The sequence below is a fragment of the Apodemus sylvaticus genome, chromosome 1 (genome assembly GCF_947179515.1).
Source record: "Apodemus sylvaticus chromosome 1, mApoSyl1.1, whole genome shotgun sequence".
NCBI lineage: Eukaryota > Metazoa > Chordata > Mammalia > Rodentia > Muridae > Apodemus > Apodemus sylvaticus.
The window spans coordinates 117009603-117297960 of record NC_067472.1 but is presented as its reverse complement, the minus strand read 5'-3'; the positions used below and the strand labels follow the sequence as shown (position 1 = coordinate 117297960).

The following is a 288358-nucleotide window of genomic DNA, read 5'->3' as shown; positions in this document are numbered from 1 at the left end:
CTAAACTTGTGCACGAAGTCTAGGGTCTGTTACCAGCCATCCGCAACTTATTCAGCATCGCGGACCTCTTCCCATTCCATTTTGTGCACAGCTCAGCAGACACGGCTGCCATTGTCTCCAGTGTTTTAGATTTACTGATTTCTCTGCTCGGAAGTAAGCGTCCCATCACCAACCCCCTACGTTGCCTGGTCAGTGTCAACCCCTAAGAAGTTTTTTCTAACGCAGGATTTCAGACTGTAATCTATATGTTCATTTGGGTCAAATGGTAGGGTGCTTGCTCTATACTAAAGGATACTTAGTAGGACACCTCTCTGGCTTCTACCCACTGCATTGTACAAAGACTCCTCCCAACATGAGACAAATAAAAATATCTACAGACATTACTAAATATACTGGAGTCAAAATTACTCCCATTGAAATCCAATCCCAGCCCAGTCTAAAAGCAGATTCAATGTTGTCAGATCTTCTAGGCCTAATTCTGTACAAACGATTATGACGCTTTACAATAAGCATCTGTTATCAATTTGGTTTTTCCTTAAAGATAGACTTCTGAGAACAAAAGGCATATCTTTTGATGTCTGTGTGCTTCATGTTTGCCTGTTTTCTGGAACAGGGAAAATATTCAATGAATATTAGTCAATGTGTGTGTTATGCAATATAATGTAAATATTGTATAAATATATTTTATATAATCTATATTTGTTATGTTATGTAATAGCAATGTAGACATATGGGTCCATGTTATAATTACAGAAGGATATTTTTAAATATAAGTTCCTATACACACACCCAAACATGTACTGAATAATTATATCAGAGGTTAGATCCCAGGCATGTTTCCTGATGAAACCACAAAGTGATTATGAGTTCACTGGTCAAAGTGAACAGAGTACAGACTAGTATTGGACAACTGATAACACCTTTGCAGACCATCTGGCAATACATATCTTCAGGGTTGTAAAAAAAAAAAAAAGGAAGGTACTTATTCCTCCAAAGCTATAGTTGTACCCCAAATGTAAAGTGTTTTATTATAAGATGACTGAGGCAGTTCCAAAGATACATCTAGAAAAGCTTATAAATCGCTACATGTAGTCAGAATAACCCCATCCAGTCTAAGTCAGTCAGCATTCATGAAATATTTCTTTCCCAGCCAAGGTATTTGAATCTGCCCTATTTTCTTATCCTATGGCCTTCCGTTACTACCTATGCATGGCCAGCATAGCCCTTTCCTCCACTCAACACAGATAGAAACTTCCACAAGCAGCCCACTGACTGACAATAGACTTTGCTTCCACCAAAACTCAGAAGAATTCTATAGTAGAATATGTATATTTCCAATTTGCTCCTAAAGGAAGTAGATAGTGACTTAAGCTAAGGTAGTGTTATTTATAGATTCAAAAGTACACTCCAATACAAAACAAAGTATATACCTAACATTAGTGAAGATTTGTCTGACAAAAATCTCTTTCTAACAGAACGAGGCAGATCAGACCAAAAAGAATGGCCTACCACCAGGCAATAATAAAGCAAAACATCTACCCTAAGAAGAAGAATCCTTTTGGAAACCTAGAATCAAAGAGAAAAGCTACCTAGACTTCCAGGAGGTCCCCAATATCTATACCATGTAGGTCAGAGGTGCATGAGATTACTTTTGGGACATTTTTGTGGCACCCCACCACAGAAAAAGACTAACACAAACATCTAATCTCTTGATAAATGCTCTGGGGAATCTCCCACCAGCATCTCTTCCAGGCTTCTCTCTTTGTACCAGGTCCCAATTCCATCCTATTATAGTTAATATTTATTGCCAAGCTGAGTGGGTTAGGAAGGAGCTCTGAGGTTAGTAAAGCACATGGCTGAGTGTTTCTGTGGAGTCTTGACTTGAAGAGGATTAATAAAGTGGTGGAATGCTGAAGTCACCATCCCTTAGGCTGCAGATGGTATGGATGGAATATTTTCAAGGGACGAGGGACTGGGTTAGGGGATGGAGTTTAGGAATACAATATATGTGTGTGTGTGTGTGTGTGTGTGTGTGTGTGTTTCGTATTGACTTCAAAGTGAGTAGCTTCTGCTATTTGTCATGCCACCGTGATGTTCTTTCTCAACCCAAGACCCAAAACTAATGGAGCAAAAATAAACATTCCCTCCCTTCAGTTACTTCTGCAGGCATTTCTTCCTTCTCCTCTTTCTTCATCTCCCTGTCCTCCTTTTCATCCTCATCCTTCTCCTACTTCTTGTTCAATGTGTAATATAATTGTATGAAGATCATAACAAATTCCCCAGCCAAGCAACAACTAAGTGTATTGTTAGCAAATACATAATAGTTATGTTTTCCAAGTACTCACCATCCCTCCTGAAAACCAGAAGACTACAGAGGTTCTGTGGCAGCCAGCAGCAGCACACATTCTGCTACAGATGTCAGCTAGGGTCATCAGAGTCATAAAATCCTAATGATGATCTAGAAATCCATCTTGGAGTGGGTGGGGTGGAACTGGATTTTCCACCACTAGGTGTCACTGTCCTACCCTAAATACCCTCAAATTTGTCACTAGATTAAAGGGATGGATTCTTTGTCCTTCATCTAGTTTGCATGCACCTATCCACTGTCCAAAGATAAAATACTGCATTTAAAGATATATGCTCCCTCACATCTCTTCTTTCTTTCCAAATCTCTAGAAAATACTAGTGATGTCAATTGTGAAGTGTACCCTTATCCCCTGTAATTTCTGCAGCTACTTACAACAACAACAAAATAACAACAACAATGCACACCTTCTGCGGACTAAGATTTGAATTGGAATCTTCAGATTCAAGGAAAAAATCACTTTCCAAGTCCTCGAGGACACACAAAAGCCATGTCACAATAATCCAATGTGAAAAATGTTTAATTGAGGGAACCTAGCTGATGAATGGGCAGAAGCAGCCCTGTGGCCTGCCTTGAGTAGACGGGGAAGCTTTACAAAAAGAGGCAAAATTTGAGGCCATATTAAGTTGATGGGCAAACTGTTGGCACATGGTATCCTAGAACAATGAGACAATTAAGCTTTTCATTCGTAGCCAGTATAGTGGAACTCTGGCCTACCTTTCTAGGTTTGTTTCTTATTGTGCTCTCTCTCTCTCTCTCTCTCTCTCTCTCTCTCTCTCTCTCTCTCTCTCTCTCTCTCTCTCTCTCTCTCTCTCTCCTTTGTGTCTCATCCTGGGAGAGTGGGCCATACTCTCTCCAGAAGAACCCACTGATATTCATTTCCTTGGGGCTGTCCCCATAACCATGCCTTACCACATACTCACATCTCTAATGGTGGATGGAATATCATAATATGATCTCACAGACTATGCTATATGTTTAATGGTTGGGCCTGTTTAATCTTTAGAAAACACTGGAAGTCTTCCATAACCATTCCTATATCTTAGTTAGAAAATGATTATCCCACACACTTTATAGCTCAGTCATCATAGCCCTTATTATTGACTCAATGAGTAATGTCTTATGTGTCTCTGTACTCTGTAACTGTCTCTGAAAAGGTTTCTCATCTGTTAGAACAACAGCTTCAGAAGAAAGTTGAACATATACTAGATGCTTAGATAATGTTCTCAAGCCCAGAGTCCAAATGTTAGTCATCTTTATGTGACTAATTCCTTGACTATTGTGGTATGGAAAAACACTTCAACACATACCTGTTTAATAAATCCATAGAAAGAAAACAGCATAAAATTTCTTGGTTGGATTAATGTACAAGTTTACCATAACTATACATTTATTTTTCCTCATCCTGATTAGTTAGTTGAAAGGACTACTCACTTTCCACATTTATTCTTTTGAACAAACACTGACAAACACTGAAACACTCATTGGACCTAATTACAACCCCTTACCAATTTTACCAATACAACATTACTTTTTTTTCAAAAGAGGTATTAAGAGAAGATAATTCAAAAGGCATTTAGTATCTACTCTAAATGAGTCATTACATTACCACTAGAAGTATAACAGTAAACAATTCCAGTCTTTACCTTTTAGAACATACATTCTGGAGAACATGGGCAAGAGGTTAACAAAAAATCTCCCCCATCTTTCCAACAGTTAAGTACATTGTTAACAAAAGGCACAATAGCTAAGTTTTTCAAGCATTTCCCACCTATCCTGAGGACCAGCATAATGTCAATAAGTTCAGGGATGGAGTGTGTGTGTCAAGGGAAAAATAGAATGCCAAAGCTTCATGTAGTCTTGAGGGATAAAGGGAGATAAAAACAATAATCCAGGACGAAACAAGTAGGCATTAGAAAGGCTTAGAGAAGAGGAAAATCAGAAGCATTAAGAAGTTAGAACTGTGGCCTCCATGGCCTCGCAGCAGCTGTGGCTGTTTGTGTAAGAGCTGCACAAGATGGAGACAGTGAACATTCTAGCTTGAACATAAAGGGAGTTTGTACACCCCCACTCCCAGTTAATGAGCTACTGACAGTCGATGGCATCTGAAGCAAGGAGTGTCAGTTTTCTTTAAGGGTGGGAACCCTGACAGGATGATCACATTCTGCTCTAGTGGGTAGCCCCATCCCTGGGAGTATGTGGCCAGAACAAAAAGGATTCAGTGGGGTATTAAAAAAAAATCAGTAGGGAGGGGTAAGAAGATAGAGGTGGGTTCAACCTGGGAGGGGTTGGGAGGTATTTATGAGAATTGATATGCTTAACATATATCATATGTATGTGTTTAATTTTCAAAGAGTTAATAAAAGGATTTTAAAGAAGTTAAATAGGCAGACTATGGTGGCGCATGCCTACTGCCCAGGGGTTCACCTGTATTTCAGCACTCACAAGGCTGAGGCAAGAGGATCACAAATTCAAGAACAGGAAGAGAAGGGAAGCAGGGGAGAGAGAAGAAAAGTAGAGAGAAAAAATAACCCAGAGGCACTAAGCTGAGTAAATTCCCTATCTACAGGCATCCAGCAATTTTAGATAACTGAATAAAACTGTCCTAACTGAAAAGATAATAGGGGATGTCATTGAGACGAAACATGATGGTTTTCATTGGAGCCAGGGACCTGACCTAGACTCCAAAGTGGTGGCTTTAGCAACTGGTTTATAGGTAAAATATATACTGATAAGAATCACACACACACACACACACACACACACACACACACACACACAAATTTAATCTCTACACTTTGGAAACAGATAGGTGGGACTGTGTGAGTTCAAGACCAGCCTGATCTACATGGTGAGTTCCAAGACAGGAAGAGCTACATAGTGAGATACTGTAGAGAGGGCGATGGCTATCAATTTCTCTGTTTTTATTTTATTTGCAGAGTTGGTGAATTCAGGAGAAGATGAAAACTTTGCAATTGCAAAGCACAGGGCTAATGACATTATCTCAGTTTCACAAGTCTGTGAGCTCAATCAATTTCATTAAGTCCATTACACATTTTTTACATTCTTCCGAGCATTGTCTAGTCTTCCTTCTAAATATCTGGACGGGGTGGAGGATATAATCCCTAGGAATGCTTTGTGTTCTTCATATTCTTTGAGGCAGCCAGTGTGACCCCAGATCCTGATGACTCTGCAGAGAATCCATGACATTGAACCAATGTCCACAGTGCCTCAGCCCGTATGGAACAGAACCACTTGCTCTTAGAGTCTGGCAGAAACAGGGCTTTCCAGGTTAGGCTCAGCTATCAGTGAGGGTTCTTACAGAACAAATGCCTAAGTCCAAAGCATACCAGTCAGTAGTGACCGGAGGCCTGCCTTCCGAGGTTCACTCAAGCCTGCAGGGAGCTCCAGACAGGATAGCCGCTGATGGGTGTCTCCTTGCATCCAGCACTAGTTCTAACATTTCCGCCTGTGTGGAAAGCTCCTTGCCACTTCTCCTGGGGCACTTATTTTCTATTGTAGTCATCTCTAGTATAATCCTGCGCAGTATGCCATATCTGGAGACATTTTTTATTTTTTTGTCTCAGTTGGAAGTACTGCTGGAATCTAATTGCCAGAAGTCAGGGTTCAATGTCTAAGAAAGTTCCTGCACTGAAGCACTGTGCAAATGAAAATGTCAATAGCACTGGTATTCTGAAACCTCAAGATGTCTTCTTTATTAGGCATCTTAGTTTGGCTTTTTGTTTTCATTTTTGTTTTTCTCTTTTCTAATTTGGAGTCTGTTGAATCTATTCTTGTGAATCAAACAAGCATGCTACATTATGTCTAAATCCCAACAAGGATGGAACTCAAGTCTAAAAGCCAATCCTTGGCCCTGATGTAATTCAGCAGATTCAAAAAAAAAGGAAAAGAAAAAGAAAACATTACATTGGTTTTCGCTTAACTCTCTTACATGGCATATCTAAGCCCTCAATTCTGCCCAATTACTCCATTATATTGAAGATAAATGGTTGTAGGTTCTTTCATTGAACAAATATTTGGTCAATATTTAGTATACAGTTGCCAAGGTGCTGCCTAAATATACAGTTGATTGATAGTGTCCCTGTTTTTATAAAGCTTAGTAAAGTGTGGAAGAAGTATAAATGGTAAATCAACAAATGACTGTAATTGCAGATGTTACTACATGCCCTGGAGGGAAAACATAGGATACCCTGAGAGAAAAAAAGTAGAAAGAAGGGCATTCAGGAACAAAGGCAAAGAGGAACCATCTGAAGAAAGTATGACCAGACTGAATTCTGTCAAAACCTAGATATTTGTACAGTAAAGAAAAAAATGGAGAAAGATTGTGTGCAGCCATTTTTGTGTGAAGAAAAAAAAGAGAGATTGGCATCCAGCTGTAGAACTAAAAAGACATGTGGCTACACACAATGTGATATAGTTGGTGTTTTTAACAGAACTCGAGGCTTCTGTGTGAATGGCAAGTCAAGAGTCACTACCTTGAGAGATGCTTGGGGAAGTCACATGACAGGGTCTGGGAACCCTGTGGCAGTGGGGAAAGTTCTGCAAGATATGTATAGAGATAGAGACAAAAGCTATGAGACTTTCTGCCATCTGAGGCCCCAGTATAGTCAGTGATTGACAGCTGCTGAGGCACTCTGGGGAAATAATCAGCAGTCTATATAACTTCTCAGAATGACAGCTTATCAAAGAAATCAATACTCACCTTTTCTACTCAGCATTCCTAGTGGGGGAAAAACATGCACAGTATAACTGAGTATCTGCCAGTAATTGGAGTTGGGGTCTCTACTGTCTCATCAACTGGTAGAAATATTAACTGGTATTTATTTATTTACTGACTTACTTACTTTACTTATGACCAAAGATGTACAAAGTAGGAATAGCAAATGACTTTTTTTCTGAAGCTTAATTTCCTGTTGTCTAAACCCATTTGTTACTGTCTCGGATTAGTATGATTTCTTCTTGAAATCAGGCTGACCAACAACAGGCTGTGGCCAAAGTCTTAATATTGTTTCTCAAACAAACATTATCTTGGGCCTGGGAAAGATTTTTCAATCCACCAAAGGCCTTTTTTTTTATTATTATTATTATTTTCAGGAAGATCCTGGTGACCTCATTTTTAGGCATCATAGCAGCATTGAAGATGGGTTCAATCCCTTCTAAATGTAATGAGATATTGATTACTCCCACAAACTTTATGCTTCTATTGTCTAGGTAGGCACTAGCTAGCTCACTTATTCATGTTCAATGAGTTGGATAGGTATTGTCTTCAGCAATAAGTCCTTACCATTAGAGGACAGGCTAGAACCCAACAATCTGAACCCACAGGAAAGTCACCTCATATGCCATCAATCATCCTGGGTGTCAACGTCATCTCTTCAGATGAGGTCTTCACATGTCAAGGCCATTGCCATCCAGGCAAGAAGGCCTAGAAGGCATATAGCTAGATGAGTAAAATTGGAGAGATTGAACCTCAGTCAGGTATGATCTAAACAGGAATATCTGAGCCTATCCCAACCTTCAATACTCTTCCATGTTCAAGAAAAAATGAGAACTCTCTCCAAAGGACTGAATAGGAAGCAAAGTCAAGCGAATGATAAAAACTATGGTCCCTGTCCTCAAGGAGTGCACCTTTAATACTGAAAGAAGAAAAGATTGACAGTAACAATATTCTGGGAATGAGCATGTTGTACAATGACAGGTGGCAGGGTATAAAGGAGGAAACAAGCTTTTCCTGGAGACTGAAGAGACTGCAGGATCCATTACAACTCTCTATACCACAAAACCCTCCATGGAGTCACCAGAGTTGATGAACTGCACTTAGACAAACATACTAATAGTGCATTTTAAAGATACCTGCTTCATCGTCTATTTATGGGGAGTGGGGAACTGGGAAAGGGAGAATCATTTGAAATGTAAATGAAGAATATAGAAAATAAAAAATAAATAAAAATAAAAATAATAATCAAGTGACATAAATGTCCCTTGTAGAATTTCTCTGTTTAGTATAAAGTTATCCCTGAAGAGTGAGTTTTCAGAAAGGAAAATGCTTCTTTAATGTTATATAGCCTCAGTCTTGACATTTATAGTCAAGTTAAAGAAGCAATATTGAAAGCCTGTCCTTCAGATGTCCTTGATGACAACCTAGACATCAACACACCTTGATTGGATGAAACAACACATAAAACATAGTATAAGCTCCACTTCCACAGCCTGGCAACTCCTTTCATTCATAAACATAGACCAGGATTGGAAAGCAGTAGAAGCCTCAGGTTCATTATTAAGGTCCTCCCTCCAAGAACACAGTTTAAACCTCAAAAGACTTGGCCAAAAACATCCCTTTACACATTATGAAATTCTATATATATAATTTCCAATAGCTAATTTTTAGCTGTGTTATAACTCCCACAGACCCATTGCACCCCTGCCCTGTCCCACTTGTGTGCCATCCTGCTACCATGCTCCCAGCCCCAACTTGGGAGAACTTCCATTGCCCAGGAATACCAATCAGAAAAACCGGTGAGTGACTTGCCTGCCTATAGACCCCTCACCACCACTCCCTAGATCCTAGATTTGATTTCCAAAGACCTATTCCATTGCTTTCCCATCCTATCCCATTGCCATGCCAATGCACCCAATTTCTGCAGAATTCAGTTGCCCAGGTGCAGGTCACATTACTCAGAAGAACTAGTTCAGGCCATGACAGTTTGAAGCACAGGTGAAGGCCAAGCAAGACAGAAAAACAGATAGGCAAACTCAGGCAGAGACTCCCTGCTTGACCAAATAGCACATCAGTCACAGATAGGCAGCCCAACAACAGTCCTCCTCCACTCAGTATCCCCAATCCCTGTCACCTTATACCATCCTCTAACTCAGGCAGAGAACCCCTGCTGTACCAAATAACAAACTACCCTCCAGAAATCTAGTCTCTAACTTGGACTAGATCATTACTAGATCCAAGGTCACATAGGCTACCAGAAATCCAGGCCACAAAGACCAGAAGACCAAAGTAGAAACAAAACCTAAGGAACAAAACACTCACCAACAAAGACAGAACACCAAATAGATTAGATGGACTAGAAAAAAGTTATCTGTGCCACATAATAATCAAAACACTAAACATACAAATAAAAGAAAAAAGTTAAAAGCTACAAGAGAAATGGACCAAGCAGCAGGTCTTTATAGGCAGACCTATTAGAATTATACCTGACTTTATCAATGGAGACTCTAAATGCCAGAAGGGCCTAGAAAGATGTGCTGTAGATTCTAAGAAATCACAGATTCCAGCCCAGACTACTATACCCAGCAAAACTATCAATCAGAGTGGGTGGAAAAAACAAGATATATCATGAAAAAGTCAAATTTAAACAATATCTATCCACAAAACTTGTCCAGATAAAGGTACTAGAAGAAAAACTCCAACCCAAAGAGGTTAACTATACCCACAAGCAATAAATAACTCACACCAGCAAAACCCAAAGAAGAGAAATACACACATGCGCGCGCGCGCGCGTGTGCACACACACACACACACACACACACACAGACAGACACACACATACAGAGAGAGAGAGAGAGAGAGAGAGAGAGAGAGAGAGAGAGAGAGAGAATTTTTTGGTTTTTAATTTTTCTAATATATTACATTCCAACTGCAGTTTTCCCACCTCCACTCCCTCCACCTTCTCCTACCTCCCCTCTCCCCCAGATCCATCATTCTCTCTCTCTCTCTCTCTCTCTCTCTCTCTCTCTCTCTCTCTCTCTCTCTCTCTCTGCTTAACCTCAGAAAAAAAGTAGGCCTCCTAGGGGAACCAAGGAAAAGACCTAACAAGCTACAATAAGTCCACACACATATCTTCATATCAAGGCTGAATGATGCAACCCCATAGGAGGAACAGCATCCCCAAAACAGGCAAAACGAGTCAGACACAGCACATTCTCCCACTGTTAAAAATCCTATAAGAGCACATGCTACTCAGCCATAATATATATGCAGAGGACGTAGGTCAAACCCATACTGGCTCTCTGATCTCAACTGATACATGAGTCCTACTCAAGTTGGTTCTATGGGCTGTGTTCTTGTGGTATACCTGACTTTCCTCATTCCTACAATCCTTTTCCCTCTCCTGGGCAAAACTCCCCAAGCTCTGCCTAATGTTTGGGTGTGTGACTCTGCATCTGCTCCTATCAGTTACTGGATGAAGTCTCTCTGGTCTCTCCGATAACAATTATGCTAAGGCTCTGGTCTCAACACTATGCAGGAAGGACAAACTCCACATTAAAGATTTTGTGGCTGGGTTGGTATCCCAATCCCTCCACTTGAAACCTAGACTTGTTACAGAAGATGGCAGTTCAAGATTGCTGTCTCCATTACTAAGAGTCTTTTTTTTTAAGGACTTTTTTTTAAATATTTAAGTTAGTATGTAAACAAATACTTCCTTGTGAAATGTTCATACATAATCATTGTTGTACTATTAAACTTTGTTCCAAGTCCCTCTTCCTTTGTCCCTTACTCCCAACCCCATCTCCCCATCTGCCCATCCCTACCTTTCTTCTTAAAAGGTGCCCGATTCTGCTTTCATGTCACAGGATTCTATTACCTTCTATCTCTCTTTCTCTGCCCTCTTTCTTTTAAGAATTTCTCCAATCTTGGTTTCGGACTCCAGGGATCGGACAGACTGAGATCAGCCTGGGCGGCCGCACCACATCTCCAGGTCCTGCAAGAGGCTAGCTGCGCTTCCGGACGGCCAGCTGGGAGAAGTCAGTGTGCTCCAGTGAATCCAGCGGGCCCCAGCGGGAGCCTTCGGGTGCCTGCTTTGGGATCTGAACAGCCTGGGCAGCAGCACCCGGTCTACAAGCAGTGCAGGAGGTAAGCTGTGAACCAGAGGCCAACTGGGAAGGGACAGCTTGCACTGGTGAGTCCAGCACTGACAAGACAAACTAACACCAGTGAGAACTAGATGGCAAAAGGCAAACGCAGGAACGTCACTAACAGAAATCAAGGCAATATGGCAACATCTGAACCCAATTCTCCTCTCCCAACATGTCCTGGATACCCCATCACACCAGTAAAACAAGATCTGTATTTAAAATCACTGGTCATGATGCTGGTACAGGAACACATGAAGGACATACTTAAAGAAATTCAGGAGAAAATGGATCAAAAGTTAGAAGCCCTTGCAAGGGAAACACAAAAATCATTGAAAGAAATCCAGGAGAATACAAAAGCCAACAAGGAGGAAATGCAAAAAACACTTAAAGAAATACAGGAGAACTTTGGTCAACAGGCTGAGGTCATGAAAGAGGAAACACAAAAATCTCTTAAAGAAATACAGGAGAACTTTGGTCAACAGGCTGAAGTCATGAAAGAGGAAACACAAAAATCTCTTAAAGAATTACAGGAAAGCACAAACAAGCAAGTGAAGGAGCTAAGCAAAACCATCCAGGATCTAAAATCAGAAGTAGAAACAACTAAGAAAACTCAAAGGGAGACAACTTTGGAGATAGAAAGCTTGGGAAAAAATCAGGGGACAGGGATGCAAATATCAACAACAGAATACAAGAGATAGAAGAAAGAATCTCAGATGCTGAAGATTCCATAGAAACCATGGACTCAACAGGTAAAGAAAATGCAAAATGCAAAAAGCTTGTAACCCAAAATATCCAGGAAATCCAGGACACAATGAGAAGACCAAACCTAAGGATTATAGGCATAGATGAGAGTGAAGATTTACAACTTAAAGGGCCAGCAAATATCTTCAATAAAATTATGGAAGAAAACTTCCCTAACCTAAAGAGAGAGATGCCCATGAATATACAAGAAGCCTACAGAACTCCAAACAGACTGGACCAGAACAGAAATACTTCCCGTCACATAATAATCAAAACACCAAATGTTCTAAACAAACAAAGAATACTAAAGGCAGTAAGAGAAAAAGGCCAAGTAACATATAAAGGAAGACCTATCAGAATCACAGCAGACTTTTCACCTGAGACTATGAAGGCTAGAAGGTCCTGGGCAGATCTCATGCAGATTCCAAGAGAACACAAATGCCAACCAAAACTACTATATCCAGCAAAACTCTCAATCACCATAGATGGAGAAACTAAGATATTTCATGACAAAACCAAGTTTACCCACTATCTATCCACAAACCCAGCCCTAAAAAGGATAATAGGAGGACAACACCAATACAAGGAGGGAAACTTCTCCCTGGAAAAAGCAAGATAGTAACCTTTCATCAAACCCAAAAGAAGTTAAGCATTCAAATTTAAAAAATAACGTCAAAAATGATAGGAAGTAACAATCACTATTCCTTAATATCTCTTAACATCAATGGACTCAATGCCCCAATAAAAAGACACAGACTAACTGAATGGATACGTAAACAGGACCCTACATTTTGCTGCTTACAGGAAACACATCTCAGGGTCAAAGACAAACACTACCTTAGAGTAAAAGGCTGGAAGACAATTTTACAAGCACATGGTCTCAGGAAACAAGCTGGAGTAGCCATTTTAATATCAGATAAAATTGACTTTCAACCCAAAGTCATCAAAAGGGACCCTGAGGGACACTTCTTGCTGATCAAAGGAAAAATACAAAAAGAAGAACTGTCAATCCCGAACATCTATGCCCCAAATGCAAGGGCACCCTCTTTCGTAAAAGAAACTTTATTAAAACTAAAAGCACACATTGCACCTAACACAATAATTGTGGGTGACTTCAACACTGCACTTTCCTCAATGGACCTATCAGGAAAACAGAAACTAAACAGGGACACAATGAAACTAATTGAAGCTTTGGACCAATTAGATTTAACAGATATATATAGAACATTCTATCCTAAAACAAAAGAATATACCTTTTTCTCAGCACCTCATGGTACCTTCTCCAAAATCGACCATATAATTGGTCACAAGACAGACCTCAACAAACATAAGAAGATAGAACTAATCCCATGCCTCCTATCTGATCACCCTGGAGTAAAAGTGGTCTTCAATAGCAACAGAAACAACAGAAAACCCACATACAAGTGGAAACTGAACAATACTCTACTCAATGATACCTTGGTCAAGGAAGAAATAAAGAAAGAAATTAAAGACTTTTTAGAACACAATGAAAATGAAAACACAACATACCCAAATCTATGGGACACAATGAAAGCAGTGCTAAGAGGAAAACTCATAGCCCTGAGTGCCTCCAAAAAGAAAATGGAGAGAGCATACATTACCAGCTTAATGACACACCTGAAAGCCCTAGAACAAAAAGAAGCTATTTCGCCCAGGAGGAATAGAAGGCAGGAAATCATCAAACTCAGGGCCGAAATCAATCAAGTAGAAACAAAGAGAACCATACAAAAAATCAACAAAACCAGGAGCTGGTTCTTTGAGAAAATCAACAAGATAGATAAACCCTTAGCCAGACTGACCAAAGGGCACAGAGAAAGTATCCAAATTAACAAACTTAGAAATGAAAAGGGAGATATAACAGCAGAAACTGAGGAAATCCAAAAAATCATCAGATCCTACTACAAGAGCCTGTACTCAACACAACTGGAGAATCTGGAGGAAATGGACAATTTCCTTGACAGATACCAAATACCAAAATTAAATCAGGACCAACTAGACCATCTAAACAGTCCCATAATGCCTAAAGAAATAGAAGGAGTCATAGAAAGTCTTCCAACCAAAAAAAGCACAGGACCAGATGGCTTCAGTGCAGAATTCTACCAGACCTTCAAAGAAGAGTTAACACCAATACTCTTCAAACTATTCCACAAAATAGAAACAGAAGGAACACTACCCACTTCCTTCTACGAAGCCACAATTACGCTGATACCAAAGCCACAAAAAGATCCAACAAAGAAAGAGAACTTCAGACCAATTTCCCTTATGAATATCGATGCAAAAATACTCAATAAAATTCTTGCCAACCGAATCCAAGAACACATCAAAACGATCATCCACCATGATCAAGTAGGCTTTATCCCGGGAATGCAGGGTTGGTTCAATATACGGAAATCCATCAATACAATCCACTACATAAACAAACTCAAAGAACAAAACCACGTGGTCATTTCATTGGATGCTGAAAAAGCATTTGACAAAATTCAGCATCCTTTCATGCTTAAAGTCTTGGAGAGAACAGGAATTCAAGGCCCATACCTAAACATAGTAAAAGCAATATACAGCAAACCGGTAGCCAGCATCAAACAAAATGGAGAGAAACTTGAAGCAATCCCACTGAAATCAGGGACCAGACAAGGCTGCCCCCTTTCTCCTTATCTTTTCAATATTGTACTTGAGGTACTAGCTCGGGCAATTCGACAACATAAGGAGGTCAAAGGGATACAAATTGGAAAGGAAGAAGTCAAACTATCATTATTTGCAGACGACATGATAGTCTACCTAAGTGACCCAAAAAACTCCACTAGAGAGCTCCTACAGCTGATAAACAACTTCAGCAAAGTGGCAGGTTATAAAATCAACTCAAGCAAATCAGTGGCCTTCCTATACTCAAAGGATAAGCTGAGAAAGAAATTAGGGAAATGACCCCCTTCACAATAGCCACAAACAGTATAAAGTATCTTGGGGTGACTCTTACCAAACATGTGAAAGATCTTTACAACAAGAACTTCAAGACTCTGAAGAAGGAAATGGAAGAAGACCTCAAAAAATGGGAAAACCTCCCATGCTCATGGATCGGTAGAATCAATATAGTTAAAATGGCCATTTTGCCTAAAGCACTATACAGATTCAATGCAATACCCATCAAAATCCCAACTCCGTTCTTCACAGAGTTAGAAAGAGCAATTATCAAATTCATCTGGAACAACAAAAAACCCAGGATAGCTAAAACTATTCTCAGCAACAAAAGAAAATCTGGGGGAATCAGTATCCCTGACCTCAAGCAATACTACAGAGCAATAGTGTTAAAAACTGCATGGTATTGGTACAGTGACAGGCAGGAGGATCAATGGAACAGGATTGAAGATCCAGAAATGAACCCACACACCTATGGCCACTTGATCCTCGACAAAGAGGCTGAAAACATCCAATGGAAAAAAGATAGCCTTTTCAACAAATGGTGCTGGTTCAACTGGAGGTCAGCATGCAGAAGAATGCGAATTGATCCATCCTTGTCTCCTTGTACTAAGCTCAAATCCCAATGGATCAAGGACCTCCACATAAAGCCAGACACTCTGAAGCTAATAGAAAAGAAACTGGGGAAGACCCTTGAGGACATCGGTACAGGGAGAAAGTTTCTGAACAGAACACCAATAGCATATGCTCTAAGAGCAAGAATTGACAAATGGGACCTCATAAAATTACAAAGTTTCTGTAAGGCAAAGGACACCATCAAGAGGACAAATCGGCAACCAACAAATTGGGAAAAGATCTTCACCAATCCTACATCAGATAGAGGGCTAATATCCAATATATATAAAGAACTCAAGAAGTTAGACTCCAGAAAACCGAACAACCCTATTAAAAAAATGGGGTACAGAGTTAAACAAAGAATTCTTACCTGAAGAACTTCGGATGGCGAAGAAGCATCTTAAAAAATGCTCAACTTCATTAGTCATTAGGGAAATGCAAATCAAAACAACCCGAAGATTTCATCTTACACCAGTCAGAATGGCTAAGATTAAAAATTCAGGAGACAGCAGGTGTTGGAGAGGGTGTGGAGAAAGAGGAACACTCCTCCACTGCTGGTGGGGTTGCAAATTGGTACAACCACTCTGGAAATCAGTCTGGCGGTTCTTCTGAAAACTGGGCACCTCACGTCCAGAAGATCCTGCTATACCACTCCTGGGCATATACCCAGAAGACTCCCCACCATGTAATAAGTATACATGCTCTACTATGTTCATAGCAGCCCTATTTATAATTGCCAGATGCTGGAAAGAACCCAGGTATCCCTCAACAGAAGAGTGGATGCAAAAAATGTGGTATATCTACACAATGGAGTACTATTCAGCCATTAGAAACAATGAATTCATGAAATTCTTAGGCAAATGGATGGAGCTAGAGAATATCATACTAAGTGAGGTAACCCAGACTCAAAAGGTGAATCATGGTATGCACTCACTAATAAGTGGATATTAACCTAGAAAACTGGAATACCCAAAACATAATCCACACATCAAATGAGGTACAAGAAGAAAGGAGGAGTGGCCCCTGGTTCTGGAAAGACTCAGTGAAACAGTATTCGGCAAAACCAGAACCGGGAAGTGGGAAGGGGTGGGTGGGAGGACAGGGGAAGAGAAGGGGGCTTACGGGACTTTCGGGGAGTGGGGGGGCTAGAAAAGGGAAATCATTTGAAATGTAAATAAATTATATCGAATAAAAAAATTAAAAAAAAAATAAAGAATTTCTCCCTTTGCCGAATACTGCTTCATTGAGTCTTTCCAGAACAAGGGGCCACTCCTCCTTTCTTCTTGTACCTCATTTGATGTATGGGAACCAGAACGGGGAAGTGGGAAGGGGTGGGTGGGAGGACAGGGGAAGAGAGGGGGGCTTGTGGGACTTTCGGGGAGTGGGGGGCTAGAAAAGGGGAAATCATTTGAAATGTAAATGAAAAACTATATCGAATAAAAAAAAAAAAGAATTTCTCCCTTGACATTAATCCCAGTACTCAGGAGGCAGAGGCAGGTGGATCTCTAGCAAATTCCAGGACATTAGTGGCTACACAGAGAAACCTTGTCTCAAAAAACAACAACAACAACAACAAAACTTCCTACCCTCTTATGATGCTTTTTGTGATTTCATAACACACATTCACACACACAAGTTTAAATTGGGGTTTCTACATATGAGAAAAAATTCAGTACCTTTTTTCAAAATCCTGTTTATTTTACTTAACATTGATCTTTCTGTTTCAGACATTTTCTTTTTTTTTTTACTAGCTTTTTTAAAATTTATTTTTATTTTCTTTTTTTAAGTAAATTATTTTTTTCTTTTTTTTATTTCATTCGATATATTTTTTATTTACATTTCAAATGATTTCCCCCTTTCTGGTCCCCCACTCCCTGAAAGTCACATAAGCCCCCTTCCCTCCACCTATTCTCCGACCCACCCCTTCCCATTTCCCTGTTCTGGTTTTGCCTTATACTGCTACACTGAGTCTTTCCAGAACCAGGAGCCACTCCTCCGTTCTTCTTGTACCTCATTTGATGTGTGGATTATGTTTTGGGTATTCCAGTTTTCCAGGCTAATATCCACTTATTAGTGAGTGCATACCATGATTGATCTTTTGAGACTGGGTTACCTCACTTAGTATGATGTTCTCCAGCTCCATCCATTTGCCTAAGAGTCTTAAAGACTATCATGGCAAGAAGTCTCTATTAAGAAGAATCACTAACAGCTATTAGCCTAACTTTATGTATTGACATGAGAGTTCTACTAAATTGTTCTCACCAGCATAGAAGGCAGGGCCAGTTGGGCTGGCAAGATTTTCTCAGTCTTGAAGGTGCTTTCCACATAAAGACCTGAGATGATAGTTTCAGCACCCATGTAAAAAGGCAAGCACAAGGGTGTATGTCTGTAATCCCAGTACTGGTAAAATAGAGAGAGGCAGATTCCAGAAAATTGCTTGATAACTACCCTAACCTAATCAGTGGGCTCCAAGTTCACTGAAAACCCTGTCTCAACAAAATAGGGTGGAGAGTAGCTGTGGAATACACCAGACATTAACCACATATGAAATCCTCCTCCATAACCCTTTCTATCACAAGAAAAAGGCAGAGCTCATAAGGAGCAAGATAGAAAGGCTTCTAATGATACAATCTGGGACATTCTTACTCTCTGTACACTCTCTCCAAATGAGCAGATCCCCCACAGATGCTCCAGTCCCAGCTCAAATGACTCCCAGAAGCACACTGTCAGTGTATTATTTCAAAAATGAAGGTCTTACAGGCACCTCAACCTCAACATATCCAAAATAAAGCCACGTATTCCGTACCAGCCTGCATCTCTATTTTGGTATTTTCTACTACAAAGAGGGGCTTCTCTATCTGCCCAGATTGCCCCTGCTAGAAACAAGTGTCATCTCTTTATGCTTGTCATTGTCTCTCATATGTACTCTACTACCAAACTCCACCATTTCTAAGTCATCCTCATCTTTCTAATCTAAACCTATCCATTTTCGCCATCCTTCAGGTTATCTTTATTCTTATCTCTTGAATGCTTCTCTTATCTCCACTGCTACTTTATCTCTACTTTCTCTGCTGTGACCATGGCTGTGGGATTTCATAAAACTCTACTTCTCTAAGCAAAATATTAAGTATATTACCCAATACACAATACTGTCATAATCATTTGCTTCACGATTCTACAGGAACAGGCCTTTATTCAGTGTGTGTCCCAGACTTCTTAGGTTGCCACCGGCTTCATATTGGGTATCTCAAAAGAAAATGGAAAGTCATTTACATTTTCAATAATTCTTTATGAGTTAATAAAGCAAAGAGATGAGAGTAATGTCTGTTGTCCACCCTCCATACCAATAACTAGGGCATGGAACATTTGTGGTTTTGTCAATACACTGACACATTAGTGACAGCAAGAGGGCAGTGATTCCGTTCAGTAGCATGTTCCTGAGTGGTACTTATTTTTTGATGTCCCTCATAACCGATTGTCACACACTCTGGCCTCATTTTGTGCTATTGCTGCTGTTGTTATTGTTTACTTTCTGAAACAAGGTGTCACTGGGTCTCCTGTGCCAGCCTAGAATGCACTATGCAGCTTACATTGGCCTAACTTCATTGTGATCCTCTGCCTTGGATTTCTGAGTGCCATACCCAACACAACCCCACTTTCTGTTTGATTGTGGGTGTTTTTCAAGCATCTCCCTCCATTTCCCCTCAGTCACATTGTAGAGGCTGAAAAAAAGCTTCACCTTCTCCTTTGGTGCCAAATGGGAAACGAAGTACTCCCCTTACCCATGCTGGCAAGCATTATAAACCCTGCTCTTGCGGCACTGGAGCTCTGAGTGACTTAAACCCACTTCTTCTGCTCTTCCCCGGCTAAGGTAAATCTGTTTACATCTATTTGTAACAAATTTTCTATTAAATTCTTTTACTGTGTGAGCCAGGATAGTGGCACTTGTTTATAAACCCAGAACTCAGAAGTCTGAGAAGCAAGGCCTCCGTGAGTTTGATGCTGACCTGAGCTACATAGCCAGGCCCTGTCTCACAAGAATTTTCTAAGAGACGGAGACAGGAGAATCCTGAGTTTGAGGCCATCTTCACTACACAGCAAGATCTTGCTTCAAGGAGAATTCCATCGTTGTGTATACCATTCCAATAGCTTTGATTTTTTCCAACCAAATTTTGTGGGGGACTCTCTCCTTGTTTGCAAGGAAAGTATATTATCCCGAAGGCCTACAGTAGGCATGCTTACTCAAAGAGGTACTGTGGAGCATGCTTGTTGTCTCAACAGCTGACTATTATATTCAAATCATTTGGTTTCAGTACATTCACATTTGCTGTCCTTATAAAGCCAAGGGTAGATTCAATTAATTCAATGTATAAAAATTGTGACAAGGAATAACTAGGACAAGTCTATAGAGGGTGTCCCAGAGATTAGAACCAAATTTCACACTTTTTTGTTCCACGCTGTGGTGGGTGGTATTATGCTAGCTACATTTTGAAATGTGAGCATTAGAGAGATTTGAAAAATTCCTCAAGATTATGGAAACTATTAGAAAAGAATAAATCTAGCACTCAAACTCTGACCAGCTTCAATGCCTAGGCTATTACCCAGTGAGTGTGTTTGCTGCACCCCTCAAGAGTTTCATGGAAGCCTCTGATGGGAGGCCCCAACTTTCATAGATTGAAGTCATGCTCCCTTCAAGAAGTTAAATCCAGCCTCTGAGGAGCCTGCATACTTTCATTTGGGTAATATACAGTTGATGTTCAATGGTGGCCTCCTGCCTAAAAGCAGGCATCTACTTCAGAAGTCATCAAATGGAACATGCAAATGTCTATAACAACATTAGACATCAGTAGTTCTGGGTTGTCTTGTTAGAAGTTCAGTGAATATAGCATAGCCATTTCCGCTAAATGTTTTTATTTCCTTGAAGTAAAGCAGGGTAAGGAATAAATGTCTTAAGAGCTATGAAGTAATAGACATGAATAATTGACTATAACCAGAGAAGAAAAATACCAAACATCATGGTAATCAGTCTTCATAAGTCCTATACCATAGTTTGTTTTTAACCTTTATTTTAGGTAAGCACACAGAAATATGTGCACCAAGCTATAGTGCATATAGTATGTGGTAAACTGGTTCTTATGGATGTCTTTCTGGCTCACACAGTTTCCAATCTATCGTTTTCCTACTCCAGTGGGCATGAAAAAAATGTTGTGTCAATACCATACATGCTAGATACAAGAGAGTTGGCAAACCACTTATTATTGACAAAAGTCCCCAATGAAGGTTGAGGTAAATTCAGTGGCTACGGCCATCAAAGTGTTGCAGGAGATACTATGAGAATCATTACCAGGAGCCATCCTATGCCAGCAGGATCACCTGAGCTGTAGCCAAAAGTAATTCAACAATCAGTGTCTGAGAAGTTATATGAATGTTACAGTTCAAATGCAAATGGTGGCACCCTAAAATGGGATTAGGAACAAATTTGGACGAGAAAATTGAAGTCAGCAACTTCACTTTCAAAGAGTCAGCAGCCAGCCAATGCTTACTAGTTTAGGAGAATATCAGAAATTTAAAACTCATGTTTCTGTGAAAAATAAATAAAGGGAAGATGCTTTCTCTCAGGCTCAATCATGGGACCTATCATCAAGAAGGCTGTAGCTCAGTTCTGTACTCACTATAACTCATTAAAGGTAAGGTCATGTCAGGGCAATATCGTGGACCATCTCTGCAGAGAGTCCCACAGCTAGAATCAACATTAGATGCTCAATGCTCTATAAAATTTGGCAGCAACTGTACAGACATTTTTACTTGTTTTTCCAATGCTTAGACATGTTCCTATGGTGTTGTTGATGATGCAAATCCCACTGGACACCATGGCCTTAGTAACACTCCTGGACTGACTTGAACCTAATGAAACTATTTGCAAAGTTGAAGTTAGAGACATTTGGGAGACAAGGGATGGTGACTTCCAAGAGCCTTATTTGACACACAGCCCTTGGATTCTAGACAAGAAAAGCCTACAGGGAGGTTTTGCTCGGTAGGGGTAATGGAGAAATGCCTGGGAGCTGCTCCAAGCCCAGGGGAACTTGGATAGATCTAGAAGATGATGAAAGGTTGTTCCCTTGAAGCCCCTGCTTAAGTCCCAAGACAAGATAGACTGTGGAAGCCAAGGTCAGCAATTCAAGGCCTTGTCCCCCTGACAAGTCAGGGAGGAGAGACTGCTTTTATTGGGTAGATATTTTTTTTCTGATTCTTAGCCATGAATTCAGGATGGGATTCTGTTTTCTTTATTTCTAGCTTTGAAAAGCAAAGGTCTGCTGGACACAAATTATTTGAAGGAGAAAGAAAAAAAGTATCATGGGATCCATCTACGTTAGGGACACAAGATACCACCATAGGAGGCTCCCCAGACATGGAACGTTTTCCCCCACACGCACTAAAATCTTGTGACTTTGTACTTGGTGTATTTTCTCTGTTATCCAGAGAAACTGTAACAATCCAAATGGTTGCTGTTTCTCCATTTCATAATGAAAGCAGTGACAGAAAATAGTGACCAAGAAATACAACACTGAAGCTGACAATAAAGAAAACTCTAAAGGTCAAAGTGTAGTGTGGGTAAGAACTAACTAAAAAATTACAGTGTTAGCAAGGCATAAAACTGCCAAGGAAATCAGATGTGAGGAAAAGTTTGCTTAGAAGCACTCGGGGGTAGCTGTCCACCCCTTAAGTAGGTCATGCTTGGTCTCTAGTACCAGAAAAATTAAATTTTTTTGAAAAGAAATAACCAGTCACAACAAAACTGTCAGTCGTTAAGAACCACACTTAGGAAAAACTAACAAACAGATGAAATATTTCAAAATTTGCCCCTAAAACACAATATCTTAAAAAAAATGACATTAATAACTATAACAAAAGGGGGGATGGAAGATGAACTGGTCAAGAATGAAAGGAGGGCAGTGAACAACATACTTTCATATCTAATGCTCTACATGCAGTGTACAAAAAGAATTATCCCAGGCCAATATTAATAAAATACAAGAAAACTAGAGCTAATTTTTAATCTAGAACTGTACTGGATTAAACACTGGTCACTAAATTATGATGGATTCATATAGAACTCTACAAAAGAAAATGTGCTTTTTTGATGGACATTTCCTCACTAGGGTATAAGTGTGTTTTTTATACTTGTCCTATAAAATATGAACAGTAAGTATGCTCAAAATCAAAGGACTGTATCAAAACATCCATAGAGTATCAGCAAGAGGCAATAGCACAGAATCAAAATACACTGTCTTCAATTCTAAGACCTGAATCCTGGAAGAGATATTTTGCTTTGACATCAGTAAACTTAGCAGTTTCCTGGTCTGTGAAATAACCATGTTAATTCTATAATATTTTACTTTCATGTTTAGACTGTACAAACCAATCCTGAGAAGCCTTGGACACATCATTCACCTGAGAACTGCATTACTGTTATGTGTCCATTCCTTCCATTATAGAAACTCAGACTCTCACCAGGACCTCTGGAACTACAAGAGAGTACCTGATCCAAAGAAAGTTATGTTTAGATAGGTGATGAACCTGTCAAAAACTATTTTAAAAAAAAAAGGTATGTTGAGGATACCAGGTAAACCTACTGGGAAATTTTAAATCTGATGAGTTATACAATGGAGAGAGACTGTAACTGGCAGAAACAGAGAGCAACAGTGAAAGAACAAAACCAAACCATTAGGCATTGAACATTTAAGTTAGCAAATATCTGTGAGTAAGCTAAAGATAAAGGGTCAAGAAGAAAATGTCATATCTACTGGAGGTGGGCTCTTCGAGTTCCCTCTTCCCAGTGTTGGACATTTTGGCTAAGATCACCCTCATTGAGTCCTTTAGAGACTCTCACCTCCTGGGTGTCTGGTACTTTCTAGAGGGACCCACCATCTCCCCCCCCCCCCATGCTGCTTTTCTCCATTCACTCTCTTGGCCCTCTGGGCTTCTTTCCTGTCCCCCACCCCATACCTGATCTTGCTACCCTTTTCCCCTCCCCCTCCCATTTCTGCACTCAGGTCCCTCTGTCCCACTGCCTCCCTTGATTATTTTCATCCCACTTCTAAGTGGAATTGAAACATCCTCACTTGGGCCTTTCTACTTGTTACACTTACAGTCTGTGAGCTGTATCCTTCCCACAGTCAAATTTCTGACCCAGAACTATTCTTGTATAAAAGAATTGCAGGGGCAAAAATGGAGAATAGATTGAAGAAAAGGAGATCCAATGACTGGCCCAACTCAGGATCCATCTCTGGAGCAACAAGGCCTGACATTACTGATGCTATGATATGCTTACAGACAAGAGCCTGGCATGGCAGTCTTCTGAGAGTTCCTGCCAGCAGCTGACTGAGACAGAAGCAGATACACCCAACCATTGAACTGAAGTCAAGGACCCCTATGATTGAATTAGGGGAAAAATTGAAGAAGCTGAAGGGAAGAGCCACCCTATAGGAAGGTCTGCAGTCTCAACTTACCCAGACCCCAGGGAGCTCCCAGAGACTGATCCACCAACTAGGAGCATACCTGGGCCAGTCCAAGGCCCCTGGCACAAATATAGCAGAGGTCAGGCCTCAGTGGGAAAAGATGGGCTTAATCCTAAGAGACTTGAGACCCAGCGAAGAGGAAGGCCTGGGGTAGGGGAGCACCCTTTCAGAAGCAAGAGGAGGAGGAATGGGATGTGAAACTGTGGGAGAGGGCAGGGGAACAATGACTGGGATGTAAATAAATAAAAAAATAAAAGTTGAAAAAAAGAGACTGCATTTAGAATATTACAGAAGTGGATGGATGAGAAAGAAGCATAGGATTTGTCAGGATTCTCCATAGAAAGAAAACCAGCAGCAGCTATGTAGCTGTACAAAAGAGAGCATGGTTGTAGAAATCTCTCATGTGATAAAGGAGAGTGAGAATTCCCATGATATGTTTTTGTAGTGGCTTTTCCTGGTTGTCAACTTGACTATATCTATAATGAACTACAATCCAGAATTGGAAGGCTCACCTATGATCCTAATCTGGAAGCCAAGAGATACACTGACCTAGATCTTGGAATGGAGATCTTGAAGTATAGTGGCTATGAATTCCAGATTATAACAGGGAGATGGCTGAGTTCAAGTTCATCTGGGATTAAAGGTATGGTGGCACATGCCTTTAATCTGGGCCACACCCTCTGCTGGAGACCTACATAAGGACATTGGAAAAAGGACGACTCACTCTCCTTGCCTTATTGGACTGAGCAACTGCTATATCCTTGGACTTCAATCCACAGCTGCTGTTGACCATTGTTGGTGAGTTGAACTACAGACTGTAAGTCATCAACAAATTTTCTAACTATATAGAGACTACCCATATGTCCTGTGACTCTAGAGAACCCTGACTAATACAGTCTTCTTTACACCAGAAGATGAAGAAAGCCAATAGTATAACTTGGTCTGTGTCAGAAGGCTTAAGAACCAAAAGCTTCATAGGAGAAAATAGACTTTCCATCTCAAGCAGAGAAGGGGAATTCACTATCTACTCTTTTGTCCTATGTGGACAGAACTCCACATAATGCCCACACATGGACAAAGATGGAACTTCCTTACCCACTCTGCGGATTCTAGTGCCTACATTATTGAGAATTACATTCATAGAACATCCAGAAATAAGGGTTGACGAGCTCTATGAGTATTTCTTGAAAAAAAAATCCTGTTGATGTATATAAGATTAACTGTCACACTCATGAGCTCAGATTTCAAATTATTCCTGGAGTCAGAACTATGGATAGACTTATGCAAAGTGGTCTTGGAACACACAAAAATAAACTTATCTTCTTTCATTTAAAAAAAAAGCTTAAAACTAGACTGAGATTTTATCTCATACCTATCATACTGTCAAACAGTCAAAAGTTTGATATGAAATCTTTTCATTTGTGCAAAATGGGAAAAGAAAACAAGCCTTGGGTAGAAGAACTTAGCAATATACAACAAAGTGATATTTATATTTTGAACTAGTAGCACTACTTACAGAAAAACTCAAGTACACACTGACAAAATATTAAAAATCTATCTGTATGCACAGGATATAAATGTGTGTGTTTGTGTGTGTGTGTGTATGTGTGTGTGTGTGTGTGTGTGATTTGAAATTAAATAGATTATAATTGAAACTTAAATATGTGCTAATAAGAGGATCAACTGAGAAACTGGTGCACCCACATAACTATGTACAAGTGGCTAAAAAACAAGGGTTATTCTAAAAGCTGGCTGTGAAATGATTCCTAAGGTCTAATATTAACTGAAATCAAAAAGCCAAGACAAAGAATAACATGCACAGCACATTATTGCTGACAGGAGGGGGCAGTGAGCACACAACTGTGCACACATCCACTGTTCAGGCACTTGTGCTTCTCCTTACTTGTGAGACCTCTGAATTACAAAATAACCGTGAGCACCGAGTTAGTGAATACCACACCATCACCCAATAGCCAGCTGGTTTTCTTAAGAACTAAAATCAGCAGTGTCAGTTTACCCAGACCCCTGAGATCTCTCAGACACTGAGTCACCACCTGAGCAACAACATGCAGGAGCTGGTCTGAGGCCCCAACACATACAGCAGAGGACTGCCTGGTCTGGCCATAGTGGGAGAAGACAGCTTAACCATCCAGAGACTGGAGGTTCCAGGCAAAGGGAAGGCCTGGTAGAGAGGGGAACATCCTCTTGGAACAGGGTGGAGGAGGAATAGGATTAGGGACTGTGGGAGTGGGACTGTGAGTGGGCAAGGGCTGGACTGTAAAAAAAACAAAGTAATTAAAACAAAACAACAACAACAAAAAAAAAACCCAACAACTTGGTGTGGTTTTTATCCAGACAGCTTTTGCAAACCCAAACCCTATAATCACCAAGAGGGAGACCAGGTGCTCTTACTTCCCAATGAAAATACATATTGCCTATTAAGTAACTTTATTTTAATAATTATGAATCTGAATCACCTATCAAGATTTAGTTTTTCCTACTGAACAAACTCAAGGGAGGAGACAGGGAACAGGTCTCATGACTCTGTGAGAATGTAACCCCCTAAATTCATTTGATTCCAAAGACAAATGGCTCCATCTCAACAATAAACAATTTTTCTTTCTATTATTTTTATTCATTATTATTGTATGTGTATGTATGTGGGCGAGTACAAGTACACATGTGTGAAACACTATTTCTTTCTTTCCACCCTGGGATCAAAGACAACCAAACCAGGTTGTCAGGTTTGAGCAGCAAGTGCTTTTACAAACTGCACCATGTTGATGGTCCCAATAAATAAATTTTAAAGAAAAAAAGGAAACCCTTAGATTAAAAGACACTCAAAAGATATATCAACTCAATGCAATTCATGAACCTTCTCTAAATGCTTATTCAATCAAACCACATGTACGTATGTCTATTAAGAGAAAGAGAGAATAACAGCGACATTTGAAAGCCAATTGGATAGTTTAAATTTTCTGAGATTCCCTACAGACTAACATTCTAATTTAAATTCCAATTTAATAAGAAACTGAATATATTCCTTTCTGATATTTTAAAAGAATTCAGTCAACATAGAATTATTTTCAAAATTATATTAAGCAAGCTTTGAAGAACAGAGTGTCCAGTTACTGACAAAGAAACAAAAAGGGCCCCCAAAAAAATTATGTTTAGACTATGTTTCAGGGGTTAGCCAGCCCCAAGCCATTCTGTTACAATCCAGTGAAGTCCTAGGTTTATTCATTGTAAATGATACACATAAAGGAATTCTGACACATCTTGTCAACATTTAGAAACAGAATCTCATATACTACATCTTTGGTTCCTTGTAATATTTGTTTTCCTTCCTGGTGTTTATCCCAAAATTTCTTCTTAAACTCTATTTTTGCCAGTGTATACTCCATATTCTAGCACTGAAAAACTCCAAGAAGCCTTTGAAATTACAGACTTTATTGCTTTCTTTTCCTAGACATCAAACACTTACACGTTGATTTTTCAGTACTAATTCTCTCAGTTGCACTTCCCAACAATAATACTGTCTCCTCTCCGGGAAAATTTCCCTAACTAGGTATGTCTCCTCAGAACAGGGCTTCCAACTCTTAAGACACAGGCAGCTCCAACTCTGTGCTCATCCTGACTTCCCACAGCATAATTTGATCCACCTCCAACACACCTTCCGGATGCCTGGCCTCCCCACTACTGCTGTCTTACTAGCCAGCTTAGGTAGGGTGAGGATCTCTAACATGCCCTTAGGCATCTCTCTTCGCTGACACGTGGTTTCCATTTTACAGTATATGTTGCCCTCATTCTACTTAGTAAGGGGTTCAGAACAAGTATTAGTCTCATGCAGCCCCGAAAGATTGACATGATACCCATTACTGATCCAGTTATTTAACTCTTACCAGAAATCAACCCATTATATAATTTTGGAAGTATTTTGCTTATTTTTAAGTAATTTTGTTTAAAAAGGATTAATTTGTACAATTCAACTGGTTATTCCCCAAAGTAGGCCAAAGAGTTGGCAATCTTAACTCTTACATAATTTCCAAGAAGTCAGGATTCCATATTCCCTTAAAAGTTTCCACCAATGCATATTCCAATTGGGTGAAAGGATTTGAAATGATTTAGTGCCAAAAAAGGATAGCTGCTCAATGGAAAAATAAAAGAAAGATTAGCACACTCCCTTTTCTAGGCCTCAGTCCTATCACCATAAAGAGATTTATGGAGTTGTTTATTTACTTTTATACTCTAAAAGTATAAATGCTTCTAATACACAAGGGAGTCTGACAGTCAGTGAAGTGGTGACTTCTACAGAAATACGTACACGCTCTGACACCATTATTAACTCTATAATGACAATGAGTTATAGGGACACGAAGCTCCTGGGCGTATTGCTATTGCGAGCCATCCCCACTTCTGAGACATTGTGCTGGAGAGGGGATGTGGCACCATGAGAGTATGTCGGAGACTGCCTCAAGTCAACCACTAGCTGATCTGCACTATGCTGTACAAGCCACCTGACAAGAAAGCACACATTTCAGGTTCAGAGGATTTGAACATAAACTAGGTTCTATCACTCCCCCATGTAAAACTCTTTCAGTGTGAAGAACAGTGCTTATGTGAGTAAACTGTAAGCAACACATTTGTTTTCCTGGTTTGATTAGTTTTAAAGTCTATCAACACAATAATCAAGGCAGATGATGTGACAGGGCCCAAAAAAGACCTGATGTTTGGAGAGCTGGACACACCCTATCCAAACTAGACTACAGATCAACACTGGGCTCTCTCTCTCTCTCTCTGGAAGCACATGATCTTTCATCCTTGCTCCCATCTCTAGATCTCTTTGCAAAGAAACTTGTCATTCAGCTTTAAAACAGGCTACGCATAGTCATATTCAGAGGAAAATAAACCTTCATGAGTTACAAAAAATATAAATAACAGAGAAAATAAAAATGGCATTCTTATAAATTCACAGTTGCAAAAAACAGAAAAAAAATGGACTCATAGGATTTGTATTAGAATGTTAAAAGTCAGATGATACTTCAGCCCATACGGGCTGCTACAGCACAACACTGTGGAGTGATTTGTGGAAATTAGAGATTATTTCTTAGTTTTAAAATCCAAGACCAAAGTGCTGATGAGGTGTCTGGTGAGGTTATCACCTGGTTTGAATACTTATCTTCTCACTGTGGTCTCACAAAATAGAAAAGGTAAGGACATTCCCAGAAGCTATTTTTAAAAAATATATATGCCATTCATAATGACTTAGGACCAACCAAACTGCCTCCCAGAGCCCCTGCCTCCAAATTCTCTTACAATAGCAAATAAGTTTCTGCCTATGAATTGGGGGTACTCAGTAGAGGATACCCAAAATAAACACACTCGGTCTTTTCTTAAGCTATATTATACTGGGATGGAGAAAACAGGAAGTGAGGAAATTTGCTTTTCTAAAAACCTTGAAAATGGGGCATAGAACACAATAAAGTATAAGATAAAGCAGAGTGAGTGATGTGTGTGTGTGTGTGTGTGTGCAGCGTGCGTGTGTCTGTCTGTCTGTCTCTGTGTGAAGATATATGAAAATCTCTTATAATAAAAGAGAATTATCTACAAAGCATTTATAAAGAGCCGAGGGACTGTAGGCTCTGCAGGAGGGAAGACAGTAGAGTTCCCAGATTTGCATATCCTTTCTCCACTATCTCCCTTCCAGTCTCCTACTCTGTGATGATGCCACCCTTTCTTATGACTTCACAGGTTTCCATATATTGTTCTTTCTGAATGCAGCATTGACTGTCCACTTGTCTTAATGGCCTCTGGCTAGCATTTTCTTCTTTACTGAAAAGTTTACTTGGTTATCATCTTCAAGTGTTGTTCATGCTTTTTCTCTTATGCTTGCAGACTTGTCTAATACATACTCCTGGGTCTGCCCATCTTCTAATTCCCCACTGAAGAAGGAGCACCTTGAAGTGTGTGGACAACCCCTGGGTCACAGTATCTCACAGATAAACATCTTAGTAATATTCAAATAATTAATATAGAAGAAAGAATATTTTGGTGGTTTAGGAGCTTAGAAGTGTGTAAGAAGGAAAACATGAGACCCTTGTGTATTAAGAAGGATAAAAGGGCTGAAGTCTGAGGCGAACATGGAACTTTCTGGAACAACTCATGCTGAGAAATATGTTAAAGTTGATGGGAGGATTTAGAGGCCAAGTAAGAAATTATCTTCTCACTGTAGTGAAGAATAGCAAGCAGCTTACATGCCAATGGCATCAATTAGTAAATAGAAATCCACAAAATTGAAGCTCATGACTTCCCCATGAAGTTAAAAGGAACCCTTCCCACTCTCAGAGTCAATAGCTTTGTCCGAGAAGTAAATTAAAAGTGATCAGATCAGATTTGAGAGCCCTCTGGGGGAGAATGCCTAAGACAGCTGAGGCTTTCCTGGGGGCATGAAAATACTCTGCCCAAGTCCATGATCAAAGGCTTGCCAGACTCAGTCATGAAGAAGAAAATGCACTTAACGGGATTAGAGAAACCTTTGATTCTTAATCTGTTGCTGTGAGAAAACAGGAATTTTGTCAACCAAATAGAATTAAGCATCAACTATCATCTTTTTGAAAAATCTTTATTATATTCACTATTAAGCAGTAACTGGTATATGTATTCAAACAAGAAATAATCAGATATAAATCTAATATAGAATTGAGCAATTTGTCTCCCTTTACTGAATCTTTTCCTAGATTTCTACAATTCAAACATCCCAGACACAGTGTTAGAGATATGAGGGACCTTGAAGAACATCTGACAAAATACCATGTTTTCTTAGACAGCAGAGTAAAAGCTCAAACTTCTCAGGGTTCCTACTTCATTACTGGTAGAACTGAGGTTGGAAAAAATTTTTTCTCATCTTTCTATGGAATGATTTTACCCCCAGTGGCATGTTACAAAAATCAGATTAAACTGCACTTAATACTCTCTTTTTAATTATTTGTTGAATTATTCAGCATATTTCTAAGGGGTTGTGTCCTAGGAAATTAAGCTAAATAACCTTTTCATCTTAAAAATTGTCACCCCACAGACTGCCAGAAAATATTGTTTTCTGGAACACTTTCTTTCTAAAGAGTTTCAGAAAGTGGAGATTTTCCTGAATAGGCACTAAATGCTTTAAGAGCGGCTGAGGAAAAGACAGTGATTGATGGAAGAGATGGTGGGCTGCTTATAGGAGATAGGAATAGGAAGACTGAAGGAGTAAGCCAAATGCATGGAGTGTAGAAAAAGGAAGAGCTTTGCTAGAATAACGAAATCTATTAAAATACAGCAAATATTTCAAGTGAACCAGATTGTCAAATCTGGGCTGAAATTAATTTCTATAGAGAAATGCCTCAGAGCATATTCCATCGTACACCAATTCCCGAATATGCTGTATAAAAATAAAGAAAATGGGAATTCTGTTCTAACAAGATTGAGAAATACTCTATGCCTCTTAGAGATTATCAGAGCATGCTAGCATGTTAAATGTGCCAAGACTTCATGTAGATGAAAAATGTTCAGAGTATTTTTAGGCTTCTGATTGAATATGATGCACATAGCAGTGCTGCCTAATTGCCTGTCACAACTGCATCCACCCAGCATCTGGACCATTTCAGATGTGCTTGGCCTTGTTCAACACTTTCTGAGATTCACTTGACCCTAGAGCAGAGCATGCCAAAGTTACTCGGTGAAAGGAAAAAATGATAAATATTTTATGCTTTGCCAGCTATATATAGGCTCTTTTGCTAATCTGTCTATTTTTTTTCCAGATAACTTTAAAATGTAAGTCTTAGGCTGTGGGGAATATAGAAAGAGACCACTGAAAAATGTTAGTTCTGTGCCTCCTATCTACCATAGACCATTTTTTATTCATCTCTCTCTCTCTCTCTCTCTCTCTCTCACACACACACACACACACACACACACACACACACACACACACACACACACAGGTGTGTGAGTAATATACATTGCCCATAGTTCATTTTAGAGAATAACTCAGAAATCTTGAACCTAATCATCAGTTAAAAGGCTGGTTAAATACCTTTGTGAGTTTCCACATATTCCTGGAGCTGACATCTCACTTTCCGCAAAGACCCCAGATAATTTGCACACAGGCAGCATCACACACAGAAGGGAAATCCGATAATAATGAAAACCAGAGTGATGATAATGTAGGGATTAAGGAAGGAGCTGTGGGAGGAGGATGGAGATAGGGTTCATTATCTCAGAGATGCTTTCAAAGCTTCTTTAGGGAAAACCTTCTAACTCCCTTAGGTTATCAGAGGAAATGATAGAAAAGGCTTTTGGAGACAAGAGAGAGAGCCCTTGGTCCTTCATGGATTCTGTGCTCCTAGATATGACTCATTTCTATTGATGATGTCATCATTAGAGTGGTGGTGTTGGCTGTGGGAAATATTTCCACTTTACCTGAATTCCTCTGGGTTATAAGAGGTATTCACTCAGAGCTGCAGTAAAGATGTGGAGAAGAAAATGAAAGAAAAGAAAGGGAATCGACATCTGACTAACAATTAATGTTTATCTAGCTCAATAATCCAGTGCTTTTGGCATCCACCCATAGAAGTATCTGACTTGTTTCTGTATGGGTGATTATGCTCTAAAAGGGACATGGCAGCCAGCTCACACCAGCCTCAGCTGCGTGCCCCCTCACCTCCTTGCTGAGTTAAATACTTTGATGTTAGTAACTTGAAGTTGGTCATAGTGAAAGCACTTACATCCTTACACCATAGAAAGTGGTAGGAAGCAAAATTTACCTGTCTACTTACTTAGTGAGTACTGGTATTGAAACTGGTTTTTAGCACATTACAATGTCACACTTAGGACCCAGAATGCACGAAAACAAGTGTAAACTGTGTTTCCCACCCCCTAACATAGTAGTCTTACTGATTTTGGGGGAGTGCCATACACTGTACCTTGATCACACCTGCTTCCCATTCCTCTTAGGTCCATCCTCCCACCCTGATCTCCCGCCCCAATTTGTTTTTAATTACAAAGACCCACTAAGTACAATTTGTGTTGCTCATTACAGCATGATCAAACTCCCAGTGGCCAGAACCTTAAAGATAACTAAGTCCTTTCCCACACCCACACTCCCATTCCCTTGATGTATGAGAAGCCATCAACTGTGAAGAGCTACACTTTGTGTGTTTTAAAGCAAGCCTTGATAGGAACTCTATTGCCCCTTGCTTTTTTTGTAGCTTAGAATTACTAAAAGGAGCACACTAAGAATAACTAGCACAGGCTAAGTATGCTCAGGTGAAACATCCTCTTAACATCCTAGCAGTAAATCAAGAGGAATCCTGGGAGAGATTGACGTTAACCATCCCTCTTACCTAAAGCCTCCTGTGATCTAATTTCCTGCCCAAGAACACTGCCTCTGCACTATACCTTCAGAATGCTGGCTGAACATACAGGATTTCTCTTTATTGGGGAAAATTACTCCTCTTGCCTTTCCTTTGTTGGAAAATGGTCCAATGAATCCCAGTTAGCATAAAAGAAGCATGTATGTAGCAACAGGCAGGTTTTACTGCATTGCAATATCTCCAAATCCATAGCTATGCCTAATTCTAGAACCTTTCTATCCTGTGCTGTAGCCTCAGGCTGGGACAGATGTTGTCTGGTTCCTGTGTATATATCATTCTTGCAAGACACTCTGATATATAAGCAAGTGACTTGGAAATTAAAGAAAGAAGCATGTAAAACCATCATGAACACAGATTTACTTTCCTGCTTGACTACGGAATTCACCTAATCAAGCCATTCATTCCTTGATGTGTGAGGACGTGAGACCTCTGGGTCCTTATCAGTTCAGTTCCCTTGACCTAAGGACAAAACTGGAACAGAAGAAAACTGCATGCCACAATTACATCAGCCATGTGACAACTGTGAGAGGCCGATTGGTTAGACTAAATCCCTGGTATCAGTGTGCTTGGCTTCTTTTCCTCATAAGGACCAAGAGCCACAGCAGACTGTGGGCTGCAATTCTATTGTGTTGTTAAGGTAGCAAAGCCTCCACCTGGCTCTATGCCTGTCCACCAGGGATGACTAGAGAAGACAGCCTTGCGAGAGACTTCCGGGCCCCCTCCCATCTTTCTGCAGGAGCCTGCCTCTCCCACAATTCAAGCATTTCTCTTACATCTGCTCTCAAAGAGTGGAGAGTTTTCCCCAATGAAAGTTAAATGATTTATAATGAAAATCAGTGTACAATAGGTATCCATGGATATATGAGCAGTTAGATTAATATATGACTGGCTTTATTTGACTATAATTTAAATACAAACAAAAAAATCTCCTTTTGATATGCAGTGTATGCTGACAGCTTCATCAGGACAAGGGAAAGTTTTCAAAAATAGCTAGAAAATAAAGTACAGAAGTGGATGCCTGCAGGAAAGCACTTCAGACATGCATTATTGATCTTGCTCTAGCTTAATCATTTCTTCAGCAGCTTTATTAAAGAGAAGGGGAAGAGAAGGGGGCTTATGGGAGTTTCGGGGAGTGGGGGGGGGGCCTAGAAAAGGGGAAATCATTTGAAATGTAAATAAATTATATCGAATAAAAAAATTAAAAAAAAGAGTTGTAGAATCAAGCTTGTAAATAGATACTCTGTATATAGTTAAGAAAATAAAATCACCATTGTTGAACTAAAAAAAAAAAAAAAAGGAAATATCCCTCCATGGCCTCTGCATCAGCTCCTGCTTCCTGACCTGCTTGAGTTTCAGTCCTGACTTCCTCTGGTGATGAACAACTGTGTGGAAGTATAAGCTGAATAAACCCTTTCCTCCCCCCCCAAAAAAGAATACATATATTTATATTCCACATTTCAAATGCACACTATTTAAGTGTATATTATCTTGATTGTGAATCATCTTTATGTTGAGAGAAATAAAATATTGCTTTAGTTCATTTATTTACATTTTCTTCATAAAGCTATTAAATATTTTTGAGGTAAATGGATTATATAGAATATATTTTTACATTTGTTGATTCATTCATTCATTTTTGCATCCAGATGGCAGCCCTCCTCCTCCCAAGCCCCTTTCCCTTCTCTGAAAGGGGATAGGTCCCCCATTGGTACCAACACACCCTAGAGCATTAAGTCACTTCAGGACTAGGCATATCCTTTCCCACTAAGGCCAGTTATGGGAACAGGATCCACAGGCACAACAGAGTCAGAGTAAGCTCTGACTCCAGTTGTTGGGGGATGTGCATGAAGGCCAAGCTGCACTTCTACTACATGTGTGTGGGGATCCTGGGTCCAGCATTTGTATGCTCTTTGGTTAATGGTTCAGTCTCTGGAATGCCCCAAGGGTCCTGGTTAGCTGGTTCTATTGGTTTTCTTGTGGAGTCCCTATCCCCTCTTCAATTCAAATATTTTTAATTGTTGTTTTGAGGCAGGGTCATTTGTAGCCCAGGCTAATCCCAAACTTGCTATGTACCCAAGGCTTAACTTCATGATACTCTTCCTTTTACCTTTCATTTATGAATATATGCTACCACACTTGGTTGTTTTTAATTTTTATTTACATCTATTAGCTGGACAAAATAGTGTCATTGTGACATTTTATATGCATGTGAAATGAATATTAATAATATTCACCTCTCCATTACCTTCTCTTATGACCCCACCACCATCCTTCTGATACTTTCTGTTCTCTAACATATCCTCTTTTTCTATCACATCTTACTTTTATCTAGGTCTCACATAGAAGAGAAAAACATACAGTATTTTTCTGATTATGTCTTACTTAATGTCTCACTTAACATGTTAGCCTCCAGTTATATCCATTTCCTGCACACAATATTATTCTGTTCTCTTTGCAATAAATATTACTCCATTGTATTTATAGGCCATGTTTTCCTTATTCATCAATTAATGTGAACATGAATTAATTCCATCACTTGGTTATTATAAATAACATCAGAATATATGTGGACATACAGATATCTGTCTTGTGTGCTAACTTTGGTTCTCTTGAGTTTTTGTGGAGGTGTGAGACAACTATGTCATCAGTAGTTCTACTTTTAGGTTTATTTTTAGGAACCTTCTCTCTGTTTTCCATACTGACTGCACTGATTTACATTTTTCTTGAATAGTTTACAGGACATCCTTTCCCCTGCAGCCTACCTAAATATCAGCATCCTTTTGAAAATCTAGTGATAAAATATTCTTCCTGTATATTAGGTGTGGATTCTAGTCAACAATAGCTTCAAAAGCTACTGGGAAGAACCTGAAGTATCCATCATACCAGAGCCAAGAGTTTCCTGACAGATTTCAGAAGTGTGAGGGAGTGTTCACAGAATCTTCTTTCTAGGGCTTGGGTAGGAAGTGAAAGCTGTCTCAAATTATTTCTATTGGGGCATCAGTACATCAGGATAACTTGTATACAACTGGGACTTCGAGTGAGTGAAGAAACACCAATCTGCGGAGTGAGAAGCAGGAACAAAATTGAGTCCTATGGTAGTCCTTTGACGTCATGTCATACATCCTGGGTCCCTGTTTCTTCATCTTAGTACTAATAGTCTTAGGATTAACATTCTGCCTCATAGGGTTTTATAAGGGTCAACTTAAATATATGCTAATATATATATTTATGTTAGTTAGTTTTAACTGACAATTTGACCCTTTGACCCAAGCCAGAATCACCTGAGAAGGAAACCCAAATTGGGGAATTGTCTAAGTGAGGATGGTCTGTGGGCATGTCTGTGGGAGATCGTCTTTACAGTTAGTTGATGTAGAAAGTAGTATTTCCTATCAGGGACCCTGACCTGAAGAAAGTTAGCTGAGTATAGGTAGGAAGCAAGTGGGCAGAGAGGGTCTGTTTGTTCCCACTCTGTTCTTGATAGTGGTGCAATGTAACAGGTTGCTTATATTCTCAATCTGACCTCCCTTCCAGGATGGACTGGAACCTGGAACCTGAAGTGAAAGCCATAGTAATCCCCTTTTCTCACCTGAATTGCCTTCTGCCAGGGTATTTGTCATAGCAACAGAAACAGGAATAATATGTAAAACAGCATTTATCTAAGAACCTAGCCTGGGAAAGCAGTGTTGTGAACTAACAAGGAATCTGGACAGACTCATGTTTGAACTTCATGTTTTCTTTTATTCCTTATAACATTTATTCATTTGTTCTTCAGCAGCTTGATACATTTTTGGGCTGTCTTCTTTCTCTCTGCTCAAGTGTGGAAAAAATTTACCTGAAAAGACAATGGAGGAACTTGTTTGTACACCCTCTTCCACACAGGGAGGTGTGCCAGGAAATGTCTTTGTTTAAAGTAAGATACAAGGGCAGAGAGCATTGGTGTGTAAGGACTGCGAATGAGGAACATCCTCAGAGGACTTCACAGAAATTCTGATAATATTTATTATATGGCTAACAGAGAGATCATTCAGAACGGAGCTGGATTCTTCTGTCAGATATCCCAAAGGAAAAGCTCTTATTAACAGTTCAAGAGATGCGAGCAATAGGTAGCACTGATAAGGCCAAACTCTGCAACCCTGCGCTCAACATGTGCATCCTGTGCTGCCATGAAGAGAAAGGAAATGTCTGCAAGTCACTTTCCTGTTTTTCAATCAAGGAAGGTGAACTTGTGCTGACTCTGCCAACTCCAGACTTATCAGTGCAAAGCAAGCGTGCCCTTGGCAGTGCACTCTTATTTATCCAACAACATGGAACACCTATCATGTGCTATAGATGGGTGGCACACAATATGTGCTATAGATGGGTGGCACACAATAGGTGCCAGAGGAATTCAGAAGGGCAGACAGCACAAGACAGCATGGTAAAGACATTTGCTTAGACTTTGCCTACAGAGCTAAAGCAGCCCTTTCATAGAAGCACTTTAGAACAGGAGGTATGAGCCATCGTTCCATTATGATAGGAAGGAAGCAAAACAGCACCAGGAGGGGATATCATCATCACAAACATTTGACAACACAAACGTCATCTCAGAGTTGGCAAGAGGAGAAAGTAGAAATGACACAGGTATAGGCAGGCAGGTGTAGAAAGAGAGGCCACACTGAGCTGAGTCACTAACTTGCAGGAACAGTCAGCCCAGCAAGGCAGAATGACATGATAGGCCCTCAGCAGAGCCAGTCAGGAGGGAGAGGCATGCGAAGCAGAGCTGGAGACAGCCAACAAATGAGAGAAAGCAGAGCTCAAGGAGCTGAGGTCACATTCTCCTTGTCTCACAGAGCTAAATGGCAGAGCGAAGCCTGGAAACCCAGCTTCCTCTTGTCACCCAGGCTTGGCGTCTCTTCTCTGCACTAAAGCAAAAACATGCTGGGCTGGAGCAAACAGTTCCAGCCTGACACAAAAGCAGAGAGTGGTTTTGTGTACTAACAATACCCACCACCAGACCTCTTGTCCATATCAAGGTTAGGAAGAGGGAAAAAAACCCAAACATCCTCAAAAACCAGGCTAACAGCCAACTTCCAAAGGAAAAAGAACAATTAAACGGTGACAAATACCAGAAGCAATCTAAACATCCACTGCTAAAACAGTGATTAAATAACGAATCCATTCATGTATTCCTTAACCATTACAAATTTATAAATGTAACTGCATTCAAATATCCATAAAATACTATCAAGAAAAGTAACATAAAGATAATACCATATAAAGCATAAAATAAAAAGTAACATTAAAAATAAACCAAAAATATTTGTAAGTTGTTTTATCAAAACAATGGTAAAAATAAGTTATTCTAATACTAAAGAATATATAGCATATATATAAATATTTAGCAGCATAGACAAAGATATATGTTGTATTTTTCTCTTCATGTTTTTTTTTCACTGAGAACAGCAGGCAAGCTATGCCAGCTAAGATAACAGGTTCTCAAGGTACATCTATGTGTTCAGAATCGTGCCACAAGTGGTTAAAGACAGAAAATAGTTGAAAGTCCTATGTTAAAAGTTGTAGAAGGAGAAGACTGGGACAACTGAAGACTCAGGCACAAAGTTGCATCTCAGTAATTATTGATGAATAGATGAGTGGATGGATGGATGGATGGATGGATGGATGGATGGATGGATGATGGATGATGGATGGATGGATAATGGATGGATGGATGGATGGATGGATGGATGGATGGATGGATGGATGGCTAATGGATGGATGAACTAGACCTATGTGCAAAATTATCTTGTTCCAAAAGAGGACTATTCTGGAACCTCTTTCCCAGGATACTTTTCTTGCATGGGTCTGCACTAGTTCTGTTGACGAAAGACTCTTGAGTGAGTTTTGAAAGAAATTTTTTAGCATTGGCAGAAGGCAGACATTAGGAATATCACCCAAAGAATAACCCCTTAGGGTGTTATAAAACTGTTAATTGTAACCACAGTTCAGGATGATCATGGGAGCCTCTCACCTTGGCACTGTAGCTACTGAGACAAGAGGCACACTCCAAAACCTGAGCACTTTGTTATTAGCCCCTGAAAGAAGGAATCACCTTCCCAGGCTGTTCAATCTCTGATCTCCTCTATCAGACCCCTATTAGAAACACCTAGAGTGGTTTCTATCCTAAGAAAACTCTAACTAACATGTCCTACATACAATAAAATGCAAGACAGAGGAGTCCCTGGGATACTGTCCAAGTTAGACTCATGGTACCCTGCCCAAGTCAATGTGCCAACCAGATATACAATCTACTTGTACGTGAACAGATACCTCTTACTTCACTCAAATAGCTCTTCAGTTTTGCCCTCATTCATCCAAGTTGTTCTTTCTTCTTTATCAACAGAACAGATGTGACTTTTTTCCTCTTTAAACATTGTAAATCAATATTGGCCTTCATCAGGAGGATCTCATTTAGAAAATTAATGGTTCAGTTTTCTGACAGTAATGGCCAATTCTGCTGGCATAAGCTTAAAGAAATTGTCACAAAATTATTGAGAAATCATCTGCCAAGGCCACCCACCTCCCCAAAAAATGACTTCCAGATGACTCTAGCCTCATGTTCATAGAAACCATGGAGGACTGAGTGGCCTTTAAACAGCTTAGTGCAATAGCAATTTGGGCTAACTCATTCATAGCAAGATATAGTCCCTTCTTAAGAAATTGAAGATAGTCATGGGTAGCAACAAATGTTGAAACTATAATCCTAGAAGGATGCTTCTTTTATAGTCAAACAGGCGGTGTGTTAACCTATGTCCTGTTACACAAATAAAAATAAAAACCAAGAGACAAAAGGTTGATCAACTGCTGAGTGGAAGTAATTTTACTCCCAGGCAGGAACATGTAAACAGACTGCTGAGAGTCTAGAAGGAGGGGAAGCTTAGATGAGAGGAAATGGAGTCAGTCTTTTAAATCCAAGGAGCTCTATGGAGCACTGTGGTGCAAAACATTTGGAAAATGGAGGCACAAGGGTCATGGGTTCAAGTTCACCCTCACTTATACAGTGAGTTTGAGATCAATCTGGACTATATGAAATCCTGTATAAATCAATCAATAAACAAGCAAACAAGCAAATAAACAAACACAGAGTAGTACCACAACTCTCCCTCCCATTTGCCAAGTAAAGCCTCTGCCTGCCATTGATGGCCAGTGACATTTTGGACTTGGTCCTAGATCTACATAAGTGCAAAAAAAAAAAAAAAGCTATAGTGGTTATTGTTAAATGCACCTACCTTGGATGATGGGTTTTAGGGTCCCAAGAAGGCTTTTCTCATCTGCTTGAGTTGTCCAATTTGTAAATAAAGTCCCCAGCTGTCATTGTACCAGAAGTCAGGTCTATACCTTTGGCAATAATCTAGATAGCACATCAGGGCTCATTAATAGAGTAACAGTGTAATTTATCATCCCAATCAGGATGCCAATTTGGATAAAAGAGTGCTGTGAGAATAATTGCATTCGGAAACCACAACTGTAACCAGTACTGCCCTGAGAAGAACCATAGCTTACCTAAAGTGGAGGTAATAAAAGGGGTTGAACTTCTATATAATATTCTTTTCATGGGCCGTTTTCATGGGCTTTCTCTCATGTTAATCCTCACAACAAATGAATGAAGTAAATGTTACTCCCATTTTACAAATAAGGACCCAAGACTCCAATAATTAAGGAAGTTGTCTAGGGTTGAAAAAAATGTTGGTAAGGCCAATATCTGAACTCAGAACACTGTAACTCTAATATCTATTCCCAAGACAGCTGAGGCATGGGCTCTGAAGTAGGAATTTTTTCCCAGATAACCCTGGCTGAGACTAAACATACAGATATTTATTCACAAGTGCAATATGTCTGTTTACTGTGTGTTTCGATATTTGGTTGAAATTCAACCACAGAGTCAAGTCAGCATCCATTTTGGCCAAACTAGGTCCTGCAGATGCACAATTGGAGAGATGATACTGGCTGTGAAAACCTCGGTACAAAACCAAGGAAAGATATTTAAGAAGAAAATCAATGATTACAGAAATGCACAGCAAATTTCAGGACAGAGAAACTCCCAGGATCACATTCAATCATCACAAGGAGGGTCTCATTAAACAAGACAGGAAATAAAAAATTCTAAAAATGGGGAGGAAAACAATCAGGAATATAGCCTAAGCACATAAAGCAATATAAAAGATCCTTCAAGGAAAAGGCAGGAATCTGTTCAGATTGAGGGAGGGGTAGCAACCCTCATTTGGACAGAAGGCAACAACAGTACCACTCTTCCTCATTTCCTCATCCCAAGGCTCTGAAGTAATGAGGTAACTGCTATCCAGGGATTAAGACTCAGTCAGAGTGAGTAGCCATGTGTGTTTCTTCCTGACTTTAACCTTTCCTCATACTGATGAGTCCCATTTTGACAATCTCGCCTCGATTTTAGTGTGACCTCTGTCCTCTAAGATCCCACTTCTGCCTTTTCCATGTTAGTAGTTTGAAAAAAAACTACTTTAAAATTTAAGGCAGTTTCTTTTAATGACCTCTAGTAACTTAATGATTTCTAGCTCTCACAGTTTGAATATGAACAGTACCACCACAGGCTCACCTACTGGGATTCAGTCACCAGCTATGAGCTTCATGAACACGAGGAGCTCCTGACACCTCCATCTTTATGAATGAATCAACCCTTCTGTGAGGTTATGGAACTCTGGAAGGTGGATCCTGAAAGGAGGAGAGAGGTTCCTGGGATCCCTGGAGGACGTTTTGTCCCCTCCACCACCACCTCCTCCTCCTCCTCCTCCTCTTCCTCCTCCTCTCTTTCCTCCTTCTCCTCCTCTTCCTCCTCCTCCTTCTTCTCCTCCTCTTCCTCCTGTTCTTCCTCCCCTTCCCCTTCCCCTTCCCTCCCTCTCCCCCTCCTTTTCTCCTTCTCTCCAGTGAGACTTCCCATGAGTTGATTGGCCTCTACCACATACTCCTACTGCTAGGTATCCTGTAGTACCTCAGAAACACAGAACCAAGTGATCAGGAAATAGAACCTCTGAAACCAAAAGTAGAAATTACATTTTTCTTGCTTTAAACTATTTGTCAGGTATTTTGCTACAGCAATGACAAAGTTAACACACTCATTAATTAACCCCTTAAATCTAGGTTTCTTTGGATTCCCAGGCTCACCTCTTACTATATCGTATTCTTGGGCCAACCTATTCATATACTGGCTTTCTGGTGGCGTCATCCCTCCTATACCCTTGAGTTCCGTGAAATTGCACCTACTGGATGAGAGCTGCTGAAGCTGGTCAGTCAAGGATTACAAACAGAGAACTCCTCAGAAGGGGAATAATTAGTTACAAGGCCACCTATAGATGTGTACTGTATGAGTTCAAACACCCAACTAAGGAGCAAATAGGAGCTGAAATTAAGCCTCAATTGAGCTGCATGACTAAGTCATTTCCTAATTAATGGGATAGCACTGGCTCTTTGCCAAAGCCACATACCAGCAAGGCTGCAACCACTAGAGGACCACGTTCAGCTAATTTACATGAAAGTGAACTGCAGAACAATAGCAGCCCTGTTAATCTGAGAAACAATGAATGGGGGACGTCCCTTCAGTGAGCAGAACTCAGGGAGAATGGATGAAATAAGGAATTTACTCCTCTCCACAGTAGGAAGTCTTCACATACTCTCATATGCATGAAGATTGATAATAGTTTCAGACCAGTAGCCATGCCAACACCTCACCAGTCCTAGAGTTGTCTTAACCCAAGCAAGTAGACCAAACATCACAGGTATGCCTCACTCTGCCTTTACATAGAGAGATCAGGAGTTTAACTTAATGCAGGCCATCCAGTAAGCATCTGATAAAGAACTCATTAATGGTGTGAGAAGACTCCACAGATGTTGGTGACCAGTGGTGGAGTGTTTAGATAACCAAGGCTTTGGCAGCTAGTTTTGAATATAAGACCATTCTAGGCAGGAAGTTATATCCCAAAATGCTGGGCCAGAGAGACATATTCCTTGGTTCCTAAACAATACACAAATTCAATGCAATGTCCTTTAATACTAAGTACAATAAATTTTCATCCTGTTTAAGCTAGTGTTTCTTCCAGTTTTTAATCCTAGTAATTAAGTATAAGTCCTAACAATAAACTATAATCATGCAGAAACTTTTCAAAGTTGTAATTGATAGTTAAGATTTCTCCTGTTACTTCCACAGGTATCCCCTAGGTTGATATACTCTATCATAAACTCAACATGTTCAAAACCAGCTTTATTATCACTTTGCTTACTCACTCCCGACTGAGTCTGTTCTTCATCTAGGAGGTAAGTGTGATAGGAACTGAAGATGCTGTGTATGGTGGTTTGTGTGGAGTGGGAGTGTTTATGGAGGAGTACAGAAGTGAAGGAGGAGGATGCTTTCCCCTCTTCCCACAGCTGAGTTCCTAGGTAGCAAGGCCTTGGCTTTCATAAAGCACCTATGTATCTATGTGTCCTTTGGGGCCATATAATTTGTAAGAAAGCCAGCGTCTTGTATGTGCTAGGCAAGGGCTCTAGCATGGAAATAGACCTTGATCATGTTTTCCAAGTGAAAAGCCTACAGAACTATACAAAGCAAAACCAACCTTCTGCCTTTCCAGGTCCCACTATGTGAATGTCATCACCACTGATGGGAAGGCTTACCAGGAGAACCCATTTGTCTGTTAGATCTCTAACCTCTCCATCCATGCCCCTATCCATCCATGTGTTAAGTCTCCATTTGTTCAGTACCAAACTTGAACTCTTTTCTGTATGTCGGGCCCACTGATTTCTCCCTGTGAGGGAGATACATGGCAAAAATCATTATGCCCACAGTAGCAATAATAGGGCCAACATGGAAACAGTGGGAAGTGAGAGAAGAAAAGGAGATTAAGTATGAGAGGGTGGTAAAGATTTCAATTGTGACTCTTCCAAGCTTCCTTATCTTTAAGTTCAGATTCTTTGTGGTTGAACTCAAAACCATAATCTATAAACTCAAGATTCTAAAATTAGCAAGCATAGCCCTGTAGTCTCTCAGCATTAACTGCACCCACCTTCCTTAGCCTCTACCACTACTGCCAAATTTCTCTTCCTCTCTCTCTCTCTCTCTCTCTCTCTCTCTCTCTCTCTCTCTCTCTCTCTCTCTCTCTCTCTCTCTCTGCTGGGAGGGAGCAGGATAGAGTGCTGAAGTTGGGTTACCATGCCTCTTTCTCTAATAACCTCAACTCTGTAGGGAGATGACTGGGTGGTGGAGACTCACTCTGCATTTCCTCATTTATGCTAAGTAAACTTAGCAGGAACATGAAGCTGTTCTTTCTGGCATTTGGAAGAAATCATAAAGACAATTTCATAAAGAAATCATAAAGAGTAGGGTGTCCAGTACTGTACACAGGTTAGTACCAGGTCTATGAACATCTGACGTAATTCTGGCTTCTTATCCTGTTGACTTTCCATCGGCCTTCTGATCTTTTCATTAAGATTAGGCTTCCCTTTAAGATGGGTATCTATTCCCAATTCCATTAAGAAAATAAAGTTTTAAAAAGGGTTCAGGCTTGCCAAAGCTCGATATGCAGTCATTGGAGACTCAATCATGGCTTTCTTTCTTCCTTCTGTCTGCAATGATTGCATCGACTGTGTGTCTCCAGATTCTAGCTGCTCCACCGTACTTGTTCCTTGCTCGTTGTAGCTTCCCCTGGGAAGAGGTGAACAAATATCTATTGCCCCAACTAAGGTACCAAAGGGGTGCTTCTGTCTACGTCTAGTTTGGTGAACCAAAGGGTTTATGGGAACTACTTACAGAAGCACTGTTAGATAATTACCATAGATACTGACAGAAAATAAGGGGCACCAGCAAAATGCCCTGTCCCAGCATGAAACCTCATGAAAGCTTTATGATGGAGCCCCCTTTGGTAACTTTCTGCTTCCTATAAACTCTAGCACTCTCCAAGACTATATGCAGCTGGAGAGACTGCATGTGGATGGTAGAGATGGGAATAGGTGGCTACAGTCCCAAGCGAGGGCCAAATGACCTCCGCTTATCCCTCATCTATGAGAAGATCAAGAGGCCCACTCCAGTGAGGGCCCTGTGACTGCAGGTAGTCAAAAAGACTAGAATTTTGAGATGGCAGTGGTCAGGAGACAGAGTCCTCGGGATGGTGAGTCCCAATTTCACTCTTTATAGGAACCTTTGTTTGTTGATGATCAGCTACAGAAGACCTCCTACCACCAGGCCCCAGCTGTAAAGAAAGCTTAGGTGTTAAATAGAGTGCGGACTTGTTTCTCTTTTAGAGCAAACTGTTAAAAAGAGCTGCTTAGATTCTTAGAGAATTTTATCCCTTCTTTATATGTCATTCTAAATCTTTATAACTGTATCTGTGACTAGGTTGGGTTTTTCCCCCCCAATTCAAAAATGCCCCCTACATCAAAGCTATTGAAAACATTTCTGGAATCTGTTATGATGATAAATGTTAGGAGGTAAAAATGTTAAATTTTTTGATGGCCTCAAAAAAACAAAAACAAAACAAAGCCAAACAAAACCTGCCTTTGTTCTGAGAAGTACCTTGACAAGCACCTCAGGGCAGAGGTAAGAGTGTTTGAGAAGATCACAAACCCACTGGCTGACGTGGACCTTTGAAAAGAACAATTTGTTTTGCTCTAGAGAGAAGAGGGCCTAAACTACATAGATAGACACTGAAAACAGAGGAAGGAGGAGAGACTTGACATCAAGGGTAGTCTAGCATTAAAAATGCCCAGGTAACCAGCATTCCCCAGAGTTAAGGCAAGTCCAGCCTCTGACCCCAGAGATAACTCTTAAGCAATACTTTACCTGATATTTTACTCAGAAAGTGCTTCAAGCTGCCTTCATTGCTGTGCTCTAAACTCATATCCCCAGAGCTCTGGCAAATTGCTTCATGCCTGAGCATGTTTTGTGAGAGTGCGAGAGTGCTTTAAGTCTTTGAAGAAGAGGCTGAGTTATTGTTTGAATCAGATCTGGAGGCAGAAACCTTTGTCCTGAAGCAGAAGTGTTCCTGACAGCATGAACTCTTCTTGGGACAGCCTTGGACTCTGGAGACGAGGACTAGAGTATGGGGACGGCCTTGGTGACATGAAAGAGAGTGTCAGTTCAATTTGGGCAGCACTGGTGACTGAGTCTTTTCAACGTGGTTTCTCACATATCATTTCATACAGCCACACATCACCTTAGGAGCTGTCCAGGTCATGAGTGCAAAAATGTATTCGTCTTTCTAGGCTTCTGGGGCGCCAGTATTCCAAAGAGGTGGCATGCTATCCTGAAAGACCACTAGACAGCTTGTTGGGCTATGGAAACTCAAACTCCCAATGTCTGTGTTATTTGAAGGGCAGGCGTGTGAGACAAACGATTTGTCTTAAGATTTAATGGCCTTTGTTCTGACTGTGGTTTGGAAGGAGACACAGTCAACTGACTCTACTGTTTCAGAATATGTTTTAAAGTAGGATCTATTCAGCTGACAAGTAAACAGTAGGTTCTTAGATAAGCTTTCAGCTCTCCACCAAGGACTTCAAGATCCACAAATAGCTCTACTTATAAGAAAAGCCTGAGGCCATGCCTCTTCTGACAGACCCTGAGATCTGCCCATCTCCTTCCTGTACTAGCTACCCCTTCCTCCCCTTGCCTCTACTGATGCATTGTTTTGGCATTCACCTCAAAAGCCAACACTCATTTTTAAGCCTCCAAGGTAGCTTGTGCCCTTCTGCATTCATGAGCCAGAATCATTGGCACACACAGTTCTGTCTGTGGTTTTTGCTGTGGGCACTAGGACCCTCTCTTGATTTGTCTATGTTTTGTCTGTGTCCTTTAATAGAGAAGGTAGGTCCAGGGGAGAAAAGTCAACTCCTGCCTATGACTTAGACTCTGATGGCTTTTTACATCTTCCTTACCCCAGTCTCCCGTATCTTTTGTCTCCATGACACCAGGCAGAGGCTGCCTAGATTGGTTTCTCCCCTATAACAAGTGTCCTCAGGTATTAGACGAAGAAAGATTATATCAATACCCCAAAGGCATCATACAGGAACATACAGGAACAATTTCTACAATACGCAAATACAGAGTGATGTGAGGGCTCTAACCATTGTCCCTTTGATCTTATAATTTAAAACAGATAAACTAAATCTTATATTTCTACAAACTCAAAAACAACCAGAGGAATAAATCTCCTTGTGAAGTGAATGAGCCTGCCCCTGGGGAAGTAGGCCATACAAACAGAATGCCAAATCTTAAGAGCAGGATCTGGTGATCAGTACCCCAGAGAAGAGAAGTCTCTGCTTGGGCAATCAACTCTAGAAAATTCCTGAGGTTTGATGGCTCCAATGGCCTGTCTAGCCCCAAAGGTTCTTAGCTCACCTGCCAGAAAACCCCTGCCACCTTCCTCACAGCACATTATCCTGATTATCCTCCTCATTGCTTGAGAGCCAGTTCTGGCAAGCTACATGCTGTGTGGACAGTGGGTGGTTCACCAGTGACAGGCAAAATATGTGTTATTTCTGAGCATGGGAGTTGAGTGCCTGGGAACACATATTCCAGATCTGTAACTCTTAGCATATAGTGTGGAAGGGCTAACTCATGGCCTGAGAGAGTGGATGGCTCAGTTTTGTCTTGTGGGGGCTGACATTCAGAACTCCTCAGCACTTCCTTCCCACCATACTGTTCCCAGGAAGCAACAAAGAGAAATCACGGTGACAGAAATGTGTGGAGGCTGGCAAACTGGCCTCCACGGAGGCCATTTGAAGGTAGGTAGAGACTAGTGGTGGTTTCGGATTTGGGGCCCTTGGAACCCAACTCAGGGCACTACAATGATGTTTCACTTGACCCTCTATCAGGCAGGGCAGCTGACCTTGCAGTCTGCTAAGCAGCAGCGTGACAATTCAATCTGGCCAGCACTGGTAGAGCACGGGTGTCATCTGGTGGCGAAATGTGGAATAACCAACATTATCACAGCCAGAGGATTCAGGAAGTACTGTGTAGAGAGGGTCATAGTGGCTTCAGGGTGACTCTGATGATGCTCACACAAAGCCCACACCACATCTCGTCCCAGAAGCCCTGTACTCTCCTTTCTCTTGGCTTCATTAATGCTGGCCTTTGTCATCACAGCCATATTAACTGCATTACATTCATCTTCACCATCAGAAGCAACCCAGTCCTCTAGCATCTGTGGGTATTTGCTTTGTGCAGTGACCTGAATAAGCCACAGGGTTTCAAATCACTAAGTAACAGTTCCTTCATTCAACAGGCTTATGCTAAGATATTATTATTATTAGCCAAAATATAAGACACCGATGGTAAAATGGGTTCACAAGCCAAGAGGTGAGCCTAAGAGGTGACAACCTGGGAATCTCAGGAGCTTCTTTTAATGTGCATCAGAGGTGTAAAGGGCGGGGGGAACCTCAGAAATTGAGAACAAGAACATTACAGGCATAGACAGAACAAGGAAGCCTCAGTGAGTCCTGGAAACTGTGAGTATGGACATTTGCATGTCTGGTAAATGTGGGCTAATTTATGGCACAATGGAGTATGAAGAATAGCTTGTGATAGAAACAAAGTTTCCAGTTTGGACATCTTAGGACTGAAATGAACGAATTAAGACTGTAGATAAGTTGTTCTATTCTGCTTTTTTGTTTTTTATTTTTTAAGTCTATTTAAAGGCAAGCATAGGAGGTTGATCAGGAAAAATGTACCTACTGGACAAGGTAATTCAAGGGATACTGTTATGAGCCTGCTATGTGCCCAGATCTGTTCCTACTCAACCCCTTTCTTAGAGGAATATTCTGGAGTGTAACAAGGGTAGACAAAAACCAAAGTGTCTCAGAAGTTGAATTGACAGGATATTGGCAGTCTATGGGAAATAAAGGCGTGTTGACACTCCTGCCTAAGTGACAGGGAGGAAGTGAAGCCACTTGGCTGGAATGGGGGACAAACAATAAGCTTGCGAGGAAAGGAAACACGTGCTTTGGGGTGGAGACAGTAAACATGGCAAGAAAATTTGAAGCACAAATTCATCATCCACCGCTCAGCATTATAACAACTGTTTCTCTCATCCCACGAAAATTCAGAAGTTACTGTAAAAATATTAATAATCTAATCATAAGATCCTGGAGCAGGAGCACTCTAGAAAATAAGCCTGTAATTTTTCACTGCAGCAGGCCTTCATCAGAAACCCTTCCTATCTCTTAATTTGGCTGACTCCTGCACTTAACACTTCGCACAGCTTGACATAGGCCTGTAATCTGAGCCTCTCTGGAGACTGGAAGGTAGAACAGAAGCTATGGGCTGCCTTAGCTACCAAGTGGATTCTGGGTGAGCCTGGGCAACGGGAAAAGGCCCTGACTCAAAATAGAAGGTAAGAAGAGAGCCGAAGCTCTATCACACATGCCCAGGAATGCAAACATCTCATTCCAGCTGCGGTAGTTGCAGAAAGTCTCCTCTGTGCCACCTGGCCACCACCCTTCTTTTCCCTTGTGTGAGCTGTATTGTTACCTTGTTCCCACTCATATGTCCAGATGTCATCTCTCTCTCTCCTCTCCTCCCCTGACTCAGTATTGTACACTATAATACAGGCCAATGCAGTAGCAATTTTATACTTGTACCTAAAATTCAGTCTAAAATTCTTTGATGCCACGACTTTACAGAAGTGGAACTTATTGGGACACATTTGTGACTGCTTAGAAAAACCAAATACAGCAGAAGCAACCATCAGCCATTTTGTGACTAAAATGGATAGAAAAGAAATCAGAAATATTCCATGGCTCTCCAAGGGACTGCTTTTGAGACTCTTTCTTAACCAAGTTGTCAAAGAAGAAATCTACATGCAGGAAAAGGCCAGATGGAGGACTCCTTTTGACTGTCCTGTAGAACTCAAGGCCTTCCAAGCATCCTAGCCTATGCTACAGACGAGTGGAGAAGCCACATGAGGAGGATCATCCATCTCTCCCACTTTTGTCCACCTATTCTTTCTAGCTGAGGCCTCAGAAGCTCTGTGTTGGAATTCTGCTCCTAAGTGCATGATCGTGGAAAACTGTGTCATGCACACCACCATTCCCTTGAGTAAAGTTCTGGAAGCCTTGCTACTCCAGGCAGAACTTCAGTGGTCCTGGGAAGCCTATGTGCGGATGCTCTGCCTGTGAGCCAGAATAAACGACTTTGCTGCTTTATCTGTAATAGGAGATAAATTTAATTCCTTATCTTTGGTAATCCTAACTTTCCACTATTATTTTTCTTGTCACATGGAAAGGATCATACAATCACACTAAAAGAATTCAAGGGCCGCGAGGGAGGTTCAGTATGTGAAAGTGCTTGGCCCAACAAGCTGAGGACCTGAGGGTGATTTCTGGAGCCCACAGTAGGAGAGAAGTGACTTTTGAAGGTTCTTCTCTGACTTTTACAATTGGGATGTGGCATGTGTGCTGTGCATGCCTGTGATCGCAGGTGTGCATGCACACACAAATACAAACACAGAGCAAATCAAATATTCCTTTTAAAAGGCTTTCATTTGATATTAGATACCCCTCTTCCATAGAACTCTACCTAATGCTTGGCTGTGTCTTGCATCTATTTCCATCAGCTGCTGGGTAAAACCTCTCAGATGACAGTTATGCTGGGCTCTGGTCTGCAAGTATACTGGGATACCATTAAAAGTGTCAGGGTTGTGCTCTCTCTCATGGCATGGATCTTGATTTGGGCCAGACATTGATTGGCCATTCCCTTGATTTCTGTTCCCCCTGCCCCTGCACATCTTGTAGGCAGGACAAGGTTTTGTGACTGGGATGATGTCCCCACCCCTCCATTGGAAGTCTTGCAATGGTTACAGGGGTGGCCATTTCAGGTTCCATATTCCCTATTGCTAGCAGTCTTATCTAGGGTCACTCTCATAGATTCCTAAGAGTTTCCATTGTCCTATGTTTCTAAGTCATCCTAGAGATGCCTCCCACCCCCAATTCCAGTTTTCTCTCCATCTTCCCAACACTGGATCCTGTCTGTCCCCCATTCTTACACCCTCTCCCACCCAGTTCAGTCCCTCCATCCACCCCTGATGTCCATTTTATTTAATTTCTTAGGGAGATTCAAGCATACTCCTTTGAGCCCACCTTGTTATTTAGCTTCATTGGGTCTGTGGATTATAGCATGGCTAGTCTGTGCTTTATGGCTAATATCCACTTATAAATGAGTACATGCCATGTTTGTCTTTCTGGGTCTGGGTTACCTCACTCAGGATGATCTTCTCTAGCTCCATCCATTTGCCTGCAAATTTCATGGTGTCACTGTTTTTAATAGCTGAATAATATTTCATTGTGTAAATGTACCACATTTTCTTTATTCACTCTTAGGTTGAGAGGCATCTGGGTTTTAGTCAGTTTCTGCCTATTACAAATGACGCTGCTGTGAACATAGTTGAGCAAGTATCCTTGTGGTATGGTGGAGCATCTTTTGGGTATATTCCCAGGAGTGCCATAGCTGGGTCTTGAGGTAGCACTATTCACAATATTTTGAGAAACCACCAATTTGATTTCCAAAGAGGTTGTACGAGCCAGCAATGGAGGGGTAATCCTTTGTCCCACTTTCTTGCCAGCATGAGCTGTCATCTGAGGTTTTGATCTTAGCTATTCTGATGGATGTAAGATGAAGTCTCAGAGTCATTGATTTGCATTTCCCTGATGACTAAGGATGTTGAATATTTAAGTGCTTCCCAGCCATTAGAGTCCTCTGTTGAGAATTCTGTTTAGCTCTGTATCTCATTTTTAATTGGGTTATTTGCTTTATAGATGTCTAATTTCTTAAGTTCTTTATATATTTTAGATATCAACTCTCTGTCCAATGTAAGGTTGGTGAAGATCTTTTCCCATTCTATAGGCTGTCATTTTGTCCTATTGACAATATCCTTTGCCTTACAGAAGCTTTTCAGTTTCATGGGGTCCCATTTATTGGTGATCTTAGTGTTTGAGTGGTTGGTATTTGGTTCAGAAAACACAAATTGTCTCCTGTGCCAATGTGTTCAAAACTCCCCACTTTCTCTTTTATAAAATTTAGTGTATCTGGTTTTATGTTGAGGTATTTGATCTACCAGGTCATGAGCTTTGTTCAGGGTGATAGGTATGGATCTATTTGCATTCTTTTATATGCAGACATTCAGTTACACCAGGGAGGTGATAACTCTTAAACAAATGAAAATTCTAGTAACTACTTACCAAACACCTACTATGTTCAAGAATTTCTCAGATGCCATGGACTTGTCAGTGAAAAAAAATCGATGATCTCAATGATGAAAGAGCTGGTGTCATAAGCCAATCATTTACTGTAATGACGGATGTTGTTTATAGAATTAGAAAGCATACAGAACAGGTTAAAGGGGCCTGAAATGCTAAAATGAAGCAAGCTCACTGAAAATATGACATTCTAGGAACCCCTTGACATGAATTAGGCTGCAAGGGTGCCTGTGTTTGGCCACAATATCTGTCATTTATACAATTAAGATGGATGTCTGGACAGGGCTTGAAGTTTCACTCCAAAATGACTTGCTGAGTGTGGTGTGTTGCACCAGTATATTTTCCAATTGTAAATGTCAGGTTCTCCCAGAATCTACACAACCAGTAATGTAATCCAAAGCCAGGTTCACAGAATACCAAGCCATACTCTTAATTCAGTGGTTCTCAACCTGTGGGTTGTAATCATTTCACAGGGGTCAACTAAGCCCATCCTGCATAACAAATACTTACACTATGATTCACAAGAGTAGCAAAATTACAGTTATTAAGTAGCAATGGAAATAATTTCATAGTTGGGTGTCACCACAACATGTGGGCTAAAAGGGCCACAGCATTAGAAAGGCTAAAAGCTGCTGCTATAACTCAACAAAATTTCATTTTATATTTAGTCTTATTCAAGAAATATTTGCCTAACTAACCTACATTTACAAAGACTTTATATTATTGTTCTGTCAGCTTATTACTTTAGGTTTTACATTTTGGTTTACAATACCTTTTGAATTAGATGTTTTTTTTTTAAATTAATTTTGTTGTCTGCAATAAGACTCAAGATCATTTTCTTGACAAATCACTAGCACATATGCAAGAAGGCTGGCTTTTCCTTTAATGAAAAACCACACTACAATGTTTCAGCAACTGGATGTTGAATTCATACCATTGTTTCATTGATCAGTTTGTCTTCACATAAGCACTGAAACGGCATACCATTTTTAAAGCTTTATAATAAGCTCTGAAGTCCAGGTGCCTACCCCTCTTAGCTTATTTTTGTCAGAGTAAATTTTGTTATTTAACAGTTTCACTTCCAAATATATTTTAGAATTGGCATGTACATATATATATATATATATATATATACTTACTGATTATATATATGCATATATCTGATTCATGTTACTGATTCTTATATGATCAGTGAGTCAAAAAGGTAATACACCTTACTATATCATATGTATACGTATATGTATATATTTATATCAAATTACCTTGATTTTCCCAACTGACTGATTTTCAATTCTGAAATTTGGGGATGTCCCAGTTGGTCACAAGGTAGTGTCATTTTTGCTCTTAAATTCAGTTTGAGATTGAGGGAATACTAGCCTTATAGAACAAAACAGGAAGAGTCCCCATTTCCTGGAAGTTGGCCTATTTGTTGCTGTTGGTGGACCTCACCTGTATACACAGCTGGGCCAGGAGTTTTAAGTTGTACTAAAATTCAGTGTCTCTAATAGTGTTGTTCATCCCTAAGACTTGTTAGTCTGTATTTCAGTTCATTTTGTACTAATGTAGCAAAATAATAGACTAGGTTAAAGAGCAGCAATTTGGAATGAAAAAAAAAGTACTGAGTGATGATTCTGGGAGTTGCAAAGTCCATGACAGAAACTCCAGCACCTGTTTTCATGCGTTGCTGAATGAAGCCTCTCTGATGGCAACTGGGCTAAGTACTAATCTATGAATACAGCAGTAGGAATCATTTCATTCATCCCCCAACCCCCACCACACACACACACACACACACACACACACACACACACACACACACACACACACTTGTTTCTATGCTGGGTCTCTGAGCTATCCAGGCTCTAGTTCCTAGCCCTCTGGACAGTGTCAGAAGTGGACTCCCTCTTGTGGCATGTTTCTCAAACTGGACCACCTTGGTTGGCCACTCCCTCAATTTCTGTATCACATTCCACATTTGTAGGCACAACAAATCCTAACTCAAAGGTTTTATGGCTGGGTTGGTGTCCCAATTCCTCCACTGGGATGACTCTTGAGATTTTATCTTACACTGTTCAGAATGGCTAAGGCTAAAAGCAGAAGTGTCAGCTCATGATGGCAAATACAGAGCAAGGGAACACTCTTCCATTGCTGGTGGGAGTGCTGGTGGGAAATCTGTATAGCCATTTTGGAAATCGATATAGTAGTTTCTCAGAAAATTGGGAACTGATCTACCTCAAGACCTAGCTGTACTCCTCTTGGGAAAATATCCAAAGGATGCTCCACCATACCACAAGGACGTTCGTCAACTATGTTCATAGCAGCTTCATTCATAACAACCTTGATGTCCGTCAACTGAGGAATGGAGAACGAAAATGTGGTCCTTTTAAACAATGGGGCATTACTCAACTACTTAAGAAGCTCATGAAATTTGCAGGCAAATTGATGGAAGTGGAAAAAGTCATCTTGTGACCCAGAAAGAAAAAAAAAAAATGTACTTACTTTTAAGTGGATATTAGCCATAAAGGACAACCATGTTATAATACATAGACCCAGAAAAGCTAAGTAACAAGGAGGGCTTGGTGGGGGGGATGAATCTCTCTGGGAAGGGAAACTAGCATAGACATTCAGGGTAGATGGGACAGGGGAGGTGGAGTTAGAGACTGGAACCGCCGGAGGATGGACAGTGAGTAAGAGAGACAACTGGAATTAGGGGACATTTCAGGGACAAGCTAGAAACCCAGGACAATGAAACTCCCAGAAATCTATATGTGTGACCCTAGCTAAGACTTGTAGTAATCGGTGAGTCAGAGCCTGAACTGGCCATCTCCTATAATTAGGCTAGAGAACTTACTTTTTTTTTCATTGATTTCCTTCCTTTCCTTCTCATTGTTCTGGAGAAACTAGTTGATAGAGCCTATCTGGTCAAGTGATTGGAACCATTATCTTCTAAAATTCTGTTACATAAGAAAAACTAAACAGTACTATGCTACTAAGAAGTCAAACACAAAGGAATTCTGGGACATTTTCCTGTGAATTTTATTTCATGAAATTGAGTGGGAGAGCCTCATGTCTTCCCCCATCTACTTCTAGTTTAGATTCTGCAGCTTTTAAGAAGGTGACAGTCCAAAACTTCAACTCTATAAGGAAAAAAACAAACAACAGAAACAGATGACAAATCATTTGTTCAAACCTAAAGTGAAACTGGCCCCAAATACTGCTGGGATAGTAGTAGAGACCAATTTCTAGAATATTTACAAAGCCATTTGTAAGGACAACATTTTGCAGACATTTATACGGATAACTAGATTTTTGGTCTACAGACTCCACAGTTTACATACAGTCAGTCAACAGGCAGCTGCTAAGAACACTGCTTTTCATTCTCACCCTCTCATGAGGAGGATAAAATATAGATGCCACAACTTATAGAGCAAGGATGAAAGCACACTTATCTGAATAAAGTGGAATGTGCTTTGTGGAAGGGACAAACCACTGCAGGAAGACTGGGGCCAAAGGCTGCCAAGGGCTTCTTGCATAAAGATGGCACGGTTAGCCTATGAGCTAAACTGGTCCAAATTGCATGTGCTTCAGCTGCTGCAGCTAAAGCCTCTCCAGTGGGAATTTAAGATGCAGAGAGCATGCATTAGCATCCATCAAAAGCAGAAGTTTACTCGGTATGGAAGGTAGACTAATTACCAAACATACAGGTTTGGTATATAATGGTGTGAGCATGTAACAAAATGCTTATGCAGAACTAAAAACTAACTCAGTGATACTGTCTTGTTTGCCAAGAACCCAATCCCAAATCCAAGCAGAATAGAAAGTAGTCTGGAAGAGGCAAAAACATAGTTAGTTAGGTGGTGCTGGTCCAATTGGAGTTTCTATGCTTTTCCAGTACGGATACAGACATCATTCTGAAAGTCAGATCTGCCCAGAAAGTTTTGCATGCAAGACCACTGCAATGAAAAGAGCTACATGAATGGAAAATCGGTCCTGAGAAAAGATATACTAAGGACTTAGACTTTAAGATCTCATTCATGGGGCCATCTTAGCCAGAAAAAATTAATCTGCCATGAGCACATGACTACAAAGATGACTGGATGGTTAAGAGCACTTGCTACACAATCATAAAGATTAGTTTGAATCCCTGTACCTATGGCTGGTGTTTTGGAATCATCTTTAATGTGAGTTCTGAGGTGGATAGAGACAACAGGGTCTCTGAAGCTTACTGAAATTTGAGTGCCAGGTTCATGGAGAGACTCAACCACAAAGGAATAGGTGGAGAACAGAGGACATCCAATACATTCTTCTGGCCTCCATACATGTTCCCATATACACAAGTGCATACATTCATAATATTTCACACATTTGAACCCATTGATCTGAACAAATTAGTAACTCCTAAACCTAAAAGTGCAAATGACAGAAGACAACATAGAAGCTATGCTTTAGAATGTAGCTGGAACAGGAAGATTCACTTCAACGAAACTCAAATCTCATTTTGGTATCAGAATATAACAATAAAGTGGCCGAAATATCCAGAAATTCTGGTATGGTCTAAGCATTCACAATGTATGTTTTACTTTGTAGGCTTTGCTGAATTATTTCTATATATCTTCTTGGGCTGATATGTGTCTAGCAGCATTACTAAATCATAATTAGTATTGTATGTTTAGAAGCAGAGGATGGGAAAAAAGGTGGAGGAAGAGCATGATGAGAAATGAAGGTGTGACTTATATGGGAGGAGTGTGTATCAAAAACAGCTTAGATCCAAAGTAATGGGATTCAAATAGATTGATGTCAATTTCCTCAAAATGCTCAGAAATACATGATCACTGGTATCAAGTCATTGGCTTAACAATATCATTCAGGAAGTGTACTCTTTCCATTTTTCTTCTCTGACATGTTTAATCTGCTGTTTTCTATCTTGATATTTCTCATTTTGTAGCAGGGTTTTTTCTGTCCACTTACATTAGTAGAGAGGAGGCCTGTGATTGGACTGGGATGGGGGCAGAGCTCAGAGTTGCAGAGACAGAGAGAGAGTCTGAAAGAGAGGGAGAGAAACCAAGATGGCTGCTGACATTTACCCACATGGTATTTTCTAGCCACAAGTAGCTATGATTTCACAAATTTAAGAATATTGGGATAAAGCTTTTATCATTATCAATTGACTCTGAAATTACTATATTAGCATCCTATAAATTGTGACTTTATTAATATATAAATCTGATTGTTTAATTAAGCTTTAAGAGTCTTGATTCTACCAGGTAACTAGGTGTTGAGATGGCTGACCATGGGGTGCCTGGGAGTTGCATGGAAGTGAGAGATGGCCCAGCGGGGGAGTGTAGGAGCGGGATCAGAACCCTTGGATAGTTGGTGGGTTGATTTTTAATATTTCCTGCAATCAGCTAATGTTGAGAAGATCACCACCACCATCTAGAGATCATTAATTGCCATCCATGTGGAACAGGAGAAAAATAAAAGTGGGCTTTCTTTGAAAGGAGAAATTCCTCTAAAGTGTCCCAGTTGTTCCATTACATCTTATTAGCCTAAACGGAACTGCACAGTCACTCAAAGAAAAAAACTGTTTGGAAACATAATGGACAAAATAAGAGAGTGTTTTAAGACAGTCTCTGCCTACTCCCAAAGGCTGGGAATGGTTCTGTCACAACCATGAACTAGTGTTCCAACCAGAAGGGATGTGTCAGCAGGTGAGAGCTGACAGTGACTGCAACCCTATGTTTGTCATACAAATTTGGGACTGAGAGATGGCTAGTGACTTACTTACACCTTCCATTTCCTAGGTTCATTTATCTGGCTCTCTTGGGGTTGTGCCAGCGTGCAGCAATGACTGTCTTTGAAAGTCTGCCCACACAGGTTTTCGTGCAATTTTATCTCTGCCTGTAGCAGAAATTAAAAAAAAAAAAATCCACATCAGATTTTTTTTATCTATATCACAAATTAAATTTCAAATGAAGAATATTTAAAACTACTTATATAAAATGCCCTAAATGTATTTACTTGCTTTCACATTAATGAGGAAATAGCAGCTTTCCTTAAGCATTTTGGGGCTAATTACTCATCCATCTCTCTCTCTCTCTCTCTCTCTCTCTCTCTCTCTCTCTCTCTCTCTCTCTCTCTCTCACACACACACACACACACACACACACTCACACACCAACACAGTGAAGATGCAGGATACCTTGATAGTATCCATTTGATTACAGTAAGGTGCATATTTGTAATTATTGTTTACAGATATGGCTGCTACTTTAATGACTCTATTTAAAAAAAGAAAAAAGAAATACCTCCTTCCCCCATCACAGACTGTCTTGTCTGGCTCAATGTTACAGAAACACAATGAAAGATTTTCACTTTTACTAAATTTAACTTTCCTCTTGGTGACAGGAAGAGAAAACACCTGCTTTCCGCTGCCTCTTTTCCTAAGATAGGGTCTCACTTTGCAGTCTAGACTGCCATCTCTTCACTCTCTTGCCTCCATCTCTGGAGTGCTGGGGACTACTGGTACCCACCATGCCTACCCTATCTCCCTATAAACTCAATAACACAGTTTCAGGTCCAAACAAGACCAAGTGAGAAAACATATTGAGCTTTATCTTTTGTTCTTAAAGACCTAAAATCTCCAGTAAGCCACACATACATACATAAAGCATATACATAAAGACTAATGCTTAACTCACTCAGATCTGAAATTATCAGGCGAAAAGAGCACCTCTTTTGTCTTTTCCTTCAAGAACTTAATCTGGAAATAAGGAGCCAAGCCCACTCTTGGGAAGGAACTGGAGAAAAGAGTGAGACTTGAGCTATGTGCTTCTGCTCTCCCCACGAAGAGCAACCACATGGCACATGCCACGCCTTAACTCTTTGTACTAAGCCTTTACTGTAGTTACCAAGTAATCTGAAAAGAAAACTCTTAAAGGTGGCTGAATGATTGAGAAGGGTTTAAAGACACTAAGGAAACAGGCCTCAGATATTAAGTAAGTCATATTAATGAATCTGCAGGGTGACTTGAGATGATACAGTTTCATTCAGACATCAAGACTCCTGGGGCCACAGTAGAAAAGTAACTCTAAGAAGCACAGGTAAATACTGTTGAGTGCCTATAGCCTGCACCAAGACTTGGGCAGCCCACCTCCCACAGTCTACCAGAGCAGAAGGTTCTGTTATCTTTTGCACTTGGCCTGATGCTCCTTCTGGTGTGTGTGTCTTACAGGGTATTTTAGGTCTTTAGGAACAAAAGATAGAGCCCAGTACATTATCTCACTTAAGGCACACAAGAGCAGACTTATGGGAAAAGAACAAGAAAGCAAAAGCAAGTAAGACATTAGTTCTCACCCCTTTTGTATAGCTACAGCATGTTCCACAGTCAAGCACTACCAGGACGTTGTCAAGAGGAGATTGTCCTGGACTTAAAGGCCTTGTGTACAGAGAAACAGCACAGAAAAATGCAGTCACCTTCCATATCATCCTATCTAAGAGATGTAGCATTATTTAAAAAATATTAAGTGTGTCCAGAAATGTCTATTCCTACGCTGCACCAGTTGAACACCAAAGATCTCACTGTAGTCCTTGAGCCCAAGAAGCAAGGAGTAATATAAGTAAGTAATAAAGTAATTTGCAGAAAATGGGCAAAAGGGAGGCAGATGTCAGGGATCATGATTCTAAACCTCTACTGTACAGCAGCTGTCTAGCACACAAAACCCCACTTCAGTTCTCAGCATCACACACACACACACACACACACACACACACACACACAAACACACAAAGACAGAAAGGCTAAGAGGGAAGAGAAATGAGAGGAATGGGATGGGGGAGAAGAAAGGTGAGGAGGAGAGAAAGGAGGAAAGAGGGGCATGACAAGACTGAAGTGAAGAGAAGCCGACAGCAGTGAAGTAGACACAGAAGGAGCAAAGCAAAGGGCCAGAGGACAACCTCAGGTCTGGGAGGGATTCTTTCCTCCAGTGACAAGTAACAGACTTTCAGTGTCGAGTATCAGCATTTATATCCACTGCAAGCGCACATGCGATGCCCTCTCTGTCTTGCTTTAGTCTCAGTACGTGCGTTATACTGAGGTCAAGATGCTGTCCACCTCTGATCTCAGAGTCACTTGTAGTTTAGAGGTTACCTTTAAAAGCACTGAGCCAAACACAGATTTTCAGAAGAAAGATGACGAGATCAGGGAGAGTTCAGAAGCGAATATCAGAATGGACTACCTGATGAAAAGATGGTAAGAATTTAAAAAAAAAAACAAAGACTCAAGATAAACTGCTCAATCTCAAACTCCCCAAGCTGTACTTGGGGCACATCTACAGTTGACTAACACACGACACGATCACTACATGACTACTCCACATGCACTGCCTTTCATCTGCATAAAGCTCCTGCCAAGACCAAAGGAGTAGATGCTTCATTCTGGTAGAAGCAGGCCAAGGACATAATTTCTTCAGAATGTAAATGAACTGAAAAAGCAAAATGGAAATAAAAACCTGTTTTGATATGAAGAGATCTGTTTGCCTTTCTTTCCGATTAGCTAGTGGTAGAAAGACACTGTCTTTAGAAACATCAAGTTTTCTGTTTGTTTGCTTGAACAGGTGCACTGTCCTCAAGAGTTCAAATTGTATTTCTCAATCTATCACAGCAAGTCAGTGAGCTATTCTTCAGACCTGGGCATTCACTACTATTTTCTGCTTCATGGTAGTTTTTAATTACATTTTACTTGAAATAAAACATGAGTATAATTTGTTAAAAATATATCTCTCACAGAAATGCACCTTTTTGACCAACAAGATTTTAGTAAACATTTTTTAGCATATTCCAATAGGATTAATCATTATCACAGTCTTTTAATGTCAGTAAAAAGAATGACTTATGGCTTAAAATAGATTTTTAACCTGACAAGAAAAACGCAACAGACATAAAATCTGACAGGAGAAAATGAGGTCCGAGTAGCCAGGTGTTCTCAGTGCTTTAATACTTCATTTTAAAAGTAAACACAGTACTAATCATCAGTTCAATTCCAGTGAATAAAAACCTAAAACTGCATTAATTAATCAGTGTTGAAGTCCAAAACCAAAATGAGCCTTCAACAGTATTACCAAGCAGGTAAGTTCACTGTAGAAAGCTAACCATAATGTAAAATTCTGAGCAAACGCAAATGGTTCTGTTACATGATGGCACTAGAGTCTGTCTCTTTGTAGGGATTCAATTTACCATAACAACCGCGGATAGGATTACATAGAAATACAAGTGCTGATGCAATTGAATAAGGAAGATTAAGTATTTTTAATGTCTGGGTTACAATTCCTGTCATAACACAAGTTCTACTGCATAACTTACAATGGCCTGAAACATTTTTAGCAACAAAATTATATATTTAAAGATAATTCCTATATATTACATTAACTGTAGACATCACAACCACTTTAGACTTCTATATTAACTTAGAAAAGTACAACTTTCCCCAGATAACCCAAGTGATCATATTTCAGACAGCTGTCCAGGACTGCTTCTATAATCAGCACCAACTATCTGCTGTCCCTTAACTCCAGAGTGAACTGGTTAATGAACAGGAAGCAGGGGAACGGGAATCCAATTAGTGAGAGACGAACTCCAACAATCACTGCATTTTCACATTTTCAGTCATAAAGCATCCCATTTAGGTGAGGCATTAGAGAGGGTACCACCTGTCAAACTGGCCCAAAGCTCTTTTGTTCCATAGGATCTTAACTCTTTCTACAACACCAATGGCATTCAAACCGAGCTACAAAGAGCACGGCCATTGTGGTGAAAATAAACACAATCTGCCTATAGGAGGTATAAAGATTGGCTTTTAAGTTGTCTGCTTGACGGTATTCAAGTGTAACACTCCTGCGAACACTGAGACATATTCTTTATAGCAGCACATGTCGGTTACCATTTGTTCCTAACCTGCTACTATCATATAAGGTCACTAGGCTGCCAAACAGCCCATCTGGTGGAGAAGAGAGACAGGACTGTGGGCTGAACAAGAGAGCATGGGCACCACCTTGACACTGGCCCAAATGGTATGAAACCCATGCTTGTATCCCTGAAATAAGAATGACCACTGTCTCCACATTGCTCCATAGCAAAGCAGCAATGCCCACGGAGGTTTCTCCCCATCTCCAACACCCCATAGCTACAGAAACCCATTCAAAAGCAAAAAAATCACGGACTGAATCCATGTACCCGTGATCCTTTGTAAATCCTAAAGTGAAGCAGTATTCTTAGTTTTGACCAAGAATTGTATTGGAATGAACTAAAGATATCTTTTAAAGTAATTTTTAAGTATACTCTTCTTATTATATTTCTACATAGATTATTCAATATTCTTTGTGGACATAATTTAATCAACAATATATCATAATGTCAACACTACATGATCCAGAATGAGATTCTGGCTACAGAGGAAGCTTAATTATTAAGCAACGCCTTTCTAAAAAGCTTCTGTATTTCTGATTGGTATGAAAAGAAAGAAAAAGCATCTCTCGTTGACGTAACACTGAGGTTCAGCTTGGGCCCCTTCTGTGTTGAACATAATTAACTCTTCAGGAGAAAATGGTGAGACACAGTCAATAAGTTACAGTCATCTTCAGGAAAAGTCTATGGGCAGCTCTGGTGTGACAACTGTGTATCGTGGGTCTAGTCTGGGGATGAAGTTCTGAAACTCTCTAGATGCACCAGTACCAAACACATCCAGGGCTTTCCGGTTCATAAGTGCAAACCTGTGGAAGAAAGCACAGTACAGAAACTGGTAAAGACAGTCATGAAAGAAACTAGCCTATTCCTCCAACTTGGCTTTCAGGAAATGTAAAGTCAGGGTGGCTTGGCAAGGCAAAAGTGCTGGAATTCAGTGGCAGTTTCCAATGTCACATGGGCAACCCAATGACCAAGTGTCACTGTCCAGGATTATCTTTTAAAAGATAATCCCCAGGGAAAAACCACAGCCCTCAATTAGTATTTCAGACACTTCTAGAGCTCTATACATTATTAGATGGTTTCAAATGTAAAACTTGACAAAACAGGATTTTTCTAATGAATTAAATCACAGAATACTGAGGAAACAGGGAACCATTTAGCACCAACAAGGCAAGGGTGTTAACTGTAACTGCTCTTATATCTGAGACCTTAATGTCTTGAAATGAGAATAAGCAATCTAAATATGCAAATAGATAATGATTAAAGAGCATACAGCAGAAGAGAACTAATAAAACAGAGTAAACATGACCCTCATGGAAGGACAATATGACTCAGTAGGCAAAGGCCCCTGTTCCTAAATATGACATGATTTCCATCCCTAGAATCCACATGATGGCAAAAGAGACCTGACTGACTCCCACAAGCTGTTCTTATAACCTCTGCTACACACACACACATGGAGACAAACACAATAATAAAGATGTAGTGATTAAACAATATACCTTATATTAACCATCATCCAACGCTAGAGATAAAGCATGTTAAAAACAGCTGTAGCTGGTACACAGGATACACCTAAAAGGTCTCACTTTTTAAAAAGTGTTTCATTTATTTACTTATGTTTATATGTATGTATTTGTGTATTTATATATCTATGTATTTATTTATAATATAAATGCGGCCCCTAGGTTCCCCCCCCCAGACCATTTCCCATTCCCCATCCCCTTCTCCTCTGAGAGGGTGGCCCCATAGCCAAACTTTGGATGGAGATTGGGGACTCTTATGGAATTGTTGTGGGAAGGATTGCAGGTCTCCCTTCTTATTCACAATCACTTCATTTCTGGAGAATATAGTAGATTGAAATTGATTCCAAATCACTGGCCAGAATTGAGAAACTAAAATCCAACATGGAAGCCTGTTGATGGGCTGTTTGTAGCTTCCAGCTACAAGAATCATGAGTCAAATAAACCTTTTTAATATGTGTATTACCCAGTGTCAGGCAATCCCTCACAGCAACACAGTACAGACTACGGCATATGGATCATTATTTCATTAAAGAACAAAATAAACTTAAGATTGTGAGAGTAAATATATTTCCCTTAGTAAAAGTAAGCAGAATTAAAGTCCAACTCAGTCAGCCTATTTTTATTAGGTCAAACTCTCCAAAAGAACTCAATTAAGATTAAAGGGGTTCCCTTGCCCATCACCACCTGCAGTCAGCAGAAGGAGAGCTGGCCCTTGCACAACCTAGGCAAATCTGCCACTGACCTATATTTCCAACTTGAACTTGATAGTTTAAATAAAAAGAGTGTAAAGATTCACAGATAAGATTAAATGCTGATTAATTATTGACAAACTAGCAGTTAGCAGGTAAGCATATTAATCCAGAATATTTAAAACATCTAAACTATTATAAGGAAAATGGGTCAAATATGTAGTTTTAACTCAAAGTTTTCACTCAGGTCTGATTTGTTTCTTATTACATTGAACATATTGATTTACAAATAAATAACTAATTCACCACTGAAAGAATATTCCCTCCGGGGACAATGACATTTACAATATCCTTATAGAAGTTATTTATTTGTTATAAACATTGAAATCAACTTGGTCACTTACCTGCCCTTGGTGAGCCTTAAAAGGAACTTCCAGTAAGATGGTCGCAAGTTCTGAACTTCCATAACAGCCTAAGATTGTTCAAATGGATATTTATTTTAGTAAATATAAACACTGCAGTCTTAAGCAATATAGTAGTTCTTATCTCTATCTTTGTGGTTTGCTACATTTTTAAAACTTTAGTGATGAAAACAACGCTTTTATGTTTATGTCACTCTCAAGAACCTATCTTTGTTGATACGCTTTCAAGTAGACATGTTGCTTGTGAGCTGATAATCAGTGAATGGCCTTCTCTCAGGAAGATGAGTGCCCATTTGAGAGCTGTGATTTGACTTTACTGAGCTTCAAGCTGACACCTGTGGGTTTTTCTCTGTGGGGAAAAGCAAGTAAAAGCTTCCCCTATGCCCAAACTCAGCAATGGCCTTTAATACAGAGACAGAAAAAAATAATACAAAACACATGAGAGATCCTTCTCCTTCCTGAGGAATGCTGGAGTGTCTCAGAGGGCACCTGTGCATAGTCTTATTGTAGTTTTTCTCCAGGAAGGCAATACAGGGCTATGGATTCACTCATCCTTGTATTCTATTTAGACATAAATACTGGTTTGCTCTTTAAGCAAGGCCTGGCCCATTAACATGTTCAGTGCTTTGAAACATGCAAGGTCTTCGGCTGAGAAAACAAACCATTAAGAAGGAAACATGACAAACAAAGGTGTTGCTGGACTTCGATTTCCCACCACTGGCTTAATGTAAAGCAGAAATAGAAACTTCTGCTGTCTTCTCAAGAGCTGTACTTACTGCATGGAAACAAATTGCTGTGGAGATGGAATAGATGATAGTATCTGCTTGAGGAAAGTAGGGAACCTTTCCAGCCTCGATGCCCTTGAAATACATCGTCTGAAAAATCAAGCATAAGGCAAGAGTTTGGATTGTATTTAAAGCTTGGGCAGTGTTAGAACACCGCTCAGTAATGAGCTCCACAAGGCCCTTTTCTGCCTTTCAGAACCCTTTCATTTCCTCTGCAGCTCAGCTGCTCACATCTTCCATGACAGTGCTCTAAGTTAACCTTTCCTTCCTTCAGTCCTTCACGCCAAACTCCAGCTCTGAGCAGTGATGCTTTTGTGTGTGAAACTGAACAGTACTTCATTTCTGTTGCACTGATGTCATTTATTCTCGGATGCTTTTGTAAATGCTTCTTTCCTTGTATTAAACTTGCCTATTCCCGATGTGGACTATGATGAACACAGTGTTAGGAACAAGGAATTTAGAAGTGAATACACTATAAGCCTAGTAGACACCCACGCTGCACTCTGATCAGAGGTGAGAGAGGCATATGTGATATTTATATAAATATAAGTTTTGTATTATTCAGCTCTCCCAGGGGACAAAGGGAATATGACCAAGGAGAACTTTAATAAAGATTTATTTGTAATGTTTTTCAAAGTATCACATTTTTAAACTCAAAATTGTCATAGACCAATACATTTTTGATACAATAAAATTAACTAGTAAATTAAACAAGAAAAGACGGGATTGAACCAAATCTTCACTAAGAATCAAAGAGCGAAGCATTAGTGTCTCAAATTGCTCTCAAGGCTCCCTGGTGCTGTGCTCTCAGCTAGTACACTAGCTTGTCACAGGATGGCATCTACCCAGCAACTTCAACATACACAAGACCAACAGCTATGGCAGAGGGGACACGACACAACAGACACACAGGCATATGCACACGCACACATGTACACACACATGGCAAGCATGCAGAAGACACAGAACAGATATTAGCTATCCATTCAGAATGGGAAATTCATGGCAACAGGTTTTCTGATATACGAAGGCTAAGGGAAACCTGGAAAGCATGTGCAAAGGAAGCTCAGAGTCTGGAGTTCCTACGGGATGGAGGCTTCGAGAGGGAGCGGGCAGACTGCCAAGGATAGCAGAGGGAGCCCACAGCCCCGCCATCCTCTGGTGGTCTTCTGCATCTATCACATTTGCTACATAAATTTATCTTGTTAAAATTTAATTCCCCAAAATTAATTTTTTATTTTGACATTAAAAAAATAAATAAGACACACAACTGCTACCATACTCAAAGAGAAAAAGAAACATAAGAAATGACAGGAAAATACATTATATATTTACCAATCAAAAATACATACTGAGAAAGAAATATATAGGAAGAAGTATGCATCAGCGATTGGGATATAGAAAACCGGTAGAGTACATACATAGGTACACCTGATTTAGAAAACAGGATGTGCAATCACTTTATTAATCATTATTTCCAAAATAACATGAAAGGCAATTATCATAAGGCAGATATATTCATGCTGAAGACGGTATAATGTGAATAGCATCATCCTGATGTTAAATGAAAGCTATCTTATCTTTCAGTACTTGTGTGCTCCTAAACATCACACTAAACATATGTACTAAACCACATTCTAAGTTAGCGAAGGGCAGGAGCCCCATTGTATACATCTTTTGCTTCCTAGCACCTACTGTAGTAACAGGAACACAGAACACATTTTATTTATAAGTTCCAAGAAAAAAATTATACATGCCAAAATTTGGGTCTAAAATATCCCTCAAAGACCCAAATATTAACAGATTGTCCCCAGAGTGCTGTTACTGGGAAGAAGCTTTATACAGCCAGCCCACACCGAGGGGTTACAGACCTCTGGTTACAGGAGGCATGTCCACCAGGAAGCTTCCCCTCCCTTCTCTTTCAGTTCATTCCCAGCTGTAAAGTAAGGAGCTGCGCTGCATCTGCTCCCCACATGACATACAGTGAAGGAATAGCTGGTTAGAACATACTGAAGCCCACCAACCATGAGTCAGAACAACCTGTCTCTCCTCCAATGCTATCCACCTCACACATCTGCCATAGCAGTGGAAAGCTGACCATGCAGCGGGTCTTCCTACCAATTCACTACACGGAAGGATAGCATAGTATAGCATTTTAACAAAAATTAACTTCAGCCGTGGAAAAATGGTTACTGTACACCATTTAAATTCATTTCACAAACCACGTCAGATGATTAATGCTTTCAATTGTCATGAAAGCATCGTCAGCACTCTCTCCAGGCCAGTTTGTCTTGCTAGAAACATCTATAAACTGATGAGACAAGAACAGAGCAGCATTCCATTGGCTGGCATCTCAATACTAGTGTCCTCCGATGTCAATGGATGCATTTGGCCTTGAGCTCCCAACCTCCTGCCTCTACCTCCCGGTGTTGGAATCCATGCTTGCGCCTCTGCAGCACTCTGTAAGCCAATGGACTGACTATTGAGACTGAGGGATGGTAACTGACACCTGCTCAGAGTGTGAACCAGAGGCGCAAAAGGAGCTCAAAGCTAACAAAAAGACAAGCAGACACTTCCGAACACGAGACAATAGGATATTCACACTCATGGCACTCCCCTACCCTACTCACTTCTGGGAAAATAAAGGTTAAATGTAAACGTTTGAATCTAGTTAATGGTCACAGGAAGGACAGGAGATAGACACCAAAGAAAGGAAGCAGAGAGGAGGGAGAGAACACCTAATGGAGGAGGAGGAAAAGGGGTAACTACACAAATTAAGACAGCCTTTCAAGGCCCAAATGGATGGCAGATATTCAGGGAAGATGGAAACGAATCACTCATTGGCCTTTTAAATTGTGGCCATACTTTGGCTGTACTGTTGGCCATACTTTGGCAGTACTATTGATTTTCTTTTAAGAAGCATTTCTTCTGAGTTTGTACAGGTAGAAAATGTGCATGGCAGACTCTGAGGACTGCTTACACTGTGTTTTTTTGTGTAAAGGAAAATAAGTGGGGAGCTGTCAGGACTTGGCTGGAACCAGAGCTTGCTTTAGTAGCAGTCATTCTTGCAACTAAAGCAGTTACACACCACCTGCAATGCTGGGTGCTTGGGAACCTCTCAGGCATAGGATCTGTGCTTACCTCTACCAGCTTGGAAGCCAGGTACATGGAAATCGTTGTGCTTTTATAAAACATCATTGACACACCTGCCAAAAACCCTGAAATGACAAGGAAACACTGATCAGATTGCAAATTATCTCTTAGTGGTTAAGTCATCAGAAATGTTAATTCTCTTAAGTAGGAAAATTTTTCCTTTTCCATTGCCTTTCATTGGTAAAAATCCACAAGAACAGTTCCGAGCCCAGTGACACTAGAGTGGAGTAAGACATTGTTACTCCATGTCTGAAAAGTAGAAGCAATGATCTTCAGGGTGGAGAACAAATAGTGCTGAGTTACTTTTAACAAGAAACCCTGACTTAAAGAGCTGAGAGGTCTTCCCCAGCACTACTTTTACATAGAAATGTAAAAGCCATTGGCATCAGTTCTTTCTTCAAAGGGAATACTCTCTTATCTATTTTCATAACAGCTCAAATTATTTTCAGTGTGGTCACTATACTACTGTGCATTGCATCGCATTTGCTATACAAGTGGAAAGCTAGGGGGCGGGGCTGGAATCCTAGAGACTAAACTTAAGTCGTACATACATTTCACCTTAGAAAACAAACTTTCATTTTTACTTTTATAAAATTATTGAGTGCCTTTTAACAGTGGTAAAAATAGATTTTTTTAAAAGAATTCTAACTGGAATTTATGTTAGTAACTTTTATATAACTGTCTAACAAGTCCTTGGGTACTTTTATGACACATCCTCTAAGATTTCTGGCAATTGCGACAATCTGAATTATCACACTGCCAACTCAGAATCCAGACAGCAAGAGTGCCTTGGCCTGTGTAACCTCCCACACTGGTGGGCGCGTAGGCAGGAACATGATTACAATGCAGGAAGAAATAAAACTGGATGGCTTTGCAGGCCTGCACCTCACCCCCCACCAATGCTACAATGGACACTTGATCACTATCTTACCAGCCACAATAGCATGCAGCTCATCATCCAGGTTCCTGATCCAGCGGAGGAAACAACTTGTGCCCTGTATTAAGGGGGAAACACAATGAGCTTGGTAACTTGATTTCTGAGGAGAAAAAAAAAAAAGCATGAGAACAAAAACCATACTGAGTGATTCTCTCAGCAACCGGATCCTGTGTGAGACAAGTGGGCCCGTGAAGGGAAGTCCACTTGTAGCCTGAAGACACTTAGGAAGATCACATGTCACACTGTCACACTGCTTTTCAAAAGCCTGATCATGAGTGTACCTCTAATGGCAGGACCTGGAGGTAAGAGTCATTTCCATCTTAACAAAGCAAAGGAACTGGAGAAATTACTCATCTGTCAAGTCAGAATACTGGACACACAGATGCTGGTTCTCAGCAGTGGTAATGAAAGAGACAATTCACCTGCAGCAGACACAGACTACGAGGAAGGTCATCATTCCTCAGTCAAAAGAAGGTGATGCTAGGCAAAAGCTCAGCTCTATGAAAAGAAATGAAGAGTGCTGGAAAACGAAGAAAGGGGTAAATTTAGAAGGCATACATCCCTTATCTTTGGTCAGCCAAAGCAAGAGTCATAAAAATTATGACTTTTTAGCTAAAAATGGCTGCCGGGTGGCTTCCTATGGCTTGGGAGGTAACCCTCCCTTTGGTTTGTTTCTGTGTTTAGGTTCTGTTTGACAGCAGGCCTGGCTGTGTTGCCAGCGTTTTCAAGAACTTCTAAATTAAATCAGTCTTTCTGCCTCTGTCTCCAGAGTAGCTGTAACTAGAAGCATGTGTTATCATGCCAGTTTTTAAAGTTATTTTAATAATTATAATAATGTTAATAATATTATTGTTATTATTATTTTACATGGATAAAAATAAACGAAAAAATAACATTTTTATTCTAAAAATTCTATGAATTTGTACCTATGACAGGGTAAGTTTTACTGGAACACAGCCAAACTCACATAGACACCTTGCCTACAGCAGCCTTCTCACCACAAAACAGAGCTGAGTGGCTGTGACAGAAATCACATGGTCCAAAGATTAAAATCCCCACTCTCTGGTTTTCTAGAGAACAAGATGACTATACAGCAAAATATAAACAATGTGCTGTAGAGTTTTAAGCTTTTAAAGATAAATATATAGCACAAAGGCTAAAAAGGAATTCAGTGCACAGTGTAATATTTTCACATTATATATAAAGTGATAACACTATTTAATGTTGAGCTGATAAATAAAAAAACAAATATTCTGAATGTGAAGGAGAACACTAAGTTACAAAATTAAATATTAAAGATAAATCAGCAGGAACAATAATATGAAACTAATAAAAATCAATGAACCAAAATATAGAGGGAGTAACAAGGAAGAAAATGTAATAGAGAATAACTAACAAGAATTATAGAGACCTTAGATAGACTATTCTGCACATCTCTGAAACGTAAAGAGTCTAGATACCACAGTTAAGTCATGGTGGGTCACAAGCACAATCCCAATACTTGGAAGACTGATGTAGGGTGACTAGGGGGACTCAAGGCCAATTTGGGCTACATAAGATCCTATCTCAATGTGGGAGGGAACCAATTGTATGTAGTCTGAAAGAAACCCAATTTTAAAGATGAAAATAAGGGAAATTCAAAAATTAAAAACATAGTCATAAATGAACAATTTATCACTTAGAATCTGAATTTAAATACATAAACTAAAATTTTGATAGCAAAACATTTCAGTGTAATGAGTAACATATAACGTCTCCATTAAAACAGTAGGCTATTAGTCAACATTGCAGTGTTCCATGTGTTGAGGGGCTTGCTGACATATTGAGACATTTATAGCATGTACTACAAGAAAAGGCAGAATAAGAGGTGATGATTCACTTCTTTAGCGAGCAAGACAGAAACTGAGTGGACAAAAGGGTAACAACCCGCTGTTCATGGGTCACAAGAGAAGACCATTATAGCATTGGCCAAATCCTGCCATCTGCTTGAAAGCTCAAAAGTGTTCTAAGATGAGGAACCATACTGCAATGTATTTTTAAAAAGTGGACTATTATTAGATTGTACTTAGGAAATATACATTTTCTTAGAATGTCAATGTACTGAAAACTAAAGAAAATAAGTCCTTGAAAAATATATATAAATAAATGCAACATGGATATAAAGTCAAGCATATTAAGTAAAATTCCAAACAGACTTCTCTCACCTGAATTCACAATATATTGTATATACTTGGTGATGCCAAGATAGGTAGGAATATTCTAGAAAGCACCACCAATAAAACAACAGCTGAATCAGAATGCATCTTATTCTAACAATGGCCATAGCATTCATTTCTCTGTTTAAGCATTTATTCATTACTTTATATATATATATGACTTCCTACTGTATGGATGCATGTATGTGTATGTCACATATATATGTGCCTGGGGGCCATGAAGGCCAGAAAAGAACACCAACGTCCTGAAAATGAAGTCACAGCTGGCTGTGCCCTACCATGTAGATACTGTGAGCCCAAGCGGGCCTTCTGTAAGAGCAGCCAGCACGTGCTCTTCACTGCAGAGCTACTCCCCGCTCACCCCCCCGCCCCCCCACCCCCCCCACCCCCCCTCACCTTATTTCCTTCTTACTTTCTTCTTTTTTGGATAAGCTTACCTTGTATATACTAACAAAAGATCCAAGAAAAGCACCCAGCTGGAAGTTTTCTTTGTTGTAGAAGAGGGAGAGGAGCCTGGATGGTTCTGTAAACAGATGCCTAAATGCAGAGGGGATCCGGAGACAGCACTGGATCAAGTAGCCCACGCTGAACATTCGGACGAAGCCCTAGAAACAAGTTCATCTCTTTACCTCCTTTTGACAGTAATCACAGGGTTCTAGAACTACAAGCATGGAAATTCCAAAAAAGCACTGGGCAAAGTCACCTTCCTTAGGAAATTTTAATAGAAAAATGTCTGATCATTAGTACAAGTATGGACTATTTTTTAAATTGGAAGATAATTTCACTGTTTGGAGCTCTGGTATGTATATGTATATGTATATGTATATGTATATGTATATGTAGATATTATAAAGTAACCAAGTTAAAGGAGTTCCTAGGAGATGAGAACTCTGGCTACTTTGCATCGAAGCAAATTGATCTTGAAGACTCTCAACACTGCCTTCCCACCCTCCTTGTGTCAGCCTCGTGGCAATGGGGAAAGAGCTGGGACCTTGGCTTGATGCTAAGTTCCAAAATATCAGGCTTGTATTTTCCAATTACAATTTTCTTTTCTCAAAAAATAAAAAACTGAATTGCTAAAAGAAAGTATGGATTGATTCTCCTAAAACCTGGTGAAATCATGAACATGAAATAGGTCAGACATTTGTGAATTCCCATGAGTTTGCCTCACTGGAACTGCCCAGTATTTTTTCAATACTGCAACCGTCCTTTTATCTCCGTGATATTATGCTAATGACTCAGGAAGAGCAAACAGACTTAATTTTTTTCACCCAGTCTTCAAAAGATAAAATCAAGCCATCTTTGAAAACCACTTGCTACAGCTTCACGTACTCAAGCAGTATGTGCTGGCTATCTATCATATCCTGGGATTGCAAGGCTGTGCGCACAGAAGGACGGCTTCACAATCTTATACAGAAAGAGAAACCAAGTGAGTAAACTACTAGAACCATTAAAGATTACCATGTGCTGCGAAGGAAGTGATTGGCCACTGGAGAAACTTGTATTAGATTGGAGAGTAAAGAAAAGCTACTGACATTCAAGTGTGTCCAAAAGAGAAGCTGCTACCATGAAAACATGGCACACAGTTTGGACAGAAAGCACAGAGCCAACACAGAAGCAGGCAGGAACAGGATCCTGCCAAGACAGCTGAGAGCACAGAGCTGAGGAGAATGTAATTAATGTGAGTATCTACGCAGGGCTGTAGTCTAACACGGTGTAAGCAGGGTGAGGTGCACCTTGTCAAAGCTTCAGTATTTGAGCCTTCAATCCCAGGAGTCAGGAAGCAGAGGCAGAGGCTAGCAGATTTCTGTGAGCTCAAAATGTACATAGTAAGTACTCCGACAGTCAGGGCTACATAGATAATCCAAAAACAAGCAAAAGAGACTTCCACGTATTTTCATAGTGTAAACTTCTCTCCCACGTGTCTCCAGTTTAACGTATTTCACAAACTGCTAAGTCCTTAGCACTGGAACGCACTTCACCAGATTCACTAGGTTTGTGACTGCTTGTCAATTCTTGGTCTTTTTTCTTTTCCCTAGAAAATGCTCAGTATCAGTTCCCCACACCCAGCCTGAGCTCTTCCCTTGAATACACTTAGTATGTTGTCAGACAGAATCTCCCTCTTTAAGAGCCGTCAGAGTCTGATTTATTTGTTGTTGCCACTTTGAAAATGAGTCAGGAAATCAAATCTGGATACTGCACAAGGAAAATGTATTCTACTGTTGTTAACCCTAGGCATGGCTCTGAGGAGTCTGAGATGAAGACGCAGTTGGGCAAGCGGCACTATCAACACTGAGTCTTGGCATCCCACTCAAGCACGGATGTGGGACGGGACCTAAGTTCTCCATAACCGTGCAGAGAGTATTGCACAGCTGAGGTTATGACTTGGTCAACTAATCTCCAAGAAAAAACGAAAAAAAAATCAGACCTTGTAAGAAGAAAGTGACTTCTTAAAAGCACTGGGATTGTGAGCACCATTCACATCTACGGGACTTGCAGCAGATGGTGCCACCTGCCGCAGACACTCTTTCCAGAGCTAGTGATGAGAGACAAGTAGGGAGGCAAGAAGTGTAGTTTTGCAAAATTACCCAAGTGCCCTAGAGAATAGGGAATTTGTGTGAATGGACACAGTTAACTCCCTTAATGCTGATCTATAGACATGCTCCAGTAATCTGAGTCAAATACAAATTAAACAGCAGCAGAATGAATGTGGACTTTTCTATTTACTTAGAAATTACTACAGAAATATTACTCAGGTATAAAGCAGCAACTGTTGACAAAAATCATGGAGCCGCCTTTGCAGACTCACTTTAATGCAGTAGGAAATGCAGTTGTCCTCATAATGCTTGCAGCATCTGTGCCTTGGTCCATGCTTGCATCTGAAATCAGACCAGAGTCAAAACTAATTATAATTAAAGTATGTACACATATGTATACATCTCTAGGTGTGCCTGTGCACACATGCATGTACATTGTTCATGAGTGTGTTGCAAACCTATTTAAAAATTTCTCACCAGTAAAGGAGAAAAAGACCCCACTTTCCCCTAAATGGTTACAGCTTTTTTATGACCTACAGAAGCAGAGCTAAGAGAGTATTGTTTTGATTTTGTTACTAGCACCTTGTACAAAACATGTGATCGCAGTTCAAACGACAGACTGGGGAATAAGAAGATGATACTGGCAAATATTTGTGACTGAATAAGAAAAATATGGCTACACTGTCTACTATATACACCATGAAATTTTAGGAGCTTTAAATCTCTTGTTACAGAGTATGATGATCATAAATCATCCGTGAAGTCAGTACTTAAACAAAATCATAATGAGAATGTGTTCAGGTTATAGGAATTTATACTTAATTATATTTGAGAGGAAACATCTGGAAAAGAAACCTGATAAAGTGTCAGAATTCAAAATTCAGTTATTAAAATAAATATGGAAATAGGAATCATGTGGGAACTCAAAGGTTATTTGTGACTTAACTGTAAACCACTTACAGTCTGGAGTTTCATATAAACATTTCTGCCAGGACTACTGTTCATGTGGGACACGGACTCTATGACCCCTCATTCACCCTCGGCATAAAAATGTAAGTCAACGAACACGCATCTCCATAGGCCTCGCTTTTCTTTGAGGGGCTCAAGTTCCAAAGTGAGCAGTCCCTCTACTTCTCCCAGCCAGTGAACTGTTCTGCGAGGGAGCACAGACTTCTCCCCTGGTGTAACAGCAGCTAGAAGAGCACTGGCGCTGACTCTTCAGCAAGACCTCTCAACGATCAATTTTGGCACTACAGCTGGATTACACAGGAAGCCTCTCCTGGCCAAACAGGATGGCACCAGCCATTCTGACCTAAGCCTTATGTAATGGGAACAATATGCCATATCTGGCCGTGTGGAAGTGCTGAGTGATTAAAGCTGGAAACTTGAACAGAGTTGAGCTACAGAAGTCGGCCTGCCTTGTGCAATCTATCACTCCTCTACAGGTCAGGTTTTACTACCAGGACTACTACCAGCACAGCCATCAGTACCATCCTGCGAGCTCTCCCTGGTCACCCAGAGTGCATTCCAGTGTCCTAGGATGCTACTCTCAGACCTTTAGCGTTGCTTCTATGTAATTCTCACAGTTACCTGAGTGGACTGAGTGCAGCCGCGGGCAGGCCTGCCACGGCTGACCCAGCCCGAGCCGGCCTCAGGAGCCGTGTGCGCCTTCACCCTCTCGTGTTCTCCTCCTCCTACACTCAGTTTACTCCATTAGGGCAAGCGCACTGCTCTCCACGCAGGTGACCCAAACCTGTTTTTACACTTGCTTGCGTTCACTGCCACATCTCTTTCTGCCTTTACACTTTCTTTGCCCCCCATCTTCTGTTTGCAGTATAGACCAATATAAAAACAAACAAACAAACAAAAAATGAATTTGGCCAAATGTGATTATCACCTATGCCTACATAGTCCAACTGGCAATTCTACAAGTGCCAACCCCAGATGATGACAAGGATTTTGTAAAGAATGGTATTCGAACTATTTTCCCACAGACACAGACCTGGTAGAGGCAAATAATAGTGGAAGGCAGGCAGGTTTTCTATTTTAACTAAGAAATTAAACTGTATTCATATTTAAACATAAATTTTTTTTCTGTGGGGTGATGATGACTAACACCATGCTCTGCCCTTCAGGGTTATCGTAGGGAAGGAAGAAATTCCCACGCACTTCCTACACGTGACCCCATTCCTCTCAATGTTGCCTACTCATTCTGTTCTAACATCACTGCCATGACTGCGTCACAGGCTGACGACATAACTTCAAAGTAAAACTTAATTTATGAAATGTCTATGGCAACATAAAAATGAACATTCAGAATGTAAAGATTTATTTTTCTGTATAATAAACTGATAAATATTCCACCCCAGAGCCCAGTATTGTCCCTGCTAGAAAACACGCTTTACTTGAAGCTTGCCCTCACTCCTGCGTCACCTTGGTTCTCTCAGAAACTGTTCTCTGCCCACAGTCTGCACAGCCACTGAGCATGCGCCAGTGTCTCCGGACTCCTCCCTTCACAGCCTCCTTAACTCTGCCCAGAAGAACAGAAAATGGCTCCCATTCCACGAACTCTATCTTAAAGGCATGTAATGATATGGCACCCAATGAGAAAGAATGAGCAACACCCCCACCATCGTGGGCATTCTGTAAACTCTAGCGCTAGTCACTGCCAGGAACAAACGAGTAACACCATTTCCTGAAGAGCAAAACGGGGCCTTACCATACACAGTGACCCCGAAACAGGGTAAGTGACACGGGGCAGAGCACTCACATGGAGTCCACGAGGGTCCGAACCAGAGCGATGACGTTCATCGCCCTCGGTGTTCCCAGGTGCTTCTCCCTCTTCTGTTCCACTTTTGCATATGCGGTCTCTGGTGAGTAAGAGTGCGTGGGAATTTCTTCCTTCCCCACAATAAACCTGAAGGTCAGAGTATGGTGTTAGTCGTCTTCGCCCCACGGGAAAAAAATACATATTTAGATATGAATACAGTTTAATTTCTTAGTTAAAATAGTCTCACAACTTACATAAAATAATAATATTCTCTAAAAGAGAATTTACTTGACATGATACTTTTCAATCAAATAAATCCACTGCAATCAGGACTCTGTGAGGCCATCTTTAACTTAGGACGTTTTAAAGGCATTCCATGCTTTACGTTTTCAAGAGCATTGGGTTAGTATGGATGCACGGGTCAATCATAATTATAATTTCTCAGAACCAATCCTAATATAGTTTCTCATTCAGAGTGAAACTAAGTTTATACCAGATGGCTGTTAGGTCCAAACAAGCCCAAACATTTGGGATTTGTGCCCCCAAACCCCAAAACGACAGGCTCAGCTGGGACTAGATTCTGATCAACTAAACAGATTGCTAGTGGACAAACAGGGGCTTACAGGGGCATTCCTCAGAGCCTTGTGAAGCAAGTCGGAAGAGACTACTTCCCTTACCCCCCACCCCACTGGGGTGGGGCGCCCAGCTCCCTAGCAGCATTTACCTGTAACACATTTCTAAGGTTCTGGCTCTCCTGACTACAAACCTTCCCCACTGCCACTCTAAACTGCCAGTCTGTTTCCAATTACAGACTCCCTTTCCAATTACAGACTCCCGCTGACAGCTACCTGCTCCTTTAAAACCAAGGCTTTCCCACCTTATGCTATTCGCTCTACATCCCAGGAGATAGCCATCTCAGCACTGAAATTCCCCAAATAAGCTTTCCTTTCACTTATGGAATAATCGGATTCTAAGGTTTCACTGTGCCCTCACTTACATCAGCATTTTTACTGATAAGCAGTGGCATTAGGTAAAGTCACTTGCACATGAAAGGACTTTGAGTCCCCAGTAAAACAGTGGTAACTATAGAATAGAAACATCCAACCATACCTATCCTCATATTTCCCTAGAAATTTTAAACTCCATTATTGCTATTATTATGTCAATCTACTTATTTTTCTTTGGAAGAATCAAACACATATAGGAGATGACCATTTGTCAAAACAATGCAATTGAAAATGTTCCCACCATCAGATAATAATGCGGATGGGAGCTGTCTCAGAAGTTTCACAGCACCATAAGAGTGATTGCTGACACAAAGAACAGCTGAAATTTCCAAAGGAAACCCCATCTTCTGAAGTTTCAGAAAGTCTATCCATATCTAGTGTATCGACTCAAAGAGAAAGGATCAATAATTCTTCACTAATATTCCAGGATTGAGTGGAATCTTTACTGCAGTGTAAACAAAATAAGAAAAGTTCAAGATGGGTGGTGGTGGTGCATGCCTTTAATCCCAGTACTTGGGAGGCAGAGGCTGGCAGATTTCTGAGTTCAACCTAGTCAACAGAGTGAGTTCCAGGACAGCCAGGGCTACACTGAGAAACCCTGTCTTGGAAAACCAAAAAAAAAAAAAAAAAAAAAAAGAAAAGAAAAAAAAAGAAAAGAAAAAGAAAAAGAAATAAAGAAAGAAGGAAGGAAGGAAGGAAGGAAGGAAAGAAAGAGAGAAAGAAAGAAAAGAAAAAAGAAAAGAAAAGAAAGAAAACTTCAGTATTTGGAAAATAAAACCAAAATGCTGCTACACCTAACCACTGACCCATCCTGTCCTTGTGTGCTCAGTAAAACATTTCTCTTCCCCAGGCGAAAGGTGTGCAGAGCCCTGCTTTCACTGCAGGGAATCTGCTCACTATTTGTATTTGTGCCTAGAAAGTTTAAGATCCGCACTCAATTCTATATAAGCAACCGGGTAAAACCACAAAGTCTTCTATTTTTGGAGCTTACTGCTCTTTTGGCAAGTGCTGATGATCTCACAGTACAGGTGACTCCTTGGGAGAAGTTGTCCTCTCCTCTATGCAAGTGACTGAGTGGCCCTTTACCTGTGGCCTCACCGCCCCCATGAATGGCAACACTGTCAACACTATTTCAACAGTATGGCTACACAGTGCAGACTGTGGGAATATGTCCATTTCCTTTGCTATCATATGTCTGTAACACTGTAAAGATGAATGAATGGATATAGTAATAACATGCTTTCTCAAGTACCTACTACATGTCAATCTACTTATTTTTCTTCGGAAAAATCAAACACATACAGGAGATGACCATTTGTCAAAACAATGCAATTGAAAATGTTGGCACAGAGCCAGCAAGCACTTCATAAACGCTGCATCATTTGATCCCACAATAGTATTGCAGGTACTATATTTCACATGAGTTTAAATAAGGGACAGCCCTGTGTACAAAAGTCACATTGTCAGTAACCACTAATAGAAAGCTGTCTAGAGCAGTGATTCTCAACATGTTGCTTATAACCCTTTTGGGGGTCATATAACACACCCTGCATATCAAATATTTACTTGAAGTTTGTAACAGTAGCAAAATTACAGTTTTAAAGTAAAATGAAATAATTTTGTGGTTGGGAGTCACCAAACCCTGAGGAACTGTACTCTAAAGGGTCCCAGCACTAGGCAGGCTGAGGGCCACTGTGGCTGTGGTGTAGTGGAGTCTGAGCCCCAGTCATGGAGTCTGCTGCGGCCATCCCTAAGCCACACCCCTTTAGCCCTGCACTGGCCCTCCTCCCAGGGTCCTTCCCCCTGGCCTGGCCTCCAGCGACTCCAGTGCCTTTCTACTCCCATCTGGAGAGACAGAGAATTTCTCCTTAAAATTGCCTGAGAAAGTTTCCTAAAGTGTAGATCAGAACTTGATATTCTCACCATCAGAGAGCTTCAACAGTTTATGGCCTCCTGAGCTAACACGTGATGACCAGGCTGCCCTTAACTTCAGCAGGCTAAGAGATTTGCAGGTAAATCACCCTTGTGCTGTCTGCATCCTTCTTTCCTACTTGTTTGTTAAATAATCCTCTTCTGCCTTTCAAAAGCCCCCCTCTTCCTTCCTACTGTCAACCATACTGTCAACCTCTCTTTTTTCAGGGGGGGGGGGTATTGAGGGGGGAGGGGCCATTGAGGGGGTAAGGGGTGGCAGGGGAAGGGGAATCAGGGAAATGATGACTTAGCACTTAAAATGTTCTGTTACAGATGCTGGCTTTTTTTTTACACTTTTAAGTATTCTTGGCAGTTTTTCTGCTTTATTCTCTGCTTAATCCCGATCTACAACCTAGAAAGCAACAGTGTTAGCTCTGGCTGAGAAATACAACTGAAAAGTCTGGTCCCACCTTTGCAATCCGGTCCCAGCACAATTTTAATTAATACTGTCCTCTCCACAGCCTCTGAAGGCAGAAATTAATCTGATTTCATTCGTTGCTGCATTCTTGAGACAGCACACATCTCGAGACAAAGTAAAAGCATAACCAAATCAATACTGAATGAATGATATCTTTATAGCTTATGTACTCTTTTTACAGGTAGAATGTATTAAACCATAGGTGCTGAATTAGAGTAAAATTTTATGTTCTAAAGCTTTTTGCTTGAGTCTAGCACGGAGACATTAAACTCAGCTGCTTTATCAATGGTTTCAGTAGATGAAGGAGACTCTACAAAACAATGTGTGTTTGTGATAGAATAATTATAATCTCTCGAGGAGGGCACTTCCTTCAAGCCTGAGGACGACTGCATCTATTTGTATCCAACTATGCTCCAGAGTGGCCAGCACCCTCCAACCCATCAGTCAGGGAACATTCTTTTCTCATAAAGTTTACTGCCAGGAAGTCATACTTGCTAAGTTTGGCCACCACAAGTACTTTTCTGTCCCCGCCCTTCTGTAATTAATGTTGGATGTTGAATATGTTGACTGGCTATAAACTCACTGTATGTATCTGTAGCAACAATCGACTGGCGACAATAGGAAGATGCAGAATAGAAATTCATGTGAGGTAATTCTTTAGGAAACCTCTAAGAACAATGTCCATTAACCCATTATTCTCTGACAATGAAACCTGACAATTAAAACAGAATCTAACCTTCTTATTACAATTACGTGCCATCTTTAAGTATCTAAGAATAATCAATGGGCAATAAATGCAATATAAAATGAAATCCACCCTGTTTAGTAGAAGGGCATATATTATATAAATGCTGTATATACCACATGAAAATTGAACAACATTCACTCAGTATTTATTTGGTTACGCTTTTACTTTGTCTCCAGATGTGTACTGTATCAAGAATGCACCAATGAATGAGTCAGATATATTTCTGCCTTCATAGGCTGAGGAGAAGACAGTTAATTAAAACTGTGCTGATATTACAACGGAGGGGCCAGATTTTTCAGTTGTGTCTCACAGCCAGAACTAACACTGTTGCTTTCCAAGTTGTGGATAGGAATAAAGGCAGAGAATTAGACAGGAGACTGATGCACATTTCACTGATGCCTTCCCATCTATGAAGGAGAATGGCTGACAGGAAAGAAGGAAGAAAGCTGACTTGTGAAAGGCAGAAAATTCTTCAATGCTTAACAACTTTATTTAACAAGAATTCCTATAAGAGTGAACGTTTTTCTAAAATGTTGTCCTATACTACAGAAAAGTTAGGCCCAAGCATTCCAAACGAAGCCCTGATTCAAAGTGCTGGTGAAGAAGAGATACAACACTATCTAAAGTATCTTCAAGATTTTCCAAGGATTTGGTTAGAATCTTAGGAAAATGAGGCAAGGCTATCTCTAAAGGAAATCTTTTGCTTTGTCATTAACTTTCAATTTAAAAAGCATGCTTTATCATCATTTAAGGACAAAGGAAAGTTTTTTCTCCTATATCTCTTAATGAAAAATGTAAAGTAAACCATTTTACATGCACCAGGCTTCAGAAGTCTAGTTATCAAAATCTTATTACTACAACTTCTTCCCCTCCTCTCCCCTCACCCCCTGGGGATTGTACCCAGGGCCTCATACATTCCCAGAAGGTGCTCCACCATTAAACCCTGAAGAACTAGAAGAACTGGCAAGTACACAGTCTTCTGCCATGCCATACCATCTATAGGTAAATGCCAACCTGCTCAGCACACTTAGCTCTCAGTGTTAGCTGGGAGTCAGGCTGTAGAAGGTGGAAAACCGTCCACTGGGCTTCCCCTTCTTCCATTTGACTTGTAGTTCTCTCTTGAACCTTCCCATCATCCCACACATCACAGTACTTAGTTTCCTACCTCTAGCTCTCTGTCATCCAATGTCGCTCATACTTCTGCTGGACTCACCTTTCCAATTCACCATTAACCACCTCCTTCTGACACTGTTAAGTGTCTACTACCCACTCAGCAAGTCCAAATCAGCCTCTCCCTGCCCTGACCCTCTGGTCTTCACCACTCTGATACCACCTGCTAAAACTAACATTTGAGTCCCCAACAGCCATTCTGACTCAGCTTTACCAACAGTGAGCTTCAATTTCCCTTATCTAAAGCTATGCCTCAAATCCACATCCCCCAAAGGAGCCTGCGATCTGAAGATCACTGCTGTGAGCCCTGCACTAGGCACCTTATGTGCAAGCCCCCCACAACAGCCACAGCAGAAGATGACTCCGAGGCACGCCCTAGCTTTGCTCTCTGGTGCTCGCAGTGAATGCCAGATAGAAACTTCACTATTCCATGGGCACTGAAAAATGAAATAAGTGACGCTTCTCACACAAACTGGGAAAACCTGGGATTTGGATTTAGGATGTCAGTGAGATGTCAGTGGAACATTCCATTAAACACAAGACCAACGTTGCAGAGTGGTTGCAAAAAATATCTACTTTGTTAAGATGCTTTGAGTTATAAATATAATAATGGTGATAACTAACATTTACATAGTATATATAATAGGCCAATTACCACATTAATAGATGAGGTGAAAAAATAAAATGCTCTAAGAACACTTAAGACGTATTGTGCTTGGCAGTTCGTAATTCCCACCCATAAACTCAACTCAGTCTAAGAAATTACTTAATAAACTATCCATAAATGCAGGAAATAATACTGTGACTTTTATAAATACTGTCAGATTAAAAACTAAATTATTAAATCTTTATTGGAATTATATACACTCAATATTTTTACTATTATATTTTTATTTTTTTATTTTTATTTTATTTTGTCTTGCAACTTCTCTCAACACAATGACAGAATTCTACTTACCTAAGTGCAGAAAACGTAAAGCCTTTTAAGCCATCTTTGCTCCTAAAAGAAAAATTTGCAATCATAAAATGACAAGTTTTGAAATATAAAGTGGTATATAAAATAGCATTCCTTCCTAAAAATGGCTTAAAGTACGAAAATTTTTGGTAATGACATAAACAATGAAAAATACAGCAAATCGCCTTCCACAACACAACTAGTACACTAAAGATTTCCTCTGGCATAGGAACACAACTTAGGGCTCAATCCTCAGAACCAGAGCAAGGGGAGACTTAAGTCAATCTTCTAAGGGTTCCATCTGGATCTAAAGCAAGGCTAAGACACTCTTCATTCCTCCTGATCCCTACAAAGAAGAGCAGTGCATTGCCTTACAGAAACTCTGTAACCTTATGAGGTCCCATTTGTCAATTCTTGCTCTTAGAGCATACGCTATTGGTGTTCTGTTCAGAAACTTTCTCCCTGTACCGATGTCCTCAAGGGTCTTCCCCAGTTTCTTTTCTATTAGCTTCAGAGTGTCTAGCTTTATGTGGAGGTCCTTGATCCATTTGGATTTGAGCTTAGTACAAGGAGACAAGGATGGATCAATTCGCATTCTTCTGCATGCTGACCTCCAGTTGAACCAGCACCATTTGTTGAAAAGGCTATCTTTTTTCCATTGGATGTTTTCAGCCTCTTTGTCGAGGATCAAGTGGCCATAGGTGTGTGGGTTCATTTCTGGATCTTCAATCCTGTTCCATTGATCCTCCTGCCTGTCACTGTACCAATACCATGCAGTTTTTAACACTATTGCTCTGTAGTATTGCTTGAGGTCAGGGATACTGATTCCCCCAGATTTTCTTTTGTTGCTGAGAATAGTTTTAGCTATCCTGGGTTTTTTGTTGTTCCAGATGAATTTGATAATTGCTCTTTCTAACTCTGTGAAGAATTGAGTTGGGATTTTGATGGGTATTGCATTGAATCTGTATAGTGCTTTAGGCAAAATGGCCATTTTAACTATATTGATTCTACCGATCCATGAGCATGGGAGGTTTTCCCATTTTTTGAGGTCTTCTTCCATTTCCTTCTTCAGAGTCTTGAAGTTCTTGTCATACAGATCTTTCGCATGTTTGGTAAGAGTCACCCCAAGATACTTTATACTGTTTGTGGCTATTGTGAAGGGGGTCATTTCCCTAATTTCTTTCTCAGCCTGCTTATCCTTTGAGTATAGGAAGGCCACTGATTTGCTTGAGTTGATTTTGTAACACCATCAAGAGGACAGATCGGCAACCAACAAATTGGGAAAAGATCTTCACCAATCCTACATCAGATAGAGGGCTAATATCCAATATATATAAAGAACTCAAGAAGTTAGACTCCAGAAAACCGAACAACCCTATTAAAAAATGGGGTACAGAGTTAAACAAAGAATTCTCACCTGAAGAACTTCGGATGGCGGAGAAGCATCTTAAAAAATGCTCAACTTCATTAGTCATTAGGGAAATGCAAATCAAAACAACCCTAAGATTTCATCTTACACCAGTCAGAATGGCTAAGATTAAAAATTCAGGAGACAGCAGGTGTTGGAGAGGGTGCGGAGAAAGAGGAACACTCCTCTACTGCTGGTGGGGTTGCAAATTGGTACAACCACTCTGGAAATCAGTCTGGCGGTTCCTCCGAAAACTGGGCACCTCACTTCCAGAAGATCCTGCTATACCACTCCTGGGCATATACCCAGAGGATTCCCCACCATGTAATAAGGATACATGCTCTACTATGTTCATAGCAGCCCTATTTATAATTGCCAGGTGCTGGAAAGAACCCAGGTATCCCTCAACAGAAGAGTGGATGCAAAAAATGTGGTATATCTACACAATGGAGTACTAGTCAGCCATTAGAAACAATGAATTCATGAAATTCTTAGGCAAATGGATGGAGCTAGAGAACATCATACTAAGTGAGGTAACCCAGACTCAAAAGGTGAATCATGGTATGCACTCACTAATAAGTGGTTATTAACCTAGAAAACTGGAATACCCAAAACATAATCCACACATCAAATGAGATACAAGAAGAAAGCAGGAGTGGTCCCTGGTTCTGGAAAGACTCAGTGAAACAGTATTTGGCAAAACCAGAACGGGGAACTGGGAATGGGTGGGAGGGAGGACAGGGGAAGAGAAGGGGGCTTACGGGACTTTCGGGGAGTGGGGGGGGGCTAGAAAAGGGGAAATCATTTGAAATGTAAATAAATTATATCGAATAAAAAAAAAGAATGAAAAAAAAAAAAAAAAAAAAAAAGAAGAGCAGTGCATCCACTGTGAGCATCTCACATGGCAATTCCTGGCTCCTTAATTCAGTGGGTGCAGGGCAACAAAGGGCTAAGCAGGCACAGAAGGGCTTCAAGTTCATTGCAACAGCCCACGAAGCTGCTGGCTAAGGAGACAGAACCTGGGATAGGCACAGACCGTGACCGTGACCGTCCAAGCAGCACTGCGTGAATGTTTGCCACTGCTGTGCAGTTCGGGCGCTTTAGTCATGTTTCCTTTGAAAACAATACAGTCCTGAGGGTAGGCTTGTGTGCATTTGTACTTTCATGGGGCTCAAAACCTGCAACAGCCTTACCTCGTGAAGGTCACAGGACTAACAGACTAATAGAATTCAGAACTCCAGGTGTGTAAAGGTAGTGGCAGTGATAATCTGAATAATCAGGAACTCCCCCTCCCATCCTAGACAATGTTAACTGCATTGTCTTTAGCCAGGGGAAATGCAGAGTAGGTTGTAATTAAAGGTTTTACCATGGCTATGTAAATGAAGATGATATTCAATTTAAAAAAGAAAGGATGCCCCATCGTGGGGAAATTGGGGGGGGGGGAGTGGCTTGCGTGGAGGGGCAGGGGGTAGGAGGATGGGTTGGGGGTTTTCTGGGAGGGGGGAAACCAAGAAAGGGTATAACATTTGAAATGTAAATGTAGAATATATTCAATAAAAAAATTAAAAAAATTACTTCGATCATGGAAACAATTGAGTTAATGTCTGCGGTCCTGTTACAAATTATATAGGTAATACAGCAACTATAGTGTGTGTGTGTGTGTGTGTGTGTGTGTGTGTGTGTGTGTGTTTATATAAGTTGATAAGTTTAGACAAGTAATACTTTTTAAACTATTTATACTGCATATAGTTTAAGTGTACAACATAAAGAGCTTTTAAATAAATTTTGTATATGTTTAAAAAAAGATTCTCCGATTAACAATAAGTATTCAAAATAGACTTAAGTACTCAAAAATCCTTTCTGCAAAAAAGTTATAGCCACAAGGAACCTTTGATATAATCAGTCATAAAGGGAGTATTTATTATCAAAATCTCTTGAAAAAAATCTGTAACGGCTAGTGAGAAAGTGACAGTCTCATTAGACTTGAATTTTAAAAAGTGCATCTTCAAATGTAAGTAGACAACTTATTCCACTTGTCGCTTGTATGACAAGCTATAAAGAAAATATATGGAACAACTGCTTTAATTTTAAAATCTTTTTTTATGTGACCTAGAATCTTACAAATATTTAAGCCATGTGAAGATGTATTAAAACATTTAAGGCTTATGGCAGTTAATCAGCGTGACTGACTTGGTGGTCACGTTGACAGTGGGAAATGTAACTCAAAGTTTACATTTAGGTAATACATGATATAAGTGTGCATGTATGACAGAATGTGCATGAAGGCAAAGAATTTATAAATTAAAGTGAAAGTGTGCTTGGGAAAATTACATTACTTAAACTTATCTTTTTCCATCAGAAGAAAGTGTTTCACAGAAATTTAAAACCCATAATCTGGATTGGTGGAGTGGTGGAGGCGTAGCAAGAATAGGCAAGGGGCCTAGTGACTGGGAAAAAGAAAGCAGTAGATCAATTAAAAGATTATGCACATTTGGGAACAAATTTTGGCCTTGGGATGTTATTGTTAAAAGATGGCCATTTGTCTTTGTGCAGTGTTGAACAGTTAAAAGATTCTGACAGCCTGGTCTAGTCAGCAAGGCATATATGTGGCTCTGCACAATACATTTAATTGCAGACCAAACATCAAAAAGTAGCTTTCAAGCATAAAGGGGATGTATACAAATGAATTTGCAATTTCATTATGATGAAAGTCTGGCTCTTCAGTAGAACCCTGTGGGAAGCACTTTATATTGATAAAGTCTTAACATGGATTCAAAAGGGGCTATTCTTTCTCCCATTCACGTGTCTAAGGTTTGTTAAGGTAACTGAGGGTCAAAGGGACAATAAAGTAATTATTCTGCAAGAAGAGTCTTTAAAATGTGGCCCCACATTTTGACACTTAGTGTATTGTGCAGGTATTAACTTAACTGTGAAACATTACTGAAATCTATGTTCAATGTGGAAGGCATGATAGAAAGATTTCAACAAGGCAGACCCCACTAGAAAGTTCTTCACTTTGCTATGGCCTTGGTGTTTACAATGCAGATCAAACCAAGTCTCCATCTAAGTATTTACCACATCTTGGGTATCTACCATGTGCAGGAACTGGCTTAGGTTCCATTACAAACCCATGACCACAAGAGCCTCCAACTCTCAGCTGACATGCACCCTCCGGGCGAAATTCAACAGAAGGATAAGACCCAGAATAATCGCTGTGGGGGAAAAAACCTACAAGGCAGGGGAGGGAGGAGCTGGCTTTTCCTTTTTATATAAATAATATAATAGGTCAAGTAGTCTCTTTAAGAAGGCAAAGGATGATAATCAGTTCCCAACTTTAAGGAACTGAGGGGCAGAATTTCAATTTGAAGCCACAAGTTCAGAACTGTGCTGAGTGCACACAGCAGAGAGAACGGAAGTTGCTAGAATCCAGGGGAAGAGGTGACTGACACAAGGGGGTAGGAGATATGGCCATGGAAAAAGGAGGGCGTTTCTACCCTGCAGAGAGGCAGGAGCCTTTGGGCAAGGAAAGGACTTCGGAGGGATTTCAGTAGAGGAAGCTCTGTCTTAAGTTCCACGAGAAGTATTTTGGCTGATGAGTGGGAAACATGATAGGAAGGCGGAGTTAGAGGCCTGAGAAAGGTGGCCATGACTGGAAGGGAAAGGAGAACAATGTGAATATATTTCAAGGGTGAGCAATTCAAATTCCTTCATAGGTTGAATGTAGAGTACACAAGAGAGAAGTCCATACCGGCTGTCAGATCTGGGCTAAAGCAAAGAACACAACAGCCATATACTGACTTGAATATAAGTGTGAGATGTGACTGGGCTGAATACCAGATAGTGAATGTGACAGTGACAGTGAATACCAGAGGCAGGCAGATGGCTGTGAAGGTCTGAGGACCACGGAGGAAGACTTTTTACACAGTATGTCAACACAGGAGACTAGATACAACCACAAATAAGGAAACAAGTACAAATGTAGAAATGTGTCAGGTGTGCACGTGTATATATACATGATTTACCCATAAACTCTAACATAGAAAAATATTTCATCAATTTCTTCAAATATTATCACCCTCTAAAATAAAGTTTCACATTATTTTCAACTGTCCGTAAAGCTAATGCATTCAACTCAGGCATGCTTAAGCTTGCTATTTATTTAGTCTGTGCAGATTATACAAACTACCATAGTTCAGCCCCTGGTCTACGTTTGCAAAGCTCTGTGCTAATGTAAGGTGTGATACCAATGAAGACAAAGGAGAAAGGGGTTTGCAGCTCTGCAGCAAAAACCTCAGTCGATAGACAGCTATTACCAAAAACTTAAGTTGGATCTGCACGCTGCATTTTGGGAAGCACAGAGAGGGCTAATACTTATGCTACTAAAATAACATCCTTGATCAAATGTCCAAATTTTGAGTTAGATGTATAAATAATAGTAAACGAAACAATTCTGCACAAAATGTATTTTTTCACCCAGGCTTACTTAATTCTGTGATGTACTTTACAACATGTCACCAGCAGATGTCACTACAGAACCACCCCTGGAAGAACTAGTACCGAGGAAGCAACGTTTTTTGGTACTAAATATGCATTTTAAAAGGAATTAAAAATGTCATTAAGAAAATGTTACATTATGCTCTGTTATGTAAATACCACAATATCTGAGTTTTGGAGTTTCTGTTTCTATAGTTCTGTAATGTCACAAAATTATAAAATATTTTGCATCCGTCACTGTGACACAGGAAAGTGTGTGACTTGCCACTTCCAACTCAGTCTACAGTTCCCAGGACACTGAAAACAATGAGAACGGAAATCGTTTATTTGCTCAGTTTTTAATGATTCAGTTCATACAATCAATATAAAATATTTCCTAAGTTTCACTTATAATATCTCTTCATGGAAAAAAATGCATGTTAGAGGAAAATCTTTATATTTATAAGGTTTATAGGCATGATTTTTTTTAACTAGGCTTGAGAGAACTATAAGGCTCAATTACTTTTTACATGCACACACACACTCCATGGATCAACTGCTACACTTACGCTCTCTGCGCTGGTTCTGACTTACTGAACAGTTTCCATGAAACTGAACTATTAAATGTAGCTAACAGTCTATATACTCTACTTTAATCTACTCAATGATCATTAATTGAGCATCTGCTACACAATGGGCAACTTGCTGGTAATCTGGGGAATGCAGACACCTTTGCATAGTGCTTTAAGTACTTGAATCATCACTTCCAACCTTAGATTTAAATTAAGACTCACAGAAACCACGTGAGAGCACAACGATGAAAAAAAAGAAAGACAAATTAGAAAACTGCTTTTAAAAGAAACTACTCAGAGTTCAAATGCTGAAATTTTTACTGGTGTTATAAAAAAAAAACAATGATAATGAAAATGACTAAAGACACATATCAACAAAATTTGGAATTTTTTAATTGCTGTACCATTGGTATCAAAACCACAAATTAATTTGTAATAAATCCAATAGAAAAAATTTAAAGTCTAAAAAGAATGAATGTGCTCACTTAAATGCCTCAGATTTAGGGTCATGACTGTTCATTCTAAAGGAAACTCATAGGGTTGAAGAGATAGCTAAAAAAAAAAAAAAGAAAAAAAGAAAAAGAAAAAGAAAAAGAAAAGGAAAAGGAAAAAGAAAAAGGAAAAGGAAAAGGAAAAAGAAAAAAGAAAAAAGAAAAAAGAGATAGCTCAGTAGTTTAGAGCACTCGTAGCTCAGGCAGAGGATCTGGGTCCATTCCTGGCATGACGACAGTTGGAACCCATCTGTAACTCCAGTTCCAGGACAGGCCCTTTGGGACCTCCGTGGGCACAAGGCACACATAAGGGATGCATACATACACACAGGTAAAGCACTCACATCTATAAAATAAAGGAGTATATAAATTCAAAACATGCAATTTTGAGTAGTTTGTTTTTAATAAACTAAATTTTTATTCTTGAAAAATAATAAAAAGTTTTGTAGTTTATTTCCGACCTCATTTTCAAAAGTAGGAATATACCCTGATACTAAATTATAACCCAAAATACGAGATTTGACCAATAATTGTGTGTTTTATTACATTTGCTTATCATGCAAATGACAAGAAAAACTGAGATAGAACAAGTTGCATCTTGTATGTTTTAAACTTTTAATGTTTTAATCATAAGTACATATGCAAATAGGTTAAACTGACTGCTTCAAAGTTACTATTCAGACTTATGATATATGTGGTTAAAACATCACAATGCCTAAATGTACACCGAGGACCTTCTCCTTACATCTATTATTGTTTGAACAATATTCTAGAGCTTTGTGGGGCTGGAGAGATAGCTCAGCAGTTAGGACCACTGTCAGCTCTTCCAGTGGTCCTGAGTTCAATTCCCAGCATGGTGGCTCACAAGCATCTGTGACGGGATCTCATGCCCTCTTCTGGTGTGTCTGGAGACAATGTACTCACATACATAAATAAATTAAAAAAATATTTTTTAAAGAGCCTAAAATAATAATAAAAACAAAAACCGATGGAGCTTTGTTTCAGCCTGCATATATACTACTTAACATGAAAAATAGAATAAACCATGTGTTCTTATTGTAAGTTATGCCATGCACTGCAAGCCAGAGCTAGAAGAGCAACAATTAAATTGGGAAAGTTTGTTTTGTTTCGAACAATCCTAATTCCAAATACTCTCAATAAATCCTCTCCATACACTTTCAAGTGAGTCAACAAAACTGCTTTTGACTCCAATAAATATTTTTTCAAACACTCATTTCATGCCTGCAGCCCTGGGGATTGGGTTGGTCCCCAAGATCCCAAAGAATGCCGCTGAGGCAGGCAGCAGTTGCAGGGAACCAAGTGTGAGCCTCCCAATGATTACTGTGCTCTGCCTTCCGCTGTGTCCCACATACAAATCAGAAACAGTTGGGCTGAGACACACAGCAACAACCCCAACAGCATCAGATTTCTCCTTAAACTTGGACAAGCTTGGATGGCTTTTGCTTACAATCCAAACACTAGGAAAGTAGTGTTCCAAGCTTACTGTAGTAGCTTAGAAGCCAAGAATCACCCAAGAGAAATGTCAATAGGATACATTTCTGTAGAGCTGTGCTGGTCGAGCCTGAAGACAAAAAGGAATAGATGGCGACTTCCTGGACCCGGACTGAGGAGCCTGTGCAGCTCCTCACCAGTAACACCTGCTCGCATGCGACACAGGTGCTAGGGGTAAGACTGAAGTTACTTTTCACATAAGTCCAAGAAAAATTTAATAAATGCCTCAAATTCATAGCATTGCTAGAAATAAAACTAATTATTTGATTAATAATAATTATAATATAATTAATCATGTAATTAATGGAATTAATTACAACCATGATTTTTTAAAGGACCTCAAGACTGGTAAATTCTATGAACTTTTTCTCCTCCCATAAGTACTGAGAAAAAGAAGAAACAAAGTATTTTAAATAGATCATATCATTTCAAATATATTGGTATCCATGTCAGTAATATAGCAATTTAGTTTTCACAGTGAGTAAAATGATCAGCAATCTGAAAATATTAACATTAGTCTCTGATCATTGAGAAATGTATGCCAAAGAAGTGAACTCCCCCCAAACAGTTTAGTTCCATCCATCAGAAGACGACAGGAAGTCCATCTCAAATGGCTAATTCTCTAGCTTCAGTTCCAATTATGAAGAAGAAATAGCATAGAGAGATAAGCATCTGTAAGTGTCCAAGGAAAACCACAGATGCAAAGCAAGGCGGTGGCAGTTGCTCAACTGGTACTGCGAAAACTTTGGATGCTACAAAGGGCATGCTTTAAAGGAACAGGTGGTCAGCTCCACACTTTCAAACCATGATTTGCTAGAAAGCATGCTTTGGTCAAAACTCAAGAAGCTGCCCTTTTGCACTGCCTCCCCTTCAAAACAGCTACTTCCATATGAGAAATGCAAAGCCTTGGTCACTACCACTGGCCTACTGCAGGCATAGACTCTTTCTCTAGATCCACAGAATCTGGAGACTCCAACAGTAGAGCCAAAGGGCATATTGCAACTTGTGTTACAAGACATCCTAGATGTGATTCTCACACAGGTTCATGCTAACTCTTGGGAACTAGGGGGCTGGGTTAAGTTGCAGAAAAAAATCTCAATGGTTTCTAACAAGTTTATTCTCTGCTCATGCCACATGTGTAACAAGGGCTGGCTTTTGGCAGCCATCTTTATTTTGTCTTAGTGTGATAGAGAGATGTCCATCTGGAATGAATGTGAGTTGTCAGAAGAAAAGAAAGAAAATGTAGAAAACTGGTCTACTGCTTCTAATTAAGCATATGTCACTTCCACTTACAATTACTCAGGCAAAGCACATCCCAACTCCTGGTCCCGTGCAAGCAGGAGAGGGAATGCGTGCTTTCCTGTGGAAGCGCCACAAAAGATCGTCAACAGCAGCACCTGTCTACTATTAGGGCCAAACATGTAACCGTTGAGAATCAAGTATGTTTATTTATAATATTTAAAGAAATTCAAAACAAAATTCCTCTTTTCTACAGAACATGATACCATTAGTCCATGTTTCTCATACTAATTTCAAGCAGGGTGATTAGATAAAAGATCTTTCTGGTAACAGGCTTTTCTATAGCACATTAAGTATTTACAGTTCTGCATACACTGTGTACAGTTTAAGATTCTTTACTAATGTCTTAATCCTTCAGATAGTTCAGAGCAGTCCCATTATACTGAACTGGCAATGATATTGCACAGCAGATAGAACACTTACTAAAAATATGTTGAAAGAAAAATTTAATCTATGTAGAAATTAAGAAATTTATCGGTTGTAAAGCAATTATATTCCTAATTGGGCACCAAGTAGCTTGGATTCATTTCTATAGCAGAAACTCTGGGGCTTGTCTGTTTTGACTTTCAGGTTTTGAAACAATTTAGTTTTTAATCAGCTACCTGAAAACCTATCAACAGCTCCAAGCACTTGACCAGCACACAAAGCTCTTTTAATTTATTCACTCTGCTGAGCAAATGAACATGAGCATGTGCGTCAGAAACAGAGGGCTCAGTCTCTTCTTATGCAGAAGTGCTTGTTTGTCTGTTTTTTAAAAAAAGATTTATTTGTTACATGTAAGTACACTGTAGCTGTCTTCAGAAGCACCAGAAGAGGGCATCAGATTTCTTTACAGATGGTTGTAGGCCACCATGTGGGTGCTGGGATTTGAACTCATGACCTTTGGAAAAGCAGTAAGTGCTCATACCCACTGAGCCATCTCTCTAGCCCCAAACAGTAGAATGTGTTTTTTGTTTTGTTTTGTTTTGTTTTGTTTTTTGTTTTTTGAGACAGGGTTTCTCTGTATAGCCCTGGCTGTCTTGGAACTCACGCTGTAGACCAGACTGGCCTTGAACTTAGAAATCTGCCTACCTCTGCCTCCCAGGTGCTGGGATTACAGGCGTGCACCACTGGCCGGAGGTGTTTTTTAAAATGCCAATGAAATAAACTGCCATTGAAATATGAATATATCAGGTCTAAAAGGCAGAGCCACTATGGCAGGCATGTTTACCACTTTTCCAGGAACTGCATTCCAGCAAGGGAGATGAGACCATAATGTTTGCATGTTGGGACAGTGCTGGAATTGTTTCATCATTTATGCATCCACTCATACCCTTAAATACTTACTGACAATTACTATTCGCCATGCAAGTCCTTAAGTGCTGAAACAACCAGCATCACTATCCTGAAACAGGGTCACAATCCAGAGGTAGTCACGCAAATAAACACCAGTACCATAGTACAGAAGGAACTGTAACATACAGAACATGATGTAACGTACAGAACAAAGCACAGTGGAAGGACACCCAGTCTTGGCTTCCATATCAAGGTCAAGGACAACAGAATGCAAAGGTGGAGGACACAGAAGAGGAAGGGATACTATCCTGTGGAGCAATAGGTAACCTGGTATCAGGAACAGGAGTCTAAGATGGCTCCAGCATGGTGGTGAGCACATGGAAAGGGAATGCATTTCACCTCCAGGAGGAAGGCCCTCCTTCTAGAGTAGAATGACTCACACGATCCCCCTCTCACACTACTCCATTTTCTTAATATATACCATTAGGAATATCTACTTAAGGTTCCAAAATAGTAACCTACCAACTAAATTCTGTTGAAATCAATAGATATTAAGAACATCTGAAGTATGTATTGCTCCTTTATTTTGTTTCTTAGATAAAAGATGAAGCCGCACAGTAATCTTCATTTAATTAATCACAGTAATCTTCTTTTAATGCTTATCAAAAGGTATTAAAGAAATAACTCAAATATGGTTAAAAATAAGTCAAGACTACAGCAAAATGAACATAAGAATATCAACCTTAATTGACTATAAATGTAATATTATTTTTAAGGAATCAAAAACCCCCAGAGCTTTAGTGCAGTAAGTACTATCTAATAGGGCATTCATAGGCTGTCTTGTCCCCAAAATCCTCATTGTCGCCAGCTACAATAGAGATCCACATTTTACTGTGTGCATAAAACTGATAGTGGCCTTGTTTCTTTACTCTGGGTAGAAGGAAGGGCAACAAAAAGTGTCATTATAGAGGGGGAAGCTGCTTTTCCTTCAGCCTTGTGTAATTACTACTACTCCCAAGAAATAATGAAGCAAATATTATTTGTTTGAACAATTATTCATTTGTCAATGTGTAATTATTGAGTTAGAGTCAGTAGAGGGTTGCAGACTCATGAGCAGGCTATTTAAACTCTGTCCCTGCTATTCCAACTGAAACTGTAAATAGCAGAGCCTATCTGATACTGTTCAATGCTACTTACTACCATGCTGCTGTTGCTGCAGCCATCACGGTTACAAAGACTAAGCCTGCTTTGCATCTGCCACCTTACATGCATAAGACAGGAACACTGAACAGCCTTGACTTACAGCAAGCTCACTGGCTTCAATCTTGTGGTGCTACAGACACCAATACCATATCTATTTTACCATGTTTCATAATTAAAGCCCTCTTTCAGAAATACATATACAATCAACTTAGTATACAATGATTTACAAATTGCAAGTAGACATACATGAAATATTAATTGTCAGATGAAATTGTGGCCTGCGGCATCACCAGATGAAGACGTGAACTGTGGCAGAGCTGTATGAGAGAGAGTACTCAGCAATGAAAAGAGGACAAGTAAATTATCTGAAAAGGTAAGCATCTTTAAAACAAATCCGAGAAAAGGCCAGTCAGTTAAAGAGACACTATATATAATACCATTCATATGAAATTCTAGGAAAAAGAAACCACATTTTTTCTAATTTGAGGGAAGCAGAGGTGAAAATGATAGCGAAAGAACAAGAAGCCTTCCTGGGATGGTAGGAGGCTCCACTCTCAAGCACAGGGCGCTTACAAGAACAATAAAGAAAAAGGTAAGTCAGGAAGTAGATAAATGAAAGGAATGAAAAGCCAAGAGTATGCAGACTAATAACCCGTTAGTAAAATTCATGATTGACAAATGAGCCCTGGAGAGAACAAGCCATGAAGATAATCAGAAAACAACCTCGGAAAGGGAAAAGTGGATCAGTTCCCTCTATGAAGGTCCCAGGAACAATGGTGTCTGAAGGCCAGACCTGCAGCATGGGTCACTGTAGGGGAGATTTGGGGGTAGTACTGATAGGGGACTGGGCACAGAAATCTGTTTGGAGGGCAGCAGGGAATGCTAGAGGACTGCTGCAGAGTCTGTCTGAGGAAAGCTTTAGGGAGTCTCCCTCTCTTCTCTCCCCTCCCCTCCCTCCCCCGCCCCCCCCCATGCTCTAATTTACACAATGTTTTATTAATTTCTGTATTCAAACCCAAGAGAGTAAGGTTTAATGACCCTATAAAGTGGGAAAAGCTGTTGATCTCTGCACAATGTCAACTCCGTACCATAAATTGGAGGATTTTCCAAAGTTGACAGCACAGCAAGTTTTTCCAAATTTGTATGTATATTGCATTTTTATAAAATGACCAAAGATTATTGTCTGCTATACTTCACTAAGTCTAGAGCTGTATCAGGCCAAAAACTAGATTAAAACAATTTTTACTTAGTTGGTTTTGCTTGTTTCCAGTAAGGGGATCGGAACTTAGGGTTGTATACACACCCCACATGCCTAGAGGGTACTCTACCACTGAGCTACATCTCCAGTCTCCTTTTAAATTTCTGTTTTAGTCAGATTCTTACCAAGTCACCCAGGCAGGGCTTGTCCTTATGACCTTCCTACCTCAGCTCACTGGGTAAGTGAGGTCAGAATGCCCACACCACCAAGACTGGCTGAGCAAAGTCATTTGCATTCATAAAGCTATCCATAACAAAACAAAACACATTCTTCACTGCAAACACAACAACCACCCCTCTTGACCTGCCTCAGTAAGAAGTAGAGACAAGAGAGGCAACCACAACTGAAGGGGCCGTGCATCACTCAACACAGCAAAGCTCTCCAGTGCTCCATAGGTGACAGGAGTTTACCACTTAAAATCCCGAATGTAGAAAGGAGAGCCAGCTGCTGCTACTTGGTTTTCCTCACTAGAGGCATAGAATTCAACCCTCAGAACAGTCTTAGGGTTGCCCTCACTTTCTGTAGAAAGGATGGAATGGACTCTAGACCTGGAGAATGACATGTGGCCTTTGGACAATGCTGAGAGGCTTACTTCACTGATCCTTCTGGTAAATATTCATCTGCCATTTTAAACTTGTGATTAGAACCCAACCAATGGATTTTTAATTCCCTTTCCCTACCTTATTGTAGAACTTAAAAGAGTTTGTTTCTGAGCCTTGGATTTTTCAAATGAAAATATAAAGAGTGTGGATTGAATGGTCTTTAAGATTCTTCACAACTTGGAGCTAGTGAGGTGGCTCAGCAGGGGTATCTGATGCCAAGCATGATGTCCTGAGATGAGTTGAATCTCCAGTACCCATGATAGAAATGTAACAGATATTAGCTCTCTAAGCACATGATAGCACACACATACACACATATACATACAGATTTAATAAATAAATGCAAAATGAAAAGCTTCACAATTTAAAATCCTGACATAAGGTATGAGCTGCAAATTCATGGTTCACTCAAACTTGATATGGTCGCACTTTTAATTTAAGCCTCAGGTTAACACTATTATTGGATACATACTAAATTTGTTTATGACAGATTGGAATACTTAATTTAAAAGAGCACTGAAGATATCTCCTTATATATTCTTCGTATGATGCTGCATACTGTCAGTCTCTCAACACAAAGGTAAATTTAATACTAGTGAGAAAAATTAAATACTCAAATACTTAAACTCAAGATAGTTTACCTAGCTCCAGATTCACTGATCTCATTTCTGTGTGTGGATTCAGTGAATGTGAAAGGGGAACTGCAATCAGCATTTGTTTAAAAGGTGAGTTTTAGAAAAGTGCCCCCACTTTCCTAGCTTCAAAGGGAACAATAAACACACAATGTCATTTTAAAAAAATCAGACTATCCAACAATCAACCAGAAAATAGAATAGAACATTAACAAGCCTACCACCCCAAATGACTTAAAACATTTTTAGATGCTAATAAAAGTTAGGGTGCAGCTCAAAGAGCATAGGATACATGCTGGGTTCCATCCCCACACTCGCAGCAGCAGCAGCAGCAGCAGCAGCAGCAGCAGCAGCAGCAGCAGCAGCAATCTCCTAGATGGTATCTGCATCTCCACACTTGCTTCCATGTGCACGTAAACACATACCCCATTCAAGTTCATCTTCCATGTGCATGTAAACACATACACCATTCAAGTTCATCTGTTTCCTCCTTGAAGACGGGTGAAGCTGAGCTATGAGGAGTCCTAAAGAGTTCCAAGTACATCTATTTCCTTCTTCCAAAACCGTCTCATCACAATTTCAACTCACCAAGATGCAAAGAAAAAAGCAAATTGTTTACTTATTTCAAACTGTCCTTGCTGCATGAATAGGGACCTCTGTGGGGCACAGGAAAAGTGAAGCGAGGTGAAAAATTTAATATCCGGAGTAGTTTAGGTTCTTCCACTCGGAGACTACCATGGTGAAAACTACATTGCTTTACAACACAGCAGTGTGTGTGGACTCTTTCTGAGGTTGTAGTATCCTATCAGACACAAATCCAATCTTATGAATGATGTGTTCTCACAGTCTGGGCAACAGTGTCTCAGAGCTCCACATTCTTACAGTCAAAGGCCTTTGCTAGAACACTGGATTCACCCACCAGCCAAGTGTCTGATGGGCAGGCTTTGGACTCAAAAAGCCTGTACTGTTTGCTGGTCTTAAATACAGGAATTTACTTTCGACTGTGAGCCACCCCTTATTCTACTTGTACATTTTGTAGAAATGGGAAAGTCGTGCTTCAAAGGCAAGAACCGAGGAGACAGAAAGGAGAATCAAGTGAAGACAGAAAAGTTCCCATTGAGCTCACCAGACAACAACAATTCCGTTATTGAAATACACATTCAATGTAATAATGCTCATGAATCTGTTTTCAAGTAGACAAACTGTAGGGGCCTGAACACAGACACAGACTTTTTAAATAGTATTTCACTACAAACAGGGAATCATTTTATTTACCCTAGAAACACAACAGATGCCTCTTAGAGTTCTCCAATGGAGAAAGCTTCATCAGAATCCAATTCCCTTACTATCATAATATAAACATCTTCAGCCTTCTGTAATGAAGGGACATGGAACTGAAAATACAGCACGGGAGTTCAAGAATTCCACATTACAGAATTCATGCCGCAGAGCCTTTGTGTTTAGAGCACAAGGCTATTATACTCAGTATATTTTGGTTCTTGTTACAAAACAAAAAGTGTGAAGGTGGAAACAGCTTGGCCCAGTCTGAGAAGGGAGACTCTACCAGCAGCCCACCAGGACATGAAGAAGGTAAGCCATGTCACAGGGAAGGAAGCCCTGGGGGGAACAGGGAGGGTAACCCTGGGGGGAACAGGGAGGGCAACCCTGGGGGGGACAGGGAAGGGAACCCTGGGGGCAACAGGGAAGGCAGCCTTGGGGGGAACAGGGAAGGCAGCCTTGGGGGAAACAGGCCAAAACTTTTTTACACCACATTTGGGAGGATATGACAAATAAGGCTGGATTTATTCCTGAAAGCTGTGGCCTAACTCACAGATTTATAATGAAGCAGCTGGCAGAGTAGCCTGTGTCGGCCCTAAGGGAATGTGGGAAACAAACCAGGAGTGGGAAGGGTTTCATTTCAGAGTTGAGCAGCTTTCAGAGTTGCAAGTCTTGCTGACATTTCTAGCTCAGGAAGTAAAACCTTTCTTAATCACCTTCTCAACTGAGACTGCTCTGAAAGTCTTTTTTCAACAGCCAAAGAAATACATTTCAGAGACTTCATGTCTGATATCCATAGTTAAAGCACTGATTTTACTTATTTTGTTCAAACCATCACTCTCTACATAATTAGTACAAAATTCAAATGTCCAACATACACAGTTTATCAAACAATGGCAGAGAAGTAAGATAAAACAGTAAGAAGAAACCAAACAGAACAAAAGAAAATTATTGATATGCCTATTACCTTTGAGGCCTTTAGCTTTATTTATTTTGTGCAAATATATGTGTGTCTACAAGTGTGTGCATGAACTCTCGGGTGCCAGATGCAGGGACTAGATCTGGTCCTCTGCAAGGGCAGCAAGCGCTCTACATCACTGAGCCATCTCTCCAGCCCCAGGAAGTGCTCATAACCAGGAGCCCATCATTCCAGCCACCTAGTTTTAGTTGAGTTTTATTGTTGTTGTTAAGATTTATTTATCTTATGTAGATGGATTTTTGTCTATGTGCACATTTGCACACCAGCAGACGGTACTGGATGCTATAAGACTACAGTTACAGACAGTTGTGTGCCTCCATGAGGGTGCTGGGAATTGAACTCAAGACTTCTGGCAGGGCAGCCAATGCTCTTTGTGCTGAACCATCCCTCCAACCCCTCCAGTTTTACTTTTAAAGTAGTTGGAGGAGTCTTGCTGTACTGTACAGCCTGGTCTCTGATGCACGAGTTGAAGCCAGTTACTCAATTTCCATAAAGCAGAGTGAGCAGGTTCCTATAGTGCAGTGGTTCTCAGCCTTTTTAACGCTATGAGCCTTTAATATAGTTCCTCCTAATGTGCTGACCCCAACCATAAAAATATTTTTGTTGCTACTTTATAACTAATTTTGCTATTACTGTGAATCACAATGAAAATATTGTTAGAGATACAAGTTTGCTGAAGAAGTCTCACCCCACAGGTTGAGAGCCACTCCTCTAGAGGATGGTTTCAAGAATAAAATACAGGGAGGTTCTGTGTAAACCATCTGTCAAGAGAACAGCCTAGAACACAGTAGGTGTTCGTTCTGTACATTTTAAGCTGCTTTTTTCTTTTCCTTAGCACATCTTTTCTGACATTAGTAGCATTTTTTCTCATGGTATTCAAGTGTTTTATTCTTTCTTAATTGATATTTACAGTATTAAAAATTAGTTACAGTTCCATGCAATGACTTATACTCAGTGAAACAGCCCTTAACAACAATGGATTGTTAGAGCATTTAAAATGAACCCTAACTCAAATTTTGGCTTTTCTTCTTTTTCTTGACTACTGATAAGACAGTATGCAAGCCTCCTTGGATGCTGAGTAAGGCACTGAGCCCTATTTCCCAGGGAGCCTTGGAGTCACAATGGAGAACACCTATGCTGAGTGTACTGTGCTACAGCACAGTTGAACGGACTGTGCTTTTTACTTACTGGTTTTCACAGTGGGCTTATCAAAGCACAATTCCATCATAAGTCAGAACATCTGCATAAGAGGTTTGTTATATTTTATAACCACATTCATCAAAGGGGATAATCAGTGGTCAACACAAAAATATCAATGAAGAAGAGATGAAGTTGAAAAGATAACAACACAAAACAAACAAACAAAGGGGGCAGAAACTCCCTTCTGGAGTACAGTACTCCTAAAGTCAAGTGTTAACAAGAATTACTAAAAGATCTTTGAACAAAACCAGATAAAAGGACTTGTGGGTAAAATGGAAAATAGATGCTCCCTAGGTCCAAGAAATAAATGAGCTCAAGAAGTCATAATCACAAGCAATGACAGCTAGAACCAAAGATGTGCCCAAAGAAGCATTCAGGAGATTCCTCCACTGACCCCGGCCAAAGGTGCTGAGGACACACCTCCTCCTACCCCAACACCAGTTTCAAAGAAAGGAAGGCTGGGGAAATGCAACCAAGGGCTGAATTGGGCACAAAGACAAGTAATAACAAGGGGTGTGGGAAGGGAGACTGAACTGTGATCCACAAACCAGAAACTAAGATATTTCTGTGGGTGACTTGGAAAGATTGCTCTACCGGGTATCCCTCAACGGAAGAATGGAAGCAAAAAATGTGGTATATATACACAATGGAGTACTTACTATTCAGCCAATAGAAACAATGAATTTATGAAATTCTTAAGACAAATGGATGGAGTTGGAGAACATCATACTAAGTGAGGTAACCCAGTCTCAAAAGATCAATCATGGTATGTACTCACTAATAAGTGGATATTAGCCTATAAAATTGGAATACCCAAAACATAATCTACACATCAAATGAGGTACAAGAAGAATGGAGGAGTGGCCCTGGTTCCGGAAAGACTCAGTGTAGCAGTATAGGGCAAAACCAGAACAGGGAAGTGGGAAGGGGTGGGTGGGAGAACAGGGGGAGGGAAGGGGCTTATGTGATTTTTCGGGGAGTGGGGGGGGGCCTGAAAAGGGGAAATCATTTGAAATATAAATAAAAAATATATAGAATAAAAAAAAAAAAAAGAAAGCCGTGTCTTACAACTGTCTGGGCAAGAAAATGGGGGTGGGAGGTAGGGTAGTAACTAAGAATCAGCTGAACTCAGGAAGAGTGAATGAATGAGATTTGCAATACTAAAGTGGACACACACACACACAGAGAGAGAGAGAGAGAGAGAGAGAGAGAGAGAGAGAGAGAGAGAGAGAGAGAAAGAGAGAGAGAGAGCCAGAGCCCTGGTAAAATGAACATTTCCAGCTGAAATGGTACACAATAGCACAGACATGACCACATAGGAACCTCAGACACTGCAATCCAACTGCTGGAAGGATGGCCAACCGCTACATACAGAATGATGCCTGGGCATTTCCTCAAAGCGTCAGTCCATGCTGAAGGTTGGAAAACCTAAGTAAAATAATACTCGCTGACAGCTGAGTAGAAACTCAACCCACAAGGTAACTGGTTCAAACACCAGGATAATGCATGCCAACAAATCTGGTTTAACAGGTTTGAACTGGAGCCACAACTGCCTACCCCTTCCCCACCAGTTCAGTTTGTTAAATGAATCAGAGAGAGAGGATGTTGACTGATGCTATAATTTCTAAAAAGAAAAAAATCTATTTTACATTTTACTGTCTTCTAAATAAAATTCCCACTCTTGCATAAATTCTCTTAATTATTTTGCTTCTTTAAATATTGGTTAATTAGGTTTTATGACTAGTTTGTAAGGTTTTGGACCTCTTAGGGAATACTCCATTATTCCACACACAATTCATATACTTTTTAATTCCTATCTCATTTCCACTCTCTTCCCTATTCTGTCCTCTTCTTAGCTCCAACTCTCCATAGCTTTAGTAATACTGAAACTCTGTTAATGTGAACACCAACCACCCCAGCTTTACCCATCTACCTGCCTGCCGCCTCATTCCTTTCTTAGCTGATACTAGTCATTAGCTACACTTAAAGTTCCATTCCTAATCTCGTCAACCACTTATCTGCGTCCACACTGTACCTTTACCCCAACAGTTCTGGAGTTAAAGGGTTGAGTCTGCAACTGACTATTATGATCTTTTTGCATACTGGACCTGTTCAAGCTATAGTTGCTGCTTCTATTAATAGTCTACAGTAGATTTTACCAAATGTCCTTTCTAAAAGATTGTAAGCTGGGAGTCTAGCTACTGAACTAAAACCCCAATCAGTTCATGGGGAAAGAACAACTCAGTCCTTTATAATCTAATTTCATATGACACTGCAAATATCTCAACTTAAAGAATGGAACTAACATAAAAAACAAAATGGAAAAGCCCTTCACTCAGTGAGCTAATCCCAGATGTCCAAGTTCCAGTACAGGAATGTAAGAAGTATGAGAAAGTAGAAACAGTCTCACCTCTATGGACTAGATCGCAGGGGTAGTAAATGCGATGAAGGTCCATGTAGAGAATTAAAACGAGTAGTCGAAAGGTGATCCAGGGGAAAACAAAGGGAACACAAGCCCCAACCCCTGAATGATTCAAAGAGAACGCAAATAAATCTAAATGAATAATGAAGTCAGTTCAGGGCATGAAGAGGAGACTCAATAGAAAAGTTGAAGAAAATAGAACTAATAAAAGTTTGAAAACTAAACGTTAATTCTAAAATTTTGTAAACAAGGATAAAGGAAAATGAAGCTCCACATTAGACCTCAAATTTTACAAAAATAACATGATAATATGTACATACATACATACATACACACACACACACACACACACACACACACACACACACACACACAGATCAAAAACTGCCTTGAAGGCAAGTATAAGTCCAGTGTTTTCCAACTATATTAAACATCTGTCCTTTGAGAGAAGAAGCCCTGCAGTGTTATCATTACTGAGCTGCAAATAAGCCTTTTGCTTGCAGAAATAAAATAATCTGCTTGACAGAATTTTACTAGCTGGGGTAGGAACGAGGGTGGGGAAGGTGAAATCATTGCCCTTTGCAGACAGACAACTTTCTAGTTGGAACAGAGATAGATCTGACTCATCAAGAACATATGGACGTTTAAGATCAGTAACTATAAACAGTAGGGTCCAGGCTGGGTGGTCTGTGTTATGTCCAACAATATATAAATTGGCTTATCCTCAAAGTAAATATTTCCATTTTATTATTCTGAGTCATGAAAATATTCAGTCTGTTAAAAAACAGGAACATTTTTCAATCCAATCTTTCATCAAAAGGTTCACATTTTCAATTCACAGTTGAGGACTCTTCTACTCACTAAATTCATGAAAAGATAAATGACTTTACTGGCATCTTACAGAACATCTAAGTAAACAGAGAAGGTACCCAATGAGAAACAAACTGAGTATCAGGACTATCTCTTATTTTCTGCATACTGGCTAATAACAAGCCTAAGGGATGAGAAGAAGTGAGAAATGCCAAGGGTGTCACTTTTTCTCTCCGAGGATCTGGAACAGGATAGAAGCTGTCTAACACTACTTCTAGATTGATTATGCCTCTCACTTTCTTTAAATACCATGTCACAATGGTCACTGATGGTTAAATGTGTCTGAAAGAATATTTATCTATTTTATCAAAGATACCAATTATTTTCTGGAGGTCTTAAGGCTCCTATTAAATTTTGCTCTTCTAACAGACTCAGTGCAAAGGGGGAGGGGAGGAGGAATAAGTACTGTGTTCGAGTGACATATGATAAGATGGCTTTCAAGGCATCCAATTTATTCTCACTGAAAATGAAGTCCAGAATTCTTCATGGATAACAGGAGTTTGGTCTGACTCAGGAATTTCTCCATACATGCTTAATGAATTTGGCAGACAATATTTTCAAGTATTTTACCACCAAAGTATGAGACGCTAAGAGCATCATGGACAGTTGTGTAGGAAGGAAAGTCCTGGCTCCCGGCTAAATTTCTCACTACTGGTTTGTAAAATGAGGATTAAATATTATTTGTTCTGCTCTAATTTCTTCCTTCCAAAAGAACTGACCTCAGTGTGAAATCCTTTCTCGATGGAAAGTAAATGAACTATTAGGAAATATTTTAGCTGCCTGGCTGTTTCCCAGGAAGTACATATGGACACAGATGCTTGCTCATATCCTAGGTATCCAGTTCTAATCAGTAACTGCTGATGCCAAAAATATTTTTCTACACAAGTAAATCTTATTTTTTAATTCCACAATATCTAGGTGACAGGAATTTTAAGCATACACATTAAACAATCCTGAAGTTTTATTAATTCAAGAATTCTAATAAACTTTACCATCTTACAAGTGTTACTCTTATTTAACTAGAACAGACTGGATAGTGAATACTTATATTGTTAGTATTATAGAATATTTAGTTTGACTTGAAATCTACACACTGTACAACCAGAACTGAATATACTTATTTAAATCTAAATAAATAAAATCCAATGCTAGAAGTAAATAAACGTTTTTAAGAAAATAACATTTTTAACAAGGAAAAAAGCATATATGCTGATTAAAAGTATTCTAATTATTATATGAAAAATAAGGAAATATGAGTGTTTTCCTTTCTTCAACATTGTAAGACATTACTATTAGCACAAACCAGGAGCACGTAACACAGAGCATGTCTCATGTGTTGTAACATTCACAATTTTAAGAGTTCTAATCTAAACACAAGTGACTGTTTTATGAAGCAAGCAGCTCATTTCCTACTGAGAATAAACAAGTTCCTTTTATAAATGTCTTAAAGGAGGGTGGTTTTAAATAGTTATGGCATCCATACTTCTGTTTCTTGTGCATAATGCTGTTTAATGTGGCATTAAAATACTATATTGGCAATAGCAATTTGTTTTTGAGACATGGTCTCATGATACAGCTCTGGCAAGCCTTCAACTCACTGTTAGCTCAAATTAGCCCTGAACTCATGGTGTTCTTTCTGCCTCAGCATCTTGGGTTCTAGAATTACAGGAATGTGCTTACATACAACTAGAATCTTCTATTTTTCCTGGTATGCTAATCAAAGCAGACTTAATTATTGTGGAAGCTTTAAGTTTTGATGTCAGATGGTCTCATATAATAGTGTACCATGTGTGTATATGTGCGTGTTTGTACTTGTCTGTGTGCTAGTGAATCAAGAAGTCAACCCTCAGGTGCTGTCAACCCTGTTTTAGAGGTGGCATCTCCCATCAGCAGAGCACTCACCACTGAGTCCCCGCTGGATTTTACACCAATAGGTGTTTAAGTCACCATCAGGGTCTCAACTGTGTGTTTCGAAATGTAGAAATTTCATCATTTAGAGACAACTCAATAGTGTACTTGAACTGTTTTTACCTAGATTACGAATAAAATTATGTGATTTCTTTAATCTCTGCTGTAACTTCAGCTAATTGCTGCCTCTAATCTAAGGTGGCAGCAACGGAGCATTGTAGACAAGGAAGCACCATGTCTTCAAATGCAATACTAATAGAGAAATGGGATTTATCTAAAAAATACATTTTGTCAGATTAACATGGGGCAGACAACATACTGATTGAATTGTTACAGGCTAATATTTATTTACAGGAATCACTCAGTAGAATACAGTACTTATTCAATAATAAATACGCAGAGCTTATATATGAATGTAATGACCATGCTGCTAAACAAGAAAAGAGAAAACTGAAATTGATGCACTGCCTACTGAAAGCCTTATGTGGTTGGCAATCAACATAATCAGCAAAATGGAGACTATGGTCATGTTATAAATTAAGACAGGCTATAAGAGATAAATAACATTCAGTACATAGAGTACACTGAATTTCAAAAACTATTTAAATTAGATAACAATTGCAAGAATAAGAATTGACCTTTATTAAGTGATTACTACTCATTAGGCAAATGGTCATTCAATTCTATCTATAACTACAGGCCCTAAGAATAACTTCCTTTAAACAAACTGAAAAAATGAGACAATGGTAAGGTAAGTAACTTGCCCATAATCCCCAAGTAAGTTTTATTCAAATCCAGGCAACAGACTCAAATTTCTGCCTTGCTTGTCACATACAGGAAACCATGCAAATAGGAGTCTTGCATTCTTTTTTTTTAAATTGGGATATTTTTATTTACATTTCAAATGATTTCCCCTTTTCTGGGTCTCCACTCCCCGCAAGTCCCATAAGCCCTCTTCCCTCCCCCTGTTCCTCCATCTACCCCTTCCTGCTTCCCTGTTCTGGAATTCCCCTATACTCTTGCACTGAGTCTTTCCAGAACCAGGGGCCACTCCTCCATTCTTTTTGGACATCATTTAATATGTGGATTATGTCTTGGGTATCCAAAGTTTCTAGGCTAATATCCACTTATCAGTGAGTGCATACCATGACTGATCTTTTGAGACTGGGTTACCTCATTTAGTACCTCCATCCATTTGTCTAAGAATTTCATGAATTCATTGTTTCTAATGGCTGAATAGTACTCCATTGTGTAAATACACCACATTTTTTGTATCCATTCCTCCGTTGAAGGACACCTGGGTTCTTTCCAGCTTCTGGCTACTACAAATAGGGCTGCTATGAACATAGTGGAGCATGTGTCCTTATTGCATGCTGAAGAATCCTCTGGATATATGCCCAGGAGTGGTATAACAGGGTCCTCAGGAACAGTCATGCCCAGTTTTCTGAGGAACCACCAGACTGATTTCCAAAGTGGTTGCACCATCTTGCAATCCCAAGAGCAGTGGAGGAGTATTCCTCTTTCTCCACATCCTCGCCAACACCTGCTGTCTCCTGAGTTTTTGACCTTAGCCTAATTCTGACTGGTGTGAGGTGAAATCTCAGGGTTGTTTTGATTTGCATTTCCCTAATGATTAATGATGTTGAACATTTCTTAAGGTGTTTCTCAGCCCTCCGAAGTTCTTCATGTGAAAATTCTTTGTTTAGCTCTGTACCCCACTTTTTAATGGGATTATTTGGTTCTCTGGGTTCTACCTTCTTGAGTTCTTTGTATATATTAGATATTAGCCCTCTGTCGGATTTAGGGTTGGTAAAGGTCCTTTCCCAATCTGTTGGTTGATGTTTAGTCCTTTTGACAGTGTCCTTTGCCTTACAGAAACTTTGTACTTTTATGAGGTCCCATTTGTCAATTCTTGATCTTAGAGCTTAAGCTATTGGTGTTCTATTCAGGAATGTTTCCCCTGTGCCCATGTCATCAAGGGTCTTCCCCAGTTTCTTTTCAAAACCACACAAAGATCCAACTAAGAAAGAGAATTTCAGGCCAATTTCCCTTATGAATATCGATGCAAAAATACTCAATAAAATTCTTGCCCACCGAATCCAAGAACACATCAAAACAATCACCCACCATGATCATGTAGGCTTCATCCCAGGGATGCAGGGATGGTTCAATATAAGGAAATCCATAAATGCTATCCACTACATAAACAAACTCAAAGAAAAAAACCACATGATCATTTCATTAGATGCTGAAAAAGCATTTGACAAAATTCAGCATCCTTTCATGCTAAAAGTCTTGGAAAGGACAGGAATTCAAGGCCCATATCTAAACATAGTAAAAGCAATATACAGCAAACCGGTAGCCAACATCAAACTAAATGGAGAGAAACTTGAAGCAATCCCACTAAAATCAGGGACTAGACAAGGCTGCCCCCCTCTCCATATCTTTTCAATATAGTTCTTGAAGTCCTAGCTAGAGCATTTAGACAACATAAGGAAGTCAAAGGGATACAAATTGGAAAGGAAGAAGTCAAATTATCACTATTTGCAGATGATATGATAGTATACTTAAGTGACCCTAAAAACTCTACTAGAGAACTCCTACAGTTGATAAACAACTTCAGCAAAGTGGCTGGCTACAAAATCAATGCAAGCAAATCAGTAGCCTTTATATATTCAAAGGACAAGCAGACTGAGAAAGAAATTAGGGAAATGACTCCCTTCACAATAGCTACAAACAGCATAAAGTATCTTGGGGTGACTCTAACCAAACAAGTGAAAGACCTATATGACAAGAACTTCAGATCTCTGCAGAAGGAAATCGAAGAAGATTTCAGAAAATAGAAAAATCTTCCATGCTTGTGGATTGGCAGGATTAATATAGTTAAAATGGCCATCTTGCCAAAGGCAATCTACAGATTCAATGGTATCCCCATAAAAATCCCAACCCAGTTCTTCATAGAGCTAGAAAGAGCAATTCTCCAATTCATCTGGAGTAACAAAAAACCCAGGGTAGCTAAAAGTATTCTCAACAATAAAAGAACTTCAGGGGGATTCAGTATTCCAGACTTTAAACTTTACTACAGAGCAATAGTGATAAAAACTGCATGGTATTGGTACAATGTCAGTCAAGTGGATCAATGGAATAGGATTGAAGACCCAGAAATGAACCAACACACCTATGGTCACTTGATCTTCGACAAAGGAGCTGAAAGCATCCAGTGGAAAAAAGATAGTCTTTTCAACAAATGGTACTGGTTCAATTGGAGGTCAGCATGCAGAAGAATGCGAATCGATACATTCTTATCTCCTTGTACTAAGCTCAACTCCAAATGGATCAAGGACCTCCACATAAAACCTGACAGAGTGAAACTAAGAGTCTTGCATTCTACCTGTAAGGAGTTAGGGGCTGGAGAGAAGACTCAACAGTGGTTGAGAAGCAATGCTGGCTACTCTTGCAGCAATCAAAATTCAATTCCCTGCACCCACATCAGAAGACTCAAAATTGTCTGTAACTACAGCTCCCTGAGAGCTAACACTCTCTATGGGCCGTTGCAAGGACCCACATGTGTGTATTCTATAGTGCAGAGATTTGCAGAAACATAAATTAAAATAAAGGAATTTTTTAAAATAAAAGAATAGGTTTAAAACTGAAGTACAGGGCCATAGTTGTGTGTTCGTTGCTGTTGTTAAAAAGGAACTGGAGAGGAGAGGGCAGATGAAGGCGCTCTGCAGGGAGGGAGGAAGCTAAGGTCAATGTAGCTAAGCACTGATAGTGGAGACAGAGACAGAACAAGGAACTAGTCTGCTACCTGCACTTCCAGCTGGGTGGATGGCATGTCTGTTTCCTGACAGACAGATCTGGAGGACAGCAAAGAGTTGCAGGAAGGGCTAGAAACACTGAACTAGAGATGTGAAGTCCAGCTGGCAAGGCTTCAGTCTACGAAGCAGTAAAAACACCATGTCACTAGTTAAATGTGGCTTTGAAGGTTAGGAGGCCACATGGCCTAAACAGACCAGGCATCATTACTATATGGATGATAAATAAAAGCTCAGAAGTGTGTACAATTTACCAAAAGACAGTATAAGCACTGAGAAATGCTAAGGTCCAAAAACAATGTACCAAATACACACGTACACAAAGGATGATTCAAAAAACAAGTCAATGAAGAGGAGGTGGGGGAAGGGAGAGAGAAAAGAGTCAAGAATGAATCATCATAGACAAACTAAGGGAAAGGTTCATAAGGGCAGGGGGCGAAACTCCCCCTAGGTAGCTGAAGGGCTTTCTAAGAAAGGAACAGTAAATATCCATTAGAGGAAGGCTGTTTCTGATGGCATCAGAGAGAGAAATTCCAGAGGCTCAAGGGGTAGAGATCACATAGCAGTGACATGTAAGAATGGCAAAGGCAAATTTCTACAAGTAATGTGAAAAACGCTAAGAGAAGTAAAGACAAAAAGGTAGTGTCTGGAAGCAAGATGGTATATTCTCTCCACCATGCCTCTAAGCCCCCCCACTTCTATTTCTTTCCAACATACTCACCTCTAACCACTGTTTCCCGATGATGCTGAAACTCTGTCTACATGTCATCTTCAGCACCAGCCTCCTGACCTCTGATAAATTAAGATTATGCTGAAAGGACCTTTAAAGGCTTATCTGCCAAGCTCCCTAGTTGAGACTTTTGCAGTGTAAATCAGATTTATTATAATATAATCATGCCACTGTTTCACGATATCAAGTATCACATGCCATATAATGTATATACAGATGGTATTATTCCCTTTAGTTACCAAAGGGCATGCTAAAATCCCAAGTAAAAATCAAGGTTGTGTGATTAGTGCCATAAAAAAATGTGGACAAAAAGAGGTAAAAATAAGAAGTCACAGAAAGTTGGACCACATAACCCAACTGATAAAGTACCAGCTCTTTCAAATTCCAACCAGATGACCCGTGGAAATATGGGCCGGGTGCACTTGTCTCATTGGGCTGGGGCATTTGTCTCTCACCATTTCTTTCCCAGGGAGATACGAGTGTAGACAATGAGTAGATCCTATCCACTTCTTAGTTAGAGTAGGTTTGATGAAGAGAAGGGACACTTCTCACATGCCCAAATAGAATCTCTAGGCCAGCTGCCTCTAGATTTTTGCAGCAAATACATACAATAAAAATATGTTGACATATTCCATATTTTATGTGATAGTTTAGAACACTGGCAATTACTGGTTTTGTTAGCTAACTGAACAGCATCTGAGGCTAGAGAGAACAATTGAATCTATGCTTTGTTTCTAGTTGTGCAGTCTTTGGCACATTATACAAATTCTCACATTACACAATTTCCTCACCTGTAAGACAGTACAATTCAGTACCTACTCTTTTTAAGCTGTGGTAAGGTTTACCCAGGAATATTTATAAAGCAGCTAGTTGTACCTTGTACACAATAAGCACTCAATAAATAATAGCTATCTGATTTAACTTTTTGTTATCAAATTATACCATTCAAAGGCCTTCTCAGCCACAAAGAAAGCAAACAGCTTCATTGAAGCTCCGGGAGACAAAGACTGACACTGTGTGTCATTTACATCACAATGGACATACAGGCTCTTTATATAGAAAGGACCCATTAGCTATAATTCCTCTAAAAATTATAAAACTCAAACAAGTATCTGTTTCCAGATTCGCTGAATTTATCCCTTGATTAACTGTTTATAAAAAAAAGTTACAACTTCTTTCACTTCAGTTACATAACCAGAAATCAAGCTTTGGGCACCATTTTTTAGCAATGGTCTCACAAACACAAGGACAGTACAGACAGGTCCTAATTAGGGTAAACTAGCACTTTAAAATTAATATGTCCTCTGAAAAAACGGACACAGAATCAAACTATGGATGGTAGAAGTATAAAGCCAATTCACCTTACATTTGGGATATGCCAGGCCCTCTCAGAGAAGACAGGGAAGGGAAGGGGAAGTAGCGAGAAGGTGCTGAGGAGAGATGCTGAATTCCAACAAAAGGTTCAACAGCCAGGGTCAGAGAGCACAGCATCCGAGCTGCAGACTCAGAAGTGATTATGAGAAATGAGATAAACAAAAGGCTTGTGCGTGGAAGGGGTCCTTTTACCTAAAACAGAACTTTAATTGGGTAGACGTGAACAGAATGGTAGCTACTTAATTGACAGAACAAGAAAAACTAAGTCAGTATGACTAAGCAGAATGGAAGTAGGATTCTAACAGAGAAAGGACTCACAGGAGGATGGTGGCAGCCAGTGTTTAAGAGACACAGTAAATTTCTAGTCCATATTTCATGACAACAGCTGTTAGAAAAGTTCCAGTTTCTTATGGGAAAGTTTCATATTTCAACTACTATTTGTTAGTACTATGACCAATTTGATATGGGAAATAACAAGGTAAAACTGGATTCTCCACGGGGACCCATCTTTTGAAAGTACTAGTCCATGGCTTTGAAAAGCAGCATGCCATCACGCTTTAGAAAGCTGTCTGCAGGTCTGTCTAGCCAATTACTTTTCAACAAAATGAACTTTAATACACAGCAAGCAACAAACAAAAAATAGTATATCTGCAAAGCAAATAAACCAAATATTTAACAAAAATCAACCTAGCATAGATTATGAAAGATTAAATTTGAATGGCAACTGACTACATTACTGAGTTTAAGGCTAGATTCTCAGTGTACAAATGAAACAGCCAGAATTCTTAAATGGCACAGCTAGGTTTTAAAAATGAATTATTTCATGTGTGTACACTTGTGGAGGCCAGAGAACAACTTTTGGACATCGGCTCTCTCATTTCCTAGGTGGCAGGAACTGAATTCAGGACATCAGACTACATGGCAAATTCCTTCACTGCTGTGCCACCTCAATGGACCCATAGCTACTATCAATGAACCCTCAGTAGGCACATGCATATATTTTATAAAGCAATCAGTTCCTGATGAAAACTGGAAGTGATCATTAATGTATGCCAACAGGTTTTTTCTAAAAACATATTGTGAATAACAGATAAGGCAACAGTACAAATTTATTTAAGTGCTAGAATGTTCTCTTAGCACATCTGTCACACACAAAATGACCATGGCGGTCAGTGAATGTTAAATGTTACAATGCATCACTGGCCATTTTCCTATGGTTTATAAACAAAGACAGATGTTTTTTCTAAACACCTTGCAAAGAAGCTTACCAACAATAATTGAATGTGAAATTTTGCAATTCAAGGGGCATTTATATTATCTGAGGAACAATCAAAATTCCTGAGGATGGCAATGTGCTTACAGTGTGAGGGCCCACGCTTCTATGAACTATCACAGAAATCAAATGTCAGTTCAATGGCTTTCTGTCCAACCTGAGTATTAATATCAGTCTTTTGTAGTATGTGACTGAGTCCCAGAACATCAAGGATTGCATACATGCTTGTCACAGCAGAAGTACATGGTGCAGCTGAGACCCGTATCTCCTAAGCATCCCCAGACGGCAAAATCAAAATTGTGTTCTTCTCCTTTTATTCTGAATTTTCAGAAGAAAGAAATATGGTAACAGTTATCATTTAATTATAAAGGTATGGTCAGTAGCAAGAGGTGCTGGGATGGACAAATGTAAAAATAAGAGGAGACTGGCTTTTCCTGTCTCCTAGGGAGGGCTGGGCACCTTAAAACATCTTCCACATCTACTAGCTCATCTACAAGCTAACACCTACCTCCCTGGGTCAGTGACTCAGTCACATCCCAGAAACAAAGCCTGTACCTGAAATTGATCAAGGTGGTAAGAGATGGCTTGGCAGGTAAAGGTGCCTGTCTCCAATGGCTTGGCAGGTAAAGGTGCCTGTCTCCAATCTCAAACTGATACCCAGAAACCACATGGTGAAGAAAGAATCAACTTCTATAAGTTGTCCTCAGACCTACACATGGGCGTGCACACACACACACACACACACACACACACACACACGCACACACACACTCCTCCACCTAGATAGATAAATGTATAAAAAGTGATTATGGTAAAAAATATTCATTTTGTTGTGACTTTCAGCTGAATTTGGGTTCAGTTCAAAAATATATGCCTAGTCACTGAATCTATAGAGGATTAAAAAAAAAGCATCTTCTAATGTGTACATTTCACATGACATTTTACAGGTATTTGGGGAAAAAACTGAAACATTTGTATTATGGTATACTATTCTATAGTGTCCTATTAAATGATTAGCAAGTGTGACACAACGAGGCTGATGTTAGGATAACTTTTTCCTGTGCTTTCCCACTCGTTCCAAATCTGATGGATGGCAAGTAGCTCAACTGTCCTACAGTGACATCTTCCTCGGATAACCACAAGACAGCAAACCCACTGCTGTTCAAAACAGAATCAGAATCAGCACAAATTAAAGATACCAACAGAGAGTACCATAAGTTCACTTAAAGTCAAGCTAGCAAATGATGGTTTATGTTTCCCAAGACTGAGTGTTATTGGAACAGAGAAGAGGAAAATATTTAATTATATTATAATCTCAAGAAAGAAGAAAATTATTTTTAAAAATTAATGAAATACATAAATCCTCATTTTTTCCTGGAGAACCACTTCATGACCACCCCACCCTCCCATGACCTGCCACAGACTCCCATTCTAAATCTCCTTCTGTATTGTTGCAAGGAACAATGAAATTAATAACTTAGAGAAAATTCTAGCCTATAAGAACTTATAATCTCTAAAGCTAATGCCAATTTTATGTGAGTTTTGTGTATTTTTAAGTGATGCTTTAAAAAACAGAACCCAAATGATATTTAAATGACCTTCATGTAGGTATGAAACAAGTGAAAAATGAGAATAACACTTCTTTGCTTGCTATTAGGCACTTCCAAAACAGAAAGGTAAGCTTGTGAAAATGCCTTCACTAGAAAGGCAGTCTGCAGCAAACAGCACGTTCCTTTAAATACAAATACTAACTCTATGCCCGAGAATGACGAAAACAGCTTCTAGTACATGCCTGACCAGAACTCAACAAGTGGCAGAAAAAATAAGGGACACACACACACACACACACAGTGTGTTGTCATATGGATATAAGATTATTTACGGCTTGTGTACGCAGCACATTTCTAAATAACGTCTGGATTGCTGCTATGCCACGTCTAAGCTTTACAGGCTCGGTGCCTAAGCAAACTGCTGGCCTCACTGCAGCCGCCACAGGGCAGGTAAGGAAGAATTTCCAGCTAGTATTCACAACTTGTAACCAAGTTATGTTACTCTGTGACACTATGTTTAATTTAAAAAATGGTGTTGTTTACTTGCTTTTAAAGAGTAGCTGTTGGGGTTTTGTCTAAGCTCCACCCCACACCTACCTGGCAATGGCCAGGTATGCCCCGCCCCAGAGATCTGGCCCACTATAAGAGGGGCTACTTGCCCCTCCTCTCTCTCTTTGCTCACCTCTCTCCCACATACTCTCACCTCTCTGCCCCTGGGGCTCTTCCCCCCCCCTCCATGTGGTCATGGCCGGCCTCCACTCCTCCTCTCTCCCTCTCCCTCTCCCTCTCCCTCTCCCTCTCCCTCTCCCTCTCCCTCTCCCTCTCCCTCTCCCTCTCCCTCTCTCTCTCTCTCTCTCTCTCTCCCTCTCCCTCTCCCTCTCCCTCTCTCTCTCTCTACCACTAACTCCCATCCCCTATTCTGAATAAACTCTATTCTATACCATGTCTGTGTATGTGTGGTCCCTTAGGGGCAGAGGTGCCCAGGCAAGGGCCTGCCTGGACACCTTCCCCCACGCCGCCTAGCCACACTCACCTAACCCCTATACCCCCACCTTTAAGCCCCTTCATCATCCTGCTGACTCCTTCATTTTATACACAGCCTCCTGATGATGAGAAACCCACGTTTAGTTATTGTTCCTAATTTTAATTTTCAGTAGGATTAAATGCTAGAGGTTTGACTGTGATTTTTTTGTTAATTCTTTCATGTTTCATATAAAAAAAATTCCCATACAACTATAAAACCATCTTGATCCTAAATCTGATAAAGTGCCTGAAATCCTCACAAACAGGAGCCTGACACAGGAGGATGGCTGTAATGCTGAGGCCTACCTAAGCTATACAGGGTACTCCAGGCCAACTGAGGCTACAGCCAGAACGACGTGGTGTATCTGGGGACTTTTTTGTTTTCAAATACTTACACTGCTTTACCCACTAATATACACTTGAACATAGCCAATGTGTGGCCGACAGGAGAAAACACTTTTTATCAGTTCTTACCCTCACTCCTACTTAGCCAGCACTGACAGCAGCAGGCCACACCCTCAGGACAATTGTGTGCATACTGACTAAGCAATAGAACAAAAGGGGCAAGACATCAGGAATACCTAGTGAAACATTTGAGGAACACCCTTTCAAAGCACCTTCAAACATGCTTCATAGTCCTTTGGACTTGAATTTCCGCTGGGATCCATAGCAGGTAGTATCAATAAAATCCAGATGTCTTCACGAGTCAGGCAGCTAGCAAAGACAGAACAAAACTACAACTGCCAACTATTACTTTCCCCCAGCCAGACATCTAAAGTGCTCCAGGATTCCACTTTAACATAAGCCTGTGGAAAATCCTATGGAAAATCACAATCACCATGTACAAAACCATGTATGTGAAGAAACATTTAAAAATCTACTAAGAGACCAATGAAGGGAAAGTACTTCATTTGGCATTTAGGTAAGCAGAGTTTTGAATACCAAACTCTTATGTGCTGGTTTTTAAGTAAATTCACATATCAGAGACATGGATTTCATCAGAAAAAAATTATAAGATTACTCCCTTAAGTTATTTTTTAAAAAGAAAAATCACACCAGTACATTTTATCTTTATTGAAATGGGTCTCAGTTTCCTCTTTCCAAGTTATACATCAGGATAAAAACATAAGATGATTTACTGACACATAAAAATGTTCCTTTATCTTCTTGCCAAAAGACATTAACCATTACAAGTAGACCTGAGTGAGGACAATATCATTTTATATTTAATTATCCAATTTTATGCAATTAGCTTTAAAATACTAACAATAAATTGAATAAATATGTCCCCAAATACCTGTGTTTATATTAAAATGCCATTGGACCTGCCAAATGCCATGTAAAATAACTGTTCATTGCCAACACAAGCTAGTACAGAAAGCACAGACCGCTATTTTGTTTGGTTGTAATCCTTCCTAAAGGGCTATATTTTTACCATTCAGCAATCCCTTTGCTGAGTTATTCAAACGGACTTCTGCCAAGAACACTACGAATTCAGTGACAGAACTTCTTTAGGGAGAAAAAATAGTCCCTTTTCCTCAGAAAATTGAAAGTGTTTATCTTGGCTCTTAAACCTTGTATTGAGACTTCTGGAAAGTATTTTAAACTGTTGTTTTTACCTCAGACATTTGTAACTGAAGCAGGAGTGGTTCCACAGTTCTGCACCAAAACACGTATTTATAGGGATGATTTTCCCTCTGCACCAAAAATACTAGGCTAATGGCAGCAGTTTTCAAAATATAATTTCCTACAACCAGGAAATAAACTGGATATTTATCTATGTATTCAATATGCAATATGCTTTTAAACCACAGACTTCTTATGATTAAGAAATGCTGATCATTAAGCATACTTGTTACTCTGAACAGTCACTTAGGGAAGGGTTACTTCCGTTATGACCTGTTAGGATTTTCACAAGGCAGCAATACTTTACTCCCATGCAGGGAAACAAAGGGAGGTTTCTAACTTTGCAACATTTTGAAAAATGATTTTCCTGATAAGAATGGTATATCATCAGAAGAGTCAGAATACAAAGCTATAATAGCAGACAATGGTTTGGTTTTTTTGGTTTTGGTTTTGGTTTTTGTTTTTTACAGTGGTTTCCTAATAATATCATTGACACAAATAGGGAGTCTGGGGAAACTGATGAAATGTGATGTTCATGGTTTCTAATTCAGCTTATCAAATTAGATTTATTAAAGCACAAGAACCAGTGTGCTACAGAGTACAATAGCAGGGAACATACAGAGTGAATTGTAAGACTCATGAGTGTGTGATTCAGTGTAGATAGCCCTGGCATGCACAGGCTCTGAGTTCGATCAAAACAAAGAATCCAAAGGAAGAAAGAAAACAAAAACTAGGAGGGAGAGAACACACGTGTCCTCCATTCCACAGCTCCAATGTCTTCTATCACTAACACCTGCTGGAAAGAACCCAGGTATCCCTCAACAGAAGAGTGGATGCAAAAAATGTGGTATATCTACACAATGGAGTACTATTCAGCCATTAGAAACAATGAATTCATGAAATTCTTAGGCAAATGGATGGAGCTAGAGAATATCATACTAAGTGAGGTAACCCAGACTCAAAAGGTGAATCATGGTATGCACTCACTAATAAGTGGATATTAACCTAGAAAATTGGAATACCCAAAACATAATCCACACATCAAATGAGGTACAAGAAGAAAGGAGGAGTGGCCCCTGGTTCTGGAAAGACTCAGTGAAACAGTATTCAGCAAAACCAGAACGGGGAAGTGGGAAAGGGTGGGTGGGAGGACAGGGGAAGAGAAGGGGGCTTGCGGGACTTTCGGGGAGTGGGGGGGCTAGAAAAGGGGAAATCATTTGAAATGTAAATAAATTATATCGAATAAAAAAAAAAACAAAACAAACAAAAAAAACCACCTGCTATAAAATCCCCTGCATCTTTACCAGCTCTTTGATGAAGTCCTTCCTGCCACATAGCTTTATTATTTTGTCTCTATTTGATACCCTCCCTGGCAACAGCAACATCAAAATTTTCTGTTCTCACAGATTGGTTTTGAAAAAGTAAAACTAAATTAAAATTTAATTAGTATGCCTTATTAAATGTTTGTTAGGATGTTCTGGTAATCCCTACTTTACATTATTTGTATGTTTAATTTATTTGAAACTAAATCTTACTACAAGTCTGCCACTGCCTGTGTATCAACTAATCACAAATGTTAAAGCATCAACATTCTTGCTATGACTGAACACCAACAAGTCAGTAAAAATTATTTAAAGGAGTATCATACGAGGGATAGAAATGCAAACTAATTATTATGGCTGAAAATGAAGACTATGAAGAAGTCGAGTTGGGAGAAACTTGAGAGGAAGAGAGGAGTGGGGCAGGATCAGGTATGAGGACGTAGGGATGATATACAGTGGATCAGGAATTTGAACAGAGCTGTGTAGCCATGGGGGATGATGGGAAACGGGGTAGCCACCAGCAAGTCCCAGAAAAGCAAGAGGCTCTAAGGATCCAATAGGGATGAGATTAGCTGAAATGCACAACAAAGGGGACAGAGAACCTGTAGAGACCATACCCAGAGGTTAAGCAAGGCCCCCAGTTGGGGGATGGGGTTGCCCACTCATCTCCAAATTCTTAACCCAAAAGGGCTCCTGTCCAAAAGAAATATGAGGACAAAGTTTGGAGCAGAGACTGAAGGAAAGGCCATCCAGACACTGCCCCACCTGGGGATCCATTCCATATACAAACACCAAACCCAGACACTATTACAGATGCCAAGAAGTTGCTTGTTGACAGGAGCCTGTTACAGCTGTCTTCTGAGAGGCTCTGCTAGAGCCTGACAAATAGAAGTTGTTGCTTGCAGCCAACCATTGCACTTAGCACGGAGTCCCAAATGGAGGAAATAGAGAAAGGACTGAAGGAGCTAAAGGGGTTTGCAACCCCATAGGAAGAACAATATCAACCAACCAGACCACGCTGGGCTCCCAGGGACTAAACCACCAACCAAAGAGTACATTTGAAAGGACCCATGGCTGCAGCTGTATATGTAGCAGAGGATGGAATTGTCTAGCATCAATAGAAGGAGAAGCCTTTGGTCCTGTGATTCTCCAGTGTAGGGGAATGCCAGGGCGGTGAGGTGGGAGTGGGTGGTTACGAGGGAGAGCACCCTCACAGAAACAGGGGGAGGGGGAATGGGTGAAGGAGTTCCAGAGGGGAACTAGAAAGGGGGATAACATCTGAAATGGAAATACATAAAATAGCCAATTAAAAAAAAAGAATTACAACAGAAAAAAAAGAATCATTTTCAATACTGTTCTGGTCATAGGAAGGTGACAGGCACCCTTTGTATTCATATTTGAGTCAAACTAACACATTCCTTCAAAAAACGTTTCTCCTCTTTCTGTTTTCTTTACTAACAAAGATGTAGGATTTACCTCTAAATTCTTGGGGTGAGGTGAGTAGGAAGCCATGCCATTTACTGAAGATAATGACTTGGGGGAGGGCACACTTTAGTTGAAAGGAATCAGATACTATTTGATACTGAAATAAATTGGTGAACAGAGCATACCTGAAAAAGAACATGTACATGGCCGCTGTGATGCAGAACAAAAGGACCTGCAACGAGGAGGAAACGGATTATTTGCAAAAGGTAGTAACTGACATCATCACTTCTATGACTGATAAAAGCAAATTATCCACTATTAAATCTCAGGCTTTATACAATGCAATGACACAAAAGCTCCCATCACAAAGTACATCAATATACCAGGTTATGTACCTCCCAAATATACTGCATCATACTACATACATGTGGTATATGTATAATCTTCACTATCTATGAAAGGTTGATTTTAAAAATAATCCAGCCAACTAGCCCACAGATATACGAATCCATAAATGATCAAATATCTTACATAAAGTAGCATACTATCTATATATGAATTACATACATCCTCTCACATTTTATTTCATCTCCATATTACTTACAGTTTACAGCAAAACATATAAATTCAATCTACATAGACGTGAGACTATATTTTTGAGGGAATAAAAAGAAAAGGACTATATATGTTCAGCAGAGTTTATCAAATTTTATTAATATTCCAACCAGCAGTTGGATGAATTCATGGATATGGGACCGACTGATACATAAGGACAAGTATACACACAAAGCTATTAACAAACATATATAACCAGAGGACTCGTATAGACTAGATGGGTGGGAACAGGGTTCAACAATGAACACCTGTAAAACTTGTCTATAAGAACCAAGATCCTCAAACTGTGGAACAGATCATGAAATGTACATCTTTGTGTGGACAATGAAAAGTATTTTGTATTACAAATTATAGAAATTTGGAGTTGAAAAGAGCTCCATCATGAACACATGCTATATACACAAACTAAGGTTCTTAATGACAAGTGATGGCAGATACTTTTTGCAGTAAATGAATGCTGATTCTCAGAGATTCTACAGGGTACGACTCCATGGTAGTATAATAAAGGCAAGGAGAATATTCATCACGCCTAATGAGGTATTTATGGTGTTCTCTCATTATTTGGTGACAGGAAGTCTCCCTTTCTTTTCACTAGTGTTTCATTGTTTTCACTCTTTGTGATCATTATATATGAGGTGTGTTGCTTATAGGCAATGTGTGTATTTCTTGCCTTGTTTGCCTTGTTATTTTTTGCACATGGGCTCTCGCTGTGTACTGTATAGACTTAGCTAGCCTGGAACTCGAGTGAGGTTTCGACTTTCCTGTCTTTGTATCCAACATGCAAAGAGCTAGGATTAAAGGCATGAAAAATCACACTCAGCACATTTTTTGGTAAAGATCTATCTCTTAATTGGAACATCTGGACTCTTTATATTTTTGATGTACCTACTAGTATATTTAGATTAAAAATGTCTTTGATTTCAATATTGCCCCTTCTATTTGCTTCTTGTTGGCCTTTTCCCTTTTTTGTTTGTTTGTTTGTTTGTTTGTTTTTCAAGACAGGGTTTCTCTGTATAGTTCTGGCTGTTCTGGGACTCACTCTGTAGACCCGACTGGCCTCGAACTCAGAAATCTGCCTGCCTCTGCCTCCCAAGTGCTGGGATTAAAGGTGTGTACCACCACTGCCCAGCGGCCTTTTTCCAATTACCTGAATTAATGGTGCTACTTCCTCTCACGGGCATTTTTTTTACAGTATCTTTAAATTTCTAATCCATATAAACATCGCACTGTACTATTTAATCTACAGGAACTTCACAGTGCACATACCCAGCCCTTTTCCCCAGCTGTCTTCATGTCACTGCTGTCAGGAACCCCCAGGTGAGCATCAAATCTGACACTGCATTTTAATCACTTTTCCTTGAAACTGTCTGAAACTCTTCCACTATTTGGAAAACTATTCTTGCTGGGTATAGAACTCTATCTCGGTGGGCCCTTCTTTCACTGCTCTTCCCACTGTGAACTGTGATGTGCTTTCTAGTGACCTTCTATCTCCAACAAATTGTTTGGACTGTGGCTTCATTAAATATCTTGAATATTTAAATTTGCAGTCTCAATCACACTTGAAACTTTTTACTCATTATTTGAACAAATGTCCCACCCTCCTGGTTCTGCTGTCTTCTCCATCAGAAAATCTAATCTAGGCTATAAGAAATTTACACAGAACTCATGGATGCCATCTTTATTCTGAAAAAAAATCCCTTTTTTTCTCTTTTTCTCTATATGTTTCATTTTGGACTGTCTCTCCTATTGTTTTAATTGATAGTCATGAAGATTTTTCTTCCAAAATGCATATTTACAATTATTATAACAATAAACTTTTCATCTCTAGAAGTCTGACTTGGATTTTATCCTATCTGCCATGTCTCTAACTTTTTAAGACTACAGGATTTAGTTATAACAACCCTTTTCAATGTCCTTCAATGTAGATTGCTGTCTGTAAGCAGGTGAGGACAGGCAAAAGATAAGGCTAAAGTCTGTCATTGGGCAGTCGAAAAAGAAGGTGGGCTGAAGATTTTTAGAGACTAGTACAGAGAAACAGAGACAGGGGAGACAAGATGGAACCTATAGGAGAGGAAGAGGAGCCAGAACCACGCAGTCCTGGGAGCCTAAGTATAAGGGATTTCTGAGAGAGATGATACAAAGACTTCTTAGATAGATGATGCATAAGTGTTAGAGAGTTCATATATACATATATATTTCACACAACATTTGTCTGCTAAATGGCTCTCAGTTCTGGCCTGGTATGGACTGAATTATTTCTTGTGAGTCAGGAAGTCCTGCTTCTCACTGCTCAACAGTAATTCCTTACTTGATGCCTGACACTCTGAGCTTTACTTTGATGGATCCTGAGTATTTCTGAATTCTAACAAATCTTAACCTTTGTTCTGGTACACAAAGAAATTACTTGGGAACAACTTAATCTCTTCAGAACTTTTTAAAAAGATTATTTTAGAACAGTCTGCATAGTGGCTGCTGTGGAGCTAATTATGCCATTACTGAGCACATGTGCTTTATTTTACCTAGTACCATGTCACACCCTAAGATTTTTCTATAATGTCTGCAAATAGGAAGTGAACCCATTCTCACAACTGCCTGAATGCCCAGGACACAATTAAGAACAACTAATCTTTTAGGCTGCTCCTTCTGGGAATTGAGTGTTTCCTCTGTAATGCCCTAATCCATGATGAGCTGAATACTTTCCACGCCAGCCTTCTGTTCTGTGAGCATTGTCCAGTGTGATCTGCCCACAAGACCAGTTTATTTCCTCATTCACAGTCTTCATCTAATGACTCCTCCTTGACTCATGACTGAGAATCATGTCAATACATTAAGCTAGAGTAACAATACAACATAGTCCATTTGTTTCTCGTATCATAGTGTCCCTGCTCCTTGATGCCTAATACCATTGATTTATGTATTCTGTCTATACTTGCAGTTGTTCTGCTGTTTAGTGAAAAAGTACAGTCACTGATAATGTATTTTGGTCAGAAGTAGCAGAGTATGGTTATTGAAGTAAAATTCATGACTATAAAATATTAAATTAAGTTTATTTGCTCATTCATGTTAGTGATGTGTATGAAGCAATTAATAGCTGTATAGAAGAATAGTCACCATCACAGACAGGCAGGCACAAGCTGCCTTCATCATTACTAATGTCCAACTAAACATCCCTGGCCAGGTGATGGCATTTTCTTTGGCTAGTATTACGAAGTTATAGCAGTTCACATACTGTAAGTCTGAATATAAAGTATGAACTGGTACACTTTTAACCTTACACTTGGCAACTCTCTACAAATTAACAAATAATCATCATTTAATTTGTTCATTTCTAAAAAAAATGGCAGTTGCATAAGCTACATGTATGAAATTCTAATAATATAATATATAGAAAACCTAACAAATAGTCACTAGTATATCATAAATATTCAGTAGTTACTGAATATTTGCCGGGCTGGAAGACGGCACAGTGGTTAGGAGTGTTCACTGCTCTTGCAGTTTATAGTTTCTAGGATCAGTTTCTAGTACTCATATAGAAACTTACAACTGTCTGCAATTCTAGTTTCAGGGGATACAATACCTTTTCTCCCTTTACAAGCACCAAGCAAATTCATAGAACACACATACACATGCAGGAAAAATACTAATACAAATAAAGTTTTAAAATATTTTAAATATAAATAAATGCTAGTAAGAGGTAATTTCTCTGCAATGCTCACAAACATTAATTTAACTTAATTTTGAAGTTACTATTTTAGTTGACTTTTTAAATATTATATTTCAATATAGATGGACCTCAAAACCAATATTAAAAGTAAAAGCCAGAAACCAAAACTATGTGTTATATTATGACTTTTCTATATGTAATTTCAAAATAGGAAAACCTGTTTACAGAAAATACAATAGTAGCTGCCTAAAGGTGGGGGGTAAATAGTGATGGGAAAAGATCAATATTGAATAAAAGGTTATTTTTGGGCAATACACACACACACACAAAACTGATATTTAAGCTGGAAAACTTTATACTATACCATGTCCCCCGGATCTAGAGTTACAGACAGTTGTTAGCTGCCATGTGGGTACTAGGAATTGAACCTGGATCCTCTGAAAAGCAGCTAGTCCTCTTAACCTCTGAGCCATCTCCCCAAACCCATGTAGTTTATGCAATGTTTAAAAGAGCTATGTAATATAGGGACTCCTGCTATTATCCAAAGGCTCCTTCCACAGAGATACAGAGGCACTTCAGGGATTTAGTCAGAATTTGAAACCATCTGAGATCCAGAAACTCATAAACATCAAGAATTTCTCTCATGCTTTTGAAAATCTCACTAAAGATTTACAGCTTTAAATTTTTTCATTCAAATATGGAACACCTATTATTTTCATGCACTGAAAATAAAGCAGTTAAAATAGCCTGCATCAAGTAGTTTGTTACAGAATGAACCAGAGTTGAGAAAAATGACAGTGACAAGAAAATTCTGTAACTCAGATTTTATATAAAATACTTGTTCCAGTGAAGAAATTCTTGTCAAGAAATATAACTTTTTCAATTTCTAAAACAAACAATGTCAATATTACACAGTAAAGCTAAAATCGCATTTATTTGCATATGTAGTGAGATGAATGGAGAAGCCTGAAGAGTCAGCAGTAGCTGTGCTTCATGTGCCTGTGTAATGATGGAAGGGACCATTCTTTATCCGACTGTGACCAAACATGGAGTTTATTAACTCAGAAAATATAAGGCAATAAAACTTCATACATTACTCAGCACATGGAAGGATGGAAAACAGGCAGAGAAACAGGTTTCTTTAGGAACTCAGCCAAGTTACAGCTGAAACAGTACTGCGCTTTCAGTGGGACAAAGTGGGCAGGCCACTCTCCCCCGCATGGATAGCAATTCGTATTAATTTCATTATTTTCCTCCAAAGGCTGATAGTCTAAGAACCAGCATTAAGGGTGGTTTTCCCTTAAATACATTACAAGGTAAGTTCAAGTTTCTATATTACTTTAAAAGACCACAATAGAGCCATACACAGACAACACATTATTATCAATGCAATTCTGCTTATTATTTATTTGATAAAGGGAAGAAATATCATAAGAGAGAAGGTTCTCATTCTGTATTTCGCCAACCATATTGGTCGGTGTCCAGATGGACACTAAATGTCCTATAAGTGAATTCTACATGTTTCAGTGTCCATTCATTAACTCAATCCCAATACATAGTCCAGGATACAGTAATATAATCTCTTCAACACTGTTTTGAATACAGCTTAAAGGCACATGACTCATGAATTAGAATGCAATGCCTTCTGACCATCTGCATGAACCTGGGCATATGCACATTCAAGAATCCACCTATGTCCTTCTTAATTAGGCATGTCACTGCTCATATCTGGTTTGGTTTGGTTTGGTTTCTGACCCAGATTCAGATTCCTTTCTGTATACTTTGTTCTCTCTGGTTACCATTTCTGCAGGAAAAAATCAGTTTTCCTCTAATGAGCATAAAATAAGTCTCAAAGCACAATGAGTGCATGTCTGAATTAAGAATCAGATGGACTAACAGAATGTCTCAATCTGACTTACGATGAAACTCAGATGTTTAATGGTATCTCCCAAGTTTAGCCCCCTACACTTGTTATGGCAAGGAAGCAACAGACCAGGGTTCGGAGCTGCCTGGTAGCTTAAAGAAAGCATTGCCCACCCCCTCCTCCCCTTCTCCAATTAACAACACAGCACTACTGATTTTAAATATTAAAAGACACAGTGATCTGAATGGTTTGTCAATGTCCTACAAAAGAAGAGCTTGTAAATAAGACAGTGTGAAAAAAACTCACTATTGATGGTTCTGAAAATTCAGCTCTTACCAGCTCGTGCTTTAGTAGTAAAAACAGTAATAAACAGAAAACAACATAGCACAAGTGTAAATTCAAATTTATCTAGCATTATCTCCTCCTAATTCTAAAATGATTAAAGAAGGAGAGAGACAGGAAGTGACCTTTATCTACACTGTGTATGCCAGCTGCATAAGGTCAGGATCTTCGGTAAAGTGGTGTGAGTCTTCCCAACAATGGATCAGGTCTATCTGACCTAAAATATAGCAAGGTGCTTGATTTTTGCCTATACTCAAATGTGTAAGCATAGGCATAGATATATAGAGATGTCTGTAAAAAAAATACTATAAATACTAATAGTCACTGTACATAGGTTAGTGGAATAAGTAGATGCACATACAAGCCTGCCTTTCATAATTCTGTACCAAAGGAAATCATTTCTCTACTTTCTCAATAAATTCCAAACAATATGCACACAAATCTAAGTATAACACCTGCCTTACCTATCTTTTCATGAAGCTTGAATGTAAAAGGATAGGCAAGTTTTGGGTTGAAAAAATATTTTCACCTCATCTTTTAGCTCCATAATTATATGACTATAGCCCAAGAAGCGTCTTACAAACTGCAAGGGGGGAAAACTTGTTCTCGAGATTGAGTTTATTTCTCCAGAAGATACCACTAAAAGATAAAGTAGAATACACACCGGAGATGTAGCATAAAACCCCAGAGCTGCATAAACCAAGCCTGTTGATACAGGTTTGAATTACTAATACTTGGGAGGTGGCGGTAGGGGGATCAAAAGTTCAAGGTAATACAGCAAGCCTGAACTACATAAGACCATAGGGTGGGGTGGCAGATGGGGAGAACTGGGCAGAGGTGTCAGTCGGTTTTCTCTCTGTGTGTTCATTTCAGATACGAAGTAGCAGGAAAAAGCAGTTGCTTTTCCTGTATCCTTCTGTGAAAACACCCATATTAGTTTTTATTTTAAAATTCCAGTATCTCACCTGCTCACTGGCCGGCCTCCCACCAGGTATAGCACTCAGGAGACAGGGTCCTGCACCTCCCATGGCAGCACAGCAAAGCTGGCTGGAGAGAGCATGGGTGAGCTCGCCCTGAAGGTGTGAGTGAGGTCAGAAGATCAGGCCCAGCCCTAGCTAGCTGTTGGGTTAGTACTGTCTGGACTCCACCCCCACAGTCACCTGGCAACAGCCAGGTAGGCATGGCCCACTATAAAAGGGGCTGCTTGGCCCCTCCTCCCTCTCTTACTCTTACTCTCTTGCCTCTTGCCTCTTGCCTCCTTGCTCCCCCTCTGTCCCCCTTTTCTTCCCCCCTCCACATGGTCATGGCCAACCTCTACTTCTCTATTCTCTCCTTCTCTCTGCCTTTCTCTGCCTCTACTACCCTCTTAACTCCCCTCCATATGCCCTAAATAAACTCTATTGTATACTATAGCATCTTGTGTGTGGTCCCTCTTGGGGAAGGGATGCCTCAGCATAGGCCCTCTGAGCACTCCCTCCCCACCCTCCAACCCCCCAACCCCCCACCCTACACCCCTATAGAACATATTTTAATAGCTCTTTCTCTTTTTATGATCACAACATGCAGGCCACAGGAGAGTGTGCCCCAGTCCTAGATAGAGCTGTACTGAGAAGTTGGGATGGGCTGAAAGCATGAGAGTTGGTACTGCCCCCTGCTGATGGCTGCATTAGTGGGCAGGCCAGCGTGGCTCAAGAGTGCCCTAGGAGTGGGAGAGCCAGCAGGCCTACCAGCAGGCTGACCAACTCAGATCCAGGGCTTTGAGTTGGCCCACTCCAAAAGACATCAACTATGAACTGTTGGAGCACATGAAGAGCCAGTTCTGCTGACTCAAAGCTGCAGGAATCTATGACACAAGGCAACAACAGAATAACCAAGAGGAGTCCCAGTGAGAATCCAAAATTAATGGTGTTACAGAAGCCAGAGGCCTGGAGCCAGACCAATGTTTCATTGCAAGTGAAGATGTGTGGGCGGAGCCACATATTGATACACTACAATGACCACGAGGAGATGCTTTTCATGTTTTGCTTTGTTGCTTGTTTTTTTGTTTTGTTTTGTTTTAAGTGGGAAATTTATAAGAGCAGAGGTTAGATACAAGGGAAACAGGGAGATTACTGGGGCTGGGGTGCATGATGTGAAACTCACGAAGAGTCAGTGAAAAGTTTAAAAAAACAAAAAGGAACAATACCATTTTCATCGTTATGTACTTGGTCTTGGCTATAGTCTAAAGTAGTACCATAAAAAATGTAGGTGATTGGACATACTGGACATACACTTTGTGCTAATAAATTATAAACATTTTTGTCACCCAGATATTTTATGATGCCTCATTTTAAAGGCATCATAGAACTCAGAAAGGCAAATCTTCTCAAACAAACTGTTTCATAAAGGAGATTATCTGTGGAGCCAGGGAATGAGGCTAATGCCTATAATCTCAGAATCTTGGAGTTAAAGGCTGGCTTAGCTTAAAGCTGCAGAATATTTTTAGGACATGTGACACCATGTGTCAATGACACGGCTGTCTATGAACAAGTGGTGTACTGGTAGACCACAACAATTACACATAATCCCCTGGGAAGAGGACTGGAAGTCAGAGAGACAAGTCTCACAAACAAACCTGTACAACATCAAATGCAATATGAAACTGATATGTATTAGACTTCTCAGTCTTCAAAATTTAATTGGTAACAGTAAACCAAACTAATTGGGAAACTGGAAACTTCTGAAGAACATTTCTAAATGTGCTCTTTTCAGTGCATTAAATATAGAGTATAGCAAAAAGTGTGGTATACATATATGTTAGCCAAATTTTCACATGGAAATTCTGTCTCTAACAACAAATAGTCTGATTAATATTTTAATGGAAAATGGCTCTAAGGAAGGCAGGTGGCTCCTGGTACACACCACCTCAGTGTCTGAGCTATCCTAAACATACATTACACTTACATTAATGAAGTTAGGAGCCAAAACATATAAATAGACATTTTGCAGAACCATGATTTAATGCTTAAAGAAAAAAGAAAAACATGCAAAATTGGCAATTTTTAATGAAAAGTAAGAAGTTGTTCATTATGCTACTATAAAAATTTCACTAGAACTTAGACCTTTATATGCTTTGAAAACTACCTAAGAAAAACGTAATTTCCAATGGCCTACTCAGAACCTAGCATCAACAGAAGGCTGGAGGGAAGGCATTCAGCCATTACAATATAGTGACACACACTCTTGTTTTGTATTGATAAGTCATAAATCATAATACACATTACAGCAGTTTATTTATACAAACAAGCTACCACATGATTATTTTATTTCAGTAGAATATGTAAATAAAACTAATGATCTATATAAAATATAGCTAACAATCATTAAATAAAGCTAATAATATGTAAATAAAACTGTCAATCAGTTCTTTTTACAATGATTTTGCCCTCTCTAAAAATTATTAAGTTCACCCCTGAATGAGACTGACTACATCTGCAGACTGGGCAGGATCTTAAGGTTAATAAGGTAAACAAGCTCTTAAGGTTGAACCCTAACTCAGAGCTAGTATCTGTACAAGTGAAAAGCACACCAAAAGGCCAGGTCCTGTCAGTCTCCTCTCCTTCCCCTTTTCTCCCCCTCCCTCTCTCCTCTCCTCTCCCTCTCTCCTCCTCTCCTTTCCTTCCTCTCCACTAAGAGGACATATGTGAGGAAACATCAACAAATCCTGTCAAGCCAGGAAGATGTCTCAACAGGCCAAAAGGGCATGCCTCACAAGCCTGGTGGCCTGAGTTCGATCCCCAGGAACTGAAGGTGGATAGGGAGAACTGACTCTGAGAGTTTTACTCTCACCTCCACACATATGCCATGGAGGGCAAATGCCCAACAATGGCATATGTTGTACAGAGGGACAAATTTGATGAGCATCACAAATTTATTTTTAAGCATTTCCTACTTCATATATGCTTAAGGTCAGTATTAGCTGCCCTAGTAACTCCAAGCCTAGACTAGTTTCAAAGATTAAATGGACTACCATCTAAGTTACTCACTCAGCCAAGTCCCCTAATCTTCGTTTCTCAACCTTGGCTCTAGACTAGGGAATGGAGGTAGATAATCCTGTGTGGTTTAGTGTGAGGTGTCCAGCACCATAGGATTTTTAGAACAATTCTAATGTCTACACACTGGACAGCAGCCCCTGCCTCACCTCATCAATGATGATACCCCAAAGATCTACAAACTTGGGTAGATATTTCCTGAAAAGAAACAAAGCCTCAACCAGTTGAAACCACTGCTCTAGAAGAATCTTTGCAGCTTTGAACTTACACAGTCTAAAATGTGGAACATCATGCAGTCATATGATCTTCTAAATGACTACTTATCTACTGATAAGGGAAGATCACTGTCTATCTTTGTTTAAATTCATCTTAGAATAGCAGTCAATTCTATTTCAGATAATGCTGTTTGAAATCTATTTTATGTAATTATTACATTAAAATTTGCCTTTTTCTTTAGTATCCAGAATTCTAAGCGTAATTTCTTATTTTGTAGAAAACCAGCTATACTGGGTCAGTAAAAATGGGTCCCAAAAATGTGTATTTGAATGCTTAGTGATCATGAAGTGACACTACTTAAAAAGATTAGGAGGTGTGGTCTTACTGGAGTAGGTGTGGCCTTGTTGGAGGAAGTACATCACTGGGGGATTGGACTCTGAAGGCCCAGAAGCTCAAGCCAAGCCTAGTCAGTCTCTGTCTCTGTCTCTACCTCTATCTGTCTGTCAGCCCCTCTCTTTCTCTTCCTCTGTCCTTCTATCTCCTCTATGTATTCCTCCTTCCCTCCTTTACTCCCCTCCCTCACTCCAAGCTGCCTCAGGATCTGGATGAAAGACTCAGCTACCTTTCTATCACCACATCTGTCTGTGTGCCACCATGCTGACAGTGACCTAAATCTCTGAAACTGTAAGCACAACTGTAAGAGTTGTTGTGCTTATAATGCCTCCTCACAGAAACAGAACAGTGACTGAGACAACATCCCTTCAAAATACAGGATGATGCAGATCAGAGCTACATGGGGTTGACAAACTGTCAACATTCAAAAGGTGACAACGCCTTTTGTAAAGGCATCATCAAACTATCCCTGAGAGTATGAGACAATTAGATTAACTCTAGTCTCTACATAAGTCCAGGAAAATTTAACAAAAGTACCTTTAAGTATTTTCACTTTTAAAGTTTTATCTTCATGAATATGTTTATGTGTGCGCCTGTGTGTTGAGTAGCACACTTGCTCGTGGGCACCCAAACACACCAGAAGAAGGTATACGATCCTCTAGATGTGGAGTACAGGAGACTGTGAGCTACCTACTATGAGTACTAGAACCTGACCTCCAGTCCTCTGCAATGTAGTGCATGTTCTTAACCACTGAGCCTTCTTTCAGCCCCAGTCATTTCATTTTTCTATCTGCAAAAGCCCTAACCCTTTTACTTTTCAAGTTTTGTCTTTGCACCTAAGTCAGCAGTCACTGTTGACACTGGTCGTATTTAAAGATCTACTCATGCACTGGTGGGATACATGGTATGCTTTGCTGAAACACTGACAGCTCTTTTTTTCAGTTATTATGTACATGTAAGTTTGCCCTCAACTATACATAATGTGTTACTTGTAACTTATTTCTAAAATGTTTTACTGTTGTGTTTTAGAAATGTATGAATGTTTGTTTGAAAGTATAAAATTGAAGAAAGTATATTCCCCATTTGGACCATATGTACTAAAATAGCTTAAAGCAAAAATTGCTTTATAATACTATAAATCATTTGTGTTTTATGGATGTAATGAACCTCATATAGCCAAAAAAACTAATTACCTAAAATACTGGTATTAAAGCTTTATTTTTGTTAGCAAAAAGACTCATTAATCAAACAAAAATCACACTGGTAGAAACTGTATATAAACCAAGGAGCATAGAAATGTTCTATCCAAAGTAAGGTAAGGCGCCTGAAGTTCTGCTCTGGTTCATCCACAAGCCTTTATCAATGAATATTCTACTTGGAGAGTAAGACCTCTAAGACTGCAATAAGACTTATTGGTAAACATAAGATCAAAGTACAATGCGCTAGAGTATTGTATAGTGGCATCAAATTAAGAAAGTAAAGGAAAAGTCACCATTTGCATTATAACAAAATATTTATATTATTCTTTTTTGGCACTACAGATCAAATCCATGGCCTCATACATACTAGGCAAATTCTCTATCACTAGGTACTGATGAACTTGGACCTGAGATTTTTTTGTTGTTGTTTTTCCCTTTTTTGAATAACCTACTTCTTCTACATAAAACAAGGTTATCTTCAACTTATTAGTATTTTCAATTGTCTTCTAGTTAAACACTATTCAAGACCCGAGAGAACAATTTTGACCCTTTAGATCAGCTATTCTCAACCTGTACATCACAGGACTTCTTTCAGGGTTGAACAACCCTTTCACACAGGTCACCTAAGACCACTGGAAAGCACAGATATTTACACTACAATTCATAACATTAACAAAATTACCCTTAGGAAGTCGCAATGAAAACAATCTTATGGTTGGGGGGGGGGGGAGTTTAACCACTACATGAAGAACTGTATTAAAGGGTCACAGCATTAGGAAGGTTGAGAACCACTGCTTTAGATTAACAATATATATGTTTTAGTTTGTTGTGTGTCTTTCACAAATGTGTCAAGAGATGCACAGATACAGTCTCTTTTAGGAAAGAAAAAAAGGTGCAATAGTTTATTCAGACATAAAAGTGAACTTTTATTTGAAGCCAAAGGCTTTGATGTAGGTCACTTACAAAATTCACTTCCGAATACTGAATCTTTGTTATATATCAAGCTTAATTTTATATGAATAGGGGATTTGTCTCCTGGCAATAATTACATTAATCACTGCTAAAATACCCCTATTTCACATACAGGGGTAGGAGGTGGCATTACCAGAGGGGTTAATACACTCACTCAGGGTCACATAGCAATGAGTCAATGCGTGCAAGCTTGGTTAGTAGACACTCAGTATGTTGTCAGCAGAGCAGTGGGAGGATAGTTTGTTATTTATATGAAACAACAAAATCCCAACTCCATTAAAAACCTCATATGCCAAAAGCCATATGTTCTCCTGGAAAATGCTGAGCCTCAGATAGATGCTCAAGCCCTTATTTGAGCCTCAGATAGATGCTCAAGCCCTTATTGTGTACAACCACAGCAGCCTCTTGAGTCTGCAGTTTAAAATTATAAAAAGAAAATTAATATATAAACTTATTGAGCTGTATTGATGACTTCATAAAATAATAAGTATTTGTAGAGCATTTAGAGTAAGTAGTGATAAACTGAAATGCCCACAGTAATAGTACCTACTATAGAGTTTTAAAACGATTAGTATTTATTAAAATGCCAAAAATATGGGGCTGGAGAGATGGCTCAGCGGTTAAGAGCACTGACTGCTCTTCCAGAGGTCCTGAGTTCAATTCCCAGCAACCACGTGGTGGCTCACAACCATCTGTAATGGGATCTGATGGCCCTTACTGGTGTGTCTGAGGACAGCTACAGTGTACTCATATAAAACAAATAAATAAATCTTTAAAAAAATACCAAAAATATTAAATTCAGATACACTAAACATTTTATTTGGGTTAAATGCACTGTGTGGATATAATAAAAATCCTTAACATTACATTTTAATATTTTAAACATGTTTCTGGTTACCTTCGTGGAAATATTGCCAACAAATAGTATATATACAACACTAAAATCGGCCTTTCCTGTGAGATTCTTTCTTATGCTATCTCATTACTAAGCTGTTAATTATGAATAATTTGGGGAGTAATTTATACTTTGAGTGAAAACAAAACAGGTAACGTTTCTTAGTTACATGTGCTGCTGTTTGCTTCTCTGTGGTCTTAGAGTAATATATGATTAGGACAAATCTTTGCAATATCAAATTTCATCAACTCTATGCAAACATACCTTTCTTGTGTTGCTAAACAGGGAAACAAAGCATTATCCAGAGTACACAGCTCTGGGTCTTGCCAAGTATCCAGAACAAAGCAGAATCCTGTCAGAACAGGTTCCTGTAAATTCTTAGCTTTAGAGGGTGCTACTCCAAAGCTGAGTTTCAATTAAAACATCACAGAATGACTCATTCCAAATAACCAGTTGTTTGCAGTCACTGATACCCGCAAGGCTGATAGACCTATTGATATGAGGGCAAACAGCAGCAGCATGGAAGTGTGTCCCAGCATCCCTCCTCTCAGTGACAGGGATACTGCCCCCAGTGCACTCACTGTTGCACTCAGCTCCCCCATCCCTATCCATTAACTAGAAACACTGGAAAGTGAAGTGGCAAATGTGATCCAGACTACAGATGAGAGGTGAACCAAGAATAAAATCATACTATATTCAGCTAAGTACTATTTTAGGATATACAAATATTAGGAGATCGTATTATTCATCTACCTAACTCTTGGGCCCCAGAACATTAGTATCACATATGTCAAATAAATCATATTTTTAAAAGCTGGCTATAACATAGTTTTGTGTATCAAACTTATAAAGAAATCAGTTCTGCACACAGTGTAAGAACCAAACCTATTACAGTGGAGATTTTATTGTCAGTTTCACACATTAGTAATTGTGGCTGTTTGTAAATGACTACATGGTGAATAATTATGTCTCTCTGCAGAAAGAGTGGTGTCTCCAATTCCACTTCACACCCAGATTCTGCTCAGATATCAGATTTATGACTAGAATATATGCAGCCTACCAATATCTAAGTTATTGTATACTAGCCCCACACCAGACAAACACACGATCCATGATTGACTGTTACACGCCTTCTTTCTTGTGAAGACCCAGTGAAGTTAATCACAGCAATATTGAGCTGTGACTGCCTTAGCTGGGCCACGCCCAGAACACAACATCTCACAGCCCTTGTTCCTATCTTCTGGCCCTTATATTCTGTTTGCTCCTTGTTCTGCTCCTGAAACCTTATGGCATAAATATTCTGTTCAGGACTAAGTACCCAACTTAATCGCAGCCCATGAGCAGCCAACCACTTGTCTCTATGTCCACTGATACTTTTCCTATAAATTCTGTGACCATAATCTGAAAACATGCATGAAAATGTTATTGAAACTCTATTCATAATACCATGACTTGAAATCAAGCAAGATGCCGTTCCAGAGGGAGTGAGTAAACACTGGGCTATCAGTGAGGTGCTCTGACTGTGTAAGTGTACCATACCTACACTGCAAATGAAGATGGAAGAGGCTGTGTAGATATGAAGGCAAAGAAGACAAAAGAAGCTTGTTGTGTTCCACTCAGCTTTGCTTTAAACAGTTTTACCCTAAAGCATAAGACCAGTTAATGGACAAGAAAATACTAAAATAAATTTTAAAATAACCTAAAGACTTCAGAGAAATCATGTAACTTCAACAATATTCAATTCTAAAATGCTCAAAAAACTCAAATATCCATTTTTATTACTTTTCTATTAAAATTTTGATGTATTTTTGGACAAATTTCAAAACCTTTATAATTCCCTCATTAATTACATATATTTGAATAAAATATTTCCTGTGAAAATAAAGTTAAATATGACTGTACAATTTGAAACATTATTTTATTTCTTTTAACACAAGTACTTGAGAAAGACTACTAATAATTTCAAATTTTATGAGTACTTTAAAATATTTATTAACTAGACACAGTCAAAGAAGCAAATTACATTGAAGATTAAAGTAAAATTCCATTATAGCAAAGGGGGTCAAAGAAGGATTGAAATGTTAATAAATGGCAAAATGCTCTTATATCTTAAAAACTCAAGTTGTTTTATTTTCTATTCTCCTACTTAGACTGGCTCCAGTTTGTTCACAGACTCAACTAGAACTCATGCTGGAGGTGCAGTCACCCCATCCCCCACCATGTTCCCACTGTAAGCTCTGCCGAGCAAATGGTGGTCCATCAGGGTTCTCGGCAATGCTAGAGTGCATGCTGGGCAGGAAACAGCTCTGAGGAGGGGTCACAACTCCTCTGTTCACAGCTCCTGTACACAGCTAATCTTGCAGCTGCACTAGATTAGTCTGTGACATGAATACACTGCCTCAGTGAGGGCACTGTGGTGCACACAGGTTTCCACCCTCTCCCACTCCCTCGAACCGGCCCTATTCAGAAATGCTGGCCCACTTGTACTAGCATGCAAGCAGGTCCCCATGTCTAGACTTAAGAAATTTCTGTCTTCAGTGCTGACAAAAGAGCACAGCTCTTCAACTAAAGGCAAATAGTTTGAAAGGAAAAAAGAAGCACATTCTAGCCAAGCACCAGTGTAATTTAGACTGAACATGTCCCTTTCTGTACATAGCTCTTTGAAAAAAGAATTTAAAATTCATTATCCAGTGAGACCCCAAATTCCCAAAGATAATGTTACAGCATTTCAGTGCAAGTAGAACAGAACAAGGACATGCAGGGAAACAGAGCCTGAGGTCCCTTCTCCCTCCTCATCCAAAATACAAATAGGGATAAAACAGTCATTTACATTAACAATGTGTCACCATCCCATTAAAGACACCAGAGTCTACAGAAAATATGGTACAAGACTCAATTTTTAAACAAAACTGAATCGCAAATTAATTTCCATCAAAGGGGGTTTAACTCATACTTTTTTCCCCAAATACAGAAAACAGAACAAAGCAGTGCTAAGTCATTCCTTATTTCATTCCAAACTTTGTCTGAACTGATATTTTTACCAAGAATTATACACGGACATTAGGATCCCATGTATTGTAGGGTAAATGGTTGCAATGAGGGAAATTTTTAAACATAAAGACAACATATGGGTGAAACATAAACATGTAAGCGGTATTCCTCTCATATCAGCCAGTGGCATATAGGCTGATGGCAACAACAAATTATTGCAAAAACTTTCATCTAGCTATGGATCTAAACAATAGTTTAGAGCCATAGTTTAGACATAAGTTTATAATGGATTAAATAATGCCATTTTCAAACCTAAGTCTCTATATTTGTTTTCAAATAATGCATGACTTTAAGTGATCCCAAATAACTGACAATATTTTTGCATTCTTGATTCAATATTTGCAAAAATTGCCTCATGCCCTCTGTTCCACTGGTGCTTTTAGTGTAAACGTAAACTTGTTACTGTGGTGACATAGTTATAAACACTTCTAGCACTGCTATGAACTTTAGATTTTGAAATATTGTACTGTGGAGAAAAAGAAAAACACTATCATTAAAAACAAAAACAAACAAAACAAAAACTTGCTACTAATACTTGGGTAGAATTCCATCAGAGATTTATAGTAACTCCCTTCCTAATCATTTGCCTTAGTCAAAGAGCCAGTCTGTTTTCTCATGGTTGGCCACTGTTAGTCATCTGCAACAAGGTTTTAAGTGTTCTTACACTTAAAGTTAACTTACACTTACACTTAAGTGTTCTTGATTCAATGTACAGCAGTTAGAAATTAGTAGCACTAAGAAATTGATGCTTAGATGATTTCCTTTATTTGAATGCCTTTAAGAAATGGAAGGCAGGAGGCTGGAGAGATAAGAGCACTGACTGCTCTTCCAGAGGTCCTGAGTTCAATTCGCAGCAACCACATGGTGGCTCACAACCATCTATAATGGGATCTGATGCCCTCTTCTGCTGTGTCTGAAGACAGTTACAGTGTATTCACATTAAAGGAAAGGAGGGGAGAGGAAGGGAGGGAGAGAGAGGAAGAGAGGGAGGGAGGGAGAGAGGAAGAGAGGGAGGGAAGGAGGGAGGGAGGGAGGGAGAAGGGAGGGAGGGAGGGAGGGAGGGAGGGAGGGAGGGAGGGAGGGAGGGAGGGAGGGAGAAGAAGGGAGGGAGGGAGGGAGAAGAAGGGAGGGAGGGAGGGAGGAACAGAGGGAGGGAGAGGGAGGGAGGGAGGGAGGGAGGGAGGGAGAGAGGGAGGCAGAGAGGGAGGGAGGGAGGCAGAGAGAGAGGGAGGGAGAAGGAGGGAGGGAGGGATAGAGGGAGGGAGGGAGGAAGAAAGGGAGGGAGGGAGGGAGGGAGGGAGGGAGAGAGAGAGGACAGATAAAAGTCAACATCTATCCAGGCTCTTAAGAAATTAAGTAAGTTCTACTTCTTAGTCTCCTCTGTTCTTTAATTTTATTCTGTAAAGCAGAGATTCTTTAAAGGTCAGAGTGTAAAAGCACAGGCTCAGATTCATAAGGCCTAGTCTTAACAACTGCTTACCACACAGATGTGCCTAGAGTAGGCTTCTGAATTAGAGCACCTTTAAACAGTTTGTTTTTTGTTTTACATTTAGTGTGTATGCATGAATACACATGCATATGCATATACATATGGAAAGCAGGGACAGATTTCTGGAGTAGGTCCTCTCCAAACCATCTGAGTTCCAAGGATCAGGTATAGCAGCAAGTGTCTTTATCTGGCGATCCATTTTAAATACTCTTCAAATGCTAAGATGATTTGTTTCCTATATTTCTTGACATTTTGCATATCGCTATAGTACTACGGATACATGTGGTATGCACTACTTGAGAGCAATGAATCCCTGGAGCCAACAGTGTTTGTTTAAAAAAAAAAAATCTAGGAACTCAGTGAAACACACTCATCTCTAGGCATCTTTTAAAACTATATTACTTGCTGAGCATGGTGGTGCACACCTTTAGTTCCAGCCTCCAGGAGGCAAGCAGCCAGATGACTATAAGTTTCAGGCCAGCCTTGTCCCTAGAATTCCAGGATAGCCAGGGCTACATAGAGAAATGTGTCACACACACACACACACACACACACACAGCCACAAAACCAACAACAATAACAACCACCACAGGCCACTTTTGTCCTTACTACCTGATACAGTGCCTTCACGCAGTGGCTTTAATCACTTGCTGTATTTATGGGCCAAGGCAAACGTAGATTAGAACAAGGAGAGATGAGAGAAGGAAAAGGATGGGGGAGCAGAGCAGAGCAGAGCAGAGGGTGCGGACCAGACAGGGAGCAATGGAGGCAGGAATGAGGGGTAAAGTCAGCAGTAACTCAACGAGCCATGGCAGGGAAGACCGAGGAGCAGAGTGCCCTCACTAATTCACCTTTGCTATTATCTCATTCCCTAAAAAAATATTTTCAAGGATTCCATGGTCCATGCTCTACTGTACAGCTCTGTTTTCAGTAGATTTAAAAGAGATATCTTAATAAAAATGAGTAACAAAACAATTTTAAATACATTCTGAATAGTTAATGTTTCATGGTTTTTCCAATAAGTCCAAATGCCCACTTTCTTCTCTGATAATATACAAATGATTCTTACATTTTTTTCCTTTGAATTAGCACTAGAGTTATATAAATCCAGATAAATCAACTTGTTACAAAAATTTTAAATATTTAAATATGAAATTAGAGTTTACATTTAGAGTCATATCAACCCTACAGTTCCAAGCTGCACATTAAAACATACCACAAATGAACCACAAGAAACAAGAATCTTAGTGTAATGGGTAAAAACAAATATAATGTAATCTACAGGCCATCCTTAGCAAAACTTTATCAAGTTATACTTAGTAACTCAGAGAAAGAGCTCTAGATGAAAATATCAAATCACAGGACACCATCTCTATTCTTGGCTCCAATACACAAATATTTATCTGTTCTACAGCTTAAGAAAATTTTTTCCTGTTATATTATTTAATAGTCTATAGAGAATAAAATTCTTTCCCACTTAAGATTAGAATCTTTTACATTAAAAAAAAAATCAGAGACTCACGTTACTGTTGCACTTCCTCTTTGAATTAATAAACAAAAATTATATTTATATGAAGATAAAAAATATGCTTAGGCTAAATAAAGTATTTATGCTCTTTTGAGATTATAAGTAAATATTACTAAGTTTTAGAATTGCTATGCATAAATACATCTTTAAGACTGCAAATCATTCATTTGTAATAAACACCAACATTTAACCAAAAGTACTGTGTCCTAAAAATGCAAGTATTCATAAGGCAATTTAAATTAACTCCCAAATAAGAATTTTTACCTTCTTTTTCATATTTTAAAGGCTCATGGAACACTACATGTCCAAATAAAGGATTATGCATTAAAGTCTGAAAGGTCAGGTTTATTGGAAATTTTACCCAATCAGGACTTTTGTCTTATAACTCAAGAGACTGAGTCAGTGACTATAAAGTGCACACACTGTATTCAGGGAATTCTTCCTGACAGCTCCAAAGAGACTTTCCTAAGCCTGGGTTTCAGGTTCTCCACCAAGTTACTTTTAAAAAAATATTCCAGAGCATTAAAAAAGAAAAGAAACACGCTCCCGCAAGCACGAAGCCTGGCAACTGACATCAATTCCTAAGGTGGAAGGCTGCAAAGCCTGAAGTAATCACACGTGCACTCTGACGGCTTTACAGTTCTTTAGTTTATGTCCTCAAAATGCGCCAGGAATAGATCACCTACTGTACACATGGTTTTTCAATGTGTTTGTTAAATGATAGTTTAAGTTCAGTTTGTTCAAAATCTGTAACATTAATCCAGTATTTAAGGTAATAATTTGTAGAAATTTCATCACTGTGAAATCTCCTTAAAGTTACAAACTTTTTACTGAAAAGTGCCTAAACATTTATTCATATAACATGATTTTATCCTCCAACTAAAACCACAAAGGGAAATTTTGAAATTATTTAATAATAACTCTAACCAATAGAATAGTTTCATAATAGTCAAGGCTATAAGAGCTGTAAGACAGCTTGTGCCAATGATGAAAGCTGGTCAATAGAATCAGGCAACTTTCCTCCATCTTTGAAATGCCTTCCAATCTTGCTCAATCTCAACAGTAAAGAACGTTAGCTTTGAGGGGTACGCTCCATGCTTCTACTGCTGTCAGTAACAGACACTGAAAAATAAGCATTTCTATGCAAGCAGGGAAATGACTTCTAAATATGTCATTTTGACAGACTGCATCCAAAGGACAAGAGAAAGAGGAAGAAGAAGCAGAAGCAGAAGCAGAAAAGACCACACATTTGGCCAGAAAGCTCAGCCACATGAATTTCAGAGTTGTGTTGCATTTGGGATCTTGTTTCTGTTTATTTTTATGGAAAGATGAGGCAAAAGTATTCTTTGAACCCAGAATTTTGAGACTATACTAGACAATATAATAAGAATCCATTCTCTTAGTTTGGGTTACTATTGCTGGGGTGAAACACCATGACCACTTCTGCTTCCACATCAGTCTATCAACAAAGGAAGTCAACACAGGACCTTCAGCAGGACAAGACCTCTGAGGCAGAAGCAGATGCATAGGCCTTAGTGGGTGGGGTTGCTGCTTGCTGGCTTGCTCCCATGGCTTGCTCAGCTGGCTTTCTTATAAAACCCAGAACCATCTGCCCAGAGGAGGCCTCACTCACAATGGGCTGGGCCCTCCCCCAATCACTAGCTAAGAAAATGCCCTAAAATTCTGCATATAACCCAATCTTGAGGCATTTTCTCAACTGAGGCTCGACCTCTCCAGGGACCCAAGCTTATGTTAACATGACATAAACATGCCAGCACAGCCATGTTTTAAAAAGAATTACAAAAACACCAAGAAAGAGAATTCCCAGAGCCAAGAATTAGCAGCACAATGAGCACAACTGAGTACATCTCTTCGGTTCCCAGATCAATCTTTGGGCCGTGTGAAGAGTAGTCGGAGAGTGGGTCAGATGCTAACCTATTTTTGGCTTTTGAAATGTCTCTGCTCTGACTTCCACAGTGGCTACATGAGTTGGCGATTCCACCAAACAGCAAATGGCAGCCCGTTTCCCTACCTCCTCACCAACATTTACTGTCATATCTTTTTTTTTTAATTAATCTTCGCCATTAGGATGGCATGTGGGATTTACAACTTTTTCTGTACGTAGCAATAATACTTAAAGAATAAAGGGCCATGAATTTAAGAAGGAACTGGGTTGGAAAGAGGAAGACTGGAGCAGAATAATGTAAATATAGAACTCATGATATTTAAAAAACAGTGGTAATGAATTCATCTATTACACTAGGAAGAAATATAGAAGTATTTCATGCTAAAGGAAATGTGAACTTAAATTTTGCAGCACACTATGTAGTTAACTAGACTTCAGACTTCAGCAAGCAGGGCAGTATCTGGAGTAAGCCACCACAGGGGTCAGCTGTCTTCTGGCAGGACTATGTCCATTTTAACAATATGTGTAAGAAACAGCAGTTTTCCCAGGCATTCACTCATTTTTTTTTAACCGAATAAGAAAAATGTTTCCTTAAATGTAAGGAAGTTCCTTTTTCATTCAGTGATATCTAAGGAAAAACCAACTTAACTCTTTTAAAAATTACACAAAAAAAAACTCCATAAAATATGCATAACCAATTCAAAGTATTTTATAAAATTTTAAAAGCAAATGAACGATGTTTGCATTAGCCTTCCTATCCTGTGAACACGTAAAAATGGGAAAATGAGAATGAGTAATGAGAAGAACTTGAGGCCAGCCATCAAGGTGCACGTGAAGAACCCCAACACTCTGGAAGTGGGCACAGCCCAATTCCCTCCACAATTAACTGAAGCACGAACCATGTTCTAGCCACTGTGGTGTATGACCCTGTCTTAATAACGAAGTACACTATTTCACTAAGAAATGACAAACAATAAAAACCTAAAACCAAATGTTTATTTAAGCTTATACATGGGGCTGAGACAACAAAGGTGTTGGAGCACTTCTGGTGTAAGCTTAGGAACCGGAAGGAGTCAGATACCCAGAATACAATGTGCAGCAGGTGGGCATGGCAGCCCTGCTGTAATAGGAGCCCTGCCTCCTAAGCAGATACAAAGGATTCCCAGAGCAAGCTGGCCAGAGTAGTCATGGACCTCTGGTTCAGACAAATCTGTGGATGTTTTAACGCTGAAAGAAAGCTAGGCCTACAACAGTCAACGAAAAATTAAGAGCTTTCTGTTAGCAGCTATGAGGGGAAGTTGGAAGACAAATTCAGCTCCAATCAACTGCAACCTTATTAGAGATCCTGAGTCTCGTTAATGTTAATGCTATCATCCTTACTCAAAAAGATGGCTATGTATTTTTTACATGGCAAGCATACAAAATACTAATTCACGACCACCAAAAAAAAAAAAAAAAAAAAGACTATGAGAGTTTACTTGATCCTTATTAAAGCCTGCTTTCACTTTTCACTATTGGGAGCACCATAATTTTCTATTTTGTATGCTATAATCTATAACAGTCTTCATAGACAGAGCCAAGGATACACCCAAATTCAACAGTGACAGAATTCGCAAAGAAGGAAATCATGCTCATCAGGGAGTCAGTAGCTTTGAAGTGTAGAGATACCTATAACCATGAAAGAATTTAAGGAGTAAATCAACTTTGGTCCTTTCTGACCAGGTTACGAAATGAAAACATACCAAGTTTATGTAACACATTTCTCTTTAACTATCACTATATTCGGTTATATAGCAGGTCTCTGTTCTGTGAAACAGAGAACTGTGTTTTTCTCTATGATTTTAAGAGGAAATACTGACTTTATATCTGCTCTCTGCTTGGCCTTTAGAAATGATTGATTAAAGCAATTTGTATTACACTATCCTGAGACCCAAGTCTGAGTCAAAAATGCTTTTTCCCGCTGCATATCTAAAGTGTGGTAACTGTGGAGAAGGGACAGGTCTCCTGCATAAAAGACCTGCTAAGCAAGGATGGAGACTTGAGCTTATATCACCCAGAAGCACATAAAGTGCTAGACATAATAGAGTCCATTTCTAAGACAAGTGCTGGGGCCAGAGTATTCCCAGGCGTCACCGGCCAAACAGTATAGCTAAAACACCCTGTTCCAAGTTCAGTGAGAAACTGTTTCAACAACAGTCATCAACTTCTGGTCTCTAAATGTGCATGGGATCACATGCATATGCATACATGACACACATATTAATTAAAATACAGTGGTTTGCCACAATCCCAAATCTAAAAAATGTCAGTCATTATATCCCTTATGAGTGAAATGTTAATGGTTTATGTGTCAATTTGTACCTTGTTTTTTGTAAACTCACCACAAATGGGAACAATTCTTTTTCAAAAAAATTCAAATTTTATTAGTGGTTTCATAATATCCTAAAAAAAAAAAAAAATCTAGAAATACTTCTCCAAACAAATGTTGCTGACTAATGCCACTCTGACAAGACATGCTATCTGCCATCATTGCTATAAAAGCTTGTAATGTGTTTCCAATGACTACAAAGTGCAAAAACCATCAGGGATTCTAAGAATCAAGTTTGATACTGGCCATAAGCAGGGTGGACATATGATTGGTTGTACCTAAAAATAACGACACTGTTTATGAACAGATATTGTAAATGCATGTATTCTACTTCATGTGCTCAGGGACAGGATTTGCTTCAAAATATTCTGTAATTCTGACAATGGTAAAGTGTGGATGATGAAGTTATGTAAAAGTTTGAAAAAAATAATATGAGGTTAAAGCAAAATCAACAGCATAACAGAATGTGTAGAGAGAAATGGACATTAAGATACTAGAGTTTGAACTTTTATAAAAAACCATAACAATTTATGTACATAACTATACTTCCACTTGCTTTTGGGGTTATTTGTGAATTAGGGGGCATGGCTGTGGACGTGAAGTCACTAACTTGTGCAAGCTAGACAAGTGCTCTGATAAAGAATTGCACCCCTGGCCCAAATGAACATGTTCAATTACTTCATTTTTTTTTTCTCTCTTTTTTTTTCTCTCTTTTTTTTTAATTCGATATAATTTATTTACATTTCAAATGATTTCCCCTTTTCTAGCCCCCCCACTCCCCGAAAGGCCCATAAGCCCCCTTCTCTTCCCCTGTCCTCCCATCCACCCCTTCCCATTTCCCTGTTCTGGTTTTGCTGAATACTGTTTCACTGAGTCTTTCCAGAACCAGGGGCCACTCCTCCTTTCTTCTTGTACCTCATTTGATGTGTGGATTATGTTTTGGGTATTCCAGTTTTCTAGGTTAATATCCACTTATTAGTGAGTGCATACCATGATTCACCTTTTGAGTCTGGGTTACCTCACTGAGTATGATATTCTCTAGCTCCATCCATTTGCCTAAGAATTTCATGAATTCATTGTTTCTAAGGGCTGAATAGTACTCCATTGTGTAGATATACCACATTTTTTGCATCCACTCTTCTGTTGAGGGATACCTGGGTTCTTTCCAGCATCTGGCAATTATAAATAGGGCTGCTATGAACATAGTAGAACATGTATCCTTATTACATGGTGGGGAGTCTTCTGGGTATATGCCCAGGAGTGGTATAGCAGGATCTTCTGGAAGTGAGGTGCCCAGTTTTCGGAGGAACCGCCAGACTGATTTCCAGAGTGGTTGTACCAATTTGCAACCCCACCAGCAGTGGAGGAGTGTTCCTCTTTCTCCACACCCTCTCCAACACCTGCTGTCTCCTGAATTTTTAATCTTAGCCATTCTGACTGGTGTAAGATGAAATCTTAGGATTGTTTTGATTTGCATTTCCCTAAAGACTAATGAAGTTGAGCATTTTTTAAGATGCTTCTCCGCCATCCGAAGTTCTTCAGGTGAGAATTCTTTGTTTAACTCTGTACCCCATCTTTTAATAGGGTTGTTTGGTTTTCTGGAGTCTAACTTCTTGAGTTCTTTATATATATTGGATATTAGCCCTCTATCTGATGTAGGATTGGTGAAGATCTTTTCCCAGTTTGTTGGTTGCGGATTTGTCCTCTTGATGGTATCCTTTGCCTTACAGAAACTTTGTAATTTTATGAGGTCCCATTTGTCAATTCTTGCTCTTAGAGCATACGCTATTGGTGTTCTGTTCAGAAACTTTCTCCCTGTACCAATGTCCTCAAGGGTCTTCCCCAGTTTCTTTTCTATTAGCTTCAGAGTGTCTGGCTTTATGTGGAGGTCCTTGATCCATTTGGATTTGAGCTTAGTACAAGGAGACAAGGATGGATCAATTCGCATTCTTCTGCATGCTGACCTCCAGTTAAACCAGCACCATTTGTTGAAAAGGCTATCTTTTTTCCATTGGATGTTTTCAGCCTCTTTGTCGGGGATCAAGTGGCCATAGGTGTGTGGGTTCATTTCTGGATCTTCAATCCTGTTCCATTGATCCTCCTGTCTGTCACTGTACCAATACCATGCAGTTTTTAACACTATTGCTCTGTAGTATTGCTTGAGGTCAGGGATACTGATTCCCCCAGATTTACTTTTGTTGCTGAGAATAGTTTTAGCTATCCTGGGTTTTTTGTTGTTCCAGATGAATTTGATAAATGCTCTTTCTAACTCTGTGAAGAATTGAGTTGGGATTTTGATGGGTATTGCATTGAATCTGTATAGTGCTTTAGGCAAAATGGCCATTTTAACTATATTGATTCTGGCGATCCATGAGCATGGGAGGTTTTCCCATTTTTTGAGGTCTTCTTCCATTTCCTTCTTCAGAATCTTGAAGTTCTTGTCATACAGATCTTTCATATGTTTGGTAAGAGTCACCCCAAGATACTTTATACTGTTTGAGGCTATTGTGAAGGGGGTCATTTCCCTAATTTCTTTCTCAGCCTGCTTATCCTTTGAGTATAGGAAGGCCACAGATTTGCTTGAGTTGATTTTATAACCTGCCACTTTGCTGAAGTTGTTTATCAGCTGTAGGAGCTCTCTAGTGGAGTTCTTTGGGTCACTTAGGTAGACGATCATGTCGTCTGCAAATAATGATAGTTTGACTTCCTCCTTTCCGATTTGTATACCTTTGACCTCCTTATGTTGTCGAATTGCTCGAGCTAGTACCTCAAGTACAATATTGAAAAGATAAGGAGAAAGGGGGCAGCCTTGTCTGGTCCCTGATTTCAGTGGGATTGCTTCAAGTTTCTCTCCATTTAGTTTGATGCTGGCTACCGGTTTGCTGTATATTGCTTTTACTATGTTTAGGTATGGGCCTTGAATTCCTGTTCTCTCCAAGACTTTAAGCATGAAGGGATGCTGAATTTTGTCAAATGCTTTTTCAGCATCCAATGAAATGACCATGTGGTTTTGTTCTTTGAGTTTGTTTATGTAGTGGATTGTATTGATGGATTTCCGTATATTGAACCAACCCTGCATTCCTGGGATAGAGCCTACTTGATCATGGTGGATGGTCGTTTTGATGTGTTCTTGGATTCGGTTGGCAAGAATTTTATTGAGTATTTTTGCATCTATGTTCATAAGGGAAATTGGTCTGAAGTTCTCTTTCTTTGTTGGATCTTTTTGTGGCTTTGGTAACAGCGTAATTGTGGCTTCGTAGAAGGAATTGGGTAGTGTTCCTTCTGTTTCTATTTTGTGGAATAGTTTGAAGAGTATTGGTGTTAACTCTTCTTTGAAGGTCTGGTAGAATTCTGCACTGAAGCCATCTGGTCCTGTGCTTTTTTTGGTTGGAAGACTTTCTATGACTCCTTCTATTTCTTTAACCATTATGGGACTGTTTAGATGGTCTAGTTGGTCCTGATTTAATTTTGGTATTTGGTATCTGTCAAGGAAATCGTCCATTTCCTCCAGATTCTCCATTTGTGTTGAGTACAGGCTCTTGTAGTAGGATCTGATGATTTTTTGGATTTCCTCAGTTTCCGTTGTTATATCTCCCTTTTCATTTCTAAGTTTGTTAATTTGGATACTTTCTCTGTGCCCTTTGGTCAGTCTGGCTAAGGGTTTATCTTTCTTGTTGATTTTCTCGAAGAAACAGCTCCTGGTTTTGTTGATTTTTTGTATGGTTCTCTTTGTTTCTACTTGATTGATTTCGGCCCTGAGTTTGATGATTTCCTGCCTTCTACTCCTCCTGGGCGAAATAGCTTCTTTTTGTTCTAGGGCTTTCAGGTGTGTCATTAAGCTGGTAATGTATGCTCTCTCCATTTTCTTTTTGGAGGCACTCAGGGCTATGAGTTTTCCTCTTAGCACTGCTTTCATTGTGTCCCATAGATTTGGGTATGTTGTGTTTTCATTTTCATTGTGTTCTAAAAAGTCTTTAATTTCTTTCTTTATTTCTTCCTTGACCAAGGTATCATTGAGTAGAGTATTGTTCAGTTTCCACGCGTATGTGGGTTTTCTGTTGTTTCTGTTGCTATTGAAGACCACTTTTACTCCCTAGTGATCAGATAGGAGGCATGGGATTAGTTCTATCTTCTTATATTTGTTGAGGTCTGTCTTGTGACCAATTATATGGTCGATTTTGGAGAAGGTACCATGAGGTGCTGAGAAAAAGGTATATTCTTTTGTTTTAGGATAGAATGTTCTATATATATCTGTTAAATCTAATTGGTCCAAAGCTTCAATTAGTTTCATTGTGTCCCTGTTTAGTTTCTGTTTTCCTGATCGGTCCATTGAGAAAAGTGCAGTGTTGAAGTCACCCACAATTATTGTGTTAGGTGCAATGTGTGCTTTTAGTTTTAATAAAGTTTCTTTTACGAAAGAGGGTGCCCTTGCATTTGGGGCATAGATGTTCAGGATTGACAGTTCTTCTTTTTGTATTTTTCCTTTGACCAGCAAGAAGCGTCCCTCAGGGTCTCTTTTGATGACTTTGGGTTGAAAGTCAATTTTATCTGATATTAAAATGGCTACTCCAGCTTGTTTCCTGAGACCATTTGCTTGTAAAATTGTCTTCCAGCCTTTTACTCTAAGGTAGTGTTTGTCTTTGACCCTGAGGTGTGTTTCCTGTAAGCAGCAAAATGTAGGATCCTGTTTACGTATCCATTCAGTTAGTCTGTGTCTTTTTATTGGGGCATTAAGTCCATTGATGTTAAGAGATATTAAGGAATAGTGATTGTTACTTCCTATCACTTTTGACGTTATTTTTTAAATTTGAATGCTTAACTTCTTTTGGGTTTGATGAAAGGTTACTATCTTGCTTTTTCCAGGGTGAAGTTTCCCTCCTTGTATTGGTGTTGTCCTCCTATTATCCTTTTTAGGGCCGGGTTTGTGGATAGATATTGGGTAAACTTGGTTTTGTCATGAAATATCTTAGTTTCTCCATCTATGGTGATTGAGAGTTTTGCTGGATATAGTAGTTTTGGTTGGCATTTGTGTTCTCTTAGAGTCTGCATGAGATCTGCCCAGGACCTTCTAGCCTTCATAGTCTCAGGTGAAAAGTCTGCTGTGATTCTGATAGGTCTTCCTTTATATGTTACTTGGCCTTTTTCTCTTACTGCCTTTAGTATTCTTTCTTTGTTTAGAACATTTGGTGTTTTGATTATTATGTGACGGGAAGTATTTCTGTTCTGGTCCAGTCTGTTTGGAGTTCTGTAGGCTTCTTGTATATTCATGGGCATCTCTCTCTTTAGGTTAGGGAAGTTTTCTTCCATAATTTTATTGAAGATATTTGCTGGCCCTTTAAGTTGTAAATCTTCACTCTCATCTATGCCTATAATCCTTAGGTTTGGTCTTCTCATTGTGTCCTGGATTTCCTGGATATTTTGGGTTACAAGCTTTTTGCATTTTGCATTTTCTTTACCTGTTGAGTCCATGGTTTCTATGGAATCTTCAGCATCTGAGATTCTTTCTTCTATCTCTTGTATTCTGTTGTTGATATTTGCATCTCTGTCCCCTGATTTCTTCCCAAGGCTTTCTATCTCCAAAGTTGTCTCCCTTTGAGTTTTCTTAGTTGTTTCTACTTCTGATTTTAGATCCTGGATGGTTTTGCTTAGCTCCTTCACTTGCATGTTTGTGTTTTCCTGTAATTCTTTAAGAGATTTTTGTGTTTCCTCTTTCATGAGCTCAGCCTGTTGACCAAAGTTCTCCTGTATTTCTTTAAGAGATTTTTGTGTTTCGTCTTTCATGACCTCAGCCTGTTGACCAAAGTTCTCCTGTATTTCTTTAAGTGTTTTTTGCATTTCCTCCTTGTTGGCTTTTGTATTCTCCTGGATTTCTTTCAGTGATTTTTGTGTTTCCCTTGCAAGGGCTTCTAACTTTTGATCCATTTTCTCCTGAATTTCTTTAAGTATGTCCTTCATGTGTTCCTGTACCAGCATCATGACCAGTGATTTTAAATCCAAATCTTGTTTTACTGGTGTGATGGGGTATCCAGGACATGTTGGTAGAGGAGAATTGGGTTCAGATGTTGCCATATTGCCTTGATTTCTGTTAGTGACGTTCCTGCGTTTGCCTTTTGCCATCTAGTTCTCACTGGTGTTAGTTTGTCTTGTCAGTGCTGGACTCACCAGTGCAAGCTGCCCCTTCCCAGTTGGCCTCTGGTGCACAGCTTACCTCCTGCACTGCTTGTAGACAGGGTGCTGCTGCCCAGGCTGTTCAGATCCCAAAGCAGGCACCCGAAGGCTCCCGCTGGGGCCCGCTGGATTCACTGGAGCACACTGACTTCTCCCAGCTGGCCGCCCGGAAGCCCAGCTAGCCACTTGCAGGACTTGGAGATGTGGTGCTGCCACCCAGGCTGATCTGGGCAGCAGAACTCCCAACCGGGTTGGTGCACACAAGGCTAGCCTAGCTGCTCAGGCCCTGAGCCTAGGCAAAAGCCTGGCAGGCCAATGTCGGTGCAAAGTTCCCCTCAGCTGTGGGTGTTAATTGGGTGTGTCAGGTGGCTAGGATGGTGGCGTGCGCGAGTTCCCTGAGAGTGCTGGGAGAGTCTGCTGGGCTAACAACCTCCTGGCTGGGTCAGCACACAGATGGCCCAACGAGCAGCCCAGGGCCTGGGGGCAGTCCAGGGCCTGACCGTCTGAGACCCCTGCTATGTCCGCCTTGGGCTATGCCTGTTAGCTGGTTTGGTTTTGCCTGTTAGGTCTCTCTGGCTTCCCGTAGGCAAAATGGCGGTGGTGCGCAAACTGGCCCGGATAAACAACCTCCTGGCCGGGTCGGCACACAGATGGCCCACCGAGCAGCCCAGGGCCTGGGGGCAGTCCAGGGCCTGACCGTCTCAGACCCCTGCTTTGTCCGCCTCGGGCTATGCCTGTTAGCTGGTTTGGTTTTGTCTGCTAGTCTCTCTGGCTTCCCGTAGGCAAAATGGCGGCGGTGCGCGCCGGCCCGGGCAAACAAGCTCCTGGCTGGGTCGGCACACAGATGGCCCACCGAGCAGCCCAGGACCTGGGGGCAGTCCAGGGCCTGACTGTCTGAGACCCCTGCTATGTCCGCCTCGGGCTATGCCTGTTAGCCGGTTTGGTTTTGCCTGCTAGGTCTCCCTGGCTTCCCTTAGGCAAAATGGTGGTGGTGCGCGCGCCGGCCCGGGAGGAAAAAAACCTCCTGGCCGGGTTTGCACCCTGGTGGACCCCCGATCAGCCCAGGGCCTGGGTGCAGGCCAACGCCCCACGGGCTTAGACCCCCGCGATGTTGGTCTCGGGTTATATTTGCGTACCTCAGACTGATTTCTCTGGCGACTGAGAACCAATATGGAGCCCTCGTAACTGACTGGTGGGCGTTCAATTACTTCATAATGAGCATATTTTTTGCTTTTCAGTTTAGTTAAACTTTTATTTATAAAATGTTAGGTATAGAACGTAGGGGAATGGATGCTGTGGAAGCCCTCTACCACGGAGCTACATCCCTCGGCCTGTAGTTTAAAATAGACCATTTGCATAGATTTTATTTAATGTTATACAGGCTTCTACAACAGAAATGCATTTTTAGTGTATTTTACAGGATTTCTGTGGATTCCTTGAGTATACCATAAGTAGCAATGGAAAATAAGTGTTTTAAATATCTGAATATTTTAAAGCCAAGAAGCTAGGGTTACTAACTGGTCAAACTTCAAAACTGACCATGAAGGAAGATTTCACAAAATAATCATTTATTTTCCAAAAAGTTAGCAACATTTGCATGAAATACAATTAATTGAAATGTCATTTCTTCAGTTTAGAAATTTTAACTATGTTATTACTGAACTATACAAAGCAACTCTCATGTCTTCTCATACTTGCTGAAAGCAGTGTGTACCAAATTATTCACTGTAAAGACTACCTGCAAACTGAGGAATAGAAACAGGGTTCTTCCTTGCCTAGAGAGCAGATCATCTCCTTACCTTAAACCATCCTCAAATAAGACCAAAATTTTTTTAAAAGAAGAGCTAGTCTATTACACTCTATCAAATCCTTCAGATATGTTACATATTTCTTGTTTTATCACTACTATAATATCAATCTCCCAAAATCACACACGCAATATAAATCATAAGGTTCTCAGGTTTAGCAACTGTGGAATAATTTCAACAGTTTAGCAAATGTGCATGAATAGGTCAGACCCAGCATATACGTGCACAGAAATAATCCCAAAATAACAGAAAGAAGGCTCTGGCTAAGCAAGAAGCTTTACATGGTTACACATTCACCTTTTTATTTCAGCAGAATTAGCAACTATGACTTGTATTTTCTGAAAGTTTCACAATGCTGCAAATCACAATATAATTCAGAGAATCTAAAAACCAATTTAGTTCAAAGATTAAAGTACCAGTATTGGGAAAGTTATGAAAACATATTTTCTTTTTTTTAATTCAATATATTCTTTATTTACATTTCAAATGATTTCCCCTTTCCTAGCTCCCCACTCCCCGAAAGTCCCATAAGCCCTCTTCCCTCCCCCTGTCACCCCATCCACCACACTTCCCACTTCCCTGTTCTGTGCCCTACACTGCTGCACTGAGTCTTTCCAGAACCAAGAGCCACTCCTTCCTTCTTCTTGGACATCCTTTGATATGTGGATTATGTGTTGGGTATTCCAAGTTTCTAGGCTAATATCCGCTTATCATATCAGTGAGTGCATACCATGAGTGATCTTTTGAGACTGGGTTACCTCACTTAATATGATGTTCTCCAGCTCCATCCATTTGTCTAAGAATTTCATGAATTCATTGTTTCTAATGGCTAAATATCCATTGTGTATATATACCACATTTTCTGTATCCATTCCTCCACTGAGGGACATCTGGGCTCTTTCCAGCTTCTGGCTATTATAAATAAGGCTGCTATGAACAAAGTGGAGCATGTGTCCTTATTACATGCTGGGGAATCCTCTGGGTATATGCCCAGGAGAGGTATAGCGGAGTCCTCCAGTGTTGTGCCCAGTTCTCTGAGGAACCGCCAGACTACAATGAATAAATGGTGAACAGAGGGAAGAACAGGAGATGGAAGATAAAACAGGCTGAACGATGGGCTCCAGGTGGCTCATACACAGGGCTGAGCCGTCAGCCTGGCTCTGTTTCTCTGCATGTTTGGGAGGCTTTTAAATGTAATGTTGAGAGGGAAATGATACACTTAGGATTCTCTTTAGAAGCTGCCAGCATTCATTCTCTCATTGGCTATAGCAGGCAGATTCTCTGGTACGATTGGTGGTACTCTAACCAAACAAGGAAAGATTTGTATGAGAAGAACTTCAAGTCTCTGAAGAAGGAAATTGAAAAAAAAAATGGCCATCTTGCCAAAAGCAATATACAGATTCAACACAATCCCCATCAAAATCCCAACTCAGTTCTTCATAGAGTTAGAAAGAACAATTCTCAAATTCATTTGGAATAACAAAAAACCCAGGATAGCTAAAAGTATTCTCAACAGTAAAAGAACTTCTGGGGTAATCAGTAACCTGGACCTCAAGCAATACTACAGAGCAATAGTGTTATAAAAACTGTGTGATATTGGTACAGTGACAAGCAGGTGGGTCAATGGAATATGGTTTAAGACCCAGAAATGAACCCACACACCTATGGTTACTTGATCTTTGACAAAGAGCTGAAAACATCCAGTGGAAAAAAGATAGACTTTTCAACAAATGGTGCTGGTTCAATTGGAGGTCAGCATGCAGAAGAATGCGAATTGATCTATTCTTATCTCCTTGTACTAAGCTCAACTCCAAGTGGATCAAGGACCTCCACATAAAGCCAGACACACTGAAACTAATAGAAAAGAAACTGGGGAAGACCCTTGAGGACATGGGCACAGGGGGAACGTTCCTGAACAGAACACCAATAGCTTTTACTCAAAGATCAAGAATTGACAAATGGTACCTCATAAAATTACAAAGTTTCTGTAAGGCAAAGGACACCGTCAAAAGGACAAATCAGCAAACAACAAATTGGGAAAAGATCTTTACCAACCCTACATCTGACAGAGGGCTAATATCCAATATATACAAAGAACTCAAGAAGTTAGACCCCAGAAAACCAAATAACCCTATTAAAAAATGGGGTACAGAGCTAAACAAAGCATTTTCATCTGAAGAACTTCGGATGGCTGAGAAGCACCTTAAGAAATGTTCATCATTAATCATTAGGGAAGTGCAAATCAAAACAATCCTCAGATTTTACCTCACACCAGTCAGAATGGCTAAGATTAAAAACTCAGAAGACAGCAGGTGTTGGGGAGGATGTGGAGAAAGAGGAACAGTCCTCCACTGCTGGTGGGGTTGCAAGCTGGTTCAACCACTCTAGAAAACATATTTTCTTAGTATATGTTATCATTAGTCTTAAAAAGGCAATTTGTCCTATCAATTTTTAAAGTATCCACAGCCTTTGACATAGCAATTTTTCCTCCAGATATTTATTCCACCCAAGAATATACAAAAGGTACCTATGATCAATGAACAAATCAGCTATATGTATCTGTCCTACATAATACAAGTTAAAAAATAAAACACCAGAGTTAATGAACAATAGGTTAGATTGGCATAAGACTACCTAGAAACACAAACCTAATTCACTTTATGTAAATATATATATATATATATATATATATATATATATATATATATATATATATATTATGAAGAGTCTGTATTCACTTTAATACTTATTAAAAACAGACATGTATTTTGTATAGTGACATAAATATATGAATATACATGAAGAAGAAAATTAAAATAGTTCAGATGAATACAACTTCACACTGTCCACAGGGTAAACAGAAGAAATAAAGGAACAAAATCTCACCCTAAACATTTCCATGTACTTGAACCTCTGTCAAGCAGCAGGTTTAATAATTTCAACAGTGCAATGGAAGCATAAAAAGAAAAGGGGATATGATGAAGGTGATTAAAAACAAAAACAACACAAAAGGGAAGGTTAAAAAAAAGTCAAACCTGAATTCAAATCAGCTTCAATAACCCAGAAAAGTCCATGACTTAGAGTTTGTCTCCATGGTCTCTGCACAAGGCTGGAAGGAGGGGACAGGGACAACACAATGACCACAGGTGACCCCTCTCTGCAGAGCTCCAAAGAAACACTCACCCCCAGTGCCCAGCAACTGAAGGATTTAGCACAACCGAATGGTGCATGAGAATGCACGCTCACTGGACAATTCTGTGGCTATAGCTGACAGTAAACAACCTTGTTGAGAAAACCATCATACAGCACAAATGGTAACCACTTCTGCTAAATGGAAACATATAAAGGCAACATCAACAGAATTTAAAACATAATAATATAGTCTAATAGTGCTTAAATATGCATGGCAAGGAAATACTATGCCCCCTACAGAATGTAAGAAAGAAGAAGGGGAAAGGATTTTCACCTGCTTATTTTAATCACAAAAAGAAGTTGCTGAAGCAGCAAAGCATTCTGATGGCTAGACATTTTTTTAAAACAATTTTGTAGTCTAGTTGAAAAAAATGTAACAATCTTTGAAATCTAAAGTTTTAAAATACTATCAAAAGAATCAACACAAAATACTCTAAGTGCAAAGTAATTAAGCCTGAAACACAAAAACATGCAGAAGCTTACACACACACACAACTCAGCTATTTGGGCAGTCTTTCTACACTTGTAACAACAAACCACATTCTGATTCAGCTCAAAGCCAGAGTGGTTTAAGTAGACAAGGTGGTGGTAAAGGTTAAGGATTTCTGATTCCTGAAGCTTCTGGGAAAGGGGTCAGGTGTGCTACAGTAGACTCAGTAAGATATATTAGAACCAGCAGTAAGAATTCTAACCCAAGCACAGAACTTCATGACAGACCACAACTACAACTCCACTACTCCACACCCTGATCTTATCCAATGTGAACACATTGACCAAAGTATGGTTAGTGGACTTAGTATATACATGTTCCACGGCTAACCCTAGTGATTTATTACTGTTTACTTCAGAGCAATTCCATGAAGTTCTGATGCATAACTTCTGGCATTGTAGCTAAGAGTTGTCTACATGAGATAAAGCATAGAAGTTTTATGAACCAACCCTTACTGGATTTGACTTACCTCCCGAGGAGACAAATACCACCTTCTGACAACACTAACCACTTCAAATCTCTAAGTCTGAAAATGTTCAAGAACCCAAGAGGATAAATTAACTCCCCGCCCTCCGGTGCTCAAAATTAAGCCTAGGACTTCATGTGTACCAAGAAAGGACTCTGCCACTGGGCTCAGCTTCCAAAACCATTGTGTATCTAAATTGCCTAGGTTGACAATGAACTTGCAATTAGATTGTCACATCCTCCAAAGTACCTGAGATTACAGGCCTGGCTTAGCTAAGTACATCAACATCTGGACAGTATCATTTTGGCTAAGACCTATGTAACTATAAATTACAAAACTACAGTAGTCATCCTATTACACAGAATTAACTATATTTTTCAACACATCATGTGTAAACACTGCTTCTGATTTAATCAAACTCTTGTTGTATGCAATAACTTTCTCTTAACTCTTTGTACACCTCAACCAAAAAGTGGCATATGGCTAAGTTCACAAGATGGATTTAAAACATTTGTCTTACAGTAACGTTGTAGGATCATATTATAAGTACTTAGCACCTAGGTTTCCCCTAGTCAGGAGTAAAAGACTGGATAAGACAAAAAGTATGCTCCAATCTGCTACTTCATAACATTCTTTAAACCTTGCTATCCAGCTGTGAATGCTTTTGTATAACAACAATGGATAGATTTATAAGAAGTCAGTTCATCATTTCCAAAACTGGCAAACAAGGAAGAATTAAGCCTTTATCCTCCTGTATTTCCATATGAAAACAAACAAAGAGGAATGATCCCCTTTCTGGAAGTATTCTAACTGAAAAAAAAAAAAAGAAAAGAAATGACAACAATAAAAAGAAAATCTCTATTTTTCATTTCTAATAAATGTCTTGACAGGAACAGTCATCAGTCACTACTAATGAGACAGGTAAAGTCAACTACAGATTATGTAACTCCACATGGAAGCAAACAGAATTAGCTACTATGTATTTCTGGGGAAAGGAAAAAAAAAAAAAAAAACACTAACTCCTGAATTTATTCAAAGCATTACACCTATTATTGACTTCCAGGAAACACATACAACAATAATATCAACATAAATTTAAAAAATTAAAAAATAAAGCCCAGACAACAAATATTTATAGGGATCAGCAGCATCAGAGTGTGAGAAATTTTACAGTCCCGTTTCCTCAATAAATAAATTTCTACTAAACTAATGAGATGAAGGGAGCGGAAGCTAACCAGTGAACGTGAGTTTAGGGTGTGTTTAACCTGGAATGCAGGCCCTTGTAAGGATTCTGACCTTAACAAACTATAAAGAGAAAGAGAGCAGAGGCATAAACAGCAAGCTCATGGTGGTGATCCTACTGAATGGGGGTTTTGTGCCTTTATAGAGTGGCTTTTGTTTGTTTGTTTCTTTGTTTGTTTTTTGTTTTGGTTTCATGGGTAGTTTTGTTTGTTTGGGTTGGATTTTTTGTTGGTTTTTCCTTTGGTGCTAGGAACTGAACACGTGCCTCAGGCAGGCAAAGCACACAGCTCTACCACTGACCCAACACGCCTAGCCAAGGATGACATTATATGTAAGAAAATTGACAGTTTATACTTTTTCAAAGGAGCGATCTCAACATTTAATGGCAGGAACTGCTTTCAGTGATGCAAATTGCTTCAGAGTTACTAGGGGACATCCTAGGAACACGGTAGGGATATAGACAAGACACTGACCATGAGATGGTAATGATGAAATTGATATTACTATGACTTTGGGATAATTATCCTCTACACTGTTTATTAATATATAAAATATTCCATAATAAAAATTAACTGATGTATTCTCTCAAAATATAGGAAATAGTACCTAAGATGTCAATTTAGTAAAAATGATTGATAAACTGACTTTCAATTTTATTAACTGCATCTTGAATACATCAATACATGATAAGCCAATACATGATACAAGCATGCTTACTAGCTCTGGCATCCTTGTGGGGCATGGAAATTGAAGCTACAAGCTTTAACACATAAAGCAGAAAGTACAGAAAGTACCATACTTCCCATATACAACATGTGCACAGTCAGACTGACCCAAAACTTTCTCAAAGGCTCTGATGAAAAGACAAAACTTTAAGGCTATATCCTTATCCAGGGATGGACTTGGCAAAAAGAGTCAGAACTTCATAAGGGTTAAGCTGCAGTTTCTGCAAACCCCACTTTTCTTCCTAGGCTGTAGTTTTCAGTCTGAAGGCAGCACTGTCTAAGGTATCCCCATTCTCTTTGACAACATAGTCTGACTTAGCTCCCCACCAACCTTGGCCATTTTCTCCCTGCAAATATTATATACAATGCTATACTTCTAAATAAACGTGCTTGCCATTGTGAGGGGTTATGCAGGTCTCCTGTTCACAGCTATTGCTTTCATCTTCTCTATTTCTCATCCCTGGTTCTCCCACTTAATACCTTGCCATCTGGGATCCTTTTGCCTGCTGTACTGAGTCAATAACACACACACACACACACACACACACACACATATGAACACTTATACATATACAACACCAAAAATACCTAAAGGAAGAGAAACAACTGACAGTGTGAAATATACCTGAAGATCACACAACCTGTCATTTCTGTACTTTTAATAATGTTCTCAACACTAGAAACTCCATGTAACATTTGGACTAAACCAGCAGTTCTCAACCTTCCTAAAGCTATGACCCTTTAATATACTTCCTCATGTTGCAATGGCCCCCAACCATAAAATTATTTTCATTACTACTCCAAAACTGTAATTTTGCTACTGTTATGGATCATAATGTACATATCTGATATGCAGGATAGCTGATATACAAAACCTGTGAAAGGATTATTCCACCCCCAAAAAGTTTGAAGCCTACTGGTTAAGAACTTCTGGACTAAGCACTATAGTGTTCTAAAACTCACTGTTAAATTTACTTTGCTTGCAGGGATATAACGTTACCTACCCAGTGCTCTTTCTTTTATGAAATTATTACTGAAAACAATGGCTTTAAACAAAAATATATACTAATTTCTTAATGTGCAATTTATATAAAGCAGCATTCAAAGCCACACATCATTGCACTTTGAAAACTTTGTTGAATAACCAGAGAAATCAGGTAACATAGAATGATACAGGATTTAATATCCAAGTCTTTGTAGAACATGTATGTGATATCATGTAAATAATCAAAAGATTTTCAGTAAATTCACTGGATCACAAATAATTCACAAATAAATATAATAGAAAGGGTCTATGATGGTTTGAATAAGAATGGCCACCACAGACTCATGTGTTTAAATGTTTGCCCATAGGAAATGGCACTATGAGGAGGTGTGGCAATATCAGAGGAAGTATGTCACTGGGGAGGCAGGCTTTGAGGTCCTGTATGCTCATGCTCCGCCCAGTATGGCACACAGTCTACTTGGTGTTGCCTGCAAGCTGCCATCCTTCTCACCACGATAAAGAGATAATAATATACCTCTGAAACTGTAAGCCAGCCTCAACTGAATGATTTACTTCGTAAGAGTTGCCGGGGTCATGTTGCTTCTTCTTTTTATCATATGACTTAACGGCTGGGTTTTTTTTTTTTAAAAAAAAAAAAATGTTTATTCAACCAAATATCACATAATTTCTCTCACATGTAAAAATCTAGATTTTGTTTTAAAGAAATTGATGTGAAAGGCACTATTTGAGGAAAGGAAATGATTGGTGTTGGGGGGGGGGACACGAAAAGGGAGCTAGAGGTGACTCTGGTACAGCACATTAAATACACATCACAACACAATCGCAAAAGCCGTTCCTTTGTACAATGAACATACAAGAGTCAAAATATTTTAAAATGCTTGATGAATTAAAATGATTAGGACTTAAATTCTACTCCCCTTCACTTCAGTGAAGATTTACTAACTCTCCACTAGTCTAAGTGCTTTCCATCAGTTAAACACATCAGGCTCCTACAATTCATGTACAGCCCAGTTTTCCACTCCACTTAACAGCTTTCTCTTGTTTTCGTCTCTTAGCCTCAATTCTATAGAAGCACATTTTATAGAATAGAGAGTAACTAAGCCTTAATAAACACAAAGTAAAACTTTTGATGGAAGAAATATTCCATCAAATGCCATAGCAAGGACAAACACCAATTTTATTTACAACTACATGCCAGCATTCTATTTGACAAAGAAAAGTAATATTTAACAAGAACTGTTAAATACTGAAAGAGAAAGACATACATGTGAAACAGCATTGTTTTAAGCAAATATTTATGAAAGGAAGCCATGTGTCATTAATCATCACTATCCACTTACATCTGGAACACAGTTTTAAATTACAATGATTTTCTTAAAAAAAAAAACCCACTTCCTACAAATGTGATGTGATCTTTCAGTTAGCTAAATAATCAATAGTAAACAGAAGATATCCCCACCATACATACAAACATAAAAACTGTTCTCACGATAAAACATTATGAAAGAAGAAAAGCAGTAGAAATGGTTGCTATGTCCTAGGTACTAAAATCTTTACAGACTCAAATCCCCCCTCACAAACATTGTTTCTCATCTTCTACAACTCATAGTGAACTCAAGACACTATGATTTAAATCATTTTATCTTACCAGGCACAATACTATAGTCTATATTCCAAAATTTAAAACACTATATAGAAGGTACCCAACAGTACAAGAGCAAGAAACAATGAACACACTCTTTTCCTCTTAAACAGTTGGAACAACATGAAGGCACTGTTTCTACCCACTATTAAGGAGAAGGAGGAGGCTGGGGAGATGGCTCATTGAGTTACACACTCGAAGCTCAAGCCTAGAGACATAACTTAGGTCCCCTGCATCAACTTAAATGCACAGTGGCCTCACCGCCCTACCTTTAATCCCAGATCTCAGACAAACTAGGGGATCCTGGGAGCAAGCTGGATAGTTACACTACAAAAACCAGTGAGCTCTGGTTTTGAATGCAAAACTCTGACTTAAAAAGCAAGTTAGAGATCAAGGAAGACATCCTACCTAAACCACTACACTGACCCACACACATGCATTCACATCCCTGAGTATGAATAAGTGTGCATTTGCCACAAGCACAATACACATGCGTGTACAACACCACATACACAATCAAAATATTTAATTAAAATAAAAATTTACATTATGAGAGTAAAACCTTTTATTTGGGCATAGAAACTCAGTGAACAAGTTGCATAGAAAGATAATAAACAAAGTTCTTCACGTCAATACGGCTAAATAGTATTACATATAAAAGTTCCATTCTAAATTTCTGCTTTTGGCAAATGCTTTGTAGGACCTTTCCAATGCTTAACTAAGAACGATAAAGCTTATTACTGCTCCTCCAGACAGATTCTATACATCATTTCTTTAAAACTAAACCATCCTTGTTTGAAAAGAGACTATTTGAATAGTTTCTCCATCTGTTTCCTGACTGTCTTGAGCCTTGCCTGCCTTCACCTGGCTCCATAGTTCTAGATACTTCCTTGAGACCAAGAGTTAAGCTTGGCCACTATGAGCAGACAGCATCTGCAGGGAGGGTACAGAAGAGGAGGAGAGGAACAGAAGAAAGGATGAGAGGGGAGTACAGCAAGCGCTCTCCATAAGGACTCCATAAAAGAGTCGCCTTCCTTATTGTTCTCACAATCATCAAACCCAGAACTTAAGAGCCAAGTGGTCCAACGTTCTGACAATGCTGTAAGAATTTTGTCTGTCAATTTTTTACTTTATTATCAGGAAAAAGTACTGTCTGTGGAACACTTCTGTTGTTTTGACAAGTCAAGCAGCCATGTCCACTCTGTCAGTATCAGGTACAGTGCCCTCACAGCCACAACTCCTTCCCTATCCTGTGTAATCAACTCTTCCCATCTCCGGTCAATCCTATGTAATCAACTCTTCCCATCTCTGGTCAATCCTGTGTAATCAAATCTTCCCATCTCTGGTCACTGACAAGCACTGATCTTCCAGATTAAAAGGATGTTTTTGTTGTTGTTTTTCAGAATGTCATATATAGTAACTCACAGGATTTTTATCCGTGTAAAGTCCACTGAGTTTTATGAATCTGTAGCTGCATGGCTTTCAGCCAAGGTGGGAGTTGTCAGCCACTATTTCTTCAAATAGTTTTGGGCAGCCATCTTCATGTGCACTTTCTGGGTTTCTCATGTCACACACATGTGACCCTTTCCCTTTGCACGGCTTGTTCCATTCTGTCCCTTATCCTTTACTGTTCAGATCACACATCTCTATTCATGATTCCATGGTCTCACTTGTTCTTTCTTGTCATCTCCATTCTGATACTGAACTCAGTGCTCAGTTTTACTTCAATGAGTTATTATACTTTTTAATTAAAATTTTTCTATTTGACTCTTACACTTTCCTAGAACTTGTCTTCCTATTTCATCTCATCTTCTTATTACATTATAAGACAGTCTTATAATTCTAACATGAAAGTCATCTCATGGATAGCATGTGTCAATTAGTCTAATACAGACAACAACTGATGATTTCCCTTGTTGATATGTCAGATAAGGTGAGCCTGCATCCTAGAGACTACATTTCTACACTACTAGTCCTGGTGAAGAATATTAAGAATTGATTCACTGCTGCTTTAGTTCTTAATGTTGTAGCTATTGTGGCTGTAGCCCATCAATTCTATCGGACTCAAAAAAAAATAAAATAAAAAGCCACAGCCTACACTTAGATGCTATGATTTAACATCAGTTCATTCCCCAACTCTTCCAGTGCTGTACAATCTAACCTCATATATGTCAGCTAAGGTCAAACTGAGGAGTCTAGTGACACTTCCAATCAGCTTCTCCACTCCTCACTATCGTTACTGGAATAAATTCCACACATGCCCATCACAGGGTTGAGCCTGAAAATTTACAGATAGACTTAGGTCATCTTTTTATTTAACCTCCTTTCCCTACATAATTTCCCCCATATTTTGTTTCCCAGTCCCCTGTCTTGACTCTGTCTACAAATGTGGCATTCTGACTCCTCACACTGTGAAATATTTCCTGAAACTGCATGTCCCTCTTCAAGGCTCCAAGAAAAGGAAAAAAGGAAAGAAATATAGAACTAATCTTCCCAGTGCCTTTTTCATTTCAGAAGTCCCTTTTCTAATCTGTCTTGTCAACAACAACAAAATCTTATTTCAGAATTTTAGATTTCTGCATGTCCACTAGGACCACCATTACAGAAGGAGAGGCTCAAGATTAGGATCCCCCAGGGTTCCATGAAAAGAGTAAAGGCCCAAAATATGAAACAAAGAAGGATCAGTAATTTCCCACCCAAGCAACTCCTGCGGAGCCATCCTCTCCAGCCCTCTGCCTGTGAACACAGACAGGATTGCTCCTGCACACTTTACTCTTCTATCCATTGTTCAGAACAAGCATAGGGGCCACTCAGGAGTCCAAACGGAGAGTTAAATGAGGTGGGGCAGATGCTCTCCAGCATTAGTGGCCCTTCAGCTTTGATGTGCCTCCTAATCCTTCCACTACTATTGAGTCTTCAGGAACTTCAAACAGTTGCTTTCTGTGCTCTATCCAGGGATTTTAGTTGTAATCTGCAGGAGAGAAAAGCACTGTGCTTGCTCTACCTTATATAATCAGAACCACAAAAGTTCCAGAAATAAACCCTGACAATTATGGTCAATTGCATTGTCACAAGCGTGGCGAGGCAATGAATGGGAGCCAACAGCCTCCTTAACCAGTGCTCTTAGGGAAACTGGACAGCCATGTACGTAGTGAGAGCAGCAGTAGAAAAAGTAATAAACAGAAGTGACAATCATAACAGTAACAAGGACCTTCAACATTTGTTCACACAACATCCAAACTCAAACTCCACATGGGTCACAGGCCCATTCCTAACAAGACAGATCCTTTTAGGAGAAAAAAAGTCTGCTGTAACCTGGGAGATATCATGCATAAAAACTTAAGAAATGTAATCTTCATCAAATTTTTGAACCATTTTTTTCAAACATGATTCTATAGGATATAGGAAAAAGATTCAAATCCCATGTTTATTTTTAATGCCTTATGCTAAAATGAAAAGGTAAAAATCACCTCTTACAACTGAAGTAAACAAATCCTATAAGGGGAAATGGATAAAAGAAAGATGGTGAGCATTTCACAAAGCACACACATGACAAAGCTCTAAGAAAAGTCAAGATCTCTAGCTACTGGGCAATGAAGCTCTACCCACAAGGACACAGCACTGCACACCCCAGAAGGAAGCAGCGGCCACACTCCGTGCTGCTATATACACCCACACTCTTGACTACATATTGCCAGTGCGAATGCAAAATAGTATGAGCACCTTTTTTTGTAAAAGTTACTCAGAATTCCTAGCAACCCCCGTCTAGTGTCAACCTAGTATAACATAAAACATCAAAGCAAAGTATCTGTATAAATAACTGCAGCGTTGTTATTCACAATAGCTAGAAACCTAAATGTCTATTAGGAAAAACCCAAATGTCTATTACATTTGCTACTTCTCTCTGTCACCAAACAGCTGACAGGAGGCAACTTAAAGAGAGGCAAATTAAAGAAAAAAGGTTTATTTTGACTCAACATTTGAGACAAGAGTGCATCCAGGCAGAAGGGACTAGAACAGCTCTGAGTAGTGGTGGCTAATGTGTAAGGCTGCATACATTTTCAGAAAATCAGAGAGCAAAGAGACAGCTGGAACACTCCTCTGAATTTCCATTTTTACCACTTTTATTAACTCTAGGGCCTCAGCCAGGAGACACTGCCCCACCACTTTAGGGAAGATTGTACATCTCCTCAGTAAGTACTCTCTGGGAAAGTGCTTCCACAGAGAGTTGCAAACTGTATTTCTTATATGAGGATAAATCCACTCGAGTTGCCAATGAAGATTAACCATCCTATTAATTAATTGATAAAAACAAAATACTCAAGAAATAAAATGCTATGCTATCAAATTAAAGAAAAAAACTTACACAGATGTTCAAACACGTTACAAGGAAGAAGGTCAGATACAAAAGGGCACAAATAAAACTCTACCCATAGGTGCAGAAAAAGCAAGTCTATACACTATGGCATAGAAGACTAAGTCTGGACTTTGTCCTTGGTTCTTGGCTTCAAAAACTATTGGAATTCTTTGAGTTTTTGTTTTTGTCTTAGTTAGGATATCTATTGCTCAATGAAAACACCATGACCAAAAGCAAGTTTGGGAGGAAAGGGTTTATTCAGCTTATACTTCCAGATCATAGTCCATCACTGGAGAAAATCAGGACAGAATCTAAAACAGGGCAGGAGCATGGAGTCAGGAGCTGATGCAGAGGCCACAGCTGGGTGGGTGCTTGCTCTCCGAGGCTTATTCAGTCTACTTTCTTATAGAACCTAAGACTACTAACCCAGGGATGGCACCATCCACAATAGGCTGGACCCTCCCCCAGTGATCACTAATTGAGCACCTGCCTTATGCCTGGATCTCATGGGGGACATTTCCTCAACTGAGGATCCTTTCTCGGTAGTCACTCTAGCTGTATTAAGGCTGATACACAAAAACAGCCAGTACAGTTCTTACAATGAGGTTGTTCTTTGTGGAGGAGGTGGTGCTGACGGAAGAGGTGGTGATGGTGGTGGTGGTAGTACCTATAGTAGTAGTAGCAGCAGCTGGTTCAACAGAACATTCAAAGATAGGAGGAAGAGTAAAGATTGAGCTGTCCAGTCAATTGCACAGCCAGAGATTTAGTCAATCAGGCTTTCATAATGAAATCTCTGAATACAAAGGAGTCTGAATGTTGATAGCTACCATAATGTTAGTGAGAATAATGATCACTTAGCCTACAGAAGAAAGCAAAGGCTTCAGGGCTCATCAAGATCTTATCCTATATGTCACATTAAAACTCTCATCATAAAATGTATAGAGAATTTTGAAAATCATTCTACAGGATTACTAAACCAAGAGAAATGAGGGAACCTCCAAATTAACAATCATAAGAAGGCAAGTATCTCCTAAGATGTGTGACTGGCATCTGAGATGAGAATAGCCGTCGGGAGAACAGAGTCCTTTCGTGTGGACAATCTGGCACTAACACTGGATAGACTGTGTCAGTGTTGTAATGCAAGGCCTGCACGTGAAGAACGTGGGTACGTCCTGAGGCCTGGGTAGCAGCAGATATTGAAAGCAACTGGGACTTTTAAGAATGACAAATATTTCCAAAGACTATTTGATGGTGGTTCTACAACTCTGAACCTGTACTAAAGGAGGGCAGGGCAGAGGAGAAGGTTAGGTGATACTATGGATGCACTTACAAGACATGTAGCCTACTATTTATAAGCTTCATATACATTTCACATAGATGTTTCATTGGAGCTACCCAACTCTGGGAAAAAAACGTTCCTCCCAGAAGCCACAGGTTGTCAAATAAAAATATATATCGCAGGTGTGGGCTACTTCCCCTAAAGTAATGCAGGCTATTGCCACTGTTCTTGCTTGCCCACCAGAACTTTAGGGTAAGACCCCATGGCTAAAGGCACCACACACGAGAATGTATCAGAGACCTGAGAGGAGGGACACTCAAGACTAAAATCTAGGGACCTTAGATAAGTCTTAGTGTTTACTGACTCTATTGAATACAATGAATTAACTGTTTGTATATGATTTGTCAGAAAACAGATTCCCCAAAATAAGAGATACCTGTGAAGAGTAAGACTGACCTGTTGGGGGGCGGTGGCGGCGGCAGCGGCTGCGGTGGCAGCAGTACAGCAGTGGCTGGTCCAGCTGAAGGGCCATCAGCAGTGGAACCAGGGTGACACAGGGTCCAGTTAGGCCCTGCGCCCACAACCACTGACCTTCACTGACCAGCCGGGCTGCAAACAGCTGCGGTTTTGCTGCGCCTTTCACTGCACGGAAGCTACTTCAGAACTCGGCCTCTGCATCTTGATTTCGAAATCCAGTGACATCAGACAGTCTGAGGTACACAAACATATTCCGAGGCCAACACCACGGGGGTCTGAGCCCGACGGGCGTTGGCCTGCACCCAGGCCCTGGGCTGTTCAGGGGGCCATGGGGAGCCAACCCAGCCAGGAGGTTTTTTGCCCGGGCCTGCACACGCGCCACCATTTTGCCTGCAGGACAACAGAGAGCTCTGGCAGGCAGAGCCTTAACGGGCATAGCCTGAGGCTAACAAAGCGGGGGTCTAGGCCCCAAAAGGCACAGGACTGACCCCAAGATCTGGGCGGCTTGGTGGGCCATCTGTGAGTCAACCCGCCCAGGAGGTTATTAGAACAGCAGACTCTCCCGGCGCTTTCGGGGAGCAAGGGCGCACACGCCCGCCATCCTGGTCACCTGGCGGACCCAATTAACAGTCATAGCCCTAGGGGAACTTGGCTTGGACCTTGGCCTCCCAGGCTTTTGCCTGGACTTAGGGCCTGGGCAGCCAGGCTTACCTTATCGGCTGCCCAGCGGAGTGATCAGAACACAGGGGAGGTCCAGGCAGAAAACACCTGCGGCGCTCCCTGGGGGTGCACACAGGCTCCATCACAGACACAATCTGGGGCAAGGCCTCAGTCGGAAGCCCTCAGCTCAACTCTTTCCGGATCCAGATCAGCCTGGGCGGCAGCACCACATCTCCAGGTCCTGCAAGAGGCTAGAGGGGATTCCGGGCGGCCAGCTGGGAGAACTCAGTGTGCTCCAGTGAATCCAGCAGGCCCCAGCAGGAGCCTTCAGGTGCCTGCTTCAGGATCTGAACACCCTGGGCAGCAGCACCCTGTCTACAGGCAGTGCAGGGGGTAAGCTGTGCACCAGAGGCCAACTGGGAAGGGGCAGCTTGCACTGGTGAGTCCAGCACTGACAAGACCAAGTAACACCAGTGAGAACTAGATGGCAAAAGGCAAAAGCAGGAACGTCACTAACAGAAATCAAGGCAATATGGCAACATCTGAACCCAATTCTCCTCTACCAGCATGTCCTGGATGCCCCAACACACCAGTAAAACAAGATTTGGATTTAAAATCACTGGTCATGATGCTGGTACAGGAACACATGAAGGACATACTTAAAGAAATTCAGGAGAAAATGGATCAAAAGTTAGGAGCCCTTGCAAGGGAAACACAAAAATCATTGAAAGAAATCCAGGAGAATACAAAAGCCAACAATGAGGAAACACAAAAAAAAACTTAAAGAAATAAAGGAGAACTTTGGTCAACAGGCTGAGGTCATGAAAGAGGAAACACAAAAATCTCTTAAAGAATTACAGGAAAGCACAAACAAGCAAGTGAAGGAGCTAAGCAAAACCATCCAGGATCTAAAATCAGAAGTAGAAACAACTAAGAAAACTCAAAGGGAGACAACTTTGGAGATAGAAAGCCTTGGGAAGAAATCAGGGGACAGAGATGCAAATATCAACAACAGAATACAAGAGATAGAAGAAAGAATCTCAGATGCTGAAGATTCTAAAGAAACCATGGACTCAACAGGTAAAGAAAATGCAAAATGCAAAAAGCTTGTAACCCAAAATATCCAGGAAATCCAGGACACAATGAGAAGACCAAACCTAAGGATTATAGGCATAGATGAGAGTGAAGATTTACAACTTAAAGGGCCAGCAAATATCTTCAATAAAATTATGGAAGAAAACTTCCCTAACCTAAAGAGAGAGATGCCCATGAATATACAAGAAGCCTACAGAACTCCAAACAGACTGGACCAGAACAGAAATACTTCCCGTCACATAATAATCAAAACACCAAATGTTCTAAACAAAGAAAGAATACTAAAGGCAGTAAGAGAAAAAGGCCAAGTAACATATAAAGGAAGACCTATCAGAATCACAGCAGACTTTTCACCTGAGACTATGAAGGCTAGAAGGTCCTGGGCAGATCTCATGCAGACTCTAAGAGAACACAAATGCCAACCAAAACTACTATATCCAGCAAAACTCTCAATCACCATAGATGGAGAAACTAAGATATTTCATGACAAAACCAAGTTTACCCAATATCTATCCACAAACCCAACCCTACAAAGGATAATAGGAGGACAACACCAATACAAGGAGGGAAACTTCACCCTGGAAAAAGCAAGATAGTAACCTTTCATCAAACCCAAAAGAAGTTAAGCAACCAAATTTAAAAAATAACGTCAAAAATGATAGGAAGTAACAATCACTATTCCTTAATATCTCTTAACATCAATGGACTTAATGCCCCAATAAAAAGACACAGACTAACTGACTGGATACGTAAACAGGACCCTACATTTTGCTGCTTACAGGAAACACACCTCAGGGTCAAAGACAAACTACCTTAGAGTAAAAGGCTGGAAGACAATTTTACAAGCAAATGGTCTCAGGAAACAAGCTGGAGTAGCCATTTTAATATCAGATAAAATTGACTTTCAACCCAAAGTCATCAAAAGCGACTCTGAGGGACACTTCTTGCTGGTCAAAGGAAAAATACAAGAAGAACTCTCAATCCTGAACATCTATGCTCCAAATGCAAGGGCACCCTCTTTCGTAAAAGAAACTTTATTAAAGCTCAAAGCACACATTGCACCTCACACAATAATTGTGGGCGACTTCAACACTGCACTTTCCTCAATGGACCGATCAGGAAAACAGAAACTAAACACGGACACAATGAAACTAATTGAAGCTTTGGACCAATTAGATTTAACAGATATATATAGAACATTTCATCCTAAATCAAACGAATATACCTTTTTCTCAGCACCTCATGGTACCTTCTCCAAAATCGACCATATAATTGGTCACAAGACAGACCTCAACAAATATAAGAAGATCGAACTAATCCCATGCCTCCTATCTGATCACTAGGGAGTAAAAGTGGTCTTCAATAGCAACAGAAACAACAGAAAACCCACATACACGTGGAAACTGAACAATACTCTACTCAATGATACCTTGGTCAAGGAAGAAAAAGAAAGAAATTAAAGACTTTTTAGAACACAATGAAAATGAAAACACAGCATACCCAAATCTATGGGACACAATGAAAGCAGTGCTAAGAGGAAAACTCATAGCCCTGAGTACCTCCAAAAAGAAAATGGAGAGAGCATAACTACCACCTTAATGACACAACTGAAAGCCCTGGAACAAAAAAAAGCTATTTCACCCAGGAGGAGTAGAAGGCAGGAAATCATCAAACTCAGGGCCGAAATCAATCAAGTAGAAACAAAGAGAACCATACAAAAAATCAACAAAACCAGGAGCTGTTTCTTCGAGAAAATCAACAAGATAGATAAACCCTTAGCCAGACTGACCAAAGGGCACAGAGAAAGTATCCAAATTAACAAACTTAGAAATGAAAAGGGAGATATAACAACAGAAACTGAGGAAATCCAAAAAATCATCAGATCCTACTACAAGAGACTGTACTCAACACAACTGGAGAATCTGGAGGAAATGGACAATTTCCTTGACAGATACCAAATACCAAAATTAAATCAGGACCAACTAGACCATCTAAACAGTCCCATAATGCCTAGAGAAATAGAAGGAGTCATAGAAAGTCTTCAAACCAAAAAAAGCACAGGACCAGATGGTTTCAGTGCAGAATTCTATCAGACCTTTAAAGAAGAGTTAACAACAATACTCCTCAAACTATACCACAAAATAGAAACAGAAGGAACTCTACCCAATTCCTTCTACAAAGCCACAATTACGCTGACACCAAAGCCACACAAAGATCCAACAAAGAAAGAGAACTTCAGAAAAAATTTCCCTTATGAACATCGATGCAAAAATACTCAGTAAAATTCTTGCCAACCGAATCCAAGAACACATCAAAACGATCATCCACCATGATCAAGTAGACGTTATCCCGGGAATGCAGGGTTGGTTCAATATACGGAAATCCATCAATACAATCCACTACATAAACAAACTCAAAGAACAAAACCACATGGTCATTTCATTGGATGCTGAAAAAGCATTTGACAAAATTCAGCATCCTTTCATGCTTAAAGTCTTGGAGAGAACAGGAATTCAAGGCCCATACCTAAACATAGTAAAAGCAATATACAGCAAACCGGTAGCCAGCATCAAACTAAATGGAGAGAAACTTGAAGCAATCCCACTGAAATCAGGGACCAGACAAGGCTGCCCCCTTTCTCCTTATCTTTTCAATATTGTACTTGAGGTACTAGCTCAGGCAATTCGACAACATAAGGAGGTCAAAGGGATACAAATTGGAAAGGAAGAAGTCAAACTATCATTATTTGCAGACGACATGATAGTCTACCTAAGTGACCCAAAAAACTCCACTAGAGAGCTCCTACAGCTGATAAACAACTTCAGCAAAGTGGCAGGTTATAAAATCAACTCAAGCAAATCAGTGGCCTTCCTATACTCAAAGGATAAACAGGCTGAGAAAGAAATTAGGGAAATGACCCCCTTCACAATAGCCACAAACAGTATAAAGTATCTTGGGGTGACTCTTACCAAACATGTGAAAGATATGTATGACAAGAACTTCAAGATTCTGAAGAAGGAAATGGAAGAAGACCTCAAAAAATGGGAAAACCTCCTATGCTCATGGATCGGTAGAATCAATATAGTTAAAATGGCCATTTTGCCAAAAGCAATATACAGATTCAATGCAATACCCATCAAAACCCCAACTCAATTCTTCACAGAGTTAGAAAGAGCAATTATCAAATTCATCTGGAACAACAAAAAACCCAGGATAGCTAAAACTATTCTCAGCAACAAAAGAAAATCTGGGGGAATCAGTATCCCTGACCTCAAGCAATACTACAGAGCAATAGTGTTAAAAACTGCATGGTATTGGTACAGTGACAGGCAGGAGGATCAATGGAACAGGATTGAAGATCCAGAAATGAACCCACACACCTATGGCCACTTGATCCTCGACAAAGAGGCTGAAAACATCCAATGGAAAAAAGATAGCCTTTTCAACAAATGGTGCTGGTTCAACTGGAGGTCAGCATGCAGAAGAATGCAAATTGATCCATCCTTGTCTCCTTGTACTAAGCTCAAATCCAAATGGATCAAGGACCTTCACATAAAGCCAGACACTCTGAAGCTAATAGAAAAGAAACTGGGGAAGACCCTTGAGGACATCGGTACAGGGAAAAAGTTTCTGAACAGAACACCAATAGCATATGCTCTAAGAGCAAGAATTGACAAATGGGACCTCATAAAATTACAAAGTTTCTGTAAGGCAAAGGACACCATCAAGAGGACAAATTGGCAACCAACAAATTGGGAAAAGATCTTCACAAATCCTACATCAAATAGAGGGCCAATATCCAATATATATAAAGAACTCAAGAAGTTAGACTCCAGAAAACGGAACAACCCTATTAAAAAAAATGGGGTACAGAGTTAAACAAGGAATTCTCACCTGAAGAAATTCGGATGGCAGAGAAGCATCTTTAAAAATGCTCAACTTCATTAATCATTAGGGAAATGCAAATCAAAACAACCCTAAGATTTCATCTTACACCAGTCAGAATGGCTAAGATTAAAAATTCAGGAGACAGCAGGTGTTGGAGAGGGTGTGGAGAAAGAGGAACACTCCTCCACTGCTGGTGGGGTTGCAAATTGGTACAACCACTCTGGAAAGCAGTCTGGCGGTTCCTCCGAAAACTGGGCACCTCACTTCCCGAAGATCCTGCTATACCACTCCTGGGCATATACCCAGAGGATTCCCCACCATGTAATAAGGATACATGCTCTACTATGTTCATAGCAGCCCTATTTATAATTGCCAGGTGCTGGAAAGAACCCAGGTATCCCTCAACAGAAGAGTGGATGCAAAAAATGTGGTATATCTACACAATGGAGTACTATTCAGCCATTAGAAACAATGAATTCATGAAATTCTTAGGCAAATGGATGGAGCTAGAGAACATCATACTAAGTGAGGTAACCCAGGCTCAAAAGGTGAATCATGATATGTACTCACTAATAAGTGGTTATTAACCTAGAAAACTGGAATAACCAAAACATAATCCACACATCAAATGAGGTACAAGAAGAAAGGAGGAGTGGCCCCTGGTTCTGGAAAGACTCAGTGAAACAGTATTCGGCAAAACCAGAACGGGGAAGTGGGAAGGGGTGGGTGGGAGGACAGGGGAAGAGAAGGGGACTTACGGGATTTTCGGGGAGTCGGGGGCTAGAAAAGGGGAAATCATTTGAAATGTAAATAAATTATATCGAATTTAAAAAAAAAAAGGCACCACACACTTTGGCCATAGGACATAAAGAAATCAAATTGTTACAACAACAACAAAAAAAGCTTTTTCTTTGCTAGCTAGATTTCATAATACCAGAGGGTGCTATGTAGGCTTAGGGGTGTGGATAGTTAGCGACAGTCTTACCCAGCTGTGGACTCTATAAGCTATAACACTGACTGGCATGATACATGTACATGCCTTCAAGAGTGGCATGAATATTGTCATGTGAGCAAATACTTTCTACTCGGATATATGATAATGTCTATGGGAGAAAATGCATACCTGGCACCATAAATCTGGGCAAGAACCCATGGTAGGGAAGATTATAAGCCCTAGGAGCAAATCTGCTACTATTATTTAATGGGCATAGAATCAAACTGTCCTCTAAATGTATATTGCTGGACTATAGAACTCAAACTTTATCAGAGAATTTTGTGGGGTAGTTAATGCAGAAATTTATAACTGCTCAGAGTGCAGTATCATAGTGTTTCTATTGTGAGACAATATGACCATGACAACCCTTACTAAAAAACAATTTCAAACATTTGCAGTTCAAACATTTAGTTCATTTTCATCCTGTCAAGGAAGCACGGCAGCATGTAGTCATATATGGGGTTATAGAAGGAGCTGAGAATTCTGTATCTTGAGCCACAGACAACAAGCAAGAGAATGTCACACTGGGCCTAGACTGGGCATCTAAGCCTACCCCCAGTAACTCACTTCCAACAAAACCATGCCTATTCTTGCAAGGCCATTAACTCCTATAACACCACTCCCTAAAAGCCTATGGGGCCATTTTCATTCAAACCACCACATCTACTCCCTGCTATATCATAATCCAAAAATGCATTCAGTCCTACTTCAAAAGTCCCTACAGTCTACAACAGTTCAAACTTATTTATAATTCCAAACTTCAAAGTTTCTTCTGAGATTCATGCAATCTCTAAAAAAATCAAAATGAAAAAGTAGATCACATACTTCTAGCATATAATGGCACAGGACATACATTGCCACATACTGTCTCAAATGGGAGAAAAGAACATATTGAGACAGCACTGGACCAAAGCAATATCAAAAACAGTTGCGCAAACTCCACACTATCTCCACAGTCTCCCACATCTCCCAGTCTAATGCAAAAGTCTCTTCCAATTCCTTTCAGTTTTGTTGACTGCAACACACATCTTTCTCCTGAGTTGTTTCTACTCCCTGTTAGCAGCTTTTCTTGGCAGGCATCCCATGGCTCTAGCATCTCCAACATCTTAAGATCTCCAAGGAAATCCAGGCTTTAACTTCACAGCTTCACACAATAGCCTCTCTAGATGTCTACACAAGGACACTCCTGACACATGCCTGGCCTTAGCGGCTTTCTTTAGTCATGTAGGGAGATTCTATAACCCCGTTCTTCTATCCTTGTCTCTAAAGTCAGAACCAGTTGACTGAAGCTAACAAGTCTTGCAGCTGGCTGGGACTGGAACATGACCCCTGTTCAATTGCATCTTCACCATCTGTTCTCCATGGTTTCCTTCACTGCCTGTAGACCAGGCAGGCCTCCAACTCTACCTTCAGATTGCTGGGACCAAAGGTGTGCATCACTACATCTAGCCCTAAGCTTTTCTTTAACTCCTTTTCACAAGTTGGAAGCTTAGCAGGGTATAGTTTTGCCCAGAGGTCACCATACCCTTTATTTCACCTGACAACAAGTTTTTCTTTAATCTGTTTATCCCCTTGTACAGAAGACTTAGCTCTGTTCCACTTCCTAGTGCCCATTTCTCCTTGACCTGTGCATTTTGTATTTTTCCTTGCTCAACTTGCTCCTTTTCATTATAGATCATTGTAAGGGTAAACACTGATAACTATACAACATAGTCAATGCTAGGTTGTTTTGAAATGTCCTCTGCTAAAGCTGTTAATTCATAATCCATCAATTTAGCCATAGGCAGATTTTTTTGGACAATGGCAAAAGGCAGCCATATACTTCACAAAAAATATGGTAAAAATTGTCTCTATGCCACATACCAAAATTCTCCCATGAAACCTCCCCTGAGGTCAGACCTCAAATGGGCCATGAAGCCCTGGTTTAAAGCATTCAACTGGTTTTCTAATACAAAATCCTAAAATCTATCTTTCTTCAAACAAAACTATGGTCCAGCATATCACAGCAATATCCCAGTTCCTAGTACCAATTTCTGTCTTTGTTAGAGTTTCTATTCCTGTGAAGAAGACTCCGTGGCAAGTCTTATAAAGAAAAACATTAATTGGGGTTCGTTACGTTTCAGAGGTTTTCTCCATTATCATCATGGAGGGAAGCATGGCAGCATATAGGCAGACCTGGGGCTGGAGAAGGGAATGAGATATCTACATCTTGATCCACAGGCAGTAGCAAGAGAAAGCCACACTGGACCTATCTTGAGCATCTGAGACTTCAAAGCCTACCTTCAGTAACCCACTTCCTCCAATAAATCCGTACCTATTGCAGCAAAGCCACACCTCCCATAACACCATTCCCCAGGAGCTTATGCGGCCATATTCATTCAAACTACTACAGTGTCCATGGAGTGCTCAGCCATAAATGGGATGGATATATATATATATACACACACACACATATACACACACATATACATATACACATACACATACACACACACACACACACACACACACATATATATATATATATATATATACATATACATGCACACACAAACAATATATTTCAGTCATAGTCCCCTAAAAATTCCCGTAACCTCTAAGAGATTCACTCGCCATCTCCCCACCCCTTCTCAACTTTCTTCCCTCTTTATTTTATAACTCACTGTGTCCAATTTGAGTTATTCATATACTCATGGGTAAGCAGTCATCCAGTGGAACTGTGATCAATGTATCAGGGACTAAATCCTTAAAGAAAACTGACTCTGCCTCTCCAAAAAGCCATCAACTCATTAGCTCCTCATTTTGGGTAGAGGCCTGTGAGCCCTTCCTATTCCATGACAGAATGCGGACTGGCTTCATCTTGTGCCTCACACCTGCTTTGAGTTCAGGCTTGTCCACCATGTTCAGAAGATACTGTTTTACAGTGATCCTCCATAGCTTCTGGCTCATACTGCCTTTCAATTTTCAGAAAATTAAGGGCAATTCTGTAGGAGGACCAGCAGTCTCAATTAATCTGGACCCCTAAGATCTCTCAGACACTGGACTACCAAATAAATACCACACACGCACTGATATGAGGCCCCCAACACACATATAGTAGAGGACTTCCGGGTCTATGTTCATTCAGAGATGATGCACCTAGAGATTGGAGAGCAGAGATTGGAGGGAGCAGAGATGTTCCCTCAAGAGATTGGAGTCCCTAGGGAGTTTAGAGGTCAGATGGGGTTGGGTGGTGAAGACATCCATGCGGAGACAGGGGAGTGGAGAGGAGGTATGGGATGTGGAACAGTCAGAGGGTCGATGGGGGCTGGGGGGGAATAAAATAAAAGATTAAAAATTTTTAAATAAAGAATATACTAAATTTTTTTTGTAAAATTAAAACATTAAACTGTATACTTTCAATGAAGGTAATTTCTATTGTCATGATTAGTAAATCCATTTTAAAAACGTTTTCAAGATTATACGAGGCATTCAAAAAGTTGTGTTTATCACATTTCCTATAGTCTCACTATGAATAAGAAACTTAATACATAATCACTGAAAAAATAACACTTTACTATGAGAACACTCCACACACCATGCCAATTGATCATTTCGGAAAAGGGAGTGGGGAGACAGTACTCAAGGAGTTTGACATGGAAAACTTTGGGCGTAAACAAAGACCTACTTGTCCCTATTAATAACAAGGACCTCAAGACTGATTGGGATTGCTCTTTCCATTCTCATACATTTGATGATCTTATAATCCCCATAAATTACATTAGAAGTACCATTACACATAAGCACACATAAACACACACACAATCAAAGTCAGTGAGCAAAGCATTTTAAACATTGTGTCATCAATTCAAGCCACCTAAACAATCTTTCCCATGAGTTTTGATCTCATTTACATCTAAGCCATAAGAAATATGTCTAATTTTCTGCCTAAAATTAATGGCACCTCTTTACAGTTGAATACGTATCTCTTTTCTGACCTGACTCCCTGAATCAAATCACATAGGACTTGACACTACACATGACTTCACATACAGAGGACAGAGGTAAGAATCAATGAATTAGAGACAGACAGACAGACAGACAGACAGACATGTATTTCTATAAGTTGAGAGATCTAATTATTACTGCTTAATTCACTCTACTATTACACACAAAATTAGTTTGGTACACTCTGTACAGAGGAAACATTTCTCTTTGTGTATCAAAAGAGCTGAATTTTAAAAAGAACTCTGCAGGTTTTAATGTTTACAACCATATTTGCTTCTGCATACAGCATTCAAGTTTAGAGGGTGGCTGGCTAAGAGGAAGTATTTGGGACTAGCATTTCCCATATGGAAATAATTAGTCTCCTGGCCTAAAGCTGGTATTAGGATCAAAACAAGCTGATGCTATCTTAAGAATCCTTCCAATTTCTGAAAAAATAAAACCTAATTATTTGATAGTTGGTCAGATATTGCTTAGATTAAGGAAAAAGTGAAAGACATTTACTTTTATGTTTAAATCAAAAGCAGAGTTTGGTTTAGTTAAGCGAATGAGCATGTTTTCTGTGGTAGAGAAGACTACAGTATCTGGCACACCTGTACCTCCCCCAGCTTACTCAGACGACTAGGAGAGCAGGGCCACTGGAGCCTAGGAGTCCAGAGAAGCCCAGTCAATGTGAACTGTGGGCAGGGACGGGTACTTTGGAATACACACACATAGTTGGTATAGAAAAGGTATTTAAAATCTGTGTTCAGTCCTTGGACTTCTTTGAACCAAAGTTTGCTAAATAAATTCTGTACATTTAGAGTAAGAAGAGAAATCACTGAATATAACCTGATGACTTGTGAGTTATTTATAGTAGATTAAATTTTTTAAAATGTCTGACAACATGAAAATTCAAGTTCTGAAATACAATCTTTAACACCATCCCTACAGGTACTGTATATTGTCTGCCAGAGGTGATAAAACAGTGAAATTTTAATCACCTACTAAATGTAGTATTATTTCAACTACCAGAATTAGAAAAGAAAGGGTTGACACATTACTTTAGACAAGTCACCAACCTATCCCATGCAGATTGCTAACCATATTATGTTTTCTATATGACCAGATAGAAATCCACATGTTTACTGAAGTCACTTATAACACTTTATCCCCAGATGTGATAACTAACACTGCATGCACTAGATGTGGTGATGAACAACACTGTGTCACCACAATAACACTGCAAAACCCAGGTGTGATGACTAGCACTACACAACCCAGATGTGATGACTAACACCATATTCCCCAGCTGTGATGAGTACCACTGCACAACTCAGCTGTGGTGACTAACACTGCACAATCCAGATGTGATAACTGACACTGTATCACAATAACACTGCAAAACCCAGCTGTGATGACTACCACTGCATGACCCACCTGTGATGACTAACACTGGATCCCGCAGCTGTGAAAACTAACACTGCACTGCCCAGATGTGATGACTAACACTGCATCACCCAGTTGTGATAACTAACACTGCATCCCCAGATGTGATAACAAGCAGACTTTACTGATCTCAAACTTTCTGTTTTGTCATTGAGATTCATTTATTCCCAATACATTACAGAAACTAGTTTGAGAATTCTCTGCATAATAACTCTTGCACAATATGAATAGTCCCTAGACCACAACCTATACTATTACATCTGTTCAATATATTATAACTTTTATAAAATATAATCTAATAGATTATTATACAGCTTTCCAAAAAAGTAAGTTGGAAATCAGTCCAGAAGAAAAGAAGAACCATCATGAATATAGTATTTGAGAATATTCTAAAAAGATCAGAACTTTTGTTTTTAATTTTCTTTTCATGAAAGATGCAAGCAAATGAGGAGAAACTAGCAAATTAAGGAAGAGAATATTTCCATGTCAGTAGATATACATGGTATCTTAATACTTAATTCCTGTTGCAAAAAATAAAAATATCAAAGGTTATGTTGCAAAAGCAGCAACCCGGTTTTCTTTGTAAGATGAACAGAAAAGAAAGCCTGCTTCTGTGGAAGGCTAGCGTCTCACCTCAGTGGGACCTTTGACTAACCATTTCCACTTCTCAGAAGAACTGGGTACTCAACATGCAGTAACTTTATCCCCTGTTGTATACAGCACTCTCTGCATGTCAATTTTTCTTCTGTCAGTGCACTTCCTGACCAGCACTTCCTGACGTGTTTATTACTTGTATAAAAACAAAGATGTAATCAGCAGTATTTGGTTGAGTAAGTATAGGAAGTCTTTAACAGAACACATACTGCATGCACCGTAGTACATGCCAATCTAAATAGCGTGACTTTCAGGAAGCAACTGACTGCTTGGAAGGGAGCAGAGCTGTTGTTAGCACAGCTATGGGTGAAATCACTTAAACTCTCTTCGCTATGGACTCTCAACTTACACACTATAAAAAATTACCACAAGACAGCCATACAATTTAAAGAAAATGATTATGATTTAGCATAGGACAAATCTAATACATTTAGCTCATACTAGAAATTATAACATGCCTTATAGATACATGATCATATTTCTCAAGATACAATGCTTTTATCTCAGAGAAGATGCTGAGTGAAAAGGATCATGTGACAAAATTTAGGCTCAACTAGTAGACAAGGTATCTTAGAAACTTAAATGGCTGGTTTTGTTTGTAACTTAAAAGCACCAAAGATCTTACAAGCACACAATTATTCAGGAGAAGAAAGGGGAGAGAGGAAGAGCTAGATATTACTATACTGCCACAGGCTAGATTTGTCTAAGGTGCTCTTTAAAATTATCTGCTTCCAGTTATTGGCATTCTGTTGTCATCAAACCTAAAAGCCACCCCTGTCTGGAATACTAATGCTTTCTTCTTTCACCATCTGAGATCCTGTCTTACTCCAGTCATAATGGCTAAGATTAAAAACTCAACTGGCAACAAATGCTAGAGAAGATGCTAGAAAAGAAAACCCTCATCTTCTGCTAGTGAGAAAGCAAACTGGTATAGCCTTTATGGAAATCAATGAGGAGAATTCTCAAAGCTGAAAATACATTGATCACCTCAGTCCTTGGCACATACCCAAAGGATCCAGTACCCTACTACAGAGATACTTGCTTGGCCATGTTCAGTGCAGTTCTCCTCACAACACCTAGGAAATAGATAATGAAAATCTAGCAGATACACACAATGGAATTCTATTAATCAGTAATGAAAAGCTAACTGTGAAATTTGTGAAGTACTCAGGGAGGCAACCCAGATCCAGAAAGATAAATCCAGCAAGCTCCCTCTCTTGTGGATCCTAATCTTCAAATTAATACAGTACTAACACTTAACCATAAAAATGTCAATAAGAATATTTAAGCGACTGGAGAGATGGCTCAGCAGTTAAGCATAAGAGATGGCAAGTAAGCACTGGCTGCCCTTCCGAAGGTCCTGAGTTCAAATCCCAGCAACCACATGGTGGCTCACAAACATCCATAATGAGATCTGATGCCCTCTTCTGGTGTGTCTAAAGACAGCTACAGTGTACTTACATAAAATAAATAAAAAATAATTTTTAAAAGGATTTTTATATTACTGTCTGAAACAGAAATAAAATGGCATTTGCCTTAGTAAATCCATCTGCAGATTTGTCCATTCGACATTCAGATCCCTATCATCTACCAGGAAACACAGCTCTAGAACCAATGGATTCTCACTGCTGTGCCTATTCTATAGTAGAATATTCTACACAAGTTATTAAAGCAGGCTCCTAGAAAGTTACAAAAGAAAGGCTCCCACCCTAGTAAGCCAAGTAGAACAACTTGTTCTGAATGGTTAACATAATTGATATCACCTGAGAAGGGAGTCTTATGAGGAACTATCGACATGTCCTGTGGGTATGTGGACACGTCTTCTGGAGATGTTCTCAAGTGAATTAATTAATTGAGTGGGCAGCACCATTTCCTGGGCTGTACAATACACTGAATGAAAGACGGAAAGGGAACAGAGCACTACCATGCACGGATTTATTAGCTGCTCTCTCTTTGACTGTGGATGTGATGCAACCAGCCATTTCAAGTTCCTGCTGCCTTAAGTTCTATGCAACAATGGACCATAATCTGGAATTGGAAGCCAAATAAATCCTGTCTTAAGTTGCTTTTGCCAGGGTATTTTTCTCACAGCAACAGGAAATGACACTAAGGCAGTTGCCACAAGTAGATTCAAGGTCAAACTCCATAAACACCTTGTCAAATCAGCAACAAATCATATTGCTGTATTCTTTATATAGGAAACCTTTAAAATACACTCTGCATTGTGTTATTTCTTTATATTATCTTAAACTATTATCTTTCTTAAGTTCAAAAAGTAAAAGATGAAAGAGATTTCAAGATATTTTAGAGAAGTAGCTATGCAATGAAATGAGTCAACAGTTACAAAGAAGATGTATAGACTAGCCCAGCCTTGTAAGTGCATAGCATTTCAAAGCAATCCTCACGGACAGGCAAGACTGGTAACCTAAACTTGAATGCATGAGGTGGACAGGACATATACATTTTCTTAGAAACAGAAAATATTAAAGCTATCCAGAGCCATAAACCTCATCTAATCCACATTCTCAAAACTCTGAATACCAGTTTACAAGAAATTAAGTATATTAGCCCAAGGCACAACTAGGAAAGCCTGAGAGAAAACTAGTCTACTCAGATGCAGGTTTTTCGTGACAAGAGGTTTCCTAAGCCAAGGAGAACATGATTCTAATTCCTATACTATGAACTCAATGAGGTATGCATATAGGAAAAGTCTCAAGAAAATGGAAAGTTTGTTTTCTTAACCTGAAAGTTCTTATAAAAATAATAGTGCTAAGTGCATAAAATTAAGTTATTAGTTTTTCTTGTAATTCTTGATATCTAAAATATAAAAATTGTACATATTAAAGAGTGCACAAAAAGTGATGTGTCAAGGCATGACTGCATTATTTAATTTTTAAGTCAAATTAAATTACCTTCTCAGACACTAATCATTTCTTTATGGTAACGACTTTCAAGATTCTTGTGGCATGTTTAAATATACAGCATATCACTGTTATCTGTAGTCGCACTTCGTGCATTAGCACTCCAGAATTTCTTCTTTAAATGTAGCTTACTCCCTGCTGTTCAAGCTTCCCCATCCTTCCCTCCACTGTGCCCTCCCTCCAGTAACCATCCATGACTCTCAGTTCCTGTGTGATCAATTTTTGAATGATTAACATGAGACACATGCAATGCTCAACATTTTGTGTCTGATATGTCACTTAGCGTCACCATCTCCACTTTTCTTCATGTTGTCACAAATTAAAGGATTCATTGATTTTCATCATCAAGTAATATTCTTTGATACACATGGACCTCGGGTCCTTCCTCCACTCCTCAGCAGGTAGGTACTATTCTATTTGTTGGATTCTATTTGTTGATATTTACAAATACTGCTACAATTAACACACAGATGCCCCTTCAACACATGGGTTTCATTTGCCTTGGCTATATATCAAGGAATATGACTGCTGGGTCATGTCATGGAGCCTCCACAGTGTTGATAGTAATGTCTATGTCAGGGTCATGTCTAAATCTTCACCAGTACTCACTGTATACTCCTTACTAAGTTTTCAGTGGGTTTTCTCCGGGGATAGAGCTTTTGGGTGCTAAGAGTTCTCTATGAATTCAAATGTATTTTAGGGTTTTCTGGGTTTTGTTGTTGTATGTTTTCTAGTTTTCTGAAGAATGTTATTAGCATATAAGTACTTCATTGCATCTATGATATGTTTGGATACACGGGCATACACTGGCTCCCAAATCCATCAATATTGACTTGCTCTTCTAATCCAGGAGTTCCTTATGAATCCTGGGAGTTTTGTAGTTTGAGGTCTTAAATAATCTTTAGTCTATTTGTATTTGATTTTTATAACTGGTGAGAGCCTTGTTTCATTTCATTTCATTTTCTGCAGGCAAACACCTAGTTATCTCAGCATGCATTTATTGAATGGCTGTTCTTTTTAGTGTGTATTGCTTATGTTCCTGTCACCATCGCCTGGCTGTCAGAGTGTGGGTTACCTCCAGGCCCCTCTCCATTGGTCTACGCCTTTTTTTTCAAGCCAGTATATGTTGCTTTGATGGCTGTAGTTCTGCAGCATACTTGAAGTAGTACATCTGCTTTTTTTCATTCCATTCAAGAAAAGTTTTGGTGCTCAGAGTTTTCTATGACTACAGATGTATTTCAGGGTTTTCCAGGTTTTGCTGTTGTCATCGCATCTGTGGGATGCCTTGGGTAGCATGAGCATACACTAGCTCCCAAATCCACTAATATTTGTGTATCTGTGTTCTCTCCCATTTCTCCCAATAATGCTTTGTGAAGAAAGCTGTTCTGGTATATAAATGAGATTTATTATAATGTACTTAGAATATAAGCCCTCAACAAACGTTACTTCACCAAGCAGTCATCCTCCTCTTATGTTCTTTCTGTATCTCCAATTAAAGTTATGTGTTCCCAGTGACTCTCCAGAGCGCCCCATCTTGCTTCTTTACAGACTGTCTTGTCTTTCAACATCTTCACTTTCAGTCCTGCTCATGCCTATCATAAAGGCGCAGGCACAGATGCATTTCCTTGGCAAACCACTAACTCAATCCCACTGTGGTTTTTACTTTTTTAAGTAATTACTTTTACTTGCAAACCACAGACTTGCTTACACCTGATTTTTGAAGTTTGTTAACTAGGTATTTCCTGATTTCTTTATATGCATTAACATTCCTCCCTAATAAAAATACATTATTGCTAGGTTATCTGAATCCTCACCAAGTCTAGGACTGTTGCCCAACTTTGCCCACTTGCAGACGACAGGCACCTGAGATAATGTCAGTCGTACAGAATAGTCAACAAATGACTCCTGAATGAAAGAGCACGAGTAAGTCTTTCTGGTCAGGAAATCAATCCCTCCAATAATTCAAAAACAATGCCCAAAACTGTCTTTTAAAGTGAGATTTTTCATTAAATGAAAGTAAATACACAATTTTTTATTTAAATACTGAAAAAAATTAAATAGAGCCACAATAGATTAATCAATTCAGCATGACTAAAGACCAGTGGTTCTCAACCTGTGGGTAACAACACCTTTGGTGGGGAGTGAATGACTATTTAACAGGGGTCACCTAAGACTATCAGAAAACACAGATATTTATATTACAATTAATAACAGTATCAAAATTATAGTTATTAAGTAGCAACAAAATTAATTTATGGTTGGGGGACATTACAAAATGAGGAACTGTTTTAAAGGGCTGCAGCATTAGGAAGGTTGAGAACTGCTGCTACAGACAAGTCACTTTGCTTGTCATAATGACACCCTATCATTTAAGGAATAGATATATGGTACCAAGTGTCCAATAGAGATGAAGCATTTAACTGAAGCTGAGTATTTTATTCTCATCCTACATTATTAAAAAGGTAATTCTTTATATATATATATATAATATATATATATTTATATAAAATATGTATATAAAAAATATATAAATATATATATATTTAAAAATGTAACCTTATCTTTAACACAGTATGCTTTTCATCTTACAGACACAACTGAATGGTAAAATATAGTAGTACTATAGCTTTCCTGAAGAATTATCAAAAGTTTCATTTTTTTTTTAGCCAGTAACTATTTACAAAGGTGGATAGAGTCCACCATTCAAACAGACAAACACATTTTAAAAACCCTACCCAGAAAAATTATCTGCTTTCAAAGTTACATGATTAAGTCAAGAAGCTACTATACATTTTACAAAGAATTTGCCACCAGCTGGCTATTCAATTAGCTCAACACATAAAGGAGTAAATACATTTTTTTCTGCTTATGCTAAGCCATATATTTTTCTATACACATGAAAAGTAGCAGCTCAGAATATACAAAAATATATTAATATATATTTTTCTGATTAATCTTAGAAGTTTTAGCAAAAATACAGTTATTTAATATTCAAATATTATCACTGATGATTGAAAGCTCTTGTCTACAGGAACCAGACTGAAGTAAATAGAATGAGAGAAAGAATGTGTTTTGTAGACTGTGGTTCCAATACAAGCTCTCCTAGTTCTTACCTACTTGATCTCAGGCAAAATGCCTAACTCCACTGAGCCTCCATGTTATCTGTAATATGGCCAGTATAATTTCTCCCATATATGATTACCATGGAGCTTTAAAAAACATAATATAGCATACTGCTGCTCAAAATGTCTTTCCTATCTTTAATCTGTAACACAGTATTCAAAGCCCTTCAATAACTTCATTAATAAAATGACACATTCCTTTTTCAGAGCTCCCAAAATATAAAAACTAATGTGTATACTGGTTATAAGAACAGACAGAGTGCTTAAGAACTTGGTCCAATGTTAATCAAGGTTGGTTTTGTATGCAGTAACCACCAGTAAAAGGGGAGGAATGGCTGGAAAACCACATATTAGTTCCTGTCCATTCAATAAAGTAGGTTCATATACCCAATATATACTGACACACTCAAGAAACTGCTTAGAAAGCCTTCCTACATGACATGAGATAAAGTCTGAATAAGCATAAAATAACTAATAAAACTGAAATTCACTGTCAGGCTCTCTAGGCAGATAAAGTTTCCTTTATAGATACAACAATCATAAATTTATTATAAATACAGAGGATTAAGTCTTTCTTCATCAATAAAATGTTAAAATAATATAGCAATTTGCCAATATACAAATAAATATTTAGAAAATTTCAAGTGATGGCATGGTTGTTCTTAATGAATAAATATACAAGCCAACCCAAATTATAATCATACAGGTATGTAATTCCAATTACCTGTCAGTCACTTCCACTGTTAACTATTGAGCTTACTCAATTAGAAATACTACATTAAATAACAAAGGACTTAACTCTAGGATAGAAAACACTATATTTTATCATTATGCATTACCATAAAACACTATATTTTATCATTATGCTCTACCACTAAAACAGAAAGAATAAAAGAGCAAAATTACATTCACCTGCAACCTAAATATGTCTTAGGAAGGAAATTAAGACAAAGTAGCCATTAGAGTAGCTGCTGATATTTTTTTAGTAGAAATATATTCCAGGTGAAAATCTATTTTTAATTGACAGGGACATACAGAATTTACAGCCTACAAATCAACTGAGCTGACTCAATAAGCCAAACAAACACATCTCTCCCCCTCACACTTTCTCTTGCCAATGAAGACTTAAATATTTTAAAATTGACCATGGGAAATAAGCAGTAGTTCTGCATAACATAAAGAGGAAGCACAGGTGTAAAGATGGTCGAGTCCTAAGGCACTGAGTTCAGACTGTAGTCTCCACTGGAGGAATAGGTTTAGAATCCTACTTCTGACAAAAAAGGAAGCATAAAGGGCAAATGATTTCTTTCACTGAAATGTCTGTGTACCAGTTACTATTAGAGGAACCACCTTCTCTTAAAAGCAAAAAAAATTAAGACTGAGATTAAGTGACTCATCAGCAACTCATTTTCGACCGAAGCTCTGATTGCACTAAGGAGACACAATGACGGACGTGCACATCAACTACAATGTCCTGTCCATCGACTCCCTGTGTTACACAAAGCATCACAGAATACCATCCCCACATTTTATACTGCAGACACTGCTAACCAAGAATTAATGCAAGAATAATAATAAGTAAGTCATAACTAAATCAAGATTCTCATCTTACTTCTCCGTTTCTTAACGTCGTGATGGCTCCTCTTGCAACACCCATTCTAAATAGTGTTTCTGTGGCCTGTGAATAAATAAAAAGATATAAGTGAAGTGTGTACACCACTGTACCAATACTAGAACATACTCAGTACCTTCAAGAGTGACAAGTTCTAAATTATCCCCTGAATGCAGTTTTCAGACTTCTGACTTTAAAGACCTGATGTGAAAGGTTCCTAAAAGTTATTTACATGCTGGATCCTTCCATGTCAACATTCCAAATAGGTTCACTTTGAGACATGTAACCTTAGCAAAATTCAATTTTGTATTCAATTTAGAAGTTGCTGGTTCTTCTGAATGTTATTTTTCAACGAATTCACTCAGACCACTTATTTACTTTAAAATACATGGGGATTGGGGGTAATTTAGAAATGTCAGGGATAATGACCCAGTCATTGATCTCTACAAGCTGGCCAAAAATCATAAAAGGACATTAAGGAAACAATTTCATTTACAAAGTTATTAAAAATTAAACAACTTAGCAAAAATTTAATCATGGACGTTTAAAAAAAGTGTGCACTATAAACAACAAAATTAGAAATTTAAGACACAAATAAAAGTAAATACATCATCTGTTCCTGTGTTTGGAAGGCTTAGTATTAAGGTGTTAAAACTATCCAAAGTAATTTAGATATTCAATCCCTATAAAATGCCAATAAATTTATTTTATAGAAAAAGCCTAAAACTCATTGAAAACTTCCTAACTAGAAATAAGGTAAGAAAAACTGTAGATTTGCTTGGTTATAAATAATAGTTACAAGGTAAGTTTGAATAGGATCCAGTGATCATTAAATTCTATTTTAAGCACAATTTCTGCCTTTCCATGATACAGACATCTTAACCCAGTTCCCAGCATCTACAGCACAAAGCCAACAGCAGCCATGGCTGAGTCAAGAAGAGCAAATATAAGTGTGTGTGTCTCAATTCTTCTGAGAAGGGGAACAAAATACTCACAGGAGCAAACATAGAGAAAAAGTGTGGAGCAGTGACTGAAGAAAAGGCCATCCAGAGACTGTCCCACCTGGGGTTACATCCCATATACAGTCACCAAAGGTAGACACTATTGTGGACACCAAGAAGTGCATGCTGACAGGAGCCTGATAAGGCTGTCTCCTGAGAGGCCCTGCCAGAGCCTTACAAACACAGAGGCAGATGCTTACAACCAACCATTGGATTGAGCACAGGGACCCCAATGGAGGAGTTAGGGAAAGGACTGCAGGAGCTGAAGGGGTTTGCAACCTTATAGGAAAAACAACAATATTAACCAACCAGACAACCACCCCCAGAGCTCACAGGCACTAAACCATCTACTAAGGAGTACACATGGCTTCATCTGCATATGTAGCTGAGTATTGCCTCGTCAGGCATCTATGGGAGGAGAGGCCCTTGGTCCTATGAAGGACTGACATATGCCCTAGTATAGGGGAATTGAGGGCGGGGATGTGGGAGTGGGGTGGGTGGAGGAACACCCTCATAGAAGATGGGATAAGGGGTTCCAGGAGGGGGAAAACCAGGAAAAGGGAGGGGATAACATTTGAAATGTAAATAAAGAAAAATGTAAAAAAAAATTGAAAAAGAAAAGAAAGAAAAGAAAATGTGGGAATGATGGTGAACATATGAAATCTCAGCACGCAGAAGGCTGAGGTAAGAGTCTCAGACACTCAAAACAATAACAACTAATGACAGCCATGCATTCAGGTAATGTTGCCTACAAGGACACCAGCAAGAATGAGCAACCTACTGTTCATTTAAACCCTGTGCGTATGATTTATATTCATGTAAATTTAAGATTTTTAAACTTTCAAAGAAGTCATCTGATTATCAGTGAACAGTTTTCCAGACAATGTCAATTGTTCCACAAATTTGGCTTCCTCTGTGAGTATAGGAAGAAGGCTGAGAAAGGCTATCCATGAATGCATTTAAAATGACCAAAATGGTGAGGAGAGACTGACGGAGTAACACATGGAGAGAGAGGAAAGGCCTGGGCACAGTATGTTTTTTTATTATTAGTTAACTTTTTTTGAAAGGTTTCATACATATTTTATTTAAATTAATGCCAAATTATGACACGATTTTGATGCCTACTGAAAATTTCAATTTCTTTTTTAAATGTTATTGTCAATATGTAAAACTGCAAATGATGTTTTTGTGTAGAACTATGCATCTCAAATCATGCCACCCCATTTCAAAGACTTTAGCTTTGGCTTAGAGCTTGCTTACTATTTTTTTTAATATTTTTATTTTCTATATTCTTTGTTTACATTCCAAATGATTTCCTCTTTCCCGGATTGCCCCCCCATATGTCCCATAAACCTTCTTCTCTCCATCCATTCTCCATCCATCACCTCCCTCCTTTTTTTCTCTGTCCTTATATTCCCCTCCAATGCTAGATTGACTTCATGGGAGTCATTTGTTATGCAATTTGTGCCTTGGGTATTCAGGGCTTCTGGGCTAATTAATATCCACTTATCAGAGATTGCATTCCATGTGTATTCTTTTGTGACAGGGTTACGTCACTTAGGATGATATTTTCCAGATCAAACCATTTGCCTAAAAATTTTGTGAATTCATTGTTTCTAATTGCTGAGTAGTATTCCATTGTGTAAATATACCACATTTTCTGTATCCATTCCTCCTTTGAGGGGAATCTGGGTTCTTTCCAGCTTCTGGCTATTATAAATAAGGCTGCTATGAACATAATGGAGCATGTGTCTTTACTGCATGTTGGGGAATCCTTTGGGTATATGCCCAGGAGAGGTATAGCAGGGTCCTCCAGAAGCGTCATGTCCAGTTTTCTGAGGAACTGCCAGACTGATTTCCAAAGTGGTTGTACCATCTTACAGCCCCACCAGCAGTGGAGGAGTGTTCCTCTTTCTCCACATCCTCACCAGCACCTGCTGTCTCCTGGGTTTTTGACCTTAGCCATTCTGACTGGTGTAAGGTGAAATCTCAGGGTTGTTTTGATTTGCATTTCCCTAATGACTAATGATGTTGAGCACTTCTTAAGGTGCCTCTCGGCCATCCGAATTTCTTCAGGTGAAAATTCTTTGTTTCGATCTGTATCCCATTTTTTAATAGAGTTATTTGGTTCCCTGGGGTCTAACTTCTTGAGTTCTTTGTATATATTGGATATTAGCCCTCTATCAGATGTAGGGTTGGTGAATATTCTTTCCCAATTTGATGGTTGCTGTTTTGTCCTTTTAATAGTGTCCTTTGCCTTACAGAAACGTTGTAATTTTATGAGGTCCCATTTGTCAATTCTTGATCTTAGAGCATAAGCTATTGGTGATCTGTTCAGGAACTTCCCCCCACCCCCACCCCACCCCCGCCATGCCCATGTCCTCTAGGGTCTTCCCCAGTTTCTTTTCTATTAGTTTCAGTGTGTCTGGTTTTACATGGAGGTCCTTGATCCACTTGGAGTGAAGTTTAGTACATGGAGATAAGAATGGATCAATTCGAATTCTTCTGCATGCTGACCTCCAATTGAACCAGCACCATCTGTTGAAAAGGCTATCTTTTTTCCACTGGATGTTTTTGGCTCCTTTGTCGAAGATCAAGTGACCGTAGGTGTGTGGGTTCATTTCTGGATCTTCAATTCTATTCCATTGGTCCACTTGCCTGTCACTGTGCCAATACCATGCAGTTTTTAATACTATTGCTCTGTAGTATTGCTTGAAGTCAGGGATACTGATTCCCCCAGAATTTCTTTTGTTGTTGAGAATAGTTTTAGCTATCCTGGGTTGTTTGTTATTCCAGATGAATTTGAGAATTGCTTTTTCTAACTCTGTGAAGAACTGAGTTGGGATTTTGATGGGGATTGCATTGAATCTGTAGATTGCTTTTGGCAAGATAGCCATTTTAACTATATTAATCCTGACGATCCACGAGCATGGCAGATTTTTCCATTTTCTGAAGTCTTCTTCGATTTCCTTCTTCAGAGACCTGAAGTTATTGTCATATAGATCTTTCACTTGTTTGGTTAGAGTCACGCCAAGATACTTTATATTGTTTGTGGCTATTGTGAAGGGTGTCATTTCTTTCTCAGCCTGCTTATCCTTTGAGTATAGGAAGGCAACTGATTTGAGTTGATTTTATAACCAGCCACTTTGCTGAAGTTGTTTATCAGCTGTAGGAGTTCTCTGGTGGAGGTTTTCGGGTCACTTAAGTAGACTATCATGTCATCTGCAAATAGTGATAATTTGACTTCTTCCTTTCCAATTTGTATCCCCTTGACCTCCTTATGTTGTCTAATTGCTCTAGCTAGAAATTCAAGTACTATATTGAAAAGATATGGAGTGAGAGGACAGCCTTGTCTAGTCCCTGATTTTAGTGGGATCACTTCAAGTTTCTCTCCGTTTAGTTTGATGTTGGCTACCGGTTTGCTGTATATTGCTTTAATGATGTTTAGGTATGGGCCTTGAATTCCTGTTCTTTCCAAGACTTTTAGCATGAAAGGATGCTGAATTTTGTCAAATGCTTTTTCTGCATCTAATGAGATGATCATATAGTATGTGCTCCCAGTCTGCTCATTATTTAACTTTTTGATTCCTTGTAAATTTCACATCAATGCACCATAATCTCACTCATCTGCCTGACCCTTTGTACCTGGTCCTCTGCCCTTGCAACCAAACTACCAAAAGAAAAAAGAAAAAAAAAAAACTCTCTTCATGGAAGCTGTAGTGTATCACTGGTGTGCCCCACAGTATACATTCTTTTGTCCACACTTCTTTCCTTGTAAATGTTCCCTGCAATGAGTCATTGTTCTAGTTTGAGGTCTCTGGCTTCTGCTATACTAGCAATACTGGATCCTCACAAGGACTCCTCTCCAGAGGATATCCTGTGTTTGCCCTATGTCATGGAAACTCTACTTGACCATTAAAACCTCAGATGTATATCTTCATGAGCTCCAGCACTCAGAAGAGCACAAGCAAGCCAGCCCTGTACTTAGCATAGGCAGCACAATACAGTTAGCCATGCTGGTGTACTGGCATCTGCAGGTAAGCCAGCCCTGAGGGCAGGAGAGCAGGCCAGCTGGCTCTGCCTATCCATTGCCTGCTGCAACATTGAGCAAGCTAGCCAGGGCAGTGCTGGTGAGTACATCCTAGTGGGACAGGGAGGTGCAGGAGAGCTGGGAGACTGACCAGCTCAACTTACACCCAGGCACCGATCTAGGGCTTTGAGTTGGTCACAGGTTTTTGTTTTTTTTTTAAATCTACATCTTGAATTTTGAATGGTCAGGTAGAAAGTGGGTGGCCAGAAAGGAAGGAGGAACAGAGGGATGTAGACACTGAGGAAGAATGAACCTGCAGAGGATGGTGTTACAAGTATGCACAGCACTCTATAAATGGTACAACAAGGAAAACATATCTGAGCTCTCCCTCCTCCTCCCTGCTTTACCTCAGCTTTATCCAATCCCTTTTGCTCCTCTTTTCTCACTGAATAAAGAGAATAATCTTGAGAGAATGACAAAAATACAGACTTTAAGGCCGGTGATAGTACATAATATATGCAAAAGAAAACCAAGGAGATGGAAGAGAAGGAGGTGTCACAGAACTGAAGTCCAGCAGACTGGAAAACATGCACTGCTGTTGGGCTAGATCTGGAGCTACAATAAAGGAGGGAGGCAGCATACAAAGGAGGGAGGCAGCGTAGAAAGGAGGGAGGCAACGTACAAGGTGCCGAGGCAAAGCAAAGGCAAAACCGCGAGCATATGGGACTTGGGTAGGACCATCAACTGGACTTAACTGGTAAAGTGCAATTTGTAAATAAGAAAAGGTTGTTTAGATGGGAGGTCCCAATCCTTAGCATTCATATGCACAAGTCAACACACACAGAGCTGGGAAGCAGAAAAGCTGACATCAAAATGTGAACTCAAAAACTTTTAAAAACTAAAATATTTTATAACAGTCTGCTAAGTTGTGAAAATGCAGCACAATTTCAATATAGTTTGATAAGAGATTCAAAGTAGACCATTGTTGAGAAAGGAGTTACTCACATACTCCCAACATAAATTATACATCAATGAGTTCACCGATAGATTTTACTGAAGCACATAAAACTAGCTGAAAGATCTACTTGTAAAACTGTCACCAATGACGCATTTGCTTTTATTCTACCCTCAGTGACGGGCATGCCACAGTGTGCCATACATCTTCCAGTTTCTGTTAAAACCAGACAACTCAGGAAGGTGATTTCATAGAGGAAGCATGGAAAGGCGGACAGAGCAAGCAATCACTTGAGATAAAGTAAACAATGGTTTCTCAAAACCAGATGAAATTACTTTCATGTCTCAAATCACAGATAAAAGGGAAAGCTACCTAGGGAGACAGGAAAACAAAATTCTTTTTCTTTCGTATCCAAATGAACTTTATCCACATCTCATCGTTAGTACCCAAATGAACCGCTTTGCCACCTCTTTCTACCAGTGTTTAAGGATGTCTTGATCTAATAGCCTTCTGCCAGTAGGCTAAGCTGCCCTGGACTCTATTGGAATGCACTGGACTGTGGAACTTCCCTCTGACCTCTACTAAAGGGCTTTAATCTACTTGTACCAAGCCAGTCTGACATGTGTGGGAGGGAAATGGCTGGGATAGAAGACTGTCAGTACTTGTAACTTTCTCAAGGAAACTGTTTTTAAAAATGCTCCACTCCTAGAATTTTCATTCTACCTAAGGTACTAAGCATTCATTTGACATTTCCTATGTGACTATGGGTGGGCAGATATCTACAAATTCTTGTTTTAAAACATTATCAAGAAAAACTGCTTTATAATAACAAGATAAGAAATCCAGTCTCATAAATCCTAGATGTAATTCTAAGCTTAAGACTGTGAGTGTATGTGCCTGTGTGTACATGTGTGTGCATGTGGGTGTGTCAAAAACATCTATAGAACTGCATAGTGAAGAAGCAGCAGTAGTAATCTCAAGCGATTTTCTTTATCCATGATTTTCTAATATTTGCTTCTGTCCATTGGTGGGGCAGGAATGTCCCCGACTGCAGAGGACAGTTAAACTGAAGAGAGTATCATGCTGTATAGACGTATATACATGTGTGCATGCACACATAAAATGCTTCCTCACATTTTTATGGAAATGTATAACTTCTAAATTCCACACAATATAAGATGAACAAAAATAATCGAAAAGTTTAATCATTCACGTATTATTTAAACCCTGAATTATATATTTTCATAATTTTACACTTAAAGTTTACACAGGTGGTGGTGGTGCATGCCTTTAATCCCAGCACTTGGGAGGCAGAGGCAGGAAGATTTCTGAGTTCAAGGCCAGTTACAGAGTAAGTTCCAGGACAGCCAGGGCTACACAGAGAAACCCTATCTTGAAAAAAACAAAACAAAACAAAGAGCTGAAGAATCCCAACTTCTTGCTTCTACATAAGAGATGTAACATCAGAGGACAGACAGCAGCAGCTGCTGCTCCTGCCTGAGAACACAGTATGTACAAAGGACAATGATGATAATGGTGAGAAGGACGGTGGTGGTGGTGGTGGTGGTGGTGGTGGTGGTGGTGATAGATGAGGAGGAGTTGAATATGAATTATGTGAATTTCCAATTTAGATTCAGATGACACACCCAATACAACTTCATTTATGTGTCGACAGATAATCTAAAACTCAACAACTCAAACAGTGATGTTGAAAATAGCACACTCTACCACAATATGATGCAAAGATGTACTAATGTGATGTTTACATTCTGAGCAATGATGACAGGCGAACACTGTAAGTCTGTACTTTCCATAATTAAACCATTATGTCTCTGCCACAGCAGAAACGATGTACAGTTAAAACAGTATGATTCAAAACACAATACACTTAAATATGAGCAAGCTCATTCCATGCAGCATGTTAGTGTTGTGCCCCATGGCATGCACAGTGCATAGTCTACATGTTTACAATCACAAAGTCATGACAGGCAACATAGACAAGAACTGCCAGAAATACCTTGGCCTCATTGTGAATTGATTTTGAATTAATTTTTGGTCACTGAGTAATTAGAAAACTTCTATTCCTTCCAATTTTGCACAGCTCCCATGTCCAGTTACATGCATGGGGTTGTGAGCACGGCTTAAGAAGCTAAGATCTGAGGTATACTGGAAAGTCTGAGGAAATAAGTAGCAAACTCAGGAGCTACCCAATGGCAGAGAAGCAAACAAGTCCCACCTGCATTTGCCACTGCCCCGACCTTGTTCTTCAAGTCAACATTTGTTAAGTGAGAAACTTAGGAGGCATACTTGAATCTTTACCCCTCAACAAGTTATCGCACTATACAGCTTATTGATGTTTTGTATGAGTACGTTCTCATATACTGGTTGTTTGGGGATGTGTGGTTAACCAGAGTGTGAATAAATATGTCCCAACTGTATTACAACAATCTCAAATGTTGAAAATATAATCTGTTGGTCTTTCATGTTAATGAAATCAACTTGTTCTTCTTAGACATCATAAATTTCATAATCTGTTTTCATTCAGAACTCAGGGACTATTTGCTACACATGGAGGCAACAGGCTCAGCAGCGGTTCAAGGTTATGAGGAATGTTACTTCTGTTTAGAGATGTGGGCTGGTGAGGTCCCCAGGAATGTAAATGATAAGCAGATGGTTCATTTCCAAATCAAGAGCAACAGTGTGGCTCTAAAGAGGAGAGTACATTTGTAATGCATGTTCTGTCATGTTCTATTCAGTGTGACATGACCTAATCAGGTACCTTGCTATGCTCCTGTCTTCTTTTAGCATAATAAGATGTATCAAAAGAAAAGCCAATTTCCCCTATAACCCTCTCTTCTTCAATTAATCATCACAACAAATAAAAATATTACAAGCATAAAACAAGATATAGAGTTCTACTACTTCAATCCTCTTTCAAAACAAGAGCTCTGTCAATTATAGAACTGAATTTTCTAAACCAGAAAACTTAATGTGGTCTCTGATGTGTCATTTAAAATATTTTTGAAAGTATACAAATTTAGCCCATGTAGTAAATAATTGTTAGACAACTAGTCCACAACCTCCCTCCTTCCTCTGCTCCTGTTCTAAGAAATGGTGACTGTATTTAGATAATTCCTCTTGATTTTTAAGCAGACAGTGGTTATTACGGTTTCTATCAGAAATGTTTTCCAGGAGCTCATACCTTCAGCACTTTGTCTCCAGGTTTTGGTGCGATTTTGAAAGCTTTGGAGTTTTTAGGAGGAGGGGCCTAACAGGCAAAAACTTGAAGTCTAAACCAGACCCGGGTCTAGCCTAAGGTCTACTTCCTGTCTGCTGCCATGTACACAGGACATCACCTTGTACTGCTGTCTGCCGTGCTGATACGAGCTTCCTCTGAAGCCTGAGCCAACGGAAACCTTTCCCTGGCTTCTGTTATGCATGAATATAATCCCAGAAATAAGTCATAATAAATAATTCAATTTACAAAAGGTATATAATATACATCCTACATTTAAGAACAGAAGTTGCATTGGGCTTTAAATATAAAATGTTACCAGTGGGCTCTGACTATGCTATTTTAGGTGTTAAACACTTTAAGAGGTGATGCTTACTTTTAAAAAGTAGGTCTCTGTGGGTGCGACTTAAAAGGGTATACCATTCTCTATTTCTACACATACATGTCTGTCATCATGATATATTTCCTCACTGCAAGACCCAAAACATGAAGCCAACTACCCAATGCACAAATGCTCGATAACCCTCGGTCAAAATAGATTCTTTCTCCCTTAAGTTGCTTTCTCAGGAATTCTAGGTAAAGCCAAGGAAAATAAACTCTAAAAGACACAAATTAAAGATTCATACTGCAGCAGGAACAAATACTATATAATCTATACTCCACTATAGTAACGACATACAGCAGGGACAAAACCACTGAAGCTTCGAAGAACATTATTAACCTGACTTCACTGATATTTTGGTTCTTTTTCCAATGTATGTTTTTTAAAACTTTACTAAAAATTGAACAGCTGAAGCTGTGTAAGTTAAATTCTAGGCTCTCTATTCTATGAAATTTGTCTCTATGTCTGTCTTGTGGCCAGCACTATGCTGGTTTCAGTACCATGTCTCTGCAGGATTCGGTGAGATTCCTTCTGTGTTACTATTTCTGCTTAGGATTGCTTTACATTATTTGGGAATATTTGTAGCTTGCTATTTTTATAATTTCACTAATTTGTATGATATTATGGCCCAGGCTTTTGCTAATAGGTTATCTTCCTCCACTACTGGAGGCTGAGCGATTATTATTTACCCTGTGGATATTGTTTATCCCCAGTTCTCCCTTGTTAGTCTGTTACTATCCTAATATCTGGTACCTAGGAACTGTACTGTCCACCTTCCTCTCTATACATGCCATTCTTTCATTATTTTCTTCAGCGCTGGCCTGGATATCATGAATTTCTTTAACTTGTACTTGTCTTGAAATATTCTTATTTCTCCATCAATTATGAGACAGATTGATTCTTGGATGTAACAATCTTAATTGGCAGTTATGTACTTTCAAAACTTAAAATATATCATTCCATGTGCTTTTTAGCATTTTTAGTGTTTGTGATGTGAGAACTGATGTCATTCTTGGTGTTTATCTTTTATGTAGGTTTCCTTATGTTTCTGTTTTCTATGACAGTTTTGTGAAATTGTTTATACATTTAGTTTAGATCGCACTCACTTGTCCTTCTACCCTTATAGTTTTTACTTGAACCTCTTAAATGTATCTCAGAGGACTTGAATTGGCCATACTCAGTGATAGTCTTTCTTTATGTCAGAATATATTTTCTCAGTCTGACTCTCTATCCCTAAAATTCACTCTCTGTTCACTGATATCCAAGTATGCTTTCCACGATGTTTTGTTTGCTTGACTGACTGCAGTCCAGCCAGTGCCTGTTTCTTTTTCCAGCACCTGGCTTCTGTGCCAAACTTTCCTCACGCTTCCTCATTCCTCCTCCGACTGACACAGCTTGACACATTCATCTTGCTAACTTTCTTCAACAGCTCCTGAATTGATCCTGACTATTAATTTGTTTCAGTGATTGTTTATTCTTTCAAAAGATATATTTATTTTTACCACAGGCATAAATAGTGATTGTAGAGTTCAGAAAATGGCATTGGATCCCCTGAGAATGGAGTTGTCAATGGTTATAAACTGAATCCAGGTACTCTACAAAAGGAACAAGTATTCTCAACCACTGTGCAATCTTCCCAGTCAACAGCCATTTTCAAAATAGGACTTTGAAATATTTCTCTGGATTTTCAGCTAGAGTATGCAGGGAGAAAGAGAAATAGGGAAAGGGAGGGAGGGATTGGACTGTGACGCTGATGAACTGTGAAAAGGTAGGCCTGCCACAGTGACTCTGTCTCAGAGCACTCTGTCCCTCTGCCGTTCTACACGGCCCACTTACTGTTTGCCTCACCTCACTGAGGCTCCTTGACAGTTGTCTTCGCTTGATTTTGTGTTCTACATTACTCCTTAGAAGGGAAGCTAACTGCAGTAACCAGGATTATGCTCTGACAGCAGTTCCACAGATAACTGCAGTAGCGCACATTTGTGGACTTCATTTGTGTCCCTAATAAAGTTCACAGGCAGTAGCACTGTAGTAAGATTGACTGTGGAAAATAGGGGTGTGTGTGTGTGTGTGTGTGTGTGTGTTACATTTAGGATATCAACAATTACATAATGAAATGAGAAGAGAATGGGAAAAGAGGGAAAGTATCAGATTATGAATGAGAAGACTATCTAGGTTAGATACATAAAAAGTACTAAAAAAAATTTGTAGTCAGTACAGAGAAAGAAAATATTGGGTTTCAAATATACTGGGTTTCAAATCCAGATCAAGTAGCTGAGGTGCCTGTTTAATATATCAAAGGTGACCTGGTCTCCAGTTTCTCCCAGAATTCCTCAATCCCTACCTATTACTAAATATGGCTGGGCTATCAACCCCCTACTCTGAACTTTCCAGACCAGAGGCTGGGCTTCTTCTCCCCCAGAGCCTCTTCCTATATAATCCACACATTTTGATCTCTTCCTATATAATCCACACATTTTGATCTCTTGCTGTCTCAGTCTCTCTCCTCTTTCTCTCACTCCCCACCTTTCTCTACCTCCCTCCCTCTCTCTCTCCCTCTCCCTATTTCTCTTTCTCCCTGCATGCACAAGTTCTTTCTCCCAGTCTCCCAGTCTCCCTGTCTACGTGGTCATTTCCCTGACATCCTCCTGTGAGATCAGAGAACACTCCACCCCAGAGAAGCCCTCAATAAACCTGCCTTTATATTCTCAATTTGTCTTCAATTGGCTTACTTCATTGGCAGAGAAAAGCAATTAGAAAGTACATTTGTTTAAAAAAAAAAAAAGCCTGTAAGGTTAAGATATAAGCAAAACAAACTAAAGAATTAAAATGTAAAATAAAGATACAAATAAAAATATTAAGCAAAGAAATAATTTCAGAATTTCATAGTAGATGGAATGTACTCTTCCCCCTCTTCCATGACTATAGCACTCTCAGAGTGAGAAGTACTAGATTCAGTAATTTAAACACACTAAGTCTGTGTGTCCTTCCTGCCCAAAGGAATTTGTGTGGGAGCTTTACATTCTACCAGGATTCCCTGATCTAAAGTAGCCCATAAACCACTTAAAACTTTTGTCTGTTTGGAGGATCGTTCATACAGGGCTTTCTGCACCTGTGGTTTTAAAGAGATTTAGAGAGGCCTACCCTTTGTCACTGGAGAAGGAAAGTCTCTTCCCATTTACACCTGTTAGGAGACACTACTCAAAGGTGAGTAATGCAATTCTGCAGTTCAGTGTAGTTCACCAAGGTAGATGGTGAGTAGCTTCTTCGTAGGCTCATGTCTCCTGAGCATCCATGAAATATCTAAGATTTGGGCCCACACTTCTGGCTGTCTCTACAACCTAATCTACTGTAGCTAACATTTCACATGCAGGTAGCCATTGCTTCTCTGCCTCCTGGTCTGTTTCTCTAGCTCAGTGCTTTAGGGTACCCATGTCCAAGACAGAGGAATGCCACCCAAAGACTCAGCAGTGACCTGGGTCCTGAGTTAAGGAAGGTCTTCAGATGGTGGCTGCTTATGTCCCTCTATATAGTGTGAATCACATCTAGACATTCTTTTTTCTTTAGCGCTTCCCCAACAGGCCGTTTGTCTTATCTTGACTTTTATTTCTCTGAGTCACACAGAAATGACTTCTTTATTTTATTTTTAGTCTATGAAATCTCTTTCATATCATATAGTCTAATGATACTTTTCTCCTCCTCAGCCCAGATCCTCCCTACCCATCCAGCTAATCTGCCATCTTACCTGGACATCCATGGGCTCTAATACTGTTAACAGAAAACTAAGAAACTAGAAACCAAGAGTTTCCTTAGACTACAAATCAGACCTACAGTCAGTTCTCCATCAATTCAGAAAAACAAACAGATTAAAAAGAAAAAAACCTGGAAATGACCATGAAGAAGCCAAAGTGAGGAGATTCTAGATGAGGCAGAAGCAGATAGTGGGTACTCATTTGCATAGCCGGGGTAGAGTCTGCCTACCTAGATGTAAGAAATGTTACAAGTTGCTCCTGCCTGCCTGCCTCCAACACCAATTCCCCTAACCTATGTAGTTTCTGACACTGTCTGAAACCACATTTATATTATTACTTTCTACTAGACACTCATCTTTCATTAAGTTCAAGAATGCCTAAACAGGAAACTTATAAGGATAAGTACCCGAAAGTACAGAAATAAGATAAATGCTGAAAAGGAAAAGGGAAAACAATTCACCTATCAATTTAGCATATCTGACCCAACACAGGTAGGGAAAAAAGCATCTGGGGTCTTTACTTGAACTTAAGAAAATTTACTTTATTTAAGACTGAAGAATAGCATCCTAAACTGCCCTTTTAACATGAATTTATTTTTACATAAATTTACATATTTATTTGTTACTTAGTTAATAACAGCCTTGTATACTCTACATTACCACTCACCACTGTGTTAATGTAATCTGTATATATAAAAGCCTGTTTAGTAATTACTTAACTTTCTGGTGTTCTCTACTAAGCTACCATTCACTGCTAACTGTGTTAAAGGATTATACAAGGTCAACTTTATAGAAAAAATGGGGGAGAGAGAAAACAGAGAAGTCTCTGAAGAGAATAAGTAAAGTTCCCAACACTAATGCATAGGTGAATAAATCTGAAGGCCATGAATCAGCCCACCAAGTCTGGCAGCCTCAGGCCCTGAGGCTGCTGCACAGACCAAGGAGAATGAACAGAGGCTTTAGTGTTTGTATTAATTGAAGCCAATTTGCAATTGTGGCAATTAACTGGTTAGTTCACACTAACTCAACACAATGCCAACCATTCTCCTCAGACACTAATCCAGACTGTTTCATTGCCTATACATAGCATTGCAATAGAGAATTCTATACGTTAAGCCACAGAACAAGATTGCCTTGTTACAGAAACAACATAAACAGGAGTATGAAGAGATGGAAACTGCCCCTTTTGTATCCTAAAAGTGCTCAGCCTTTTCCACCTACGGACTTCTCTACCTGAGGTCCTGAGACAGAAGTCAGCTTCTAATCAGTCTCCATCACCAGGACCTTGACCATCCCCTGCATGTAGTCTGCCTCGCTGCCATTGTTATTTCCATCATAAATTATACTAATAAGAATTTACAATTCAAAAATAAATGTTATAAATACATACAGTATATATGCCTACTTAGTATTAAAACCAATATTCTCTAAATGTGATGTTTACTTCTAGTCTTATTAAATGTTCACACTCTAGATTTGATAGGAATTCACTTAAGTAATTTATAATACCAAAAATGTATTTTAAATATGACAGACTAATAATACAGTCAATAAATTCCTTTCTACTACAATGCATGTGTGTGTGTCTGTCTCTGTGTATGTATACAAACATATATATGTGTGTGTGTGTGTATATATATATATATATATATACATATAGTGCTAATAAAGACTAAGTAACTAGCATTTCTAAATTACAGAAATTTTTATTTCTATAATTTTTAGCAAAATTATGTTTACCTTTCAAAAACAAATAAAAAAAGCAAAGTAATACCATATCAGCTTTCTCATGATAAAGTAATATAATTGATTGGTCACTTTTAGTGAAAAGATAATGTCATTAACTTAACAAAAGATATTAAAATATAAGGACAAAACAAAAATACATTCTGATCATACTTCTAAAAACAAGTACTAATAAAGATTTTAAAACCTATTCTTCAAGATGAATAACAAAGCATTTTATTGATGCTATATTATATTGACCTCAGCAATACAACATACTATATTGCTTTACATTATAAAAGTCCAAATCACATTCATAAATGTTCTAACTTAAAAGATTCTGACTGTAATGAACTCAGAGTGGCTCAAATGCATCTGGAACTGAGGTTACAACCCTTCTTGCCTTGTGACCCCTAACATGACCTAATAACTCACAGGTGTTTCCACAGTTAGAATAACTAATGTAACTCCAGCTATAACTCATACTTCCTTTCCAACCAACAGGGTACTTACTGGCATACAATTCAGAATAATTTCTATTAACAAAAAAGTAAATTTAATATTTTCACAACTACATGCAAAAATGTGCTAGAGACTGGTGCACTGCAAATATCAACATGCTACAGTTTTGTGAAAACTGAGAAAGATCTTGGTGGAAGTGACAGAGAAAAGTATAAATTCCAGAAAATGACTGCAAAATTTGTTTTGTTAAGAATAAAATACATTAGTATAAATCTTACATGTTAGCCAAAGTGTATTTTTATTTAAATAAATACCTGTGAAACTCAATCAAATTTTGTTCATAAGACACTTAGATACAAATGCTTTAAGTCTCTTACAATTCATATAAGTACCTGAGAACAGATGGACCAGGAGTTTCTAAGACAACCGTTCACAAACCTTAGTTATTTCTTCCCTTACTAGCTGGAATAACTGTTATAAAAATACAAGTGGCACTACATCATCTTGCATCCTTAATATCCAATGGTCTCCTACACCAAAAAGCTAACTACTTGACCATGGCCACCAATGTCTTAAATATGATGAGGCTTTTGCCTCTCTTTCTAATCTCATTTTAAACCATCCCATCAAGGCCTCCCAGTGACTTTGAGTACAACAAAATGAGCCAAGTTCTTCCCATATAAGACCTTGAACTTATGTTCACTCTCCTGAAATACTCTCACAGAAGTTTTGTTTGTTTGTTTTTAAGATTTGGGTTCTAAGCCATTTGGATTAAACCAGTGGGTTGGAGGCATATAACACAAGTCTAAGAACCTGACATCTATCCCCAGGATCCACAATGGCAGTGAGAACCAACTCCCACAAGTTGTTCTCTAACCCCAAACACTGGAGACCTGAAATCATCGTCACGAAGAACGAAATCAAGACATCAAGAATTATGGATTATAATGGTTGGCATTATCAATTTGACACAACCTAAAATTACCTGGAAAGAAGTCTCAAGTAATTATCTTCACCAGTTTAGTCTGTAGGCATATCTGTGGGATTTGTCTTGACATTTAATTCTTACAGGAAGACTCAGCCCCTTGTGTGTGACACTATTCCCTAGGTAAAAAGGTCCTGATCTATAAAGAACAAAAGAAAGCTAGAAGCAAAGACAAATCAGCAGCATGGGCACTTGTTTCTATCTACTATTGATCATGGATGTGAAGCTTTGAATTCTTGCCTTGATTTCACCACAGCAAAAGTCTATGACCTGGAACTGTAAACTAAACACTTTTGCTCTCCAAAGCTGCTTTGGTCAGGGTGTTTTATCACAGAAACAGAAAGGAATTTAGAGCTGCAATATGTAACTAAGACACAGGCCTACTCCAAGGGTTACAAAAAGAAACTACACAGAGAGAAGGAGGAAAAGTACTACCATCATTTGTTTTCAAATGTGGACTCAAATCTTAGATTTACTTGCTACCTACGTAAGGTGAGTCTCAGTGACTTAATTCAGTAATATCATTCGTAAGCTGCTAATTGAAAATTCAACAATATAAAAAACATTAAAAACACAGCAAAGCATCAATAAGGTCTCAGTAAACTTTAATTCATATGCTGTATCCAAATTAGAATGAGTTTAATGAAAGAATAAATAAAAGTCAACTCTGGCAGGAGTCAGAAAACAGAGGAGCAAGTCTGCTCCCTGCGTTTCTGTGAGGCTCACACACCAGGGACAGCTTTTATATTATTTTTAAAGTTGGTTATTGGGCTGAATATTGTCTCAATAAAACAGTAGGATCCTAGGATGTGTGAATGTGAACTTATTGGAAACAGGATCTCTGCAGGTGTAAAAGTTAAAGATGCACTCCACTGAGCTGAGCACTGAACCGAATGACAACATGGCTATCTTCGTGTGAGAAAGGAAAGGGCTCATTTACAGAACCATGCAGTCATAGAACAAGAGACAGCAGAATGACTCAGGCAGAGATTTAGAACAATGCAGTGACAAGACAGAGAACAGCAATTATTGCAAGGAGCCACCAGAAGCTGTCAGAGTGCGGAGAGGATTCCCAAACTGAGACGGCAAGGTCCTGCAACACGAAGCTTTTAGCTTCCAGTCTCCAGAAGCAAGAAGAAATAAAGGTCTATTGTAATGAGCCATTTAATGTGTGTGGTCATCTGCTATGACAGCACTGGACGATAACACAAATACTTCTAAAAATCAAAAACGTGAAAATTATAAAATATCAAGTTTCAGTGTCCGTAAACAAAGTTTTATTTGAATGAAGCCATGTTCATTCATTTATATATATATATATATTCTAGGGGTGTTTTGTCCTATGCTAGCAAAGCTGGCATTGACTTAGAGATCACATGACCTACAGAGCCAGCAAACACAACCATCTGAATCAAAAGACAAACAAAAGTCTGCCCATTCCTAGGCCTGAGCTTAAATGCCTAGAGCAAGAATGATCAGCTTCTGAGATTTGCCGGATACCAAGGAAATATGCCGAAGTAATGGCTGACTAAAAAAAGTAAATGAACAGAACAAAGAACTGGAGAGTGTTATCATGAGAAAGGGCTTAAAGTTTTGAAATAGAGCAATATTTACTGAAAGCATAGCAAAACACAAAAAAATTATCAATAATACTCTGATGCGTCTGTGAAATAAATTATATGGCATCAGTTATGAAGAAACTATGTATAATGGAAAGAATAAAACTGATTTCTTTTATTATGTACAAATTAGGCAGAAAATATCCTAGAAGACTTGAAATCTGGAAATACTATCAAGTAGATGTCTGAATGTGCATGCTGTAAGCCTTTGTAATCTTAAACATTCACTTGTATCAAACCAGTTAAGACAATTCAACTAAATACATCCAAAATAAATGTCATGATTTAATGGTATTTAAATAATTAATTTAATTTTCTAATATCTGGATTCAATTAGGTTCAGAAAAGTTTCAAGAGGGCCACCCAGTAATAAACACAAAATAAACTATGTCTGCTGTCCTGTGAGTGATAACTTTTACGGCTACCAAAGTTCAGATGTCAGAGTAATGACTTCCACACTCTGATTAAAATGCAAATTGAAGCCACATGTTATCGAGAAGAGAGGTTTCTATGTCACTCTTTTCTTATTTTAAACATAATAAAGCTGTAACGGCCAACAATCACCCAAATGAATTCAGTCAAATCCAAGTAAAGAAAAAAATATATAATTTTACATTCCAAACTATGGTGAGGAATGTACTTATGTCATATATAAACATTTAAAGGAATGTGATATATACATCATTGACTAGAAGAAAGGAAAACCATATCACAGAATGAACATTTATTTCTTTAAGACTAACAACTGGCAAGTAAATTTTAAGTCTCATTTTTAAACCACAGATTTAAATGCTAAAGGAACAAAAATAACCATCTTTCATCTATATTATTAAGAGATATATTGGTTAGTATGCTTAACAAAACTTGGGCTTAGACCAGTAGGCAAATGCTGTCACACCTGATGACCTAAATTCAATCCTGGGACCCCATAGGAGAAGCACAAACTGACTCCTGCAAGCTGCTCCCCACACCCACATGCACACAGTAGCAGCACGTATGTACCTGCACAGACACATACACACAAGTATAAATAGATATGAGTTAGAAAATTCAAACGGCAAACTCTGTTCCAATAAATTTAAAGTTGATAAACCTTTAAGACTATGCCATACCATTCTCTCAAATCTTGATTAAGACTCAAACATTTTCATCATGAGTTTAAATATGGCAGGCTTTACCTTTTTTGTGATCAACTGAAAATGCTATGTGAATAAAACTTGCCACTAAAGGAAAAATTTGAAAATAAAAGTAAAATTTTCTTATAAATCAATACTTACAGAAAATGAATCACAAATATTCTAGTCAAAAGTATTTATAAATTTAGTTATCTAAGGTGAGCTAGATACAAAATATTAATAGAAACATCATTCCAATAGAATCATTACATTTAAGTCATTACACAATTTGTAGACCTCAAAAGTAGCAGGAGCAATGTAAAGGCAGGAGTATAAAAGCGAAGACATTCGGTATAGCTTCATGGCAAAGGCAGTAAACAGAAGCAATAAGCCATAGCTCCCTGGCTGCCTTGACACTAGTGACCCTCCTGTCTCAGCCTCCTAAGTACTGTGATTACAGGTTGGATTCTCAAGTGAGTCTTACTTTTATTTTTTGCTCCGAGAGACTTGATGAAACGTAATCTGTGATGTCTGAACATGCCTGTCCCTGAGCTCCACTGCGCAGAGTTCCAGGTCACACACGATCTGCCTTCACAACTAGAGCCATCCCACCATTGTTTTTCAAGACTTGCTGATACTAATTGATTACATCTGTATCTACAACCCCACCTGAATGTGGCAAATGAGTCTTTTTTTCCCATTCATCTTGTTCAACATTCAGTGGGGTTTACAATGTGTGAACTAATGGCTTTCTTCGTTCAAGGAAGTTATATCCAATTATCTGTCTACTCTCCCTGTCATCTTATTTTCTCGTCACTAAGTCGAGCTTAGCTTCATAATCTCTATGGTTCACATCTCCACTGATGTTCTACTTTGACAGCAACAACTTTAGCTTTATTGCTCTACCTCTTTGTCATGGTTGTTTCTTTTTTCTTTTCTTTTTCTTTTTTTAAGATTTATTTGTGAGCCACCATGTGGCTGTTAGGATTTGAACTCAGAACCTTTGGAAGAGCAGTCAGTGCTCTTAACCACTAAGCCATCTCTCCAGCCTCATCATGGTTGTTTCTAATCAATTATTTTGTTTATATCTAAGAACTTATATCTTTTAGTTCTGTAACTTTATTGTACTTTTGTTTAATAATTGCTGTCATTTTTCAAAATTATTTAAAACTTTGATGAGGGGCATTAGCATATCTCTGGATTTTATGGGGTTTCTTTTGAAAATCAAGTGCCTATTCAACAACAGCTTTCTGTTTTGTAATGTTTAATTTTCTTCAAATGTCTTTTAATATTGACTTACTATTCATGTTTAAGGTGAAAATTAGAGAGATACACACAATCACATGTACATGAATAAGTGTAAATTTGTAAAAATAAAATGTCCACTGCACTTATGGAGTTAACTTTCCTCTGAAGAAAGGAAAACTGGAATAAAACATTAGCTGTGAATGGTGACTGGCAAACCTCACTCTACTGGAATGAGAAAACAGCAGATAAGCAAGATGGAGGTGGAGACATTCCAACTGTTTAAATCCTTCAATACTTTTCCTCTTGGATGGAGTTATTCAGCATCATCCAACTCTTCCCTCCCATCCCTAAGGGGAATGACTCCACTCTTCCAGGTGCATCCCATTAATTAATGCATCCTGATCTTTCCTGAGCACCCAGACTGCCTCTTGAAAGTTCCAACAAGAAGAAGGGCTCCAAACCTCTTGTAACAGTCACTGCAATGTATCTTATCCCTCTCTAGATTTGTATTTCTGCTGACACTATTAGGATTCCAGATTGCAGCTTCATCAAAGTTTCTGGTTTCTTCGATTATTTTCAAACATTCTACTACCATGTCATTGAGATTTAAAGGGACACGTTAACGGGCAGAAGCAGTAAATGATGGACCACTACACAATCTTCTTTCAAGATGTATCCTTTCAATGGCCAAGCTTGCTGTCCTTGGAGTCTTCTCAGTAGGACAATCTGTGTTTCACATGCAGACGTGACTACACATATCTCACATCACTATCTTTCATTAGCCTATCATTCTTTGTTGGCCATGTTTGCTTTCTAGGCAGGAAACCTTAATTATATTCACAAGATAGTTTCTGAAAAAAATATGATTTTTGTATTTTACCAATAGCATAAGAAAAATTTAATTACGAAGGGATTAAAATATGCATTTCCTTTGTCATGAAAAAAGTTTTCAACTCCTCTACTATACCTCCATAGTAGAATAAATGCAATTATTAAAAGCATCTATCTGTTAAACCTTGAAGCATGGTTTAGTTACAGTTATATAACATTTTAAAGACATTTACAATTTACATAACACCAATAACCATATATTTATCTCATTCAAACCACTACAATCATTAAAAAAAGAACACAAATTGTTTTTAATCATTATATGTTATCTGTCTATGCAAATAAAAAGACAAAGGAACTGGAGAGTTAAAACAGATGTGCCTCAAGTACATAAATTTTGTTCAATTCCTTAGATATTACAAAATCATATTAAAATATAAAGATGCTGGTCTCAATCTAAGGATGTTTTATGCCTTCATGGTATATACTTTCCTAATACATAACTATTCTAAAAATGCAGACACTATCATCCACGCAATGAAGACTTCAGGAACTTGACTATGACTATCATACAACAACAAAACCAAAGAGTGACTGACATGGCCCTGTGTGCTGTTAAGACTTGCCTGTGTTATTTCTTTGCATGGGCACTATCATAATACACTTCACACCATTTGCAGAAAAGAAGCAAGTAAAATGTATGACCAAGATCACTGAACAACCAGTAAGAGGTGGGAGCTAGATATCTTTCACAGAAACAAAACACTCAAGTAGCACTGGGCAGGACTGACAGGGCCTCCAAGTACCCAGAGCAGCAAATTAGATGCAAGTAATTAGGTTTTATGCAAACTAATAGGTGTGAATGAGATAACAACTGTGGTCTCTAGGCCCACACTAACAATGCCTTCCCCTTGTCCTCCTGGTCTGACTGACTCTTGGCCTGTATCAGGTTGCTGCTACATTTTCAGATATTAGAAACATCTTTATTATATTACTGTTCCTATTAATCATCTACCAAGAAAAATGACTACAAACCTAAGACAAGACTCTGCTTAAGTTGCCACTGCACATTTTTTAGCCAACATTTACTTTGTTTCTTCTATATTTCTTTAAATAAACAGTCCCTCATAAACACATGCTCAATTTCATGAAAACGGATATTTGTTTGCATCCTGTAACTTTCTAGCAAATAATGGACATTACAGAGTAAAGTGACTTTTCATCAAATGACATATTAAATTGAAGTGGGTTTCTTCTTTATCTTCTACTTTGTTAATCACTTTTGGAGATGAAAACATAGCTTGCCTTTGAGACAAAGTTCATTCTAAATGAACTGCTACCTAAACTTTAAACCCAATATCCCTTAAATTTCTTCATTGTACAACTTTATTAAACTAATTACAATGTACCAGTACCAGAAACTCCAAAATCTAAGTATTGCAAAATAATCTAAATAATTCCACAAGCAATAACCCATTTCCATTAAGTAATGTAATTAAGTGTTATCCTGAATTCTTACTGTTTCCATGGAAGTCTGCTAAGGCATCCCAATGAATACCACAAGGTAACACTGGTGGGGGGAAAAAAGCATATCCTTTTTCTCACATGTCATTTAGCGAATGATGATAAGCTAAATGATATTATGAGTCATCCCTATATAAGTCCTACAAAATATCAAACAGATAATATAGTGTTTTAAGATGTACATTCATGTTTTTACCATTTTCTGCACATCTTTCCAAGGGGAGACTTTACTATTATAATTTGTTTATTCAGGATAATAAAGAAGATGCATTAAATTACAGAGTTTGTATCTCACAAAAAAAAGCAGAATAAATACCACACACACATACTATTCTATTTATAAAGTATTTAATATTTGAGTCATTAGACATTGTATTAAATTATAGCTATAACAAAATAGATAAATAAAAATCAAGAGCACTAAGGAATTTTTTAAGAGCTACAAAATAAGATGTTTTCAGGAATTTACTAGTTGAATAAATGAACATTAATTATTTTTCCATTTGTTTGAATCACATGATAGAAATAATTTAATCCCTAAATGTGTCAGCAGTGTCTACCCTCTAGACTGTGGTAACATAAAATGATTTAATACAAAGAGGTAAGCCATGTTTCTGTCCCATGAGACTGCCTAAGGCTGGTATACTGGTGCAAACTTTGTAAAACACTGCTATTGCATTCCAGAAGCCCGGATATAACTTTAAAGGCCATAAAGGAAACAATGCAGTTCTATGCTGCAACTGTTCCATTTAAGAGTCATTTCTTGCTCTCACATATTCTTAAAAGTCTCAAGCATTAAGGAATATTTAGACAGAATAGAGTAACTATATCCCCCAGCTGCAATGCATGAGTTTTCAGAGCCTTACACATGACCAGTAGAAACTTAAATACTGCACATACCCCTCTGCGTAGTTTTCTGTATCTATGTACAAAAAAAGAAAACCTGTCAGATCTATTTAACAACGTTGTTTAGACATGTTAAATGCAAAAACATATGGGAAGAGCATGTTATAATGCAATAATTAAACTGGGTTACATTACTATGAAGTATAATTAAATAAACATACACAAACCAAACCGTTCGGATCACTAACATGAAATTACAAAGGTAGGAGAGAAATCCCAAAGAACAAAAACAAATTTTAAAAAATCTCAAGTATTACTTATCTTAAAGCTGAACTTAACGCCTCCCACCCCCCCCCACACACACACACAAAAAAAAAAAAAACAAAAAACAAAACATACCCTTCGAGAGAATTTTGTGGATTCTTTAAAGACTGCAGGGAGAGTGAACTAAAGAGCATTAGTAAACATAACATTAGTCCTTGTTACTGGGGATCACTTCCTAGTGCTGGTCTACACTCTGTCCAAACTTGTGTTGCATAACAATGACTTGTTTTATCCAGATTTAGTAAAAGAATACGGGACTATAAATGTGAACATCTTAGTTCAAAAAAGTACTACACATCTTTAGCATATTGAAATCAGCAAACTAACCATGCATTGTAAATCTGATTTGGCAATGCTAGTCACTTATACATTATTTCTGCTTTGGTGTACTCTGGCATTTGAAGGTATATCTAGATAATTATGATACATAAGAGATATATATACATTATATAATCATATATAGTTGCGTAGATAGATAGATAGATAGATAGACAGACAGACAGACAGGGATGGGTAAGTGGATGGGTAGGTAGGTAGGTAGGTAGGTAGATAGATAGATAGACAGACAGACAGACAGACAGACAGACAGTCAGTCAGATATTCCTTAAAAAGTTTGTTGATCTGTAAACAGGCAAATGTACTTTTTGTTCTTTTCTTACTCCAGGAAATGATTCACTGCCTCAGTAACTCAGAAACACTAAGTTAGAACTGAAATTTGACTTCATTTGATGCCTAGCCATGCTCCTAACTGCTTCAGTCTTTCCTGGTTGCTGTCATGTGAACTGGGAAAGCTCCTGTAACCTCCTACATGTACTACTGCCATCCCAATGAACATCCCAGAGAACTCTGCTCTCCTTCAGAGACTTCCTCCAACCACAGCTCCAGGATTTCAAGGAGGCCATGAATGACCAATGCAGATGAACTAAAATAAGCCCATAAGAGTGAATCTGCAGGTCGTTCTACAAACCTAACATTTAAAATGGAGTGCTTGCATAACCATTTTCCACACAAAAACTAGACTGAAAAATGTGACAAAAAGGGGGAGGTGTCAGGAGATTACTAAGGAGACAGAAAGGTTATTCTGTTTTCATGCCTGGAAATTGATCCCAGCATGGTTTGCTTCTTTATCTCATTAACACAGAATATTTAAAAGCCACCTGATATACAATACAGTAACAGTGACCAAATAACAAACTTGGTATTTCAAACTATTCCAAACCAATATTTCCAAAAGTTGATTATATTTTGCTAGAGCATGAAAAACTCTAGGATACTATAGGAATTTTTGTTACTGTAAAGAATAATAATAATAAATTTTTAACATTGTTAATCAGTTAGAAGAATAAACTCCACAATTAAGAGTATATTTTGGCCAGGCAGTGGTAGTACACGCCTTTAATCCCAGCACTTGGGAGGAAGAGGCCGGAGGATTCCAGAATTCTAGGCCAGCCTGGTCTACAGAGTGAGTTCCAGGACAGCCAGGGCTATACTGAGAAACCCTGTCTCAAAAAAACAAAAATAAATAAATAAATAAATAAATAAATAAATAAATAGGTGTATTTTGATAAATTTTACACATACCTGCAAACCTGTGCTCACTATACCCATAAACTATTAAGTTTCCTTTTAACTCTTCCTACCATGTCCCAGAATCCAACAGTGCAGAGAAAAGAAAAAGTAACTCTTCCCTCACTCCCAAGGGCCTGGTACCAGGGTTCGTGAGCTGTAGCAGTGCACCTCAACACTTCCAGTGGATACACATATCCGGAAGTGTGGAATGAAGAATGAGGCACTCATGTCCAGCAGCTGGTAGAAAGGTCTCTGTGCTCCTGCTCTGAGACGGACAAGTCCAGCCCAGCTAGGACCAGGACACCAAGTGGTACCCACAGTCATGAGGAGCTACAGCCCTTTGTTGTGTTTTGTTACTTATGATACAAAATCCAAAACTGGTCAAATTTTTCTGGTGAAGAGAAATTTATTGCCTCAATGGTCTAGGTGCTGGGAAGCTTTGCAACCCATGAGACAACTCCAGAAAACCATAAACAAATAAAATGAAGAGTCGTGCAACAATGTCCCAAAGAATTCCTCTACAAAATACTTCTGCACCTAAGGCTCAGAGAACACTGAAGAAGAAAAGGGACTGGAAAGACAGTAAAAGCCAGAGGATCGGGAAGCAGGCTGCCTATGCCTGACTCGTAGAGTATCTCCTAGGAATGTCGGAAGCTCCGTGCATAATATGTCACCATCATAACTGCTTACACATGAGGTGAACAAGGACCGCAGCAAGACACACACGCCAAAGGTGGCAGAGAAGAGCCCAAGAAGCCTCACTGACGAAGGCTGGGAGCTAAGGAGGTGCTGTTCCATAGTGGGCGCATAGCAACTGGTTTTCCAGTGCCAAACATGCATGGGTCAGCCATGAAAACATACAAGGAACATGACGTGGGTTGATCAGATTTTTTTTTACATACACACATATACACATTCATGTATATATGCATGCAGTAACAGTACAAAGAAAAGAGAGACTGTACTGGAAAAGCAGGGAGGGGTATGTGTGAGGGTTTGGAGGGCGAAAGAGGAAGAAAAAATGTTATAAGTAAATTATAATCTCAAATATTAAAAAGAACTGACATTGTCAAAGGCTTTTGGATTCATCATAACACATCAGAAGATATCACATCACAGAGAGGACCGACCGACAGACAGACAGCAAAGGGAGCAAACACACTCTGTCAGCCCACTCCTTTCAGTAAGGCTCTAGCCTACCACTGAGGGCAGACCCAGTGACCTAAACTCTTGGTAGGCCCATATTGTAATGGTGCTACAAGGGCAACTCAACAAACATTCCAACCTAACCTGCTCTTTAACCTGTCAACAGAAACTGTTTCTCCACTGTTTTGGTTTGGTTTTTTTCCAGGTGGGGCAGGATTTATTTTGTTTTGGGTTTTTGTCTTTCCTTTCTGACCTCATATACTATTTTTCTTTGTAATTCTTACTTATAGCCCATATACAATTCTTCTTTATATCACTTTTTTAATATTCATTTATTTTATTTTAATGAATTTCTTTACATTTGATATTTTTCATTTCACATTCATTTTACCATCTTTCTACTCCAAGCAGAAAACAAAGATATACAAAGACTGTGGTAACACATGCCCAAGGGAAAAATGCATTATTTCACTGCAGGTCCAGCTGACCCCCATAGTAAACTGCCAAGCCAGTCAGAATAGGTTTTCTACTAGGTTTTCAGATTTCAATCTCCACCCATAAAGTTCCTAGAATGATGAAATTATCCAAGCAGCCACACAGACCAGAAGCGGAGATCTCTTAGAATACAAAGGAATGTTTGTTCACATTCCAAAACACTTTAGCCTTTTACTAGAAAACATGATCTAAAAATACTTACCTCCTTATTCTTTATTCATTCAACAGAGAATTTTTCATGAGTACTTGAGCTCCTAAGCTTTAGTCATAATTATGCATTGAATTACCACCTAGCCTAATGACCTGTATTCACTCTGCAGCCCCCACACAGTGGGGGGTAAGGACTATACAACTGTAAAGGGAAGCTAAGTGTTAAATTCTTAAGTTTCTGGTGTAAACCCCTGGATGGATGTCTGATGCACATGGCACAATAGGGAAGGCTTGAGAGAGCAATTTGTGATAATATTTATCACTGCATTTTAAGTTTAATATTCTTATTTCTTTGAGACAATCAAATTTCTCCTACTTCAGAATCTCTTTTGTATTTCTTCTTTATCTTCATGTGCCCAGCACATCTGATAATATTTGTTAAATTTAATCAACTTGAAGTATAGAAGTGGTCTTACAACAAAACTTGTGTCAACATTTATAAACCTCATGTTTAAAATGTTAAATACAGATGATTTCATCAAAGACATTGCACGCTTAACATGGAAAAGTAAGTGCTGTCAGAGTCTGCACATACACAAACACATACGTATATGCATCTTTAAAACTTCAAAATGCACACACCATTAAATGAATGATGGCATAAATGAAATTATAAAGCAAAGTTTCCTTTTGTAAACTAAATCATCATATGCTAACCAGGTGTTGTAAAAGATGTCAAGTCTTACTCTTCGGTTCAGATTAGTTCTAAGAAAAAGTATGTCAGACGTTAAATATCCCCTATGGGTCCTTTAAAAACTTCTTTATAATTTCATGTCTGAAATATTTTTCTTAGAAATAAACTAAAAAGCCAGGCGGTGGTGGTGCACGCCTGTAATCCCAGCATTCTGGGAGGCAGAGGCAGGAGGATTTCTGAGTTCGAGGCCAGCCTGGTCTACAGAGTGAGTTCCAGGACAGCCAGGACTATACAGAGAAACCCTGTCTTGAAAAAAGCAAATCCAAAAAAAAAAAAAAAAGAAAGAAAGAAAGAAAGAAAGAAACTAAAAATAAAAAATAACACTTGACATTTCCTAAACACCTGATGCATGTGATGTTCTTGAATTACTAGAAGCCTTAGTCAATTGGTACAATGTAATAAAGAACGCGCATGTGCATGTGCACGGCTCAGGGAGAATGTGTGTTGTACAGTACAGTGCGGCAAAGCAGAACCTTGGCAGCTGGCACTCATGCAGATGACTGATTTTGGCACCAGAAAAAATTTCCATCATTTTATTTTTTTGTGAAGAAGCCAGAGAAAATATTTGATTATTTATTTTATAATTTCAATAAGCTTTTATTAACCTGACCTTTGACAAATATTTCACTGTCAATTTGGAAATCTAGAAAACAGTATTTTTTTAAGTATACATTAAATAATATATGAGAAAGAAATAAATATTAATCCAATTGCTATAAGCCTATATTTAATGCTTATTATTAAACCCACACAAACTTGTATTTTAGCAACTGAAACGTACTGGGACAAATTTTGTCAGTACTAAGATTAGTTACATGGCTGCTCAAGGAGAACATTCTAACAATGCAAATGTCAGCAGACAACCCTGTGCTAAAACAAAAATATCGGCAGACATCCCAGGCACAGAGTTCACATCTCTTTACCTATTGCCTGCAGTACCACTTCAAACACAGCAATCAGCATTTAGACCCAAATGCATAGTACATACATACACTCTCATGAATGATCAAGACATTACACTAGCACATTGTACTCTTGTGGGTTTGTGAACTAGCTAAAAATATAATTAATTTGCAGATGCTCAATATATTTTTCATTCGTCCCCTTTGCCCCAATCTTTAGACAAAATTTGGTGACAGGAAGGTAAAAATTCAGTCTCTAGGCCAACAGTATTATTAATGCATATCAATGTGTTTATGGCATAGATATCTTCATGGCCTTCTTCTCCAAAGTTCAAAGTAGAAAGTTCACACTCTGTTTAAGCTTATCACCAGCTTTTAGTATTTATAATCTTTTAATCAAAAATCACACTAGCATAGCTCAAGTATAGCAAGCTTTGGGATAAATCCCTCCTGTATATTATTCTTTGTGATGAACAAACACTTCATCAACCAAACCCATTCAGCTGTACTAGGCAGGTACAGCCAGTCACAGTAATGTCCAAACCTTACATGAAACTTAAATGCCCAGACGGGAAGACAATAAGACAGGAAGGCAAAAACAAAAACTCAAATGTTGACAAACTCCATGGGGAAACCAATAAAATGCACATGCTGGGTTGTGCACATGTGGGGACACTACGTGGGACAGGTGCCAGACCTTACAACTGTGACATTTCAGCACAGCCTCAAAGAAAGAAACAGCAAGTCAGAGACCAGGAAGAGCTGATAGCAAGGTCCGCCAGAGGGGGTTGCTTGTCCAGTTTCCTGAGGGTGGGCAGAATGGAGGAAGCAGGAGGAGCAGTGGGGCGGGGGGGGGGGGGGGGGTAATAAGGAGACGTGCATAGACCTCCCATTTTCACAGAATCCTTCCAAGTCTTAAGAAAACAACTTTGTAATTTGCTTAAAGTCACATATTTTCACAAAATCTGCAAAACTATGGAATTTTTAACCACAAAATGTTAAATCACTAACATTTTGATTTATGTGTCACACTACAAGTTTTTGTGAACAGCACAGACATTTTGGGGCCAAGCTTACTGCTAGTTCAGTTCAGGACATATTTTCATTGAGATTATCAAAACTCATTCATATTTACTTATTTTCCAGTTGCTTCCAACTACAGACAACTGATTGCTAGTGGTCCATAAAAGGCACTTTACACAAATACTCTGCTATTGACTGTTCCAACTTACCATGTCATAAAAGAAGAGAGAAGGCTAAGAAGCCATACTAACACAGAGGAATGCCCTAAGATGCCAAGTCTAACAATGGGCAGAGGCAATGGGAAAGACACCTATGAAAGGCCAGAAGACAAAGGTTCTTCCCAACATCAGACACTGAAAGTGTTAAAGAGAGACCCAGGTGTTGATCTAGACATAGCTTAGATACAAGGTCTCTCTTATCAAGAAAATGATGTGAACACAATCACAATTATTGTAAATGCATCAACATCAAAATGTTATGAAGTCTTAATTTCTGATGGAAATTGTATAACCAGATAAGTTTCAGAACTGCTGTCTTTTAATACTAATACTGTCTGAAACAGAGTAAACCTGCATTATCAGTTACAATTTTAATTATTACAACTGAGTATAATTTTAAAAATAAATTTGACCAATAATTCAAAAGTTAAGACTGAATTATGCTATTTGTTCTAGTCAAAAAAAAAATCACAAAAAAACATCATATGAGGAACTGAAAAATGTATAAACAGTGAGCATTGGAAAAAGTAATACAGCTAGGGTTGATGAACGCCAAGAGCCACAGCATCTGGGTGCCTAATACAGAAGAATTAAGAATTCATGGCCAGCTTGGAACACACAGTAACCTTCAAGCCAGCTTGGACTACACTGCCAGCCCCTACTGGAGTTAAACAGAGAAATAGAAAATATACTGGTATGCTAGGTGATTATTTTACTAGACATGTTTTTCCAGATTTTATTATATCTGACATGTATCATGTTTTTAAACTCAAAAAAAAAGTCACTCAAAGGAATGCTAAATGAACTAAACAGCACATTAAAACAAAACCCTACATTCTAGACCCCAATATACACACACAGTTAAACAGATTAATTAAATTGAGGAAAAGATATGAAATACAATTGGGATTTAACAGAGATGAAAAAGTGAAAAAACATTAAAAAATAAATAAGAAAACATGGAGAAGAAAATAAGGTTTAAATACAGACACCAAGAAAAAATGGTGTATAACTAAAAAAGCAAACTAAGTTCTGATTTCAAAAGAAAACTATATCCTTTCCAGGATAGTTCTTCAAAAGAAAAGCTTAAGAAGTAAGGAAAGATAAAGATTTCCTTAAAAAAGTAAATCCAGATTGATAAAGATTCTAAAAGGTGTCTACACAGAAAAAAAAAAAAAATGGGATTACAACCTTTAGGTCTTTGACAACTTAGAATTCTATATCCAAGATTATTGTTATCTTAGCATATATTTATCAAATTATATTCATGTCAGACTGTACCTACATGGTTATAATACAATGAGACATAAAATAGGAAAGGCCTCTGACTGGACAGAGCTTAGAACCTAGAATACTTTGGTCAAAAGAGTAAAGACAAAAATTAATCCTTTAAACTGATCTGTGCTCTCCTAGTGTCCTGAAACCCATTCATTTCAATTAAAAGAGAACACTGAAGTTCCTACAGTAGATGTTTTTAAATACTTTAGCCAATTGCAGAGCCTGGGCTTTATTGTTGATAGACGACATCTCCTGCATCACGTGGACCCGGCAGGTTTTTCTGTGCATAGCATATATGTGCAGAAAGACACCACAGTCTGGCACTGTTCTTCTCACAGCTCCCATGGTGTACACAGTTTGCATTTCAACCCTCTGCATCCATTATTATTATTTCACTGGCCTCCTTCACCAAACAGCAAACTGCATAAGCATGGGTACTACAAGCAGTCAGCAAAGTCACCTAAAATATAACAGCACTGTACTGAACTATACCCATCACCAAGACGAACTGCTACATGTATTGGAGATTGGTTCTAATGCCTTGTCTTAATTTGGCTCCCATAATCACATAGGAATCTTCAGACACTAAAGCAAGCCTGCCCCCAATTGGCTCTGATTGGAAAATAAAGTTATCAATGGCCAATGGCTAGGCAGGATGAAAGAGGTGGGGCTTTTAGGTTGTGCTGGCAAGGAACCGAAGGAAAGAAAGAATATAAGAGATGGAAGAGAGAATCTCAGGAGTGGAAGACAGCATAGAAGATACCGGAACATTGGTCAAAGAATATACAAAGGGTAAAAACATCCTAAACCAAAACATCCAGGAAATTTGGGACACAATGAAAAGATTAAACCTAAGAATAACAGGAATAGGATGAAATACCCAGTTCAAAGGCCAGAAAACATCTTCAACAAAATCATAGAAGAAAACGTCTCTAGCCTAAAGAAAGAAATGGCCACAAACATACAAGAAGCCTATGGGACATTAAATAGACTGGACCAGAAAAGAAAATCCTCCCCACTATATAATGATCAAAACCTTAGATATACAGAACAAAGACAATATTAAAAGCTGTAAGGGGAAAAGGACAAGTAATATATGAAAGCCGGCCTATGAGAATTACACTAGATCTTTTTAGTTTTTTTTTTTTTTTTAGAATTTTCAGAATTCAGTCTTTTTTTAATATTTTTATTTTCTATATTCTTTGTTTACATTCCAAATAATTTCCCCTTTCCCAGATCCCCCCTCCCCATATGTCCCATAAACCTTCTTCTCTCCACCCATTCTCCAATCACCTCCCTCCTTTTTCTCTGTCCCTATATTCCCCTCCAAGGCTAGATCAATCCTTTCCAGGATCAGGACCCTCTCCATACTTCTTCCTAGGAGTCATTTGTTATGCGATTTGTGCCTGCAGTATTCAGAGCTTCTGGGCTAATTAATATCCACTTATCAGAGATTGCATTCCATGTGTATTCTTTTGTGATTGGGTTACCTCACTTAGGATGATAGACAAAACGGCAACCAACAAATTGGGAAAGGATATTCACCAACCCTACATCTGATAGAGGGCTAATATCCAATATATACAAAGAACTCAAGAAGTTAGACCCCAGGGAACCAAATAACCCTATTAAAAAATGAGGTACAGATCTAAACAAAGAATTTTCACCTGAAGAAATTCTGATGGCCGAGAGGCACCTTAAGAAGTGCTCAACATCATTAGTCATTAGGGAAATGCAAATCAAAACAACCCTCAGATTTCACCTTACACCAGTCAGAATGGCTAAGGTCAAAAACTCAGGAGACAGCAGGTATTGGCAAGGATGTGGAGAAAGAGGAACACTCCTGCACTGCTGGTGGGGCTGTAAGGTGGTACAACCACTTTGGAAATCAGTCTGGCAATTCCTCAGAAAACTGGACATGACACTTCCGGAGGATCCTGCTATACCTCTCCTGGGCATATACCCAGAGGATTCCCCAGCATGCAATAAAGACACATGTTCCATTATGTTCATAGCAGCCTTATTTATAATAGCCAGAAGCTGGAAAGAACCCAATGTCCCTCAAAGGAGGAATGGATACAGAAAATGTGGTATATTTACATAATGGAATACTACTCAGCAATTAGAAACAATGAATTTACACTAGATCTTCAAGAGAGATGCTAAAAGCCAGAAGATCTTAGACAGATGCAATACAGACCATAAAAGACCTCAGATGCCAGCCCAGGCTACTATATATAGCAAGTAAAACTCACAGTCACCACAGATGGAGAAACTAAGACATTCCATGTAAAAAATGAATTAAAACAATATATTTCTATTAATCCAGCCCTATAGAGAATAACTAGAAGCAAAACTACAACACAAGGAAGGTAACTACACCCAAGAAAATACAATTTATTAGTTATCTCACAACAAACCCAAAAGAAGAGAATCCCACTCATATAATATCACCTCCATCAACAAAAAGAAAAGGAACTAACAATCATTAGTCTTTAATATCACTCAAGATCAATGGACTCAATTCCCCAGTAAAAAGACACAGGTTGACAGACTGGATACACAAACAGGATCCATCATTTTGCTGCATGTAAAAAACACACCTCAGCAACAAAGGTGACAGTATCGCGAAGTAAAGGGCAGGAAAAAATGGTTTGCAAGCAAACAGTCCCAAGAAACATGCCAGCATCGCCATTCTATTATCCAATAAAATAGACTTTCCACCAACTGTAATCAAGGCATGGGAAGGACACTTCCTAGTCTCAATTCTGAATATCTATGCACTAAATGACAGGGTACCCACATTTGTAAAAGAAACTTTACTAAAGCTCAAAACATTGAACCTCACACAGTAATAGTGGAAGAACTCAATACCACGCTCTCACTAATCAACAAGTCACTGAAACTAAACAGACAGTAAAATTAACAGAAGTTATGAATTAAAGGAATGTAACATATATATATATATATATATATATATATATATATATATATATATATATATAACATTTATTCCCAAACAAAAGAATCATCTCAGCACCTCTTATAACCTTCTCCAAAACTAACCATATAAATATAACCATATAACCATAAAAGGCTCCAAAACAAGCCTTGACAGATATAAGATTGAAATAATCCAACGCAGTCTATAAAATCACCACAGATTAAGGCTGGACTTCAATAACAACAAAAACAACAGAAAACCCACAAACTCATGGAAACTGAACAACTCTCTACTCAATAATAACTTAGAGAAGAAATGAAGAAAGAAATTAAAGACTTTCTAAAATATAATGAAAATGAAGGCACAGCATACCCAAACTTAGGGAACATAATGAAAGCAGTGTTCATTCATAGCATTAAGTGCTTTCATAAAAAACTGGAGAGAGCATACACTAACAACTTAACAGTATATCTGAACAAAAGGAAGCAAAAATACCCAAGAGGGGTAGACAGCAGGAAATACCCAAACTCTGGGATGAAATCAACCAATTAGAAACAAAGAAAATGATACAAAGATTCAACAAAACAGCTGGTTCTTTGAGAAAAATCAACAAGATGGATAAACCCTTAGCCAAACTAACTGAAAGGCTCAGAAACAGTAACCAAATTAACAAAATCAAAAATAACATAACAACATAAACTGAGGAAATTCAAAAAATCATCATATCTTACTACAAAAGTCTATGCTCAACAAAACAGAAACATCTAGATGAAACATGATTTTCTAGACAGATACTACATACCAAAGTTAAATCAAGACCAGGTAAACTATATAAACAGTCCAATAACCCCTAATGTAATAGAAGCAATCATTAAAAGTCTCCCAACCAAAAGTAGCGCAGGGCCAGATGGTTTTAGTGTAGAATTCTACCAAACCTTCAAAGAAAAGCTAATACTAATACTATTGAAATTACTCCACAAAATAGAAACAGAAAGAACACTACATAATTCATTCTATGTTGCCATTCTGAGACCCAACAAACCATAAAAAGACCCAACAAAGAATGAGGATTTCAGATCAATTTCACTTATGAATATCAATGCAAGAAAACTCAATAAAATTCTCATAAACCGAATCCAAGAACGCAACAAAACTATTCACTATGATCAAGTAGGCTTCATCCCAGGAATGCGGGGATGATTCGATACATAAACATTCATCAACATAATCCATTATTCAAACAAACTCATAGAAAAAAATCACATGATCGTTTCATTAGATTCTGAAAACGGCTCTGACAAAATACAACACCTTTCATGTCAAAACTCTTGCAGAGATCAGGAACTCATAGCACATACCTAAACATGATAAAAGCAATATACAACAAACCAACAGCCAACATCAAATTAAATGAGGAAATTTTTGAAGCAACAACACTAAAATCAGGGACAAGACAAGGCTGTCAACACTCTCCCTATCTACTCAATATGGTACTCAAAGGTCTAGCTGTAGCAATTGGATAACAAAAGGAAATCAAAGGGAATAAAAATTGGAAAGAAAGAAATCAAGGCATCACTATTTGCAGATGATATAATAGTATCTATATAAGTGACCCCAAAAATTCTACCAGAGTACTCCTATAGCTCATAAACAAGTTCACCAAAGTGGCTGGATATAAAATTAACTCAAAGAAATCAGTAGCCTTCCCTTATATAAATTATAAATGACTGAAAAAGAAATTTAAGAAACAACACCCTTCACAATAGCCACAAATAATATACAATATGTTGGTGTAACTATAACCAAGCAAGTGAAACAACTGTATGACAAGAACTTCAAATCCCAGAAGAAAGAAATCAAAGAAGACCTCAGAAGATAGAAAGATATCACATGTTTGTGGATTGGTAGGGTTAATATAGTGGCCATGCTACTAAAAGCAATCTACAGATTCAGTGTAATCCCTATCAAAATTCCAACACAATTCTTCACAGGCATGGAAAGATCAAGAGCAATTCCAAACTTCATATGGAAAAACAAAAAACCCAGGATAGACAAAACAATTCTCAACAATAAAGGAACTTCTAGGGAAATCACCATCCCTGACCTCAAGCTGTACTATGGAGCAATAGTGATTTAAAAAAAAAATCACATGGTACTGGTACAGGGACAGACAAGTCAATAAATGGAATAGAATTGAAGGCACAAAAATAAATCCACACACCTATGGACACATGATCTTTGACAAAGAAGCCAATAAATACCATACAGTAGGGAAAAAAAGCATGTTCAAAAAATGGTGCTGGTCTTACTGGTGGTCTGCATATAGAAGAATGAAAATAAATCCATATTTATCACTTTGTACAAAGTTCAAGTACAATTAGATCAAGGACCTCAACATAAAACTAGATACATCGAATCTAATAAAAGAAAAAGTGGGAAAGCCTCAAACACATCGGCACAGGGGAAATTTTCTGAGCAGAACACCAATGGCTCAGGCTCTGAGAGCAACAATTGACAAATGGGACCTCATGAAACTGAAAATCCTCTCTAATACAATGGATTAAAGCATACTGTCAATAAAACAAAAGGGTAACCTACAGACTCGGAAAAGATCTTCATTAACCCTACATCTGATAGAAGACTAATATCTAAAATATACAAAGAACTCAAGAAGTTAGACTCCAAAAAAACAAATAACCCAATTTAAAAATGGGGTACAGAGCTAAACAAAAAATTCTCAACAGAGGAATCTTAAATGGCCCAGAAGCACTTAAAGAAATGTTCAACATCCTTAGTCACCAAGGAAATACAGATCAAAATGACCCTAAGTATCCACCTTACAAAATCAAAATCAAAAACTCAAGTGACAGCACTGGCTGGTGAGGATGTGGAGAAAGAGGAACACTCTTTCTGGTAGGATTGCAAACTGGTACAACCACTCTGGAAATCATTCTGGTGATTCCTCAGAAATCTTGAAATAGTTTTACCTGAAGAACCAGCTATACCACTTCTGGACATATATACAAAAGATGTTCCACTATACCACAGAGACATGTGTGCTCCACTATGCTCATAACAGCTTTATTTGCAATACGCTGGAAATAACCCAGATCTCTCAACTAAAGAATGGATACAGAAAATGGTTTGTTTACATAATGGAATACTATTCAGCTATTAAAAGCAAGGACATCATGAACTTTTCAGGCAAATGGATGGAACTAGAATATATTATTCTGAGAGAGGTAACCCAGACTCAAAAGGGCATGCATGATACATACTCACTGTTAAGTGCATATCAGCTACAAAGTACAGAATATATATATATATATATATATATATATATATATATATATATATATATATATATATATATATATATTTGGTTTTTTGAGACAGGGTTTCTCTGTGTAGCCCTGGCTGTCCTAGAACTCACTCTGTAGACCAGGCTGGCCTCGAACTCAGAAATCCACCTGCCTATGCCTCCCAAGTGCTGGGATTAAAGGTGTGAGCCACCACCGCCTGGCGAATACTTATGATATAACTCACAGACCATATGAAGTTTAATAAGAAGGAAGACCCAAGTGAGGATGCTACAATTCCACTTAGAACAGGGAACAAAATAACCAATGGAGGCAGAGGGAGGGAGGAACCTGGGTGGGAAAGTAGAGAGGAACAGAAAAATGGGGAAGGATCTGGCATGGGGGAAGACAGGAGAGAAGCCCAGAGGGCCAGGAGAATGAATGGAAATATGCACTTGTGGGGATTGGGGGTCTGGGGGAACATCTTGAAAGTCCCAGAGACCTGGGATATGAGAGGCTCCCAGGACTCAATAGGGATGACCTTAGCCAAAATGTTTAACAGTAGAAAGATGGAACCTAAAGAGACTACCTCCAGTAGATAGACATGAAGCAGAGACTGAAGAAAAAGCCATCTAGTGACTGGCCCAACTTGGGATTCATTCCATGGGCAGGCACCAAACTCTGACATTATTCCTGATGCAGTGCTATGCTTGCATACAGGAGCCTAGCATGTCTGTCCTCTAAGAGGCTCTGCCAGCAGCTGATTGAGACGGATGCAGATACAGCCAACCAATGGCCTGAGATTGGAGACTCCTATGGAAGAGTTACAGGAAGGACTGAAGTAGCTGAACCCAGACCCCTCATAGCTTCCAGAAACTAAGCCACCAAGCAAAGAGCATACATGGGCTGGTCCATGGCCCCTGGAACTTATGTAGCAGAGGACTATATTGTCTGGTCTCAGTGGGAAGGGATGTACCTAATTTTCTGCAGAGATTGATACCCCAGAGAAGAGGGATGCTGGGGGACAGGGGTCAGGTGGAGCGGGGAGCATCCTCTCACAGGTAAAGGGAAGGAGGGATGGGGTAAAAAAAAACTCTGGGAGGGCCAACCAGGAAGGGGAGACAACATTTGGAATGTAAATAAATAAAATAATTTAATTAAAAAAAAAAAAGAAAGAAAAATGCTATGACAAGGTTAACTGGTGAACATGCGGCAGCATCTGGATTATATGTGCACAATGACACCACGTGGCACTGGTTTCATTCCTGCAGACTTGGGAATTTAGATGATTATGTTATTACACTCAGTTGCAATGTTAAAGGTTTATCATGAGAAGTCATCCTTAACTCATTTCTCCCATGATAACAACAGCACAGGCAGAGTAGGAAATTAAACGGGGTGAGAGAGCAGAAGCTACAGGTACAAACTTGTAACTCATCAAAGACCTAAAGATAGAAAAGAAGAATGCCAAAGGGCAGCAGCAGTGAGTGGATTCTCTTCTCACATAAGTGAAAGTCACTGTGACAGAAACTATGAAGTGGGATCAGGTTCTCCCAGCCATTCAACACTAGCCATCAACATACACAGGAAATGCTCAAATGCAAGTTTTTCCTTCTTCCACTTTAAGAAAGAAAAGAAAAGAAAAGAAAAGAAAAGAAAAGCCTAAGGGAATTTTTTTTTTTTAGAAAAAAGAAAAAAAACCTTTACTTACCAAGTTGGCCATATAAATTGTGAGCAGCCCTCTCCTGTAAATAATTTTTAAAAAAGAAAGATTAAGCTTTGATCTGACTTTTTAATCACTTTCATTATCAAAAGATATCAAAGATAGCTATGATTAATATTTCCAAAGCTACACATAGGCAGTATGGCTTAAAACTTATGAAATAAATTTAGAAAACCAGAGTTCTAGTTAACTTTTATTCCCTTGTATCTTATCACTAAAATGAAAAACCGAATTACATATCTGCTCACCTTTTGTTAAACATAAAATTGTCTAAAGAAAATTAATTATCCACTTATATCTTAGCAGTAATCAACCTAATTGGACCTAAGGCCTGCTGACAGGAAAGAAATCTTGCCTGGTACTAGAAACCTTGTCAACTACTAGGGTTACTAGCCCTAGTCAGGGCTAGTAAGGTCAACAATCTTAGGAGAGAACTTATTCAACCACATTACTAAACCAGCATAATTCCTAACTTCATTATAAATACTTTCTCTCATATCCACAGATTAGTGTGGCTCTCACCCCTCATCAAAGAAGCTACTATTTTTAATAGATGGAGACCATCACAGAACACTGGTTAAAACGCAGAGAGAAAGTATATGATACCAAGCCCCAGAGGACAAATTTTCACACACACACACACACACACACACACACTAACCTGCTGAATTTGTTTAGCATTGCTTATATGTATATAATTTTAAGGCTGATGAGTTGGTATTGGCTAACAACTTCCCATTCCTGGAGAAGACTATTATAAGCAAAAGCTCACTGAGACCTGAATATGTATTATATGTATATGTATTATATACATAGAAGCAATGCTAAACAAATTTAGCAGGTTAGAGTGTGTGTGTGTGTGTGTGTGTGTGTGTGAGAGAGAGAGAGAGAGAGAGAGAGAGAGAGAGAGAGAGAGACTAACAAGGGAAAGAGGCCATAAATTTGGGGTGGAGGGAGCATAGGAAGGGTTACAGGAAGGGAGAAATGATGCGATTGTAATTGCATCATCGATATGAAAATGTGTTCAGTCAACCTAAGGGTAAGATCAATATTTTCGTACACTATGAACTCAGGGATGGTGCCTCCTCATCTACTGCAAATGTTTCTCAGCACACACACATATGCATGCACACATACTTACATATATGTACATGTGTTAGTATGTGTATGTATATATGAATCACTGCTGAACCAGAGAGATGGTCCATAAGGCAGAAGTACCTGGTATCAATCCTGACAACCTGAGTTCAAACCTCGACCCTCACAGGAAGGAGAGAACTGACTCTCAATGTGGTCTAACCTCAACACATGAGCATGTGTGCACACAACACTCACACAAAATCTTTGTATGTTTTAAGTCATGATAAGATCTATAAGGTTGCTTTTATCAAGTTGTCAATTATAATTTACAGAAGCATAATTCCCTGGGCTTTAAACAGATACACATACAAACATGAATGAACTTAAATATAAACGCTTGGTTTGCGACAGGGTCTCTGAGAACCCATCTATCTTCTCCTTCATCGAGGGCTTTTTAAAAAGGAGTCACTCAGGTCATCAATAACAAGCTTGAAGCTACTCTGATTGACTTATAAGCTGAAAAGCAGAGGAAAAATTTAATGTCCACTCTGAATTCTGTATCTCCAAAATTAGGGCCCCATACTTATCATGATAAAACGGAGACACACCTATAATGGGTTAAGAAGATATGCTCAGTTTAAAAAGGCTCATGCCGTCTGCTCTGAGAGTAAAGGCTTAGAGACGCCAGGGCAACCACTGCTCCCATTCCTTAGGATCACACTGACAGGACTATGTCCAGTACCCCCAGAGGCTTTGCTCTGGCCACATCCTGTTTCTTTGGTATTGTCAGAAGACAATAGCAGTTCCTGGGTGCCAAGGACAAGGAGGGGTAGTTTGGGGCTTCTTATTAGTACTGACAGCACAATTTTAAATTTTCCCTTTTTAAAATACTTAAAAATAACAACATCAAAGTCCCTCCTGTGCTAAACCCCTGACATCGAGCTGAGGGAGAAAACGGTGTCAGCACTAGAAGGGCCGCCTCACTTTGTTCCATCATTTCCTCCTGGCTTGTCCCTAGGTGCTGAGCAACTTGGTCTTGGGAGCTGCAGTAGCCCAGGGGCCACAATAAGCAGCTTCAAAGAAGTTCCCAGTGTATATCTGGCTGGACCCTCAGGGGTGGCCCTCTGCCAACCACCAAAACCTAGTACCTAAGAGCCAAGTGAGATGTGATGCCGAACTCTGTGGGTATCCAAGAGATTCCTTCATGCCAGAATCCTGCTCACTCTGTGATATCATAGATCTTACTTTCCATCAGTTCAATAGAACTGATCTTGAGTAACAACAGGCTTGAATCTACTCGTCTCCTTCCTCAGCAGGATGTAGCCTATTATACCCAGCACAGTATCTGGCTCACTTAGTTCCCTGGTCTATCTCACATCTTCTACACTTTCCTTTGTATTGGCTACACATTATAGTACTGTTGTCCCCTGAGGTCCTCTTGTAGCTTGGACAGAAACTCATTCACTAACCAGCTCAGCTCATTCTCCGTGGCTCATTTCAACTCATATTCCTTGTCAGCATTGCTGACAAGATCCTAAGAACCTTCCTCTGCCTGGAATGATGATTTTTTTTTCAGGGTGAATCGTCACTGCTAGCTGCCTATAGACCTTCAGTTCAATAGCTTCAACCCTATCACAGGAGGAGGTCATCATGGTATACTATTGAGGAAGAACAGCCATAACTCCTCCCACTTTTAAAAAAATGGATATTTTATGTATTTACATTTCAAATGTTTTCCCCTTTCCCAGTTTCCTCTCTGCAAACCTACTAAACCATCCCCCCCTTACCCTGCTTCTATGAAGGTGCAACCCCACCCACCGACCCACCTACCCACTCCCACAGCCCTAGCATTGCTCTACAGGTATCCCATTTGTCAATTCTTGATCTTAGAGCATAAGCCATTAGTGTTCTGTTCAGAAAATTTTCCATTGTGCCCATGTGTTCGAGATTTTTCCCCACTTTCTCTTCTATTAGATTCAGTGTATCTGGTTTTATGTGGAGGTCCATGATCCACTTGGACTTGAGCTTTGTACAGGGAGATAAGAATGGATCAATTTGCATTCTTCTCCATGCTGACCACCAGTTGAACCAGCACCATTTGTTGAAAATGCTGTCTTTTTTCCACTTGATAGTTTTAGCTCCTTTGTCAAAGATCAAGTGACCTTGGGTGTGTGGGTTCATTTCTGGTTCTTCAATTCTATTCCATTGATCTACCTGCCTGTCACTGAGCCAATACCATGCAGTTTTGAACACTATTGCTCTGTAGCACTCTGCTTCAGGTCCAGGATACTGATTCCCCCAGAAGTTCTTTTACTGTTGAGAATAGTTTTAGCTATCCTGGGTTTTTGTTATTCCAGATGAATTTGAGAATTGCTCTTTCTAACTCTATGAAGAACTAGTTGGGATTTTGATGGGGATTGTATTGAATCTGTAGATTGCTTTCAGGAAGATGGCCATCTTTACTATATTAATCCTGCCAATCCATGAGCATGGGAGATTGTTCCAACCTAAGCAGCTGACCAGAGGCTACGGAGAGCCAAGCCAATATCAATAGTCCCCCACATCCCACTCACCCCCCCTACTGTGTGTCTGTCTGTCTGTCTGTGTCTCTCCCCCACTCCTCTCTCTCTCAAATCTTTTAAGCTGCCGCACAAAATTTTAGCAGCTACACTAAAATCACTGTTATATCAACTAACCCTATAATCACAGCATTTGCACAGCTATAGGAAAAAGAATAATTAAATTTGTATAACACTTCAGCAGATTAAAAAGTACATCCAGCCCAGATACTAAACAGTGGCATCTTCCAAAGCCCTACTGTCACTTCTCAATGAAGGAATAACAGGGCTTCATTTTGAACTGCATATATTCTTTAGCCAATCCTTGGACTAATACTGGATACTGCATTTCCTGACGTTACTGTGGGGTCTAGCTGGAACATTCTAACGTCGCAATTCTAAATACATACATTTGTTATTACTAAAGACACATATAAAGCATGTTTACATCCCACAAAGAGAAAAGGAGATAACAGAAACAATGGCAGATCCTGAACAGAGTAAGTCTATTTCCATTAAGACTACTTGACTACCTCAGAAATCTGTTTGAGGTGTAACACAGCAAAAGAGTGTGAGTACTCGCCCTTGGAAGCATCAGAACGCAAGACAAACTCTCAGTCTAAAGGACAAGTGCAGAATCCCATTCTGTCACAGGAATGTCCCCTTCACTGAACAGGACAAGCACATCAAAGATTGTGGCAAAACCTTGCTATAGAAATACAAGTATATCAAGAACTTAGAGACCAAACTCACAGGACCCTTTGATTTGCATATTACATCCTGTTTATCTTTGCTCTGTCTGCTTAAATGGTTCTTAACTATTTTACTGCTTAATAACTCAAAAGGCATAATTAAAATGAAACCATAGTTTTCATTTAATCCATCTTTAAGCATACTATATTAACTTATCCAAAGTAAAACTAAATATCAAAGCAAATTCCACAGCAGTTCTGAAAAAAGAAAACCAATCAGAACAACTTCTTTCTGGCTGAGAGGCACTTCCTGGAGTCAGGGAAGAAAGGTTCCTTCTTGGCAGCCCTCCTAGGGGGAGCTAGATGTTACCAGGCTTCCAGCTGGGCTACTATGAACCCCATTCTCCGTGGCACAAGTTTTTAAAGCAGCCTTGGAAATAACTTCAAACTCTCTCAGAAGTTCACAGTGATGTGATTAGCACTCACCTCAGTGTCCCTCTTTCCCTTGGTAGGAGGAACTAATTGGCAAAGAGCCCTTAACTATGGGAGGACTGGTAGGTGGCTGGGATGTCAGAGTAAAATGATAAGAACCAGGGAGAAGGAAGAAGGGGGGCGCACGGCAGGAGAACATAAAGGCACATGCACAGGTATCTACTATGCATAGAGAAAACACAGATAAATGCTCTTTCTACATTTGCATCTCACAGAAACTAAAGTGATCACACAGCTGAGCAGCACATGAGCCCATCATCAGAGAAATATCGTCAATAAATGTTTCCAAGGTTAAAAACTGAGACTACAAACATTATTACTTCAAAAAAACAAAACAAACAACAACAAATAAAATACCCAAGTACTATTTCTGACTAACCCATCTCCTTCCTGTTGCTCTCACTCAAAGAGATTCTGACAGTTGCTGAAAATAAGACACTCTCTTCCTAAGATTCAACCCCAGCCTCTTTCCTGGGATTTTCTATGGCACTGCAGAGGAAAACTTCCAATTTCATTTCACCACCTCCTTCCCCCTAAATCGAATCACATTTCTGGCCACTTCCACCTGAACACTGTTATTTCTCTGTGAATTAAAACCACAGTTACAAGTCTGTCTTCCTCCCATAATAATAACAGTAATGACATTTCATTTTGGTACTAAATTAATGATGTTGAAATATGTTTAACTTAAGTTGTAAAAATTAGTAATAATCTATTAGGGATCTTGATATTTAGTACAACCTTAACTATAAACTGATAACACTTAAAATATACTCTTTTAGGGTCAAATGAGTGACTAATTTTAGGTAACCACTGAACCAATTTCTTAAGAAAGGGAACTTATAAAGATATAAAAAATATTTACTTTTTCAGTTTTAAAGTTGTATACAGAAAGTTGTGCATACACACTGACACAAAGATAGATAGATAGATAGATAGATAGATAGATAGATAGATAGATAGATAGATAGATTGATTGATTATAGATAGAGGTAGGTAGGAAGGAGGGAGGAAGGAAAAGAGGGAAGAAAAAAGACAAGAAATGACAAGACAAATTGGCTTTAATCAAAATATTTTTGTATTCTTAAAGACATGATCAAGAAAGTAGTAAGGCAAATGCACAAAACATCGTAGAATATTTGCAAATTCTAGATACAAGAGACATGCAATCAGAATATCTAAAAATAGCCACACTCAATAGCTAAAATGTTAATAATACAATAAGAAAATGGCATTTCTTTATAGAAGATATTAATTAAAAGATGTCTGGTATCACTTGCCATTTGAGAAATGCAAATCAAGATCACACCAAGACACCACCTTCCACTCTGCAAAAGACCCTCCCCATACTGCTAGAGTAACTAAAAACTAAGTAGCCACTTAAATGAACAACGGTTCCTCAAAAGGTTAAACATGGTTGCCAGGGCAAGCCAACATTTTACAATTTTACAGCTATTTTTATAGCTAGGCTCATTCCCCAGGGAAGTGCAAACATTCCAAGTACATACAGCAATATACATAGACAGGGCAGCATCATTCACAACTTGAAGCCTAGCGGGTCTGGAGCTCCAGAGCATGGGTGCTCCTTCTGAGAGCCAGAACAGTGAAGCAGAGACGCACAGCAGAGCCTGACTCCCATCAGCTGAGCGCACAGCATCACTCCCCAGCGGCCGCATCCTGTGTGATCACTAACATGAAACACTCATGGAGGAAAAATGCAGCCATGAAATTGACTGGTGATTGCCTAGGGCTGGGTCAGTTGGGGAATGGCTATGACCTATTAAAGGGGCTTCAATGCGGGTGAAAATAAAATTCTTGGAATTGACTGTGGTAAAGGTGGAACAAATTTATGAGGGGATTCTGGGTTGTTTCCAGCTTCTGGCTATTACACATAAGGCTGTGATGAACATAGTGAAGCTCGTGTGCTTGTGGTAAGGTGGAGCATCCTTTGAGTTATATTCCCAGGAGTGGTATAGCTGGGTCTTCACATAGAACTATTTCCAAATTTCTGGAGAATCACCAGATTGATTTCCAAAGTGGTTGTACCAGTTTGCAATCCCAGCAGCACTGGAGCAGTGTTCCTCTTTCTCCAAATCCTCGCCAGTATGTGCTGTTGCCTGAGTTTTTTATCTAGCCATTCTAATTGGTGTGAGGTAGACTCTCAGGGTCATTTTGATTTGTATTTCTCTGATGACTAAGGTCTTTGACTATTTCTTAAAGTGCTTCTAGGCCATTTGAGATTCTTCTGTTGGAATATGTTTACTGTACTCCTTTTTTTTATTATTAAAAGTTCCTAGCTCTTTTTTTTCTTTAGATTTATTTATTTATTTTATGTATATGAGGACCTCATTGCTGTCTTCAGACACCCCAGAAGACGGCATCGGACCCCATTACAGACGGCTGTGAGCCACCATGTGGTTGCTCGGAAGTGAACTCAGAACCTCTGGAAGAGCAGTCCGTGCTCTCAACCACTGAGCCATCTCTCCAGCCCTGTATTCCATTTTTTAATGGGGCTATTTGGTTTTCAGGAGGTTAACTTCTTAGTTCTTTATATATTTTGGATATTAGCCCTCTATTGGATATAGAGTTAGTAAAGATTTTTTCCCAATCTGTAGGCTGCTGATTTGTCCTAAAACACACATCGTTTGCCTTACAGAAGCTTTTCAGTTTAATGAGGTCCCATTTATCAATTACTGATCTTAGAGCCTGAGCCATTAATGTTCTATTCAGAAAATTTCCCCCCTGTGCCAATGAGTTCAAGGCTTTTTCCCACTTTCTCTTCTATTAGATTTAGTGTATCTGATTTTACATTGAGGTCCTTGATCCACTTGGACTTGAGCTTTGTGCAAGGTGATAAATATGGAGCTATTTTCATTCTTCTACATACAGACCTCCAGTTAGACCAGCACCATTTATTGAAGATGCTTTCTTTTTTCCACTATATTTTTTGGTTTCTTTGACAAAGATGAAGTGTCCATAAGTATGTGGCTTTATTTCTGGGTCTTCAGTTCTATCCCACTAATCAACCAGGCTGTTTCTGTACCAATACCATGTGATTATTTTTTTAATCACTATTGCTCTGTAGTACAGCTTGAGGTCAGAAGTTCTTTCATTGTTGAGAATTATTTTGGCTATCCTGGGTTTTTTGTTTTTCCATATGAAGTTGAGAATTGCTCTTTCCATGTCTGTGAAGAATTGTGTTGGAATTTTGATGGGGATTGCATTGAATCTGTAGATTACTTTCAGGAAGATGGACATTTCTACTATATTAATCCTGCCAATCTATGAACATAGATCTTTTCATCTTCTGAAGTCCTTTTCAATTTCTTTTCTCAGGGATTTGAAACTCTTGTCACACATAAAGATCTTCACTAGTTTGGTAAGATATTGTATATTATTTGTGGCTATTGTGAAGGGTATTGTTTCCTTTCTCATTCCATTTATCATTTGTATAAAGAAAGGCTACTGTTTTGTTTGAGTTATTTTTATATCCAGCCACCTTGCTGTATATAAATGAAGCTATAATGAAAACCTTAATTGGTTATAAACAAAGGAAACCCTGCAAACAACACTCTTGGGTAAGGATGCAATCAAAGAATGCCAATAGCAATAGGCTCTTTTATTATTTTAGACTAAGTGCAAAGTAATTCCTTACCAAAGAAGTAACACAGCCTATGATGAAGGAATTTCCAGAAAAGAACATTAATTAATTTATTATAATTATAATCTATAGAATATTTATAGCAGTGGTGAGGATATCCAAAGGCTTAAATATTAAAAGCAACACAACTTTAACATTAGAATAAACACAACTTCAAACAATAATGCTTACACACAAAAGCAAGGAAGAGGTATTAGTTTTCTTATATGTGGAAGCATTTGCGATTACACAGGAAATTGTCTTGATAAAGTTTCAGATAAAGGGTACTAATGTCTATAACATGCTTTCACATGATAAGCACACACAGCCACATATGTACACATGTGCACTCACATGCAAACAAAGTGAAATTGTGAACTGCAAACTGCTGACTCCAGTGGTTATATGGGAATTTGTGCCACATGCCCTGCTGAAATGGGCACATAACTGTAAACTACCTGCTTAGGGGCTAACAGTCAGTAGTAACACGCTGATTAAAGAATGCTTATGGAGAAAGGGCTGTCTTTTTTTCAGTCCTGCAGCCACTGATGAGTTGCCCATGCTCTAGGAAGTAATTTCCCACCCAAAAGGAAAAACAGAAACAAACAAACTTAAAGTTTCATGCATCTCTTGATATGCTTTGCTTTCAAAAGCAATATTTGCATTTTAAAACTGATTCGAGATGCCATCAGCCGAATAACTCTTTCATTACTTACAGGCAAAAAACCAAAACAAAACAAAAACAAGTAATACTTACCACACAGACAACTGTGTTCTTCTAATTATTTTTTCCATAAATTAACTAAGTTATCTGAAAGTATCACAGACTGTCACTGCTTCCATTTTCCGGTGAAGAAGGAGACAAGCAGGTGACACAGTTAATGGTGGAGCCAGACTATTAAGCCACAGGCCAACTCTAGAGTCCACCTGAACTCTGTACTATGCTGTCCCTTGAGGCAGAATAAAACAGGTTTTGAATTTTCAGACATTACAACATCTACCAGGTCTCTGAGTTTAGCAATCCAGGCAATGACAAATACACTCTTAAGAAAAGCTTCAACATCAACTACCTCTGACTGAACCACTTATGTAAGGTTCTATGGTATGAATGAGTTCACATGGAAAATTGTATGTGATTAACAAAAAACAAAACAAAAAAACAAAAACAAAAAAAACCCAAAAACAAACACAAAAAACCCTGTCCAGAAGATTCCTTATATAATACAACTGGTATGACAGGTTGTTAGTCAATGACCCTGCAGCAGAGAACAGATCTGGACGGAGGGCAAAACAAAATTTATTATTAACTCTCTTAGATACGACAAAGATGCTGTATGGCTAAGAAAACAGACTTCCACCGGGATTTGCATATTCCAGTGCTTTAATTAGGCTGTTATCACAGAACCTTCTTTTACTTTGGTAAAAAGAAAATGGCATTTCTAGTCTCTATTTTTATATTTATATTTCTTTATTTTTGTATTGTATATTTATAATATATTTATTTTATAGACAATAAGCATAGTGTTCATATAAAATTAATTTTCAATCAAATAGCTGCAAAATGGAAAAGATATGTAGGGACAGATTTTTCATCACTGGGCAATAATAAGTAATAGGCAAGAATAAACTTCTCCCCAGGAACTTATCCTCTATTAAACATGTAGATGTGTCAAACTTACCTGCTTTTTCTCTCAATTAGAATGGCCACGTATGAGGCTGGCAGAGCAGCACCAAAGCCAGGAGTCCATGAGTAGAATTTTCCAAGGATCTTCCTGAAATTCAAATTTGTAATTTTTGCATGAAATTCCTAGTTGATCATTTTAGCAAACAGAACTTTCTCTTCTCCACTAGCCCTCTATCCAAATACCCCATAGTACCCCAAACACAAACACACCAGTCCCAGACCAGACTCCTATCTCTCTGCCAGAACCAGGCAGGACTCAAAAGTAAATTTTCAGAAAAACAACAGTTTCTCCAAGCATTGCCTGTGTTCCTTTTGATACAGTAGTTCTGGGATGCTGTTTGGCTTGGAAATGTTTTGGTTTTTTGACACAGTTTTTCTGTGTATTCCATTCCAGCCTTTAGCTAGCCTTGGCCAAGGCGTCCTCTGCCTCCTCTCCTGAGTGTAGTGTGTGCCACCCACCTGACTCACAAGGGAAGAGGTATGTTAAAAAGGATTCCATCTATGCTCTACCGCCCTCATGTTTCCTTCCAGTGCTCACTAATAGGTTATATGTTTAGCTTTATGTGGAAACTATTTCTTATCTACTACCATTTGTTACCTGAAAGTAGGGATCTGCAAAGTACTGAAAGTATTAAAAATGGCTTAACTGCTTTTGTTTCCAAATAAATTTAGAGACATGCAATATTTGTTTTTGAGAAGGGAGATCTTATTTTATAATTCTGGCTGACCTGGAACTCACTTACACAGTTCAGGCGGCCTCAAATTCCTCAACTACCTGAGTGCTGCTATTAAAGCCATGCACTACCACACCCTGCCTCAGATGTTTATCTTTCAAAACAGTTATGCATATATATGGAGGGTGTGGGAATAAGACAGGACAAAAATCTGAGAAATAATCTTTTTGGAACAAGACAGTATCAAGAATCTGAAAAATTATCTTTTTAATTGAAGTTTTGGCTTATTAAACTGCCATGAACACTCAATTTAAGCATTTATGAGATATTAAAATCCTTTTGCTTAAAGCCTATAGGTAGGTTTTCCTTACAGGATCTACCAAGTTATTGAATATAAGCTCTGAGGGAAGGGGTCTTAGGAAGACAGCTCCAGAGAAGACACCAACAGCTTCTCTCTATTGGATATACTCCACTTCCACTGTTTGACCAGACAGTGCACAGAAGAGTGTGCTGTAATAGCGGCCTCCAGGGCAGTCGTGCCATGCTGAGCTCACAGGCTCAAGCTCCTTCCTTACACAGATGTCCAAGTCAATTTAAAGGAGCAATCTTCTTGGTAGCATGAAACCCTGCTGGCTCCTGCCTCCATTATGGGTCATTTATAAATACTAGTGCTCCAAGGAAAAAAATCTATGAGTTTGTAAATTATATGCTTAATTCTAACTAAAATATACAAAATGAGCATAGAGAACACAAGGTTGAGGGTAAGATGAAATGGCTTCTAAGAAGACAGATACAAACATGTGCTTCCCACAGCAGGGAGGAGTTGCTGAGAGCAGCCCTCAAAGGACTGAGCCTCCACCAGTCAGCCCGCACAGCAGGCAGCACAGGCAGGGAGAGCACCCCTGAGTCATTGCCCAGGAGGAGGTGACAGCAGGGGCTTATTTAGGATGTCCAGCCCTGTGTCTGCTCTGGCCCCAACCTCACATGACCGTTGCCTTGAATACTGGGCCAGAATTACTAAATTCTGCTTCTGATGAGAAATCATGACCAACAATTTCAAAACTACAGCAGGCTTCAGAAAATGATTGATATATTGAAGAGTTTTTGTTGCATAATCATGCCAACAATTTGAAATTTACATCATAAGGCCAAGACCTAAGGCTTCTGACTTTACAGATTTTCTTGTAGGTAAATGTCACTTCACAGATTAATGTGGAAAGAAAGAGAGTAACCTGAAAACAATTATGCCAATAGATCTTTCTTTCTGTAGGGTTTGAATGATAAACCCCATAGGTTCATATATTTTAATATTTGGTTCCTGGTTGGAGGAATGTTTAGGAAAAGCTCGGAGGAGTGGCCTTAGAGGAGGATGGTGTCACTGCGGTGGGCTCTGAGGGTTAAAAGCCCACAGGAAGACTACTGCCCCCTGTTCCCCTCTCCCTCTCTCCCACTCTCCCTTCTGTTCTCCCTCCTTCTCTCCCTCCCTCTTCTTTCTCACCCTCTCTCCAACACCTTGTGGATCAGAATAAGGATATATGCTCTGGGCTACTGTCCCAGCACCATGCTTGCTGCCACCATGTTCCAGGACATACTGGTCATGGACTCGGCCGCTGACATGCATGCAAGCCCACGGGCTTTCTTAAAACTAAGACAGTTTCCATTTCAACAAAGCAAATTCGTTAACATGTCTGGGTGACTTTGAGTACCAACCTTAAAACACAGAAGAAAGTAATATATAAGGCCCCATTAGCGGTCAGGAAGGAAGCTGACTGGAGGATCTCAGGAAGCAGCTTGTACAGGTAATACTCCAGCTTCCGCTTCCGGAGAACAGCGGCAATCTGGAAAGAAGGCTTTGTTATTTAAGCTAACCAACTATCTCCACTTACATCCAGTCTTACATGGAAGCTACTAAATAAACCATACGGTAAAGACTAAAGTAAAAACCTATGCCATTTGCCTATATCCTCTGTACAAAGTTTTAGAACAAAAAAAGCTTGCATTCACTTAAGTTAAAAAATAGTGACAGCTCTTCCAGCGGCAGCGGCGGCAGTGCAGCAGTAGCTGGTCCAGCTGAAGGGCCATCAGCAGTGGAGCCAGGGCGACACAGGGACCAGTTAGGCCCTGCGCCCACGACCACTGACCTTCGCTGACCAGCCGGGCGGCAAGCAGCTGCAGTTGTGCTGCGCCTTTCCTGCACGGAGGCCACTTCAGAACTCGGCCTCCCACCAGTCAGGAGAGGTGTATCCATTTTGGTTCCGGACTCCGGGGATCGGACAGACTGAGGTACACAAACATAATCCGAGGCCAACACCGCGGTGGTCTGAGCCTGACGGGCATTGGCCTGCACCCAGGCCCTGGGCTGGTCGGGGGCCATCGGGGTGCCAACCCAGTCAGGGGGTTTTTTGCCCAGGCCTGCGCGCGCGCCCCCGCCATTTTGCCTGCAGGACGACAGAGAGCTCTGGCGGGCAGACCTGTAACAGGCATAGCCTGAGGCTAACAAAGCAAGGGTCTAGGCCCCAAAAGGCACAGGACTGACCCCAAGGACTGGGCGGCTTGGTGGGCCATCTGTGAGTCAACCCGCCCAGGGGATTGTTAGCACAGCAGACTCTCCCAGCGCTTTCAGGGAGCTCTGGCCGCACGCCCACCATCCTAGTCACCTGGCAGACCCAATTAACAGTCATAGCCCTAGGGGAACTTTGCTCGGACCTTGGCCTCCCAGGCTTTTGCCTGGACTCAGGGACTGGGCGGCCAGGCTAACCTTGTGTGTGACAGCCCGGATGGCCGATCGGCTGCCCAGCGGAGTGAGCGGAACACAGGGGAGATCACAGCAGCATACACCATCGGCACTCCCTGGGGGTGCACACAGGCTCCATCTGGTCCACAGACACAATCTGGGGCAAGGCCTCAGGCGGAAGCCTACTCCCTCCGCTTCCGGATCCAGATCAGCCTGGGCGGCAGCACCACATCTCCAAGTCCTGCAAGTGGCTAGCTGGGCTTCCGGGAGGCCAGCCGGGAGAAGTCAGTGAGCTCCAGTGAATCCAGCGGGCCCCAGCGGGAGCCTTCGGGTGCTTGCTTTGGGATCTGAACAGCCTGGGCAGCAGCACCCTGTCTACAAGCAGTGCAGGAGGTAAGCTGTGCACCAGAGGCCAACTGGGAAGGGGCAGCTTACACTGGTGAGTCCAGCACTGACAAGACAAACTAACACCAGTGAGAACTAGATGGCAAAAGGCAAACGCAGGAACGTCACTAACAGAAATCAAGGCAATATGGCAACATCTGAACCCAATTCTCCTCTACCAACATGTCCTGGATACCCCATCACACCAGTAAAACAAGATTTGGAATTAAAATCACTGGTCATGATGCTGGTACAGGAACACATGAAGGACATACTTAAAGAAATTCAAGAGAAAATGGATCAAAAGTTAGAAGCCCTTGCAAGGGAAACACAAAAATCATTGAAAGAAATCCAGGAGAATACAAAAGCCAACAAGGAGGAAATGCAAAAAACACTTAAAGAAATACAGGAGAACTTTGGTCAACAGGCTGAGGTCATGAAAGACGAAACACAAAAATCTCTTAAAGAAATACAGGAAAACTTTGGTCAACAGGCTGAGGTCATGAAAAAGGAAACACAAAAATCTCTCAAAGAGTTCCAGGAAAACACAAACATGCAAGTGAAGGAGCTAAGCAAAACCATCCAGAATCTAAAATCAGAAGTAGACACAACTAAGAAAACTCAAAGGGAGACAACTTTGGAGATAGAAAGCCTTGGGAAGAAATCGGGGGACAGAGATGCAAATATCAACAACAGAATACAAGAGATAGAAGAAAGAATCTCAGATGCTGAAGATTCCATAGAAACCATGGACTCAACAGTTAAAGAAAATGCAAAATGCAAAAAACTTGTAACCCAAAATATCCAGGAAATCCAGGACACAATGAGAAGACCAAACCTAAGGATTATAGGCATAGATGAGAGCGAAGATTTATAGCTTAAAGGGCCAGCAAATATCTTCAACAAAATTATGGAAGAAAACTTCCCTAACCTAAAGAGAGAGATGCCCATGAATATACAAGAAGCCTACAGAACTCCAAACAGACTGGACCGGAACAGAAATACCTCCCGTCACATAATAATCAAAACACCAACTGTTCTAAACAAAGAAAGAATATTAAAGGCAGTAAGAGAAAAAGGCCAAGTAACATATAAAGGAAGACCTATCAGAATCACAGCAGACTTTTCACCTGAGACTATGAAGGCTAGAAGGTCCTGGGCAGATCTCATGCAGACTCTAAGAGAACACAAATGCCAACCAAAACTACTATATCCAGCAAAACTCTCAATCACCATAGATGGAGAAACTAAGATATTTCATGACAAAACCAAGTTTACCCAATATCTATCCACAAACCCGGCCCTAAAAAGGATAATAGGAGGACAACACCAATACAAGGAGGGAAACTTCACCCTGGAAAAAGCAAGATAGTAAACTTTCATCAAACCCAAAAGAAGATAAGCATTCAAATTTAAAAAATAACGTCAAAAATGATAGGAAGTAACAATCACTATTCCTTAATATCTCTTAACATCAATGGACTTAATGCCCCAATAAAAAGACACAGACTAACTGACTGGATACGTAAACAGGACCCTACATTTTGCTGCTTACAGGAAACACACCTCAGGGTCAAAGACAAACACTACCTTAGAGTAAAAGGCTGGAAGACAATTTTACAAGCAAATGGTCTCAGGAAACAAGCTGGAGTAGCCATTTTAATATCAGATAAAATTGACTTTCAACCCAAAGTCATCAAAAGGGACCCTGAGGGACACTTCTTGCTGGTCAATGGAAAAATACAAAAAGAAGAACTGTCAATCCTGAACATCTATGCCCCAAATGCAAGGGCACCCTCTTTCGTAAAAGGAACTTTATTAAAACTAAAAGCACACATTGCACCTAACACAATAATTGTGGGTGACTTCAACACTGCACTTTCCTCAATGGACCGATCAGGAAAACAAAAACTAAACAGGGACACAATGAAACTAATTGAAGCTTTGGACCAATTATATTTAACAGATATATATAGAACATTCCATCCTAAAACAAAAGAATATACCTTTTTCTCAGCACCTCATGGTACCTTCTCCAAAATCGACCATATAATTGGTCACAAGACAGACCTCAACAAATATAAGAAGATAGAACTAATCCCATGCCTCCTATCTGATCACTATGGAGTAAAAGTGGTCTTCAATAGCAACAGAAACAACAGAAAACCCACATACACGTGGAAACTGAACAATACTCTACTCAATGATATCTTGGTCAAGGAAGAAATACAGAAAGAAATTAAAGACTTTTTAGAACATAATGAAAATGAAAACACAACATACCCAAATCTATGGGACACAATGAAAGCAGTGCTAAGAGGAAAACTCATAGCCCTGAGTGCCTCCAAAAAGAAAATGGAGAGAGCATACATTACCAGCTTAATGACACACCTGAAAGCCCTAGAACAAAAAGAAGCTATTTCGCCCAGGAGGAGTAGAAGGCAGGAAATCATCAAACTCAGGGCCGAAATCAATCAAGTAGAAACAAAGAGAACCATACAAAAAAATCAACAAAACCAGGAGCTGGTTCTTTGAGAAAATCAACAAGATAGATAAACCGTTAGCCAGAGTGACCAAAGGGCACAGAGAAAGTATCCAAATTAACAAACTTAGAAATGAAAAGGGAGATATAACAACGGAAACTGAGGAAATCCAAAAAATCATCAGATCCTACTACAAGAGCCTGTACTCAACACAACTGGAGAATCTGGAGGAAATGGACAATTTCCTTGACAGATACCAAATACCAAAATTAAATCAGGACCAACTAGACCATCTAAACAGTCCCATAATGCCTAAAGAAATAGGAGGAGTCATAGAAAGTCTTCCAACCAAAAAAAGCACAGGACCAGATGGCTTCAGTGCAGAATTTTACCAGACCTTCAAAGAAGAGTTAACACCAATACTCTTCAAACTATTCCACAAAATAGAAACAGAAGGAACACTACCCAATTCCTTCTACGAAGCCACAATTACGCTGATACCAAAGCCACAAAAAGATCCAACAAAGAAAGAGAACTTCAGACCAATTTCCCTTATGAACATAGATGCAAAAATACTCAATAAAATTCTTGCCAACCGAATCCAAGAACACATCAAAACGATCATCCACCATGATCAAGTAGGCTTTATCCCAGGAATGCAGGGTTGGTTCAACATACGGAAATCCATCAATACAATCCACTACATAAACAAACTCAAAGAACAAAACCACATGGTCATTTCATTGGATGCTGAAAAAGCATTTGACAAAATTCAGCATCCCTTCATGCTTAAAGTCTTGGAGAGAACAGGAATTCAAGGCCCATACCTAAACATAGTAAAAGCAATATACAGCAAACCGGTAGCCAGCATCAAACTAAATGGACAGAAACTTGAAGCAATCCCACTGAAATCAGGGACCAGACAAGGCTGCCCCCTTTCTCCTTATCTTTTCAATATTGTACTTGAGGTACTAGCTCGGGCAATTCGACAACATAAGGAGGTCAAAGGGATACAAATTGGAAAGGAGGAAGTCAAACTATCATTATTTGCAGACGACATGATCGTCTACCTAAGTGACCCAAAGAACTCCACTAGAGAGCTCCTACAGCTGATAAACAACTTCAGCAAAGTGGCAGGTTATAAAATCAACTCAAGCAAATCAGTGGCCTTCCTATACTCAAAGGATAAGCAGGCTGAGAAAGAAATTAGGGAAATGACCCCCTTCACAATAGCCACAAACAGTATAAAGTATCTTGGGGTGACTCTTACCAAACATGTGAAAGATCTGTATGACAAGAACTTCAAGACTCTGAAGAAGGAAATGGAAGAAGACCTCAAAAAATGGGAAAACCTCCCATGCTCATGGATCGGTAGAATCAATGTAGTTAAAATGGCCATTTTGCCTAAAGCACTATACAGATTCAATGCAATACCCATCAAAATCCCAACTCAATTCTTCACAGAGTTAGAAAGAGCAATTATCAAATTCATCTGGAACAACAAAAAACCCAGGATAGCTAAAACTATTCTCAGCAACAAAAGAAAATCTGGGGGAATCAGTATCCCTGACCTCAAGCAATACTACAGAGCAATAGTGTTAAAAACTGCATGGTATTGGTACAGTGACAGGCAGGAGGATCAATGGAACAGGATTGAAGATCCAGAAATGAACCCACACACCTATGGCCACTTGATCCTCCACAAAGAGGCTGAAAACATCCAATGGAAAAAAGATAGCCTTTTCAACAAATGGTGCTGGTTCAACTGGAGGTCAGCATGCAGAAGAATGCGAATTGATCCATCCTTGTCTCCTTGTACTAAGATCACATCCAAATGGATCAAGGACCTCCACATAAAGCCAGACACTCTGAAGCTAATAGAAAAGAAACTGGGGAAGACCCTTGAGGACATCGGTACAGGGAGAAAGTTTCTGAACAGAACACCAATAAGAGCAAGAATTGACAAATGGGACCTCATAAGGTTACAGAGTTTCTGTAAGGCAAAGGACACCATCAAGAGGACAGATCGGCAACCAACAAATTGGGAAAAGATCTTCACCAATCCTACATCAGATAGAGGGCTAATATCCAATATATATAAAGAACTCAAGAAGTTAGACTCCAGAAAACCGAGCAACCCTATTAAAAAATGGGGTACAGAGTTAAACAAAGAATTCTCACCTGAAGAACTTCGGATGGCAGAGAAGCATCTTAAAAAATGCTCAACTTCATTAGTCATTAGGGAAATGCAAATCAAAACAACCCTAAGATTTCATCTTACACCAGTCAGAATGGCTAAGATTAAAAATTCAGGAGACAGCAGGTGTTGGAGAGGGTGTGGAGAAAGAGGAACACTCCTCCACTGCTGGTGGGGTTGCAAATTGGTACAACCACTCTGGAAATCAGTCTGGCGGTTCCCCCGAAAACTGGGCACCTCACTTCCAGAAGATCCTGCTATACCACTCCTGGGCATATATCCAGAGGATTCCCCACCATGTAATAAGGATACATGCTCTACTATGTTCATAGCAGCCCTATTTATAATTGCCAGATGCTGGAAAGAACCCAGGTATCCCTCAACAGAAGAGTGGATGCAAAAAATGTGGTATATCTACACAATGGAGTACTATTCAGCCATTAGAAACAATGAATTCATGAAATTCTTAGGCAAATGGATGGAGCTAGAGAACATCATACTAAGTGAGGTAACCCAGACTCAAAAGGTGAATCATGGTATGCACTCACTAATAAGTGGTTATTAACCTAGAAAACTGGAATACCCAAAACATAATCTACACATCAAATGAGATACAAGAAGAAAGGAGGAGTGGCCCCTGGTTCTGGAAAGACTCAGTGAAACAGTATTCGGCAAAACCAGAACGGGGAAGTGGGAAGGGGTGGGAGGGAGGACAGGGGAAGAGAAGGGACTATCGGGGAGTGGGGGGGCTAGAAAAGGGGAAATCATTTGAAATGTAAATAAATTATATCGAATAAAAAAAAAAGGAAAAAAAATAGTGACAGCATGGAAGAGTTAGCTCCAAGGCAGGCACATGTTAAGATCATCATCAGCACCACTACCATCATCAACACCTCTACCACCACTATCTCATGGGCACATGACAGGTGAGCTTCAAGGTAGGAATGTGTAATAAAAATAAAATTAACAATACAAATAATCACAAAAATAATTACAACATGGATCACAAGACAAGTCAGCCCCAAGGTACATGCAAAGCCGTAAACGCAGTTTTCAAATGAAAAATTTACTTTCAAAAAGAAAAGGTAAATTGCAATCTAAATAAATCCCACACTACAAGAAGGTGCCACTAACCCTTGCCAACCCAGCCTACTATCTCAGGGAAGCTCAGGTCTGACACCAAAGGCTAAGCAATGGTTCAGAGATTCAGACAGCAGCTGTGAGGGCTGAGGGGAGGCACGTAACACGTTAAGGACCTCTGGTAGTCTAGAGCCCTGAAAAAAAAATGAGTGCTGGGCCACAAGCTGGCTCGAGGGATGGAGGTGCTTGCTTCCAAGCCTTGTGCTTGGCGTTCTATCCCAGAACCCAAGTGGGAGAAAGAGAACCTACTCCTACAAGGTGTCCTCCAGTGGTGACAGGGCAAGGCCCCAAATGCCCTGACATTTAAAAATAAGAGAGTAATTTTAAATATTAACTTCTATGTTTTAAATTGAAAACTTATGGGTTTGTTTCTTTGTTTGTTTGATTTGGTTTTGGTTAAAAACCTGTTAGGCTTGGTTTTGATTAGCCTTGAATTTAAAGGGATGACTTCTAGATTAAATCAAAACCACCAAAACCCTGGCATAGTGAGATGATATAAAAATAAAGATATGAATCTACTCAACCAGTGCACTAGTAATGCTACAGGGGATAAAGGAAAAGATAACCGTATGTTCATGATAGGGACTGACGTACAGAAGGTGATTCCATGTGGGCCCTTGAACGCACAGGGCCGTGGGGAGAGGGAACTCATTGTCCACCATTAGGAAACAGTGCAGAGGAACAAAGGTTAGAACAGCAAGATTAGGGAGTTAGTGGGGAGGGGGAAGAGAGGAAGGCACTGGGGAGACAGGAATGTTGACAGCCTCTCTATTCATCCCCTATCTTTCTAGAAATAACAGTTCCTGAAGCTGGAGGCCAGCAAGGCCAGGGACCTCTGATAAGGTCTTTTTTCACCCACAAGGCCTCTGAAACTGACCATCTCTCCTATTTCAACCCCACTGCCATCCATATGAAGAAATAATAAAAAAGGAAGCCCAGTCCTGTCTTTAAGGCATATGACAGTCTCGATGGGGGTAGAGGTAAGTAACAAACCATAAGACACAGCAGTGTGGTAATCCTACACCCGAGAGAGAAGGTGCTGCTAATGAATACAGGGATGAGAGAAACTACTCAATGCTGGTGGAGAAAATATTAGTCAGCCTCTGGGCACTAAGACAAGGCACCTCTGGGAAACAGCTTACTAGAAGACAAGAGTGTGGAGCTCATAGTTCCAAAGGTCTCTCTCTGCCCAAGGGCCCGCTCTGTAGCGTTTGTGTGGGGTAAGGCAATCAGAGCAGGAACACGTGGCAGCCAAAAAGGGAGGGGGAGAAACAAAATGGGCAAAGGTCCCAATATTCCCTTCAATGGCCCCCAATGGCCTGACTTCCTTCCATGTTGCCCACCATTAAGCCTGCCTCTATCTCCCAGTAGCACTACAGTCAGGGAACACATGTCTTCAACACATGGGCCTTTATGGACATTCAAATTCCAAGCTACTGTTCAAGCCATGTTCATGAATTACATGCCCACTGCACATAGTGTGAAATGGAGATCCAACACAACTCTTTACACACTTCAACAGAGACCTCTGTAAACAAACACAGACTTCTGTAACTTACACAAAAAGCAAAGGAAGTGGAATTGCTATAAATAAAAATTTTTAAAATGCTAGCTCCCAGGTCGACTGAGCAATACTGACGATGCAAACACATGAAGAGAACAAAATACAGAACCAGGATGTCCGTCCAAATACATCAAGTTTTTGATAAAGACACTAAAACAATTAGACGCAAAGGGAAGAAATCAGACAGTGCCATCTAAGTTAGTAAGGGCCATCCACAAGTTAGGAAGAAGAGAAGGAATATTAAGCTAGGTTTCACATTTTGTACAAAAAGTAATTCAAAATGGATCACAGACATTATATAACATAGAGAACTACAAAACTTTTGGAGGAGAGTAGGGAAATTTTAAGACAGTGGAGCAAAGCAAAGAGTTTTCAGACTTGACACTAACAGTCAAAGGAACATTTGATAAATCAGACTTCATTTCTTAGTAAAAGACCTATCAGGAAAACAACAGATATGCTACAGAATAAGAGAAAACAGAAAGCATGTATCTAATTAAAGTGTGTGTGTGTGCGTGTGTGTGTGTGTGTGTGTGTAAACCTTAAAGGCAACAGTTAAAACAATCCAATTAAAATAAAGGTAGGAAGAGATATTTTCCAAATAGAATATATAAATACCAAATAAATTAGTAGGAAAATGTTAATTAAAATTACAATGAGCTATCACTATGCAAGCATTAGAATGGCTAAAATGAAAACTAATGTCAGGGCTGGGGAGACGGCTCAAAGTGCTCTCTGTGCAAGCATGAGGTCATGAGCTCAGACCCCAGCATCCAGGCTTTTTAAAAAACACGGGGCACCAGCATTGTGCATCTGTAACCTGAGCCCTGAAAGGCAGAGATGGGTACATTTCTCTGGGTCCCTCGCCAGCCAGTCAAACTGAAAATGGAGTTTTGAGTTCAATCAGAGGTACTGTCTCAAAGAAGTAAGATGGAGAGGTGACAGTAAGACACCTGACACTGACCTGAAACTACACATGCATATGCACTAAGAGCGCTTGTGTTCCTTCCCCCCTCACTCTCTCTCTCTCTCTCTCTCTCTCACACACACACACACACACACACACACAGTGCACACACAGTGCACATACCTTACAAATACACACAACACACAATGACAATATCAAATGCTGGCAAAGATTCAGACAACCCAGGTACTCACTTGTCACCAGTAGAGACAGGGTAGGATTAAGATGTCCTACAGGACAGTTTGTTGAGAAACTAATCAAGCCATTGCCATTAGAGCAATAACTGTTACCCCGGGTGTGTATCTATCACTAAGAAATGAAAAGTTAGGCTAACATGACACTTGTATACAGCTTTGCTCATAATTATCAAATTATAAACCAGATGTTCTTCAAATGGTGCATGATTTAACAAACTGAGACACGTCTACAGAATAAGGACTACCTAGAAATAATTTTTTAAAGGCACAAAAAAAGAATAAAGAAAAAAATACTGCTCTCCGTCTTGGTCAGAGAAGCTTCTTACTGCAGAGGGTTCCGGATAATGCAGGGCTCAGGAACTGCTCCAAGTGTGGAGAGAACAGAACTGTGGACATAGTCAGCGCAGCTGAACAGCCACAAAGTGCAAGCCCCTCCGGCCCACAAAGCTTCTAGAAATATCATGCAAGAGGGAGTGGAATGAACACGAGTCAGAAGGTGGAGAAGAGTGCTGGGAAAGGCTGGCCTCTGCGCACAGCACCGTGTCACACACACAAGCTCACAGCAGCTAGGAGTGCTTGCCTGCACAAGACCGCCACAAGATCAAGAGCTTTACAAAGCCCAGCACGGAGAAGGAAGGGGCTGCTGAGGTCCTGCCCTTGATCTTTTTTAAAATATAAATCAAGAAATATTAAGAAGTTAATTAAGTAATACTGTAAGCTCTTTTTTCCTCTGCAAAAAAAAAAAAAATGGCGTTTTTTAAAGTGATACTAGAAACATCAGACATGACCAGATATAGATAAAATTAACAAAATTCACACACTACACACAAAAAGTGCTCTAGGGTGGACCTCAGACCTAAGATATAAAAACACAAAATATTAAAGCATCTAAAACATAAGCAAACACCTCTGTGAACACTGACAAGCTTATGTCAAGGTGCAGTGACAGCCTGAGTGAGTTCATGAAGAGCTGGTGTGGACCAAGCCAAACCGCTCAGTGCAGACAGAGGAGAGACAAAACTGGAAGGCCAGGTCACAACTGCAAAGTTCCCGCAGACCTTTAAGTAGGTCTTAGTATAGCCGTGGCTTCTCAAGGGGTAGGCACTAGACACACACCCTTCCATGGCCTCAAAGTCCCTGTCCACAGCACACTCATCACTTAACATCCACTAAGGCCATATGCACTTCACTTTATGCATTTATTTTCCCTTGTTATTCATTCAGGATTTCCCCATGTGATGAGTGTCATATATTTTCCATAGAGCTAGCAATACCAGCACTGACATTGCAGCCTTTGACCATGGACAACGGCAAATCTAATTGGCTCTCAAAGGGGCCTACCATAGCATTAGACTCATTAGTAACAAGCCGTAAATTAGCATTCACTTTTAGCCCACAGGTTGGGCATTGAAAATAACTCCATTTCTAGATGTAAACAAATATAGTTTCTTTGGAAAAATAAAATAGTTTACAGTAACAGATTTTGTGTTGTATCTATTCTTAATCACTTTTAAATAAGGATTTCTTTAAAGCAAGATCTCAAAGCAACTCTACACTACTAACACACAGGGCCAGTCTGATTTGTAGGAGTCATCCTTCCTGTACAGTATAAGATTAATGCTACCCCCATCCCTGTCCCTATCCCCTCCTTCCTAATGACACCAACAGCATCCCCTTGCTTTGACAACCACAACAATCTGCAGACATCACCAGATATCCCTTCGGAAATAACACAGCCCCCTATTGAGAACTTTAAAGAAAATAGCAAGTGCTATTGAATATTACTGTATCTTAAATGCCCTCCAAGCACCCAGGTTACTGTTTCAATCACCAGCCTGTGGTACATTTGGGCAAAGTGGAAACATTAAAAGATGAGAACCAGTCAGAGGCCTTAGGCCACTGAGGGCTGATTTTGAGTGGAATGTAAGATACAGTCCCCTCCAATCTCCTCTGCTTCCTATTGTCACCAGATAAGAGTCCTCTGACACACCAACCACCATCATGTATTTGCTGCCTAATTAGAGACTCAGAATCGACAGAGCCAAGCAAGCCAGGCACTGAAACCCCCAAAACCATGAAACAGAAGACACCTGCCTCTTTTTAAGCTGATTATCTGGGTGTTTGAGGATGGAGATACACAGAAAACTGCCATCCTGAAAGTTGAAAACTCCAACTGTCGGGTTGGAGCTGTGTGCATGCCTAGATAACACTAGTAGGATCATGGAGTTGGTTCACTGAGGAAATATAGATACAACAAGCACAGAAGGCTGTAAGCCAAGAAAAGGAGGTGCTTCTGGGGGCACAGAAGGAGGAACTTCTGGGGGCACAGAAGGAGGTGCTTTTGGGGGCACAGAAGGAGGAGCTTCTGGGGGCACAGAAGAAGGTGCTTCCGGGGACACAGAAAGCACACAGTAAACTGAGAGCTACATAGAGAGCAATGGTTGTGCAGATGAAGTTTCAGATAAGAATGAAAATTCCACCAGAAATTACTAAATGCCAACTTTTTACACAGCAAAAAGAAAAAAGAAATGGGATTGCTCATGCCTGAGACTTTGTGGAGAACTGAGTTTAGAGATGATACACTAGATTACCAGAAAATGTCAAGGCTGTGCAGCATTTCAAGAACTGGGAACATAAAAGCACAGAAGAATACTCTTGGGGGGGTGGGGGGGTGGGGGGGTGGGGTGTGTGTGTGTGTGTGTGTGTGTGTGTGTGTGTGTGTGTGTGCTGCATGTGTTTTAATTGCACCAAACTGGGTGCAGCTGCTAAGGAGACTGAAATACTAAAAGAAGCTGTAAGGACTACAGCATGGAGAGAGGTAAAGAGAAAGGGTGCTGCATGTGTTTTAATTGCACCAAACTGGGTGCAGCTGCTAAGGAGACTGAAATACTAAAAGAAGCTGTAAGGACTACAGCATGGAGAGAGGTAAAGAGAAAGGGTGTCTGGGAGCAGCGAAAAGAACAACTCAAAGTCAAATTATGGACCCAAGCTGACCACCAGTGTTCTGCGTAATACAGCTTTCCAGCCTGCTTCTCTCTATGCTCCGCTTTCTCTTTGTAGATCTCTCTGGCCATGCCCTGCTTGCCTGTGAGTATGTGTGTCTCTGTGTGTCTGTCTGTCTGTCTGTCTGTCTGTGTATTTGTCTCTGTGTCTGTCCTCCAAGCAGTTCTCTCATTTTATCCTAAATAATTCAATGACTAGCTCATATCCTACAGATATGGCTAGGTAAGTCCAGGCTTTTACATATCAAACCAGCAATTTACAACAATTCTTAAGAGAAGCAAGCATACATCTTTCCCTTAACATTGCAAAAGAGTTCAGAGATCTGTCTGCCTTTGTTAAGCACAAATGATAAACTAGTTAGGTGAGACCTTGCTCTGAAATTACCATTTCTACCACACTGGGGCCTAATCTCACTCTGTCCTAGGCTGACCCTGAACTCAGGAATCTGCCTGCCTTTGTATCTTTCTGACAAGCCAGTTCATAGTATAGTTGTCTTTGTTCCTTTAGATTCATGAAGCCCCTCAGAATTCATATTTCATCCTTATATTTTGATAGTTGAGAAAGTATATACATATGTATATACATACACAAATACATATACTTGAGAAAGAATATACAATCTAAATACTTGAGTTATATTATATAAATATATACAATTTATATATATATACATATATATATATATATATATATATATGTATATATATATATATATATTGAGTTCAATATATATTGAACTCAAGTATTTAGATCACTTTCCCATAGACTTAAGGGCTATCCTGGAGATCCCAGTGTTTACCATTTTGCTGGGATATTAGCCACACCTTCAGCTCCTGGACTCATGCTGTCTGTGATTATCATGAGTCATTAACGTTAACAGAAAGGACACTCCCCAGAAGAATGTAAAATATGTACATTATTATACAAAAAAAGCCTTATACCCACAGCAGTCATAGACACTCATTGACGCTCACACCAGGACCCTGTCCCAGGAGCAGAAACCATTTCACTCTGTCCCCACCAGGGCCACACAGGGCTTGACAGAAGCCAAGTAGGAGTTAGAGAGATGAATTAGCAGGTAAGGATACTGGCTAATCTTTCAATAGGCACAGCATCTATCCATACAGGTCACAATGATTGATAATCTAGATCCACAGCATCTGACACCAGCCAGCCTCTGTCTTCACAGAACTGCACACATGTGGTACCCAGACATACACAAAGGCCAAATCATTCATATGAATAGAATAAAAATAAATGTATTTTTTACATTTTTATAAAGAATCTAAGCACTTTGTATCCTGGAAAATAGGATGAAAACACCTTGAAAACTTCTCAGAAATAAGCAGGACACCACCCATGTCATCAAAGGCTCAAAGATGGACAAGAGTGAGTCCGTTTTAAGGACTTTTTGTTGAGAAGGGACCCAGAGCACAATGCTTGACCAGGACTGTCCATAATCTTTGTTCTTTCCAAATTAGCTAACTGGGACACTGTGGGGAGCCAGCCGGCACAGCAGCCAGTCTAAAATGGTGCCTGAGCTGGTTGCCAAGTCACATGACTCAGCAATGCTCCCCCACGTTCCCCTTTGAGAGTCACATATGCACCAGAGAAGTGCACATGCGCCCTTTGACATCATATCAGGCCACTCCCAGGCCATCATCTCGATCCTATCACGAGCCTCCACGTGGTGGTCGCTGATTGGTGCAGGCTGGGATATATAACTGAGGCAACGGGCTAGGATGAGGGGCTTCCTGAAGTAATGTTCCTGAATAAACTGCGTCGAGAAAAGTCTCCTGTGTCGTCTCCCTTATTCCGCTGGACAGATTTGGTAGCTACAAGTGGTGGCCCATACAGGGACCTCAGAACTCGTCGCAGTCAGGGCAGCTAGCTGGTAAATTCCCGGGTAAGTGGGACAAGTAAAAGTTCTCAGGTTAAGAGACAATAGGGTTCCAGGTTTGGACTATAACTCATTATGGGTAACATATCTTCTAGTAGATCTTTGCTTGCAGCGCTTAAGAGCCTGTTAGAAGCAAAAGGGTTAGAACTGAAAGAATCTACATTGCAGAAATTTCTTTGGGCTGTGGATGAAGTTGCTCCCTGGTTCGCTGTCTCAGGACATTTGACTCTCCCTAGCTCGGATAAGTTGGGAAAGGATATAGATTTTGCTAGGGAGCAAGGAATTGTACGTCCAGGTATGCAATCGATATGGAAGCTCGTTCGTTCTTGCCTTGTAGCTCGAGAAGGGGAGTGTGCAGCTGAGATTGAAAGAGGAAGTGCAGCTCTTGAGCGAGTGAAAGAGGAGCGTTCAGTAAAGTCAGAGAAGGGTGACAGCTCTGATAGTTCTGAGGATGGTGGGCTGGAAAAGTTAGTGGAGGAAATGGAGTCCGTGAAGCTGAAAGTCCAGCCCTTGGCCCCAGGACCACCTTGATGCTTCTAGGACAGGGCCAATTTGCCAATAACCAGACTGGATGGAGAAATGGGGCATAAAATAAAATAAAAAGAGTAAAAGACAAAAAACAGATTTTAGAAACATAGAAGAGAAAGAAAGAAGGAAAATAGATTCAAAACTTTCTTAGGAACAAGGGGAAACATGGAGACATCCTGTTTCCTCTATGGGCCCTACTGGAGATATTATTAGTACTGGTTACAAGTGATCTTTCCTCTCTATGTATTGTCTTTGGTGCACCAATTTGTCCACATGTGTCTGTCCTTGTTTCATTGTTTGAATGACTGTCCTATGTTTCATGTTGAAAAGAAAAAATGGTAAAAACGTTATTTCATGTTGAAAAGAAAAATTGGTAAAATCTTCATCTACTGGAGGTCCATCTCTTGATCCAGTCTCAGTTTACACAACAGAGGCTGATTTAAGCTGCCCTGCATTTAGCTAGGAGTCAAGCACAGCTAGAGAAAAGCTGCTTTTAAAAGGGCCAGCAGCTTCTCAAGTTCTAGGGCAAGTAGGCTGATGGTTATTTACAAAGTGCTTTTTCTCTTAAAATTGCAGCTAGAAAAAAAAAAAAGGTTTGGTTTAAATTTATAAGATTTATGTAGTTGCTTCATTTTTTGTTTCTGATTGGCCTTAAAGGTATAAGTATGTTTTGCATATCTTGATTATAGTGTATTGGCTTATAAGTTATTGGGCATGATTAAAAATTATTACATTAGTAACAAAAAAGTTAGTTTAAAACTGGTAACTCAGGGTTGGAGTTATATTAAACAACAACACATGGCATCACCCAACCCAGGAAAAACAGGCCTCTAAGATACTTCTAAATTGGCATAATATTTCTTACCAACTGAAGTTCAACCTACAACAGTGCTATGGCAATGTGCTCCCTTGTTGTGGGTACATCTTAGAATTTCTCCAGCTAAAACGTTGTCTCATTATCCTACGGCTGTTGCTCAGTTAGTGTTAATGGGAATTCAACAATGTTTGCAGTATTTTGGATCAAAGTCTGCGAGTCTAATTATCCCCTATTCCTCTCAACGATTTGAAGTACTTACAGCCACAGTTGATGATTGGGCTATAGTGTGCTGTATGTTTGGTGGTGCTATTGATAATCATTATCCCAAGGATCCATTGTTACAATTTGTTAAAGAACATCCCATAATATTTCCAAAAAGGACTTCCACCGTGCCTTTGAAAGATAGCACTGTAATATATACTGATGGCTCAAAGAAAGGAGCGGGAGCTTATATTCTTTCTGGCTCGCCACCAGTAGTTATTTCGTTCCCACCTGCATCGCCACAGGTAACTGAGCTGCAAATAGTAATGTGTGTCTTTGAATGGTTTCTTGATTCCTTCAATTTGATTTCTGATTCTTTATATGTTGTCAATATTTTAAAACATTTGGAGATTACTGGACAAATAAATTTGAAAAGTACTATTGGGGATTTATTGGTTCAATTACAAGCCATAATTTGGCAAAGAGATCATCCGTTTTTTGTACAACATATTAGAGCACATACTGGATTGCCAGAACCACTGGCTGAAGGTAATAATTTGGCAGATAGAGCCTCTTGCTCTATTTTGGGTTTTTTTAATTCCACCCCTTTTGATTGTGCTCAAAAGTTTCATTCCAATTTTCATGTAAATTCAAAGACGTTAATGGCTAAATTTAAGATCACTAGGGCAGAAGCCAGGGATATAGTAAAAAGTTGTACCTCCTGTGCCCCTTTACTTCCTCAAGCCTCTTTGGGTGTTAATCCACGAGGCTTGCGCCCTTTGCATGTTTGGCAGATGAATGTGACTCATATACCAGAATTCGGAAGATTAAGATTTGTGCATGTTTCTATAGATACTGCCTCTGGTGTAATTTTTGCCTCCCTCCATAGTGGAGAGGCTACTAAACATGTTATTGCTCATGGCCTGGAGGCTTGGAGTGCATGGGGTATGCCCAGCTCTCTAAAATCCGATAACGGTCCAGCATATACTTCTTCATCCTTTGTTGCCTTCTGCCAAGTTATGGGAATTTCCTTAGTACATGGCTTACCCTATAATCCTCAGGGTCAGGGTATCATCGAACGTGCCCATCACACGTTCAAAGAATGTCTTCTTAAACAAAAAGGGGAGATTAGCCAAGGCAGAACCCCTAAAGAACGTGTCTCTCTTGCTCTTCTGACTTTGAATTTTTTTCAATTGGATATACAAGCTGCTGAGCGTCATGCTTATCCTGATAACACTGAAAAGGGACAAGTGATGTGGAAGCATATTTTGACGGGCAAATGGCATGGCCCTGACCCTGTGTTAATCTCGGAGAGAGGGTCTGTTTGTGTCTTTCCACAGGATCAAGACAAACCACTGTGGATCCCTGAAAGATAGACGCGGGTAATCACCACACGACCTATTTCACAGTACAAGGAAGATGAAGCCATGGATACTGTTGGTGGGACTGCTCCCACTGATGCTTCCTGCCTTACCTTTTGATGGAGATATAGCTGTCTTTCAGGACCGAAGCCATGTCCCATCTGAAGGAGTGGGCGGGCATTGGGTCCCTAGCCACATGCCTGACTCTGATTAGCTTCCTCACGTTGAGGTGTCTGTGTAAAATGAGGACGAGACAGTCGAGATAACAAGCGCTAATGGTGCAAGCCTTCTCGGCTATCGAGGTGGGTCAATCCCCTCAAGTGTGGCTCGGCATGCTAGAGAAGTAGTCAGTGACAGGTAAGATCTTGTGGACGTGTTACCAACCTAAGACAGAGAGCAAACCAATGCTGTTTGTATCTTGATGACAGGTAAGGAACGTGTTGCACGGGACAACCTAAGTCAGGCATTCTCTCTGCCATTTTTATAAAATAAAGGAGGAAATGTGGGGAGTAGGCACGGCGGCCAGTCTAAAATGGTGCCTGGGCTGGTTGCCAAGTCACATGACTCAGCAATGCTCCCCCACGTTCCTCTTTGAGAGTCACATGCGCACCAGAGAAGTGCGCATGCGCCCTTTGACGTCATATCAGGCCACTCCCAGGCCATCATCTCGATCCTATCACGAGCCTCCACGTGGCGGTCGCTGATTGGTGCAGGCTGGGATATATAACTGGGGCAACGGGCTAGGATCAGGGGGCTTCCTGAAGTAACGTTCCTGAATAAACTGTGTCGAGAAGAGTCTCCCGTGTCGTCTCCCTTATTCCGCTGGACGGATTTGGTATCGACAAGACACACACACCAGATGCCAGATACAGAACTGAGATGTTAGGTTCAGCTGGGCTCCAAGCAGTCTTGCTTTGGTCTAATCCCTGTATTTTATTCTGGAATACTTCCTCTTTGGATTAGGAATGTTTACTCTGTGTCTCTTGGAAGAATACAACCTAGCTTTTACACTTTGTGGAAAAGTGTAAAAAGCCACAGCTGTGCCTTGAATCTCAGAGAAAACTTTGGACTTAGGACTTTTCAACAGTAGCAGAGTAGGAAAGATTGAAGGCACTCTCACACAGCCTGAATGCATTTAGCGCTGTGAGAAGGACATCAGCCATTGGGTACCAGGCCAGAATGAAATACTTTGCAACGTAAATGTCCCTCCAAAGACTCATGTTTATCTCTGAATGCCCTACTGAAGGTAGAAGACCCTTTCACAGATACATGAGGTAGATGCTGTTTATCCATGTTCTTGTTGACTAAAATGTCTTCGGAAGCATGTTAAGTGTATTTTCAATCCACACTTGACTGAATTACAAACACAGATCCACCAATAAAGAAGACCAAGTGTACACACACACACACACACACACACACACCACTTCTGCTCTTTAAAATCACTGACATATACATCTGAATTACTTCCAACATTCCTATATGGTTAAAAGGTTAAAATTTACAAGCTATAAAAGCCAGATTTAATTGACTCAAAAGAAAGTGACAAGCCAAGTAACATACATATTTACACATCTTTTTATAGTTTTCAAAGATTTCACTTACACAGTACTTGACAAGCATCTCACCTCAAGCCATGAAGTAGTGAAGGCGTGATTGCTCTATTTATATAGGTGGAAATCACACCATCACAGAGGAAAGAAGAAAAAAAAAAACCTCATATTATGTAAAACGTAATAGTAAATGCATCACAAGGCACAGCCTCATCAGATAAAGACAATCACCTTATTGTTTAAAAACAAATAAGGACCGAAGAGATGGCTCCTAAGTCACCAAGCTTGGTGACCCAAGTTCAATCCCATGAATACATAGTGTGGAAGCAAAGAACCAAATCACAAAATTTCTCCTCTAAACTCCACACAAATGTCGATGCACAGACAGACAGACAGACAGATGGACAGACACACACACACACACTAAATATATGTGGTAAATAAGTAAAAACTAAACACTAGGACAACTCATTAACAGTGTGTGGGGAAAGATCTTCAAAGCTTTCGCTAACTTCCTGCTGTAAGAGAAACCACACATGAAGCTACACTGGGGATCAGTAAGCCTCACCCTGCTCACCTCTAGCATTTCTCTCCTCCACTTCCATTTTAAATGGAAGAAACAGGAAACTTTTAAGATAGCCTGGGAATACTGTGCTTAAGATACAGTATTAAACAAAAATATGATCAAGACTAAGATTCAGGGCAGGCAAGCCCGGCCCCATTACCCTCATAAACTGAGCAGATAATGCCCTGGCACCAGAGAAACAACCTTGAAAACACAAGAATGTCGATTCAGCTTTTACTGGGTTTTACCATGCACAACTGCAACTTTATCAAGACTCCACAGACTGGCATGCTGTTATACCCTTCTAATAAATAATATTCTAACAACGCCCTTCTCAATAACCAGATGAGAAGCAGAAGATAGCTTGATCATTCTTGTTCATCCAGCAAAATCAGTGAGACCAACAATGTGAATCAATGCTCTGAACCCTCAGAGCAGATGCACGGAAACCAAGAGTTCACACCTGGAAGGACAGGCAGGTGAACAGAAATCAGACACTCCCTGGTATGTCAAATTTTTGACTAGGGTATTGGACATAGACAATTGTCCAAAAACTCTAAGAATTAACGATCCTTATTTTTCTCCATTTTTTTGTGCTAGAGTTCCTGTGGTTAAACATTAAGCCCCACATATATTCCCTGGGTCAGTCATATCACTGGGTCATTTCCCTGAGAAACGATTCCTAGGCCTGCAAACTAGAACAGGTTAAAAACCTAGTAACATTCTGTACATCACCTAACAGCACTTACTCCAGGTGAAACAGTTCTGTCATGGTTTAGAGCCTCCCCCTTTACCTATAATCCCTGATCCCTCCAATCAGGTAGTCCTGACTTACTACAGACGATGCTTTACAAATGACAGGATGAGAGGAAGTTAAAACTGGGCAAAGAATTACACTCTGCTTCACAGGCTGTAAATAAGGCCTTGGACACATGAAGAAATCCACGTTATCCTGAATAATTCACGGTCTCCTGTGCAGTAGTGTTTCTGGAGTACAGGTTTGCAAAGAAAAAAAGCTCGGGTTATTCCAAACAATCTATACCATAAAGACCCAAAGGGAATGCTGGGTATAAAACAGCACGCTGAGCACAAAGTCACTGTATGGATTTTCAGGGAACTTACCTTCCCTGGACTAGTAACCAGAAGGGTCCCTCTACCAAAATGTACTTTCATTTTCAAAATACATTATTTTTGAAGAATATAAATTTTTCCAAGTAGACCATTCTTACTTGAAGAGAATTTCCTAATGACCACACAAAAAAATGTTAGCATAGAAAATATTCTGGATTTAAAGGCCTTCTAAGTTCCTTTTAATCAAATAAATGCATGTTTTCTTGAGAATCTGCTAGCTCCAAAACATAAGCAAGGATACTACTACACTATCACCTAGAGTATGGACTCCAATGCATGTTAATTCACCCCTGACCTGCGGGGCAGCTGAGGGTGAGCCTGGGCCACCTACACTCTAGCTGATAAGGGAGAGGCTGGATTGAGAAAGCACAGGCTTACTGCAATAGCAGGCCCTCAGCTCTCAACTAGAAGTGAGCTGTTGGCAGTCGTACTTTGCACTCATCTGATCAGAAAAAAAGAATAACAAGAAGTCACCCAGGAAAACAAGGTCAAGGGACTCAAACTGCAACATCAATAAATGCGCTCATTATTTAAAAGAAAAAAACATCAAAGACAGTGCTCCATTTACAAATGAACAGTAACAAAGCAAGAAAAGACATCAATGACTTAATGAGGAGCCAGAGACAAAATAAGCCTTTCACTTACAGGACATAAATGAGACCTCAAGAAGAGTCAGTTTATGTCTCCATAGGGTCAGATAAGCAAGACAGATAGTTTTAGCAGTTTGCATTATTTAGTAACTTTCAAGGATTCTTGCTTAGTTTTGTTTTTAAGTTTTTAAAGAACAAAAAAAAATGTGATAACACACACTTTTAATATCAGATGCATGTGGATTTCTGTGGGTTCAAATCCAGTGTGAATTATACAGTTATAAGCCAGCCAGGGATACATAGGAAGCCCCCGTCTCAACCAGGGTAAAAGAAAGCCTATTCCCAAACATTTACCCCAACACTGGTCTTTTTTCTCGGTAGAAACGATGCTAAACCTCTGGCTTTAAAACCTCAATCCATATCACTGAGTTGATTTCATAGCTGGTGGTTTTCTGACCTTTTGCAAAGTAACTGGATGCTTGATAAATTGTTTTTATCCCAAGGAATCCTAATTCTTGGTTAAATATTTACTAAAGGCCAGAAGATAATGACCTGAATGTAGACAGGCTTATGAGATTTTAACCACAAACTTGTTAGATAATACAGTCCAAGTAAATACTGAACAAACATTTCATATTCTGAAGAAAGATCTATACATCTAAAAGAGAACAAAAACACATTATTCCTTCCCCAAAGTGCAAAAGAGTATTATGTACTTTGACTCAACAAAGAGCTATCTAGCACACTGGTCATGCAGGCCTGAAAGAACCCGCTTAAGAAAGAACAGTTTTAAAAGGTTAATGAACAACTTTTCCTTCTTAGGGAATGTTCCTAAGTACTGAACACCACAGAATTCATACTCCCAGTGAGCAAGTATGTATTTTAAAATACCACACCAGCAGGGGCGCTATGCCCCACACCAGCAGGGGCGCTAGCTATGCTGTCCTTTATTTTTGTCTGGGGCTTATATTTTATAACGAACTCTGGTGGATGCAGGCAGTAAGAAACACCATTTCTTTTATATGTGAAGTAATAGCTAAGACCCAAAGCGAAAAATAAAATTTTATTTTTAAATTAAGTGTATGCATGTCTGTGTATAGGTACACATGAATAAAAGTGCCTGAGAAGGCCAGAAGGAGGCTCTGGATCCCTCGGAGCTGGAAGTACAAGTGGTGGTGAAACACCAGATGTGGATGCTGGAGTCTGAACTTGAGTCTCTGCAAGGGCTACAGGTGTTGATAGCTGCTGAGCCACTCCCTCCAGCCCTAATATTTAATTTTTAAAAGTGTATTTCAATATATGTTGTTAGCATAAATTACAGAAAACATAGGAATCTTAAACATTACAGGTGAACTTTAGTGAACATCAATCTTTCACAAATTGTAAAAATACAAAGATTACTATTATAAAGAATAGTGTAAGACTCTGGGTAAGACAGGTAATAGAAGCTCCATCTGTGTGACCCAGTGAAGGAAAACTGTCAGGATAAGAAAAAAAAAGGAGAAAAAAAAAACAGACTCTTCCAAAAAGAAAAGAAGGAGCTTCAGAAATTCCCACAATAGATGAGGATGGAGAAAAAGAAAGGTGGGGACTGGAAGGAAGCCACCCGAATAGAGCCCCAGCCCGGAGGATCCCAGGCGCTGAAGCACCACCCAAAGGGAAGGAAGGCCGCAGCTCCGGTGAAAGAGCTGCAGGATCCAGCAAAGCCAGGTCTGGAGAGACAAGGGCCACTGCAGAGGAACAGGTCAGACATACCATTAGCTAAGTGGCGTGTGGCCAGTTGCTGTCTTGGAGGGAATCAATTGTTTAAAATTAAGTATCATCTAAGCACACAAGTGTATGGCAAGAGCATCAAGTCTCTAAAGAAAGAAACTGAAGAAGATCTCAGAAAATGGAAAGATCTCCCAAGCTCACGGATCAGCAGGATTAACATAGCAAAAATGGTCATCTTACAAAAGCAATCTAGAGAGTCAATGCACTTCTCATCAAACTTCCAACTCCATTTTTTATATACCTTAGAAGAGCAATTCACAACTTCATATGGAAAATCAAAAAACCCAGGATAGTAAAACAATCCTGTACAATAAAAGAACTTCTGGAGGTATTACCATCCCTAATTTCAAGCTGTACTACAGAGTAAAAGTAATAAAAAATAAATAAATAATTAAAAAACGATATTCGCATAGAAACAGACAGATTGATCAATGGAATTGAAGACCCATAAATAAACCCACACACTTACAGGCACTTGATTTTTGACCAAGAAGCCAAAACCATACAATGGAAAAAAAGAAAGCATCTTCAAATGGTGTTGTTCTAATTGGATGTCTGCAAGCAGAAGAAAAAATAGATCTATATTCATCACCCTGCACAAAACTCAAGTCCAAGAGAATCAAAGACCCTCTTTATCAAAGGATAACCGTGCTACAATCCATAGACCCAAAGAAACTAAGTAACAACAAGGGCCCAAGGAAGGACTCTCGAATCTCACTCAGTCAAAAAGGGAAATAAAATAGACATCTATAGTTGACAGAGCAAGGGAACTGGATGGGAGAGGAATGGGGTGGAGATCAGATGTGGGGAAGGGGGGGGCTGGGAAAGAGAACAGAAACTGGCCGGGGAGGCAGCTCTAGAACTGGAGGATACTCCTGGGAGTCTTTGGGATGACCATAACTGTGACTCCTAGCAGCGGGAACCTGAAGAGGCCACCTCCTACAGCCAGACAAGACTTCCAGTGAAGGGAGGTGACACCAACTGTCTTAGTCAGAGTTTCTATTCCTGCACAAAACATCGTGACCAAGAAGCAAGTTGGGGAGGAAAGGGTTTATTCAGCTTACACTTCCACACTGTTGTTCATCACCAAGGGAAGTCAGGACAAGAACTCACACAGAGCTGGAACTTGGAGGCAGGAGCTGAGGCAGAGGCCATGGAGGAATGCTGCTTACTGGTTTGCTTCCCCTGGCTTGCCCAACTTGCTTTCTTGTAGAACCCAGGATCACCAGCCCAGGGATGGCACCACCAACAAACAATGGACCCTCCTACCTTCATCACTAATTAAGAAAATGCCTTACAGCTGGATCTCATGGTGGCATTTCCTCAACTGAGGCTCCTTTCTCTGTGATAACTCCAGCTTGTGTCAAATCAACACACAAAACCAGCTAGCACATCAAACCACCCGCAAAACTTACAAGAAATACAGAACTAAAGATGGAGCAGAGATTGAAGGAATAGCCAACCTATGACTGCCCCAACTTGAAACATCCCATGGGAGAGAACCAATCCCTGACACTATTAGTGATACTCTGGTATGCTTGCAGACAGGAACCTAGCATAACTGTCCTCTGAGAGGCTTCATGCAGCAGCAGATGAAAGCAGATGCAGAGATACACAGCCAAACAATAGGCAGAGCTGGGGACTCTTATGGAAGAGTTGGGGGAAGGACTGAGGAAGCACGAGGGGTCAAGAACACCACAAGAAGACCTACAGAGTAAAGTAACCTGGGCCCATGGGGGCTCAGAGACTGAGCCACCAACCAGAGTATGCATGGACCGGACCTACTGCCCCGACACATCTGGAGCAGATGTGAGGCTTGTTCTTTGTGCGGGTTCCCTGACGATAGGAGTAGGAGCTGTGTCTGATTCTGTAGTCTGTCCCTGGATTCTTTCCTATAGCTGGACTGCCCTGCCTGGCCTCAGTGGGAGAGGATGTCCTTAGTCCTGCTGTGACTTGATGTACCTGGGTGGGTACCCATGGTGGGGGGTGGGGGGGACTCCCGTTCTCTGAGGAAAAGGGGAGAGAAAGTAGGGGGAGGGAGTTTAAGGGTGTGACTGGGAGGAGAGGAAGGAGGGGAGCTGTAAAGTGAATAAATAAACTAATAGAGAAAGAAAAAAAATGCCTAGTTACCCTGGGGTCCCAAGAACAGAAACCTACCCCAAATGTGAGATCCTGAATTTAACTACTATACTCTAGGGCAGTGGTTCTTAACCTTTCTAATTCTGTGACGCTTTAATACAGTTCCTCATGCTGCAATGACTCCCCAACCATAAAATTATTTCATTGCTACTTCATAAGTGTAATTTTGCAACTTTTATGAAAAATGACGTAAACACCTAATATGCAGGATATCTGATATGTGACCCTCCCCCGCCCCAGGGGTCATGACCCACAGGATGAGAATCACTGCTCTGGGTTGAGACACTGCCTGGAGAGACAGGTATAGAAAACAAGAAGTCCGGATGCTGATCAGCCCAAAAGCTAACGTGTGCAGGATTGTAAGTGATTGAACGTACCACTTTGGGGAAATCAGCCTCATGTTTAGAACCTGGAGCAAATTTCCTCAGCTGAGAGTTACCCTAGAACATAAGAGCTCAGAACCTGAGGTCTGGTAGCCCGCCAACCTCTGGTTCAGACTAACTGCTGTGTGGCTCACTGCTGTGGAATTGGAGAAACCTAACGTTCCAGTGGAGTGACAGATGCATGGCAGGTGTTGAAGGTGTGTGGACACCTGCCTGTACAGATGTCTTCTCCCCTCTCAGTAGCACTGGGGACTGAGCCCACAGAAGTAGTCTGTCCACTAAGAAGATCCCCAAATGAAACAGGAAGAGATGCCTAAACCAACAAACACACAAATAACCCAAGAGAACAAGGCTGAGAACAGAGACATCAGTATTCCTCCACAAGGTCACAATTTCTCAATTGCTGCATTCAAAGATACTGAGGAAAGTAAAGGGCCAGATGAAATTCTCCTGCGTTTAATAGTAAAAATGAAAGGAACCACAAAGAGAAAGCAGGCAGGACCGAAGACTGGAGAAATCAATTGAGCACTTAGAAAGGAAAGCAAGAACAGAGAAGAGAACGTCAGGAAAGTGGCTGGGGAAATCAGCAATATGTAAGAAAAGGCAGCAAAATAGAAAGGGAAATTGAAACTTTTTAAAGGATATATAAATTGGGGGAATGAAAAATCCAATGTATCATCAAAACAATGAGTAGCGTCACCAATAAACTCACCTATATATACCACTGATCACAGCAAAGCCCACAGTGAGTAAGAACTCGGAGGTCAAATCAACCAAACCTCGAAATCCAAAAGGGGAAGAGACTAAGCGAACAGCATACAGTTGTACTCCAGGGCACACTTCCCAAATCTAAGGACACAATCCATAACAAAAACACAACCAGAACTGTGAATACGCATGCCAAGAGATGAACCCCTCCACAGCATATTACAACCACACGGCAAAAGCACAAAGAAACACCATTAGAGCTGTAAGAGTAACCCCAGCTCACCCACAAATGCGAGCTCACAGAGGAACATCAAATCCCCCATTAGCAACCGCAAAACCAGGAAAGCACAGGTCAACGCATCTCAAGCCCTGCAAGTAAATAACCACCAACAAAGCTACTATTTTAAATTGACAAGGAAATGGAGATAAATTTCATGAAAGTAGGAAGAAATTTGCTATTCTGTGGGCTGCAGAGAAGACTACATTTCTGTAAATATATTCTAAGTTCTTTTTATCAATTTCTTTGTTCCATTTTTAGTTTCAATAATATATAAAGAATAGTGGGTATGTTATATCCACATATTATACACACACATTATATATATATAGTTAGATAGATATAGATATATAGATATAGATATATATGTATATAGAGATATAGATATCTTTTATTATAAAACAGCAAACCCACAATACCAGCATGAGAAAGAAACAAACAAATCATTCAACCAATCACAAAACCAATCACAAAATCAACAAAAATATATGGGTCAGTAAAACTCTTTCAATAATAACTATAAATAAAATCATTCCAACTCCCCAATAAAGAACTATAGGCCAATTGATAGGGTTAAAAACTATATCATGTCAGGTAATCTATTGTCTCTGAAAAGCATTCCCCACTTGGAAAGAACACCCACAGTCTGAGGGTCAAGATATGAATCAATCTATGATGAGAATGGAAACCAAAACCAAGCTGGTGTAGCTATTCTGACACTGGATAAACTAGTCTTCAAGCCACCATTAATCAGAAGAAACAAAGGGCACTACATACTGATAAAGTGAACAATTCATCAAGACATAAAATTGTAAAGACATATGTATTGAATGTTGGATGCTGGGATTCCTATTCTAATAATAATAAATATTAATAAATAAATAATAAAAATTATCATATCATCATTATTATTGTTATTAAAGGCCTCCTAAATCAATTGTGCCCTGATATAAGAATACTAGGCAACTTGAGTAACCCATTCTTCTCTAGATATATTATTGAAGCTAAAAATGAGCACAGAAATTGCAAAGTTAAACTATACCATTGATCAAAAGAACATAGGATTTTCACACACAGAAAAATAGCCTTCTCTGTAGCCCACGGTTACAAAAGGAAATGAGAAAGCCAAGTAACCAGAATTTGCAGCAACATAATCCTACTCCTAAGACTCTAGAAACTCAACCCATTTCTGTGAATGTTAACAAAAAAGAAATAATGAGTAAAAAAAAAATTAAAGACGAGGAATAAAACGATAAAATATAGTTCTCTGGAGGTAGGTTTCAATAAAATGCATGCTTGATTTAATAAAAGAAAAAAATTAAGGAGTCATTATCACTTAGGCTGAGTGTGTCTATTTGAAGTTACCTATACATACAGACCCAGACCCAAGCTTCATTTACAGCTAAGCTGAATCTCATCTTCTCAAGTTCGGTCTCTCTTTAAGGATTCCATATTTCCTAAGACAAGATCATCTGTGTCAATATATTTACATAGGGAATAATAGTTCTTATTAACAGCCATTCTTGGAGACTTGTGGATAATGTTAGAGGTTCAAATGACTCCAGGATTGCCAAGTGAAAGGATTTAATGTAATCAAGTTCTCAGGGGTTGGGGGAGCTACTTTGTGTGATTAGAACTCTATGAATTGATTCGCTATAACTTTCTGAAATGTATCTTTTTCTTTATCAAGCAGTGAACTGTATTAATCACTGAATCATACCTGGCATTTTATATTCCTTTTGTACTTGAATTATAAACTCTTCATCAGAATAAAAAATGGTGTGTCTACATTTCAAAACTGTTTTAAGCGGAAGGTAAATTCTAAGATGAAAAGAAGCATGAAGGCAAATGCAGAGAACAAGAGAGTCCTGTGAGGAAAGCACAGACCCCATTAGATTAACTCATATTTCAAATGAGAGAGAAGGAATGTAAGGCCCATTTTACAGGTTCCAGAATACACTCCTCATCAAGTCTTGCAGGCAAATCACCTGCCCTTCAGATATCTCCATTTCTGTCACTGAAGACAACAGTTTCCACATGACTTATACCCTGCTAAACATCAGCAGGTCCCCATGCTGTCCCCACATCCTCCATCCTCCATCCTGTTAATTCTTCCAGTAAGAAGAATGCCTCTAAAACTGCCCTTTCATCTTCTCTGGCAAATGCCAAAAACCCGCCCCACTCCTGGACTACTCTACAGTCTACCCACTCATACCTGAACTAATTCTCAAGGTTCCCAATAGTTCTGGTTCTGAAGAAAAGCTGCTTGCTCTAAAAGGAGATGGGGGCATCATAAGGCCATATCTGAATAGCAAATCCACCACATTAGGAGCTTACTGTGTCAGCTGCTATTCCTACACACTGCCACCCCACTCTAAGTCCAAACAACAGCCCTAAAACATGGGAAATTATCTCCTAGCAAGATAGGAACAGAGATTTTCCTTCGCTCATACTGCTAATCACACACAAGTGGGAGTCCATGAGTTCTGACTCTCTTAGCCATGAGGTGAAGCAACTACGTCAACTCTGAACTGCCCTTGCAACTGGTAAGCGATGCAGGCTTCTGCACCCTTACGCAGTATGTGTGCCTGTAACCGCCAGAATCTTATCCTTCTTTCTTACTACCCTAAAATCTTTGGAAGGAAGATTTATTTCTCTAATTTTTTGTTTTCTTATGCATAAAGTGAGGATTATGTTCAGATGGAGTCACAGCTCTAGAGGAAGTGTGAAAAAGCAAACACAGAGTGTTCAATAGGCATTATAGTTCCCACCTACATTCAAACCTTTTCATTTATACAATGTATAAATACAACGTGCAGGCTCTTTGTTTTACAAAACTCTTGGATTTCTCCCTCAGGTCACAGTACTATACCCCTCTATTGATACACACTCCACACATCTACATCATGAATTAATGCCCAATCTTATTTTCAATGTCAAAATGAAATTCCACTAACTCGAACTGGCAGTAAACACCCCTAAGTGCCACTGGAGAAGAAAGGAAAGACAAAAAAAAAAAAAAAAAAAAAAACCGTATTCAAGACACATTATGAGCTAGGGATATAGCTCAGTTGGTAGACTGCCTACCTAGTATGCATAAATCTTTGAGTTTGATAGAGAACTATATAAACCATGCATGATAGTGCATATTTGCCATCCAGGACTTATCTTACATTTACAAGCACACACACACACACACACACACACACACACGCATAAAGTCAGATAGCTGAGATTCAATTCAAATCAACAACTACAGAACTCCTACAAAAAGTACAGTGTGGCTATGTGCTTACTTACACCATGTGTGCACGCGCACACACACATCAAGGCCAAAGTCAAACTCCACCGCTTAGCCTTCATACCTGAAATGAGCTAAAATTTTCTAATCTCTACTTCATTTAAAATAAAATACAAGTCAGTTCTCACTAATCATTTCTCAGCCACTGATAAGCAGCAACATAAAATAGGAAATTTATTTTCAAGAAGTATTTAATCTACTTGAAAATGTAACAAGTCCTTTCTTGATCCTCACCAATCCTATGTTGTTAGAGTAGCATATCTGTTCCAGTTGCTTCCCTAAATTCCCCTAACATAGAACACAATTAAAAAATTGTCTATGCTGTAGATATAATACCAGGCATTCCACAAATATGTATGGAATGAATGAATGAGTGAACGGATGATGCTATAGTAGATCTCAGGAGAAATTACATTGTAAACACTCCAACTAGCTCCTACTCCTGGAGGTTAAGAGTAATTTTTGAACAAATCGCCTGGATTAGTTTTGCTTTACTTTGTTTTGTGAGGGATGGGAAGTGGAGGTTGTTCAACAAGATAAGGAGTCAAAACGCAGAAGACAGAGCACATGGCAGGCAATGAGTCTACCACTAAGCTACGTCCACCAGCCTAGGAAGAGTCTTCTTGTACAGCTGTTCAAGAGTCCAATGTATTTATAAGTGTTTACAGAAATCTGGGGCAGAGTTCAGCAGCGGGACTCTTGTCTTGAAAGTACAAGACAACAGGTTAGAACCCCAGCAACACCAAAATAATAATAACATAGTAACAAATATGAAGCAAAGGTTGGCCAACACTCCTATGGAAAAGCCAGTAAGCCAGTCTTTAGGGGATGTATGTATATAGACACAGATAAAAATCTATATTGGCCAATTCTCCTTACTAATAATTAGAGCCTTACTAATAAAGCTGGTATTCCCCAGTCTACTTTAGAGTTTATCAGAAATGTACTCTCTAGCCCCCACCAAGACCTACTGAATGAGAAATCCCATCCTAACATGATCCCTGGGGTAAAAGATATTAAAGTGGGGAAGCACCAGTCTACACCACAAAAAGGGAACTTGGCTTCTGCAACCTCTGAGGAAGTCACTGTCTTTTCCTGCATTCTGTCCATAATTACTAATTAGACTTCTCCATTAAGTTACAAACATAATCATACTGTCAAAGATGTCTTCAGCCCAAATTACTACTTTGATGAGAAATAAGACTGGATCATCCATTGAATATTGATCGAAGTTTTAGTAAACATACAAAATATGATGTCTACCTTCTTAGCATACAGACTTCAACAGATGAGAAAACGAAAATGAACTTCAGTAGCCAAACAGCCCATCTTTAATGCCAGGATGTGGATATTTTCTCCTAAACAGTGGCACTCTTTAGGAGAAAATATCTTTGTAAGTTCTCGATGTTTACAGGTAGGTTTCCAGATACTCTAAGCTTACCTAGATATAAACCTGTATAAGAAAATGACCACAGCAACATGCCACTAAAACACCTTCAATGACTCTGAAATCACCGCACAAAATCTCAAACCAGGAGTCTACTCTGGGCACTTGGGAAAGAACAAACCGTCAAGTGGCATCTCTGTAATCTCAAACAAGGACAAAATCTGTGACTAAGCAGACTTGGGGGGTGCAGCATACCCTTTTTCATGTGAGAATACGGCTGGAGGGTGGTAAAGGGGGCTGAGGAGATACTGTGCGCATGCATTAACTAAATAAATACAAAGATCCAACACCTCTCCATCACAGAGTCCCTGGATCCAGGTTCTCGGTCAAGTGTAAGGCACTTGACCCTATCCGGAGCACACCCCCATCCTAGCAACAGGCGTCCTGTGACAGTTCACCCTCGGGTCCCCTCCCCCTCCTTCCGCCTAGGACTCCCCCCACCCCCAGGCCTCTCACCACCCCTAAAGCTGACCTAGGAGCAATGCGCCCCTGGAGGCCCTGCACCCGCGCCAGCCCTGCTCACCAGGTACAGGGGGGCGTAAATCCTGAGGGACTCCTCCAGGGCGCCCCAAGTGATCTGCAGGAAGGAGACCCGGCAGGAGGGGTGCCAAGTGTGGCCGATCTCGTAGCAGTTGTGAGGGATGGACTTGCTGAGGGCCGCCATGACGAGCGGCAGGGGCAGCTGCGCGAGGTCAGGGGAACGCGGAGCTCGGCGGGGGCGGCAGACACGCTACAGCGGGGCAGACGCCGCGCAAGCCTCGGCGTGCGGGGTGCGAAAAGGTCACGGGAGCGAGTTACTCAAGGCCGGAGTCCTCGGATGTTGGCCGGTCCGCGTATGGCAGCGCGAGGGGGCGGGGCGCGCACGACGGAGGCGGGGAGGGGAGGCGCATGCGCGCTCCCGCGGGTGGGCGGACTCCGGACGGGCAGAGGAAGCGAGCACCTTCACCCTCTGAGTGCGAGCCTGACTCAGAGAAGCACAACCTGGAGGGCGATGGTGAATCCCGCCTGGGTCGAGCTGTATAACTCTGCCCTCGTCCCGTCATAGCATGGCCACAAAAAGTAGAAGGTAGTGGAACAAAAGGATTCTATGCCTTTGCTGGGAGATGGAGGCACTTGCACCACTGTTGTCCCTTGTCCAATGGGTTCACCTAAGACTACCTGCGGTTGCAACAGAACCATCAACATTCTTGCTACTTGCTCAACCTCCTAAGCTCTATTGTGCCTGTGAAGCCTTGAAAACACTAATTTAGATGTGTTTAAATGCATGCTATACGGAAAGAGACGGTAGAGAGACCTGGCCAGCCCCTAAAGGCTGAGGAATCCTATCAACAGAGTCCTTGACAAAAGTGCATCACCCAAGCAACACACAGAGCAGAGGCAGCTGTGGTGCAATAGAACCTGCCTGGCTAGAGAGCTCGACCTAAGATTGACTGCCATGACAAACCACCTGCCATAGAGCCCTTGTGTATAAAAGCCTGCTTTCTTTGGACTTGTAAATTCTGTACTTTTTAAAGCAGAAATGCTTTACCTTTAGGTCAATCTCTCATGTTTATCCAGTTCCTTCTACAATATTTACTAAACTAATATGATTTTCGAGGCCCTGTTTAAAGCCTTAGACAGACAGATGTGGAAAAGATGTGTCTCTGCTGTCAAAAAACTAGTGTCCTAGAAGTTAGAAAATAAACATAAGGCCGGTATGAACTGTCTGAAAGATGTTTGGCTGTACATATTATATATCTTATATACATTATATATCTTATGCACCCTGCTAGCCATCACCTTTGATTGCTGTGCTGATTATAAAATGACCACTTCACTAACATGACATCCACATACTAGCCAAAAGGGCCAGAGAAAGGGGAGGGAAGGAAAACTTCTCAGGCTGTGCCTGGCAGCACATGTCTGTAACCCTAGCACTTGGGAGGCTAAGCAGAAGGTTCTGGAGTTCAAGGCCAGCCTGAGCTACACATTGAATTTGAGACCAGCCTACGACTATATCAAGAGACCTTAGCTTTTTTCAAAAAGAAAAAAAAAAAAAGGCACTTTTAGGTAAGCCTATGCAAATCTGTCAGCTAACACTTCTCTAACTTGATGTCAGCTGGAGCAAATGGCAGCTATAGGCTAATGCTTATATCACTGCACAAAATAGCAAAACATACACTAGAGAAACTAATAGCATCAGCCATAGTCACCTCTGGCTGCTCAAACATCTGGACACATCATTCTTCCCACAGATGAATGTACTTCCCGTGAGAGACAACTGAAAGTCCCCAACTGTATGGCATCCTGTTCAAAGCTCAAGTTCTCCCTGAAGATCTGCTGTTCAATTTGTCACCCCCACTCAACATGAGCAATACAGAATACAAGCATGGGAACAAAAGAATCACTGTGTTTATAAAGCTCTCCAGCTCAGAAAGGACGTGGATCAGAAACACACAGCATAAGCGTGTCCTGGCAATTACAGGAATTACAACTCAGGCTCACCACACTAACACCAAGAATCTATTCCTGAAAGCTTGAGGGTCTACAAGAAAAATGTTTTTAAAAAAAAGTTTTAAGTGAAAAACAAAATGCATTATACACAAGCCTCCCTTCTTTGATTATTTGAAGTAAAATATTAAATATAAATAAGAAACCATCATATGGTGATCCTCAGTGATTTATTTTCTTTTTACTGAAAATAACTTTTCATACAGCATATTCTGCATGTGGTTTCCCCTCCTTCATGTCCTCCAAGATCTTCCCCACTACGCCATTCATCCAACTCCATGCTTTCTTTCCCTCTCTCTCTTTGGAAACAAAAAGGTAAATTTTCAAAATAAATCAAACAGACAAAATAAACAAGCAAAGAAAAAACACACAAAGCTAGGCAGTGGTAGCGCACGCCTTTAATCCCTGCACTTGGGAGGCAGAACCAGGCAGATTTCTGAGTTTGAGGCCAGCCTAGTCTACAAAGTGAGTTCCAGGACAGCCAGGGCTACACAGAGAAACCCTGTCTCGAAAACAAACAAACAAACAAAAAACAAAAACAAAAAAACATAGACATACACACACACACATACACACACACACACACACCATTACACATAAAATGAGAAAACATAATAAATAAGAAAAAGATAAGTAAAGTAAAAAAAAAAAATGCCCAAAGTTTTGTGAGACAAAACATCTCCAAAAAGACCATTAAGTGTGTTTCATGTTGGCTATCTACTGCTGTTCTTGGGACCTCCCTTAAGTGTGGTTTGAATACCCAGTAAGAATCCATCGGAGAAATCTATATTTTTCCCTTTGTGAGCTGTTGTCAATTGGAGAAAGCTTCTGGGTTACAGATGAGGACTTTCATGTCCAGTTCCCCTCTCAGCACTGATGCAAGCAAGTCCTGTGCATAACTCCTACAGTCTCTGTGGATTCACACAGACATCAGTCCTGCTGTGTCTGGAAGGCATTGATTCCTTTGTGCCCTATATTCCCTCTGGCTCTTATAATCTTTCTGCCTCCTCTTCTGCATAACTCCCTGAGCCCTCAGTGGAAGAGTTTGATGACAATATCGCAATTGTGACTGAGTGTTTCAAGGTCTCTCACTTTCTACATATCAGTGAGTTGTGGGTCTCTGTATTCATTCCTATCTACTGTAGGAGGAAGCTTCTCTGATGGTGACTGATGGCACTTTAAAAAATATCATGTTGTAGTTGAGATGTGGCTCAGTATTTTTTTTTATTCGATATAATTTATTTACATTTCAAATGATTTCCCCTTTTCTAGCCCCCCCATTCCCCGAAAGTCCCGTAAGCCCCCTTCTCTTCCCCTGTCCTCCCACCCACCCCTTCCCACTTCCCCGTTCTGGTTTTGCCGAATACTTTTTCACTGAGTCTTTCCAGAACCAGGGGCCACTCCTCCTTTCTTCTTGTACCTCATTTGATGTGTGGATTATGTTTTGGGTATTCCAGTTTTCTAGGTTAATATCCACTTATTAGTGAGTGCATACCATGATTCACCTTTTGAGTCTGGGTTACCTCACTTAGTATGATGTTCTCTAGCTCCATCCATTTGCCTAAGAATTTCATGAATTCATTGTTTCTAATGGCTGAATAGTACTTAACACTTGCCTAACATGCTAAAGGACCTAGATTTAATTCCCAGGAACACTCTGTCTCTGTCTCTGTCTCTGTCTCTGTGTCTCTGTCTCTCTGTCTCTCTCTCTCTCTCTCTTTCTCTCTCTCTCTCTCTCACGCGCGCACACACACATACACACACACACACACATACACACACACACACACACACACACACACACACACACACACACACACTACCCCATAGTATGATTGGTAACAATGAGTTACTTGTGAATATAATAGCCCATAGAGTTTGCATAGCTTATACAAAATCAGTGTGTACCAAGTGGTATAGGAGTTGTATACCAATAGATACAAATATTTTAAAATTGTAATTAAAATGAGGCAATTTCTTTTTGTTAACTAACCATCAAATGGAATCTTGGGGTTCGAAGAAATTTGAGAACAGGATTATTGTCACTGATGCCAAAGGTAATGGTGCTGATAGGTGGGTAGCTAAGGGGCAATTTGAGTCATACTCTTAGGATCACAGGAAAAGAAGGGCTCTCAGGTCTACTGCTGTTGTAGAGACTCCAGAATAGTGATTAGAACAGTGCTTCTCAATCTTCCTACTGCTATAACCATTTATACAGTTCCACATCTTGTGCTGACCTCTAATCACAAAATTATTTTCATCTCCACTTCAAAACTGTAATTTTGCTGCTGTTACAAATCATAATGTAAATATCTGTGTTTTCCAGTGGTCTTAAGCAACCTCCTGAGAAAAGGAAGTTCAACCCCAACAGGGGTTCATGAACCACAGGTTGAGAACCACTGCATTAGAAAGTCCTCAAAATAGGGATCTTTAAATTTGAATGGTCCCCAGAGTCTCTTGTGTTTGAATGACTGGTCACCAGAGAGTGGCACTATTTGAAAGGATTAGAAGGATTAAGAGGTGTGGCTTTGAAGGAGGAAGTTTGTCCCTAGGGATGGACTTGGGGGTTTCAAATGCCCATATCAAGCTCACAGTCTATTCCTTTCCCTACAGACTAAGATGTAGTTCTCAGTTACTGCCCAGCAACTACCTGCATGCTGCCATGTTTCCTGCCATGATGATAATGGACTTAACCTCTGAAACTGTAAGCAAGCCCCAATTAAATGCTATCTTTTATACTAGTTGCCTTGGTCATGGAACGTCATCACAGCAATAGAACAGTGACCCAGACAGGGTCTCTAACTTAGAACAATAACGCCCTTGGCAATTCAGTCTGTAGTAGTTCACATTTTTAATTTACTGAGTGTAAGAAGATGGATATCATCGAACTGGTTCACAAAACAGGATCATCATTCCACTGCTGCTGTGCTTAAGGAAGGTCAATATGAGCATTCCCTCTGCGTGGACCATTTGTTATTTCGGTCTGGACTGTGACAGTGTTTAATTGGACACTCTCTTGGGCCTTCATTGCTTCTTCAAAGAAAGGGAGGGAATGAGGGAAAAATGAACGAAAGAGCCAATTCAGGGCTTTGGCTTCACCAGCAAGGTGAGCCAAAGTTTCCCCAGAGAAGATGCACACTAAACGGAGGAAAGGTAGCAATCTAGCAGCTTTGGTGGACTGCAAAGACTTGAAGGCACGAGTTGGAAATGGTTGCTTTTGCAATATTCTACCCTGGCAGGTGTCAGTGGAAGAGAATGGGGGTGTCCTCAAGATGAGATGCAGAATGTGTTCAGATCTATATGAAGCCATTATAGACATATATTCAGACACAAGCGTGATACAAACCATGGTCCTAAGTAGACCCTAGTACTTCTTTATTCCTATAATAGTCAGTATTCACCTATACTTTGTTGGAAGTAAGCAATGTTTTCAAAATAGTTACAAATAGCGTCTGAAACACGGCTTCAAACACACACACACATACACTCACACATACACAATCAACTTATATAAAGCAATGTTTTCTACTTTTTTCTCTTTGCTCTTCTTTCATACATAACTTAAGATGTTAATATAGGCAGATGCTGTGTCTCCATTCCTAGAGTGCTAGCCTGTCATGCACTGGGCCTTGGGTTTGATCCCCAACATCATACAAACCAGGTATGGTGGTGCACACCTGTAATCACAATGTTCAAGAGGCGAGACTCTGAGGACCAGAGTTTCAAGGGCAGATCATGCTACCCCAGCTATATAATAAAGACCAGACCAGCCTGCCCTAATAAGAGACTCTTTAAAAAAATTACAAGATTAAATATACATTTTCCCAAAGAACATTAAAACAAACACTTCCTATCTTAGACTGAGAGTTAAGTGAAAAATGTCTTTATATACTTGGTAGCACTTTTGTCCAACTTGAAAAGACACAGGGAGAAAAATCTCCGAACTCCCACAGCCTTAACAAAGAATCCACATGACTGTATCTGGATTTGATCTTTTTGTTAAAGAAAAACTTGATTTAGAACCTTTAACCATCTAGAGACACATGGGATGAAAAATAGCAATTTTCTTGATTGGCCTTGTTTTAAACTACAAAGTCCTAGAATTCTTGATATTCTCTTCAAATTCTTTAAAAAAAAATTGAGAAGATCCTTTATACCTCATTGCTTCTTTTCTCATCACATATATGTTTTAAAAAAGCAGTTGATACTTTCACCATTCTACACAGAAATTTCCTTAACTAAAGGCAGGAGTCCTTTAGACAGTTTCCATATTTTAACAGGCAACAATGTTGCCAAACTTTACTATGTGAGCAGGTTTCATTTTGTCTCCAGCCTCAGGTATTCTTCAGAAGCCTTCAAGAGTTGCCTAAAACTCTCTCTCACAACCTGACAGTATTTGGTTATACTTTTATAGCATACCCAGTATCTATATTAGTTTGATGATTTGTGGTTATTCTTTGAAGAGAAAAATGCTAAATGAGTATAAACTAGATAAGAGGAGGTATGTGGAAGGAATGAGACAGAGGCCAGCAACATCTCTAAAGAGACAGGGACATTTCTAAAAGTGTTAGTGTAGGATTGGAATCAAAATGGAGGGGCCACCAAGACAATTGAATCACATTAAGAGAGATTGCCCTGAGCCTCCAGGTGTTTTGAACTCAGCAACAAAACTCTCTCCCCTATGAAAAAAAGACCCACATGCCTTCCTGAATGGATGTCACTGAACATTTGACTTAGCAAGTTCATCTTTTTCTGAACATAGGAGCACCAAATGAACTTCTATTGTGGTCTGGCCTCTTGTGTAGCTGTCTCTGGCCAGACACTGGGTAGGATGGTGTGTTTGTTTTTGTCAGTGTAAATTGGCATTGGGTTTGGGCATCCATTTATAAGCTTGATGTGTGTCGCTTCGCTTGTGAGAGATAAGGTCTCCCCCACTGTGCTGTCAAAGGTTTCCAGCCTGGGTACTTTGCAGGTGACAACTGCTGTACTAGTCAAGAAAGTAAGTATAGGCTGTGCTGAGACAACACATGCATCCTAAGGCTCCCACAGCTTAAAATAAGCAAGGAGTGCTTCTGTGTTAATTGGGCTATAATTTGTTCTCTTACTTTTTAATTTTGTTTCTTTCCTTCTTCCCTTTCTCTCTTCCTTTCTTTCCTTCCTTCTTTCTTTCTTCTTCCTTTCTCTTTGTTTTTGCTTTTATGATGTGCGTATGCATAATTTTCAGTTACAATACATAGTAAAATATATAAAACTTCAGAGTAAAGCCTGGAAAGTCTTTAATTTTTCCTTCACTCCTGAAACTCCAGTCAGATTAATAAAAGAGAATATTTTTGACCACAGAGAAATTCCTCGTGTGCCCCTTCTCAGTAAATATGCCTACAAAAAAGAAAGACTGCTATTCTTTTTTTTTTTAGATTAGAATCTTTTGTTAGATTTTATTTATTTATTTATTTAATGTACATGAGTACACTGTAACTGTCTTCAGACACACCAGACAAAGGCATCAGATCTCGTTATAGATGGTTGCAAGCCATCATGTGGTTGCTGGGAATTGAACTCAGGACCTCTGGAAGAGCAGTCAGTCCTCTTAACCTCTGAGCCATCTCTCCAGTCCTAAAAAACTGCTATTCTAACTTCTTTCCTTCTTCCTAAAATGTTGTATTAATAGAAGCAAAACTTGAAATTTTGTGTGGCTGGCTCCCTTCACTCAAAATTTAGTGCATATTACTATGTGTTGGTACAATTCATTCATTCTTATTTCTGGGTAAATTTCTAATATATGTATCAACAATAGATTGTACCTCCTGGGACATGTAGAACTCTTATGAATAAATCAGCAGTGAATGTTCTTTCTTTGTTTTAAACACAGACTCAGGCACCACAAGCTGCCCTCAAACTCTCTGAGTAACTCAGAATGACCTTACACTTCTGACCCTCCTGCCGCTGTCTCCCCAGTGTTGGGAGTGTAGGCATACATCACCATATGTAGTTTATGTTGTGCTGGTGGAATCTAAGACTTCACACAATGACTCCATCAACTGAGCTGCATCCCCAGATATCCATGTGCTTTTGTTACCATTCTGATGTCATATGCTTTTCTTTCTCTTGGGTATATACTAGGCAATGAAGTTGCTGCTTCATGGTGATAGCTACATGTGTGACTTTGGTAGATACTGTTCATCCTTCCGTTTTTGTTGTTGCTGTTGTTGTTGTTGTTTTGTGATCCATGTCTTGAATCGTTTTAATGATATTTCTGCTTACATTCCATTTCTAGAATCTAGTCACTTGTCCCCAGCCTAACTTTAGAGTAGAGCAGGAACTGCTTTGTGTATCACCCTTTTTGTGTCACCAGAAAAAGAAGAAATGAGACTTGTAAGCCTATGCTGGTTATTTCTGCTGTAAACTGCAACAGTAAGCAGCACCAAGGCATTCACATCACAGCTAGATAATAATCTTTGTTGACTATTTTTCATCTGTTTGAGTAATTGTTTTTTAAATGAATATGCACATCACTATAGCTAATACAAATTGATCAGTTTCAAATAACTTTAGATTGTTTTTTTAATCAACCTTCCTATGATCATAAGCTCATTTGAGGCAGGATCTACTTCACGTCTTCACTTCTCTTACTTTCTTGGTACAAATGAGCATTTTATTGTGGCTAGAACCAAGCAAAGGTCAGGATGCTCCTCATTAGTATTAGCTTGTAAAAGGTAAGAACATATACAAGAATTTATTTCCTGGCCTGTTTTTAACAGAAGAAGCGAACAGCTTAATATTTCTTTGCTCACTAAATCTCTTGGGATTGGTGCTGTGGTAGAGGGGGCATCTCTTCGGGAAACCAGATTCTGTGATATAGAAGATAGTCAGTGGCCATTTGCTCTCAAGCTATTGCATATTTTCTTTCTCTTTAAACAATACCTGTCATTAAAATTCAGTGTCTATTTTTTGAAGATTTCTTCCCTTACACTGCAGAAATTCAAGTAATTAACAAAATCTAATTCACTTACATTACATTTACCTTGCATCTGGCTGTAAATTAGAAACTTCTTATATGTTATTTTGGCAAATCTATTGACATTTTAAATCCATGGGTCTTATAGTCCAACAATTCTAGCCTAGACACATTATTCTATAGATATACTGAACAAAAATTCTCCAGGCCTTATTATAAAACAAAATAATAGCAAAAATGCATATGTTCATCCTAAGTAGACATGTACAAATTATGATGTAATTATCAACATTAAACAATGAAGAAATCAAAAGGAGAAACATGTGGACATATAAATATTGAAGGATATTCATTATAATATCAAAAGAATAAAATTATAACCTGTTGCATAGCATTTATTGATTAAGGAGTACTTTATGAATATAGTTACAGGCATGTTTATAAGGTCACTGAAGGCAGTATACATGTGTATACAAAGGGTTAAGAGAACATCTCACTTTTCATTTTATGCGTGTCATTTTCTAACTTTTATACATTATACTTTTGGACTGGGGGGACCATGTGGAACAGAGCTGTGTGGAACAAGCCTGGAGCAAGCGTGGGGTTGAGGCGTGGCAAAACCCTGGAAATCTCATCCTGAGACCATCAGGAGGACTCCTCCCTACCTGCCCTGGGCCTGCATATCCCAACGCAGGAGACCTGTGCCCACACCTTCGCTTCACTAAAGGAGGTCATACAGTCCAGTGGCCAGGTTACAGGTTAAACTTCTTTTACCCTTATAAGGTCATGTCCATCAGCAGCTGGAATTCCTCCTTATGCAAACAAAGCACCCCATACACACACCTTGACTGGGACCTATAATGTACAGTTATCCTCAGTCTCTATTCACCCCAAAAGTTTAGATAAACTATGTTCCTCCCAAATAACCATGCTGTTCATAAAGTAAACATAAAGTAAAGTCTGCCTCTGGAGAGTCTGCGCACAGCAGCCTGAGGTCGCCACACCTACCCCGGCCTTTCCTGCCTCTCTTTCCCTCTCAGGTCACCCATTCAGTCACAAGGCAGGCCATGCAGTTAAGAGAGGAGGAGCAGGAGGGGCCAACAATACTTATGAATATTTTTCTTGCTCTCATTTATTTTTAGGTCAGATATGCTTACTGCTCTAAATCATTAAATGTCAAAAAAATCAATATTTTACTTTCCTTCTAGTCCAAGCTAACAATATTTGCTTACATATAGAGTTAAAATTTGCAATAAAGTCTCCATCACATTTTAAAAGTATTAGTATTCTTGTATAAAATACAAGGATTGCATACGGAATGTTATTGAATCCTCTTTTTTTTATATATATCTGTGCTCATAACTTTTATCTTCTCTGGGACAGAATGCCTGATATAGGCAGCTATAGGAAGAAAGATTTATTTTGGCTAATATGTTTTATGGTCTTGTTTCCACATTCTTGGGCAGAGCCTCATAGTGGAAGGAGCAGATGCCAGCAGAGGTTCTTACCTCACAGCAGACAAGAAGCAGGGAGAGGGGAGGCACATCCTGGAAAAGGGCAAGGCACAATATGGCCTAAGTTCCTTAACGGCCCAATGCCTTCAAGTAGCCCTTACTTCCTACCTTTCCCAGCTCCTAATAATGCCTTCTTATTATAAGTCCATCACAGGGTTAATCCACTGATCACGTCAGAATCCTCAGGGCCTAACTCAGACTGGAAACACCTGGACCTGCCCAGAGGCACACTTCGCTAATCTTGAAAGAGTTATAGTGTAGCTATAACTTCATTCTCAATAAAATAAAAATAGTGATCTCATTTTCACTAGCTTATAACTGATTTACTATTTTCCACAATTTGGTCACAGACAATAATTGCAGCAGAACTGTCAGTATCTGTGACATTATCACCATAGAGTTCACAGATACATTCGTGTTACAATTATTACAAATGTCTGAAAAAAATCTATCAATTAGCTCTCTGGCATCGTATAAATTATAGTTGTTGCAATAACATAAAAATTAGTATTTTTACAACTAAGTAGTTGATTTCTCTTATTATCCTATGTGTTCTACTTTATACATTTCAAAGTACTATGATCAGAAGAGATCTATAGTGGTCCCTAAAGTTTCAAAGACACCCATGATCCAAACCTATGTTTTAAATAACTGTACTAGCTTTCTGGTAAAATCTTTGCAGCTGTTCTATGCCTTGGCCCTCCATGGTAGCTTTTCTTCTCATCACTTTCCCTTTCCAAGCAGTTTAGAGAGAACAAGAAGACTGCAGTAAGATGTGCGCATGGCCACACTCAGCATTTCTGGGATGGGAAGAACTGAAGCTTCCTGCTTTGGTTTATTATTCCATCCCAGTTTCTGATCCAAGGGGACCAGTTCTTGTTTTGACCATCTATTAATCTGCCTTTCAAGGACTGTAATTTTGGTAAGGAAATAACCAGTATGTAACACAGCATGCTATGGTAAAGCTGGAATGTGCATATTAATTTTGAATTTGGAAAAGGCCAGTGCCATGTTCTTTCCACTTCCTGTTAAATTTCCCCCACTCTTCTTGTATTAATATACCAAGAGGTGTTCCTTAAATGAGAAAAGCCAATGCCCTGCAGGTTAAGCACTTATTCAAAGCCACATAATGAGTTGACAACAGGACCGAGACTAAATGTGGACCCGTCTCTTCTATAATGTTTTTCCTTTCTCCTCACTTAGATATATCTCTTTCCATTCCAGGAGCTAATGGTACTGATGGCATAATCTTCAGCCTAGTAGGAGAAAACCACATCGTGTTCTTTGTTTTGTTCTCATACCTATACGTCTCTCTAAAACTGTTCAATCTATTGGGCAAAAACTTTCTTTGAACTCTTGATGTGTTGCAAGGACCAGCCGAGCACTACGGATACAGCATTGAGCAAGACCCAGTTTTCACCCATGTGAAACTTGGTCCATTTTCTAATAGTAGTAGGTGCCAGAGAAATAGCTAATTCCTATTCCCTTCTTTTGGTGACTTTCTATTCACCTTTCAAGATCCCTTTCAAATACAACTTTGTTATGAAGGCTTCTGTATAGAATTAGGTACTTTTTTGCTGAGACTAATATTCCAGGGCTGTTAATACTATAAGTATTTTTACCAAATAAAACATCACCTTGACTCCCACTTAAAACTTCAAAGGATTAAAATATCCTAAGATGCACATCTCTAATACCACACAACAGCAGTCCCTTTATTTCAGTATTTTGGTCAACAGCTTCCTGCCACCCTCCTTGCTTATCTACCCTGTGGCCAGGAGTAAGAATGGATGTAGGCGCTTTCATCTTGCAGCTTACTATACAGCCATGCAGTCTGGCAGATAATAAATGTTTGAATTACTGGAACTGAGCACGAAGGAACCGTGGGCTCCTCGTTCTATTGTATATCTGTTTGTATTTCAAAATTTTAAATGTAAGCCAGGGTGAGATCTTATAGGGTCAAAATACTTGGGTTTTTTGTTTTGTTTTGTTTTATAAATACAAATTGAATTATTTTATTAGATTCTACCACATTATTATAAGCATTTTTTGAAAAGCATGTTCTTTAACTGAAAAAGAAAGTAAAAACACATTATGATAAAATTGAAGATTTACATGGAAAATATTTCTGACAAAATAGAAGAGATATATAGAAAAGCACATTAGAATTGACAATTTTCATGGCAAATTAAGGAGTAAAGTGGTAGACATAAAAACATTGCTAAATTAATTGAAAAAGGAAGTAAAAACATTTTATGATAGAATTAAAGATTTATGTGGAAATATTTCTGATAAAATTGTAAAAATGTAGAAAAACATGTTAATTCTGAAGATTGTCATGGAAAAATTTATATAGATATAATAATGGTAGGCATAAAAGTATTATTCCTAAGTTGATTAAAAGTGGAATTATAAACATTTTCTGATAAAGTTGAAGATTTACATAGAAAATATTTCTGGTAAAATTGAAGAAATATGTAGAAAAACATGTTAAAATTGAAGATTATCATGGAAAATTATACAGATAAAATGGTAGACATAAAAAACCTTTCTAAATTAATTGAAGGTGGAATTAAAAATATTTTGTGATAAAATCAGAGATTTACATGGGAAAAATTTCTAATAAAATAGAAGAAATATGTAAAACTTGAAGATTATCATGAAAAAGAATGCAGACAAAATGATAGACATAAAAACATTACTAAATTAATTGAAAGAAGAATTACAAACATTTTCTGATAAAATTGAAGATTTACATGAAAAATATTTAGTTATTAGTCTATGTCTTAGTCTATGTATTTTGGTTGAGGAAATTGAGTCCATTTATGTGAAGAGATATTAAGGAATAGTGATTGTTGTGTCCTGTTATTTTTTATTTTATTTTTATGCTTGTGTGGTTATCTTCTTTTAGTTTTGTTGGAAGATTACTTTCTTGTTTTTTCTAGGGGGTAGTTTCTCTCCTTGTGTTGGCATTGTCCATCTATTATCCTTTGTAGGGCTGGATTTGTGGGAAGGTAGTGTGTAAATTTGGTTTTAGCATGGAATGTCTTGGTTTCTTCATCTATGGTGATTGAGAATTTTGCTGGGTATAGTAGTCTTGGCTGGCATTTGTGTTCTCTTAGGGTCTGTATGAGGTCTGCCCAGGATCTTCTAGCTATCATTTTCTCACGTGAGAAGTCTGGTGAAATTCTGATAGGTCTGCCTTTATAAGTTACTTGCCCTTTTCCCCTTAGTGCTTTTAATATCTTTTCTTTGTTTAGTGCATTTGGTGCTTTGATTATTATGTGCCAGGAGGACTTTCTGTTCTGGTCCAATCTGTTTGGAGTTCTGTAGACTTCTTGTATGTTCATGGTCATCTCTCTCTTTAGGTTAGGGACGTTTTCTTCTATAATTTTGTTGAAGATATTTCCTAGCCCTTTAAGTTGTAAATCTTCACTCTCATCAATGCCTATAATTCTTAGGTTTGGTCTTCTCATTGTGTCCTAGATTTCATGGATGTTTTGGGTTAACAGCTTTATGCATTTTGCATTTTCTTTGACTGTTGAGTCAATGATTTCTATGCTATCTTCAGCACCTGAGATTATTTTTTCTATCTCTTGTATTCTGTTGTTGATACTTGCATCTATGACTCCTGAATTCTTTCCAAGGTTTTCTCTCTCCAGAGATGTCTCACTTTGTGATTTCTTTATTGTTTCTATTTCCACTTTTAGATCCTGGATGGTTTGTTCACTTCCTTCACTTGATTGTTTGTAATTCTGTAATTCTTTAAGAGATTCCTGTAATTCTTTAAGGGATTTTTGTGTTTCCTCTTTAAAGGCTTCTACCTGTTGACTCATGTTCTCCTGTATTTCTTTAAGAAAGTTATTTAAGTCCTTCTTGAAGCCCTCTATCAGCATCATGAGATATGATTTTAAATCTAACTCTTACTTTTCTGATGTGTTGGGGTATCCAGGACTTGCTGTGGTGGGAGAACTGGGTTCTGATGTTGCCAAGTAGTCTTGTTTTCTGTTGGTAGGGTTCTTGCACTTGCATTTCACCATCTAGTTATCTCTGGTGCTAGTTGATCTTGCTGTCTCTAGCTGGAGCTTGTCCCTCCTGTGGGCCTGTAAGCCTGTGTCCATACTCCTGGGAGACCAACTCTCTTCTGGTGGGGTCTGTGTACAAAAGACTGTGAAGCTGCCTGGCTCCCCATCGCAAATGGGGGCAGGAAGACCCAAAATAAGTGTAGTACAGCTCCTAATAGCCCTGGAACCTGTAAGAGAATACAGATGTGATGGCTACATCTGTAATCTTAGTACTCCCTCAGTGAGATAGGGTGCAGAGGCAGAAGAAACAACTAGAAGCTCATAGGGTAGCTAGCCCAGAGAAAAGCTGCAGAAGCAAGGAAGACCCGGCCCCAACAAGACAGACAGCAAAAATCAAGTCCTGTAAGTTTTTCCTCTGACCCCTTCTCCCCACACACA

General features: G+C 39.5%; 1 protein-coding gene across 1 annotated transcript; it reads right to left on the bottom strand.

Annotated features, from left to right (window-relative positions):
• Window positions 1-61675: 61675 nt before the first annotated feature.
• Window positions 61676-273791, bottom strand: Tmem135 (transmembrane protein 135). The gene is made up of 15 exons (XM_052159103.1): window positions 273460-273791; window positions 241304-241431; window positions 238915-239007; window positions 228762-228795; window positions 189240-189305; window positions 121682-121728; window positions 83977-84018; window positions 77705-77851; window positions 75207-75276; window positions 72835-73002; window positions 70176-70239; window positions 69233-69309; window positions 66083-66181; window positions 65289-65356; window positions 61676-63475 (listed from the first exon to the last, which is right to left on the bottom strand). The coding sequence occupies exons 1-15, from the start codon at window positions 273598-273600 to the stop codon at window positions 63343-63345; spliced, it is 1377 nt and encodes a 458-aa protein (XP_052015063.1). The 5' UTR covers window positions 273601-273791; the 3' UTR covers window positions 61676-63342.
• Window positions 273792-288358: the final 14567 nt, after the last annotated feature.

What these genes read in the sequence shown, in the direction of transcription:
- Tmem135 (XM_052159103.1), bottom strand. Translation starts at nt 273,600, where the DNA reads ATGGCGGCCCTCAGCAAGTCCATCCCTCACAACTGCTACGAGATCGGC. An exon ending in TTTACGCCCCCCTGTACCTG is followed by an intron (nt 241,432 to 273,459) that starts GTGAGCAGGGCT and finishes CCTTCTTTCCAG; the next exon opens with ATTGCCGCTGTTCTCCGGAA. An exon ending in CTAATTGAGAGAAAAAGCAG is followed by an intron (nt 228,796 to 238,914) that starts GTAAGTTTGACA and finishes AATTATTTACAG; the next exon opens with GAGAGGGCTGCTCACAATTT.